Genomic DNA, 288,358 nt, shown 5'->3' on the forward strand with positions numbered 1-288,358 from the left:
CGTGTTAATATTCATGGATTGACTTAAAATTTTGCATGGATCATTTATTTGTATAATGGAACAAATTGAGGGGGCGTCGTATAAAATATCTACAACTTCAAAAATAAGGACCACCCTAATATATATATATATATATATATATATATATATATATATATATATATATATATATATATATATATATATATATATATATATATATATATACTAGCTGACCCAGCCACGCGTTGCTGTGGCAAAGAAGTTGGATTAAAATAAACTTTTACTCATTATTTTGATAGAATCAAATAAAGATTTTTAATAGAGCTTAAAATAGTATAGCCGATTTTAAAACATATGAGATTGATAATGGGCGTGATTCAATGTAAAAACGATTTCTAAATGTTCCTGGAAAATTATGGGCAGCTGATGTGGCTAATTTCTGCTAGTAACATGTCCTGCCAAAACCCGGAAAGTTTTCCGATAAAAGTTAATAACCTTCCTGAAATCATATCGGAAGCCCCTTGAAAAATTCGAAGATCTTCCCATTTGAAGTTAGTCGTGTTTCTGGAACTTTAGTGTAAACTTAGGAAGGGATACAAAAAAAAAGCTTAGCACCTTTCTGATTTATAAAGGAACTTCTATAAGCAGTAATGCAAACATAGCCAAAGCTTAGCCAGAACTGCAAGCAAGTATCAAAAATTTTTACTCATTAACGTTTCGGATTTTTTTTTTTTTTTTACAGTGCAGGCTGAAGAAAGTACTTACTAAATTTTCTATGGAAAAAGCACTATACTTACGCTTAGTAAATTTTGTAAGTACGACTTCCGCAAAAAAACAAACAAAAATAACTTGAAAGTGATAGTAAATATCGAAACTGATTGTAAAATAACCGAATGCAGAAACTAAGCGTAAACCACCATACACTTTTAGATTCTACACTACATTTTATTCACCTCAGCTTTCTCTATAGTTTGTAATCAATAACTTCTTTACAAAATACACTAATAGGTATGATAACTTTCCCACTCGTGAGTAGGCGATAGATAGTTTTCCCAGGAGATAAATATATATATTTCAAGTAGAAACCGCAAATAGACATTGTTTTGTCTTAAGATATTTATAGGGTGATTGATAAAGCTAAACGCTTTGAAAGCTGAAGTCTTCTAAATATGCTTCAAAGTTATGACGCTATTAATGGATTACGTGGCAACACTAACATTTCTCCTTTAAACTTTCCCGACAAAATTGTTGACTTTTGATGTAGAAACGTGTACCGTTGCGTAATTTAGGTGGGTTTAAATCGCGAAAAAGAATAAATTGTTGAGCCAATTTTCAACCGGAAATCGTGTAGTCGCATTCCTGGTGTATCCAAGGAATTTAAAAATTCATTTGGAATGTTTACTGCTTTGTTTTCATCGACAACTGTATAGGCTTGTTCAGCATTAATGGGGAGCTTTTTTTTTAAAGCCGTCAGTAATGGCTCATTATTCGCAATAATTGTAGCTAAGACAGCGTCATTGCTCTGTTGTTATACGTTGCAAATCAGTGTTAACTAAGTCGGTGGCCCAACTATCAAGTGACGGCATATCATAATAACTAAGTAGCAAATTTGAAATTGAAACGCAAAAACCTTCAGTTAAAACTAAAGCTTCATATTCATCTCTTGTGTAAATTCTGGATTTGGACATTTGTGTGTTTGTTAAACTTTATGAAATACGTCTTCAAACGTGAAAGTTATATAGTTTCTCCTTAAAAAAATGATTGTATCGGATAGTATGTCGTCAAAATTGTTTTAAACATTTGATGAATACTGTTTCTCCGTATGTCAAACCTGCATTAGAAAGTGTCAACTCCCAATGACTTTTTGCGACCAATAAATACAATTTGCGACATGCATCATGATATGTATTTGACAGTCGACAATTGACGATCTACAAATATTCCTGTCTGTTCGGGAATGTTTACCGAAAACAAAACTGCAACAAAACCAGCGCGATTACAGTGGCAATTATGAGTTTCAAAAAATTAAATTTATCTGGGAATAGACTCTCAATTAGTTCACTTTTCGTCTCAACGCGGCAGTGTAGAAATTGTCTGGCTATTTCTTGTACTGTATAGTTTGATACAGATCAATTTCACCGTTTCTAATACTCAGCAATTGCTTAGAAAATACTTATGCGATTAGATTATTTTGCGTTTATACTCGCATGTTCATGGCCAATCGCATTATCTCGACATTACGCTATAAAAACGATTGTTTTAAAAATCCGTTGATTTCATCGGAATAACTGGTAATATCTGCCGGAAGTCCCCAGACAGTATTCAGACGATTTCGCCTAAAAGTTTAGCGTTGCCGTTCAAATCTTGCACAATCCTAGGATGTGCTTCGAATGAACCCTTTTACTCATGAGCCATAGTACACTTATCCCAAATTATAAATTCACTCTCTTGCAACACTACAGCCATACCACGTTTTTTTTCTTTAATGTTACACATTGCGTTTTGTTTGTTATGGATATCTAATAGGCAACTTTAAATCTGAATGTGCTGTTCGTCTACCATCTAAAAAAAGTAGCAGCAATGCCTGACGATGCAATTGTCACTGCAATTTTCTGTTGCAAACGTACGTTTGCGAGAATTAATGATATTAAAAATCTCTTGGGGAACAAAATAAAGAAAATAATTGTTTTCCGCTTAAATTCATTAACCTTCCTGAAATTAACCTGGAATATTTTTGAAGAATTCAGTAGACTTCTTGGTTAAAGGCAGTTATGATTCTAGCACCTTCAGAGAAACCTAACGCAGGTTTAATATAATAGCCTGGAACCTTCCTGCTTTTCTAAGAAAGCTCTCAAAGCATTAATAATACACGCATTGCCAACGCGAAGACGGACTCTCAAGCAAGTAGCTCGAATGTAACTCCTCTGCAACTCTTGCAAAGCTTCGTGATCCAGTTAACTTTTCGCACTCATTGGGAGTTGAGTCAATGTGGACGACCCGTAATCGCTCCAAAACCGATACACCTATTAAATACGTTTAGTTAATCTTGATACTGGTGGAGAAAAATACTTTTCACAACGGTGTGTTTATTTAGCAGTAAGTCATACGATGTTAGAGTTGTATCGATTAATTAACTTACATCGCCATCTATTAAGAATTTTTAGAACTAAACAATTAATTCACACTATTATTGCATAATTAATATGAAATTCGCAATAAAAAATTATAAAAACTATCCTATCTTTTAAGTTGAACCAAATTACAGATAGGTATGAAATTTGATAAAAATCGGTTCAGTAGTTTCGGAGTTTACCCCGAACAAACATCGTGACACGAGATTTATATATATATATATATATATATATATATATATATATATATATATTACTCTTTATCAATTAAACAACAAAAGACATTATAAACGAATTTTTTCTTTGAAAATACCTTGATCAATACTGCTGTCATAGGAAAGAAAACCCTGTCTCCAAGAGAAAAAATGTTGCGCAAAACAGGAAGACATAAGCTTTTTACCGTCATAACAGCTTCATATTAAATAATAATTATTTAGCTCATAAACAAAACCCTTCAGGTTCCACTGAAAAATGATTTTTTGGGGCTCATGTTGGGGATCCTGACCCCTATCCCCCCCCCCCTCCATGGCTACGCCACTGGCCCTGGTAGACGCTGTTGCTGTACAAAATGATTTAGAAAAAAATTTCAATGAAAACCTACATCCTAAGACCGAAACTTTAAATGTGTCTTACTCAAAACTTGAAAATGTCCACTTTTCAAGTTTTCCACTTTTTCAAGTTTCTCACTGCCACAATTGATCGATAAAAAAAAGAGAAAAAATTCTACAACCAATAATTGCTCAAATAGTGTGATTGACGGTACCTGAATAAAATCAAAGACAGTTTTCATTACATCGTCTACAAAAAAACAAACTGTAAACCCTGTCGCGCAACTAGATTATAAAAATTAATCTGCCAAAAAGTCATTTATGCAATCCTTCTTCTTCTCTTTCTTTTTTTAGCATGAGACATTTTTCAATGGAACACGCCTTTTATTATACCCAAGAAAGCCATAGTTCAGCGACAATAATATCCAACGAAGTGATAAAAGAAAGAGAATGATGAACTAGAACAATGATGGACTAGAACACCGTTCAGTGTGAAAGGAACCGCCGAAAAAAACCTTCCGACGGCTAAATGCGCAACACGTAACAATCACTTCGCAATTAGCAGCTAATTGAAAGCAATCGAACTTAGCAAATGGTGATGGAAAACCTATTTCGCTTGCTGTTGCCAAAAGAAAAAGAAATTCCCCAATACACATTCAAAAATTCTTTTTTTTCTCTCACCTGATGCGTCCATAATAGAGAGCGGAATAGGAAATAGGGAGCAACAATCCATCATAAAAAGGGCTTGTGAAAGAATAAACAGTCGAGTAGGTTGGGGAATTGTTACAACTGATGTGTCGGCATCGCCTTGTGGCTCACTTTATAAAAAATCATGTTTGCACGGGCGTTCTTACGTGTGGTCCTTCGCCGACATTAACTGCGAACTCGAATGCCCGATCACGTGCCGTTTTGTTCTTTTCTCTTGTGCGTTCTATTCGCATCGGCTGCAGAATATTTGTGCAACAGATATCCGTTCAGGGTACAATGTTCCCGCCAATTCTTCCAGTGACGTCTTACAAATGTATCAAAAGGGTTTAGTGCTTGTACATTTGCTTTTCTTTCCAGTCAACATTTCAGCCCTTTAAACAAATATTGAAATGCTGTGTAGCCGGTTATTAGACGACTTTCCTTCCACCATGTATCAAAAGGTGCGATATTTTGCTCCGACACAGGGTCACAGCAATAACACTTTAGCGGATGGAATAAAAAAACAAGAAAAGATGCATATTTATTTTTTAAAGTTAATTTTTTTTTTCAGAATGGAGTAAATTCTGCATGGAAAGGGTGCAAGTTACGCCCAACTTTTACATCCTACTTTCGAACTCTAAATGTCACCCCAAATGTCATACAGTTCAGTTGACTACAGATGAGCTGCACATTTAATTAATATAAAAATTAAGAATCTTCAAAGGCTTCAACTGAGCAGAACTGACGAGCGAAAAATTACGCCACTGTCCTACTCTCCGTTTACCCGATTGCTCAAAGATCGGGTTGTCGCGGCATTTAGGCCTCCTACACACGAGGCGGTCAGTAGAATCAAATTTCGAAAAAGGTGGCCTGTCAACTAGTTGACTGGCATTTTTCGTTGTCTTCACACGAGGCAATTTAGTAGAATAGAATCAAGTTTTCTTCTCATAAGCCAAATTTATTCTTCTAGACAACGCTAGTTAAATTGAACCGAGTTGACTCTCAACTAATTTACTCTTGTGTAGAGTGAGCGCTTGGCAATGTCTATGAGTGTAACCAACTAAAAAGTTTGTTCAACTCCTCGGGTTGAGAATGGCAGCGGCACATGTGCCTGATGACAGGACAGACTGAAGGATAACAGGCGATTTCTACAGGGCCCGACTAACCCAAAGGAAGGCCCTAGGCCCACAATAATTCGGAGGCCCCGAAGACTCGATAGCGGGATACAGTGGTTGATTTACAGGGTTTATGGCCGGTCGGAATGCATTTTTGGGGTCATTTGTGCCGATCCAGAACTATGTAAATCATTTATCATCTACATTATGAATCCCCTATAAAGGGCCCTCATAATTGTGACATGGTAAATTTTGTTACTGGCAAAATAAAAAAAAAGAATTCTCCTTTATGGAAGCTTATTTCCAATGGATAAGTCATTATTTGATTATTATTTTTAAAATACACGCAACGTAATTTTCGCATAATTGTAATGCTATGCATGACATTTCAAGTAATTTGGGGCCCCTTAGGAAAATCTGACCCCAAGTCCAGGCCTAGTCGGCCTGTGCGATAATCAGGCTCTGGATTTCTACCTGGTTACACTTCCTAATAAACACCCGTTCGAAAGTTGATTCAACTAAGTTTCCTCGGGTGAAGGATGCCTTAGACAAGCGGGCAAAGTTGGGCAAATTTCAATTGCATTGACAATTAAAGATTAACAATTGATTAATTCGTAAATGTAACCACAACAACTAACAATTTATCAATTCTAATTGTGGAAAATTACAACAAACAATTAATTAATTGTTAATTGTAGTTTACTACAGTTAATAACTAATTAGTTGTTAGTTGTAGTTTACCACAGTTAACAATTAATTAATTGTTAATTGTAGTTTACTACAACTAACCATTGTCAATTGTTCGGTGAATTTTAATAATCCTGATTGAAGCTAAAACTCATAAAAAAATTACTGGTTTTGTATAATATATTCTACAGGCGACAGATCTACCTGGGACGTGGGCGCTGGACGGGTACCATTTTACAATCTAACTATTTAAATACACATGTTAGCAACAAATAAAATATCAATAAAATATCAGTAATTTTATTACGAGTAATAAATTATTTACTGCAGCATATGCCTTTTCTCAAAAAATCTTATGGTTCCAGCAAAATTTCCTCAAAAAAGGTATATTTCAATTAAAAATTCAAAAATTGTTTCGTACTACAGTGCAGAACCTTTTGTCCGGGAACCAAAAAACCGGGAAACCAGACAATGCCGATTTTCCCGCCATTTTTTTTTTTTTTTTTTTTTTTTTTTTTTTAATGTACGCATTTTTGGCAATTTTTGACTAAGCATTTTCTTTCTTTCTTTTTTTTTTTTTTTGAAATATACCTAATAGTACAGTAAAAATAGGGGTCGGACCCAAACATCCAAAAAAAAAAAAGCTAAACCTGGTGCAAATTGTTTATTACCCTCCCAATAAGAACAGGTAAAAAGTCCCACCCCATTGTGCGTCGGGTTTTGGAATGGGAGGCATCTAAAAATTGTTGTTTTGGGTATTTTTCCAGAATTTTTAGAGTAAACTTAAAGTAAGACTATTATGTCACACTAAATTTAAAAGCATGAAATTAAAGGTGTTTGACCCCAAGAGGTATGATATAACTCACCAATGCTACGGAGCCCCCCCCCCCCCATCCCCGTAAAGCGAAGCAGTATCCCCGAACCTCCGTCCATATATTTCATATGGAAACATTATTTTATGCTAAGTTAAAGTTAGAAATCAAGAGTGTCCATCTTCTAAGAGCGATGGTGCACCTCCTCTCAAAGCTACAGCACCCCCCCTCGCCAAATAAAATAAATCTTCAACCCCCCCCCCCTTTTATTTCAAGTAGAAGTATTATTTCATGCAAATCTAAAATGCATTAAATCAGGACTGTCCACCCCCAAAGGGGTATGACATAACCCACCAATGCTACAGAGCCCCCCCCCCATCCCCGTAAAACGAAGCAGTACCCCCGAACCCCCCCTCCATATACTTCATATGGAAACATTATTTTATGCTAAGTTAAAGTTAGAAATCAAGAGTGTCCATCTTCCAAGAGCGATGGTGCACCTCCTCTCAAAGCTACAGAACCCCCCCTCGCCAAATAAAATAAATCTTCAACCCCCCCCCCTTTATTTCAAGTAGAAGTATTATTTCATACAAATCTAAAATGCATTAAATCAGGACTGTCCACCCCCAAGAGGTATGACATAACCCACCAATGCTACAGAGCCCCCCCCCCCATCCCCGTAAAACGAAGCAGTACCCCCGAACCTCCATCCATATATTTCATATGGAAACATTATTTTATGCTAAGTTAAAGTTAGAAATCAAGAGTGTCCATCTTCTAAGAGCGATGGTGCACCTCCTCTCAAAGCTACAGCACCCCCCCCCCTCGCCAAATAAAATAAATCTTCAACCCCCCCCCCCTTTTATTTCAAGTAGAAGTATTATTTCATGCAAATCTAAAATGCATTAAATCAGGACTGTCCACCCCCAAAGGGGTATGACATAACCCACCAATGCTACAGAGCCCCCCCCCATCCCCGTAAAACGAAGCAGTACCCCCGAACCCCCCCCCCTCCATATACTTCATATGGAAACATTATTTTATGCTAAGTTAAAGTTAGAAATCAAGAGTGTCCATCTTCCAAGAGCGATGGTGCACCTCCTCTCAAAGCTACAGAACCCCCCCTCGCCAAATAAAATAAATCTTCAACCCCCCCCCCCTTTATTTCAAGTAGAAGTATTATTTCATACAAATCTAAAATGCATTAAATCAGGACTGTCCACCCCCAAGAGGTATGACATAACCCACCAATGCTACAGAGCCCCCCCCCCATCCCCGTAAAACGAAGCAGTACCCCCGAACCTCCATCCATATATTTCATATGGAAACATTATTTTATGCTAAGTTAAAGTTAGAAATCAAGAGTGTCCATCTTCTAAGAGCGATGGTGCACCTCCTCTCAAAGCTACAGCACCCCCCCCCTCGCCAAATAAAATAAATCTTCAACCCCCCCCCTTTATTTCAAGTAGAAGTATTATTTCATGCAAATCTAAAATGCATTAAATCAGGACTGGCCACCCCCAAGAGGTATGACATAACCCACCAATGCTACAGAGCCCCCCCCCCCATCCCCGTAAAACGAAGCAGTACCCCCGAACCCCCCCTCCATATACTTCATATGGAAACATTATTTTATGCTAAGTTAAAGTTAGAAATCAAGAGTGTCCATCTTCCAAGAGCGATGGTGCACCTCCTCTCAAAGCTACAGCACCCCCCCCCCCCTTATTTCAAGTAGAAGTATTATTTCATGCAAATCCAAAATGCATTAAATCAGGACTGTCCACCCCATAAGAACAGTAGCTCACTTCCCAAAATGAAATTATATACTAAAATATTATCCTTCCTCCCCCCCACCCCCTCTGATGGTACATATTTGATTAAATGGCCAGAAAAATTACGCTGAACTGTTTTTTGCTTTCAAATGATTTCTCCTAAGCTTGTAACAAAAAGTCTTCGTTATCGAGATGTTTTTTGGAATCTAGATCCTCAGCAAAATCGTTATTGTTGCAGCTATGTCTAACACAGTTTGTGCATATAATTGAGCACTTCAGTCCATTTTCAGACTTTTCAAATAAATACTATATCCAATGAACCCCTCAGAGCAAGCACAAGATTTGAGACGCAGAAAGTCTTCTAGAGCAGAAGGCTTGGCTGTTGTAGTAGGACGCAGATTATATTTCTGTGGTGCTTTCTTTGCACCCATTAAAAATGACACTAGCTTTCTCATACTTACAAGTGACCTATATACACTGCATTGTTGGCATATTTCCTTGAAGCTTACAGATCATTACCAAAAATATGATCAAGCAGGTATTTGAGAAGCAAAGGGATGTCAGTGGCAAAATTAAAAATTTGGAGATAACCGGTACAAATGGTTGGTGAACCTCTCCTCTATCTTTGGGCAAGAGATAGTACTAGTAGTTGCTTCTGTACAGCATGATTTAGAAAAGAAAATCAATGAAAGTCTACCTAGGATCTTATCTTTAAAAGCGTTTTATTCAAAACTTGAAAAGGTCCACTTACATCCCTTATGCATCTCACTGCCTCATATATGACACCAGCTGTTCGTTCTGTGATGGTGAATGAACCTTTTGCTTCAGTAATAGCACTTTAACGATACAGGATTTCTTTCCTTCTGAGACCAGATTCATCGAATACTGATGGAGGATCAGCGCATAACTCGTAAAAGAAGTTTTTAGCAATTTGTTATTCCATCTTTACTGTTCATACCATTAGGTGTAAAAGATTGTTTGGGCTTACACATCTTTACAGATAGTAACTACTCTCGTAACAGAAGCTAAAGACTTAACTGCTTACCTCCTTTACAAAGAGATGCCACAAAATTGTTTGCCTTCATTATCCTTTGATGTTACTACCTGAACATTAAAGTTCTCATCGCAACTCACCTTATCATCAGCGAACAATACCACTACCAACTTGAGAGGGAAGAAACTTCTGGGGGCTTTAGAAACGGATTCTGATTTCCAAACTGAGAGACAAAAAGGTGTAAATATTTAGCATTCTATTGTTGTATTGCTCATTGCTCTCATCAAGACTTATTCTATCGTTGAATCACTACAGGTTCTAGACCACCTGAATTTGTCACTGCGTTAGATCGTTGGATAGCTGATGTTTTAGCTAATGTTTGATTTGATCAAAAATTTTTTATCGCATATACTCAAAAGTTTCAGATAGTGTTGCAAGTATATGTCCGCATATTTAGCATAATTCACATAACCTGCTGCGTAAAAGAGAGGCAGCTTGGTGTTTGCAAATCAGAACCCCCACCGACATAGAGGGTGCAGAATTGCAGCATTGCCCGTCTCACTATTGGCCATTTCGGTTTGTCCCCCCTTACGATGATGGCAAAAGATTAGAAAAGTTGAAGTAAATTATTCAAGAAGTAGAGAAACTTTAGTCAATTTGGATTTTTTATGCTGCAGAGGAATTTGGTTTTCCAGCGCTCTAAACAGTTTAATAACTCCAGTCACAAATAATTTGGTTACTGAGCTCGCTTAGATCTTTTAGAATTATCCTTCTGACATTACTATATCATTGTGTGGCATTTTGTGCTTGGGAAAAGTTAAATCAGGGAAAGTTTTTTGTAAACTAAACTGCAATCGTTGATTTTAGAATGCAAATTCAGGGTCTCCCCTCCCCCCCACCCAAAAAAAAAGCGATGGCCACCCCTTAAGTGTGACGGAGTACCCATCCAGAATAAAAGCCCTCAAAAAAGAAAGAAATACCCCTTGAAAAAACTGTCTTAAAAATTCCAATGACGCAAATCTGCTACATGAACCCCCCTCTCTATTCCCCCCCCCCCCACCTGTGCACTCTTGTTAATTAGAATTTTTTTCTGTGAGAGTTTATTATTTTACTATTATAGAGTGGTTTCTGCGAGATTTGAGAAATTTTTTTAAGTAATAGAAATTATTTTTATTTAAATAGAAGATTATTTCGTCCCCCCCCTTCCCCCCAAAACCCGACGCACAAAGTGCTGGGACTTTTTACCCCTTCTTGCTGGAAGGGTAAGAAGTAATTTGGAACAGGTTTCACCTTTTTTTTTGGATGTTTGGGTTTGGCCATTTTTTGGCCTAATTTTACTGTACTATAAGGGAAAATGAGCGGTTTCTTAATAAATACCATATTACTCATCTATAACTCAGGAAAATGTTTACACAAATGAACTTCAAAGGGTTGTCTTTAACGAAGGGAAATATTTCCGGAATGTTTTCTTGAACTAAAAAGTACACACGTAAGTCTGAAATTTTTATGTTTTATTCCAACTGAAAAATAAAGAAATGAATATTGTCGCATTATAATGCAATATTTTTCTGAATGGCTTTTAATTAGAACTGTTTAGAGCGGAAGTGACGTCGCAAAAGCGCGTGAAACGCCGCGATTCTCGAGTTTTCCGGATTGTTGATGGTGGAATCTAGAAATCGTTTAACGCAAGACTTTAATAAGGCTGCAGGAACTCATAAATTAAATTTCAATTGGAGTTAACTTAATGCGAAAGCAATAGTTATCAATAATAGCTAACGCCAAACCTTTACAAAAAAAGTGAAAAAAAAAAAAAAAAAAAACGTGTTCATGGAAACAAATTCTCTCATACACTATAGTAGAAGAATCGCACATTTGCGTTCAAAACTTGTTTCTTGCCCTTCCCTTCATTCTCTTTCATTTTAAAACATCGAAAATTGGTGTTTTTCTTTCCTTTTCAAAATGAGTATGAAGGTCTCAGGGTCTTATTAGGTAAATAACTTAAGGTTTTTGGTGTTTAAATTATTCTTTAACTTAGTAGTTTTTAATGTTTCGATATTGATAAGCATTTCTGAACTGTTTTCTTCTTATTTTAATACGTATTACTATTTATTATAGTAATTTAAGTTTTATAAACAATCGGCCAAAAGCTCTTTTTAGCGATCCAGAAAACCGGGAAATTCAGATATCCGGGATAGCTATGGTCCCAAACTTCCCGGATAATTGGTTCTCTACTGTAGTTAAAGTCCAAAAAACATCTGAGGGAAATTACAGAAATGCATCTTAAATATACGATTTAAAAAAAATAAAATAAATAAAACAGAGCGGTCTCTTAGATCTTACGTCACCTGTTAACATACAATATAAATAAAAGGCGATTTACCGTAATAATGTATTTTTGTGGAGATAGCCTGTAAAATAATGATTACACAATACTTAATTTTCTCTTATGCGGTTTTCTATTTATTCTTCTGAATTCAAAATACAATTTTTACTCTGTACAGTAGCTTGTTTATGTAGGTTGATTAATTTTATTGGTTATTTTGTTTATTCCGTACACTGTTAAAATTTCAGGAATCTTTTATGGTAAATATTACTGTAAAGTGGAGTGTTTACAATACAGAAAAAAATTTACAATACATTGTACTGAAAAGAATAAACGATTGCAGCCCCAGTGGATACACCACGTGACTTACAGTGCAAAGCAGATAACACCGTATTTCACCATCACACTCGATGTGAACTGGCTGGTATGGTAGGCAGCAAAGCCGCCTGCCAGTACGAAGTTCCCGAGTTCAAACCTGCTGCTCGCATTTTGCGTTTTTTAACTCTCGTTTATTCTACTATAAAATTTTAGAGTAAAATCGGATTTTACGGTAAAAGTTACTGGCAACATGGATGCCAGTAACTTTTACCGTAAAATTTCAGGATTTTTTAAACTGTTTAGTCTGGATTAATGAGGCTCTACTATGCATATATTTTTTAATTTCCAATTCAGCAGGCTCAGAGACAACTATCTTTGGCCAAAACGCAAAACAAAATACGCAACACAAAAAGGATAATTAGAAATAAGTATCGGCATAAGTTCTCTGGCTGCTCAATGACGAAGAAAAACAGAAGAATAAGGAAGTCTTGGACACTCAAAAAGATGGTTAGCAACCATAACTTCAGCGTCACTACGGAAAAGGGCGGATACGGAAATAATTTTTGGAGGGGGCCTGAAAATACAAAAGCCCCCCTCCCCCGCCCGCAAGCAATGTTTCATAAAAAAAGGTTTCATGATTTTATTGAAAATGTTTTTAGGATCCTTTAAGGCCAATTAATTTACATTTAAGTTCATAAATAATGCACTAATATACTTTGAATATACAGGCAAAATATCTTTCACATTTCAAGCCAATTAAATACTAGACCTTACATAATTTCATCCAGATGCTATAAAAGTAGGAACATTGAATTTTAATTAGGAACATTGTCATGGTGATTATAACACGAGAGCAAAGTTACTGCTGATTTTGTTCTTTAAACCTTGATATAGTTCAAATACCATTTTGATACTACATACCGTTTCCATTAATATTATGGTTTTTCCCAGAAACCTATATGTGATTTCTTGCATTTACATTTTTAAAAGCTGAAAAAGAAATCTATTACTATTTCACAAATAGCTTCCTGGATCAAAATGACTCTTCTTGGCATTTTTTAAACGCATTAATTATTGATTTTATCAAAGAAGAATTAAAGGATGAATCACTATATATTACGTTCCACGGAATTCGAAATCAGGGAATTAAATGTATTCTGCCGCTCTGGCTTCTGACTCCAGTATCACTTTTTTTAGAAAAACAAAAATGCACTTTTACTCAAATATGCTTTGTGTAATTAGTGTTTTGAATAACTGTAAAAAAGTTTCTTTGTGTTATGGAAAAGCGAATGAAATTGTTAAATTAATTTAGTTCTTTGGGGGGGGGGATTGTCCCCCTGCACCTCCCACCCCCAATTCCGTGACTGGCTACGTAGGGGCTACAGGGGATATTGAAGATGAGAGGCGAGGCAATCATGTCCTGCCAGCTAGCAGTGCTGGGCTTTACTCAATTACTTTTTCAATTGCCTTGTTAATTGATTGAAAAAGTAATTGCAATTAAATTAATTGAAATTAAACTATTAATTGTACTTTGCAATTAATTTAATTGGATTAATGTACGTTAATCGCTTCTCATAATTAAAATAATTGCAATTATTTTTTTAGATTGTTTTATGAATCAATTAAAACTAACAATTAACTAAATGTATAAATAGGTAGAGCGCAAGGTACAGAGTTCTAAGTATTATTCGATTTCGTATTTTCGTTCAGTGTTGGTTGCTCGCTCGCCGTGTGAACTATTCTCGTCTTGGCAAGTTTTTTTCCACACGTAAATATTTGTGTTTTAATTAAGTGTTTTAAAATTGTGCAAGTCATTGTTTTATAGTTTAACCTGTAACAGGGGAGGTGAGAAAAAAGGACATACATCAAAACGGGTTTCCGGATTGAGCGAAGTCCGGTTTAACAGGATCCGGATTAATAAGAGTTTACTGTACATAACGGGAGACTGTAAGGTAATGAAACAAGAAGTTCTGTCTAGAACTAGGCGAGCCTACTTTCCCGTATACCCATACTACTTTCTAGTACCTGATCAATATTCTCAAAAATAGCTAAAATCGCAAATTTTTTCAAACATATTTTTTAAAATATTTTAAGCTGATTTCTAGGAATAAAATATTCCTTACTTTTCTTTAAAAATACGAACAAATAAAATTGCAGCACCTTTTAAACAAAGCAGCTAATACACTTCTTTCCATTAAAAAAATTAATCTTTAACAGCTTTCAAAACGAAAAAATAATAAGTTCATTAAAATAAATACATCATATAAAAAAATCGTTTCTTTTTCCCCTGTTGCCAAAAATAATTTTTTTAAACGAATTAATGCACTTACCAAGATAAATAAAAACAATAAAATGTCAACTTAAAAAAATATTTTTCACTGTCAAAAAAAAAAAAAAAAAAAAAAAAATCGTCTGCGCATACCTTTAACATAAATGACTTCGAGTTTATTCGCCGAAAACTGAAAACCTAAATTAAAACTTTAGCGTGAAAATAAAAACAAGTCATATCAACAATAATTATTTCACAGTTAAAACCAAAGCAGGGGAGTCGGAGTCAATCTCATTTTGGGATAAAAGAGTAGGAGTCGAATATCCAAGAATCGGAGTCATTCATTTGTCCTCCGTGTATAAATGTTTGCCAAAGCTACGAAGTCAGAGTCGAAGTCGGGGAGTCGGAGTCCGATTAATTGTCGGGCACAGGAGTCAGAGTCGGAGTCAGGTGCCCCTAAATTCTCGGAGTCGGAGTCGGGAGTAGGTCGTCAAGAGCTATTTCCAACAAAGTTTGTTTGAAGTAAATCCGCAGTTAAGTTCGGAATCTATATTGACTTTCAGTTTTCCCGTAGGCGCTAATGTTAAGAGATTTGAACTGCTCAAAATTGAACGAAAACTTGTTCAAATCAAAAAGATATTTACGATACATGTTTTTCATCAAAAGCTTTTCCCTACAAAGTTTGTTTGGAGCCACTTCGCCTCTAAGTTCAAGATTTATTTTTGCTTTGAATTTCCCCGTAGGCGATAATGTTAAGTTTTTTTGAACTGTTCAAAATTGAACGAAAAATTGTTCGAATCAAAAAATGAATTATGGGAATGAGATGTCCTCGCCGAGATCTTTCTAACAAAAAAAAATTTGTTCGAATCGGACTATTCATTCAAAAGTTATTAGGGGGGGACAGACAGACAGATCGACAGACCGACGGACTGACAGACATTTTTCCCCATCTCAATACCCTTCTTTCCAATTTTTAATTTTTCAATATTTATCTAACTATTTTATTTATTTTTGACTTTTTTTGTTTTTCGGGATATTTTTAAGATGTATTAAGCCTTCTTTCATGCTTTTTTCTTCTTTCTCTGATTTTTACTGGGAAAGTAGGCTAAGCCTTTCGGCACGAGAAAGAGGCAATTCTAGGCTCTAGGACCAAATCTTTCGTCTCCTGAAATGTGACCGGTAACAGGGCCTTTACTTTAATATCTTATAAATTATCGGTCGGAGGTGTATTTCATAGATTCAGCTGTAAAATATGTCCAAGAAATTTTCTTTTCTTTCTCTTTTTTTTCTATATTATATTCTTATTATCATTACTATTATTTCTTATCATTAATATTTTGACACAGGGGAAAAAAAAAAGTCAACCTTTAGCAATAACACTGAGAAAGAATTTAATTTTAAATACAGATTTGTAATTTTTGAGCTCCGCCGAAGGGTAATTTATTAGAATGAAAACCCAAAGCCCTCAGTTCTAAGTTAAATTCATAACTTTCCTTCGGCTATATAATTTGAATCAAGTGGCCCAATGAATACATTTTTCTACATCGTCATTCCATGTTTAAAAGTGGGAAAAGAAAAAAAAAATGTCAGAACTACAATTCGCAGAGATATTTTGCCTCGCTACCAAGTCCCACTTCATTAAGAGGAGAGAGGACGAAATTGAAAACGGTTTCCATTTCCCTGCTTAAAAGTCATCGCCACCCCTCTAAAAGCGATACCCGGGGGGTACACAGGTGTGAAATGCACAATTGAAACGATCGACACGGTACCTGACGAGGCAGCCAGCGGCAGGGGGCAATGACGGAGCCTTTTGCCGACCAGAAAGCCGATGAATTTCTTCCCCGAGACGGGGATACTTCTCGTCAGTTTACGACAAACTGATGCACGGAAAATACTAGCTGCGTCGCCCGGCTTTGCACGGTCCACCTCGAAAATAAAAGTTAAGTCAAGTGACGCATGTTCAACAATCAGGCTTGAACAAAAAAAAAAAAAAATCAGTAAAATTTTGTTGCAGATTTTGAGAAAATAACCAAAAAATAAACCTTTTAAATCCCCCGGTTACAGCAGAAGCTTTTAAAACAAAACCTAGAATTTTATTTGCTCATATTCGAGACAAAAAATGGCAACAGATTTTTCATCTCAATGATTTTCTTCACGCTATAAATTTTATTAAAAGCATTGTTGCGGAAAGCTGACTGAAGCACTGAATAATAATTTGAATGGAGGAAAGCCGTCGAAGAATAGGGATTTTATGTCAAATCTAAGTGTCATAATTAATAATTTTTAATTGATATCTCCTCTAATTATTATTGGAGGATTATGTAAAATAGCCAAATATAAAGACGGGAAGATTACGAATCCATCGATACCTGGTTCGATGGTCAGTTCACTGTCGTTCGGGAGAAGAAACTTCGACATAGATACATAGGTACATACATAGATACATACGCTCAGTTTTTAATTATATAAGGTATTTCTTAGTAAGTTTCTTATGTATAGGTACGTATTTTAATGAAACATAGCAAGGACAAGATTTGACCTTATGAATTTTGACAAAGTCGTGTTAAAGGGGGGGGGGAAGCCGAGGGAACCATGTTCCCTTCCGAAATAAATTTAAAGCTTTTCACTGTGTGTAAGGATTTTAATATTTTCAAACTCAAATTTGGAAAATTCTCATAATATTTGACTTGCGGTCTCCCGAAATAAGTTCCTATTCACACACATTCCTAAATTTTCCCCAAGAATGAAAATTTTGAAACTCTTTATAGAGGTCCGAATTCCGTTCTAAAAATATCAACTTATTGTGAATCATATCCGAAAACATAGTCATAATACTGTTGCTCGCGCTTATAACGTCAAAGGGATCAAATAAAAATTTCGTTATAGCCGCGATTTTGTTATAAAAAGTTCAATGATATACGTTGAAACCTGAAGCTGAAGGGGAATGGAAGATAGAAGCTAATACGTTATAGCCATAAATTCGCACATAAGACTTCGCAATAAACGGGCTTGACTGTAATATGAACATTATATATGCTGTGGGAAGGTATAGCGCAGTACCTACAAAAATGAGTTTTTGAGATACTTGAAGAAACGTGTTTTAAATTCCGTACTTCCAATAGGGAAATGTTAAAATAAATGACAAAATTGGAGAAAAAAAAAGTAGTTACTGTGTTTTACCTTCCCACAACAGCATAGTTTTATGTATGCTAAGGTGGAATATATATAAAGGTGGTGCTGACTAAACAGCCTTTTTTTTTCTCCGCAAACGACATTTTTAATATGAATTTAATAGAGCATGTCTTATTTTTACATCAATTTATTTCCATTTTTAAAATACGGATTCAATTTATGTTATCCTTTTTTTTTCTTTTGAGCAATCACATTGCTTATTACTTAAAATACACCGCCAGCTAAGTTATTCTATCCGAGGATTGCAGTTTCGTGCTTTTTAGCACTCATCAGCCCGGAATAGGAATCACATGAGCTGGAGGCGAAAAATCTCTTAAGGGAGCCAAGAGAGCCAAACAAACTGGTAGCTAATGCAGAATTAGCAAACCAGATGAGCGACTGCAGCAATGGTGCGGTTCAACTCAAAGACTCTTTTTTCGCCTCCAGCTCATGTGATTCCTATTCCGGGCTGATGAGTGCTAAAAAGCACGAAACTGCAGTCCTCGGATGGAATAACTGAGCTGGCGGTGTATTTTAAGTATTTCTGCCTTAGCCCTGGCTTTAGGGCGGTAACTTACTACAACATTGATTATTGTTCTTACTTGACTGTCCTTGGCGTTACGCTGATTTTATTTTCTCCCCGCCTCTCTCTGCAGAACCACCATTGAGCGGCTCCTCTCGATGTTGGCTCCTCTAGCGAAATCAGTCTCTAGGTCGCGTCCATATCCTACACACACACGCATGCAAACACACACCTACACACACATACACACATACCCACACAAACACACACGCCTACATATACACAGATACACACACCCACACATTCAGGCCTGTACACAGACACAAACACACACGCCTACACACACATAAACACACACGCCGACATATACACTCGTGATTGCGAAAAATATAATTTGAATTCAAAATGTCGAAATTCTGATTATTATTATTATTATAATTATTATTATTATTATTTTGAATCAATCGATTCCTTTACTTATTCATAATTAACGAACTTCTACAAGTTTCATAAGGTGATTTTAAAAAAAAAGCCTTAAAATGAGGAGAAAAGAATTTTAATGACCACATCTAATGGTAATTATTGCGAACGAGTGTTCCTTTATTTAAACAAAGTTGTCACCAGAATTCTGGCAAGGATGCATCATTTTCCTATCGGTGGGACAAAATTTACTTTTCAATTTTTGCTGGACTTTGGGAATGGATAATCGATCGGAAAATTTTTCTGGCAAAATCTACAACTTGTCATCTAATTTGGCAATTTTTGTCAGGTAAAAATCTCAAAGCATTCAGCTTCAAAAAAATGTCTTAAAAACCATCTTTTTTGTCCGTGGGTATTTTCATAAGCCATTTTATATTGAAATACTTTAAACATCCATTGAAAATAACATTAAACAAAATATCCAACAGAGATTCAACTTTGAAAATTTATCGAAGGTTTTTTTCCCCTTTTTTTAATTTTCCTTAATTTTTAATATCAGTGAACTCTTTAAAAAAGTTATTAATCTTAAGAGAGTTAATGATGTTATGAATAATTAATATGTTTTTAAACAAAAAATAATTTGATTCATCATAGTATGGCTCATTATGTACCTACATAATAGAAACAATTTATAGGCAAATTGAAACCTTAAACCAAAATTTACCCACTACAAAAAACGCAGTTTAGATTAAACCAAGAAATACCTAGAAAAGTCGACTTCAAATGAAAACAGGCGGGATTGATGGTCTGTAGATCCTACAACAGGTGGAAGTTACTTCAACACTATATCTTCAAGCCTGACTTCAAATTCATCATAATTGTTGAAAGCAAATTTCGGACGTTGATGACAAGGCACCATTTTGAGGTACTTCACATTGTAAGAAGACTCAGGTGTGACCAAAGGAGACTAAAAATTGCTGTCTGTGGGTACACATGGTTATGTGCCCTTGGGTACGAAGGTACGCCATTTTGATTTTGCAAGCCAGTCACATCGATAGGACCACACTTTTACAACAATAAAAACTTGAAACAAAACCTTCAAAATATAGGGAATCATGATACCTACAACAAAAATGAATTATACGATCCACGACGGACGAAAAAAAAAAGAAATTGCTCATACTATTTTTACTTAGATCCTACTAAAACCGAAAAAATGTGATAGAATCTTAAATTTTTGTTTGATGGCGTTGAAACTTTCTGGGGTACTGGAGAGGGCTGTGACGCACACATTGAACCCCATTTACCTCTCTCGACGATACCCGGAATTTTCCGACCAACGTCCGTAGGTACACCCGTCCTTGGGTACAGCAGCTTCCCCTACTTTACATGAAGCTCAAAATTATATTGTGAAAATATTCGCAATTCGTAAAGTTAAAGACAGCCACAACTTTTTATCCCAATGTTTTTTTTTAATGATTAAATTATATACGTGTGTTTTTATCTTAGGTCATATGCTGTTAGTTCATACATTATTTCATGATTCTAATAAGTATTCGTTTTTCGAACACTTACACTGATTTGATATACATTCCATTTGACCACCCACTATTTTTAACTCATTTCGATACTTTTCCTGATATAAATCAACAGCTACTTTTACAAAATAAATTTTTAAACTAGCAAATCAAGATTAGGCAAGAGCTTAAATTTTTCAATTTTAACGAATAAATGTGTGTTTTTTGTGGTTTCTCAGCTAAAACTTTTACTTTTTTTCGAACTATTATTTATTTATCTTTTTTTTTTCAACTTATATCTTAACATTTGTATATTGATTTTTTGTCTTGTTTTTGTTGATTTATTCGATTTTAATTTTCATTTATTAGTTTTTATTTTATCTAAGTCAAATTACAAATAAAAATTACCACCCATCAAAACTATTTCCAAGTTATTACATTAATACAAATGCATTTTTTAACATTTTACCTTTTTCTAGTACGGTTTTAAATTTATTTTACATTTTTTCTCGGAAATCTGTTCTTATATTATCTATGTTCCAATTTTTACATTAAAATCTGAAAAATGTTCTCGATAAATTTGCATTGTGTACATTTTTAGGGTGCAATCATTTTTGAAAAAGGTAAACTTGTCTTAATTGGAAGTAATATTTTGTATATCAGCACGCAAGATAAAACTCATTTCTGCATACATCACGCATAGCATTTCATTTGAAAACAGCAAACATCAATAAATGAGGCAGTGAGATGCAAAGGGATGTAAGTGGACATTTTTAAGTTCTGAGTAAAACGCGTTTAAAGATAAGGTCCTGGATAGGCTTTCATTGAAAAGTTTTTCTAAACCATGCTATATAACAGCACATACCACCAGGGCTATGGTACTAGCTCTTGCCACAAGTCAGAAGAAAGATTCACCTACCATTCTTACTGGTTTATCTCCAAATTTTTAATTTTACCACTTAAATATCTTTGCTTCTCACTACCTCATATGTCGTATTATTCTAAGCATAAAAGGAGGGAAGAGGGAATGAAAATTTACCCTAGTCTCTAGAAACTAGAAACATATTACACTCTTAAGTAAAAACATTTGCAGCAAAAAGTTAAAATTGTATTCTTGTAACGAATTCCGAGGATTAAATTTCACGAAATCTGTGTTTGTATTTAATGACTCGTAGCAAATTTAAAAGATGCTGAGAATTGCCACCCATATTTTATAAAACTCACGCTTCCTTTGTTGGAGGCCGGTGAGAGTTATATTCCACTTCCGAGATTCCCCTTTGAAACTCACTTCCCAAACTCAGAACTCGAGCCACAAAACAAGTCGTTCATCACTTTTCCAACCATCCGGAACTTGTGGGACAGACAGACGAGAGGTTTTTCCTCTCAAAAACGGCGTTTCACACACACGGGAGGGGCGAAGAGAATAAAAAAAAAATAAAGAGATGAAGTGGATGGCATGTCGCATCCCAGATGAAGAAAAGTTTTTCGACTCGATCCGGACACAGACAAACGATGGGACGTTTAACAAGCATGTAATGCTGAGAGCCCATTAGCTTGGTTCGAAGTTCCGTGTAATATAAGAAAGGTGGATGTATCTTCCGAAGGGACATGGTCTAATTTTAGTTTGCGCCAGCGAAATTCGAAGAATTTTCTGGCTCGGATCGTAATTGGCCAACCTCCTTGTTGCCATTCGCAGCGTGCATAATTTGATGAATGGCGGCGGAGATTCGGTGAAATGTTGCTTAACAGAATTAGCATTTTGTACAGCTGTTCCAATCGTTCAAGAGGAGGCAGACTAAATAGCTGCAGCATCAAATTAATGCCCGCACCGCAATTTATTTATGGGCTTCATTGTTGGTTTAGTTGATATCGAAGTGTTCCAGCCGGAAGAGGCGTTCGAAATGAGTCAGACTACATTCGTATTTGGCGTGGCGAATGCCGAAGCGATTTAGTACGTCAGTTTATTTGTGACCGACCGGAAAAATTAATCTGCTTTTCTGTTAAATCAATTTCCATCATCATCAAATGTATCATTTCAGCTTTTGAATCAGCAACTAGATTTTTGAACTACACAATCGTTTATCGCTTCTACTGCAGCAACTACAAAGCATGGATCATGTTCTCTTTTGAAAGAGCATTTCTTGAAGGAGAAATGAACTTTTAAGCTTTATATTTACAAGTTTAACTGCGGAAAAATGAGAAACGGAGCGGTTCCATTTTGAACAAAATTGAGTAATCCCAGTATACACCATATTTAATGACCCTTGTAATAGAACCAAATGAACTAATAGGCAATTTATTAAAAATAAAGACGATTACATATTAGAAAGTTCCCAACTGATGCCTCCAGCAAGTTGGCTACGAAATGAGTTTATTGTAATTGTTTATTACAGTTAGGGATTGCAATACCGGTATACCACCGGTATTTCGAGCAATTTTGCAATTTCGTAATACCGGTATTTGCTGAGGAAAATACCGGTATTTCCGGTATTAGCTGAAAATAATGAATAGTTTTAATTCAAGAATTTTCAATTTAACTCATTAGATATCTACTTATATTTAAAATGTACATTTATTTTCCCATGCAAAAATTTAGCTTCAAAAGCAAGAATTAATAGACTATCATTAAACAAAAGTATTTTATGCACTTTGTATTTATTTTTCCCATTTCCATGATCGCTCATTTTCATTTTTGGGAAAGTTAATTTCGAGTGTAATTTTAAATGCCCCCCCCCCTTGTTTGATGAACAATTTTTTCAAACCATCAATTGCAGGAATACTTTATGGTTTTTTTTCTTAAATATTTGTCCCAACAGTACTAAATTTTGACAAAAAATGTTTCTTGTTAGCATTACAAATGGAAATTCGTTGGCACCAGTATGTGTTTTTTTGAGCCGTCTCGCTATTAGGCGTCATAATTGGCAAGATAATATTTAGAAATTAGATATTGCCTTGAAAATTTGCATAGGGGAAAAGCATAAAAATGTTCCACGAATTCAAATATATTTTCCGATATTTACATAATTATAATTGCAAAGAATTTTGAAGAGAAAGCTAAAACGAAGAAGAGAAACCAACAATATCAAATGTAGTCAAGTTTATCGTAAATTTCAAACCAAAGGGCTAATCGAAAGTAAACACAAACCCCTCCTGTTCAAGAGAAAATGATGTTAATATTGGAAAGGTATCGTTTCTTCAGGAGCGGACACAGGATTTCATTTTAGGGGGGAGGATCATGCTCAAGAACATAGTCTTATGCACAAAAACGTTCTAAAACGACCCCCCCCCCGTAAAAACTCTTCTTCAAACATACAAAAAAAATTATTGAAATCATAAAAACTCTTCAAATATGCTTGCAAAAATGATCAAAGTCATTGATAAAAATTCTTTTAAAAGTTTTCTTTTAAAATAATTTTTCAGTTTTAGAATGTAAGCCGAAAGTTTTCGGAAACAACAACTCAAAGTTTTCTGAAATTTCGGATCACAAAACCCCTGGTTGATTCAATATTTGCATAATACTCGACACATACCCATCTTGGATTATAAATTTGCAATATACTCGAGACATCCAATTTGCATGCAGAAAAATAATATCACTTTAAATAATAGTAAAACATCGTTGAAAATAATAATAAAAAATGCGGTGAAAATCTAATTAAAAATTAAATATTCATTAAATACAATGCGGACTTGATAAATTACTCACCAACTGATTAATTTCAATTGTAGAAAATTGGAGTTTGACGAAGAAGTCGCAGTCTCAGAGTCTGATACAGGAACTCCAGATATGTTTCCATCGGGGTTTTGGGTTCATCAGTCTTTTTCAACAGTCAAAAAAAAAAAAAAAAAAAAAAAAAAAAAAAAAAAAAAAAAAATTAATAAATAAATAAATAAATAAAATAAAAAAAAAAAAAAAATAAAAAAAAAATAATAATAATAATTTGAATTTTGACATCTTGAATTCAAATTATGTTTTTCGTAATCACGAGAGTGTGTATGTAGGCGTGTGTGTTTGTGTGTGGGGGTATGCGTTTGTGTGTACGGGTTATGTGTATGTGTGTAGGCATGTGTGTTTGTGTCTGTGTGCTGGCATAAGTGTGTGGGTAGTTGTGTGCATGAATGTGTGTGTGTGTAGGCGGGGGTATGTGTATGTGTGTGCGTCTGTGTGCAGGCATGAATGTGTGGGTATTTGTGTGTATGTGTGTGTGTATGTTTTTGTGTGTATGTGTGTGTGTCTGTTTTTGTGTGTGTATGTGTGGGTGTCTGTATGTATGCGTGTGTGTATGTGTTTGTGCATGTGTGTAGGTGTATGTGTTTGTGAGTGTGCGTGTGTAGTTGTGTATGTATGCGCGTGTGTGTAGTACATGGATGCAACCTGGAGACGGCTTTCGCTATAGGAACAGCATCGTGAGGAGCCCGTCGACGGTGATGGTGCGGAGGGTGGCGTTGGGAAAAATCAAAGGAACGTCAAAAACAGTCAAGTGAGAACAATAAGCAATCGTGATTGCTCAAAAAAAAAAAAAAAAAAATGAATTTTGACATCTTGAATTCAAATTATGTTTTTCGCAATCACGAGTGTGTGTATGTAGGCGTGTGTGTTTGTGTGTGGGGGGTATGTGTGTTTGTGTGTAGGGATATGTGTATGTGTGTAGGCATGTGTGTTTGTGTCTGCATGCTGACATAAGTGTGTGGGTAGTTGTGTGTATGAATGTGTGTGTGTGGGGAGGGTTTGTGTTTGTGTGCAGGCATGAATGTGTGGGTAGTTGTGTGTATGTTTTTGTGTGTGTGTATGTGTGGGTGTCTGTATGTATGCGTGTGTGTATGTGTTTGTGTATGTGTAGGTGTGTGTGCGTGTGTGTGTGTGTGCGTGTGTGTGTGTGTGCGTGTGTGTGTGTGTGTGCGTGTGTGTGTGTGTATGTATGCGCGTGTGTGTAGGACATGGACGCAACCTGGAGACGGCTTTCGCTAGAGGAGCAGCATCGTGAGGAGCCGGTCGACGGTGATGGTGCGGAGGACATCAAAACAAAATAAAATCAAAGGACATCAAAACAGTCAAGTGAGAACAATAAGCAATCGTGATTGCTCAAAAAAGAGAGACTACACTGCTTTGTCACCCGGGGAACGCTTCATTGTTTTTGCTGTCAGAGTTTCCCAAAGTGGGTGCCACGGCACCCTGGATTGCCGTAAGGAGGGGCGAGGGGTGCCGCGAGCTGTCCATATTTTCAATATGCGTCTATAATTGAAATAGATTAGGGTGCCGTGAAAAAATTTTCTTTCTAACAAAGACGGCTTTTTTCTACAGGGTTTCCGTCTATACGGTGGGCTAGTTTACGAGAACGTTTGTGTAATGAGGTTTTGCGCCAACACGACACTCAAATTTTACATTCTTGCACGATACTAAATCCTAAACACTGATTTAAACTAATTAACTATTTACAGCACATTTAAAAATAAACACAGCACGACTAAAAACGAAACTATCTAAAAATTACAACAGAAAGAAATTATAATCTACAGAGATTTTACATTTAAAAAAAAAAAACATTTACGGACTCAAATGTTTTATCGATTGAAGCGATGCTTGAAGCGTTGGATATGGTTTTACAAAATCTATCGTTGATTAAATTTGTTGCATAAAATGCGATCGGGTGTCAGACACTTCTTTGTTACTTTTCATTATAGTGGCTTCTAAACGCAGCGCCGCAGACTAACTGTCTCGAGAAAAGCTATTTTTATTGTCTGCGTATTTTAAATCCTCCCCCCCCCCAAAAAAAAAATTAATTCGAGAAATATTTACTGTTTCTTCTTATGGTTTCGGTCCGGCTTTTCTTTCTTTTTTTTTTTCATGCTGTCATTTTAACTATTGAACAGAAATGAAGCTTGAAACAGATTAAAAAGTATTGTCGCAGATTTTGATGTGAGGGGGGGGGGGTCATGACCCCCATGATTCCCCCTCCTTGTATCCACTTCTTACGGTTTCGGGTTTCGATCAAGTTTTTTATTTTTTCGAGCAAACATTCAAATACTGTTGCGGGTTTAGAGGGGGGGGAGGGGTCATGACCCTCATCACCCCTTCCCCTTGTATCTGCCACTACGTCTCTCGGGAAAGATTTCATCTAACTTTAAATTAAAAAAACAGTAGAAATACACACAATACGAAAGAAACACATACACACCAAAGTGTTTATCAAAAAATGACATGCAACAGACCGAATTTGTTTGAAGATAAAATATTTTTAGGCAATTCAATTAGAGGAAGTGTATCACGCATTGTTAACAGTACCACCGACCTGCGTGAATTCAGAAAGTGTAATTTCAACTGTAGGAAAGTTGAGCACTAAAATAAGTTCCTGGCTAGAGACAATTCAATAGATGCATTATGTTTTTTACTAGCATTGATTTTTTATTATGACATTTGTTCCTTCATTTTATATTTGTTCATAATACGTTTTCATAATAATACAATTTTTGTACAAAAATGTGAAATGTGGCAACGAAACAGTATGTTTTCAAGCAATTTTTAAGAAATTTCAAATACCGGTATTCCGGTATCACATTTTAAAAATACCGGTACTGAATTTTTGGTCCGGTATTGCAATCCCTACTTACAGTTCAAAGCAGCTGTACTGCGGGTGCAACGCCGTTCTCAGTAAGCTTTTGTTAAAAATTGCAGAAATAATGCAAAATGAAAGTAAATCGATTTCAAACGATATTTTTTAATTGAAAAAAATGTCTACTTTTTGAATTCAAGCTAATATAAATAATTTAAACAGACATGTTGTGGCCTAACAAGAATTCGTCAGTCATGAAATGTAGACCTAAGTGAATTTAAAGGTGATTTATTTATTATAATGATGATTTCATAGAAGGCAATGTTTCTGAGCCACGGTGATGCGTACATTCCTTGGGGTACGAAAAATCTGTGAGGAGTTGTACACACACAAAGAGGAACATATAAAAAATTACAATGGTAATGTTAGATTTTAACGTCAAAAGTTCGAGAAAAATCGTGTAAAACATGTGTAAAAAAAAATTTTTTTTTCATTTTATTTTTAAAATTATTTGTTTATATATTTTTTAATTTTTTATTAATTTTTTTATTTTGAAGTGTATTCTTAGATGTATTTTCATTTTTGTCAAAATTGTTTAAACTGTAAGTTTTATTTCTCTGATCACAATATTTTCGTAATTTGTCCTTAGCGTAAATTTGAATTAATTTCACTTTCATTATCATTTTCAAAAATATTTAAAAAAGTATTTAATGAATAAAACTTTACAAATTTAAATATATATGTCTTTTCAAAAGCCAAGGGTTGAAAGCGCACCCCTTTGAAACTCCCCGTCGGCGCTTATGAAAATAAACGTGGTGTACTATTTTGTAGTTTACTGTTTTAAATGTTTTGTAGTTTGTTCTTGTTTAATTAAATTAATTCTATTTTTAAAAGTCAAGGTGTATTAGAATGTACCCCTACCAGCGTTTGTGGATATAAACATGTTACTAAATAATGTTCGTGATGTATTTTGTAGTTTTTAAAGTATTTTGTAGTTTGTCCCTATTTAATTAATTAAATTTTGTTTTTAAAAGCTAGGGTATGAAAGCGTACCCCTGACGAAACTCATGGATATTTTTGATATTTGCTCTTTTCTTAAGATGAACTTGATGTTACTTATTTAATATTAATTATTATTTTTAAATATTTAAAAATAATATTATTAAAAAAGAGTATTAAATTAATATTACTTTTTAAAATAATTTTATTCTACTTTTAAAGTCATGGCGCACCCCCTGCCTCCATCCATGGACCCTGTGTGCATGGATCCTACATTAAAATAAAAGAATTACAATAAATTAACTTCGATATAGACTGTTATTGAAAAAAAAAATACAAAAAATTAATTTGAATTTTGACATTTTGAATTCAAATTGTGTTTTTCGCAATCACGAGTGTGTACCTGTCGGCGTGTGTGTTCGTGTGTATATGTGTGCATGTGTGTGTATGTGTGTGTAGGCGTGTGTGTATGTGTGTGTATGTGTGTGTAGGCGTATGTGTAATGTGTGTATGTTTGTGTCTGTGTACAGGCATGAGTGTGTGGGTATGTGTGTATAGGTGGGCGTGTGTTTTTGTGTCGGTATATGTGTGTAGGTGTGTGTTTGTGTCGGTATATGTGTGTGTAGGTGTGTGTTTGCATGCGTGTGTGTGTATGATATGGAGGCAACCTAGAGACGGTTTTCGCCAGAGGAGCAGCATCGTAAGACCGGTCGACGGTGGTGCTGGCAGAGGGAGGCGGTGGGAAAATAAAATGATAGGACGCCAAAAACAGTCAAATGAAAGCAATAAGCAATCGTGATTGCTCAATAATTAGATCAGACAGCTCTGGGAAGAGCGTTCTGGGGGTATACGACAATTTAAAATCTATAATTAGAGCGTTTCCCCAAAATTTTAAGTTGTGCCCCTTCCGCTACCTTACCGGGGTGTGATATGTCGTTCACATTATTTTCGACGGATTTAGAAGAAAAAAACTCGCTTATGAAAACTAAAATTTTAGACAAACATAGTCTATAAATTATTTCTGTTTTCCTCCTTGATGTACAGTCGAACCTATATATCGAACTTCCACATATCAAAATTTTCTATATATCGAAATCCCAGCAAATTTCTATGTTCATTACATAAAAAAATTGATATATCGAAAAGATCTCTATATAGCGATCTTTTTTTTTTTTTTTTTTTGAGACATTCGTAGATTTTTTTACCCTTCAGACTGTTTGTCTCATGAAAAATAAAGGTTAGGGGAGAAAATTATGTTCACTAAAGGTTGCTACGAAACTCATAAGGAATCTAGGATTGAGGGGTGTGTAGATAGGTCGTTGTTTCGTTCTAGAGTTCTTAAATTCCCTCAAGTTTATTTCAAATATCTTAGTTGTAACCAGTAACATTGTAAAATCAGATTCAAGTCATCCCTTTTGTCTGTTGATTATCGTTCCTAGTCGTTTTAGCTGAAGTAAAAATCATTCAAGTTAAGTAGATTGATTTTTTACTTTTCCTTCGATTAAATTTTCAAAACGAAAATCCCCTAATGTTGCGGATCAAGTTGAATTGCCGAAGAATAAAAATGTATGAAGGCGCAAAAATGTAATTTCTGTTATTTTTTTAATTATTAACTTTCATTTAATCTGGTGCTCGTATAAATTAGAAATTAGGTTTCATACACGAAAATTAGCTTTAATTTTAATGTTTTAGGAGATTTTTAGGATAAAATAGGATTGTTTCTATACATCGAAATTTCTATACATCGAATTTTTTTCCGGCAATTTGCTACTTTGATATATGGAGTTCCGACTCTGTATTCGGAAAGAGAAAGTGTTATATCTTCAGACCCAAGGATCGTCGATAACCGGTTTGTGAGACACTTCGGCCCACACACATCGATAAATAATGATCGCGATGATTGCCGATTTACACGAAAGCTCAGAATATGAACAACTCTGTAAGGCTTTCCAGAAATGATTCATGAAAAATTATGACGTCCATTGATGTTTCTTCTACCTCAATTCTTCAGAATTTTAGAATTATTTTTGCATGAACTATAAATAAAATGCAAGTCTTTTATTTTTATGTTAAAAGTGTTTAATTGCATATTTAATGTCAAATTAATATTCTCCCCAAACAAGCGAGAGAAATATAAATCCTACATCAAACATTCTACCAGTGTTGTCGTTCGAATAAAAAGAAAAATGAATAAATAAATAAATAACAATAACTAGCACAGGCGAATAACAAAAAAAAAAAAAAAAAAAACTATGTGTAAATAAATGTTCAATGGGGTCGTTTCCAAAATTTTAAAAGTATTTTTTTCTGAAAGAGCATGCTTAAAAACATAGGATCTGACCATTTTTTAAATAATTTATTTAAGTTCAATATTTTTAAAAAATTACTTAAATCGGTGCGCTTTCATTGTTTACACTTCTGTCGTGTGACATCACAAATGATGAAATGCCATTCAATGTTGCCATTCACAGAAAAAAATATTTAATTCGCATCTTTACTCACGTGCATTGGCAACGATATGGTTGATAGCAAGCGTAGAGCGCAATTTTAATTCGCTGCTTGATTATCATAACGTGGAAACATAGTAGAAAGATGCGCTAAATTGCATCATTTGTGACTTCATAAAGATCACGCCCTGTTTGAAAAATCGGACATTTTAAAAAATTAATTAAAAGAATAACTGTTGGAAAAATTTAAAGTATTTTCTGGGTCCAGGTAAATTTTTTTTTATTTCTATCCGTTTCAATGACTAAAAGTAGTACTTTTGACTGAAGGAAACCATCCCATTGAAATTTTCCCTTATATTTTACAGATCGAAATAAAAGTAAAATGTTTATCTAGCTGAATTAACTCATAAGATGTGGCGAGTTATAGTTATACACCTCAGACTAAGACGTACTAAAAATAGTATAAAATAACAATTTTCTGGTTGTCAGTTAGTTACATTAAAATTGACTCTGAGGGGGAAAAAATGGGTACAGTTTTAGTGTGTGTGTAGTACAAAACATAGTAGATTCTAAATGCTAACAATTAATTTTTCAAAGTGAATGCAAATACTATGGACTACGATAAGATAGGGTAACTTCTTTTCCAGTTGTTTTCCCTTTAAAAAATGCATAATGTGTAAATATAAAGATAGATCAATATTTATAGTAAGAATATTTGTTCTATTCAAACTCGGTGTTTCAAGTCGTAAATATGCAATCGTACGAAAAATAAAATATAAAACTGAATAACCACAAAAAATGCCTCGAACGATGAATTTAGAAATTCCTAAACTAGTATGTTGTGGCCATGACGAAACTTACTTATATCAGTGCTTCTCAAAGTAGGTGCCGTGGCACCCAGGGGGTGGAGTACCACAGGGACAGGGTTTGTACTCAATTTCAGAAATAAAATGAAGGAGTTTTGAAGGAGTAAAATGAGATTTTGAAGGAGTACTAACGGGCTGTCATTAAATGATGTTGCACTTTTTTTTTCAACATCTTTGACCCCCTACCCCTTTTGTCACACTTCACTTTATTCCTCCTCTTGTCACATGTCATATTTTTTATAATCATATTGATATAACAACTTTATGGTGTCACTTATTGTCACCCTCTCTCTTACCCTTGTGACAATTTCATGAACCCGTCTCCCCTTCAAAGCATTGCCCTTTTTACAATATCACAACTGCAATTTACTAAACAATTGTTCTTTTAAACACAATTACTTAATGTAGTACATCTTATGTATTTTTGAATAGTTAAATAATGATTAGAGAACCTGACTTATGTTGATCAGAGTGTGGTAGAAAAAAAACAACATAATCATAAAACTTGAAAAAATAGCCAAGCATCATTTAAGCATGTTTTATTTCACTTATGAAATGTCTTTGTCATATAACAATATTTTCAACTTCAACTTTTATGACTTCTATGATCAGTTTGTATCAAATCTTTATGAAAAAAATAAATACACGAAATTACTACATTAAACTCGCCCTTATACCTTCGCTCTTGTGACGAAGTTAAGTTATCGATCGAAGTATTTTATGTTCTGTCATAGAGGAAGATTATGTGGTCTTAAACTAAAAAAGAAGGAGTTTTGAAGGAGTCTGAAGGGCCCTTCGGAAAAATTTCTTAAATGAAGGAGTATTGGAGGAGTTTTGAAGGAGCGTACGAACCCTGAGGGAGAGTCTGGGGCGGCGCGAAGTGTCCAAGGCACGAAATATTTTTCCTTAAGAAAACAAAACGTATTATGGATTCTCATCAAAAGTTACGGATATACATCAAACACCCAATTACAGATATTTTACTTCCAAAAAATAAATAAATAAATAAATAAACTAAGTAAAATAAATAAAATAAACAAAATAAATAAATAAATAAAATAGTAAAAATAATAATAACAAAGGATAGTACATCAGTTTTCAAAAAAAAAAAAAAAACAGTACCAGGCACTAACGCAGCCAGAAAAACCTTCTGGAAGGTTTATTTTTTTGTCAAAAATATATTCTGGAGGTTTTTTTTTTAAACCAAAATACCTCTAGAAGGTTTTTTTTTTTTTGATCAAAAATACCTTCTGGAGGGGATTTCTCTATAAAAACAGTCATTTCATGTGTTTAAACTACTGTATTAGAATACGCATTTACGTTAAAACCAATGCCTCTGTTGGTGCCCCCCCCCCCCCTTCGCTGCTCCACTGAACCAGGCCGTTCTGACATGTTAATCGATTGCTTAATCTGTCGCTCGTACGAGTCACTGAGCGCGAAATGGCCCTGAGGCGTCGGAATCGTAACCGAAGGGTCCTGAGTTCGATGCCAGGCGGTCGAAGATACTCCGTGCTCGTTAATGGTGGCTGGGGCACGTTAGTCGGGATTTAAAAAAGATAATTAATTAAAAAAAAAAAAAAACAGAATTGTCTTCAAGACCCCATCCAGCCGGTTGAACCACAAATAGTAGTAGATACAGGTGACCCTGGAGTATGATATGATATAGTGAGATCCTTAAAAAGGTATTTTGCACTAAGCGAAAAAAAGGAACAGGAGCCCTGTTACTGCATACTTTCCGACTTTTCCCGAAAAAAAACTTGCAAATATGTAAATACTAGTGATATCCGCACGACTTTGTCCGTAATAGAAAAATTAAAAGGTCTTTTGGTTCGCCTGTATATTTACAAATAATGTATGGTGAATTTTCTCGCCAATTGGCTTGTACCCATGTTACGGTTTCACGTTATGATAATTTCGTAATTTGCTCGTCCATCTTATGATAGTTTTGTTCTTAAAATTGGAATAGAAAAAGAACCATATCAAATTTTCGAAAAATCGCTTCGAGGTGCACACCGCGATACTACAAACTAACTTTGTGCCAAATTTCATGAAAATCGGCAGAACGGTCTAGGCGCTAGGCGCGTCACAGAGATCCAGACATCCAGACATCCTCCGGACATCCAGACAGAGAGACTTTCGCTTTATTTTTAGTAAAGAAGATGCTTATATGTTGACTTGGGAAGGTAAAGGACAGTATATGCAGAAATGAGGTTTTGAGATATTTGAAGAAATGCGTTACGGATTCAATATTAACAACAGGGGAATGTTGTAATCAGACTTTTTTTCGTATATTATTTTGGGCGGAGACCATAAACTTGTACATTGCATTTTGTTAACGTTTAAGCACTAAATACGATAAATTATTTTTGTCTTCGCTATTTGAAGTATGAATACTTCAAGTGCTTAGTAAATAAATTTTTTAAAAACTATTTGAGAGTGGAAATTTACGCCCAAAGCATCGCAAAAAATTACAGTAGTTCGTTTACATGATAAAACATCGTAACTTGGGACTGACGACTGAAATTATCTGTTTAACTTCTTTCTCATCAACTGCACTCCAAATATTTATTCATCTGCGAATGACTTTGCATTTCCAGATGAGCAAACACCGAGGAAATCGTAGAGATGTTTCTTCTTCCTAATGAAGCGAAAGAAGTCCAAGTATTTGCTCTTAATCTTTAATTTTCAACTGGAATATAAACAAGCGTTCTCCATAAAAAGCATTGCATTTATTCTTCTTAGAAGCGTTTAAGTCATATTTTCGAGTAATATATGCACTTTGATGGCATTCAAAGCTGCACTAATCAATTTTTTATGGGTTTTTTTTAAATATTTTTATTAATCTCAAAAAGGTACCAGCTGTTAGTGGAAGCAATTAATTTTTCATGAGCGGGATTTTCATTTATTTTCACATCTACCTGACGGATAGAGATATAGATATAGATGCAGTAGATCATAAAAATCTGAACGGATTGGGACCATAGGAAGTTCAGATTTTCAAATTGTAGGGTTGTTTGTTCCTCTGGGGAGAGAGGGGGAGAGTTACACTCCCCACTCCCCAGGGATTTTGGTTTTAACATTGTTACCAATCCTAAAACAGTATTTAATACACATGTAAGGACTGTTGTGACGAAAAAACCTCTTCTGAAAGGAATTTCTGACTGCGCTAGTGCGAAACGTGCACGTTTAAGCAGTTACTTGCGTTCAAAAAAACTTTCGCAGTCTATCTTCATTTTTATGTATCATTTATAGTAGTAAGTGATAATTTATGAAATATAAATTTTTAAAACCAAGATATTCTTTTATGCTGTATAACACTAAGATTTGAAATTAAGATATGGAAAATTTGTTGAAATATGAACTTTTAAAGCAATTAATTTTTTCCAGCGCTTGCACGAAAGATAGTAATTTATAACTTTTATAGTTCAAAGCCCAAGTAGATCCTTCAACTCATAATAAAATTCTAGTTCTATATCTTAAAAACTTAAAAAGATCAGCAACGTAATGAGAATAATTTTAATAATCCTTGGAATAGGAGACGAATCGTGAGGGATTGTTTCAAAATGATCTGTTTTTATCATGGATCACACTGAACGATTGCAGGGAAGTGTTGCAAATTTGTGAACGACCCCTTACGATTTGTCGCCTGTCCAATAATGATTGAAATTCCGCTTATTAACCAGAGATACAGATAAACCAGGTTCTAATGTGCGTTTATTTATTTTGATTTCTTTTTCTTTATCTTTGCACAAAATCGTATGGGAAGTAGGAGAAGAAAGCATATGTTTATCAGAAGCCTCTCTTTCGACTTTCCATGATAATTGTATAAATCTCCTTTCAATCTTTTATACTGATATGGGCTATCTATTTTTCATTGCATGCATGCAATTTCAATTTATAATCTGTGGGTAATTGGAACCGTTTCCACCCCCGCTTTCGAGCCCGGATAGCTCAGTCGGTAGAGCGTTAGGCTTTTAACCTAACGGTCCAGGGTTCGAGTCCCTGTTCGGGCGAACATGCATTTTCCTCCTTCATACTCCTTTTCTTCGTTATACATTCAACGGGTTAGCAGGTGGTAAATATCTTGTGCACCCGAGATTTGTACATTTTTTTCACACTTATTAAAAGTTTTTTTTTATTTAAAGTTTATTAAAAAGAAATTTTTTGCTGAAAAAGAAACATGCAACTGACCTAAAAATCCAAATTGCTTCAAAAAAAAAAAAAGAAAACCCTTGAACATCTTTTTTCTTTACAAGTATTTACGTGAAAAGAAAATCGCCGGGTGAAGGAACAACAAATCTTTGCCCATCATGTGCTTCCTTTTCTTTCTCTTTTTTAATTATGTTGATTACCAATGAGGGTATTTTTGGCAATTTTGTGACTTGCTTGAGCATTTATAGCTCAAAATTCTGCCGCTAGGAAGGCCCGGATAGCTCAGTCGGTAGAGCGTTAGGCTTTTAACCTAACGGTCCAGGGTTCGAGTCCCTGTTCGGGCGGATACTTTTCTTCAACTCACAGTCGGGGTTTTTTTTTTTTTCCTGATTAAAAATTCAAGGAAATAATGAAAGCAGTCGAAAATTTTCCAAACTCACAGTCGGTTTTTTTCCCTAATTAAAAATTCAAGGAAATAATGAAAGTAGTCAAAAATTTTCCAAAAGTGCATTCCTCATTTTCATACTATTATTTATGAGTATGTTCTGGTCGAACTTCAGTTTTTCGCAACTTTGTGCATACTTTTTTTAAAAATCTATACTAATAATATAAAGCTGAAGAGTTTGTTTGTTTGTTTGAACTCGCTAATCTCAGGAACTACTGGTTCGAATTGAAATATTCTTTTTGTGTTGAATAGTCCATTTATTGAGGAAGGTTATAGGCTTTTTGTTTTCTTTCTTTCTTTCTTTCTTTTTTTTTTTTTCAACGGATCAGACTTTGGTCACTCTGATTTGATTGACCGAAATATTTGTAATTGTGCAAATGAAATGCTTAATTGATTGTTTATTTCTATGAATTCTTAATAGATGGCGGGGCAAGTTAACTCATCGAGAGGGCGCTGGCCAACAATGTCGATAGCTGCGGGGAACCTTGCCAAGCGGCTCAGGCTAGTGGTCGGCTACGCTATCGTGGGACTGTTGTGGTCAGCGAACTGATTTTTGAATGCGGTTTTTTTTTTTTTTTCGATATTCATGTACATAATTTCATTTTTTAGGACTTTTCTATTGGGTGTTGTTTTCCTTATTTCTTCAACGTTTGTTCTTGTTCTTATAGTTGAAGAAGGTTACTAAGTAAATAATTTGATTTGTCGTATTATTCAATTTTGATTGTTTTTTATAACGTTTTTATTGTCGTATTCTTTATTTGGCGAAACATTTTAAAATGAAAAAAAAAAAAACCACTTCACTCGCTAAAGGGCAGGGTTACGGTAGCGTGGTTGCTTGACGCGTTAAAGGGATGAACTAAGAATTATAAGATACTGTTAATCTTTTTATGTGTTTTGGCGAATAGTTTTAAATTCCAAGGAGACTTTAATAGGTTTTTTGAGAAGATGTTTACGTATTTTAGTTTTTAGTTGAAGAAAAATTATCATTTCACGTCAGAAGGGAGGAGGGGTGTGGATTTTTTTATTTAATGGACTTCCTTTAAATTCTTAGCACGGGCATCGACGTGCGGATATTGCTAGTTAAATGAGAAAAGGAGAACTTAAAAACTCGAACTTCATAAAATTACCTGAAATAACTTTTGTGACAACTTAAACACGGATCCTCTGACCGATTTTTTAAAAATTAACATCAAGCATTGCTTATTATTCTCTGTGCACCGAGAGTGACATTCGGCTCTTTTTTTTCAAAATCATCCTTAAAACAAATGTATGTACGTTTCTATGTATGTCTCGTTGACGGCCCGAGAGTTAGGGGTCGAGACAGGTACCAAAAGATTCGAAATTTTACAAGGCTCCAACCCATAATCCCCTATCTGATCTAGGGTTTTAAATTAGTGGAGATATTAATTGAAATTAATTATTTTCGGATTGAAAATTCTTTGCGCTCGTAAGTGAATCTTTGACTTATTAACTGTGCGATGCTAAGAAAAATTTTGATTTATATCCATATTAGATATTTCATTTTATTTACGAATATTTGTGCAAAAATTGTGACCGACATTGAACTCAAGGTTGTGAAATTTGGAATAAAACCTCTCTTCCCTTGACACGTAAGATGTCGTCAGCCAGCAAAACAAAAAAATTAATTTGAATTTTGTCATCTCGAATTCAAATTATGTTTTTCGCAATCACGAGTGTGTGTGTGTGTATGTAGGCGTGTGTGTGTGGGGGGGTATGTGTGTTTGTGTGTGGGGGGGTGTGTGTAGGGGGTATGTTTGAGTGTTAGTATGTGTGTTTGTGTCTGTGTGCAGGCATGAGTGTTGGTAGTTGTGTGTATAAGTGTTTGTGTGCGTGGGGGCGGGGTATGTGTAGGCATATGTGTTTGTGACTGTGTGCAGGCATGAATGTGTGGGTAGTTGTGTGTATGTGTGTGTATGTGTAGGTGTCTGTATGTATGCGTGTGTATGTGTTTGTGTATGTGTGTGTAGGTGTATGTATGTATGTGTTTGTGTATGTGTGTAGGTGTATGTATGTGTGTGTATGTGTTTGTTTGTACGTGCGTGTATGTATGCGTGTTAGTGTAGGATATTGACGCAACCTGGAGATGGCTTTCGCTAGAGGAGCAGCATCGTGAGGAGCCGGTCGACAGTGATGCTGACAGAGGGTGCTGGTGGGAAAATAAAATGATAGGACGCCAAAAACAGTCAAATGAGAACAATAAGCAATCGTGATTGCTCAAAAAAAAGTATGTTCTTTTCCCTCTTCCTAATTTATTTAACCATTTTGTGAGTTAAAAGCAACACTAACAGGAAAGGCTATGAAAATGAGATTTGAATTTTTTAACAATATTCTTCGTATTTTTAAACGTTTGAATTGATAAATCAATTGATAATCAAGAAAAGGATGTGAATTCATAAGTGAGTGTCAACGCTCTATCGACTGAGAACAAGAGAATTTTAAGCTTTAGGTGCCCAAATGGTTCACTAAGCACCAAATTTTTATTTTTAATTATTACAGTCGAACCTCCATATATCGAACTTCCACATATCGAAATTTTCTATATATCGAAATCCCAACAAATTTCTATGTTCATTACATAGAAAAATTGTTTCTATGTATCGAAAAAATCTCTACATATCAAAATTTTTTTCGAGACATTCGTAGATTTTTTTTCACTATAGATTGTTTGTTTCATGAAAAATAAAGGTTAGGGGAGAAAATTATGTTCACTAAAGGTTGCTACGAAACTCGTAAGGAATCGGGGGTTGAGGGGTGTGTATAGATAGGTCGTTGTTTCGTTCTAGAATTCTTAAATTCCCTCAAGTTTATTTCAAATATCTTAGTTGTAACCAGTAACATTGTAAAATCAGTTTCAAGTTATCCATTTTGTCTGTTGATTATCATTCCTAGTCTTTTTAGCTGCAGTAAAAATCAATCAAGTTAAGCAGATTGATTTTTTACTTTTCTCGCGATTACATCGTCAAAACGAAAATCCCCTATTGTTGCAGATTAAGTTGAATTGCCGAAGAATGAAGATTTATGAAAGAGCAAAAATGTAATTTGTGTTATTTTTTTTTTTAATTATTAACTTTCCTTTAATGCGATGCTCGTATAAATTGGAAATTAGGTTTCATACACGAAAATTGTGTTAGGGATGAGCTTTAATTTTAATGTTTTAGGAGGTTTTTAGGATAAAATAAGATCGTTTCTATAGATCGAAGTTTCTATATATCGAATTTTTTCCGGCAATTCGCTACTTCGATATATGGAGGTCCGATGTATATTGTGTTTTTACTTCTCTTTTTGAAATGCAGTTACCCCATAATAAACACACGCCCACACGGGAGAAAAATTCTTTCTGACAAATTAAATTTTTCGCAATCAACGATTACAGCAGATGTTGAAACATTGTTTTATTAAATTCTTTTAAAAACTTTCTTTTTTTTCCATTCGAATTTCTATACTATATGTTTTTGATTATATCATGTTTCTAAAAATTATAATTTTGCATAAATTTCAGTCTATCTTATAAAGTTATTTCGCACTAAATATCATACTAAAAGAACACTCGGGAATCACATTTTTTTTTTTTCTAAAGTTATATCATTACACGAAGCAATCATCCAAAAATATATGATCTATGCGCAATAAAAATATTAAAAAATAAAAGAAAACACAAAATGAAAACAAAGAAATACAAAATGAAAGTAAAAAGGGCTCAAAATTAATTAATTTAAGTAGGACTCAACCGATGGCATATTTTGACTGATGGCCGATGACCGATGGAAACACATAACTTAGAACCGCCGAAAGGTAGGTTTCAAACCTTTTTTAAGGAACGTGTTTGAAATCTGCACTTCGGCGGAGCAAAAAACATTTAGTACCAGTGGCGCACACAAGGGAGGGGTCCAGGGGGTCTGCCATAAGTCTTGCTTTTTTCCCGATTGATTATGGTTCTCTGTATTTTGTACGTAGAATAATTTCAAACTAAGGTGACAATAATTTCAGTTCTAATAAGTGAGAAAAAAAAATCCTCATGTTAAAAGATGTTTAAAAACATTGTGAACTTTTCCCACAACATATTGCTCATAAAAAGCAGAGTAGTGATCATAAATGAATAAACTGTAATAATCATGTTTTTAGTTTGGTAATTAAAATGAGAGTCTATGAACTCGAATTCTTTTTTTTAATTATGAGAAAAGTAAAAACGTAAATTATTTTTATTTTTGGTTATTTAAATATTTTTTATAAAATATTGCTAACTATTTATTCAATAGTTTATTTTTTACTGTTTTCGTTCTCTGGAATCGATAAAATAAAGTCAATATGTTTGACGGCGTATGAGGCTTTCGACCTTGGACCCTCCCCTTGCAAAATTCCTGTGTGCGCCACCGTTCAGTACGTTGTAGAAATCTATGGCAAGCCATATTTTAAAAGGATGAATGGATAAATGAATATGATAGCCAGATAGGGGCTGCAGGAATATTTATATATATATTTTTTAATGAAAATATCATATCGAAAATCGTAAAAAAATAGAGAAAAATAAATGAGTCACAGAAATATGTTTCTGATCAAAGGAAATGGTAAAAAGAGAGGGTGGGGGTGCGGAGGAGGTAAAATATTTTTATGAAAAGTCATACTAGCAGATAAAAAAGAAAGAGAAACAACGTTAGAAGAAGCACAAATTTGCAAATTACAGCAGACACGTGTTTCGGCGTTACAGGGAACGCCTTTTTCAATGCAAAAAATAATGAGCTATGGACATCCGATTTTTTGCATTGAAAAAGGCGTTCCCTGTAACGCCGAAACACGTGTCTGCTGTAATTTGCAAATTTGTGCTTCTTCTAGCGTTGTTTGTCTTTCTTTACAGTTCAGTACAAGGGTATTTATTTATCTTAGCAGATAAAAGTTCAAAGGTAAAAAACGAAAGTAAAACAAAACTTTATCAAGTGATTTATTGTATTTCAGCAAATAAAAAATATGAGGATAGAAACTTATAGGGAAGAGAAGCGTCCTTGATCTTAATCATCTCCTTAGTGGCATCAAATGTGGTCTAAAATATGCATTTTTGAACTTTGATTTGAAAAATTTCCTCTGAAACGCAACACTACTAAAAAGTCTAAAATTGCGTTTCTGGAACTACTAAGAACTGCAGTTGTTGAACACTATATTTTCATCTAATGCTACTAGAAGAAGGCCTGCAATCGTGTTTTATAAGCCTTAAATTTCAAAATATATATATATATATATATATATATATATATATATATATATATATATATATATATATATATATATATATAATAATCCGTGGAGCTCCTTTCCCCCCCCCCCCCTCCCACTCCCAAAATTATTAGAGTTCTTCTAAAATTGTATTTTAAGAGCTCAATTTTGAAAAATTACTCGGAAAGAACCCCATGTGTCTGCAAGGTTGATAAGTCGATTTTTATCCCAAGTTGGCATCAACATCGGTTGCCGATGCCGATGCAAATGGCTAAATTTTTGAACCATCGACTGGACGACGTTAAATATGCTCGTGGTCTCAATGTCCTCCAAGTGAAACGATACCTCTGGGGGTGCTAGCACCATGTAGCTATTAGCTCCTGGACTAGTTCTAAATTCTCATTAACTGTTCGATCCGGTGATGGTGCTGCCATCTATCGGTATATAAAATAATTGGGGGCAAGGCACTTAGTATGCAATCCTCGATATAAATACAGTTGTAGTCAGTTGTGACTCTGAATAGGAATAGGAATTTTGAACTATCGGCGCCAATACTTCGGTCGAACTTTACATTTGCATTAATAAATTTTTAATTTAGATAATATTTAACGAATCACTCCTCACAATTATCGTATCTAAGCATTTGAGGTTCACTAACATTCCCATTTCGTAAAATATACAGGAATAAAATCGAATAATAACAAGTACAAATATCCAATAAGAAAGATACCTTCCAAAAGGAAACAAAAATAACCGTTGTGTTTTTACGTGGGAACAAATCAGACGACAATATCACCAGGAATTTTTGTTGTGTTCTTTATAATTTAGCTTTCATGAATTGCATCGATTATTATATTATTAAAGAAAAACGACGGGGTGAAGATTCGAGTTTACAACAAATCTTTGCCAATGCGTTCCTTTCTTTCTTTCAAAATTATGTTAATTATCAATGGGGGAAGGAGTATTATTCTCAAGGACCATTTTCTGTGCCAACCAACCCAAAATCTGTGCTCTGTGCCAGCCACAAGTAATTTTATGAATTGCTTTAGCACTTATAACTTGAAACCCGATCGACTGCTAGGCCCGGATAGCTCAGTCGGTAGAGCGTTAGGCTTTTAACCTAACGGTCCAGGGTTCGAGTCCCTGTTCGGGCGATCTCATTTTTCATCACGCATTTCGTTTTTTTTCCAGACTTATTATTATTATTGTTGTTGCAGTTGTAGTTGTCGTGGTATAGCTATTATAAATTGCTATCATCATAATCATTATCTTTACTATTAATTTTAACATCGTTATTGCTGATGTTGTCTAAAATAAATTAATTAATGCGCTCGTAATGTACTTCACCTTGCATGTACTTTAATAAAACTCTTTAAACCAGGGCCGTATACAGACGGGCCATCTCCCCCCCCCCTTGAAACCCGAAATGTTCTGTAACGTAAAACAAAAGTTTTTTTTTTTTTTTTTTTTTTTAATTTCGAATGACTGAAAAGGAAAATAACAAAGCTTTTTTATTCTTAATTTTGAAATTATTAAACGAGTGAAAATTTAAAGAAATATAGAAAAGGCAATTCTAGTTTTCATTAGCTGCAAAGCATACTTGAAATTTAGACCCTTAATTGGGACTTCCTGCTCTCCTTCCCAAATCAATTCAGGGCCGTAACGTAAAACAGATTTTTTTTTTTTTTAATTTCTAATGACTGAAAAGGAAAATAACAAAGTTTTTTTATTCTTAATTTTGAAATTATTAAACGAGTGAAAATTTAAAGAAATATAGAAAAAGCAATTCTAGTTTTCATTAGCTGCAAAGCATATTTGAAATTTAGACCCTTAATTAGGACTTCCTGCTTTCTTTCCTAATTCAATTCAGGGCCGTCCAGGGCCAAGGCAGGCCCCTTGTCAGTTTAATAGACTTGCCCTCCTTCAGGAGCGTGCACAGAAATTTTGGGGCCCGTCACAAATGAATTTTTCGGGGCCCCTCTCCATATTGTTTACCCCTTTTTTCACCCCTAGTTTAAAAAATATTGGGTCACCTTCAAGCTCGGGCCCGGGCCAACAGGTGTCCTTTCTTCCCCCTGTGTACACCTCTGCACTCTAAAAACAACAATTTCAAAAATGACGAAAAAGTACTCAAATTTAAACATATCGTGAGTCAAAATGGCTCCGACTACATGGTATTCAAATTTGAAACATTCAAATACCCATCAAATTCTCAAATCAACACGTGTGCTCATTTTTGGGGTATTTGCGCTCATTTTCGAATATGTAATAATTTTAAAACTGAGTATTATGTACTCATTTTTGAGTGTGAAATAATTCAGCACACTATTTGAAAACATGGGTACTCATATTTGAAACAAAAGGTTTCAAGAAAGTTTGAAAGCATGAATATACTCATTTTTGAAAACTTCTTTTTTCTCAGTGTGCCTTCCTCCCCCTAAAACTCTTATAAAACTTCCACTGCATCGATTTCGAGCCGGGGACTCCCTAAAAGGGCCGGGCCCCTGGTTTCAGATCAGGCTAGTATCTGGTTACCAAGATGTGCCAAATTCAGCTCCTTGATACATACTGAGAAAAAAATGCAAAAATCACGATTCTCGCGTTTTGTGGCATATTTGTCAAGATAAATTTTTGTGACTGACATGTTCCATGTCTTGCCCTTTATTTAATACCGAAATCAGTATTTTGGAAGTTCTTTTATTATTGCTTGTTTTTATCTTACTTCTACTGCATAAGTATACTGTTAATATCTTAAGCATAAGAAGAAAAAAATAACACTTACTCTACTCTACTTCCTTTTCTGCACTACTCGTGATTAAAAAAAAAATTGTTTGTTTTGAGAAATATTTCGTTATATATAATGTTACAAATTCTGTAAATAGTAATTATTGTAGTAACGTAACCTGTAAATAGTTTCCCGTAATGAATATACAACCCCTTAACATATGGCTAAAGTATACAACCCCCTATTCTTTTTTTTTCTTATTTCATTCACTGATTTTATCAATGAAAGTGTAGTTGTAGAACGTTGTAGCATTTTCTGGAATCTTTGAGAGCTCTCTTTTCGGTGTGTATATAAACGGTTACGCTGGATAAAGAGTTTAGTTTCGATTGAGATTTCGAACTGAGAGCGTATTTGCTCTGTTTATAGCGAGGCATTTCGCTGTGTTGTTTTCGTATTTGGAAGTAAATACGTGTGTAACCGTTAAGTTTACGGTGTTGAGTGAGATTTGCTTAATTGCTGGTGATTATTTTAGCAGTTGTTAACGATCTTTCCTGTACATAGTGTAAATAAATTTCCTGTGTCTTTATCAAGAACTGTGTCTTCATTTCAAGAAAGTGGAAGTCGCACCGAATCCGTTACAAATTGGCGCCCAGCGTGGGGCTTCTTCTGGACTTTCTTGGAGTAAATGTGACTTTGGACATTTTTTTCATAAAGACTTTTTGAACTTGGACTTTATTTTTATGGTGATTACTCGCACAATGGATGAACAATTCAAACAACTTCTTGACGCAATCAACTCTGTGAAGGGTGATATGGCGGCTAATCAAGAACAATTAAAAAATGAATTGACTGCAAATCAAGTACAATTGAAAAACGAATTGGCGGCTAATCAAGAACAATTGAAAAATGAATTAGCGACTAACCAAGAACAATTAAAAAATGAATTGGCGACTAACCAAGAACAATTGAAAAATGAATTGGCGACTAACCAAGAACAGTTAAATAGTGATTTAACTGCTAAAATTACTACAAGTCAAGATGAAATAAAAAGTGACCTAACGTCGATGAAAACCATGATGGAGAATCAACTAACCGCCATGGGAGATAAAGTTAATGCTCTGGAAGAAAAATTTGATACTGTGGAAGAGCGTATCGCCAATGTGGAAAATAAGTTGGAAGAAGAAGACAAGAAATTTACTTCATTTAAGGAAGAAATAATTAAAGACATGGAAAGGAGATTGGCGACCGCGGAAAGCAGCTCTGTACAGTTTTGCGCTCCCACATCTGTTGCTCGACCGTCCATTAAACTGGCCACATTTGATGGGAAAAGTTCGTGGCAGGTGTACAAGACCCAATTCATGATAGTGGCGGAAGCGAACGGATGGGACTCTGCTACCAAGGCCTGCCATCTTGCAGCATCCCTGAAAGGTGACGCAGCGGACATTCTTCAGACCCTTCCGGACAGCCAGCGCCTGGATTTCGCCGCCCTCACATCTGCGTTGGAGCTTCGCTTCGGTAAGAAGTGCCAGAAAGATTTCAGCCGACTCCAGTTGAAGTCCCGTTTCCAGAAAACCGGGGAAACCCTGCAAGAGCTAGCGGCGGACGTCGAGAGACTGTCTCATCTTGCTTTTTGCGACTGTCCTGCGGATGTTCGAGACAACCTGGCACTCAACTACTACATCAACGGGGTTCGAGATCCGGAAATCCAGAAAGCTCTACGGATGGCGGATGTCAAAGACCTGAATTCTGCTGTTGTGTATGCGATGAGATACGAGGCCGCCCAAGAAGCAACCCGTGTGGATCGCCATCTAATCCGGACTCAGGAAGCTGATGAGTCTGATTCCAGGTCATCCCACCTCGCTGAACTTGAGAGACAACTCGGTGACTTGACAAGACATCTGAGCACCATAACAGCCCAAAAGAAACAAGAGCAGAAGTGCTGGAAATGCGGTAGTGAAGGACATCTGCGAAGGAGTTGTCCGGCTCGCCAAGCTACGCGAGGGAAGGAAATCACCACCAACAGAGCTCTGCAGATTTCCTCTTCTAGTAGTGGCAGTGATGGACTTTTCATTTACGCACATGTAAATGGGAACCCCTGCAGACTGATTGTCGACACTGGAGCCAATGTGACAATCATTAGGACAGATATGGCTCGTGAATTTGGATTGAAACTGCTGTGGACATCGCCACGCGTAAGTCTCCAGACTGTGACAGGTGACAAGATGGAGATTGACGGTAAAGTGGACTTGGAAATAGTATTTGGGAATGCCACCTACCATCATACGGCATTCGTCGCTAATATCACGGACCCCTTCATTCTCGGATTGGACTTTTTGAAGAAATATGACTTCACTCTCGACTTCAAGACTTATGAGCTGCACTCGATGAGAGAAGACATAACCGTTTTCCCTGCAGAAAGTGATGTAAAATCCGCTCATCAAATAATAGCCCAAACAGATTTATCGATTCCCTCAAGGTCAGAATCATTAATACCTGGCTCCCTTGAAGAAAGCAATAGTTTTCGATTTGGACTCATTGAATACCCTAACCTAAGCAATAACCTAAAAGGAGTGCTGGTAGCATCTACGCTTGTGGACCTTTCTAAGGATGTAATTCCTGTAAGAGTCGCCAACGTGAGTGAAAGGCCAAGGAATATTCGGAAAGGTGAAGTGTTAGCAACTTGTACTCCAGTAAACTGCATCATTAGAAGAATCAATTCCCCCGAAACTGTGTCTTCTGAGTCCTTGACATCGAAGTTAATTGGGAGTGCGCCATTATCGAAAGATCAAAGAACTGCTGCGGAACAATTGGTGGACGACTTCAAGCATCTGTTTTCCTCTACATCGGAGGATGTTGGCCGTACGAATTTAACGCAGCATAGGATTTACACTGGAGAACATCCCCCTATTAAACAGCATCCAAGACGACTACCGCTCGCTAAGAAGGAAGAGGTTGAAACCCTCCTGAAAGAGATGAAGGAGAATGATGTAATCGAACCGTCATCTAGTCCTTGGGCCTCTCCCATCGTCTTGGCCCGAAAGAAAGATGGCTCCACCAGATTTTGTGTCGATTACCGACGGCTGAATGAAATCACCAAGAAAGACAGTTACCCTCTTCCACGGATAGACGACACTTTGGACACTCTTTCCGGACACAAGTGGTTTTCGACCCTGGACTTGAAGAGCGGCTACTGGCAGGTTGAGATACACCCTGATGACCGAGAGAAGACAGCGTTTACAACTGGACAAGGCTTATGGCAGTTTAAAGTGATGCCCTTCAGCCTCTGCAATGCACCAGCTACGTTCGAGCGTCTTATGGAGACAGTGTTAAGAGGACTTTCCTACGAATCCTGTCTGGTCTACTTAGACGATATCATCATTGTGGGACGCAGTTTCGAAGAACATCTGGCAAATCTTAGGAAGGTGCTGCAAAAGCTTAAGGAAGCCAATCTGAAGTTAAGCCCGTCCAAATGTAATTTGTTCCGCCGGGAAGTGAACTATCTTGGTCACATCATCTCTTCTGAGGGTGTACAAACCGATCCAGAAAAGGTATCCGCGGTCAAGAGTTGGAGTCGTCCCGAAAACATCCATCAGCTGCGAAGTTTCCTGGGGCTCTGCACGTACTACAGGAAGTTTGTGAAGGGTTCTTCCAATATTGCACGACCTTTGCATAAGCTGACGGAGAGCAAGCAAAAGTTTGAATGGTCCAAAGAATGCGAAGATGCATTTCTACGACTGAAGGAGGCTTTAACATCAACGCCTATTCTCGCCTATCCTCAGCCTGAAAAATCCTTCATCCTGGACACTGATGCGAGCAACGAGGGCATTCGAGCTGTTTTATCCCAAGAAATTGACGGCAATGAACATGTCATCGCTTACTGGAGCAAATGCTTATCAAAGTCGGAGCGAAATTACTGCGTCACCAGAAAAGAGTTACTGGCCATAGTGAAAGCTGTAGAACACTTCCATCATTACCTCTACGGCCGAAAGTTTCTGCTTCGGACAGATCATGCCTCGTTAACTTGGCTTTTGAACTTCAAAAATCCGGAAGGCCAGATAGCCAGGTGGATACAGCGACTCCAGGAATATGACATGGAGATCAAACACCGAAAAGGGTTATCTCACGGTAATGCTGACGCTTTATCAAGAAGACCCTGTCCTGAGAACTGCCACTATTGTTCCCGAATCGAGAAACAGTATGGAACGACTAGCCCTACCGCCTATCATGTGACAGTGACTCCAATATCATCAGAACCTGATCCATGGAGTGACGACCAAGTTCGAAAAGATCAACTTGAAGACCCCGACATAAAACCAATTTTGGAGTTCATGGAAAGTGACAATCGGCGACCTAGCTGGCAGGACGTTTCCATCTTCAGTCATGCAACAAAAAGATACTGGGCTTTATGGAACTCACTTCATTTACGGAACGGCGTACTGTACCGAAAATGGGAATCTGATGACGGCAAAACATCTAGGTGGCAGTTACTACTTACCCGATCAAGGATTCCAGATGTTCTGAAAGAAATACATAGTAGTGCGACTGGTGGACATTTTGGTGTCTTGAAAACCCTCAATAAAGTTCGGTAGCGCTTCTTCTGGAGCAAGGCGAAGGATGACGTGGAGAAGTGGTGCCATTCTTGTGACGCCTGTGCTGCTCGTAAAGGACCGAAGAAGAGAAGCAGAGGGAAGCTACATCTGTACAACGTTGGAGCTCCTTTCGAACGAATTGGGATCGACATCCTGGGTCCTCTACCAAGAACTGCTGATGGGAACAAATACATTCTTGTTTCCATCGACTACTTCACCAAATGGCCGGAAGCATATCCCATTCCAGATCAAGAGGCTACCACCGTAGCAGAGACTCTAGTCCAACATTGGATTTCGAGATACGGAACACCTTTGCAGATTCATTCCGATCAAGGGAGAAATTTCATCTCTGCTGTGTTTAAGGGCCTATGTCAAATTTTCGGAATTGAGAAAACTAGGACAACACCACTACACCCACAATCGGACGACATGGTGGAGAGATTTAACCGCACAATCCTGAATAATCTCTCGCTTATGGTATCCAGAAATCAACAGGATTGGGACAAGAAGCTACCTTTGTTCCTGCTGGCCTACCGCAGTGCTGTCCACGAGACCACTGGATTTGCCCCATCTCAGATGCTCTTCGGACGAGAGCTTCGGCTACCTTGTGATCTCGTCTTCGGTCGTCCTCCGGATGCGCCTGCATCACCTGAGGAGTACATCCAGGATCTCCAGGCCCGGTTGGAAGATGTTCATAACTTCGCACGAGAGCGAATCAACATCGCGGCGGAGAAGATGAAGACCCGATACGACACAAGGTCTACTGGACATGAATTCAACGAAGGCGACAAGATTTGGTTATGGAATCCCATCCGACGGAAAGGTCTGTCACCCAAATTGCAGTCGCATTGGGATGGACCCTACAAAGTCCTTAACCGACTAAATGACGTCGTAGTGAGGATCCAAAAATCACCTAATGCAAAACCTAGTGTTGTACATTATGATCGGTTAGCCCCATACTATGGCCATAGTTCATGAGTATTACGTAAACAACCATGGTTGATAACATAAAAGTTGTAGATAATTTTTTTTTTTTTTTTGCTTTTAATGTTTAGTAATATTTCTTGTTATTATTGTGTTTCCTATGCATTATTGGTTATTATTTAATGTGTGTATTTGTGAACTTGTGATAGAAGTTTGCACCCTTTTTGGGGATTGTACTGCCCGGGACGTGCAGTCCTTGGGAAGGGGGCAATGTTACAAATTCTGTAAATAGTAATTATTGTAGTAACGTAACCTGTAAATAGTTTCCCGTAATGAATATACAACCCCTTAACATATGGCTAAAGTATACAACCCCCTATTCTTTTTTTTTCTTATTTCATTCACTGATTTTATCAATAAAAGTGTAGTTGTAGAACGTTGTAGCACTTTCTGGAATCTTTGAGAGCTCTCTTTTCGGTGTGTATATAAACGGTTACGCTGGATAAAGAGTTTAGTTTCGATTGAGATTTCGAACTGAGAGCGTATTTGCTTTGTTTATAGCGAGGCATTTCGCTGTGTTGTTTTCGTATTTGGAAGTAAATACGTGTGTAACCGTTAAGTTTACGGTGTTGAGTGAGATTTGCTTAATTGCTGGTGATTATTTTAGCAGTTGTTAACGATCTTTCCTGTACATAGTGTAAATAAATTTCCTGTGTTTTTATCAAGAACTGTGTCTTCATTTCAAGAAAGTGGAAGTCGCACCGAATCCGTTACAATACATTTATTTTTAACGTAAAACGGGTATGTCTTACAAAGTAATAATCATTTTGTAAGACTGTGCAATCAACTTCCGAAAAGTGCAAATAAAGTGCTTTAAATAATTTCAACTGTTCTAGAGTCTTTGAAAATTACTTAAGTTTTTGAAATTCCTCGAAAAGTTGTTCAATTTTGTCTCTTATCAAGAAAATAAAATATGAATTTTCCAAATGGCCAGAATATTACTATTTCGTTTTCCGAATCTCTACACCATTTTGTACAAGTTTTATACTGTAGAGTATTTGATGAAAAAAAAGCGGGGGGGGGGGATGTTGGGGAAGTGATCAAAACAAACCACACTAAAAGTCGGTATAAGCAATACCGACTTTTATATTACCGGTATTGATCTTGATTTGCAAAAGAATGCATACTTTTAAAAGATGTTGTTTGCCTATTTTTCTTCATATTTTTGTAGTCTCAATTATCACACATAAGGCCTAAAAATACAAATTTGTATACCTATTTTTCAAAATATTTCCCGGGGGAGAAACACCCGAACCCCCTTAAATTATAGATATTCTACATCCGACTTAAGGGACACTCTTCAGTTATCCTTACCACTAAAAGGTGAATAAAAAAAATAAGAAATAAAAATAAAAATTGCTGAAGTCCAACAGTGGAATCATTAAAAATCGAGACAAAAAACCTTTTTATGTTAAATATTTTTATGCGTGTGTGTGTGTCTATATGTATATAATAGGTATGTGTGAGTGTTAGGGCAATGTCCGAATCCCCCCGGGCCCCTCCCCGAAGAAAATTTCTAGATACGGCCTTGCTTTAAACTATGCTTAATTTAACTCGATCTAAAACTAATATAAATCGATCAAAACATATCAAATCGATCCTTAAGTTGCTATTTTTAAGATTTTCAGCAGTAGAGCAACTGCTTATTCTACATAGTTTTTCTATATTATAAAACACATATTATTGTACATCATCAATCACTATGAAATCAATAATCTGTTATTCTTAAGAACCCGCCGTAAAGTAACGAAAAATTAATGGTAGCAAAAACTCTCAAGTATTGATGAAAATACATTTAAGAAACGATGAATTAGAAGCAGCTTTGCTTATAACTGAGTGATTAATTATTAATTTTTCAGCACATCCATCATTCCTTTCCATTTTGCACACATTTAAAAATCTATTCCATTGTGTAAATAACTTTATTTAATGTTTTGAATAACATTTGTAACGATTTCAATCATTTTATTACTTTTTCGGTAAGATTTCTTTCTTTTGAAGACGATTGATAAATAATTGCACATTTTTGTTCGCTTGAAAATTCATTGCCGATTGACGTTTTGATTGCAAAACGATTTGTATTTGTTCCTATAAGGAAAAAAAACAGCTTTTTTTTATAATAGAAATGTTTGAAATGAGTGGTAAATAAATGCTTTTCTGTAGTTAAATAAATTGGAGAACTGAGCAGCTGATTACTCCATGTTGGAAGTAATTTCACCATGGAAGGTTTAAATCCTGCTAAAACTTTCATAAACATTTTTTTTTTTGTTTTGTTTCGAGATGAACAATTGTTACGAAGACCTTCATTGCTTCACTAATGTGTTTAGTATTGAGGATAATAATAATAATAATAATAATAACTATAGTAACAACAACAACAATAATAATAATAATAATAACGATAACAATAATAATGATAATAATAAAGTAATAATAATAATAATAATAATAATAGTAATAATAATAATAATAATAATAATTATCATTATTAAAACAATAATAACTTGCATTAGTGCTTGAAATTTATAGCCCTGTATTAAAAATATCATGTAAAAATGCCCTGTGTAAAAATTTGCACATTCGCTCGGTAGAAAATTACCGGACTCAATAGCTAGCGAATTACATTGCGACAAGGATTTATAAACGCGCAATATTTCATAGTTCAGTATGTTTAACGAAGTATGCATTAAGGAGTCAAAAAAGCGAAGAGGATTCCTGCTGCATTATTTTTAATGTCTAAGATCTTACTGGCAAAATGCACCCTTTAGAACTGCTACAACGGCGTTTTTGATTACTGTAAATGTTGCTTTTTTAAAAGTTTATTCTCGTAGCAGCAAAAACTCTATTCGGGTGAACTATATGTTCCACTAATGGCATGCAGTCGCGACCGTTTGTTACGAAATGAGCAAAAAGACTCAGTTAAAACTTCATTATAGCCATCATTTCGTTAAAAAAAAAAAGTGAATAATACAGTTAAACGTAAAAAATAGATAGATACTTTTTTTTAATTCAACAATTTGAAATAATATTTTTTTACTGACCTATGATCTAAAAGACTTTGCCTCTCCTGCGTGGCACGACACATTGCTGGTTTCTTAATTCAATCTTCTTTTTTTTTTTTTTTTTTTGCCTTTAATTGCTCCCTGTCTCTTTTTAATGCTTTTGCTCTAACTAGAACATGCGCAGATGATGAGCATTACAAGAATAGTTGAACTTTTGTTCGGGTTTTCTAGGAATTTTACTTCATTCCTTCCGTTACCGAACGAGACGAGATGACACTTTGTTCTAGCAGGAAAAGAAATTTTAACTTTATAAAATACTAGTGGTACCCGCACAGCTTTGCCCGTAATAGAAAATTAAAAGGTCTTTTGGTTCGCCTGTATATTTACAAATAATGTATGGTGAATTTTCTCGCCAATTGGCTTGTACCCATGTTACGGTTCCACGTTATGATAATTTCGTATCTCGCCAATTAGCTTGTGCCCACGTTACGGTTCCACATTATGATAATTTCGTAATTTACTCGTCCATCTTATGATATTTTTTTCTTAAAATTGGAATAGAAAAAGAACCACATCGAATTTTGGAAAAATCGCTTAGAGGTGCACACTTCCATGCTACAAACTAACTTTGTGCCAAATTTCATGAAAATCGGTCGAACGGTCTTGGAGCTATGCGCGTCACAGAGATCCAGACATCCAGATATCCTACAGACATCCTCCGGACAGAGAGACTTTCAGCTTTATTATTGGTAAAGATAAAGACGATGAACAGTTTATTGAAAATGTATTTCTTAAGAGGAAAGGGGAATTGAAGCTACCGTAAAATCCCAATGCAACGGATATCAATACAACGAAATAAGTTTTCTGTTCCGATTTCAGTGGCATTACATTACTTAAATTCTATTACAACGAATAAAATTTGAGGTCCCCTGAAGTTTAATGTAACGGGGTTTCACTGCATTACGTTACAAGCCGCAAAAAGGGAAGTTTTCGATTTTTCAATTTTATTTTTATATGATAGAGTAACATGTATGAACATCATAGGTGAAAAATTTTTTGCGATACGATAAGTAGTTTTTTTTTTAAATTAACTTTTAAAGTTCAAGCGCTTGTGACGTCAAATGGCATAGGAAGTAACGTCATGCGCTATTCCGATGCGGGAGAAGCCGAAGGGCATGCAGTTGGCTTCGAAGACGAAACGTAAAAGGTTTATCTCCTCGCATTTAACTCCTCGCGTTTCTGGAACATTAAATCTCTCATCTTCTCGGAAATAGTCGAATATCATGATTGATGTTACTTGAGGAAGATTATTTAGATTGTGCTTTAACGAATCCGGCCTCCATAGTGTGTTCAAAAGGATTATTGAATTTCTAAAAAATAAAAATGTCAGCGCGCTCAAAATGTCTGTACGAAAACAAGGGATCTTCGGCGGAAGGCTGCCCATTAGTGCCCTGTGACGTTTCAGAAGAGCGCACTTTTGCGCGTGGATTTTTAAAAATTCATTAAAAATCAATCACGGTGTTTTAAAATTCGGCGATAGTGAATTTTTTAGTTTTGAGGGTCAATTAACAATATCCAATAGTCAAAATATGAACATTTAATAGATTGCAACTTCCTTATTCTGTACGTGCAACTTTGCTATGAACGGGCACGGCTGTTTTGAAACTTGAAAAAAGGTGAATGGAAAGAAGAAAAAAATGTGTATCAACGGTTTTCCTTGTCAGAAATCTCAAAGATTTTTTTTTTCTTTCTAAGATGAGGTATTCTTCCAGAAGTCAGCGAGCTCAATTACCCATGTACAAGATGTTCTCGAATTTTGTAACCGTCGCTTTCACTGTTTCTCACGTTTAGCTTAGGCTCTATGTTGGTTTAAATATGTACCAGAGTACCATGTGAACAGTGTAATGATGAAAATTGTTGAAGCAAGTATCCATCATAAGAGAATAGTGAAACATGTTTTTGACACATAAATCATTTGCCATCGTCTCTCCGTTTTCGAAACATAGGGTCTTGACATTTTAAATTCATTGAAAATTATTGAAACCAAACAAATATCAATCAAAAGAGCATGTTGGTCGCTGGTAATTGAACTGTATTAATTAAAATGAAAAATAGCTGAAGCTGACACGATCTTAATTTTACTTGGTTTATTGGTTTAGTTTTACTTGGTTATACATCATGCCGCCGCAGTGTTACAAATTCTCCTCACGTCCCAGAGACCGCAGTATAAAACTGCAATCCCAGAGGCGTTGCCACAGGAAAAATATAAATACAGAAATTTACATATGCACAGTAAAATACAGAGCATAGTGAATTAAGTCTTTGACCCATTAATCATTTGCCCTCGTCTCTCCGTTATCGAAACATAGGGTCTTAACATTTTAAATTCATTGAAAACTATTGAAATCAAACAAGTATCAATCAAAAGAGTATAGTGAAATGTGTCCTTGACCTATTAATTATTTGCCCTCGTCTCTCCGTTATCGAAACATAGGGTCTTGACATTTTTACTTCATTGAAAATTATTGAAACCAGACCACTATCAATCAAAAGAGAACAGTGAAATACGTAGTTTGTCCAATAACTATGCGAACTGAGGCCATAAAAAAATTATTTTGCAAAATTTAGTCCAATAGATTTTGTCTACTTCAAAGTACTCTCCATTCGTTGCTATGCACTTATCCCATCTTCTATTCCACTCTATAAAGCATCTTTGGAAATACTCAGCAGTTAGGCTCATTAATTGTCTCGTCGTTTCTCGCTTTATTGAGTTCAACTCTTTCTACTGATGTCCCCTCATCACATTTTTGCACTTTGGGAATAGGAAAAAGTCGCACGGTGCGAGACCTGGCGAATAAAGAGGATGATCAAGGATGTTGATTTGAATATTTTGTCAGAAAATGGCCAACAATCAATGCTGAATGTGCTGGTGCATTGTCATGGTGAAGGATCACCTATCGCCTTGAGTCAAAATTGATCGAAACGACGAACACAATCTCCCAAACGCTGATTGAATAGTTGCTCCGTGATTTCGTCAACTTCCATTTTCGAAAAAAAGAAGAAAAAAAGGACAACAGAAACTAAGATAATTTGCAACATAAGCGCGGTTTGGCTATCTGCCAAGCCAGTGACGTATATATATATAATTTTTTTGGGGGGGGAGGGCATATAACCAGGATTAACTCGCCCTCCCCCACCACTTTTTTTTCTTTGTAATTTCAATTTTTTTTTGAGGGGTGGGAGCAACATTGCCCTGATCTTCTGTTTCTCGAGGTGAGGCAAGGACTTCATACTGTAACTGTCACTGTCATCCATTGGCGCAACCAAAAAATAGTGTTAGGAGGGCACTCTTAAAAAATTCTCGCTTTCGGTGGGTAGGGGGTGGAGTGAGGTTCGGGGGTTCTCCAGCGGAAATTTTTTTGGAATTATTGGACTAAGAACGCAGTTTTAGACGGTTTTGGTAAATGCTACGGGGAAGAAAAATTCGGGGGGCCTTCTGCACAGAAATTTTTAGAAATTAAAATCTTTAAAACGCCATTAAAGGTTATATTTGTTAACGTTAGGGTAATGAAAGGAATGGAACTTTTTGAAGTTGCTCTCGATTTTTTTTCGTTTAAATAGAGCGAAATCCATCACCCCTCTGTTCACCTTTTCGAAATAGAAGCTCTAAAAAACAGTTTCGGAATACTATCATTTATGTTACGGGCAGGGCGGTTCTGGGGCTCTCTCCAGAAACTATTTTGAATTTAAAGTCCTAAAAAACGAAGTTTTAAAGAGACATTCAGTATACTAGGTGGATGGATTTAAACGTTCTCCACCTTAAATTTTTCAAAACTAAGTTTTTTCGCTTTCAGATTTCGTACGAAAGCAGTTGGAATCCTCCGTCCGATATATATATATATATATATATATATATATATATATATATATATATATATATATATATATATATATATATTTGTAATTAAAGTTTTAATACTGCGACTGTGGACCATATTTGGTAACGTTATACGAGTTCGGTCATTGTTCAAAATTGAAGCTCCATAAAAGCAATCTTAAACGATTTTCGATGCTTTCAGAAGGAAAGGTCTTGAGTATTGTCCTCTGAAAAATTTTTGACACTGAAGCCCTGAAAACGAGATCTAAGAAGCTCATTAATGGTTTTAGTGAGTGGAGGGGGTTTGCAAAGTGTAGCATTTTGAAGACTTTCCTATTTTTCGTCCGACTAGGAAAAAGAAAAAAAATAAATAAAAATGGGGCGAGGGGGGGGGGGGGTGAAAGAAATATGAGGTATTGGACGAAATAACTTGATAAATAGCCAATAACTTTTATTTGTTTTTATTTTAATGTTCTTTTCAAAAGCAATTCAAACTTTTCCCCCAACATTAGGCATCTTTGGAAAGGAAGAATTCGAGAATCCTCCTCTGAAAGGTAAAACGCAATTTCAGGTTATCTTTGGAGACATATAGAGGAAAGGAGAGGTTTCAAGGATCTCTCTTCCTCCGAAACTTTTCAAAATTGAAATCTTAAAGGCACAAATTCAGAATATTTTTGCTAGTAACCTTAGTGAAGGGGTGTTGGTTCGGGGACCCTCGGGAAATATTTTGAAATTGATGACTGAAAAATGCCTAAATAAATGCATTTTTAGGACATTAGTTTCCATCATTACTCCAACCGAACAACTAAAAATTATTTTAAATTTGTTGCAGGGGACGCAAGTTAAGGAGAGAAACATTTTGAAGATCCTTCTTTTCAGACAGACTAGAAGAAAAAGGGGGGGGGAGAGGGGGAACTTAATTTGCTAAGCAATAAGCTGCATCTGTTAAAAAAATAAATTAATTTAAAGATTTCGTTTTGGAAGAATTGAGTTTTTTCCCCAACATAATTTGTTTTTCTTTGTGCTGAAATAATCTCGCTTTCACAAGACACGTTCTTTTCTTGAGTAAGGGGTACGGATCCTCTGACCCCTTCTGAACACCATTGCCTAGCACCAGCCCAGCTAACGCAGGGTTCTAAAACTTTAATGATTCACGGCACCCTTTGAAGAATTAGAATTTTCTTACAGCATCCTAGTTAGTATATTATTGTTACCATGGTCCCTTTCGCGGCACCCCTCAGCTCTTCCTGCGGCACCCAGTTCGGAAATCTCTGATCTATTTTTTAATAATTTTATTTCATTCTTTTTTTCTTTCTTTCTTTCTTTATTTATTTATTTATTTTATTTATTTATTTATTTATTTTTTTTTTTTTGAGCAATCACGATTGCTTATTGTTCTCATTTGGCTGTTTTTGAGGTCCTTTGATTTTTCCCACCGCCACCCTCCGCACCATCACCGTCGACGGGCTCCTCACGATGCTGCTCCTATAGCGAAAGCCGTCTCCAGGTTGCATCCATGTCCTACACACACGCGCATACATACACAACTACACGCACGCACACACAAACACATACATACGGACACCTACACATACACACACACAAACATACACACAACTACCCACCCATTCATGCTTGCACACAGACACAAACACATATGCCTACACACACATACACATCCCCCCCACACACACATTCATACACACAACTACCCACACACATATGCCAGCACACAGACACAAACACACATACACATAATCCGTACACACAAACACACACGCCTACATACACACACTCGTGATTGCGAAAAACATAATTTGAATTCAAGATGTCAAAATTCAAATTAATTTTTTTTTTTTTTTTTTTGTAGTTAAAAGTTTGGAAATTATTTGTGAGCAACTAAAACCAAAAATAACTACCTTTAAGCGAAAAAAATTTCCAGATTTTGGAGGGGGCCCGGGCCCCCTCAGCCCCTCCCTTATATACGCCCTTATGCCAAGCACTGACAGCTCATTGAGTGTCAGGCAACTATCGCTGACAGCGCGACTATAGTCCGCGTTATGACCGCTAGATTGCATGAGTTCGCGTATTTAGAAAAATAAAACATTCAAATGCAATGTTTTAAAATTTTCAATCGCTTTTTTCCCCTCGATTTTTCAGGTTGGTGAACATTTATTTTTACTAATAATAAAGCTCAAAGTTTGTCTGGATATCTGTCCGGATCTCTTTGACGCGCATAGCGCCTAAACCTATCGGCAGATTTTCATGGAATTTGATACAAAACTAGTTTGTTGCATAAGGGTGTGCACCTTGAAGCGATTTTTCGAAATTTGATTTTCTTTATACTCCAATTTTAACTCACCATTGGTTGAATTAATTTCCCTGCAGAAATACCGAGCGAATTACCATAGCATGGACGAGTAAATTACCATAGCATGGACGAGTAAATTACCATAGCATGGACGAGAAAATTACCATAACATGGACGTGCAAATTAACATAGCATATTGGCGAGAAATTCATCATCCATTATTTGTAAATATACAGGCGAACCAAATGACCTTTAAATTTTCTACTACGGGAAAGCTGTGCGGGTACCGCTCGTTTGAAATAAAATTGAATGAAATAAAATGTTGAAATAACTTGAGTTTGAAAAATTTGAAGAAAAGATTCAGTTTAAAATGAAGTAAAGAAATTACAGAACATAAATTTGAAATTAAAAAAAAATTAAAATGAAAAAAAAAAGCATTTTTTATTCGAAATTTTAAAAAAAATGAAAAAAATGTATTTGAAATAAAAATACACTTGATTCTACTTTTGAGGAATATTTCCGACTTTCAATGCGTTAAGTACACTTGCGTTGCAAATATATCAGTTGCGTGTGGTGTGAGTGAGTGAAAATAAGCGAAAAATAAGCCCTTCATGAAAAATTTCTCTCCTCCGATCAATTCGCCCAAAAATGGTGTCGATCTAACAATCTGACTGTGATCGACTGTCAGCGCTCGACGACAGCAGCCAATTTCTGGCACATTCCAAAACGCTGGGCGATCTCGTTGGCCTCTAACGAGCCATTTCCCCTCGCCACTTTCGGTCCACCTTTGATCTGGTGCCGCTAATGGTGTTGGGGACGTAAGCCACCTTAATTGTCCGGATTCTCTCCAATTGTCTCTGCTGATGCCAATGAAAGCGTTTTCCACCCCGTCTGCTCCATCTTTCGGGTATCTGAGCCTGGTGTCGTGTTTTGCTGAGTGGAATTGGTTCGATTCGAAGTTAATAGGCGAATGTTGAGGAAGCGGTAATTACGGAAGATGAAGGACTTGGTTTTATTAAATCCAGTTCCTTTTTATTTCGTGAAGAGAATTAGTTCGTGTTTGTGTTGCACAGAAAATCAGACTGTCTCTTGATGTTTGTTTTCATTTGTAAATTGAAAAAGCCATCAGGAACTATCTGAAGCAATCTGAACAAGGACATCAAACAGATGTCCAACCTTTTGGATTGTCTCACTGTTTCTAATGAATTACATGAACTCAACGTATCTAAGATCCAACACTTTAGATTTTCTTATGCTTCTCTAATGAAATGCCTAAACTCATCCACACATGCCCAGCACCTAAATCGGGAGTTGTTCGGCTTCGCTGTGGATCAAAATTTCCGAGATGTCGATGGAGGTGCTTCCAACTACAGAGCCTGATTACTGAATAGGCCAACTAGGCCCTGGCCTAGGGCCCCGTATATTTAGGGGCCCCCAAATGGCTGAAATTTCTTTAGTCAATGGCTAAAATTGTTTCAGCCAACGGCTGAAGTTATTAAGTTTAAATACAGGGGGCCCCAAAAAATATTTGGCCTGAGGCCCCTTGATATCTTAATCGGGCCCTGTCCATCTATCATGTGCTACCTGAACTAAATCGGAGCTTAGCGGTGCTCTGTTGTAAACGGAAACCGTATCTATCTGCCTCAAACGGGTAGCATTGTCTACTCGGGTTTAGTACCCCAGTAGTTTCAGCTACGACAACAACTAATTGTGTCTTCTAAGATTCAACGTTTTCACGAAAGCAAGTGAAAAGAAAGGAAGAAACAACGAAACACGTAACTATATAAACTTACTATCAGACGCAATGGGAGTAAGCTATTTCGTAAAAATAATTTCATAACTCACACTTAGCCGCTCTAGCTCTTGGAAAAGACGAGAGAGGCTGACAGCCCACCTGTTCGGCGAGCCCGTGAGGGCAAGAGGATAATAATTATCGGGTTTCGCCTTCCCCCTGAAACTCCTGTCTCATTCAATTAGTCGTGGACCTTTCTGGACGATACCAGCAGGTGAGAAATTTAGGAGAGGCAGATTGACAGGAGAGAGAGGGGATCGAAGATGCCCTGCTCTCTCTCTCTCTCTCTCTCTCTCTTGATTCTTCCGCGCTTGCGTTCATGTCATGTTGTCCTTTTACGTACAGATGGGCAAGAGAATCGTCAGCAATTATTCGATGCTGCAATTTTATATTTAAAAAAAATTTCTAGAGAGGGCTCATACAGATTAGTGCGTTAATGACCTTGCTCTTTATACTTATATCAATCCCCAATTATGCCCCCAAATGCCTGTATGGGTCATTTAACAGTACAGTACCCGCCGCTTATTAAAATCACATTCGTTCGGTGGACAATTGATTTTATAAAGCGGCTGATTTTATTAACCGGCATTCAAAAAAATGAAAGGTTTTGAAGTTTAAATACTCTAAATATGAATTGAATTACTTTATTTATTTCTGTTTTAAGTATTTCAAAATGCAGTTATCATTTTAACTAAACATGAGGCATATATTTTTTTTTATAATAATTTGCACAAGGATCTTAAAATGTAGGTGTATTGTTGTTTGCTTAACAGAATTGGGGAGCCAAGATTCAATATCGTTTGAGAATTTGCAAAATGTTTTGTAACGTTCATCATATTTTCCTCTTTGTTCTCAAGTGCATCGTACATTATCAAGCGCTTTTCTGACACCTATTGAAAATGAAGAGGCAAATTTGACTTTGATATATTCTCATCTTCTGGAGCCGATTCCTTCACTTCTTGGTGGCGCTTTAACAATTTTTTACATATGAAGTCCAAAAGTTTGATTTTATAGAACGGCGATAGTGAGTTTATTAAAAGATGATTTTAACATGTTTTAGTATTTCAATGGTTCTGTTCTTCCAGATTTGATTTTAAAAAGCGGCTGATTTTATAATCCAGTGATTTATTAGTGGCGGGTATTGTATTTCGATGTGAAATGTCTCATACGTCATGCTAAATCTCGAAATATTTGTTTATTTATTTACTGATAAAGTAAAGCTTGACTGCGAAGAGAAGGCGAATGACCTTGAAGCGAAATCTAATTTTTTATCATTTATAATTGGTTGAATAAGCCAGACAGCACCTAAAAGTAAGAGTCGTTCACACTGATCCTATCTATTCCAAAATAATGACAGTCAACCTATTACAAACGATACAAATGATGTTTTTGCTTCAAGGTCATCCGCCTTCTCTTCGCGGTCAAGCTTTACAAATGAGGCAGTGAAAAAACAAAGGGATGTAAGTGGACAGTTTCAAGCTATAAATAGAACGCGTTTAAAAGTAATGTATTAGTCAGGCTTTCATTGAAATATTTTTGTATATCATGCTGTATAGCACTTATTAAGGCTACTAGAACAATTTCTTGCCTCAAGACAGAGGAGAGGTTCATCTACTATTTGTATCAGTTATCTCCAAATTGTTAGTTTTTCCACTTACACAGTTTCCTTGACGTTTCCGGTTATTGGTTCTTACGCTTTTTTTTTTTTTTTTTTGAGCAATCACGATTGCTTATTGCTTTCATTTGACTGTTTTTGATGTCCTATCATTTTATTTTCCCACCGCCACCCTCTGCACCATCACCGTGGACAGGCGGGCTCCTCACGATGCTGCACCTATAGCGAAAGCCGTCTCCAGGTTGCATCCATGTCCTACACACACGCGCATACATACACAACTATACACACACACGTACACATACGCACACACAAACACATACACCTATACACCTACACACACATACACCTACACACACATACACCTACACACACATACACCTACACACACATACACCTACACACACATACACCTACACACACAAACACATACACACACAAACACACACGCATACATATACACACATACACACAACTACCCACACATTCATGCCTGCACACAGACACAAACACATATGCCGACATACACATACGCACAACTACCCACACATTCCTGCCTGCACACAGACACAAACACATATGCCTACACACACATACACATACCCCCCCACACACACATACACATATCCCCCCACACTTATGCCAGCACACAGACACAAGCACACATACACCGTACACACAAACACCCCCCCCCCCCACACACACACACTCAAACACACATGCCTACATGCACACACTCGTGATTGCGAAAAACATAATTTGAATTCAAGATGTCAAAATTCAAATTAATTCTTTTTTTTTTTTTTTTTTTGCGTGTTGCTCAGATCTATTGTAATCATAGGATTTAAATGAAAGAAAAACTTGTTACAGTCACTAGGGCATTCAACAGGGATACCCGTACAGCTTATTTTTTAAATTCTTATTAAATTCTTGAAGAAGTCTGAAAATTTTTATTTCCAAGAAATGTTTCCCGGAATTTCCTTTTTCTGGAAGATATCAACTCCCATCCGGAAGGCTGGTGATGCGGTTGAGCTTTGGCGAGAGGAGAAAAAAGATACCTGGATTCTTCTCACCCCACTTGACCTCCTCTGCAGGCGATCTCCATCATGGAATGACCCTCCCTGGGTGGGCCGAACACAATCGCTTGACACGGGTGACGCGGCGGGAGACTGCCTCATTACGGAAAACGGGCATTCGAACGCATTCGGGACAATTTCTATCGCCTGCTCTCCCCCAAATATGCTTGTTCATATTCATTCACTCAACAGTGGCGGCGGCGCTTTTGTGGTTGCCCTTTTCATCACTTTTCCACTTCTCGCCTGCGATTATTACCGGTCTCCCATCAAGTTGCCAGTGAAGATTGCTAGCTGGGATATAGCAAAATTGAATGATTATTACCGATCCTCTTACCAGGGCCTGATTCTTGATTACCCAAAAGGCTTGGGAAACTTGAGCTTCTCCTCAGAATTTTTAGGGGGCCCAAATATCACTGTTCAACTGTGCTTAACAATTCCAGTTTCTGCTTTTTACTTCCTTTTCCAAAAAAGAAAGTATTGTATTCGCGAAAAAATTTTCACTCAAAATTCGGCCTTAATTTCCATTTTGCTCACCCCCGAATTAATGTTGAGTTTTTTTTTTTTTCGACCCAACCACACGTGGATATATGCCTAAGAACGTGCAGACACCCGAAATATCCATTTTGACGACCCCCGAGTAAATTACATCGAATTTTCTCGTGACGTCCGTATGTACGTATGTATGTGCGTATGTGTGTATGTGTGTATGTATCTCGCATAACTCATAAACGGTATGTCCTAGAAAGTTGAAATTTAGCACGTAGACTCCTAGTGGAGTCTAGTTGTGCACGTTGTCTTTTGGTTGCATTCGGATGTTCCTAAGGGGGGTCTTTTGCCCCTTTTTGGGGGAAATCATTCTTTATTTCGATGTAAAATCAAGTGGTGTTATAATTTGTCGGACACTTGGCGATATATCGCCAGTCTTTTGATCGCCAAATTTTGTCGCCAACTTGGTGACAAATTTGGCGTTTTTTTTAAAATTTGGTTTCACTTTGGCCGCTGTTGGTGATATTTAGAGAGTAAACAATTGAATCACATTAAAATTGCCAATAATGTGGAAATGACATTAAATTGGAGTAAAAGGAAGTCATGTGATGCACACATCAGCTCGTTTCTTTTTGTTAAAGAATTTACAAACATTTGAACTTGCTGAACAAAATTGTTTGAAATAGTTAAATTATTGAAAGTGAGGGCACGTTTGATAAAATGTAGCTATAAGCTAGATTTGCAAATGGAGATTTGATTCAACTCCGCTACAATGTACTTTTAATTTGCATTATGAAGTGTGAAATATGATTCAAAATGTTACTACCCAATTTTTCTGAGAATTCAAAGTGCAACATATGCAATAAACAAAATGTCGGTAAAGTGGAATAAACTTAATTCTGAATTCTGCTGGGCCACTTAGCATTAGTCTTTGCTGCATCACTTCTGTGTTGTATAGAATGTTTGAAAAAGATTCCCTAAACAAGAAGTGGGGGTCCCAAAACGAGGCCGAGCTTCACCTAATTTCAGAGGCTAATTGGGCCCTGCCCCTTACGGTGAAAATTGCTCATTGCCAGATACCAGCTAGGGTATATCATTGAATTACAGATCCCCTTATACAGTGAAGATTGCTCATTGCAAGCTCGGATATAGCAAAGTTTAATGACTATTACCGATCCCCTTACGGTGAAGATTGGTCATTACTAGCTCGAATATAGCAAACTGGAACGGTTATTGCCAATCCCCTTTGCAGTGATGATTGCTTATTGCTAGCTCGGATATAGCAAAAGTAAATGAATATTACCGATTCCCTTACAGTGAAGATTGCTCATTGCTTGCTCGGATATAGCAAAGTTTAATGGCTATTACCAATCCCTTTACAGTGAAGATTGTCCATTCCTAGATCGCTAAAACGAAATTCTAGGATTATTACCCCCGTAACATTTTTTTCTTTGAAGATCATACATTGTCACACCGATCCTACACTTTAAAAGAAATTAAGAAACGTTCCTGGAAAATAACGGGCAGCTAATGTGCCTATAATTTCTGCTAGAAGCACAGTTGGCAAAAAGTTGGAAAGTTTTTTGCTAAAAGTCAGATAACCTTCCTGAAGTTAACCAGAAATCTTTCTGGAGAATTCAGAAACCTTCCCAATAAAAGCCAATGACATGTCTGGAATAAATCAGTGATCTTCCAAAGAAACTTAGAACTTAGCTATATTTTACAGTAACTACTTGGCATCTTCCAGATTAAGCAAGAAGGTTTCTAAAGCTGTTTAGAAAACACGATCAAAGCAAAGGCAGAACTGCAAGCGAGTACTGAACAGCTTATTTGCCTGTTTTTCTGGCAAAGCTACAAAGCTCAGAGACGCCATTTCTTCCTCGTTTCAGGCTCACTCAATCTGGAAGGACCGTAACAAAATTGAAATAGAAACCACCTAATAAAGCGGCTGAATATATCTTCTCACTAGTACCCATAAACATTTCTCAAACCTGAGTGGGGCACATTTTTCACATAACTCATAACATTTTTTAGGAGTTAAATGATTCCTTACGTGTTTCGAAGATGTACTGGGAATTTCCAGAGAACAAACTCGGTAGCATCGTAGAAGGAGAAACCTTTGACTACCCATCAAGCTGATTTCCTGATAACATCGCAGAAACTTTTGATTACCCATGAAGCCGATTTCACAAAAACATTGTAGAAATCTTTGGTCATCTTTCAACTTCAAGATGATTTCACAAAAATATTGTAACCTTTAGTCGCCCATCAAGCTGATTTCACAGTAACATGGCAGAAACCTTATAGTTACCCATCAGGCTAATTTCACAATCGCATCTAAGAAACTTTTGGCTACCCATCAAACTGATTTCACAATAACATCGAAGAAACATTTGATTACCCATCAAGTTAATTTCATAATAACATCGTAGAACCCTTATAGTTACTCATCAAACTAGAAACATCTGGTTTTCTAAGACGTTTTGCAAAACTCAAGGCATCCTGATTTGAAGAGGATAAAAATTAAACAGCTACCTCCACAAAGTCTTCGAATTTAAGTCGTATTGCTACTTCTAATATGAAAATGTGTACATGTGCACGGATCAATGAACACACACGCTCCCCAGGTAAAATTTTCGACTCATTATGACCTCCCTTAACGGAAAAAATTTGGGACGCGAGGGCGGTGATAAATAAAAATTCCATAAGCTGTAATCATCGAGAGATGTTCTATTCTCTCCAAAATCTTGGGCAACCTTAGGTTAACTCAATTTTTGGAGCTTTTTAATGTATTTAGACTTTTTCAACTATTTTTCTCTCATGCAACATCTCACCAAAGGTTTGGGTGCTTCTGGATCCTCTGAATTAGTTTTTTTTTTTTTTTTTTTTTTTTGCTCCATTTCGAAAAAAGGCCTAATCCCCAGTAACAGACATTGAAAAATCTGACGATACCCAGCAGCAGACAGGATGAGGAAAAGATGAGTAGCAGACAAATTCTTTTGTTCTCTTCAAAATGTGCAAAAGTCCTTTATTTTTAGTACTAAAGCCTTATTAAATTCAAATGAACATGAAACACCAGCTGACCTCGTGGGGTGACTGTTCACGACCTTCCACCACTGCCTTGTTAATACCAACTGGCTCATAAAATTCACTCTGATAACAATAGATGTCTGCACCGTATTCGTGAACCACAGCAACATCAGTTTTAACCGCCTAAAAGGCTTATTATTCAAATCCAAACTTATTACTGTCTGTAACTGGACCCTTGTCTGTTACTAGTAACCTTACCCTACAGGAAATTTTAGTGAAAGTTTTGCGGAGAATTTTATCGTTGCTTTAGGACTAGTAGGTGGAGTAGAAAGAAACTGCTATGTAAAGATAGTACTTTCAGTGTTCAGTTCTTTTTTCAGTGCATTTGATATCAGTTAGACTTGTTTTCATTTAAACTTGACTCCTAAAAACTTTAAGTATGATTATGAAGTTTAGTTTCTTTAAATATTATTTGCCGATTATTATTTATGATTGCTTTTAATTTTGTAAAGTTAAAAATTTTTGGAGAACAATCTTGAGTTTTTTTAAGTGAAATCAGACTACATTTACAAAACAATAGAAAAAGCATACAAATTTACGTTTGAACTACATTTGGGGCTTTTTTGATGGACCAAACTCTATTCTCTCCCTAAAAATACTTTTTATTTTCTCTCTATCCGCATAGAATTTAATTTAAAATTCATTGTACATCAACAATGGTAGAAATTGTAACTAAACTCCTCAAAGGGGCGTGTCTGAAATGTTCATGATTTATGACCATAACCCCGCCCTTTCGTTTAAGATGGAGGAGGGGAAACTGCACGTGTCTGTTCACAACCGTGACCTTCTAATGGATGCCATCCCCCCCTCGCGACAGATGAGATGATTGCTCATTAGGGGTGCTTCTTGGGGAACTCCTTTTTTAACGCCGCGGTTGCGGGTAACTGATTGCCGAAATTAGGTAATGTGAGACACGAGGGGTTCAACTGCATCCTATTACCCCAACACAGCAGTAATAGATATTAGGAAAGTCATATCTAAACAAGATCACATAGAGCTTTATGTGGTTTCGTTTTATCTCCATCGTTGACGGATTAGAGTTCAAGAATCATAGATCAAACGGCAAGTTGAAAGCACAAAAAGGACGAAAATCTCGGAACGTAGGATATTTTAAAAGGGAAAATAAACTAAACAAATATGGTGAAAATTAAGCTATTTATCTTACTTATAATGTAAAAATAGTAAAATGATGCCCGGTATGGACAGACACACATACACGCAAAAAAAGAAAAAAAAAAGACATTTCTTTTGTCCTCTCTTTTTCTACAAATTGTGTAACATAGTAAAAAAAATATCAAAGTGTTTAAGAAATATTTTGAAAACCATACATTTTCTAAATTAATTTGAAGAAAAAGTTTTACAATAAGAACTAATTAGTTAAATTTCAATGTTATATTATGCAGGGCTTCCAAAAGTGCGTGGGGAAGGGAGCAGTGCCACGAAATAACCACGGTATGAATATGTAAACATAACAGATATAAAGCAGGGTGCCGTGAGAAAATTATAATTCTTCTAAGGGTGCCGCGAATTAGAGAAGTTTAGGAATCCGTGGATAACGCTTAAAAAAAAGAAAGAAAGAATTTCTATAGTCAAGGTTGAATTTTCACCTCCCCCCCCCCCCTCTTTATTGGAGCTACCCCGCCTGTGGGCTCGAGAGTCTGGTGGTTGAAGAGTTTGTATATTTATCACGAGTCTAGTGTTGGGACTAGAGAAAATCTTCCTCTTCAGCCTCGTGTCTAAGTTGCGGAAGTAAAGATGAGTACTGGCGCCATCTGTCGATAATTAAGCCAGTTACCATTCGTTTTCTTTTGAGTAATGGTGTTTCTGGGGTGTTGATAAGAACAAATGCGGAAGCCGCAGTAGCCGATTTTAGGGGGCCCAGCCCCCCCCCCCTCAAAGGATAAATTTATTTAACTCGTTCATTTATTATTTCTAATTTACTTTTCTGTAACTTTTTTTTTTTTTTTTTTGCAGTTATTGAAAGAAGTAGTACTGGAGTCAGAAGATAAAGCTTCAAAATACATTTAACTGACTAGTTTCGAATTCAAAGGAATGAAATACCGCGATTCGTCCATTATTTTTTTTTTTTTTGATGGAATCAATAATTTACACTTTTAAAAAAGTATGTAGTCGTGCCTAAAATGAGAGTCATTTCGATCCAGGAAGCTATTTGAGAAATAATAGATTTCTTTTTCAGCTTATCAAAGATGCAAAATGAAAGAAATCACATGGATAGTTTCTTTGCAAAATCATGATATTAATGGAAACGGCATGAAGAATCAAAATGTCACCTCAACTGCATCATGGCTTTAAGAACAAATCAGTAACGGCTTTGAAATTTGCAAAGAAAAGTATATGAATTCTTCAATAAAACTTATGTGTTACGAAGTGTGATTTTCCTGATTACATACTATTTTATAATTAAAATATAAATTAATTTATGAAAAACTCAAATGAGGTGTGGGTTTATTTAATAACCTTGCCCTCGGGTTATAATCATTATGTCAATGTTCTTAATTAAAGCCGTTCATTTTATATTACCTCGGGGTCATTCCATGCGAAATGAGCAAATCAGCTGCGGTTGACATGTCACAGATTTCAATGAAAATTTTTATTTAGGTAAACCATGCATATCTATGAGGAAATGCAAAGTATAAAAGTTTAAAAACTGTTTGTTGCTTTGTTATTGAAATTAGAAGTTGATGCTTACGCTAAGCCTAAATTTTCAGAGTTCATTGCTGCCAGTTTGTGACTCAATAACTCCATAAGTTATAAACGTACACTTAAAAAATAAACATTTCCGCATTCTATAAACAAATCTCTATTGAGAAAAAGCAAAATAAAATTTATTCGGATCTTTTTTTGAATCTGAGATATTAACAAAGATTGAAATTTTGCCAATTTACTTCAGATTTCAAATCACTCTTCTAGCTCTTTTAATGAAAAAATAACAGTAAAAATGATTCAGATTGAAAAACTATCTATAAGTAACTATCTGCTCTAATTTAGTAAATGTTTATGAATTTCTTGATGACGAAATTGTACTTAAAAAAAAAATGGAAAATTTCCAAAAATTTCATTTTTTCCTCTATTTCAGATGTTTTTTTTGAAAATGAGGGAATGCTTTAAATTTGCTCAATTTTTTTACATAATATATCGAAGTGTCTTTTAGCAGCTACTAAATTTTAATCATTGGTATCAGCGTATTTTTGTTACTAGAGTAACTTAAACTAAGGTAAAATTTCATTAGTTATTTCTTTTTATTTTGTAAGTTTTTCAAAACTAACCATTTTTTTCGTGTTTCATTTTCTCAAAAGCATGTTTATGAAGTACATGCTGAAATGTACACTTTTTTTAATTGAAATAAATGTCAATTTTACTTGCTTTTGTATCATTTAGTCGTTTATCAAGTTCTTTGAATCCTCGTTATTTCACATAAGGGTCAATCCATACAGGTTCCACACAGTATAAACTTCTCATTCATGTCCAAATATTTCTAAGTTATCAAATTAAAATAATTATTTTGAAAATTACAGTATGTTTTTTCAGTATAATGTATTATATAGGGCACAATATACGTAATTTAAGAAGGTGCCATGAAGTTTTTACACTTTTTGTATCTGTTTTAGTGTGTGAATTGACTAGCGAAATTGCTTAATTTCAAAGACCTGTATCTTTTTTACAAACCAAATAAAAAAAACAATATGTATAACATGTATAGTACCTGAATGGAATATTCAATTGGCCAGGAAATTTTATTTTTAATTCAATCCCCTTTTGGTTTATAGGGTTCTAAAAATGTCATTTTTGTCATTTTTCCGAATTTTGAGGGGCTATAATCTATAAAGGGTACACAAACACACAGCAACAGTTACATATTCTTTTTAGCATGGTTCCAGTGATTAGTTTTTGCCGTATTTCATTTTGTGTTTCCGTCCCCTACGTGAGTTATCCCCCTTTGAAATAAGTAAAATTTTTACATTTGGTCTTGAACTTTAACCTGTTGCCATTATTTTAATTATTAACGTACAGCTACGTAACTCAGCATGTAAGACTATCAACTTATGCACTTTAACATCAAAGCATTAAATTAACTGTCATAAATGTAATTCAAATAGATTTCGGCCAAAAGGTCTAAAGTCCCATTTTTGACTACGAAAATCACTTTTGATGACCTCCAAAAAATCAAAGTTGAGAGAAAAAATAAAAGAGGTTTTAAACATCTTTCATATGCAGCTTTTAGGGATATGAATTTCAAAAAAATTAAAAATGGTCGAGCGCAACCATCCGTTGAACCTGTATTGGATTGACCCATAAAACAGAAAGAAAATGCTATTTTTCTGAATTTTATTTTACGCTTGGAAATCAAAAACAAATTTCGAGTTTCTTTAAGCAAATAGTAGAAACACAGCTCTATATTCTTGAAAAATTTTAAAGTTGTCTGAATTTTCCCTCATTTGAATTTTTGTGCGTACGTGAAGGGGAAAATCATCATTTTACAAAATGTCACTAAGTTTAAAACTGATTTTAAAGACAAATGAGTAGAAATACAACTTCAAAAGTAAGGTATTTCTTTTATGATACTTAGCACATTATTGGGTATTAATTTCATCAAAGCTAATGCATTCCTTAAAGATTGAGATTAAAAAATAAAATGCTTAATTATGAGAAAATTGAAATATTTTCAGTTTATGAGACTCGGTTAAAAGTTAACTATAATAACTTTGAAAATTTTACTGATATCAGATTGATTACCCTACTCCATAGATTGCAAAAACATATAACTTTTATGCTTTCATTAAATAGTTAATAAGATACAAGCCTTCAAAAGTGCAACATTTAGTATTTATGAGAATACTGTTCAATATGATCAATTTTCAATCGCATGTAACTATTTAATTAAAAAATTTTAAGCAAAAATATTTTAGATATTTTTATATAGGCATAAAAGGAACCTGTATACTAAATTTCATAAAAATCTGTTACCATGCGGCCACCACTTTTTTGCGAATTTTGCTGATTTCGCATGGAATGACCTCTCGGTGATATTATATTAGGTTTAGTATTTAATTCGCTTGAAATGTTGTTTTTCGTCGACATTCAAAGCATATTAGTGCATAACACTTAAGTACCGAAAAGTAGATTAATCGGCCGTAAGTTATCCTAAAAAAGTCATGAAAACTTTGTTATGAAACATCGTATGTGGAGGGGGGGCGCTATTTAATTTTCGGGCCCCCTCCAAAAGTTATTTCTGTATCCGCCCCTGCGGATCCGAAAGATACGTCCAATGCCTTTACGTTAAAAAAATATACATATAGGAAAAATAAAAAAAGAAAGAAGAACATATAAGAAAAAGAAAGAAAGAAGAACGATATATTGAATGGAATGTCGATCATTTGCATATGAAAAAAAAAAAAAAAATCTGACGTCCGAAAACTCCTGCTCTTCTCATACTAAAAATTTAACCCTACCTATTACCAACGTTTGATACTTCGATGTTCTTGCTCAATTCTGAAACATCGTTAAAATTGCTGCTTTGGGATAAACTTATTTAAACAAATTTTTCTGTTCTGTCATACAGAAGAGGAAAGCATGCCAAATTAATGAAATTAAAAAAGGGAGCAAAGCAAAATTCAACATATCTCAGTATAGAACTATATGAAGCATGAATTATTCAATATATTTACATAGATAGATTGACCATAAAATCTTTATCTTTATTGCCACATCCTAATCAGCATTTATTTATTTATTTATTTTTTTTTTATGGCTATGCCTCTTATTACCTACTCTTGAAAATCGCCAGTCGTAATATGACGGGTGCAAATTTTTTGGGCCATTCTATTTCCATTTCATTTGTAGAAACAAGAAGCACAACGAATAGGGTCATGTCGTAATTCGTGATTGCGAAAAAACATAACATGAATTCAAGATGTCAAAATTCAAATGTATGCTGGATGCTGGATGTTTAAATTTATGGAAATTTAAAAAAAAAAATCAATTTGGCTGATGCAAACAATAAAGTCGAACAATATTCAAAAAAAAAAAAAAAAAACTTTTGATCTTACGAAGTATGTATTTTTATTTATTTTATTTATTTATTTACTTATTGTGTGTAAATGTTTGAAGTTATCTTTTGAAGTCGATGACTATTATTTAAGTAAACATTCGCTTTTATTGCAACTTAAACATTTTCAAGATGTTGTATTTAAACTATACTAAAGAAATTCAGGGGTTTTACAAAAAAAGTGTGCATCAAAAAAAGTTCCACTTATCAGTGAAATTAGGAAACACTGCTCAATAGTCACAAAATCTTTCTTTGCGTATTCCAAGTAGGTGCTGTATTTTGGTCGAAGCGGTTATCCAATCATCTGATGGCGTGGGTGGATGCTGGGGCGTACACTTTGACTCTCTCTCTAAACAAAGGGGCTCGAGATTCCGTGATGCATTGCAGAGGTGGCGTCTTTGAATGCATGACATTTCCTTTCCGTGTAGTGATGGACGTATAGTTTTCGAAATAAATTGAGAGCAGTAAGCAGTTCATTGCGCTGCTTTACATTGAAGATTGAGTTTGAATGGGATTGTTTCCTTTATTCAAAAGGAGTACTTTTGGTCACTGAAATTGATAGAATAAGCAAAAAAAAAAAAAAAAAAACATGGACTCAGAAAATACTTTCATTTTCCCAACAGTTATTTTTTAATTATTTTTTTAACATGTCCGATTCTTCAAACAAGACGTGGTTTTTATGACGTCGCAAATGATGCACTATGGCGCATCTTTCTACCGTGTTTCCACGTTATGATAATCAAGAAGCGAATTAAAATTGCGCTCTACGCTTGCTATCAACCATATCGTTTCTAATATACGTGAGTAAAGATGCAAGTTAAATATTTTGCTCTGTGAATGGCAACGCTGAATGGCATTTCATCATTTGTGATGTCATCGGCAGAAGAGTAAACAATGAAAGCGCACCGATTTAAGTTATTTTTTAAAAATATTAAACTTAAACAAATTATTTAAAAAATGGTCAGATTCTATGTTTTTAAGCATGCTCTTTCAGAAAAAAAAAATACTTTTAAAATTTTGGAAACGACCCCATTCTCAGTTGCCTTCTTTACTATTGTGTTGTTGTTGTCGTTTTACAGTAAATTATCTCTATTAAGATAATGGATGTCACTGCCTCGAGAGGTTGGATTTTTTTATTAACATACAATGAAATCCCGTGATATTGAACTTCAATGCACCGCAAAATTTGTTCGCTGTAACGGAAATATTGTTACAATGAAATGCGAGCAATGTGATGGAAATTAATTCCGGACTGAAAATTCAATTCATTTAAAAGGATATTTCGTTGTATTGGTATTCGTTGTAAAGGGATTTCAGTGTATAAGACAACGCAAGAAAGATTTATAGCACAAAGAGATGAAATAACACCTAGGGATCCAGTGGGAATCAAGTCTACGACCTACAGCATTCCAAAAGAAATTTCTACTTTAAAGTCACGGAAGCTACACCTACTTTACTTACTTTGATTTTCGAAGTGAGCAGCTGTTAAAAAAATAATTTTGGATTACTTTTTTTTAACGATTAAGATTTTTGTTGCCTGTTTTTTTTTTAATTATATATTTTATATATTTTTTTATTTTTAATGTAGTCATGCAAAAAGGGACGTCTTCAATTTTATGTCGTAAAATGTTATTTGAAATTTCAACATTACTTGAAACTGGAATCTCCTGTTCGATCCTGCATTAACACGTTCACTAGAAGCAAAATTTAAGATTACAATTCAGTCTTAAGATACAGTAATTCTTAAGGTTACACTTTTAGAATGATTGATACTTTTTTCAAGGTTTGCTGCTCCGAAATAGTTACGGAAGAATAGACTTCTTGAGGGACGAATAAAGTGGACGAAGTCCTTCTCGTGCCTATTCAGAGTTCCAGAAAATGCCAGTCTTGATGGAACTTAGTTAACTGTACCCATTCCACGCTATCAAATAAAATGGAGCCGGTAGTTGCCTCGTGGGAGAAGGTTGTCAGTGGACAAGTATCGGAAGCTTTTCAAGATTCAGCAAGAGGGAAGGTTTTTGGAAAGTTGAAGAAGAACAATCGACAAGGCCTAAATCTTGGACATGAGCCACAATGGCTGTTTGGTGTTTAAAACGTGTGAAATCGATGTTTGGACTACGTGGCGTCCATCTGAACAAACCGCCGCAATTCAGTGTAAACTGGGAAATAATGATGTTTAAAGTGAATGCAATGCTTTCTTGGAAGAAGGTGGGAACCAAAACATCGCTTTTGTTCCATTCCAGTGCTTCTTAAAAGCTCTCACAGGAGTCTGCAGCTCAGTTTAGGTTTTTAAAGCTTTTATCCTGAAACCAAGCCTTTTCTCGTGTAAGTTTATGTGTATTTTAATTTACGGAGTTGTTTTTAGCGTGAATAATCTGGAAATAGTACTTTAAAAAAATGCAATCAGTGAAAAAGAAAAACTAGATTTGGAAAGTGTATTTACCTCAAATTAAAATTCCGCCGGAAAAAAAGTTGCACCCAAAATGATTCAATATTTGTAGAGTAATTGACACATATACTGGAAATCTAACCCAGTTTTTTTTTTCTTTTTCTTATGTACTATTTGCGAAGCAATGTTTGCAAATTTGGCATCAAATAGAAACTATCTATAATGGGGTCGTTTCCGAAATTTTAAAAGTATTTTTTTTCTGAAAGAGCATGCTTAAAACATAGGATTTGACCATTTTTTAAATAATTTGACAAAGTTTAATATTTTTTAACAATTATTTTAAACGGTGCAATTTCATTGTTTACGCTTCTGCACATGACATCACAAATGATGAAATGCCATTCATTATACCATTAGCAGAGAACAATATTCAATTCGCTTCTTGATTATCATAACGTGGAAACGCGGTAGACAATTGCGCCAAAGTACATCATTTGTGACGTCATAAAGACCACGCCTTATTTTCAAAATCGGTCATTTTAAAAAAATAATTAAAAAGTAAGCGTTGGGAAAATAAAAGTTTTTTTTTTTTCCCTCGCTGCATGTTTTTTTTTTTTTTTGCTTATTCTATCAATTCCAGTGACTAAAAGTAATACTTTTGACCGAAGGAAACAACCCCTTTATTTTCACCACCTAATTATTTTGATAACGAATACTTAGCAAAACTTTCATGATTCTTTGACCGATATTTTAAAATTTTCAATTTTTCATACCTCGATCTTCTAAATGAGTTTAAATTATTCCGCCTGGAATCTACAACTATTTTTACGATATCGGTTTTAAATCGTGATGCATTATTCAGTCGTGACACATGCTAACGATGTATCGTGATGTGAGAACTCAAACATCAGAGCGCGCTACATGCGGCGCGAAAACTCGATTTTATTTTCTTTTCTGTGCCCATAACTCGTCATTCGAGAAGCCAATAAACTATAGGGCGCGCTACAGCCTCTGTCTAATGGGGGCTGAAAAAGGTAAAACAAACATACGCCTAGACGTATAATATGCTTTATATATATATATATATATATATATATATATATATATATATATATATATATATATATATATATATATATATATATATATATATATATATATATATATATATATATATTATGTATGCATTAGTGGCATACCTAACATGGGTGACACCCGGGGTGGTAATTTGGGGTGTCACCCCTCCCCCCTCCATCTTAAAACGCAAAAGAAAGAAATCAAATTTTATGTAAACATATAAACATATTATCTAAACATGAAATTCATGCAACTTTCAGAAACAACTACATTTGTGTTATAACGAAATTTTAAGTGGGCTAGTGTAAAAAATTAAAATTAAAATGGGGGTTGAATTCGATATTTATCACTTCTGGATAGAACTACATTTTCATTGTGGCCATAAGAACGCTCTAAATATTTAATGTAACAAAACCTTTGTTTACCAGTGTTATCAAAAGAGGAAGATGATACTTCTTTGTCTTATTTGACTAGCGCTAATTCTTTTCTCAAATTGCCAAGTCGGTTTATTTTAATTTTTTCTGTTTCGTATGTTTCTAATTTCTGAATTATGATTTAATTCTGTCATGCATCATCAATAAAATTCTCACGGATACGTGGTGGTAGTTTTCTTTTTAATTGATCTTCCAATGTTTCTTTAAACTTATCGAATTTTGTAATCTTTCTACCATTTTATTCCACTCATGATAAAAAATAAATACGGTTTAAGTGACATGCGAAATCTTTCCAAGGGTTCTTTGTTTGTACAATACTAAAACTATAACCCTAAACTATAATCGCACTATTTTGGCGATGAAAATTCTCAGCGTTAAACATTTTTTATTTCGTTCTCCGATAATGTATTCAAGAAAATATTTTGCATACTCTCCATTCCAACTAAATGCTCAGTAAAATAAGGTTAGTTAAATTATTTTTAAGCTAGGCGGGGATGAAAGCCCTAATTCTTTTGCTAATGTTATCAAATCTTTCTTTCGAGTTTAAGATTTAAAAAAAACCCATATTCTTACAAAATCGCACAAAACAATAAAAAATATAATTACCTGGTAGAACGTTATCCTCTTTAAAAAAAATACATGGAATAGACGGGCATATTCGTTGATAATTTCATGCAAATGCGAAGTTTGTTAAACCAGAGTTTTCTTGTGTTTTCGCTTTCACCATTTACGATAATCAACTCACTTTTTAGAGGGAAGTATTGAAAACTAACATTATTTTGAGAAGCTCGAGAATACCATTACGGAACGAAACAATTTCTATTGCTGAAACGCAATGTTTTACCTTTTTCTTTAATTTTATAAATCACCTCAAGGCAGCGTATTCGAGTCGGAGTTGCGAATTTATATTTATTCGTAACTCCAATAAACTATAGGGGGCGCTGCAGCCAGTGCCTAATGGCAGACGAAAAAGGTAAAACAAACGCAAGCCGTAACTTATAACTTGCTTTGACGCTTAGAGAATGAAAGATTTTTTTCATCGTGTTTGTATAAAGCTTTCTTTTCTATTCTTCTGAAATTAGATTACACCACAAACTGTCTGAAGCCTGTAATTTACCCCAAAGAAAACACGTGGAATGGAATGTTTTATCCTTTTCTTTAGTATTGTTAATCATGGCAAAGTAGCATATTCGAGCTCTGGAGTTGCGAATTTAAACTGTATTAATGTGAGCAGACTTTTTTTTTTTTTTTTTTTTTGGCGTTTGAACTTTTTTGAGTTACTTTCCTTTCTACCAGAATGGCAACGGACGCGTTTGTAGAACGACAGTAAAAAAAAAAAAATAAATAAATAATAATAATAAATAAAATCGTCGAACATAGAAGTTAGTTACATTTCTGAAGCTTTTAGTTGTTAAAAAGTTGCCTGCCTTATCATCAAACACCACCGACAGCACTTGCTATTCATCTAGTGCATTAAACTTTTTTTCTACTAGGTTTGTGATGTTAAAAACTCAATCAGCATTTATTATGAAAAGAGAAGAAAAGGAACTACATATATAACACAAAAACCACAACGGTAAATCGTTCTTAGAAGTCAAAGAAATGCTCATTATATCCTTTTCCCTCAAAGAATTGATACGAGAGAACAACACGAACCAATGAACTTCAGCAAAACAACGTTTTTAGCACTTAATTGAAGGGTGGAAAACAATTGTGTCTTTGTTTCTTTTCATTCCATCTGTTCAGTCATCTTCATCATCATCATAATATCCATCCAACTTTGAGCAAATCATTTGCACGTGCAGTACGCTCGAAACTGAAGTAAGTCAATTTTTCAAATTCTTATTGCGAATAATGATGTAACTGAAATGGAACTACTTACTCTAAGTTGATAACGAAATTATCACCATTTTTCTACACTAATGAATGTTTTCGACCTTGCATCAATGATTTGAACCTACACAACAAAAAGAAATCAACCTCTTTCTTTTAGTTTCAATGAAAATTAGTACGCAGGCGAAATTTGTATAAACGCGTTAGAGAATTTCGGCAGCATTTTTTATGAAATACCTCTTTAAAATTATTTCTCAAATTAGTTAATTACACTGTGTGACAAAATTTTACTTTCTTTTTCCATAACATTGAGAAAAATAACTGATTTGCGTCAAATTGGGCCTACTGAAACATAAACTAAATTATTGCAACACGTACCATTTTAACGTTATGATGAATTAAATTTCCATAAATGGCTAAAAACTGAAAATTTTAAATCTAATCTAAACTTGTTTATCTACTTATACAAGGTGAGTTCGATCGAATCTGCCATACGAAAGGGGGTGATAAAAGAGCCCAAGCGGAGCATAGAACCACCCATTATCGTGTCCAATCCTTAACCGTAACCGAATTTTGGTAAATTTAAGGAAAATGAGTAAAAAAACAAAATTTCGAGAAAACGACCGATTTTTGAAATTCCTGTAGGACCTACAAGGAAAATAAATAGATATTTGGAAAGAGCAGACTAAATCCTACAAAATGATACCTTTCGCATTAAGATAGTCGCATTTTATCGAGAGCTACAAGCTTTGAAACATTGGACACACTCAGAATTAAAATGGTGCCACATTTTTAATCGACATTTTCAAAAACAACCCTAAGAGCTACAATCGAGCAAATCTACCAAAAACTGGCCCATTTTATTAGTTTTCAGATGATACAACAACAAATCATATTGGGCTTCAAGTTCAGCTGAAAGTCAGGCTTTTGTTTGAAACAGTGTAAAAATTTGCATTCGTTAAAAAAGGAAAACCAGCGAAGAGTCACACTTTTCTCTTTTGAATTTTCTGTTTCAGGATAGCATGTTGCTTTCTTTGTTTAAGAAAATGATATTTTTATATAAAAATAATAGTTTTAACATTTAATTTAGAGAAAAAACACGTGAGATAACGATTCGTAGAAATAAAAGAAGCATTACTTTCCCGTGCTTTTCACAAAGGGAAAAGCAATAACAAAAAATGTTACACTAACATCGATTAGTACATTTAATAAACCTTCAAAATTTACAATAGCTGCTGAAATTGGTCGCCGCCACACCTGATACACGCTCTTGCCCTTGCCTCCAAACAACCGTTGCTCTTAGAGAAATTTCATTCCTTAGTTTCCCTACTGCTTCATCAAGCCGGTCACTCAATTCTTGCAAACTTGCTACTTCTGTTTTGTAAACTTCTTGTTTTAAGAATCCCCAAACAAAGAAGTCCACTGGCGTCAGGTCTGGGGATCTAGGGGGCCAAGGGATGGGGCCCGTACGACCAATCCATTGGGGATACTGTTCAGTTAGAAATTCCCGAACGGCACTTGAAGAATGTGCAGGAGCTCCATCGTGTTGGAAAATGATTTCTGTCCTCTCCTGAACAGGAATAGCATCAAGAAGGTCAGGCATAGGATGTTCAATGAACTCTAAATATGTGTTTCCTTTTAGGTTACCTCGAAACATATACGGACCAATTAAATGATCTCCTATTACGGCAAGTCAAACATTTATGCTGAATCGAGTTTGGAATTTTGAGTTTCGGGTTAAGAAAGGATTATGTTCAGCATAATGATGCCAGTTATGCAAATTTATGATGCCCTCTCTAGTGAACAACGACTCATCTGTCCACAATATCTTTCTTAGAAAATGGTGATCTTCAGTGTCTCGGGCTAGTAGCCATCTGCAAAATGTTACCCGCTTTTCTAAATCTGAATTGCGCAGTTCTTGTACTAGAGTAAAATGATACGGGTGATACTTCTTTTGGTGCAATGTTTTCACCACTTTACGTTGTGATAGCCCACCTTCTATAGCAATCGAGCGTGAACTCACACTTGAGTTTTCCACTACTCGGTCCAGCAAATACTCCTCAACATCGGCAGAACAGTGATCCTGGCCCCTCTCGAACAACGTACCAAATGAACCTGTCTCCCTGAGCTTTCGATGTATAGAGGTAAACACAGCTCGATTAGGTGCAGAATGATTTGGGTAACGGAGACGGTATTCTTTCTCGGCTCTGCGAGCATTACCATCACAAAATCCGTACACGAAATGCATATCAACATGCTCTTCGTTATAAAATCGAGACATACCCAAAAATCGAGAAAAGAATATAGCAACTTATCTTTAGAAACTTTAACGAAAACTTTAAAAAACTAAAAACACTCTCTACTGACTTACTGTAAAAACAATCATAATTCTAGCATTTTCCAAAACACATTTACAAAATGTCAGAAGATTAAAAAGAAGCAAACGATACATAAAATATTATGACAAATGAATAATTCTGTTTAGTTTTTATCATTAATTGTTTTGTTAAACAAATGCTTTTTATTTTCAGACGATATTTTTCACTATCATAAATCATAATCAGAAATCATTTGATGGGTCTGTATACGTTTTAAGGTCTTATAATGCAGGAAGCTCATATTTAGAGTTCATTGAGCATCATTTGCCTGACCTTCTTCATACTATTCCTGTTCAGGAGAGGGCGGAAATCATTTTCCAACACGACGGAGCTCCTGCACATTCTTCAAATGCAGTGTCCCCAATGGATTGGTTGTATGGCCCCATCCCTTGGCCCCCTAGATCCCCAGTCCTGACGCCAGTGGACTTTTTTGTTTGGGGATTCTTAAAACAAGAAGTTAACAAAACAGAAGTAGCAAGTTCGCAAGAATTGAGCGACCGGCTTGCTGAAGCAGTAGGGAAACTAAAAGGAATAAAATTTCTCTAAGAGCAACGGTTGTTTCCGTTCGCAAAAGGGCAAGAGCGTGTATCAGGTGTGGCGGCGACCAATTTCAGCAGCTATTGTAAATTTTGAAGGTTTATTAAATGTACTAATTGAAGTTGGTGTAACATTTTTTGTTCCTGATTTTCCCTTTGTGAAAAGCACGGGAAAGTAATGCTTCTTTTATTTCTACGAATCGTTATCTCATGTGTTTTTTCTCTTTATTAAATTGTTAAAACTATTATTTTTATATAAATATATCATTTTCTTAAACAAAGAAAGCAACATGCTATCCTGAAACAGAAAATTCAAAAGAGAAAAGTGTGACTCTTCGCTGGTTTTCCTTTTTTAACGAATGCAGATTTTTACACTGTTTCAAACAAAAGCCTGAATTTCAGCTGAACTTGAAGCCCAATATGATTTATTGTTGTATCATCTAAAAGCTAATGGAATGGGCCAGTTTCTGGTAGATTTGCCCGATTGTAGCTCTTACGGTTCTTTTTGAAAATGTCGATTAAAAATGTGGCACCATTTTAATTCTGAGTGTGTCCAATGTTTCAAAGCTTGTAGCTCTCGGTAAAATGCGACTATCTTAATGCGAAAGGAATCATTTTGTAGGATTTAGTCTGCTATTTCTAAATATGTACTCATTTTCCTTGTAGGTCTTACAGGAATTTCAAAAATCGGTCGTTTTCTCAGAATTTTGTTTTTTTACTCATTTTCCTTAAATTTACCATAACTCGGTTACGGTTAAGGATTGGACTCGATAATGGGTGGTTCTATCCTCCGCTTGGGTTCATCTATCACCCCCTTTCGTATGGCAGATTCGATCGAACTCACCCTGTATTTTAAATCTTAATGCAAATCTTTACTCTTTACTAATAATAAATCTGAAAGTCTCTCTGTCCGGAGGATCTCTGTATGTCTGGATGTCTGGATCTCTGTGACGCGCATAGCGCCTAAACCGTTCGGCCGATTTTCATGAAATTTGACACAAAGTTAGTTCGTAGCATGGGGTGTGCACCTCCAAGCGATTTTTCGAAAATTCGAAGTGGTTCTTTTTCTATTCCAATTTTAAGAACAAAAATATCATAAGATGGACGAGTAAATTACGAAATTATCATAACGTGGAACCGTAACATGGGCATAAGCCAATTGGCGAGATACGAAATTATCATAACGTGGAACCGTACCATGGGTACAAGTCAATTGGCGAGAAAATTCACCATACATTATTTGTAAATATACAGGCGAACCAAAAGACCTTTTAATTTTTCTATCACGGGCAAAGCCGTGCGGGTACCACTAGTATAGTAATAATATGCACTTATACAAATATTGTGAAGAGAAACAGCACCGATTTATCATTCAGTTGGAAAATAACCACATGATAGAAAAGATATGATGAAAAATTAACTCTCCACTTGTGAATAGTGAAATCCTCTTAAACTAGAAATCAATATTAATCTCCAAACAGTTTTGCATTCCATTTTCCTTGGTAACGTTCTTCTATACGTTTAATATCTTGAATCTTGATTAAATTATTCATCTTTGTCAGAACTCACCATTGAAAGATTAGCAGAGAAAAAATCAAAGTGAGAATGCAAGACATGTATCTTCAACGACATTCTGCACCCCATCGTTTAAAATTTTTGCAACGTTTTTCCCTAAAAATTTAGCATTTTTAATGTTATTTGATTGACCAAAAAAAATCTTCGAGCTACCTCTAATAGAGACAACTAAGCCGACATACTTTATAAATACAAAACCCCTTTGCCATTTTTATCCATAGGTTTGAAAAACATTTTCGTCAAACCGAGTTTTATATGTAAGGGTGGAAGAATCATTTTCTTGCGGAATAAGAGGTAAATTAAGAAGTGTTGCAACTTCAGAAACTTACAGAAATTCTAATTTGCAACTCCAGAACTCGAATACGCTACCTTGCGGTGATTAGCACTAATGCCGAAAAAGGTAAAACATTCCATTCCAAGTGTTTTCTTTGGGGTAAATTACAGGGTTCAGACAGTTTATGATGTAATGTAATTTCAGAAGAATAGAAAAGAAAGCTTCCCACAAACACAATGAAAAATTACTGTCATTCACAAAGCGTCAAAGAAAGTTATAAGTCACGACGTGCGTTTGTTTTACCTTTTTCATCCGCCATTAGACAGTAGCTCCAGCGCCCCCTATAGTTTATTGGAGTTGCGAATTGAAATAAAAGATCATATTAAAGAATAACTGTTGCAGACGATATTTTTCACAGTACATACTGATAGGCTGTTTTTACACTTTTTGGGTATACATTCGGAAGCAACTCAAGCGGTCGAAACGGTTGAGTCCCTAATGGGGTCGTTTCCAAAATTTAAAAAATATTAGTTTTCTGAAAGAGCATGCTTAAAAACATAGGATCTGATCATTTTTTAAATAATTTGTTTAAGTTTAATATTTTTAAAAAAATACTTAAATCGGTATGCTTTCATTGTTTATACTTCTGCCGATGACATCACAAATGGTGAAATGCCATTCAGTGTTGCCATTTACAGAACAAAATATTTAATTCACATCTTTACTCACGTTTGTTGGCAATGATATGGTTGATAGCAAGCGTAAAGCGCAATATTTATTCGCTTCTTGATTATCATAAAGTAGAAACGCGATAGAAAGATGCGCCAAAGAGCATCATTTGTGACGTCACCAAGACCACGCCTTGTTTAAAAAATCGGACAGTTAAAAAAAAAAAAAAAACTGAAAAATAACTGTTGGGAAAATGAAAGTATTTTCTGGGTCCATGTTATTATTATTATTATTATTATTTTGCTTATTCTGTCAATTTCAGTGACAAAAATTACTACTTTTGACTGAAGGAAACAACTCCATTGATTGGTGAATGTTCACTGCAAGCAATTATTAGCCGGCACGTGAGTTGTTATTTAATAAAATATTATTTTCGTTAAATTTGGCGAAATCCGAAACTTTGATGTGGTAACCCTAGCAGGGCAACAATGAAAAATCCGATCCAAAATGGCAAAACTTAAACTGATGCGCTGGCCTGTCTATTTGCAGCTCTACGTCAAAGAGCATCATTTGTGACGTCATCAAGACCACGCCTTGTTCGAAAAATCGAGCATTTAAAAAAAAAATAATTAAAAAGTAACTGTTGGGAAAATGAAAGTATTTTTTTGGGTCCATGATTTTTTTTTTTTTTTTTTTGCTTTTTCTATCAATTTCAGTGACAAAAAGTATTATTTTTGACTGAAGGAGACAATCCCATTGAAAACGTATTGCGACTCGATCGTTTCCGAACGCTAGCGGTGGCACCGATGCGACTGGTGCCTGTTTCCAAAAGTAGCCTTAGTTATTGAAATAAAAATATAATCAAATTATTTTTATGACATTATAAGTGAAGGTGAATGAAAATGTTCTAGTACGCTATAACAAAGAAACGTGACGTGTTAGACACCCATATCATTTGGCAAATTTGATCGCCAATAAATAAGTAACTCAATACACGTGACAGTATTCATGTTAGAAAAATCGTGTCACAGTATTATTATCATTGATCTTGCTCGCGCACAAATAGCATTAAAAATACAGTATCAATTGATATGAAGTCTTAGCATTTTTAAAGCTTTTTGTGCATGCAATACGAAGTAGTAAATTAATTAATTCTTAATTCAAAAAAAAAAAAAAAAAGGAAGGAAGGAAGGAAATGAATGTTTCAAAAATTTGTTCAAGGAATTGTTTGCTGCCATGTATAAAGTGAGAATTTTGCATTGTTATCTGACCGAACTAAGCCAGATGACCAATGGGGTACCGGTGCTTTTACTTTTTTTACCTTTTCTTTCCTACTACGTAATTCCTGCTAATCTTCTTTTTAAAATTAATTAATTAGTACTTTTTTTAAGAAAAAATGGTTATGTAAAGGTATCTTCATATATATAATAGCCAATGATCGAGTAAAGTTCCTAACGTCATCAACAACGAAACTCGCGCCACGGCATGATAATTTGATAATATGTTTTGGTAAGTTTGAACATGCAGGGAAACGGCTTTATTGTGACAAGGCTGAATTGGATCCGGTAACTTAACTGTTTTACTGATAAGATTGTTTCATTTCAGGGGAATGAAGGAACACAAAATTTGGTCAACAATGAACACTATCTGCTGGAGTTGATGGTTCATCCACTGGCGTTAGGGTTAAAATTTCAACTATCAAAAAATCACCAAGCAGGCAATGACTTCGTTCACATGTAGAAGCAATTTTCATCCTTCATATCTCGGCGGGCGATTTTCTTATAAATAGTATACAAAAATGGGGGAAAGGGGTGGCAAAAAATATCTACTATTTTGTGCGTCTGATTTAATTTTACTTAAAGGTAAAAAAAAAATAATTTGAATTTGGACATCTTGAATTCAAATTATGTTTTTCGCAATTACGAGTGTGTGTATGTAGGCGTGTGTGTTTGTGTGTGGGGGTATGTGTTTGTGTGTACGGGTTATGTATGTGTATGGATGTGTGTGGGGGGTATGTGTGTGTAGGCATATGTGTTTGTGTCTGTGCATGCATGAATGTGTGGGTAGTTGTGTATGTGTGTGTGGTATGTTTTTGTGTGTGTATGTGTGGATGTCTGTATGTATACGTGTGTGTAAGTGTTTGTATGTGTGTATGTGTGTGTAGGTGTATGTGTGTGTAGGTGTATGTGTGTATGTGTGTATGTGTGTGTATGTGTGTGTATGTGTGTATGTGTGTGTAGGTGTATGTATGTGTAGGTGTATGTGTGTGTATGTGTTTGTGTGTGTGTGTAGGTGTAGTTGTGTATGCATGCGCGTGTGTGTAGGACATAGATGCAACCTGGAGACGGCTTTCGCTAGAGGTGCAGCATCGTGAGGAGCCCGTCGACGGTGATGGTGCGGAAGGTTGCGGTTTGAAAAATCAAAGGAACGCCAAAAACAGTCAAGTGAGAACAATAAGCAATCGTGATTGTTAAAAAAAAAAAAAGAAAAAGAAATAAATGGTCAGTGATTCCATCAGGTTCATTATTTTCAGAGCATGACTTCCTACATACGATGCAACTTAGTTGAATCAACTCTTGAACAGGCGATTATCAGGAAATGTTACCTTTAAGAAAAGTGAAGTAATCGCCAATCATCTTACACACAACAGTCAACTATAATAGTCAACTAACATCAGACCATATCAAGCACGTGTGTTGCTACCATTCTCATCCCGATAAGTTGAATCAACTTTTTAGTTATTCAACTCGTCAGGACATTGCCAAGCGGTCGCTCTACTAAACTTGTTGAATCTATACTCGCTTCAGTTTTAATAGCGTTGGTGGAGCAGTTGCTCGAATCGAGATCGGCTTACTAGCAGTAAAGTGATTTAACTACTATGTTGCCTCGAGTGAACATTACACCGAAAAGTTGATTCAACTAAGCACCTCGAGTGCCCTGGTGTCAGGCTAGAAAAACTAGGGGGGACGAAATTGTGGCAGATCAAGATATTGACCTAAAAATTTCAATTACTATTTATGCAGTTAGCACGGCATCGGACGTAAGACTATTTGACCAAAGGTTTGGCTGTGGGTTGAAGCAACGGTTGAATAGTCTATTGAATACGGGCGTTATACTTTCTTTTCCAAACCTTGTGCTGATCTTAGACCGCTGTGTCTCTGTCTCTCCCGCATCATTTGAAAGGATCCTTGACCAAATACTTAGGGCAAAACAACGGCATCAGCGGCAGCGTGTTATTACCATTTGGGAGCCACGCAATTAGTTCGGACGAACGGCTGCTGGCCATTAGTGGCTTAATTCGCACCCCGAAAGAGGAAGTGAAATGAAATAATTTAGGATGGCAATTGGACTTGATTGCATGGTCACGCGACATCTGCATCAAAACTGCGCAGACGATAAGTTCGGAAGAATCTATTTCCGCTTCAAGTCGCACTCCCTTCTCTAAAAGAAGGATTTTAATTTGCTACGGGGAGAGAAATTTATTTGAGAGACTTTAGTACAGATAACGGTAGGATCTTCTAACCACAAGCCACATTATGAGGGGAGGGGACATCTGTAGGGTTGCCAGACGTCCCGGTTTGACTGAGATAGTCCCGGTACCGCTAAAAAATAAAAGATAAGCAAAAAAAAATATATATAATAATTTGAATTTTGACAACTTGAATTCAAATTATGTTTTTCGCAATCACGAGTGTGTGTATGTAGGCGTGTGTGTTTGTGTGTGGGGGGTATGTGTGTTTGTGTGTAGGGGAAATGTGTGTGTAGGCATGTGTGTTTGTGTCTGTGTGCTGGCAGAAGTGTGTGGGTAGTTGTGTGTATGAATGTGTGTGTGGGAGGGGAGTATGTGTATGTGCGTGTAGGCATATGTGTTTGTGTGTAGGTGTATGTGTGTGTATGTGTTTGTGTGTGTGTGTATGTGTATGTGTGTATGTATGCGCGTGTGTGTAGGACATGGACGCAACCTGGAGACGACTTTCGCTATAGGTGCAGCATCGTGAGGAGCCGGTCGACGGTGATGGTGCGGAGGATGGCGGTGGGAAAATAAAATCAGCTAACATCAAAAACAGTCAAATGAGAACAATAAGCAATCGTGATTGCTCAAAAAAAAAAAAAAAGCCAACCACAGTAAATAATTAACTATAAAGAATTCTTTCGGATAATTACTGTCATTTGATCGGATTAGCTTGTGAAAATTTTTACATCAAGATAAAAACCAAAAAATACTTTCGAAAAAAAGTCCTATCCAATGAAAAGTCAATATAAATGCTGTTAAAATTTTTACTCTTCATTCAAAGTATTTCTTCTTGGTTAAGTAACTTATCAATACTAAGATGTAAGAAATGCCGCCCACCTTGTCTAGTGGGCAGAGAAGTCTGACAGCGGACGGGGATGTCCCGGGTTCGAATCCCGGCTCGGGCATGGGTGTACTTTCTCTCGTTTGTCCTTTCTTTGTGTGAATGTGCTTTGTTGTGAAAACCCTGTAAACGGGTTCTTATGGCATGTGTGTGCTATGGAAGTCTGACTTCACACCAAATTACGGTACAGTCGGAAAACGGAAGCAGAGCACCCCAAATTATTGCCAGCCTAGTTGACACACGACAACGAGATGTAAGAAATGAATATTTTAAATTTTATTTCTTGTGTTATTTATAATCACCCCTGGTTTTGGTTAATAATTAGCAATCATTTAACCATTTATTCATAACATTGAGAACGAACTACCCTCTACAAACCAGCCAAGGATGTGTACTTGAATACCCCCGACGTGGGGGAGGGGGAGGCATTTCGTTGCCCTGGTTGAACAATTCAGAAATCTAGCCAGCTAAGGCATCGGAGGATCTCACTCAAAATATAAAAAACAAGGAACATCTTTAAATACTGAAAGTGAGAAAGAAAATTTCCACCAATAATTTCATTGTTCTAAATTGCATAACATGGAACGTGACGATTGAAATTTTAAATAGTTGTAAATACACCTTTTCGTCAAAATGATTAGCGCATTGAATTTAATTTCGTTTTTCCACGATTTGTTTTTAAAAAATTCTGAAATTTGTCTTAGTAGATGATCTAAATGTTCTCAAACAGCTAACAATTTTCATTGTGATTTCGTTTGGAAATCATCATGTTTTATAGATTTGTTGTGAATTAAAAAGTTATGAACGAAAAACAAATGTCATCATAAGTTGTTCCGTTGCTGAAAGCAATTTTTAAATCATCTTTGAACTCAGTAGAATGGGGTCGTTTCCAATATTTTAAAAGTTTTTTTTTTTGAAAGAGCATATGCTTAAAAACATAGAATCTGACCATTTTTTAAATAATTTCTTTAAGTTTAATATTTTTTAAAATTACTTAAATCGATGCTCTTTCATCGTTTAACGCTTCTGCCGATGACAATCAGAAATGATGAAATGCTATTCAGTGTTGCCATTCACGGTCCAAAATATTTAACTCGCATCTTTACTCACGTGTATTGGCAACGATATGGTTGATAGCAAGCGTAGAGCGCAGCGCAATTGTAATTCGCATCTGGATTATCATAACGTGGAAAACGGTAGAAAGATGCGCCAGAGTGCATTTGTGACGTCATAAAGACCACGCCTTGTTTGAGGAATCGGACATTTAAAAAATTAATTAAAAAATAACTGTTGGGAAAATGAAAGTATTTTCTGAGTCCATGTTATTTTTTTTTGCTTATTCTATCAATTTCAGTGACAAAAACTACTACTTTTGACTGAAGGAAACAACACCATTGTCATGTTCTCAGAACAAACTATACAAATTAATAAATATTCGAAGTTAGTTCTCTAATGCGATCAAGGTTAAATTAAAGTATGTTGATCGCTTTAGGGAATCTTTATCTTTTCTTTACTCTTTACTAATAATTAAGCTGAAAGTCTGGATTTTATATGTCAAGATCTCTGTTTGGATGTCTGCACAAAAGTAGTTTGTATCGTAGGGGTGAGCACCTCGATTTTTCGAAAATTCGATTTTGTTCTTCTTCTATTCCAATGTTAAGCCTATTCTTCACATAAATTTGATAAAATGGGGGGCAATATTTCGTTTACACCTTTAAGTTTTAGGTCATTCGAAAGCATGAAATTTTCTGCTTAAATGAAGTTTTTTTTTTTTTTTTTTTTTTTGAAGTTTCTACGAGCATTACGAGAGCTGTAGGAATTGTCTAAGGGTCATTCCATATAAAACCAACAAATTTTCAGAAATTTTCGTGCCGCACCATTTTTGATTTTGATGAAATTTGTTAGGTAATATGTACCAATATTCTGTGCCCCTCAACTGTCCTATTTCTTTCTTGGAAAAATTTTGTTCCTGAGATATAGCTATTTTTTGCTTCGGGAATGAATCAAATTCGGCATTTTTGATCCTTTTTCTAAAAGATATAATAAATTTATTCAAACTGGTAGGAAGATCAAACACGGCTTATTGTAAAGGTGGAAGAATGAACTTTTATTTCTGCATAAAAATAAACGATTTAAGTTAAACCTAATTAGAAATTTTCTGTTGTCAAATCATGGGTGAAAAAGTGATGTTTTCGAGCCTAAAAAAGTCGATAAGGGACTTATTACAGTAGGAAGCTATTTTTTTTTTCTCTCTTGCAGTTATGCATACTAGAAGCACAGAAAAAAATATATTGATACTAGTTGTTCTTCATGTTGAAAAAATTGCTCAAACAAGAAAAAATGAAAAATGGACTTTCCACTTCCCAAAACTGAGATCTGGGTGAGATGATAAAAATTTGAAAATGCTAATAAGGGTAAGAAGCCCTTACATTGCCCTTTAAAACAAAACAATAACTGTCCTGTTTTTATTATTATTATTTTTTTTATCGCGTACAAGAGAACCTTAAAATAAAACATTGTTGTAAATAAATAATAAAACTATTTGTTATTTAAAATTACATTTTGCAATGTATTTCAATAAAATTTGGTTGGGTGGTATTTTTATATGGTATTTATACAGTGTGTCTTATTGGCCTCCTTTATGTAATGTGCAAAAGTTATTATTGCAAAGGTTTATAATTATCTCTTCTACGCTCTAGAAAAACAAGACAGATTTTGCTTCGTTTTAAAAGGCCTCTTACCTGGTACTTACGGTATCTTACCTGGTATTTTCAAATTTTTATCTGCTACCACACACAGGTCAATTTTGTGGAGTGAAAAAAAAAACCTTTTTCCAGAATTTCTAAATTTTAAGCATTTTTTTTTAAATAATAAAGGACTGCCAGTATCTGCTTATTTATTTCTGTACTTCTATGCATAATTATCTACAACAGAAAAAACCAGTTTCTTACTGTGACTTCGTCATCGACTTTTTTAGGCTCGAAATGACGCAAACGACACTTTTGCAACCGCTGACAACGGAAAACTTCTATTTAGACCGTTTTCGTTAGCCCGTCACAGCAACTGTTTCGCCCTTGTTTTGCACTCGTCAGTCTAGAATAGCCATAACATTCGTCAAACATTAGCGATAAAGTTGACGTCGATTATTCTTTGCTAATAACATAGTCATTCATTTGCTAACCATAAATGACCCGCTGTGTCGATTGTTTCTGTTTAAACCCATTTTTTCTCCTAAAGAAATTCCCTTATTTAGTAGATGGAACGTGATCCTTACAGCATCAAATTATCTTTGTGCAATACAGATTAGCAGGGAATTTCACTTGCAAAACTTTTTTTGGAATAACTTGCAGCTCAGACTAAAACTCAAACTAACAAAAAGCAAAAAAAAAATATATATTAATTTGATTTTTTAGCATCTTGAATTCAAATTATGTTTTTCGCAATCACGAGCGTGTGTGTGTATGAACGCGCGTGTGTGTTTGTGTAGGCGCTTGTGTGTGGGTGTGTGTATGTATGTATGCATGTGTGTGCGTGATGTCTTTGCTATGCTGTGTGTGTACGCGCGCGTGTGTGTGTGTATGTAGGCATATGTGTTTGTGTCTGTGTGCAGGCATGGAGTGTGTGTATGTGTATGTGTGTGTGTGTGTGTAGGAGTGTGTGTTTGTGTCCGTGCGCAGGCATGAGTGTGTGTATGTGTGTAGGCGTGTGTGTGTAGGATATGGACGCAATCTAGAGACGGTTTTCGCTAGAGGAGCAGCATCGTGAGGCCGGTCGACGCGACGGCGGTGCTGGCAGAGGGTGCTGGTGGAAAAATAAAATGATAGGAATTCAAAACCCTCAAGTGAGAACAATAAGCAATCGTGATTGCTCAAAAAAAAAAAAAAAAAAAAAAAAAAAAAAACATCAGAAATGTTCCTGAAAAATAAGGGACAGTTAATATGCCTAATTTCTGACAGTGACATATCTGGTTAAAAAAAAGAAAAACAGGAAAGTTTTTCGCTAAAAGTCAGTAACTTTCCTGAAATTAACCTGGAGTCATTCTGAAGAATTCCGAAACCTTCCTAATAAAAGTCAGTAAGGTCTTTGAAACAAATCAGAAATGTTCCAAGAAAACTTTTACATGTTTACAGCAGTAGCTTGGCACCATTATGATTTACCAGGAATGTTCTCAAAGCGTTTTAACGAATATGGTGCAAGCTAATGCAGAATTGCAAGCTAATACCCTACATATTACTTGTCTGAAATTCTTGTAAAACTTGTCCTGAGATAGCAATGCGCCCTCATTTGAGGTTCATTAATCTGGAAGGGCTACAACAGCTAAAAGCGAATTACCTGAAAAAGAGACTAAGTATGTCTTGACACTGGTAGTTAAAAATATTTTTCAAACCAGTGAGAGGTCTCCATTCATGCAAATTGTAGAAATTCAGGAAACTTTTCGCAAACGTTTCTTGTTTTCCGCAGGAAACTGAAGGTGGAACCCTGTGAAATCCCGGAACGTTGCCTGGAAATCATATGTGACTTTCGGATTTTTTTTTTTTTTTTTTTTTTTTTTTTTTTGCAGTGTAAGCTTCTTGTAAAATCCTATTTCTCCTATATACTCATCTTCTTTTTTGCACAAACTAGTATTGAATTGCATTTGGAGGAAATGAGAGAAAAAAATTAATTTTAATTTCCTTAAACGGGCGAAATATTTATTTTAACACGAAAATAATAATTTAAGTCAAAATACTTGTATAGTCTACATATGGATTCTATAAGTTGCTGTAGAGATTATTCTCTCCCCCTGTCGCTTCACTTCATTATTATTCTTTTCGGTTTGTTGCAATAAAAATCGTTGTTATCAGTTTATCAAAAAAAAAAAAAAAAAAAAAAAAGCTAGTCATTTTTCATCCAAGCTGCGTGAATTTAGATTTTAGAAGAAATACGTATGCATTTACGATTTTTGTTTCAAATCACACGTTTGGTCTACATTCAACAACAAGCAGAAGATTTTCGGCTTTTGATATAGTCAATGTAAAATTTTAACACAAATAGAAAAATAATAAAATGGAAGTGACGTCATAAATTGGCGACCGTTTGCCTGTCAAACATGGCATCAAATATGAGATGCCAAATTCACACTAAGTTTGTCGATATTGGCGACGTTTGGCGTTATTCTTATAGAACCCTGGATTAATAACGAGAACTCTGTCGACTCGACAATCTTCCTAAAAATGTCGTTTCTACAGCCGTTCGCAGTCCTGCAGAACACTGTTACTTTTTGTACAGGCATTTTACTCTTTAGAAAATTTATTTCTACCCAGTGTGATAGTTAATTAATGGGCTAATCGTAATTAAATTCCGAAATATTTTCATTTAAACTAATTCAGAACGCTATTTTATTATATTTTTTGACCTTTTAAAAATAATGTTTCTTTCTTTTTTTTTTTTTACACAGTTATTGTAAAAAATTTGATATTCTTACATTGGAAGCTCATAATATGAGATGCTCGCTTCATCTTGTAAATCAACTGCATTACGCAATGCTTTTTATCGATCAGAATTATTGTAAAAATATTCAATTAATTTTTTTTTTTCAAAAATTCATTTAAAAAAGGGGTGAGTTAGGGGGACTTCAGAAGTATAACTTCGATTGAGCATATGAGTATACAACCCCCCTCCCCCCGAAAAATCAAGATTGGTTGTTGATTTCATTTTGCTGCAACTTTTTATTCGATTTTTTAAGTGGTGAATAGCGAGTCGCATGACCCGTTTCCGTTGCCATTGGTAGAAAAATGTTTAAAAATCGTGTGTCTGCAATAAATAGTATCGCGTAATTTTTTCGCATGTAAAAATAGTGCGATTGATATTATTATATGTTTTTTTAATCTTCAAAGAAGTTAATTCATAACAAGATAAATTTAAAAGGATAGTATTGCCTTTCAAAATATACGTGCTTCTCAATTAAATAAAATATAGGTTTTATTTATTTTTTTTCCTTGGATACCACTTACTGTTTGCCAAGTGACAACGGATTGTATGGAAAGGCAAACATCCGGTTTACTAGCGGCAACGGACACATTTATTAGTTTTCAAGAATGTCAGCTTTTGTAGATGTATATGTTAGCCTCTAATTTAAGCAGGTTTTCATTCAAATGAGCGGAACACGCGCATCTAATTTTTACTTTTCCTCCTCATTCAGATAGACTCGTCTTAACTTGACGTTTGCCAATTCCATACAATCCGTGGTTAAAGTGTATACTATTGCATTTTAAAAACAGTTTTCTGGTGAAGCAATATTTTTAATTACTTCACCTAAAAAATGGGTGTACTTACTGGGGATTTCCTTTGAATATGTGTATTGTTTTAATAGCGATGGAATAATCAAAAAACCTGTAAAAAATTACCCGGACAAAAAATCATTTTATCCCCTATTTTCAGTACTTAAAATTTATAAATCAAAAATGTTGAGTTTAACAATCTTTACTAATAATAAAGCTGAAAGTCTCTCTGTCCGCAGGATGTCCGGATGTCTGTAGGATGTCTGTGACGCGCATAGCGCCTAAACCGTTCGGTCGATTTTCATGAAATTTGGCACAAAGTTAGTATGTAGCATGGGGGTGTGCACCTCGAAGCGATTTTTCAAAAATTCGATGTGGTTCTTTTTCTATTCTAATTTTAAGAAAAAAAATATCATAAGATGGACGAGTAAATTACGAAATTATCATAACGTGGAACCGTAACATGAGCACAAGCCAATTTGCGAGATACGAAATTATCATAACATGGAACCGTAAGATGGTTACAAGCCAACTGGCGAGAAAATTCACCATACAATATTTGTAAATAGACAGGCGAACCAAAAGACCTTTTTATTTTTCTATTACGGGCAAAGCCGTGCGGGTATCACTAGTATGTAATAAATAAAAATGTCAATTCTTTTCATTTAAGGAACATTTTTTAAATCTAAATAGCACAAGTACCTGAGTATAATTCACAAAACACAATTGTATATGAAATACTGTAAATGAAAATGAAAAAAAAAAGTTTTTTTAAGGTTGGGTATTTGTTTTAAAAAATGGAATCTTCTATATATTGAGTTAAAATACCAATAAATAAAACATGTGTATTTGCTGTAAATATTAACACTCATATATCACATAGCAGTTTTCATATCAATTGATGCATTTGCAAAATTAAAACGAGAGATAAAAAGTCATGGAGTTTATGAACTGGAATACTTTCACAAAATTTCTACAAAAGTAGCAGAACTCAACTCGGTGCCATTCACCCTTCCCTTTTTTCACCAAAAGAGAACAAACATTATCAAGGTCAAGCTTCAACTTATCAGACTATCAGAGCTGCATTAAGCATTGAAATTAAACCTATATGCGTTATGTCATTAACGGTGAAGCTGAACCTAAGATCTTTTGCTTTAGTTCAAGTTTTAATCTAATGTAAGTCGAGCCCTTTTGGTTTGCTTCTAAAGCAGGGTTCTCCAACCTACGGTCCGCGAACAGATTTTGTCCGGCCCGCCGGGAGCTTACAAACATTTTTTCCCCTGAATAGAGGGAGTCTCGTTAGAAATATAATTGAGATACTATTTTTAATTACAAATAATTACTTAAAATCTTTTTACCGTTAGTTTAATTCCTATTTTAATCATTTTGTACCGTTAACTACGCTTGCAGCACCCATCTCTCTTTTTGCTCTTTCCGAGAACATATCTCTTTCCTCCATGCCACATTCTCCCGTTAGGCCCCTGGCATTGGGCATTTCCTGGCCCCAGGAAAAACATATGCTCCATTTTCCAGTTCTCTACCAGAAAAAGACTTTCTTAAAAATTCATGCCAGAGCTGTCTTTTCTCTTTTTGCATACACTTACAAGTGTGAACAGACATTTTCAAAATTAAAGTATGTTGAAACTAAGTACAGATTTTCTTAATTAGACGAAAATATAAAATCATTCTTAATGATCGGAACTGCAGTACACTCCCGATTATCCGCAAGGTGGATCATCCGCGAGTCAATCAACAGTCAGGAACATGTATTTTCGCAACAAAAAGCAAATGCCAATGTTTTTTTTTTTGAAAAATTGTAAATTTAAACTCAGCTGTTTTTGTTTTATTTATTTGGTTATTTATTTATTTTTTTGAAGCGGAGAGGGGGGGGGGGGGGCTTTCTTCATTGTGCATACACTTGTTTGTTATTGACGAAAAGTTCCGTTGTGCAAAAATACAAAATATTTTTACTACAATATATACATTTCAACTCTTTGTAAAAAGTATTATGCATCAGTGCAGCCGAGTTTTAGAGGAAGGACAATTTTCAACCTTATTTGTCCCTCATTTGAGTCTTTTTGTGGTTTATCCGCGATTTTTATTATCCGCGGCAATTGTACCACCCAATTCCGCGGATAATCGGGAGTTCACTGTACGAAGTTTGCCCCTGAATGGTCTGTAATTTTTAGCGGTAAACAAATGCAATCTTCTCATTATTTTTAAAATTTTTAAAAATTTTTTAAAAGCTTTACACACGTGTTGTGTTCTCATTTATTCCTAAGTTTTTATCGTCATTAATTCAATAAAATAAATGTGTAGTACATTGTAATAATTTTGTCGTGTATCACTCACTCGATAGCGTTTTTTTTTTTTAACTTCATTTTATTTTGTGACAAAGAATACTTTTTTTTTTCAGTTTCCTGAACTAATCTAAAGTTTAAAAGAATCCCTATCGTTATATTATTAGAGATTTACGGGCACATAAAGTAGACAACTTAGAGGCAAGCCCAGAAATTTTCAGAAACCACCATTGAGCGCTTAATTAAAAAAAAAAAAAAAAATCTTGGTGATGTATGGGTGGAGGGGAGGGGGCTAGTGCTAAATAGACCATCTGAGCTAAAATATTGTTGGACTGGCCCGCCTCGCCTCCAAAAATTTACAATGTGGCCACGAGTGAAAAAAGTTGGAGACCCTTGTTCTAAAGCAAACTTACCCACCACTTCTTGTGATATTCTAGGTTGTATTACAGTAAGTATAAATGTAACGGGAAAAAAATAAATCTATATTTTTAAACTAATGAAAACGTTTATTAAAAAACAGTTGTACAAAATTTACATTAGGTTGCCATATGATTCTTTAAAAATAATGTGAAATTTTTTGTTTCTAACTAATGAAGTTATTAATGTTATTTACATCCAAATATTTATACCATGAGAAATTAATTTTTTCTTTTTAAGAAATAAGTAATCAAATAACAATGTGATGTAAGTATGTTCAACTGCTTCACTTTGTTAAATTTGAATTACAGTAAAAAATGCCTAAAATTTGAGGTACTACACTGTAAGAAACAGTTTCTTTGTACATTTATAATATTATGAATAACATACAATCAATGAATTATAAAATCAATGAAGTTCATGGGCGCCCATATGCAAAATTGTAAGGAGGGGGGCTCAGATATTTTAACCATGATTTAGCATGATATTTTCCAAATGAAAACCAATTTCAGGAGAGATTAGAGTCATTAAAATTGGACTTTTTTAATTACTTATTCATTAATGGCTGGAGAAGAAATATTTTTACATTTTTGTGAAGAAAAAAGTACCAAAAACAAGAAAGTTCTTATTTCTAAGGGGGGGGGGCTCGAGCCCCCCTTTCCCCCCATATGGGCGCCCTTGCTTTCAATACAAATCAGGAATGCACTGAAAATTAAATTAGGATTGCGCTGATAACATTTAACGCAAACCGTATAGGCCAGGATCTGAAGGGGGTTGAGCATACATGGAAAGGCTGACGCAATATTATTTCTGATTATTGTTACAGGCACGATGGTGATTATGAAACCACATGTCGTCGCCCCCCTGGGTGGTCGACAACCCCGGGGGAGGGGGGAAAGCAGTGGGGGAACCATTTTCTAAAACACTCATAACTCGCGAACTATTTGAGATAAAACACTGAAAGAAGTGGCAATCGACGCAACAAAACAAGTGCTTTATAAAAGCTAAATATAATTATGGACCTATCTTTGTTGGTTTCCTGAGTAAAATTCCATTTTTCGCAAACAAGCAAAATTTTTGAATAAAATGCGCAAAACAAACTTTTTGACCAAAATAAATTCCGAATCAAAATTGTTTGATTTTTTTTTTCAAATAATGTCCAAAATATCATTATTTAGTTTGTTAAAATCATTTAAGTACTGTTAACGCGTTGAAAAACAAAATGACAGTAGCAAGCTCGAACACGATTTGCATTATAGTTCAGGATCTGAAGGGGTATTTTTAACATGCATGGAAGACTTGACGCAAAACTATTTCTGATTAATGTCACAGGCACTATAGTGAATATGAAACCACATGTCTTCGCCCCCCTGGATGGTCGACAACCCCGGGGGAGGGGGAAAAGCAGTGTGGGGAGCCGTTTGCTAAAACACTCATAACTCGCGAACTATTTGAAATAAAACACTGAAAAAAGTGGCAAAAGATGCAACAGAACAAGGGCTTGAAAAACCTAAACATGTTTATGGTCTTATCTTTGTTGGTTTTTAATTAAAATTCCTTTTTTAGCAGCCATGCAAAAATTTTGAATAAAATACAAAAAGCTTTTTTGTCGAAGATAAGTTCTTTTTTAAAATTATTTAACCGTTTAGGGAATCAATAAAACCTGAAATTTCATTATTCAGTTTGTTTAAAACTACTTAATTATTACCAACGTGAGCGTTAAAAAGCGAAATAGAAAATGCAAGCACTTGCCTAAGTTAGCGCATTGAACAAAACGGCAGTATGCTAAGGAGAAAAAAATAGCCTTATTATCCTTATGACGAACTATTCTTTCTTCAGTTTACAAACTTATTCTAATTGCAAAGTATTTAACTATGGCTTTAATTTTGTTATATACTGCTTTAAATTTGAGAGGAACTAGGGAACCAGGCCCAGAGTAGTTTCAATTCAAATATAATTTTAATTTATTTCTATTAATTTGTGTTTTCAATTTGCACAAAAGAATATTGCGGGTATTGCGGGTACTGTTTTGCGGATATTGCTTTTTATAATTTACTCAACAAAGAACAATGAAACAAGAAATAATATGTACTAAATCAATATAAAAAATGAGAAGCTTGAGCTTTTATGAAAACGAATATAAATATAAAATTATACACTAGAGTTCTAAGAAAACTAATTAAATAAAATTAGTAAAATAATGCGCATTAAAAAATAATTGTAGAATATCAATATGCATACATAAAGCATTAATATATCAGAAATTCTGAAAGCTGGATCATACTCTTTTTTGTTGACTTGTAATTGTTCTATTGAATCGTTCTCTTCCGAGTATTTTGTAGTTTATGGATTTTTGCTTTAGCCTTAAAAGCACAGTATTTACAGCAAGATGAATTATTAATAAAACAATTACAAGATTATTTACAGCTTTTGCCTGCGCAGTGTGGAATTAAACTATCTGGTAACACTGGCTGCATCATAAGGTGTGGGGCTTTATTGTTTTATTTTCATTCAAGTGAAACCCAAACTTGGTTACATCTAAAGGCACTGCTAAGGTACAGGGGAATTGATTCAATAGTACAGTATTGAGCAATACTTCTTAGCACATGTTGGAAAGAATTGCAGGAGCATGGTAAAGAGCTGATATTATATTTATTTCTGATGGAAATGACAAGAAATTATTGTAATGCACTTTCCGGAACTTCTGGTTTTCAAGTTATGAAAACGACAGTGAGATGTACCGATCGTGTTTAAGGTCCACTCGTGTAGTTTGACAATTGGAGAGAAAATTTTATTATTTTTTATTTGGAGACCTGCAAAATCTTTGCTACATTTGAAAGTAGTGTTTCGGATATTATGAACCAGAGTCATTCATTCCATCGATAACTTGAACTTTGTTCTTAGAATAGGGTGCTTCTTCCAGAGTTTTGCTGCAAGAAGTATCATTTTCAATTACATTCACGAAATCGGACCTCACGCTTTGCTTCAGTGAGCCATTCTGATGAACCTAACCTAGCATTGGGTTTATTGTACGGGAATGATTTTTAGATGTACTAACATCACTTTTGAGCTAACGTTTCCCAGGTTAAATGTTTTTTTGGTTTTCTTTTGCTGTTTTGCAGTCGCTATTGAAGACATTGCCATTGCAGGACTTTTCTGGATAAGAGACTATTCACATTTTCTTGAACGTTCCACTGAAATTTTGATGCTGCTTATGTGGCAATAGCCTCGCTCACTATGTTTCATAACTCAGGTGTAAAATCTGCAAAAGGGTTATCCTGATCATTTATCCTTTCCGTAATTACTTTGTACTTGCAAATTTCCAAGTTTTAATTAAAAAAAAAAAAGTCCCATTGTGACATATACTAAACAGCTATAATGCGTTAAAGGTTAAGTAATTAAGTAATAACTTAACTGGGACATTGTTTTGATAATATTACGAAATAGAACCACCAAAACAGGAGAGCCACAAAATTTACTTTGGTTTATGTCGAGTCTTCAAGGTACATTCCGCAAACTTGTTTTTTTTTTTCCTTTTGTGAATTACCTCAAATGCTTTTTGAGCTTGCTTTTATTTCACTTTTCAACGCTTTGATAATATTTAAGTAATTTTAAACAAACTGGATAATGATATTTCAGATTGTATTGGTTCCTTAAACAGTTAAATAATTTTGATAATTTGAAAAAAAAAAAAAAAAAAAATGCGTATTTTATTCAAATTTTTTGCTTGTTTGCGAAAAATAGAATTTTACTCAGAAATTAACAAAGATATGATCATAGTCATATTTAGCTTTTATGAAGCCCTTGTTTTGTTGCGTCGATTGCCACTTTTTTCAGTGTTTTGTTTCAAATAGTTCGCGAGTTATGAGTGTTTTAGCAAACGGCTCCCCCCACTAACTTCCCCCCTCCCCCGGGGTTGTCGACCATCCAGGGGGGCGAAAACATGTGGTTTCATAATCACTATAGTGCCTGTGACATTAATCAGAAATAATTTTGCGTCAGTTCTTCCATGCATGCTCAAAATACCCCTTCAGATCCTGAACTATAATGCAAATCGTGTTCGAGCTTGCTACTGTCATTTTGTTTTTCAACGCGTTAACAGTACTTAAATGATTTTAACAAACTGAATAATGATATTTTGGACTTCATTTGAAAAAATAATCAAACAATTTTGATTTGGAATTTATTTTGGTCAAAAAAAGTTTGTTTTGCGCATTTTATTCAAAAATTTTGCTTGTTTGCGAAAAATGGAATTTTACTCAGACACCAACAAAGATAGGTCCGTAATCATATTTAGCTTTTATGAAGCCCTTGTTTTGTTGCGTCGATATCCACTTTTTTCAGTGTTTTATCTCAAATAGTTCGCGAGTTATGAGTGTTTTAGCAAACGACTCCCCTCACTGCTTTCCCCCCTCCCCCGGGGTTGTCGACCACCCAGGGGGGCGACGACATGTGGTTTCATAATCACCATCGTGCCTGTAACAATAATCAGAAATAATATTGCGTCAGCCTTTCCATGCATGCTCAACCCCCTTCAGATCCCGGTCTAGTAATCCAATTGCTGAAATTAAATCACTGACGTCATCAGGAATTTTTTTTCAGCATAACTTCTTGCGAAATCCGGAAAGATGTAAACATACTGTCGACGAAAAAAAGAAAAAGTGACGCAAACTTACTACCCTTCATTGAAGGACTGGTTCATTTTTGAAAATACCCATAAAATTCATCAAACATAATGTTTCGATTTTCCGTTACTTCTTTTGTGCAAAAAATATTAGTTTCACTTCAAAGCGTGTCCTTTGAATAATATGCATTCGAAGCAACTTTTTTTTAGGGTTTTCGGTAATCGCTCAAACATTTAACACCTTTGAAAAATAACATCAGCAGTGGCAATGCTCTGGATTACTATCCATTTTCTTAGGGATTACTACCTAGCGGTTGACAGCAGAATGACATTTTCAACACGCCCCGTTTTGCAGGGGGGTCGCTTAGCTTACCCTCTTTTCAAAAAGTTATTGACAGTTGACTAGCGCGGCTCGCTCTGACCGCATGTTCTTTTCACTGCAAGTGGGCGGGAACCGCGCAAAAAATCCCTCTGTTCTCACCGCCGTCCAATCAGAAGTTGTGTTCTGCTTCGTCAAGCTCCGCCTCCAGTCAAAGCAGTTCTTGTGCAGTTTAGTTTTTGGTAAAACCGATTTGGCAACGATTGTGTTGTGTTGATATTCAGTGACGGTAGGCAGACAGAACACGAGCTGACTGTTTGTCCTCGTTCGAAGAACGTGTTTTTTTAATTCTGGATTCCCGTAGTGTGGAGCAGTTTCAGGGGACAGATATGGCCCCCTGTTTTAGATGGACTACTGATTGTATATCTGGACTCAGGCCTTTATATCCTGCTACTTACCCCTTCCAAGGTAGGAACTTTTGATTTGTATTTACGATTAGATGATCATACTCGCGATAATTAAATACTTTATGAGTGAAAGTGAATTAAATACCTTTGTGCTTGAAAAGTAAAGAAGGAAATAACGACGTGATATTCCACAAAATTGTAGTAATCTGCAATTTTATGCAATTATAAGTTGTTCTCTCTCTCTTTTTTTTTATTTTAACTTTATGAGTTGATTATGTATTAAATGATTGCACTAATTGCTTAGGCAGTACGACTCTTAATTTTTATCATTCTTGAGAAGAGATGAGGGGGATCATCGTCATGAGGAGGGGGGGGGGATTTATTGTTTGAATCGATTAACAGAGATCGACAAAAATTGCAAAAACATTAAGATGGCAAACAAATTATTCCTCAGATACCATGGGTGCTTGGGGGATCATGGCGCAGACTGTGCTATTGAAATTTTTAGAGAAAGGGCTGATTTTAGGGGCTTTTTTTTTCTTTTGAGGAGGTTTTGTGGGGCCCCCCTCAAAAGGTAGGTAAAAGGTTCTTTGTGGTATTTAGGAAGAGACATCATTGCTCTTGGGAGGTGGGCGCACCTGGAGATGTCAAAGTAGAAAAATCAAGTGTATATTTAATCTGAAAGTCGTGTTTAAAAAGAACTAAACTAGCCGCCAAGGTTTTTTTTTTTTTTTTTTAGTCTAAAGGAACTGGTCGGAACATGTTAAAAAATATTTGGAATGCCGAACGACATGCTTGTTGAATATATTTACTGTGAAGCGCAAATATTATAAAAGCACAAAAAAAAAAGAAAAAAATACCTTTTTTTTATTTGCTAACAAAATTTTGGTAAACCAAAGTTTTTAGCATATTTGTCCGAAAATGAGCGCTACTCCATACTATAATTAAGTGTGTAATTGATTGTTCCGTTGTAGGATTTAAAGTTTAAATACCTCTGCGAAACGAATTTAAAAGCTAAGAACAAGAAATCAATAGTCAATCAAAATGCATTGAAAAGAAGTGCGCAGAAATGCGTTTCCAATCTGTTTTCGAATGCCTCCCCCTTTTCCAATCTTTTCTCAAAGGTGTTCCTAAGTTTAAATTTCAGAAATATCCTGAGCGGAACAGATTCTGAGCACATTTTTTTTCTTAATAGAGCTCATTTGGAACACATTTTAATGCCCATTCAGGTAAACAGAACACTGTTTCTGAATCATCATTCGTTGCAGTAAAATTACTTCAGGAATTCAGGTTCATTCAGAAATATACAACATTGTGTACCTATTATTTATTTTGTTTTGAAAAAATTCTTCGTCGTATACACTCGATTATAGTGTATTTCTTCATTTTTATATTTTTTGTACTAAATATAACTTCTAACTTTTTTTTTTTTTTGAAAAACTTAAGCTTAGCGGGTCTCATAGACGGTTGGTGCACGAAAAAAGTTGGAGGGGGGGGGGGGGGGGGAATCAAAAAAAGTGTGGGAGTTAGGGGCCGTGGCCTGATACTGCTGTGTTCTGGGACTGTTTTCTTAAAAGAACAATGAAAAATCTTTAGAACCTTCAAGTACATTGTTAAATAAATTGTAGAATAATTTATAAAAAGGGAACATATCCACTTTAAAAAAAAACTAATTTTGTAACATTTTCTAAATCTTGCAGATGATCTTAATCAAATCATTTACTCTCAAGAAGTCCAGACGAGGCAAATCCTATTTTATTTAAGGGTACAATTTGACTTTTTGATTAAAGGTAACAAATTCGCCCTCTACATTTTTTATTTTGAACAAAAGGGGACATATCCTGAACGAATTTGTTGTACGAAGACTTTTAGATTCAAAAGAACACGTGCCCAAAATCCTCAAATTTTAATCTGCTAGTTTTAGGTTCATGTACTTCAATAAGAGAATATGAGAAGGTGAAATATTACGTTTCGGTGAAATTGGAATTCTCAACATTCAGGTTTTCGTTCAAAAGGATACATACCCAGGGCTTGACTACTGAATAGACCAACTAGGCCGTGGCCTAGGACCCCCAATATTTAGGGGCCCCCGAATGGCTGAACTTATTTTAGTCTATCGCTAAAATTGTTTCAGCCAATGGCTAAAGTTGTAAAGTTTGAATAATACAGAGGGCCCCAAAAAAGTATTTGGCCTAGGGCCCCTCGATATCTTAATCAGGCCCTGCTCATATCTAAAATTAAGATGGCGATATAGCCTTAGTTTTTCTTTCTTTCTTTCTTTCTTTATTTTTATTTTTTACACAAACATTTCTTACTTTGGGCCATGATTTGCTGTGCTTTTGTGCTAATGGGGTTGTTTCCTTCAGTCAAAAGTAGTACTTTTAGTCATTGAAATTGATAGAATAAGCAAAAAAAAAAAAAAAAAAACATGGACCCTGAAAATACTTTCCTTTTCCCTACAGTTAGTGGTCTTGATGACGTCACAAATGATGCTATTTGGCGCATCTTTCTTCCGCATTTCCACGTTATGATAATCAAGAAGCGAATTAAAATTACGCTCTACGCTTGCTATCAACCATATCGTTACCAATACACGTGAGTAAAGATGCGTATTAAATATTTTGCTCTGTGAATGACAACACTGAATGGCATTTCATCATTTGTGATGTCATTGGCAGAAACGTAAAGAATGAAAGCGCACCGATTTAAGTATTTTTTTAAAAATATTAAACTTAAACCAATTATTTAAAAAATGGCCAGATCCTATGTTTTTAAGCATGCTCTTTCAAAAAAAAAAATACTTTTAAAATTTTGGAAACGACCCCATTCTGTACTGAAAACAGGTGATAAAATTATTTTGCTCTAGCCCAGTTCGTCCCCCCCTCACATCTCCTGAACATCTTTGGAAAATGGATATGTCTCCTTTTGATAAAAAAAATTAGCCTTTAACTGCATTTGATTTAAATTCTGATTTTTGTTTCATCTCTTAAAAAAGGGGGGAAAATAGAATCAAGTGCAGCTCTTGACATTATTTTAATCATTTTAAAAGCCGTTTTTGTCTATTAGTGCTGTTATGAAGCTTTTTGATTTTTTTTTTTTTTAAATAATCGATACATTAACAAATAGATGGAAGCACCGTCTATCAACATTTCGATAATTTTTATCTAGACCTGGGGCCTAAGAACTCTTGATCCAGGCCCGGTAGAGGCTTTAATTTTTGATGAGAACTTGGTCGGCTGACCACACCAAATTTTAACGTGCACCAATCACCTGAGCAAACACGGAGGATCTTTGGCCGGTCAGTATTAAACCCGCGGGGCTCTAACGGCACCTCCTTTAAATGCGCCCGTGAGTGACTAGAATGTGAGTGGGAATTAATGCTTTTCAAAAGTTTTTCACAAATGTGGGCAGAAAAAATGGTAATTCATGTGTTTAAACCAAATTTGTTGCCACTTTCAACGTAGAAAAAGTTTTAAGGTTCCAAGAATAAATGAAATTTCTCCATTCGAGTGCTTTTGCAATTTTTTACCTTAATTTTATCATTTTTCATTCATTACCGGAATGAGTTCTAGACAAAGCTGCTACATCTGCTGCACAATTTAGGAATAAGTTTTTACATTATTTTCTCTCGACATAAATGCAGTGCTGTCCTTTTTTTCCCGATAGGAATGTCAGAGCACATTGGTTCGTCTTTCTAGTTTTCTTTTTTTAACTCGTCAAAAAATAAATAATTTTGAGTCGGATATTTCACATAAAATTAACTTCATATTTTTCATTTTAAAAAAGATTTTTTAACGTGTTCTGATCGCTTTCTTTTTCTTTTTCTTTTTTGAACATTTGTTTCAAAGCAGAACTTTTAAAAATAGACTATGGAGCTCCAACACCGGGGTGCTTCTGCCAACATTACACGAAGAACATCGATTACAAAAATGATTGTATGTTATTCGATATTGTAATGTAACGAAATGTAATCTTTTAATGTGATGGGAAATTTTTCTATTTGAAATAAAAAAGCATAAATTTTTAGTATCAATAAAGCTTGTTGAATTTATTATTGCCTCCGAACAAACATGTTTGATTGTTAAAAGAAATTTAAAGCAGTAATTATTTTTAAATGCAAAAAAATATTAAAAAAGAAATCTCAAACAATTAACTTTTATAACTTATATTTAAAATCTAATGTATATTTCAGTTGGCAAAGAATATTCTAATGAATATTTCTGAGATGAATACTGGACGACTCCCGAGCCGATTTCTTGTTTTGGCAGAAAATGGACTATTCAAATTAAAAGCTTAAAAAAAAAAAAGAAAGAAAGAAAGAAAAAAATCTGTCACATTTATCATTTGATTATAAGAGTTTTATGGAATTGATCATTGATCACTACCGTGAAATCCCGTTACAACGAATACCAATGCAACGAAATATCTGTTTCAACAAAATAAATTTTCAGCCCAAATTTCTTGAAATTCCATTACAACGAAATTCCAGTTACTACGATTAAAATTTGTGGTAGTCCCTTGGAGATCGTTGTAACGGTATTTGACTGTATAGTGAAATCTCGTTACAACGAATTTCCTGGAACCACGAATTTTATTCGTTGTTATGGTAAATTCTTTACGATGACATTCAAGTTGTAAGTTTATTTTGTTGCAATGGATATTTTGTTGTATTGATATTCGTTGTAACGGAATTTCAGTGTATTATGACCTTCACTGTTTTCAAATATTTCACTCCTCTAAAAAATGTCAAGAAGTGTTTCATAACTTTAAAAAAAAAAAATAACTAAAAAAAAAAAACTGTCTGTGTATCTGATAGAAATCAATGTCTTAAATTTACTTTTTAGGTGTAGATGGTCTGTATTCCTACATACTCCCAAAAAGGAGATCAACATACATTGTACTCTGGGATTAAAAAAATGTAGTCTTTTTCCTTTTTTTTTTTTTTTTTCGTCCTTAGTCAGGAAACTAAGAAAACAGTTATTTGATAAAATAACTCTTCTTATGACTGGAATTCAATCCATTACGACAATTTTAATGAAACCAGTTATAAAAATAAAGTTGCTGGTTTCTGTATGTTATTCAGCTGTACTAGCATTCTTGCTGCAATAAAAACAGTAAAACACCTCCGTAGAAGATAAATAAATACCTTTGTGCTGAACAGTAAAGTAAGACAAACAACGTTAGAAAAAGCACAAATTTGCAAATTACAGCAGACATGTGTTTCGGCGTTACAGGGAACGCCTTTTTCAATGCAAAAAATAATGAGCTTATGGATGAAAAGACATCCGACGAAAGCTAAGAGCAGACAAGCATGCAGCATAAAAGATAAAAACAGCGGATTAGCCAAACACCAATGACAAAGTTATAAACCAATCAGGAACCAATAGGAATGCAAGCAAAGGCCAAGAGCTTTCTCTTAGGTACGAAACCCAGAAAGAAAGAATTCAATTGGACAAAGATTAAGCAGAAGCTTAAACAAAAAGAAAAGAAAATGTCAGTAACCGTCTGCTGTAATTTGCAAATTTGTGCTTTTTCTAACGTTGTTTGTCTTACTTTACCTCCGTAGGGTATGATTTCATCGAAGGATTTGAAGAACCACTAGGACCTACTATTAACACAAAATGAGATTAAAAAGAAATATAAATACTAATTGAGAGACTTGTAACCTGTCCAACGAGCCTCAACTCCCCCAACCTCCCTTGTGAGAAACATCGTTTAGAAATCCAATCTTTTCAGGTAGCATTAAAAATTACTATGATGCATCAAACTTAAAACTTTTTCATTGACACTATGTTAATGGAAAATATCGTTTTAATTAGACATTTGATGAATAAACTTTTTAATTCAGTTAAATTAATTTGCGAACATTTTTAAAAAATAAAACTATTTAAAGAAAAATTAAGAGTCAAAAGGATTTTGTTAAGAATAACACTGTGCGGCAAAAAAAAAAAAAAAAAAACCCTTCAAAATGCTTCTGATATTTCGTCGGCTGATTCTAATGTTAAATGACTCCTGAATCCAAATATGACCTCCGTTTTCCCCCCCTATGCATACCATTTTTTTTAAGCCCCCCAAGTTTTCTTCAATTTTCCTTAGTTTTAGAGCAATTATTATTATTATTATTATTATTTTGGAGGCGAAAGGAGCTTTATATTAACAGCTAAGATAGTTTTGGTGGGAAAGAGAGGTTCAAAGTTCAAGATCATGGACACTGATCGCAAAAAGGGGGACTTGGGGGGGTATACCCCTCTCCCCTCAAAAAATATTAGAAAAATTACGAAAAACGATCTTTTTATTCTGCTTTTTTTTAAAAAGATGTTTGCAAAAAAAAAAATTGGTGCAAAAGGAGAGTATAAGACTCGCTTTTATGACACCTATGTCCAAAAAATTTTTCGCGATGTAAAAAAAAAAAAAAAAAAATAATAATAATTAAAAAAAAAAAAAAACTATCATGTGAATGTCGCACGTTGCATACGAGTTGAATCGCAGGTCTTCATTCAAAAAGACAATCTTCTGGCTGATTCTTATGTAAAATGACCCCTTGTTTCCAAATACGACCACCTATCCCCCCATCACGCCCCCTTTTTAGAACCTCCCCCTCTCCTCCTGTGATCCAGAGCCCTTTTTTTATTTGGAGGGGGAAAAGAGCATTATAATAACCGCAAGCATTATTTTGAATGACTTGAGATGTGTTAAGTTCAAAATCTTGTGCATATGGGGACGTGATGGGGGAAAGGTGGTCGTATTTGGAAACAAGGGGTCATTTTACATAAGAATCAGCCAGAAGAAGGCCTTTTTGAATGAAGACCTGCGATTCAACTCGTATGCAACGTGCGACATTCACAAGACAGTTTTTTTTTTTTTAATATCGCAAAATTTTTTTTGGACATGGGAGTCATAGAAGCGAGTTTTATACTCTCATTCTGCACCGAAATTTTTTTTAAAAACATCTTAAAAAAAAAAAACAATACAAAGATCGTTTTTTGTAATTTTTCTAATATTTGGGGGGAGGGGGGTTATACTCCCCAAGTCCCCCCTTTTGCTATCGGTGTTCATGATCTTAAACTTCGAACCTCTCTTGCCCGCCAAAACTAGTTAGTAGTTAATATAAAGCTTCTTTCACCTCCAAAAAATAAAACTCTGAAACTAAGGAAAATTGAAAAAAACTTGGGGGGAGGGGGGCTTTAAAAAAAGAAAAGGTAAGTATAGGGATAAACGGAGGTCATATTCGGATTCAGGGGGTCATTTTACATAATAATCAGCCGACGAAATGTCAGAAGCATTTTGAAGGGTTTTTTTGGCCGAACAGTGTAATCTGTCAGTCATCAGTGTTGACATATTTGTATACATTCTTATTCTACTAATCGCATAATAATTTCAAAGATCAGAAAAATTTAACAACTAAATTATACAAATGCTAGCAAATTTAAATGATCTGTCAGACCTCCGTTTTGACGTATTTAGTATTAGTATGCATTCTACTAATCACGTAATAATTTTAAATATCAGAAAAAACTAGCTCCTAATTATACAAATACTATAATAAATTTAAATGGTTTGACGTACCCTAGTTTTGACGTATTAGTATTAGTATGCATTCTACTAATCACGTAATAATTTAAAACGTCAGAAAAATTAGCTCCTAATTGTACAAATGCTAACAAATTTAAATGATCTGACAGACCTTAGTTTTGACGTATTTGAATTTGTATGCAATGCATTCTGCTGATCACATACGAATTTAAAATATCAGGAAAATCTAGCAACTATTATACAAATGCTAAGAAATTTAAATGACCTGACAGACCTCAGTTTCGACCTACAGTGGCTCCCAAAAGTGTTCGTACACTTTGAAATTTTTTAGTAAAACCAAAATAACTCGAAACTGAATTCGAATATGGAGTCCAATATTTTTTCACATCATTCCTATGTCATTCTAAACACAACCCATTGGTTTTTTCAAAATATTAACGGATCTACTTTTTGAAATGGGTCAGAAAACGAAGAGACAGAGAAATAACACGCCACAAAAGTCATCGTACACTCAAATATTTTCGAATAAATTCATGATTAAAATTATCATATGCCGTTTTATTATTATTTTTGCATTGTGTTGACCCTTATAAGTCATTTGGTTTTATTTTTTTGTTTATTTATTTCTTAATATTGTGCTTATTGCTATAAAATCACTGGTATTCGTAAAAAACCCCAAACACCATTCAAGATTCGAATTTGTTTCCCACAGTTGCGGTAAATTGGTTTGAAATGACTCTAAATTAGTTAATTTATTTGTTTGTATAGTAGATTGTTTGATAAAATGCTTTAAACAAAGGAATCGGACCGAAAACAAGGTAAGAAAAGGTCAACCGGCAAAGTTGACAAAACGTGATCAGAGATTTGAAGTTGAAAAAATTATTAAAAATACACATTTGAGTGCTGTAAAAGTTTCTACAGAGTTTTAAAAAAATTTTACGTTTAATTTTCACCTAAAATTTTAAAAGTTCTCTGATTAGCTGGATTAAATAGCTCTTCCCGCAGAAATTTTCTTGTTCGCACGAAAAACACAAAGCTTACGCTTTTCGTCACAAAATCAAGGATTAATAAGCTAAAAACGTTTTAGAATTACGTCTTGTTTACAGATAAAAATAAATTCAACATTTTTGGTTAAATTGTTGCATAATTGTAAGTAGAAGAAAAAATTAGGAACTTAATCTTAAGAACTTAGTTGGATCAGTTAATCACGACGGTGGATGTGTTCTAGTGTGAGGGTGCATATCAGCATCAGGACTTGGTAGTTTGGAAATTTTTGATGAAATAATGAATCATACTGTTCCTTTAAATATTTTAAAAACCAATTTTGAACTCTTAACCAAAAATTTGGTTATTGGAAACAACTTTGTTTTTTATCAAGATAACGATATGAAGAACTCGGTTTTCAACGTTTGCGTCTAGTGCCTCAAAAATCGTCCTAAAATTCAGAAAAAAAAACCCTCAATCTCCAGCTTTGAACCTAATGTAACGTATTTAGAGATATCTATAGGCTAGATTACGAAAATACGGCTTTAAAACGAAAATAGAGCTAGAAACAGTAAGACTCGAAGTGTGGTTGAACACTTACTCAGAAACTACGCAAAAAAAAAGGGAAAGAGAAAGAATGAAATCTATTCCCAGACGTTTAAATGGTGTTATGAATACTGTACAACATTCTACTAATTAATAACTTAATAAAAAGTTAGATTACTCAATAATAAATAGACATTTTATAAAGTGTACGAAGACTTTTGTGACATAGAATTTCCGGCACTTTTTGGTGTTTGATTTTTTAAAAATTAAGTTTTAAAATTTTTTAAAAACTTTTCATGTAGTTTTGGTAAAAATTAATCATAGATCTTAAAATTAAATACCTATTCCGAAATATTAATTCTAACCAATGGATTGGGGCCGATTTCGTTGAAAGTCGTAGGTGTACGAAGACTTTTGGGAGCCACTGTATTTGTATGCAATGCATTATACTAATCGCGTAATAATTTAAAATATCAGAAAAATCTAGCACCTAATTTTACAAATGCTAGCATATTTAAGCAGGGCCTTTGACTTCCAAGAAAAAAAAATTTTTTTTTTGACTTGACGACGTTACGTGTTAAAAACAAGTCGAAAACTCAAATACTGACATTTGATATTTTTAATAAACACAAAATTTCCTCATAGTAAAATAATTATAATTTACACTTTATCAATTGAATTAGTTAAAATAAGTATAAATTTTACTGCAAATCAATTTGTTATGCTATTAAAATAGTAACGAATGTAAAAATTGCTCAATCCAGTTTTTTAATTCTGAATATTTTTTTTAATAACTAAAACAATAAGTTACTAGTAATTTTATTAATCTAAAAAGCCTTCCGTGTCACGATTTTTGAAGTTTCTATTTTCTTTTGAGTAAAAATAAAACTTAGTTGATCAGCACTTGATGATTAATAATAAATTATCAAAAAAAAAAGATTATTTTTTTTCTTTTGTACTTAATTTCTTGTAAACTAATTAAACATTTGATGTCCTGATTCATGTTCTAAAATTTCTAAATGTCAAAAAACTCACCATTTATACTTAATTAGTACCACAAGGTTTCTGTAACGTATTGTATTACCTATGGACGTTTAGTTTTGAACATAAACTTGGAAAATGGCTCTTCTGAACTTTAAAAAAGAAAGGGGGGGGAGGGGGCAAAGAAGTAATAAACAGTAGGCACATTCATTCTTCAATGAACTTAGAGAAATAAAAGCTATTTTGTTTTGTTCTTCACTTAGTTTTTCTCCACAATATCACATATGCAGCTATATGGCCTGGCGACAAATTCATTTCTGTCCCCCCCCCCCCCCCATTTTTTTTTGAGAACTTTTCCACGAGCACCTAATTTTCCCTTTGATCTGCACCAAATTTTGACGAGTTGTACAATCTTGCATTGATTAGTTTGAACGTCTTCTAATCTCTAAGTGCATTTGATTATTCCAAAATATCTACCTAATTAATTAATCATTAACCTGATTAATTGTCCATTACGTTTGCTTCATTCGCTAAATTGAAAATATCTGTTATTAATTTAAAGTTTGTGGGCTTTTCAAACTTACTGCCAACTTTTCCTGCTATACGGAAAATACTTTAGGCAATCAAAAATTGCATTCCTTCTCAAAGCTTAACGATTAATATTATTTACCAACCATTTTTTTCCTGTACCATACATTCGGCATATTAGGAGGTTGGAAAGTAAGATGAAATAATTTGAATTAATCCTTTAAACTACTTTTTTATTGATAAACTTTCTTATGACAGCAAAATTTACGTACAATAATTTGAGTCAATTTTAAACAGAGTGGGTCACTTCTATCCAACAATGCATCACTTCTTATTTTTTAGACTTCAAAACAGGGTTTAAGCTAAGTCCGAACGTTCTTAAGTAAACAAACTGAAGCAAAAACAAACTTAAGCAAACAAACTAAAATTAGAAGTAAATCTTTAACAAAATACTAAAATGTAATAGATATTTGAGTATCACTTTTCGTACCTTTGTAGATTTCTCAATGTCAATTGAGGTAGTAAGAATCAAAGGGCTGAAAGTGGCAGCATTAAAAATTTGGAGATAACCAGTACACATGGTAGGTGAACCTCTCCTCTGTCTTGGGGGAGAGAGATAGTACTAGTAGCTCTGATAGGGATTGTTATACAGCATGATTTAGAAAAACTTTTCAATGAAAGTCAACCTAGGACATTATCTTTAAACTTGTTTTACTCAAGACTTGAAAATGTTCACTTTCATTCCTTTGCTTCTCACTACCTCAATTATGAACTAAATTTTGCAGTTTAGTTATTATAATCATTCTTAAAGAGTTAATAGCCTCCTCATCTCCATCGCCAAGGATAGGGGGAGGAAAGCCTCTTCACTTAAGTAAAGGAGCATTGCTCCCTCTTCTCTTCTAAGTTCAAAATTATCGATTGATCCATTCATTTGCTTGAAGAATAAATAATTGACTTAATTAACGAGGGTTTTAACCCTCTCTAAAAAAAAAAACCTTTGTGCAAAAAAGTGAAACAATATATAACAACGTTAAATTGTGCAAAATTTGCAGATTACTGCAATACACTATTTTTGGGTTTTCAAGAAACACCTTTTTCAATACAAAAAAAAAAAAAAGCTTTTAAATGTAAAGATATCCAATAACAGCAACGAGAAAAAACAGTTGACAGTAAAAATAGCTAATTAGCAGAACAAACAAGACAAAATGAAACGTAAAGCCGTTTTTTATTATTATTATTATTATTATTATTATTATTATGATGATTTCTTTCAAAAAAAACCGTTGAACAAAAATTTCCAATTTTTTTATATTTCGCGTGTTTTTCCATAAAAATTTGAAGTGAAACTTTGAATTGAAAATTGTGTTTACTGTGGTCATCTGTCCCAGTTTTTGAGGCCAATGAAGTGTGTTCATTGGAATCTTGTTGCATCAATACTACGTTCGGAATGGTAATAAGTCAAAACTTCGCCGGACAAAGCTTCGCGGCCGAAACTTCGCGTGGACAAAACTTCGTTTGGACAATACTTCGCGCAGTCAAAACTTCGTGTGGACAATACTTCGCGCGGTCAAAACTTCGCGTGGACAAAACTTCGCACGGTCAAACCTTCGCTTGGACAAAATTCGCGTAGTCAAAATGTCGTGCGTGCAAAACTTTTCACAAACAAAACTTCGTGCTTGTATTACTTTTCGCATTTGAAATAAAACTTCTTAAAATCTAATAGTTTTGATGGGAAAAAAATCTTTAAATTACATAGCTATCTATACTAATACAGTTGGCTCTCTGTTTAACGACGCTCTATTTAACGACTTTCTCTATTTAACGACGGCTTTTCGCGGTCCCAGATGGTCCACTATAGTGTTAAAAGCATTCTATTTAAGGACGATTTTTTACGGTCCCTTGAAAGTCGTTAAATAGAGAGCAAACTGTATTATAAAGAGAGAGGGCGAATTTTTGTGTGTTTATATGTTCCAGGTAATCTCCGGAACCACTGCACCTATTTGAAAAATTCCTTCACTATATGAAAGGAGCTTTCTTACTGAGTAACAAAGGCTATAATTCGAAAAAAATCCGATATTTTAATTTGCTGTTCTTTTTTTTATTCCAATTTAGGCCCAAATTTCACATAAATTCCCGAATATAGTGGAGTGAAAAACTACTTGCACAAATTAGTATTATATATCTTTGAAAACGGTAGAGTTTTCCGCGTTCTAAACAATTTGTTTCAATGCTGTAACTTAATTACGGCGAGAGTAATTTGCGTTTTTAGCTCGAACCTTTGTAGGCTTAGCTGAAATTTAGGCACTACTTTCTTCATTAAATCTATCAATAAAAAGTGAAGGAATTGTCCCACAGTTTTCTTTTATATCTATATCTATATATATATATATATATATATATATATATATATATATATATATATATATATATATATATATATATATATATATATATATATATATATATATATATATATATATATGGGGGGGGGGGCAATTGTACGTAATTTTCGGATAAGACAGCTTAAAGTTAGTGTTCCTTTGTTTATTTAATAATGGCTTTAATCTTTAATAAATTAATCGAGCTTACTGCCAATATAAGGCACGTCATTTTTCACCAGCACTAGCGTAAATTCTAATGCTTATTTTAAGTCAATTCCAAATTCTCAAATGTTTGTAATATAATATATAAACCTCCCCACAGTCAAATATTTTTTTTTTTTTTTATTATTGTACTTCATCGGTTCGGATGCATTGTTTTTGTGCGACAATATTTTTCACGCACGCTCCGTCCATCAAATGCAGAAGGATGTTTCGTAAATGAACTAACATGTAAAAGAAAAGATAAACGTGTAAAAGTTTCACAAAAATGTTTCACGTGATACTTTATCGCTCCATTGTCTGTATCTGCGTAAATCTACAGCAACAGGGTAACAAGGGATATGATTCTGTTGCAGAAAGTGTCATGCATTGGTATTAATACCTGGATGACCCATAACTTTGAAGAAAAAGCATATTTATTTCTTTGAGGCCAAGTACAACAACATGGTTGTAATTTATTCATATGCCTCCTATGCATTATTTAATCAAGAATTTATCAGAAAATAATAACCTAATCGCAATCAATTAAAATTCTTACGTCTTGTTATAAATCGATAAACTTTAGACGTTTTTAATTTTAAATTTTTGTTATACTCCCTGTTTGTTGCTTCTTGTTCATTTTGGCGGGACAATGGCAAAATCTGGAAAAACTAGAAAAATTGGTTGGATTTCAAAAAAATACTAAAAAAACTCTAGTTTTGAACCTACTTTAATTGGAAAGTTAAATCATATTAATGGGAAATTTCATGAATATTATTTTGATAATTCAAACAATTTTAAATAATTCTCGAACAAAAAGTCGATATAGATTGGGAATAATGTTCCAAAACTTGTTTTAGCTATGTAATTTTTCAAAAACAACTATTTAATGAAATTAATTTCATTATTGAAGTTTTGGAGTAGTGAATAACCTAGCTGGAGCAGGCAGATGTCTTCTCATTTCATCTCTCTTTTTCAACCAGAGTTCGAAAACATCATGATATTTTCCAAAAGATCGAAAATATCCGATATTTTGTATATATCGGATATTTTGATATATATCCGATATTTTTAATCAGCACAAACTAGTCTTCAAAATAGTAAATGCATTTTCAAATCACTCTTTATTTTCTTATATTGTTATTACAATATACAGACTTAAAATTAAGGTTTCTTTTATCATTCATATCATTTAACATTTTTATCAATTTTAATGGAGTTAATTTAGCATTAGCTGTTTTATTCATTTTTCTTGTTAGCTACTTTTACACAGATATGATTCTGAAATAAAAAGTATGCATTAGTCGGTACATAGTCATAGGACATTTTTTTTTCCTGACCAATGTTTAATACTTATAATACTTAATTAGGCAGTTTTAATATTAATTAAAATTGTTACATTACTAATAATTTTATGAATATTAAATAAAAAAGGAATATTTCATTACATTGTAAATATTAATGATATATTAATACATCATAAAAATATAGCACATAACTTTTTTGGTTATTTTTAATAATAAATGAGCAATATTATTATGATTAGTATGATAATTTTTATACTAAAAATACATTTTTTTTTAAAAGAAGAAAATATCAAAGTATCATGATATTTTCAAAATAAATATCGGATATGTATCGTGATATATATCACTGGGACGCTAAAACAGACCAATGGGACACACACGTCCCATTGAAATCTTTCTCAACTCCCATCCTAGAAATTTTTCTCTTAGAGATAAATATTAATGATAGGTTCAATGTAGAATCTTGCAAGAAAGGTACGGCGTGGTTTTTTTTCATTTTTTTCTTTATTTATTTACTGTTTTTCCCTGCATACCATATTTTTTTTCTGTTTTTTAGTTTTAACCATACCTTTGGATATATTAAAGGGGGAGGGAGGAAATTTGAAATGTCGGCGAAACTGGGGATAGACCGAGAAAATAACTAAAAAGGGCAAATTCTAAATCCCCCGTTTACAGGAAAAGCCTCAAATCAAAAGCTAGAATTTTATTTGTTCATATTTAAGAATAAAATTAATGAAAGCATTGTTCAACAACGACCGTGATCAACAATGAAATTGTAATTGAAGGCTCGCCTACATTTTAGCATGAAATTAATTAAAAACAGTTCTGATTCATGATCTAATTACATTTGAACTAATTTTATCTGATGCAGAAAAATATGGGGTAGGATTTCTATGGATATTTATTCTAGTTTTTGCTAGCATTTTTTCGCCTCCAACTAGAAAAATGCCATTTTCGGGTCCTAAAATTAAAATTCGAATGGTTCGGTTCCTTTTTTGGCGTTTGATCCCCCCCCCCCTTTCCCACGTTCCTTCTTGGGTGCCCAAGTACCTCCCTACCTTAAATACCCAAGTACCTCCCTTAAATTTGGTCGAGATCCGATGTAAGCTGTGGATTTGGATAGGGAACATACATACCATTTACACATAATATATTCTCTGTTTTATTTACATAGATTTACTTTAATTTCTATGTCATGTACTTATTTTCTTCCCCAATTTTTTACATCTTTATTTCAAACCACTAAACCATTGAAATTTTATTCTTTGGGATAAGATAGCGTTTTAAGAATGCATATGCTATACATAGCAAAAGAGCTATATATAGCTCTTTTGCGTTCACGCACACATACATGAGTGCGCATGCAAATAATAGTACTAACCGTATTTTCGAAAAAAAAAATTCAAGTTCATGAATATGCATCTGATTAATAAAAAGACTAATAATTAGATATTCAAACACACAGTAAAACGAAATTAGGCGGGGGGAGCTGGTCACACCCGTATTTTCTGTAAGACAAGAGAATAACTTTGATTGATTTTTAAAGTAAGCGGTGTGAAACTGAACACGATGACGTAGAGATGTGTCGTGAGCAATGACAAACCCATGACTCTTACGTAGATAATTTCACACACCAGATCTCTTATTTTCAACAGAAGAGCCGAAGAATGAAATAAAAATAAAAACACTAAGTGGACGAGAAGATTGCAGATGGTCTTGGAAGACATTGTATCTAATTCAATTCCGCGGAAGGGTTGCGAAGAAGTCACGGGCAAAAGACACTCACGCCAAATAATCGGCGGCTCCGTGCGTGAACCTGAAAACTCGGGAGCGTGAATCCTCGCACGGTAGCCAGCCCTAATTATCTGCATTTCTCCCCTCCCCCTGCCGTCAGAGAACGGTCGTCAAGGGTGCCAAGCAAACTTGAATAAATAATGATCCAGGACTGCCTAAATGATCGTGAAATGGCGTGACGGAGGCCGGAAACTGTCACCGTGCCGGCGCGAAGGACTCTAATCCTCCATGGGAGATCTGGAACGTGCTTTTCTTTGTCGTCAGTTTCCCAAAGACTTCTTCAGGACTTAATTCGGACATGAGTCACTTGTTCTCGGGCTTTAATGAAGCCGCACATTTGAAAGTTTTTTGACGAATGATTTGGGTCTTTTGCTTTGACTAGGGGATTACATTTCAGTCGAAAGTGCCAGAGATTCTTAAATTATTGCTTCTAATTATTTAATGGATGATGGATTTCTTCCCTGTAAAGGCTTCTAAATAGGGTTTTTGTCCCGCATAAAGCATCCTTCTCAAGAGAGAGCTGTTTAGAATTCTTTGGGAGTTGGAAAAAAGCAATCATCAATCAAAAGATTTTTTGCTACCCTTCCTATACCAAACTTCAGTTTCCTCGAACAATATGTATTTATGTTCACGTTTTTTGTTCTACTTTCTTTTATTTATTTGCTTTCAAAACTACTTGAAATATTGTTTTCCCATAAACAACTACACGCTACACATACTTACTGGCCAGTTTTTTTTTTTTTTTTTTTTTTTCAATTATTATTAATTATTTTATTTTTTCAATGAAAATTCCTTTCAGCTTTTGTATTCGATATTTATCGTGATTACGAGTGGTTATGCAAAAAAAAAAAAAAAAAAAGTAAAGAGTGGCTTCAGTTTCGCTAACAAACAATTCAGAGCATTATTTTGCTCCCTATAGTGTGTAGAACCTGTATATCTCGAATTTTACGGGATGAAAGAAAATTCGAGATTCAGCCGTTTTTTATAAAGTTTTGAAAACGTGAAATTGGAACAAGGAGTAAACAGATTCTTTTGCATTAATAATGTGGACGATTTTACTGCCTGATTTGTTGTGATGATAGGTTTTACTTATTTTATCAATTGCATGGATAGCAAGTTTATATGCATTTCTTTATGGACGAAATTATCCTTCAACACCTGCCTTTCAAAAATGTTAAAAAATTTTAATCAGTCCTCAATAGCCACAACATAGTTCAAACGCTAGAACCATATGAATCTAGGGAACAAACCCAGGAGGATACGTGTTCTTCATTACTCGAAAAAAGTAAAACTCTAAAGTCAGTAACACTCCATTTAATGCGGTGGTTCTCAACCTAGAGGGAGGGGGACTCTCTAAGGGGCATATAGAAGAATTTCAAGGGTGTCGTGAGTATTTGAAAAAATAAAATTAAAAAGTAAAACTAACTATAATTTGCTCAATTTTGCCGCAAATGTGAATAGATTAAATATCCAAGCCCTCTCATAAATATTGTAAAATACCGTAACATTACACGGTCAACCGCCCAAGCTCCTAAAGTACCTGAAATAAATGTGTATTTATTATTATTTGGTTTTTGGATTTGATATGTTCTAATAATAATATATTAATATTATTAGAACAAGAAAAAAGAAGACAAAAAAAGGGGGGTTGTGCTCTCTGTGTTTTCATTTATCAACCAGCTTCGCCAATCATAAACATACTTTAGCATTCGATTGCAGTAGTACTTATATTGAACACAAGTGGTGAGGGAGTGGTGTGATCTCACATTGCGGTTCGAAGGGGGCACAGAACCTGAAAAGCTGAAACCCCTGCTTAATTAAATCAACCATTTATATAATTGAATCATTACAAGATTTACTTATTTTATTTGACAAAAAGCAGTATTCGGAATTAGCGGTAAAAAGTTGTAAAATTTTCAACGCTGTGCTTGAATGCTCAAAAAATACGGAGCACAACTATTGGAATCACCTTATAATAAACTATGCATGATAAATTTACGTGATCAAATCCACTGTTTTTAATACTCTGCATCCTTAAATTTCGAATCTACCTCGTTCTAGCTGTTCTGTTAATGCAAAGAATTTCTTTTGTAATATTTTAATGAGCTTGTTTTGAATTAAATAACTTTGGAAACAAAATATGATTTTGAAACAAAAATCTTTAGAATGTGTCTTGAAATGCATTGGGTAATTGGGAGCACTAAAGAGTTAAATACAAGCCACATTTGTTGAAATAATTAGCGCAACCGGAACTTTCTCCTGAAGTGAGTGGGGGGGGGGGTCGTACATATGGTCTTTAGGCGTTCATATATTAACATACTAGGATTGGAAATGAGGCTTAAAATCAATGATGGGTGTTAACCCCCAACCTCACCCCTCTCACTACGCCTTGAATCTAATCAATTCCCTAAAATCTACTTTCTTTTGATTGTGGAGGCTGCAAATACCTTTCAAACGAAAGTTTATGTTATGTTATGTTGTTAATTGTTACCAGCTTAAAAGACGGACAAAAATAGCAGAAAATTGCAGTTATCACGCGTGTACAAGCCGTGGTGATGAAATACATACAAATTTATACTTATCACACTAGAATTTTGCTCCTGCGGCAACTATTGAATGAATTCTTTCTACTACCAAAGATCCCCATACGCAGTGCACTTCAGTAAATTATTCCGTAAAATAAACCCTCCAGAACTTGTTATTGGTAATAATTATGCCATACAATTGACAGCTGATTCCTGACCAAGGACTCCCCAGAGTGATAATGCTATAAGACAGCTTTCTTAATAATAGCTAATCACGATTGATAATAGCAATCATACTAGGTGGGCTCCATTTTCTTTTCGATTTATTGTCTTAAGACGAAAATTAATATGACTCGCGGAACGTGTAGAAATTTCTCAAATCTTTCAATAAAGATAATTCGGAACGATTCAGAAATTAATATTCTACTTTGCGTAAAAGCATCCGAAAACTGTTTAGTTTAATCGATAAGATTGATGCATTTAAAATTAATAAAACACAGTAAAAATCAGATTTTATCTGGAATAATGTAGGCCACAGAATTCTTGACCGCCTTTTAAAAGTATCTTAAAACGTATTCCAGTTGAGGAATAAGCTGTAATAACAGCGATACTGAACCTGTGGCCCACGGGCCACGTGTGACTTTCCGAGAAACGTTGTTATTAATTGGGCAAAAAATGCCAAAATACTGAACAAGCCATAACTTAAACTTCTTTTTTTTTCAAATGAGCTTTAAAAAAAGCAACAGTTCTGCCTTTTCCCTCTTCACAAGCAACTGTAGTCGCTCCATTTGGCTTTAAAAAGTGTTGTTTGTTAGATAAATTCAAACACGTTGTTAAAGAAACGCACATCAATTTCTGTAATTTGTGTGCGTTTGTGAGCAGGGTTCGAAAATATCATGATATTTTCGGAAATATCCGATATTTTGATATATATCGAATATTTTGATATCTATCCGATATTTTCAATTAGCACAAACTCAAGTCTTCAAAATAGTAAATGCAACCTCAAATCACTCTTTATTTTCGTATATTATAATTAAAATATGTAGACTTAAAATTAAGAATTCTTTCATTATTTATATCTAAACTTTCATTTTGCATTTCTATCAATTTTAATGGAGTTAATTTAGCATTAGCTGTTTTACTTAATTTTCTTTTATTAGCTACTTTTACAGTTAAATGACTCAGAAATAAATAATATACACATTAGTCAGTGCACAGTCACAAGACAATTCCATGTTTTCTGAGGGGTGTTTAATATTTAATTAGGCACTTTTGATATGAATTAAAATTGTTACATTAATAATAATTTTATGAATATAAAGTACAAGTAAAATAGGAATATTATATTACTTTATTACATTAATGATGTATCAATATATCATAAAAATATAAAAAATAACTTTTTGTTATGCTTAATAATCAATGCACAAAAATTACTATGATTAATGTACTTTGCATATTGGAAATACCATAGTTGAAAAAATAAATATCGAAAATATCAAAACATCATGACATTTTCAAAATAAGTATCAGATATATATCGTGATATATATCATGAGATATATCGACTGATAATGTATCGGCGAATCTTGGTTATAAGACTTGGTTATAAGCTGGTGAAGTAGTTGTCATGTGACCTGAACGAAAAAGAAAAAAGAGTTGAGTATCATTGACCTATAACAGTTTCCAAAACTTTTTTTTCCTGAAGCTTGACATATCCTGAACCTGACACTTTTATATTTTAGCATACAGTGAAGTTTCTTTTAAATGACCTGACCTCTGAGGCACTATTGATTACGAAACGAATACAAATTTGTATAAGTGGTTAATTTGAGGAGAAACCATATATATATATATATATATATATATATAAAATGTAAGTGCTACTATACGTCATTATTTAAATTTGTTTAGATAATGCATAAAATATGAAATAAAAGGAAACAACTGAATATAGAATCAAATTCTGTATATTTAAACTTCCTAAAATTTCTTTTTTGCATACTGTGATCGGTTGCTTTACAGCATACATAATGTATTCAGAGGTTTCTGTAGGCGTATTTCAAGGTAGATTGTTTTGAAAGACTTATGAAAAATTGAAGGACGGAAAATAAATGCATTAAGAGTAATCGCTAACTTTGCAATCTAAGAAAAATAAGTTCTGCCAAAGAATTCACTATAAGGAAGTCTTAGTCTTCAATTAAATTTTTCAAGGTGTATTTCGGGAAAGATTGAATTTAGGACCAAATTTAGGGAGAGAAGCCAGGGTTGGGTTTTTAAAGTCCAAAACTCAAAAACCTGACGAAAGCGTCAAAAACCTATCGAAAACGGTCAAAACTTCCATTATTGTCAATACAATTAATATTGACGTTTTTTATAAACACGTAAGATTCCTTCATGCAAAGAAAATTTTAAACTGTATTTGGGATAAACTATATTTGGATAAACTATATTGGGATAAACTATTTTTACCCATCACATCAAAAACGTAAACATTAAATTCATAAATTTAAATAAAATAAATTTATAAATTTTTCTTTAAATTAATTTGTTGTACTTTTCAAATAGTTATGCACAATGAAACTGTTAAATCCAGTTTTCAAAGTAGTTCTGTTTAATATTTTCAATAACGAAAATAATTTGTTACAACTGTATTATCAGTCTAAAAGTCTCTTCTATTATAAGATTTAGGTAATCTTTTTGTCTTTTGAGTGGAAGTAAAACTTAATTATAATATTACTTAATTTTTGCAAATTATCTAAGTATTTTTGTCGGCTCTTTTTTTCTTTTATAATTAACCTTTCCGTTAACCCTTCCGTAAATATTCTCTTTTCATATATGAACTCATATTTGCTTGAAATGACTATATTCATTTATAAGTTTCTAATAGCTTTTGAAGCTAAATCTATACGATATCCTGGAAGTTAAGTCTCAGTTCAGGATGTCTCAGCATATGTATGGCGAAAACAAAATCAGCATCAATTGAGAGGATTTTCTAAAATTTTGGATTGATACTTTTCAAACTTAGCAATCAAACTTGCATATAAAATGCCTCAAAACTGGTACTGCATGCCTTGAGATAAAAAAATTTAGAATGGGACCAAATATAATCTGTTAATGTTTGAAAGATGTCTATCTTGTTTATTCTTTAAATATACTGCAATTTATAATACTTTTTACTCTATAATAGCTGCTCTTTTATTCTACAGACTACATAACTTGTTGAATCAAAATAGTGTTTGAGATTTTTTTTTGTTCGAAAATCGAAAACAGTCAAAAAGTTTTCTTTAGTCAGTGAATAAAATCGAAATTTATGAAACTAAGGATCAATTGTTAAGGTAATTTTGTTGTTAATATTACATGTAGTTTAAGACAGGTTTTGGACAAGAATTCAGCTTTTTGACAATTGACAGTTATGTCAAAAACCATATCAAAAAGAAGTTTTTTACATGACTGTAAAAACCGCGGTTAAAACCAAATAAAACCACCAGCTGTCAAAAATTTGCCTACTTTGAGAGAAGTACTTTATCAACAGATTGCATATAAACTAATTTCTTTCTTTCTTTTTTGGTTGTAACAATAACTGCAGACGAATCATTGAAAGAATTCCATTTAAAAACAAAAATGGATGGGGTTTATCTTAGCTACTAAATGTTGGAGATGGAGGGATCGACTACTGCTATTTCTCCTTTTTTTTGGAAAGTAAACGATCCTAAACAAGACTAACGAAAAAAATCGCGAAAACAAAACTTTTGAGTAACCAAAATACATATGTTACATAATGCAGATTTCAAATACTAAATTTCATTCGATTTTCCCCGAAAAAGCTATCGTTCGCATCTATTTTTAGATGATGCCGTTTAGATCGATGATTGTCATAAGACTGGGGACACAACTATTTTTCCCAGGAACGCTTAGGAAAGAACCGATATGAATATTCATTGCGTAAATGTGGCAGCATTGTAGAGCGACAAATTGTTCAGTATTTATTACTCAAGTAGTCTTTTCTGACTAAATCGTTATTTATGCAATGTGGTAATATTTATTTATGCACTTCTGTTCCTTGCATGTTTTCTGTAGGTGTAGGTGTGTTTAGGGTAACTTTAACCATTAACCCCTCCCAGGGGCGGATCCAGAAATTTTTGTAAGGGGGGTCAAGTTTCAGTCAGTAAAAGTCATATTTCCTTAGGTAAACGAGCTGGACATGTTGTCGTAAACTTTTAATATGTTTTTCTTCGTTATCTTTACTAATAATAAAGCTGAATGTCCTCTGTCAAGATCTCTATGACGCGCATAGCGCCTAGACCGTTCGGCCGATTTTCATGAAATTTGGCACAAAGTTAGTTTGTACCATGGGAATGTGCACCTCGAAGCGATTTTTTGAAAATTCGATGTGGTTCTTTTTGCAATCCAATTTTAAGAACAAAAATATCATAAAATGGACAAGTAAGTTACGAAATTATCATAACGTGGAACCGTAACATGGGTACAAGTCAATTGGTGAGAAAATTCACCATACATTATTCGTAAATATACAGGCGAACCAAAAGACCTTTCAATTTTCTATTACGGGCAAAGCCGTGCGGGTACTACTGGTTTGAAAATAAAAAAAAAATCTCAAAACAGCAATAGTCCAGTAACCGAACTCAGTCAATCCTTTAAAATATGACACGCTGGGAAGAAATACCTTGCAGATAAAACCTAGCAAAAAAAGGTTAATATTGATTTCATGTACTATTTTCTCGGATTTGAAAATTAAAGTAGAGTAACAATCATAAAAAAATTCATGCCACAGGGGACTCCGCTGACCCTTTGACCCTCCCCTGAATCCGCCCCTGCCCTTTCCCCCGAATGATAACAAGACTTTCTCGGTTTAGTAGGAGATGTGAAGTGACTATCCAACGTTACCCACAACCAAAGAAAGAACCCGGAAAACCAGCGGCATTTATTGCAATTTAGAAAAAATACAGTAACAAAAACAGAAAGGAAAAATGTTGTGCATAATGATTTACAATTTTTAAGATTAGCTGCAAATTGAGAAAGGTGCCATAATTGAAGTTATTAAAGGTACAATTTTGAACAAAATGTGATGTTGCTGCCAGAAACATAAAATGGTACAAGAATATTTATACAGATTGAAAATAATTGAAACTAAATTACATGATTAAAGAGCATTATGTCAATCAATTAGTCTTGATTGAACATAGGAGTAGTTACAAAAAAGACTGATTTTGAAAGTCCTACTGGTAAATTGTCACAATCGGTAAAAAGTCAATATCACAAAGTTTTTTTTTTTTTTTTTTGAAAATAAAATAGAGAAAAATAAGAGTAAAAAAAAAAAAAAAGCCTGCACACAACCTAAAGAAACAAGAATGCAAAATTAAGGAATAAAAATGTCTTTCATTTATAATTTTATTTATTTTTTTAAACAAACTAGAGAAAAACTAAACCTTGATTCCTGAAAATAAATTGAATAAGGTTTTCAATCTTTTTATAAGCATTTTTATCAATGAAGGAGAAAGTCTTCCAAGAAGAAGCTGTAATGGAGGGAGAAAACTTAAGTTGGAAGGCATGAGTAAACCTACAGTAAAAAATGAAATGCTTAATCTCCTATCTCCCCACTGATGCAATTTAGAGAGTTAAGGATTTACTTTTTTTTTTTAAAAAAATAAGAGTGTTCAGCCATTAGTAAGAAATTGATTAAACTGGTTGGTGCGTAATCTACTAAAAGAAACAATTGGTAAGGATTCAAAATACCGGGTAACTTTAACCATATGGTAAAGATCAAAATAAGTGAACGCCACTCGCCACGCGATCGATGAATTGAAAAAGTGGTGACAAAAATATTAGTATCATTCGCCAATCGGTCGCCACTCTCTTTTTGAATAATTCTTATAATTCTTCTTTTGTTTTAATTAGTGTCTTGTTGCACAGTTTTACATTTACAGGCTCTCCCGTTTATAACGAAATTGAATGAACCAAATAAAAATTTCGTTATACCCAGTAACGTACCCAATTTCATAATAAGCAATAAAACATGAGAGGGAATTAAGCAAATTTGTCATTGTCTTAAAAATCGCTATAAACGGACGCGACCATTTCATTTTTCAAAAAAAAAAAAAAAAAAATCAGAAAATTGGGCATAAATTGGATTATTCGGGACATTCGCTTATCCGGGTCTACCTTTTTTTTTTCTGCCCTAAAGTTAGTTTCTTAGTTCAATTGCACGTTTTAGATGCCGAATATATAACACCCGTAATTTAGCAAAAGCTTGTACTATCATTACTAAATTGCATAATAAATGTGTTCATATGAAAACATAAATTCGCGGTTTGCACTGATATTAACTTCGGCATATTTTTGTTGAAATACGATCACGTGCGAATTAAGATAGGTGCAGAAATTACGGGTCATCTCGCTTCAGCTAAAAGGAAGCACTTTCCTCATTCTTCTCCTAATGTATTTTTGATGAACTGCATACAAATGGGTAAATTGTTGCAGTTTCTTGAAAACTATTGGTTTTTTTTTATTTAATAAAATCTCAGCTTAAGACGTTCAATGCATTTTTTCTATACAAATTCGAAGATGCTACTATGTATTGTACAAACGTCGGTTTCGGAATTTAATGTAATTAACACTAAAAATGTAACGGATTCAAATTGTAATTTGACCGAATACCGAATATTCGACTAAAATTAGGCCCAATAACGCGTATTCGGTGAACGAATAGTAACTTTTAAAAAATCATCAGTAAACACGTAATTTTTCATCATTTACTAGTTAAAACTTAATTTATGTTGTAAGTAACTAATCACCACTCCGAGGGTTCCACACATGGTTAAATGCCGGTCACAGGAAAGGAACAAGGACCCCTCGGAGAGTAATGATGTAAGTAACTGACCAAAATATAACGGATTACCCTATTTTTTTTAATGTAAATTACATTTATTTAAATGTAAAATAATTGAAATAAAAAGTTAAATTTTAATTTTTTTTTGGACATATCTGATAAGCTTATAAAAATTAAAAAATATTTTTATGACATTTAAATTTACCTCTCCATACGTAAGAAAGAGACTAAAATATATTTTTTAAAAATGACATAAATTTATCTTTTTTTGCAATACAATTTTTTTTACTTGTCAATTAGCTTCCCGCAAATAGAAAACACTTTTGATATTTTCTGAAAATCAATTAAGTCTGACACAACTAGTTTTCTCTTCACTGTCTTTTTTTAAAAACTTTTAAATCAAAACGATCGAATTTAAAGAAAAATGTTTTTTTTTTTTCCCTTAAAAAAGAGTTATTATTACAACGAGCAAATGATTATTATTACATAATAAGTTATATTTTATGATTAAAAAATATAACATCTTTCTTTTTAATTTTTAAGTAGCTGTTCATTAACGCCTAGTAAAACTAAATGTAATTATAGATAAGAATTTTGATTTTTTTTCTGCTATTATATTCTATGATGCTTAAATGGTGAAAGGATATTATGGGTGTGAAAGTTTGACTGTTTTAGAATAGTAACGTAACTTTGACGTGGTGGTTTCTTACGTCAAAGTCTTAAAGACTGAACTTTCTAAAATCCTTCAAGTTCTTGAGAAAATCTTATATTTTTATGTCAAAAATTGGAGCTGAATTTTCGTTGATTATCAACACATAAATCAAACGTATGATTATTTTTGTCGAATTTATTTAATGAAATTGAAAAAGAGCAAAAGAGGTTGATATTTAAATTGGTCGACACATCACTCACACTCACTCAATATACCTTTTTCGCATGAACTTCAGTAATGCAATAATTCAGATGCCATTTTAATGCTTAAAACCTATCCTGCGAATTGCATCTTTGTTGAAGATTTTTTTTGTTTTATTATCTCAGCAACCAGTTACATAATTCGTTTGGTATTTATTTTCTCACGTCCTCGTTTCCGAAATGGCCACCCCTCTTTCGAAGCATAGCTAGAGGCTTGCTGATAAATTAATGATTTATATCACTAATACATTCTTTCTAATTGCATAGTAACGCACTAGCATATTTTTTACCGTTGTCATTAATATTTTTAAGCGTTTATGGTTTTAAGAAAAAGTGACAAACATTCAGATGCAGAAGTACGGGTTTGCTGTTAAATGGATGATTTAATTCACTAGTATGTTCTTTATAATGACACGATTGCGCATTTCCATTAGCACATTTTGTTACTGGTATCATTAATATTCTAATGTATTTATTTAAAAAAAATTAATATGAATTTTGTCATTTTGAATTCAAATTATGTTTTTCGCAATCACGAGTGTGTGTGTGTATGTAGGCGTTTGTGTGTGGAGGGTATGTGTGTTTGTGTGTAGGGGGTATGTGTGTTTAGGCATGTGTGTTTGTGTCTGTGTGCAGGCATGAATGTGGGTAGTTGTGTGTATGTGTTTGTGTGTGTGTGTGTGTGTGTGTGTAGTTGTGCATGTATGCGCGTGTGTGTAGAATATGGATGCAACCTGGAGGCGGTTTTCGCTGTAGGAGCAGCATCGTGAGGAGCCGGTCGACGGGTGATGCTGTATGCTGTAGAGGGTGGCGGGGGGGGGGGATTAAAAGATAGGACGCCAAAACAGTCAAATGAAAGCAATAAGCAATCGTAAATGCTCAAAAAAAAAAAAAAAAAAAAATTAATTTGAATTTTGACATCTTGAAACATTCAGATGCTTGTTTCACGCAATGTAGTCTACTGCTTTTAAGATTAAGTTGATAGTCCTAAGCTTCAATTAATAAGTACCGTTTTTAGTTACTTAGTTTTAAGCTACTCAATTGCTAGTATCAATTTTCCTTTTGCGTTTTATAGTTTACTTAGTCATTTTGGTTAAATTTCTGTATTTTCAACAGCTCCCTTCACATTTTAATAGCCTTATCGCATGCATTGCCATAAAACTGTAAAAGAGCTTTTAAAGTAGTGTATAATTAACCAAAACTAAAGAATAATAATTATAAAACTCATTTTAAACTGGTTCAAAGTTTTCCCGCCACTAAGGATCATTTTGAGCCATCTGAGAAATGTGGTGGAAAATAAATTATTTTAATAAAAAGAACGCAAACTTGAGCCAGAAAAAAAAACTTTATAACTATTTTTAAACCCTTAATTTTTTTTACATCATGCCATCACAGATTTTAAAATGCATTACGTTGCATAGAATAATGCTATGTAAGACGTGAGACTTCCACAACCTTAAATTTGTATTCAAGAGCAGTCCAAAATGTCAGTTTAGACTGATAATACCAAGGGGTTCCAAACTTTTCCGTTTCACGATACCCTTTGAAGGATTAAAAATTTTCCATGGCACCCTAGTCCATCTCTTGTGTATATATGTTACTGTTTAAGTCCAAAATTTGATAAATGTCGACATCAGCATCAAAATATCAACAATCAAATACGAAAGACATAGGCAAAAGACCGAATATTTCTGAGGAATCATCGATGAAAGTTGACATTCTCCAATATTTCGGTGTTTTACAGTAATATACATATATATTGATACAGTGAACACTTCGCGACATCTTACAATGATACAATCACCTGTATAAAAAAAATGCTGCCAACTTTCTTCAGCATAATGCCTTTGAAAGTTTCTTTTAAAGCCAAATGTACTCAAACAATATGAACTGGCACAAAGTTAACCGACGTTCATCAAAATTACCCTAAATGACGATAACTAAAGTATTAAGTACTTATACTGTCCAACCACGGATTGCATGGAATTTTCAAACGTCCAGATACTACGAATCTATGTGAATAAGGGGGAAAAGTAAAAATGTGCGTATTCCGCTCATTTGAATGAGACTCTGCTTTTGCAAAAGCTGAAATCGATAAAAAATAATAGATTCGTCCACTTCCGGTTGTAAAACGGATCTTTGTCTTTCCATACAATCCGTGGTCAGACAGTATTTAGTTACTTAATTACTAAGTAACTAAAAATTGTTAACCAGACATTTTGAGACGTTACTTAAATTCCTTTAACTTTATAATCAGAAATAGCATGCCGTTGTCGAACAATAACATCTAATATAATCAATTATCTCTTAATTCATGTCCCTCACTACAAAACTGCTAATGAAAATTTCGCCGACTTAGTCGGTTTAACTTCTTTCTTTCTTTTTCTTCTTTTTTCACAGTCGGCAGTGTCGAGAACTTAATAGCTACTCTGGAAGCTTTTAGTAATTAATGGTGTAGGCGAACTTGAGCGTGCTAATGTTGGAGAGGTGAGATAAATTAGAGCTTCCAGCACGCAAAGCTGTGATCGCGGACCTATAAGATTTCGCCGATACGTTTAGTTTTGAAGGGAACCACATGGTAGGAAGGAAAATGCTGCCCGAAACCGTTAATGTTCTAAAAATAAAAACTGCATCCTAGGAAAATAGTATAACAAATCGTGGGTCGAATACTACAAGTAGGCAACTAGAATTAATTTGTTTCGAGGAAAACTGAATAAATTAGTTTTTCCCCCTTTGGTTTCATTGAACGTGGAGGATTAATTAAATGTTATTTTACTATCATTTCTAAATTTTACTGAATTAGAAGCATTTCGAATAAAAATTTTCAACAAACCAGTCTATTTTGTGAGATTTGTTTTAATCTAGTTCAGTGGTGCCCAACCTATGGCCCGCGGCCTACATCCGGTCTACGAAGTTGATCCATGTGGCTCGTTGTTTTGTTTAATGTTATAAATCGAAGAGCATGATTAATGACAGCGTCACAAATTTTGGAGCCCAATATTCAGAAATTGGTTTCTGAAAAAGTGTGCATAAAAAATAATAATAAAAAAAGCGTAATAATGATAACAACAATTATTGGTCTACATCGCCCCCCCCCCCTTTTCGTAATTTCCCATATTATTTAGAAAACTTCTAAATTTTTCAAATTTTTTGTGTAGCAAAGGGATATAAGTGGAAAAATTTAAAATTTGGAGATAACCAGTACAAATGGTAAGTGAATCTCTCTTCTGTCTTGGGGAAAGAGATAGTGCACTAGTAGCTCTATAGGTGCTGCTATATACTGCTATACAGCATGATTTAGAAACACTTTTCGATGAAAGTCTATCTAGGACCTTATCTTTAAAGTTTTACTCAAAACTTGAAAATGTCCACTTACAGCCCTTTGTTTCCCACCGCCTCGTATATGTTTTGGCCTCCGAGAATCATTTTAATGTGCGGTGCGGTCCTTGGGCAAAAAAGTTTGGGTACCAATGACCTAGTTGAAGACTAGACTGAAGACTGACCCATTTAACAAAACGTTCCATCTGTTTTATTTTTAATTAGTGGTACCCGCACGACTTTGCCGTAATAGAAAATTAAAAGGTCTTTTGGTTCGCCTGTATATTTACAAATAATGTATGGTGAATTTTCTCGCCAATTGGCTTGTACCCATGTTACGGTTCCACGTTATGATAATTTCGTAATTTACTCGTCCATCTTATGATATTTTTGTTCTTAAAATTGGAATAGAAAAAGAACCACATCGAATTTTCGAAAAATCGCTTCGAGGTGCACACCCCCGTGCTACAAACCAACTTTGTGCCAAATTTCATGAAAATCGGCCGAACGGTCTGGGCGCTATGCGCGTCACAGAGATCCTGACAGACAGAGAGACTTTCATGTTTATTATTAGTAAAGAAAAGCATAAAAATATTTTACTATACTATTCAAAATTTCCTTTAACATTTGCCAGTTTTAACTGTAATTTGATTGGTTACGCAAAATCGTAGAAAATAAAATAAACTAAAATAGTCAAAGCATTTTATAACCGTTTTGTGGTATTGTTTTTAACATTTTCCTTTTCAGTCATTTGCTGTTTTTTCTGAGATTTTGCATGACCAACAGAAATGATGTTTCAAATAGGCAGTTTGTAGCGAAATGTTTTACAGCGTACGTAAAAAGAAAACCATACAGAAAAAGGAAATATAGTACGGTTTTAGTGATTTCGTGACAGTTTTTGAAGCATAAAATTTTACATAAAGAAAGGAACAATAGCTCTTTAAAAAATAACTAAGAAAGAAAGTAAAAATCATGTTGCAGTGGATTTATTTTTTATAAAATAGATAATCTTTGGGAAATTCTACAAACAGTTTCCTTGTTCAAAAGTTACTTCGTTGAAATGATTCGCACTTCAAACAAGACTTTTAAACGCAAATTTTGGCATTTAAAACTGGAATTTCAGTTAAAACTTCTAAGTAATCGTCGGGCTCTTGGATTCTTGGTCAATTATATCAGCTGGTTTTGCTTCCTTTTACGCTGCAAAGGAAGTATTTAATTCGCAAAAATCTTCACTCAAATATCGGCCTAAATTTCCATTTTCATCTTCCCCCGAATGAATGTTGAGTTTTTTTTTTTTTTTTTTGGCCCGGCCGCACGTGCACATGTTACCTAAGAACGTATGGACGCGCGAAATATCCATTTTGACGACTCCTGAGTTAAATTACCTCAATTACCAGTACGTATGTATGTGCTTATGTACGTATCTCGCATAACTCGAGAATGGTATGCCGTAGAGAGTTGAAGTTTGGTAAATCGTAGATTCTTTGGGGTCTAGTGGTGCACCTCCCCTTTTGGTTGCGTTTCGGATGTTCCAAAGGGGGTCTTCTACACTTTCTTGAAGAAAATCAGTGTTAATTTCAATGCAAACTCAACAATTTGGCTTACATTTGGCTTTGGATGTTACAATTTGGCGAAAAAAAATATTTTTTTGAATTTTTCGAATTTTTATCATTTGTTTCAATTTGGTGCTATTGGCAATATTTAATAAGTTAGCCATTGAATCACGTTAAAATTGTGGGAAAATTAATCTCTGTAAAACGCTTTTTTGCATAGGTTCGCGACAAACCAGGGGAGAAAAGATTTAAAACTGTTTCCTTGTTTTTTAGTGATGCAAAAAATGTGCGTTACTTAATAGATGTAAAATGAAGGTGTGGTGTTCACATCAGATTCATTTATTTTATTTTATTTATTTATTTATTTTTATTTTTTTGAACGAGAACAAAGAGTAATTGACTTTAGGAATTTCGTGGAATGAATGAATACCATAGGAATAATAGATCTCGAGGGTGACGGGTTCGATACTGGCCGGTTTAAAGAAATGGTTGGATGCTAATGGTGACAGCTGCAACGTCAAATCTGTCTTGTCACAAGGTTCTTCTATTAGTGCCCATTACAAATCAATACCCCTTTTTGTGCTGGATCAGAGATAGTTCGGCTCTTACCCTGGGGAAAAAAAAGGCCTCCCTACAAAGATAAGTACCGAAAGAAACAATGAACGAACTTTTCCATGCGCAAACCAAAAACTGTTACACAGGTGCTACAAATTTGAAGAAGACATCAAAACCTCTTCATAGCTGGTTTATTTCCATTCAAACTGTAGTTCCCTCTTGTAAAGCATCATCAGGACAATGAAACAATTCCGCGAACTAAAGCCATTCTCCCATACCACACAGCATGCGCCACGATTTGTCCGGCACGAAACTTTATTAATAATAATAAAAAAAGAAAAGAAAAAAAAAAAAAATCTCCGAGTGTGTGTGTTCTCGAGAAAACACGACCAGCCCGGTGGCTGGGACACAAGACGAGGCCTCCCCCCTTTCTTGTTCTTGCTCAATTTCCAGAATCGAAATGACAAAAAAGCGACCATTTATACTTGCGCATACATATTTTTATTATTCCGAGCATTGAATTGAAGCGGTCGCCCCCCGTACGACGGGAACACCCGGCGTGCGGAAATGTAGCTTGTCATTAGCCGCTGCGCCGGCGGGTTATTTGCGGCGAAGCCGGCACGCCCCGCTCGTTCTGCCAGCAGTAGGCACACACACATTGCCAGGTAGCAAATGAATTTATTATGGAATTATTCGTAATTATTACACGCCGCGTTTAAGTGTGCGACTGCTACGAGGTGTGGTTGGGTCCTATCGTTCATTTTCCTTCTTTCCACCTAATGGTTCCCTATGAGATGGGTACGGTTATTAGACATTATTGCCTTTCTTGAAACAATACACAATGGGCTTTTTTCTCCGATTCGGAGCTGTTGTGGCTTTTCGGCGTAAAATAATGCTCCGACGGAGAAAAAGGTCGCAAACAATGCGATGGATCTCTCGCAATTATGTCCGTTTTGTTGCGTCGTAATTGCAGATCCAAATTGCGGACAATCGAAATCCATACCGGCAAAAAAGTCGGAGTTCCTCTGTTATAACTTGATAAAAGCGGTTTGGCGCGCACATTTTAATTATGAGCTGCCCCACACTTGCCGGAAATGAAAGTTTTTTTTTTTTTTTTTAATAGATGGATTTGGGGTGTATGTTTCGCGGCATCTTTTGAAGATATTTTCCGAGAATATCAGAGTTTCTGCTAACGCTTCTGTTCAAAAATTGTTAACAGATTTTTTTTAATACAAAATTATTATTATTATATATTATTATTGTTATTTCTTTTGTTATTGTAGCAAAAATGTGGTGAATCCCTTTTTTCCACAGTGGCTTGATTGGACCTTGGCCTTCACAAGAAGCCTTTTCTAGGCCAACCACCTTCCTGCTAGTGTTCTCCAATTTCTATTTCCCAAAACTTACAGGTTTTTTTTTTCTAAGCCATGAATCCATCTTAGATTTAAGCGTAATTCAGACATCGTCCGCACATCTCGTTCGCCACGTAAAGCGGACAGAGTAACGTTTTCCGAAAAGGGAGAAGCATTCATACTTCGCGGAACGCGAAAAAGGCACATGGCAGTCTCAAGGTTGTAGGATTTATTAGTTTTAATACTTTTTTGAACATCATAAAATTATTCATAATCTTTATGACATGCTCCTCTTTGCTCTAAAAAGCGCTACTTTTCGAGCGCTACTAAAAATGGCAGCATACGTTCGACTTTTGTTCATTTAATGAGGTTATTACCGATACATACATACTTTGCTCATACTCGAGAGAAACATTCACGCCCGAATCTGCGTACCGCAGGTCCCGCAATGTGGGGGAGGGGGGGCACGGCCTTAAGGGGCCAAACGGCCCTAGAAATTGAAAAAAACTAGCTCGAAGACTTATTAACGTTGCAAATATACACTGCTGGCCTTTGGGGAGGATTTCCAAAAAGAATTTTTGCAGGGCCCCCAAAATTTATAGATCCGGGCCTGGAAACGTTTCTTTCTTCTTCCCAGATTTCTTTTCGAATGAAATATTCATTGCGAACTACAGTGACATCTTCTACTTTTCTCACTGACTTTTTCCATTGAATGGAACCATCTTATAATGTAGCATGAGCCGCCAACCAAAAACCCATTTTAGTACAGAATTTAAGTACATCATAACATTAGCAAAAATTTTGATTCTTGTACAGTAAACCAGGTAATTTTGTAGCCGATTTGCAAGCAAGAAGTACACTTATTAGTTAAGAGAATTCATTGGACATTGTAATAACATCTCATAAGCAAACGGTCTATCTGTTGTCTAGGAAATGCACCAAACTAGAAATGTATTTTCTTTAAAGAATGTAAGGATATTGTAAATGACAGTAGCAAAAGTTCCGACTCTTGTGGCTTCTCCAGCAAATGTAAGGTTAATGACCATACTTTGCCCACTTTTCTTCAGTGAAAAGTTTCCTTTTTCCTCACGGGTCTTTTTTTGATGAAATATTCATTGAGCTTTTTAGAGAAAACTGCATTTTGTGGTGACCGAATCGTGTTATTCGCTGTTTAACCAGCGGCTGCTGTTTCTAATGATTTCGTTCCATTCACCAAGAAGAAACATTGATTCTGGAAAGTGCTAACTCCAATGTCATTATCTATTTTTCTTGCTGACTTTTTCCCCCGAAAAATAACATCGCACCAGCAAAAGTTCTGCCTCTTGCGTTGTCCAAGAAATGGAGTTATTGCAGATCTTCAAACAAGTACATTCAGACCTCGATATAGGGTCATCCGCTTATAAGGTCATCCCGCATATAAGGTCACTTTTCTAAAGTCCCGGCTCACTGAATAGGAATTCTATGTCTTGTATTATCGGATATATGGTCAGGTCATAATACATTAATCGCTTATAAGGTCACTTTTGTCAGATTTCTTTGAATGATTTTAGTGCCAAACAGATTCAGATCCAAGAATTCACCGCGATATACGATCTTTAAAAAGCGAAAAGTCGTTTTTCCTATTAACGTAGAATGTAGTGCACAGAATACAGTAGCAAGTGAGCATCACGACAGTGATACTAAAATATGAAGCAGTAATGCGGGCATTCAGCGTGTACATATTGCACTTTTTTACCACTCATGAGAAGCTGAAGAAATTTTCAGAAAATAATTAGAAAACATTGTGCTTAACACATTAGTCTTGTATTAATGATAATTTTAAGTAAGGTAAGTTGCACATCAGTTGTTTGCTTGGGGATATTTGAATGCAGCTTTACTCGAAATGAAAGTTTTAAAAAATCATTTCAAAATTTCTTATTGATTCCAAAAATTTAAATTGGTTCAAATCAATTTAACTATAATAACCTAATTAACTAATAGTTTTGAAAGTATTGAATTTTGAAAAGAATTAATGAAATACATGTTTATTTATCAATGAATATATATGAATCGGTTATAAGGTCAGTTTCGTGAAGTCCCGAGGGGTGACCTTATATCGAGGTCTGACTGTACATAATAATTAAGAATCTAGAGACGCTGGAAATATGACATTTGCATAAGTTCCGACTCGTGTGTCTTCTCCAGTAAATGAGGTTATTGGATAGATACGTACGCCCACTTTTCTTCATTGAAAAGCTTCTTTCTTCCTCACGGGCTTCTTTTTGATGAAATATTCATTGAGCTCTTCAGACAAAACTGCATTTTGTTTGGCTGGTGACCGAAGCGTGTAACTCTCTATTTAAGATCCAGCGGCTGCTGTTTCTAATGATTCCGATTCATTCATCAAGAAGAAACATTGGCTCTGGAAAGTGCGAACTCCAATGACATCCTCTATTTTTCTCGCTGACTTTTCACCTCCGTCGCCACCTTTTGTGCAGTACGGAATGCCGGCCCAACTCATAACTCTTGGCCGGTCAACAAAAGGATCTCCCGTTGCGAATGAGCCAACGACGCCCCTCTGTCTTGCGGTGACTTCTGAAGGCCCCTTTTTTTGTCGGCTCACCTGGCCAACAAAAACTGGCAACTTGAAAAGGACCGCTCTCTGGATCGAGAGGAATCTTGAGGGAATTTCTCAAACTGATGCAGTGCGAATGATGAGCTAAAGGGTTTCGCTTTTATCTCCCCCTCCCCCCGCAGTTGAAACGGAGCAAATTTAGCCACAAAAGCGAGTTTCTGTTCAAATCTTTTCAAGTTTTTTCCGAGCACTTAATGAGACCGAATAATTATTTATAGGTCATTGTCGCCGTCTAGAATCGACGATATTCTTCAAACCGTTGTCTGAAGTTCAGACTTCCCTTTTCATTTTTGAGAAAATTTCACTTTTAGTTGCTTACAGATTGCAAACTTTCACTCATTCTTCCATATTTTTATAAACATAAAATCGTACCAAGCAAGGTAGGTTTAAGCAAGGTTTAATCTACATTTTAACAATATTAAATTATGCCAGTTTAAAAAAAAAAAAAAAAACTTTAGTCGGTTGCTACTTTGTTTATGTATTTATGATGGGAGATTTAGAATATATTCTAATAAATTTTCTTTTAAACAATTATTTTGGTTATCATCAAAACTAGTCTGCATCATTTATTTTATATTGAAAAAGTACGCCTGAATATTGTATAGTTTTTTAGTGCAAAATTCGATTGCACTCTTACGCCCGAGGATCTCACGGTAGCTTATTAAATGCAATGTACCGACAGCCCGTTTATGACATCCAGAACATTGTTCTGCCTTAGCCCTGGCTTAAGGGCGGTAACTTATAGTTTTTTAAATGTTCGCGGATTAATCTTACCACCTTCTTTTTGCAATAAGGAGTAGGGAAGGGATGGGTGGCCCAAAGCGACTAGGCTTTCGTACCCCCCTCCCCCATGGTGTGTAAGCGGCGATGTATACGTATGTCGTGTTTACATAAAAAACCCCGAATTTTTATCAGTTCCAGCGAAGCAGCAGTGAAGCAGCATAACGCAACCAGGCTTAAAATTAAAAAAATGATAAATTTCTAAAGAAAAAAAAATTGAAGTTTTGTAACTTGTGCAGGGGCAGATTCAGGGGAGGGTCAAAGGGTCAGCTGACCCCCCCCCCCCCTGTGACAAGAATTTTATTATAATTATTACCAAGTTTTAAATTTTTAGATTCGAAAAATAGTACATTGAATCAATGCTAACCTGTACTTTGCTTCGTTCTGTAAAGTATTTCTTCTCAGCGCGTTACAGTTCTAAAGATTGACTGGGTTCTTTATTGACTGGGTTCTTTGAATGGGCTATTGCTATTTTCAGTTTTTTTTTTTTCCCCCCCATTTTGAAAAGCACAATTATCTCTAATGAGCTTAACCATTGGAAAAATTGTTAGGGAGGGGATATTTGAATGTGTTCTCATCTCATTTGGGGAGGAGGGAGGAGGATGGGCACCCCTGCTTATAAGAGAAGCTTTTTTATGTAGGAGATATAACGCCGGCCTTTGAAACTTGACCCCCTTACAAATATTTCTGGATCCGCCTCTGAACTTGTGATTAGTTGAAGACCAGCTTATTTTTTTGATTGTCAATAATATTACGTTATTCTGACTCCATCTACCTACAAACTACGATAGTCATTTCGTTTATTTCTTTTTTAAATTTAAGGTTATAATTATTGAAATAAAAGACGCGCCTTTGGGCAAAGTGGGTATAAGATTTAATCATATATTTATTTATAATTTCTTAACTCGTGTGCTGACTTAGATTTTCTATTTCAATAGGATAAGTATAACTTTAAAAAGTTATATTTTAGGATGACAGTTAATTAGTCTATTAATTTAATCAGTTAGTTCTTTTTGTTTTATAATCAAATGTGCTGACTTTAAATTGGATAAGTACAACTGTTTTATATATTTTTTAATTATGGCAGGTAGCTAGTCAACTATTTTAATCATTTATAACTTCATATCTGATTAGCAAATATACCAAATCACAATTAGTTAAGTTTACCCGCTTTGGGCTCCCTGGTAGGGCAAAGCGGGTTTTTCAAATGTTTGTAAAGTTTGATTATAAATAAATATTGGGTTTGAAATGATACAAAAATAACTTTTTATTTTGAAGTTCAAGAACCATGCTGGGAAATAAAACCGAAATTGTTGCGATAAATGTCCAAAAACTACAATTTTCGAGTGTTCTTCGAAAACCTACCCGCTTTGGGCCACCCTCCCCTATATATGTTCAGAATAAGCAATTTTACTTGGTTTATAAATTAATAGAGATGAGAAAAGTGGTAAATGCATTTGGTAAAAATCCTCCTAAAAACATTAGTACGATTAGCCGATGTAAATGAAAGCAGGTCTTATTTATTGGTTGAGTAATATCAATCAGTGTTGCTTACCCTCTCCGACTGCCCAAATTTTTATCATGTTCGTTTCAAATTCATTAAAATCAATTTCATCCATCTTTGATTTGAAGGAATCGTCAGGGGACACACTCCTTCCGAAATTAGTCCCCTTCCTTCAGGAGATCGGTGTATATTTAGTGCTCATCCTTATGTCCTTGTTTTCGTCTCGTCGTTGTTTTGTCTTTATCTTTATTATTATTACTAATAATAAAGTAGGAAGTCCCTCTGTCTGTCAGGATCAGTGTTGCCAGATGGTCAAATCCAGATTTCCCCAATTTTTTTCCAACTTTTCCCCAAAAGCGATGTTTTCGATCAAAATTCCCCAGATTCAAAAATTATTTTTCCACTAATATTTTCATAAAATGAATAGACTTCATCTGATATTTTTGTCTCTTGAAATTTTTTTTTCCCCAAATAGCCAAATTTTCTTATAAAATTCCCCAACTTTTTTTTTCTTCCCATTTTCGCCCTTCCTTTTTGTCATCTTTATTTTTCTTTATCTTTACTAATATTAGAACTGAAAGTCTCTCTGTCTGGATATCTCTCTGTCCGGATCGCTCTGTCTGTCAGGGTCTCTGTGACACGCATAGAGCCTAGACCGTTCGGCCGATTTTCATGAAATTTGGCACAAAGTTAGTTTGTAGCATGAGAGTGTGCACCTTGTAAGCGATTTTTCGAAAGTTCAATTCTGTTCTTTTTCTATTCCAATTTTAAGAACATTTTCCCGAGCAAAATTATCATAAGATGGATGGCTAAATTACCAAGTTATCATAACGCGGGCAAACCAATTGGCAATAAATTAATCATGCATTATTTGTAAATATACAGGGGATCCAAAAAACCTTTTAATTTTCTACTACGGGCAAAGCCGTGCGAGTGCCGATAGTCATAAATACAAGCGCCTGACCGAGAGAAAAGAAATAGCCAAATATTTTTTTTCTACTCACATTTACTACTCTGCTTCTGTATGTACATTTAAACTATGATTTTTGTACCTATTTATCCAAGAACATTCTTCATCACTCTTACCTGTTTCACGTATCAACTAGTTACTCAAGCAGAATATTAATGCGAATTCCATAGCTTAAGATTCCACATAATGCGAAATGGGAATTCCATCAAGTTGAGCAAAGCTAAACCAACGCTGTTAGATACAAACAATTTAACTACCAGATGTCAAGAAGCGAATTTAAATACGAAAAAAAATCTTTTTTCCAGAAGTTTTTTTCCTCCAGGTTTTCCCCAAGAAATTTTTTTTTCCCCAAAGATTTCCCCTCAAAACCCATTTTCCCAAAATTTCCCCAGAGAGCACCAGATTTCCCCAAAATGGGGAAATTTTCCCCAATCTGGCAACACTGGTCAGGACTTCTGTCTGTCCGGATCTCCGTCTGTCAGGGTCTCTGTGACGCCTAGACCGTTCGGCCGATTTTCATGAAATTTGGCACAAACTTAGTTTGTAGCATGGGGGTGTGCACCTCGAAGCGATTTTTCAAAAATTCGATTTTGTTCTTTTTTTATACCAATTTTAAGAAAAAAAATTCCGAGCAAATTATCCCAACGTGGAATAGTAAATTGCGAAAGCATCATAACGTGGATCAGTAACATGGGAGATCCATTTAACATAGCCAATTGGCAAGAACTTCACCATCCATTATTTTTTAATATACAGGCGAACCAAATGACCTTTTGATTTTTCTACTACGGGCAAAGCCGTACGGGTGCCACTAGTTATAAATGTTTTTACATAACTCAAACTTATTTTAGTTTGTTTGTTCAAAATTTAAAACTTCGTTCCTGTGTTTATTTCAAATTCTAGAAGTTATACTGTCCTTCTACTCCCTAAACACTTCCACTTTTTTGGCACTTTTTTCTACGCTCTGACAATCGTTTGACGCAACGTGACTTATCGAGGCTTTTGCACCCAAAAAACCCAATAGCCATTACCAAACAACCATTGTCTGTTGAATAAATTTTCTAGTGGTTGAGATTAGGTGGTGTGCGCTTTCAAGTTTTACTGATATCCACCTTTTTGGTGCATTCGCTTTGGGGAAGGTACAAGCTGTACAAGCGATTGCGGGCAACGATACACAAAAGGTGTTCTAATTTCAGCCAGGAAGGCCGGTTGCTGGACATCCATCATCCTTTTCCTCCGACAAACTCACCCCTTAAGGATGCCCGCCCCTTTTCCCATGCTTCCTAATCAAAACTGACACGCGAAAATTTATCGACTTTCCCGCCCTCCCCGAGAGAAGGAAAAACATTTTTACAACTTTCTCCTTTCTGGAATGAAGTCATCGTGAAAAATGCTTTTAATGAACCTTTAAAAATGAAACGACTTTTACGACTGGTAGCGTGAGGAGAGCCCGATGCTTGGTATAGGCATCCCTTAATTAAATGAGCAGAGAGGGCTCTCGTAAAAAGAGAGATCCCAAGTTTGTTTGTTTGCGGAATTTCGGGACCATGTGTTTTCAATGCCCAATTAGTTTCAGATGTTCAGGCCAGATTCTTTGTCCGTTGTATTAAGCTGTCAACATGGACCACACAATGGAAAAGAAAAGAATGCCGTGTTAATGTTCCGAGCATGATGTTTGGACGTTTATGACTTATTTTAAATCCTTCTTAACGTTTGTAGTGTGTGTTTTTTATCCTCAGGAAGCTGCTCAAAAAAGGAAAAAATAGTTCGTTGAATGTAGTAAATTTCTGTTCGAGCTAATAACCAGGTATAAGTGAGCTGGTGCACAATCCAAATGCTGTGTTGCTGTTTCGTTTTTAAAATCTACTTCCTATAAGTGGAAAATTTTCAAGTATCTTACATTTAATGGGGTTGTTTCCTTCAGTCAAAAGTAGTACTTTTAGTCACTGAAATTGATAGAATAAGCAAAAAATTTAACATGGACCCAGAAAATTTTTTCATTTTCCCAAGAGTTATTTTTTAATTAATTTTTTAAAATTTCCAATTTTTCAAACAAGGCGTGGTGACAAAGGACGTCACAAATGATGTCCTTTGGCACATTTTTCATTGCGTTTCCACGTTATGATAATCAAGCAGCGAATTGAAAATTGTGCTCTATGCTTGCCATCAACCTTATCGTTGCCAATACACGTGAGTAAAGATGCGAATTTAATATTTTCACTGTGAATGGCAACAGAGAATGGCATTTCATCATTTGTGATATCATCGGCAGAAGCGTAAATAATGAAAGAGAAAGCGATTTAAGTAATTTTTTAAAAATATGAAACTTGAACAAATTATTTAAAAAATGGTCAGGTCCTATGTTTTTAAGCATGCTCTTTCAGAAAAGAAAACTTTTAAAATTTTGGAAACGACTCCATTCTGTACCTCAGAGCCAGAAATACGTAAGTCACGTGATGGTAATTTTACAGGAGAGAGGGAAAACTTTTTTCTTGCACATGCAAATAATGGGACGCGCTCTTTTAACCCTATTTAAAAAGTTGAAAAGGATTTTCTTTAAGAATTTCGTTCTCATAGCTCGATGCGGAATAGGTTTCTACATACGATGCACTAATAAACGAAAAACCGCAATTTTTGGACTTACGTCAGTCTGGCTCTGAGGTTCAGAATTAATCTATTGCCTTCGGCTATATTTTATTTGTAATATTTATGAATAGAAGTAAATATTACTGTCAAACATAAAGGCTGTCGATTTCAAGCTGATACTTTGAATATTTGCATTAAACGACAAAGACTTTTCGTATGGTAATTTTATTCACAATGGGGTTGTTTCCTTTAGTCAAAAGTACTACTTTTAGTCACGGTAGTTAATAGAATAAGCAAAAAAAAAAAAAAAACATGGACCCAGAAAATACTTTTATTTTTCCAACACTTATTTTTTGATTAATTTTTTTGGATGTCCGATTATTCAAACAAGGCGTGGTGTTTATGACGTCACAGATGATGTACTTGAGCGCATCTGTCTGTCGCGATTCGATGCTATGATAATCAAGAAGCGAATTAAATATTGTCTTCTACGCTTGCTATCAACCATATCGTTGCCAGTACACGTGAGTAAAGAAGCGAATTAAACATTACGTTCTGCGAATGGCAACAAGGAATGACATTTCATCATTTGTGATGTCATCAGAAGAAGTGTAAGCAACGAAAGCGCACCGATTGAAGTAATATTTTAAAAATATTAAACTTGGTCAAATTATTTAAAAAATTGTCGTCAGCTCCTTTGTTTTTAAACATATTCTTTCAGAAAAAAATACTTTTAAAATTTTGGAAACGACCCCATTCAAATGAGCTGTAGGACTGGCTAACTGCTAAAGGAGGTAGAACAAAGACCATCCCACTCGTACCTGTCTAAAGAGACATCTGCCTTGTCTACGCAAAATCGCAAAGTTATAGTACCTATTTGGCAAAATTTTATATCACCGCAAGGTGGCGTATCCAACCTCTAAAACTGTTTAGAGCCCCTCCTCCCCCCCCCCCCTTCCTTTTTCGCAATTGATATTCAACTCTTTGATTACCTTCAACCTGCTCTAATGACGCTTTTCTCTCCTCAAGAAGTTACTACGAGTTTGTTGCTCTGCAAACCGTGTATATGTGTGGTAGAACAACATTTACAGGGATTGCTTGGATGGGGTTATGAATGGAGCGTTATTGTCGTAAAGTAGTCGTTACTCAATAAACAGTTGATTATTAACCAAATCGAGAGATTTATTTATTTATTTATTTATTTTGCTCTGAACTCTTTGTTTGATTTCTTTTATTGTTTTAAACTAATCTACGGAAGTTTTTATAATGACTGAAAAAAAAAAATAGTTTTTCATTTGCTCACCAATAAAGCTTAAATTTTTATAAGCTAAGAAGTTTCCAAAATTATCTGTGAAGTTGCAAAATAATAATTTTGTTTATTTACAAGGTTATATCATCATTTATTTTTAGAAGCAAATTGTAAAACCCCTTATTTTCACGAAAATGAAGATAAACCGGTGATTTTGAGAGGTGAAAATGTCGCGAATTTTATGTGAATATGAACAGAACTTAGAAGTTTAGAAATCCGCCACAAAAAATATTTAGTGATGCTTAAATTTTCGCAGTTACGAAAGGTTCGCAAAAATTAAAGCTTCTGGAAAATAAGAGCTTTTGCAGTATACAAAAAAGAAAGATTGCTTATCTTGGTGGTGAATTTTTCTTAATGTATTTAGTATCTAATAATAGCTAAACTGACGGGTCAGAACGTACCGTTATGAAGAGCAGATTCCAAATTAAGCAAAAAGAATGGGTATATCTATATGGAAATTTGAATGTCATTTTCTTTTTTTTTTCACTAGGGGCAACCGCACGGCTTTGCCCGTTGTAGAAAATCAAAAGGTCATTTGGTTCGTCTGTATATTAAAAAATAATTTATGATGAAGTTCTCGCCAATTGGCTATGTTAAATGATCTCCCGTGTTACGGATCCAATTTATGATGATTTCGTAATTAACTATTCCACGTTGTGATAATTTGCTCGGAAATTTTTTTCTTAAAATTGGTATAGAAAAAGAACAAAATCGAATTTTCGAAAAATCGCTTCGAGGTGCACACCCCCATGCTACAAACTAACTCTGTGCCAAATTCCATGAAAATTGGCCGTACGGTCTAGACGCTATGCGCGTCACAGAGATCCTGACAGACAGAGATCCGGACAGAGGGACATTCAGCTTTATTATTAGTAAAGATTGTGAAGGGAAGACGAGAAGACAAGTCTGATGTGGATTTGACATAGTCAGTGGCGCACACAAAGGGTGGGTCCAGGCCCACTGGTATGGACCCCTCGTATCGCCCTTGAGTTTTTATGACTGACTATAATCCTATAGTATGCTGTACGTAAAAAATAATTCCAAGCAAGAGTAACAATAATTTCAGATTTAATGAATGAAAAAATAATATTTATTTTATCTCCTTCTTCCCCTTCAAAATCGAACTGTATGTGAACATAAATTGTTCTGCGAGTATAATGATGATTTTACTTCGCTGATGTTCGTACTTTTATTTAGGAGAAAAGTAAATGCAAGCATTCCTGTACTTTCCTGGTACTTTAATTAAAATTTTTGATTAATAAATTTATTTTATCAACTAACGCTAAGTAATTATTCAATAATTTCTTTAAATGTTTTTTGTTGTCGGCAATTGATAAAATCAAATATGTTTGGATGCGTGTTGGAGAATAGTGAACCTTCGATCCTAGACCCCCTTTTGAAACATTCTTTAGTGCGCCACTGGACACTGTCAGTGCCTAAACGCCAAGGAATAAATTTATATTAATGCTTTGTGTTTCTTTAGCACTTGGTTTTTTTCCACTGAAACATTGAATCACTTCTTGGAAAACAATCGAAAATAATCAAACATTAGTGAATTACGTGACTACGCAAACATTCTAGAATTAATTGAAAATGTCACGGATAACTTTCTATTAATAATTCCGTCACTGAACGAGCGAAATATTTTATATCTCTGTCCCTAGCAACAATAAAAGTTATTTTAATCGTTTCCCATTACGAATGAGTATTTAGTTCTAGTTTGAGTGGTGTAGTTTGTGCAAAATAATAATTATAATTAAGGTTACAGTAGCGTTTCCGTTGTTTTCTGCAGATGGAGGGATCGTGTTTTCCCATTTTCGACTCGGCCAGGGCCTAATGCCTATCGAACTTCACCGCACGTCGGAAATGAAGATCGATTGTTGAAAAACTAATCGGTGGGTTCTACTTTCCACATGGCGCCATCACCGACAACTTGTTGCGCGTGGCTCTTATTTAATATTATGGAATATCCAGGCCCGGGGGGCTCTTGGGGTAGGCGGCCGCTAAGAGCGGCGCATTTTAGGGGTGGCAAATTTCGAAATTGATTTTTTTTTTAAAGTATGAATATCTGTTTCAACGCCAAGAGATTCACTGCTTCGTGGCTTAAAAAAAAAACATCAATAATAATAATTTAGAGTGCGTACCAGTGCCTGGATATGCATAGTTCGGAATTGAACTAGAAATACTGTTTACTTTTAGAGGCGGCAAATAGCGCGAGTTTAAAATCATTTGAAAATAATAATATCTGTTTCAGCGCTTTAAGATGCACTTCTTAAATGTTAATAAAACGCGTTGATCTGTGCATCACATGACTTCTTTTTACTCCAATTTAATGTCATTTCCCCATTACTGGCAATTTTAATGTGATTCAATAGTTTACTCTCTAAATATCACCAACAGTTGCCAAATTGAAACAGATTTAAAAATACGCCAAATTTGTCGCCAAGTTGGTGACAAAACTTTTCGACCAAAAGACTGGCGATATATTGCCAAATTATAACACCACTTGAGTTTACATCGAAATTAACAATGATTTCCCCCCATAAAGGGGCAAAAGACCCCTTTAGAAACACCCGAATGCAACCAAAAGGGGAGGTTCACAACTAGACCCCACTAGGAGTCTAAGCACCAAATTTCAACTTTTTCGAACTTATCGTTCTTGAGTTATGCGACATACATACGCACATACAGACGTCACGAGAGAATTCGTTGTAATTAATTCGGGAATCGTCATTATGGATATTTCGCGTGTCTATACGTTCTTAGGCACTTATCCACGTGTGGTCGAGTCGAAAAAAAAAAAACTCAATATTCATTCGGGATGAGTAAAATGGAAATTAGGATGGATTTTTGAGTGAAAAATTTTTCGCGAATACAATACTTTCTTTTTTGTAAAAGGAAGTAATAATTTAAGTGTGTACCAGTGCTTGGATATGCAAAACCCAGTTTGGAATTTGACTAGAAACTCCCTTTAAGTGTAAACACTTTATTATTATTTTTATTTTATTAAAATATCATTATTATTTTTTATTATTATTATTGTTCAATGGGGGAGGGGGGGCGGCACTTGTCAATATCGTCTAGGGCGGCAGAACTACTAGAGCCGAATCTGGGAATATATATGGTGAAAACCAGTTACAACAAGCTGCGAGGGACCGTAAATTTTGTTCGCTATAACGAGAATTTCTTTGTAATAGAACTCAAACAATGTAATGGAAAATAAATAGGGGTGAAAATATGACTGACTGACTTAATATATCAACTGTTTATTAAGTGACGACTATTTCACGTCAACAGTACTCCATTCTTAACCCAGCAATGCCGTTCCTGTAAATGTTGTTTTTCCACAAACACACATGCTTTACAGAGCAACATACTCATAGTAAATTTTTCAGGGGAGAAAAAAAAATCATTTTAGAGCAGATAAAATTGCGTTACACCCCACGGTCTTCCGACCTTTCACCACCGATTTACCGGTTGAACAGTGCCCTGAATACAGTTCAGCCTCAGTTTAAATTATTAAATCATTTGTTACAGAGAGTGAGTAATGAATGTAGATATAAGAGAAAAACAGAATCAGTTGTGAAAATCTATCTACATTAAGTATTCCAATGAAAATATATTTGATGCTTTGTTGGAACCAATTTATTATTCCCAAATGTATTTCGTTGAAACGGATATTTCGTTCCATTGGTATTCGTTCCAACGGTATTTAACTGTACATCGTTTTAAGCATTCACATAAAATTAAAATCTCAAAAATATTAAATGAATAAAAATTTTCTGGAAACTTAATACACGTAGAGTAAAGCCAAACTTAACGTACTGCAGACCGTTAGTTTGGCTCATAATCTTTTTATTTATCTTCTTTTTTCGTCGAAACTTCAGGAGGTCAATTAAATGGGAAGAATTATTGGTAGTATAGTTTCAGATTATTTTAAGCTGTATTGGTGCTTTTCTTGACAATGCAATTTTTAAAAAGATTTTAAAACATTTGGTGAAAATATTAGGATATTTTTGATGAATTGCTATCTGAACTGCTTATGGACTGCATGGCCCAATCATGTTTTTTTCACCACAACTACGATGTGTTTCTTATATTAGGACAAAATATAGACGGTTATTTGGAGTTACTTTGATGAAATGGAATTAAAATGATTGAAAATTTGTTTATTAACACCAAAAAAAAAATTAAAAAAAATGTAGTGCTGTTTCTTATTTTTGTGGTTGCAGAAAAAATTTGAAAGCTATCTCGGACTACTTCGGTCCAAAGTAGCCCGAAAAACTGAGCAAGCAGGCTATGTTGTATGAAAAATAAAAAATGAAAAATGTTTTTGTTCAAATGAGCGAAGAACAAACAGAGCGTTACCAGTTTTCTAGTAATATTTTGGTAATTCCTAATTTTTGCTATTCTACAGATTGCTATTGAAATTTTGAATATTAAGCTTTGATTACCTTATTGAAGCTCTATTACCAAAATAATGTTTCTCAAAAGCTCAAAATCATTTAAAATTCCTATTTTGGTCTCCAATACTTTTAAAGGCAAGAATTTCTTTCATATTATGATTTGAGTAATGTACAAATAAGGGGGAGGAGGATCGCTTCTGTCCATGGTATTCGATTAAAAGTGTTTATTTATGAAGATTTATCCACCTGTAATGAGTCCTATCCTGTATTATCAATAACATCGCTTTTTAGAATATTTTTCTTAATTTGTTGTTAATAATAATTTTAATCTTAAAAACGTAAATTATTCTATTCCTTTTTCAAAGTTCTGTGTGTTTTGTTGTTAAACATTTGCGTCAATCTTTTCTTAATTTTCATTTGCTAACTTGAACCCACCAGTAATGCGTATGTTTTATGTCACGTATCAAACTATCCTATTATTTTTAAAAATTGAAATGTACTATACTAAAATAAGAAAAACAACGTTAAAAATAGCACAAATTTGCCAATTACAGCAGACACGTGTTTCGGCGTTACAGGGAACGCCTTTTTCAATGCAAAAAGTAATGAGCTTATGGATGAAAAGACATCCGACAAAAGCCAAGAGCAGATAAGCATGCAGTTTAAAAGATAAAAATAGCGGATTAGCCAAACACCAATTTTCTTTCTGTTTAAGCTTCTGCTTAATATTTGTCCAATTGAATTCTTTCTTTCTGGGTTTACCGTACCTACGAGAAAGCTTTTGGCCTTTGCTTGCATTCCTACTGGTTCCTGATCGGTTTATAATTTTCTCATTGGTGTTTGGCTAATCCGCTATTTTTATCTTTTAAGCTGCATGCTTATCTCTTATCTGCTCTTGGCTTTTGTTGGATGTCTTTTCATCCATAAGCTCATTACTTTTTTTTTTTTGCATTGAAAAAGGCGTTCCCTGTAACGCCGAAACACGTGTCTGCTGTAATTGGAAAATTTGTGCTATTTTTAACATTGTTTTTCTTACTTTACTGTTCAGCACAAAGGTATTTATTTATCTTTTATGTACTATACTGTTTTTGAAAGTGTGAGTTTTGGTGATAATGCAGATTGCAGAACTCTAAAACTTTGTCCGCCGCCGTCAGTGCTTCTATTGTTTATATTGCTTCTTGGACGTTGTGAATATCATTTGTTGAAAATGACTATGTAACACTTTATCTTGTCTTGTGTGCAAGATTTGCTTACAAACAATGCCAGAACCACCTTTTCCAAACCATATACTGATGCATTTTTGTCTAAACCATTATTGATTGCAAATGCAATTTTTGTATTTTAATTGCAACCTACGCCAATATTCTTTGCAAAAGCTTAAGTCTGTAACAATGGCAGAAAATTTTAGGCCCTTTTCTTGGTTTTTAAATAGCATCTGCTTGTATACGATGGATGCTATAATCGACTTACTTTTTATTGACTAATCGTAATTTTTAATTGTGTTTTCCATTAAATTCTGCAGTTTGATTTTGCTTGTTTCTTGTGTGATTCAAAATCGATATTTTCTTTTTCATTCGAAAAGAATTGCTACTCTGTCGATTAGCTTTTAGAGCTCAAATGACTGAGAAAGAAAATACTTTTTTTTTCTTCTTCATCAAAACTATTCTTCTTCAACTGAAACACTTTTTATTGACAACCTCACAAAAGTGATACAAAATATCTTACATCAATTTTCAAAATCATATAGAGAGAAATATTTCTTTTCTTTTTGTGTTCATTCATGGTTTTTCAATGCGATTTACGTTTTTTCACTAAAGCAAAACACACTGAATGTCTCTTATTGAGGTCTCACGTCAGCCCAGTGTTTCTCTCTCTATCTACCTTTCTTTTTCTTTTTTTGTTTTCTTCAAATTTTTTCTTGCTTTGGAAGTGTTATTTGATTTCACGAATAATGTCTCAATGTGCCGTAAAAAATATAAATAAAAATTAAAGAGAAGAAAGAAAGAAAATATATGTTTCTCATCCAATTCTTGCTTCTTTTTTCTTTTTGTTTTCTTCCTTACTTTTTGAAAATACATCAATCTAAACAGCATTCGAATTTGTCGTCTAAAGAATAGCAATATTTCGCTATGCAAAAAATTGTTAGGAAGATGATTTGTATGCCATAAAAATCATTTCTACATTCTTCCTTTACACGAATTTAATATAAACTTATGTCATTTCGGAAGCAAAAAAACTATTAGTATTTTGATGCGGCTTTTTTTTTTCATTGTGTGTTTTTTCTTAGAACTTTTATACCTAAATTTTGGATTTGAACGTGAGGTTAACTCAGCTTGCAAACAGTTAAATCTCTCGGTTCGGTTAAGAATCAACTATTTATAAAGTGACGTTTATTTTACTTCAACAGTTCTCCATTCACAGCTCAGCCACCCCTGTAAATGTTGTTTTACCACACACATACTCGCCCTACAGACAAACTAGCTCATATTAACTACTGATGAGAAAACAAGCATTAGAACAAATTGATTAAGAAAAAAATGGAAAAAGTTGAGGAAACTTATGTAAGGATATACAGTAAACTCTCGATTAAACGCGGAATAGGATGTAGCACGGTAACCGCGGATAAGCGAATACCTTGGATAATCCGAATAATAGGTAAAAAACGATAACCGTCCCGCCAAGGAAACCTAACGTCAGCAGCTAACAGAAGCAAATCCACCGCCAAAGACGAAAGAAAATAAAGCGACCAAGAACAAGATTACGCGACAGAACGAATTGGGGTTTTTTGGGTTTTTCACCCAAGGAGGATAAAAGATCTTTTAAATTGTTTATCTTGTTTGGCGGGAAGCTTTTCAAAGTGAAGTGGTTGCTTGGTGAGCAAAAAGCTTCCCGCCAAACAAGATAAACTATTTAAAAGAGCTATCCATATTTCCGAGGAGTTGAAGGTGGGAGGAGGTTCTAATGGAAGTAGCTGTAATGAAAAAGGAGAAGAGGGAGGATGATAGTTTGGCAGATACTTGGCGGGCAAACTAGATATCATAACTTTTTATGGCTGAGGGTTTTTGGGTTTATGCAGGTTTTCTTTTTTGTGCGGAAAAATAGAAGGTTTTCTTGGCGGGGAAATTTTTACAACAGGGTTGTTTTTGCTGCGATACAGTATACAATAGCTAAGCAGTATGAATAACACTCACACATACATTTAAATTTTTGCTAAAAACATTGCTACATTGCATCTACTAACATTGAATGTAAAACCAAATATACATAAGTTAAAGCTAAAAACGAACAATAACATAATCATAATTAAAAAAAAAATTTAATGACCGTTAAAAAACATTTTTAAAAAAATTGTAAAAAGACCCGCGAATAATCCGACCGCCGATCATCGGGAGTGTACTGTATTCCAATGATACTATATTTGGTGCGATGTGGGTAAGGAATATCCACCAAATCGCAGAACATAAAACTCGAATTTCAATAACAGTTTAGAAATAAAACATTGCATCCCCCCCCCTTTTTACTTCCTTTTACAAAAAAGGAAGTATTGTATTCTCAAAAACATTTTCACTCAAAAATCGACTTCAATTTCCATTTTGCTCACAACCGAATGAATGTTGAGTTTTTTTTTTTCGATCCCCCCCCCCTCCCATGGATAAGTGCTTAAGAACGTATAGACACGCAAAATGTCCATTTTGACTATTCCCGAGTTACTTACAACGAGTTTTCTCGTGACGTCTGTATGTACGTATGTATGTGCTAATATACGTATGTATGTTGCATAACTCAAGAATGGTATGTCCTAGAAAGTTGAAATTTGGTACGTAGACTCCTAGTGGGATCTAGTTGTGCACCTCCCCTTTTGGTTGCATTCGGGTGTTTCTAAGGAGGTCTTTTGCCCCTTTTTGGGGGAAATCATTGTTAATTTCGATGTAAACTCAAGTGGTGTTACAATTTGGCGGACACTTGGCGATATATCGCCAAGTCTTTTGGTCGCTAAATTTTGTCGCCAACTTGGCGACAAATTTGGCGATTTTTTTTAAAAATCTGGTTTCAATTTAGCTACTGTTGGTGATATTTAGAAAGTAAACTATTGAATCACATTAAATTTACCAATAATGGGAAAATTACATTAAATTGGAGTAAAAGGAAGTCATGTGAGGCACACATCAGCTCGTTTGTTTCAAATTGGTATGCCAATTAAAATATATATATACATATTTTGATGTAGCAACTAATAGAAAATCGTATTAGTGGAACACATGTATAACTTGGAAAAAATCAATTCATCTTGACTTCAAATCAAGGTTCTATTTACAGTATTTAAACAATTGTGTTATAATTAAATAGTGCCATAGAATGCTTCCTGTAGGTTGATTTCACTCTCTTATTGCAGTATTCATTAACTTGCTGTAATTACGGCTTAATTCCCCTAAAGAAGTTGCTATGAGTATGTTGCTCTACAAAGTGTGTTCCAGTGTGGTGAAACAACATTTACAGTAATGGCTTGGATGGGGGAAATAAATGGAGTATTGTTGACGTAAAATAGTCGTTTCTTAATAAACAGCTGATTATTAACCGAATCGAAAGATTTATTTATTTATTTATTTATTTAATTACTAGTGGTACCCGCACGGCTTTGCCCGTAATAGAAAATTAAAAAGGTTTTTTGGTTCGCCTGTATATTTACATATAATGTATGGTGAATTTTCTCGCCAATTGGTTTGGTTACGGTTTCACGTAATGATAATTTCGTTTTTTTCTCGTCCATCTAATGAGAATTTCGTTCTTAAAATTGGAACAGAAAAAGAATCACATCGAATTTTCTAAAAATCGCTTCGAGGTGCACACCCCCGTGCTACAAACTAACTTTGTGCCAAATTTCATGAAAATCGGCCCAACGGTCTAGGCGCTATGCGCGTCACAGAGATCCTGACAGACTTTCAGCTTTATTATTAGTAAAGATTATTATTGTTATTATTTCATTTATTTATTTATTATTATTATTTTATGTATTTATTTTTTGCAAGCTGGGCTAACGTTTTGTTTGAATCTAAGAGTTAAATATATCGTCGCCTCAGAGCAACAGTAAGATATCTAATCCCAGAAATAACATTAAGAATATAGAAGTAGATAGAAATAACAGTAACATATCTTACTGTTGCTCTGAGGTGACGTTATGAGCTCAAAGCAAAGACACAACAGAGGGAAAAAAAACTACATAGTTTAAAAAAAAAATACTTTCAAAAGCATCATCTGCAACGATATAATAAATGTTTCTTCTATTATTTTAACTAATCTACAGAATTTTTTTATATGACTGGAAAATAATAATTATTGAGATTTATTTTAATTTTGCTCACCAACAAAGCTAACATTTTTATTGCCGAGCAAAATGAAATAAAAATAAATTTTACGTTTTCTGCCCAGTAACTTAACCATTTGTTCCGGATTCGAGGTTTTAATAAGATAGAGAAAGACAGCATGCATTTGAAACTAAGAGATGTTGATTTCTCTGCTTGTAAACTCGTTCTTGAAGATTGATTTACTCATTATTCTGCTAATAACCTTTCCGCATTACATAAGAACTTGTTTGCTGAGTATTTTGATTCCTCATTAGCGGTGTTTATTTAATTACAGGTCAGGGGCGTGTGAACCAGTTGGGTGGAGTGTTCATCAACGGCCGTCCTCTGCCAAATCATGTCCGACTACGGATTGTAGAAATGGCAGCAGCCGGAATTCGGCCTTGTGTCATCAGTCGGCAACTCAGAGTTTCACACGGTTGCGTTTCCAAAATACTTAACAGATACCAGGTGAGCCATTTCTTCAACTGCACACTATCTCAAATCAAAAGAATATAACAAACAGCAAATGAAATCGAGAAGAGGAAAGATTACAGCCCCAAAATTTGTGCGTATTACTTGCAATTTAATGCGAAAGCGGTTCCACAATAAAATAAAGTGCACTAAAAGAAATACAGTACCCGCCACTAATAAAATCACTGGATTATAAAATCAGCCGCTTTTTAAAATCAAATCTGGAAGAACAGAATCATTGCAATATCAAAACATGTTAAAACCATCTCTTAATAAAATCATTATCGCCGTTTTATAAAATCACTTTTAGACATGTTGCGTACAAAATTGATAAAGAAGCTCCAAGAAGTGAAGTAGAAGGTCTCAGAAGATGAGGAAATCTCGTTGCCGAATTTCCCCTCTTCAATAGATGTCAGAAAAGCGCTTGATGTTAGAAAAATATAACGTTGAAAGTTACAGTGCATTTTGTAAAATCTTAAACGATATTGAATCCTTACTTTCAAATTCTGTTAACCAAACTGCAATACGCCAATATTTTAAGAGCCGTGTGTAAAAAAATAATAATAATAAAAAAACCTCATGGTTAGTTAAAAATGACAGCTGTATTTTGAAATACTTCAAACAAAAATAAATGACGTAATTCATTTCTTTTTTTAAAGTATTTAAACTTCAAAACCTTTTTTTTTTTACAATGTAGGTATGCCTGTTTATAAAATCAGCCGCTTTATAAAATCAAATGTCCTGAGAACGAATGTGATTTTAATAAGCGGTGGTCACTGTAAATTCAAATAAGTTCTATACTTACGGAACACCAAGCAATTTCCAAAGCACAATTGGATAAACTCCTCAGTTATGGAATTTAAAGTTGATTACTTATTTTACTCTTCTAATCATTCTTCTTGTAAAAACTACGGTACATTCAGAGATACGCTTGGATGTTTTTCAGAGTCTGAAAATACTCCATAGAGGATTTTAATTTTAATTAAGTTTATCATTTATTAATAACTCTTTTTGAAATCTACAAAAACTGTAAAGATCAGAGATTAATTTCATTTTTTAAAAAACTAAAATATGTCCGAGAAAAAAGAGATACATATTGGTTTGAATTTAAGCATTTGGAATATTTGACATTAAAAATCACAAAATATAACACTGTGAGATTTTAAATCCAGCTGTTTTTTTTTTTTTTTTTTTTTTTTTCACATTTTTCACGACGCTTAGTTGTTCTTTAAAATACTAAGAGTTCGAAAATACGTTCGCAGATTCGTTAAAAACACCTCTGTGTTCATTTTATTATTGAAATAATTTCTGTTTTCTTTTTTTATCAGTTTCATTCATTTTTAGGAAACCGGAAGTATACGGCCTGGCGTGATCGGTGGCAGCAGATCGAAATCATCCGAATCGGATTCCCGGATAAGTGCCGACTCCGATTGCGGGCCGAAAAAAGACTCGGCCGGACTATTCAGTTGGGAGATCCGAGACAGGTGGTCAAAAGAAAGAAGTGGCCTGAGAGACAGTCCGACAAAGTTGGACAAGCCTGTGGAGGAAGTCTCAGAACATAAAGGAGGACACAAACACTCTATCGACGGCATCCTTTCTAAAAGGAAAGCCGGTAAGTTTCCACCCTCTTATTATTATTTTGCTCCAGAAATTTTGTTGAAATAATCTTGACTAGGGGCCGTGGTGGCCTGGTCGGTACGGAATTGGACTCGGGGCCGGAGGGTCTCGGGTTCGACCCTCGCTGGTCGAAGATCCACTGTCGTCATTAATGGTGACTGGGCGACGTTAAATATGCTCGTGGTCACAATGTCCTCCAAGTGAAACGATACCTCTGGGGGTGCCAGACCAGGAAGTTATTCGACCCCTGGCCTGGTTCTAAATTCTCTCGAAATGTCCATAGATGGCACCACCAACTAGTGTGTTGTCTTTGTATTGTCCTGCAAAAAAAAAAAAAAAAAAAAATTGGATCATTAGAGGTAAAAAGCTTCTTCCCTGAGAATAGCTATATACCCCAATTGTGTGTTAAGTTAAGAATCTTGACAACAGATAGTTTAATTCAAAAGAATAAAATAATATAGTTAAAAAAAACTAAAAAAACACGCTTTTGTAGCAATATGAACTAAAAAGTAAAAAATAATCTTTACGTGTTAAGTATGATAAAATAGTTGACCAAACAATCACCTTTAATGTAAAAAAACTGTGGGGTGCTTTCTATTTGCTTTTTTTTTTTTTTTTTTGCAAGGACTGCAAATGGAAGAAATTTAAGACAATTGATGTGAAGCCTCCCCCCCCCCACGCTTTTTTTACGTTAAAGTTAATTGTTTGGTCAATTATTTTATCATACTTAACATCCAAAGATTATGTTTTACTTTTTAGTTCATATTGCTACAAAAGCGTGATTTTATAGTTTTTTAAGCTATTATTTTATTTTATTGTTGTTACTATTTTTTTAGTTTTACTTGTTTTATGAAAAAATATTTATTTTAACATAATTCGAGATTTTCTATAGTCATGCAAATCCCCTTTAAAAAAAATGACTAAAGGGCTCGGGTAACATTCGAAACGGGGAACTTTCGAACTCCAAAAAGAAAAAATTTGTTGAAATAATCTTGACAACAAAAAGTAAAAAGAAAAAATCTAATTTGAATTCTGAAACTTTGAATTCAATTTATGTTTTTCGCAATCACGAGTTGCGACAAGACCCTACTCATTAGAGTTATTGTTTCTAGAAATGGCTCCCCCCCCCCCCAAGCATGTCCCTCCTCCTGGGTGGTTATGTGTGTATAGTTGTGTGTGTGCAGGCTTAAGTGTGTGCACGTAGGCCTGTGTATGTGTGTAAAGGCGCTCACGCGTTGGCGAGTGTGTATGAGCATGCGTGTGAAGGACATGGACGCTACCACCCAGCAGAAGTGGATTCCGGGGGACAGTGCTCAGGAACAGAGCAGCCGTGCCGCCGCCACTTCGGTGGGCGGTGGTGCTGCTGGTCCAAGCTGAAAAATAATCCCAACGTCAAGGACTGTCAAATGAGAACAATAAGCAATCGTGATTGCTCAAAAATATATCATTGTTCATCGTGATGAAAAATGCAAATTGTAATAGCGGAAAATGATGGACGGTTGTGTCTCAGAAGAGTATAGAAAGAAATTTTGATCCCGATTCAATGTCCTCCACTTTCAAGCGTTTCATAACCAACTTCTGATAGTAAGTAGTACCACGTCTGAAGCACTCAGATCAAAGTTTTGTTTTAACTTCAGTTTTGCCGATTCAACTTACTTCCTTTTTATGAGTTTTTATCCCCCCCCCCCACCATAACCGACTTAAGGTGGTAATTCCACTCCTCAGGCATTTAAATTAGCTTTCAGCCCATGATCGTTCATGAGGCGTGTTCTCATCTTGTTTTGTTCTAATAATTGAATTCTTACATTATTTTAGTTTCATAGGCCATAAACGTACTGTTATTTAGAAATACAGCTAGCTGACTTTAAATTTTGGAAGCTCTTTGGGACGACGGAAAAAATTATCAGAAACCACAGCCTGCAAGATCAAAAACTTGATGCTACATTTGGTAAAGTATGGTAATAAGTAATACATTAATTACTTATTACCATGGTGATAAGTAATTAATGTACAGCGTGTCCCCGTTTAGCCTGAAAGAACTCGATTTTCACAGACGCTAATCTTGATGCATACTTTTAATTCCAAAAATATTCAAAATAGGTTGCAGCGTTTTGATATTAAAAATTTAAAGCGAAAAAGAAAATTTGTGAAAAAATACGAAACTTAACTTTGTATACGGCTTATAAGTCTTCATAATCATATTTAGGGAAATAATCTCCACTGAAAAATAATATCAACACAAAAAAATGAAACATTTGCTACCGAAACTCAAGCAGATATTCGAGTTCAAAGTTGTAACCCGTGGAGAAGATGAGATTGAAACATGTCAAGTTTTCAAAAGAATGATTTACATTAATAAATATGAAAAGAATATGCTTTCGAAAGGATAAAAGGAGGAACTGCTCGGGTTTGGGTACACAAATTAGAACTTCAGTTTCGCTAGCAATATTCGTGAATTCATTCCATAGTTCAATCCTGGACAACCACGGACAATTCTGATTTCCACCAGTTCATATGAAAGAAAGGAATATGTTTTTGAAAAGATAAAGGAAAACGAACCACATCTCTCGGACAGAGAGAAGACCATCAGTTTCGGAAGCCTAGCAATATTCGTGTAATTCTTTCTATAATTCAAACATTATGGACAACTGTAGACGTTGCTGATTTAGAACAGTTCATGGAAGGAATGTTTTTGAAAAGATAATCGCGAAAATGAACTACACTTCACTCGGACACAGAGAGAAGACCTTTCGCATGCCTAGCAATATTCATGTAATTTTTTCCATAATTAAAGCATTATGGACAACTGTTGACGTTGCTGATTTACACTAGTCCAATGAGAGGAATATGTTTCCGAAAAAATAAAGGAAAACGAACCACATCTCTCGGACTCAGAGAGAAAGCTATAAGTTTCGCTTGCGTAGCAATATTCGTGTAATTCTTTCAATAATTCAAGCATTATGGACAACTGCCGACGTTGCTGATTTACATCAGTCCATATGAAAGGAATATGTTTTCGAAGAAATAATGGGACATGAACCACATCGCTCGGACACAGGCAGAAGAACATGTAATACCACATACAGCAAAGTTCAGGCTAAATTTTTATCCGGCCTTTCTGTGCAACCCCCCTCGCATTAACGTCACAATACCTCCCCGGGTAATCTCGTGTAGCACTAGTTGTGCATTTAATTCGCATGTCGAAAATCTCCATCCGTCGTGACGTACTGACGTAATACAGTTGTACGCACCACAAGGGGAGGATTGTGGCCGAGGAGCTTTGTGCACGGGGTCTTGAGCAGGAATGGCCACAAAGCCAGCTCGGCCTGTGTGGTCGCCCATTGTGGGACGCTCGTGTTTTGCCGTTTTCCCCTTCTGCGGGGAGAAGCTTTTGTTGAACTGCATGTTCTGAGCAAATTAGGGGGTTATTCTAGACGGGTGTGGAGTGTAGATAGGTGGTTATTCTCACTTTTTATTTCTTTTTTTGGGCAGTTGTTGTTGACGGGTGATGACTTCTTTTAACGTCAGCTGTTTTATTTTTCATGTAGATTTCGGATCGGAATTTCGCGCGTTCCTTATCGTTTGTTGGCGAGGATTTGTCGTTGTCCATACTCAGTTCATTTTTTTCTTCTTTAAGGTGATAAAAGGACAATTTAAAAATGTTAGTAAGGAGATTGGAAATTCCTTTTCTTGGGTGGCTTTTCGCTCTTATCCGTATTTAACTAGCTATCCTCTGTTGATCTTTCAATGAAACTGCATTTGTTGTCAGTAGTGAGATCACATGAGCTCAAAATATTTTATAGTTCTAAACAAGAAAGGGTATTTACGTGGAATCCACTAACGGGTAAAAGCAAGTCTACTATCTTTTTATTTCAGTTCTACGAAGATTAGACCTATGATGTATCCCTATCCCGATTCAAATTCCAGCTGGTGGTCTAAACATGTTAGTTATCCAAAACTGTTAAGGGAAATAAATGTCTCATTCATAATTCCTGTATACGACGTTACATACATTTAATATACTGGTTGATTTGGGAAAGTAGAGTACGTTCCTGGATCGGGGAGGGGGTTGGTCACAACAAGCCCACCTCGCTGCACTCTTGGCTGGGCGCACAAGATTTCTACCTTTCTTTATAAGGTGGGCTTAAAGTAGCTCCCTATTTTAAACTGTCAATAATATCCTAAAGAACTGGTCTATTTTATTGAAAAAAGTATTGTTATGGATAGTGGTACGGTAGAAATGCTACACGGTCAAACGTAATATTCAACAATATGTACCAGCATTTCACGAGGCGTGGTATAGTTTTGATTGTGTTATGCAGGTACTGCTATAGAGGATTGAGAACATTGAGGATGCAATCCTCCAATGCTTCTAAGGTCCAGATAAAACCAAACCTTTTGGACGCATTGGAGAACGTCCTCTGTCCTCCCTTATGTGCCACTGCAGTACCTGCACAATTCAATCACAGCCACACCCTGGAGAATTGTAAAACTTCACTGCGTAGCACTTCTACCATACCATGCTCCATAAAAATGCTTGTTTCAATCGAATAGGATAGGCTAATTATTCAGAGAGGCGATCAGGCGATATTTTGCAAGTTAAAGGATTTCAGAAGTTTGATTGATACCGGATGTAATTGTTTTCGGAAATTACTGGATTATTCCACTTAGTACAAGTATACTTGTGATGCTATGAGGTTTTCATTAGAATATTGGAGCACATGCCTAAACTAGGGATGTGAAACTTGCGACTCTTTCGTTCATTGAAAAATAGCATGACATGAGTAGAACCTGGTCGCTGTTCTGATATACACTGAGCAATAATCAAGTTCTGCTCGTGCGGTCTCTTGCCAAACTGCCAAATTTCATGTGACCTTTCAGTGCACAAAACGATCCTCCACCCATGCTTCAAACTGTCCATTAATTCAATTTGCCAAATTTATTATTATTATTATTATTATTATTTATTATTATTATTATTATTATCACATTAAGTCAATGGACCATCCTCAGCCTGAGCACATAATCGCAATCTAAAAGAATTCTTCCTGTCAGAAAATTGCCTTGCCATTAATATCCTCAAATATTTTCTGCTTGACCATATAATGTATTTCTTTAATGACCAGGACTCTCATTACTTTCACGTAAAATGTTTTTAGTGCGGATGTATTATTGTGAGTAATTACACAAGTGTCATACAAATTAATTGTTTCTGCATTCCTTATTAATTTTATTAATATTATTCTGTATTTGTTTGCCCAATGGTAACCCGTTTTAAGTTACCTTCACTGCCATAGTAACGCAGCTAAACTTCCGTTTTCAAATGTTTCGAGATGATATTCTTCCTCTTGTTGGTGGTGGGTTATTTTATGTAAAATTTGTGTAACTTATGATGATTTCTGTAATGATGCTCAGTTTGGGTAAAACGTACTGCATCATAAATATAATCGCTCTTCTGGGGATTTCGGAAGCTAAACTATTAGTGAGACGCGATTAAACTACATATGGGGAGGACATGCAGAAAGTTCCAGGTTTTTCCAAACATCTATGTCGATGCCACTATTGTGAAAAGATGGCTCTGTGAACAAAGATATTTAGCAAAGCTTAGTGATCTTATAACATAAGTTCAAATGCGAAATAAATGATTTCAATCACTTTAATTTATCATGAAAAATGTTACTAAAATGATTCCGGTGATGAGTTTCACTTGGTTATTTTTGTCGCGCATCTCACTACATACATATTGCACCCTTGAGAGACAATATAACTTTACGTTTTGATGTAAATTACTCTTATCTGTGTATTTTACATTAATTTAACATGTTATTTATTTTTCTAGAATTTTTACTTAAGATTAGTTTGTAGGTTGCAGATTAAATATCGTTGCTCTTAAGCTTCTTAATCCCCAGAAGCTGGGTGCTTATGTCATGCAGGGGTGCTCGCCTAAGGGTACACCATGGCGCAAACTGTGCCATTGAAATTTTTAAGAGGAAAGGGTGTTTTGAGGGGTTGATGCACAAAATTTTAACTCTTACTTCATCCGAAAAATAAGAAACGATCTGAAGACATTGAAAACTTTGTTTCCAGTTACCTTAACCCAGGCCTTAATTTCTAGCAAAAGAAAAGGAGGAGCCCTAAATTCACCAGAGCTTATTTTCATATGTAAATAGCCTGAATTTCATCTAAAATGTTAAAACTGACATGAACTTGTAAAGAAGAGCTCATCTAATCTGATTTCCCATGCAAACTAAGACCTGCCCGAACGATCTTACATGTTTTATTTCAAACTATCTAGACACGATTATACTTGCCAATAAAACATACATTATAAATTCCGGAAGAGATGAAACAACAAAAACATTCATTCGTATTAACATTCGAAATTCAAAACATCTCAGTTACTCATGATGAAAACGAAACTTGCTTTCAAGATTTTTTTCGATGATCGTAGTTGTTGGGGATGACCAGGAACATGACCCAGGAACCGAACCGCTCTATTACGCGCCTGCTTAGGCACGATTTATTCCCGAAGGGGCTGGTCCGTGAAACAGGAGGCGTGCGTGATCCCTTTATCCGTAACCGTATCCGTCGTTCGATAAGATCGGCCTCCAAGAATAATCTTGTTAGAGATTCGAATCGCATTTCTTATCCTGGTGTGAAGTTAACAGCTTCGTGACGAGGAGGCAAGCCACTAATAAAATTAATTAAAAGACATCTCGCACTTCGTGAGCTGCGAAAAGGGATCCAGCATTGTCTTTAAGCGGCAGGAATTTCCCATTTTTCTTCTTCGGAAACTTTTAATTGGGTTTTAATTTTTATTTTGCTAATGAAAGCCTCAAAGGGTCAGAAAGTTGCACGATTTCGGTCTTTTACATACAAGTCCTGGGTGTTTGTATGTACCGCGCAATTGATTTTGTTCGAAGTATCTATGTACGCTAAGGTGACTTTCATAAAATATGCATTGGATTTGATATAATATTCTTGTCGCATTTCAGCTGATTAGTTGAATTGACTCCGTTTTGTTTGTAAAAACTTTTTACCTTACTGTATTTGCTTTTCAACTATTCAGTGGCACACACAGGAATTTTGCAATGGGATGGTCCATGGTCGAAACCTCATCTCACATCCTACCCCAATACGCCGTCAAACATATTGACTTAATTTTATCGATTCCCTAGAACGAAAAATAGTAAAAATCAAGTATTGAATTTAAAAAAAAATAGCCTTATTTTATGAAATATACTTAAGTAAATAACCAGGAAGCAAAATAATTTACGCTTTTATTTTTCTCATGATTGAAAAATGGATTTAAGTTCATTGAATCTCATTTTAATCTGTATACAAAACTAAAAACATGGTTATTACAGTGTATTCATTTATAATCACCATTCTGCTTCTTACAGACAATTCGTTGTAGGAAAAGTGCACAATATTTTTAAAAATCTTTAAACATGAGGATTTTATTTTTTCACTTATTAGAACTACCTTTGTTTGAAATCATTCTACGTAAAAAAAACATAGAATCGTAATTAATCGGGGGAAAAAAAGCAAGCCGTATGGGAGGGGTCCGGACTCCTTGGACCCTCCCTTGTGTGCGCCACTGCAACTATCAAAAATGTTTATACTGGTATTTTTTTCTTTTTTTTTTTTTTTTTGAGTACACTGCTATCGCATTAAGTCATCTCTTACTTTAAAATATTCTTTAATTGTTAAACAAATTTCATCATTTACGAGGAATCGTTCCTGCTGGGTTAAAAACTCAACGAAGTTTTCGCCAATTTGACGAAAAGTTTAACTGGAGCAATTATCACGAAGCCGTTTCATCAAATTATGACGGAAATTTCATGAGATTTGAGGTTGCATTTCTTGGAGAATGGGTACTCTTATCTCTGGTGTCTTAATTTTGAGACAGATGATGCAAGCGTGGATCCATGGGTGAACCTTACCTCTTTCCTGGACTAAAACTGCGTTTTACTAACTTCAATTTCGGTAAATTACCGGGGGAAGGGGGTGCTCGGAGATCTTTGTATAAGCGAATACTATTCTCACCAAATAATTCCAATTTGTGGGCTGATATTTTAACTATGATTTCTTCAAAAATAGAAGCTATGTCCAACCTTGGCAACATGGAGGTTGTGCTCCGCAGTTACGGAGCATATAATCTTGTAAGTTGAAAGTGTATTTTAGAAAACAGTGCGCTATTTCTGAATGCAAGGTTTGTGAGGAAACTTTTCACAGAATTGCAGAAAAAAATTTACAATATGAATGTTTTTCTGACAGTTTGAGTAGCCAACTATGCGACACAAAAAATTCTAATTTTAAGCACTTGTTAAAAGCATTTAAAGCCTGCGATCACAAATATATCTTCACCTCTCTAATAAGCAAAGGGGCGACTATAAGGATCTGAAGGGGATACACGACAAATATTTTACATCGTTCTCTAATAATCAAAGAGTCCCCAAAGATGCATTGCGACTGGCCTCCAAAACATTAAATCAGTCACTGCTGTGAAAACTACATCAAATATTACATATTTTTAAGTATAAATATTGTCGGTTAAATAATTACATTAATTGCTTGTCTACATTTTCTTTATTTCACGAAGCACTACCAAAACGAGATAGTTTTAATAAGGTGAGGATCGACCTTTTAGTGGTAACTTCTAAACTTCTTCTTTTATTAACACTGAACTATTAATTTTTATTAATTAACTGCCACTAAACTTACACTATTTCTTCTAAAGTTTTTACCCCTCCCCTATTCTTTTTTTCTTTTTCTCCTGTTTGTTCCAACTTAATGTAAATGTGCCGATTTCACAATCTGAATAACAATAAAGCAGTCAAAAAAAAAAAAAAAAAAAAAAAAAAAAAAGGAACAGTACATACGAAAATAAGTTAAGCTGTAAGTGTAAAAAAAGGAAGAGTCTGTTAACTTAATGTGGTAATAACCTGAAAGTTTGAACTCAGCAATTTCATTACTACATCTCAAAAAGTGCTTTATAAATAAATTCCTTTTTAATAACTTCATTACCATTTAAAACACTGTATTGAAATATTCAAACTTATAAGTTGGTTTCATTGAAACTATAAAGATAGTGTTGACTGGAATCTAATTATTTTTACTATTCTTGAAACGATTCAATTATCTTCAATTATTTCCTTGTCTAGTGCTGGTGGGTGTGAGCGCGTTTTTCTTTAAAAAAAAAAAAAACATAGTTATTTGCAGCAATCTGTTAATTTTGCACTTGCCATTTCTCTCCGAAGCAACGAGTAAACATAATTTTACATTTGTTTTATGCAAAGTAAACGAAAAGTACTTTCAATTTATCATTTCTCCAGGCTTCGGAACAGAGTTGTTATCTTGTCCGGTTCGACGAGATATGATTACAAAACTCTTAAGTACCAATGCAAATCATAGTCAGCACAGCAAGTTGTTAAATTTAGTTGTATGCTTGTAATATACAATAAGCATTAAGATACGTATTAAGTACGCATGTAGTGAATTGCTGAACCTCGACAGCCAACTGGGATGTGCCACATTTTATCTGCTAGTTAAGTTATGCTACGATGTGTATTCTATGGTCTTGGAGACCTTTTTATTTTTTAACGTATGGAATATTGTCTTTCAATTGCACTGCATACGGAGGCGCCCTGAACTTATTTTTGTTAGGGCGAAATTCTCAACTTACCGAATGAAATTCAGAATTTTACCGAATGATGAAATCGGAGCTTTTACACGTAAATACAGTACAACCTCGTTAATACGGACTAACCGAGATCGGTGCACCCCTGTGTGTATAATCATTCAGATGAACTGATCCTTAATTTCTCTACTGTGAACTGCCCCATCCGAATTTTAATAGTATTATTGCATCTATTGGCCTACCACTGAAGAAAAACTACCAAAAAACTGTATAGTTATCAAAAATTAACAAGTTTTAATTGAAAAGTTCATTAAAGGGGAAATATTAACCAGCTTCGAGATTATCATACCGCTTAAGTTTTCTTTGAAATATGTGAAAAATGTGATACGCAATAAATTATTTCAATAAAAGTAGCGTAACTTAGAACTAGATTTTTTTTTTAAATCCCCATTTTCATACTTCCCCATTTCAAAGCAGCATCAATTATATTGTTTGAAATATAACGCTGCAGGAAGAAAGATTACAACAATCTCAAATCAGCATTCTACATTTCTTCTTTTCAGCATTCTTCTTTTTTGAAGCAAACTTCAAAATTATTGGGTGACGCAATGAGCTGCATAGAGTGTTGCCAATTAATTTGTTAAATAAAAATTAGAAATCTTCTACAGTTTCATTTGCAATCAATCGTGTCAAAAAGTATGAAGTAGTGCTAAATCCTTAATAACTGTGCTCGCTTTTTTATTCTACAGTTTTTTCTTTCTAAATAGTTTCTATATTCTATTAGTTTCCAGTCATTTTTCTTAAATTCGACAGCCGAATATGCCACAGAAGCTCTCTCTCTCTCTCTCTCACGCCTGTTTCCCTAGGCAAAAAGATGTAAGTAAGCAGGAATATTAGTTGGGGGGAAGAAAACAGAAAAAAAAACTGCTTGGGTCAAATCATAAACCCTGACCTTCCAGCCAGCCATCTGTGCCTTTCTGCGCATTTGATGGACGGCAGAATCTTCAACTCAACCCTACCCCGTGCAGTAGTTCCAAGAGAACGGAGTCCTTTTCCCACCCCCTCCGATCGCAGTTTCTGGGACTGTTCCGCAAAATCGGTTCACAGTCACGTTTCAGCAATTAAAGCGATCCATTCATTTTCAGGTGTTGTGTTTCAGCTCTCAACCCGCCCCCTCTTTCTTTCATTTCCCCCCCCCCCTTGTTCTGCACAATTTGTGACAACCTCCAAGGAAATCAGCAATTTATCTGCTGTGACATTTTTCTGTGTCGGCGTCGGTTGTGTGCCGAATAATCATTTTACCACATGGTTCGTGTGTCTAGTCTTTTGGAAAACTAATTTTTAAAAGGTACTTCTTAACAGATATGATTAAAAGATACTTTTCTCACTCTATTTAAAGACGGGTTTGAAGATCGGTTGAGTCAATGAAAACATTGAGTTCTTAAAAGGAAAGATTCAATGGAATAAAAGGGCAGTTTAGCACATTTTTAAATAAGTAAAACAATCATCTACTCTGAGCGGGGTCTAGTTTTTATTTATATTTTAAAAAGAAAACAAATTTGGTTAGGCTGCCTTCTTTTACATTTTAAACTTTCTATCTTCTTCCATAGCGTTTTAGAAAAAATCTTTTTCTTTTTTTCAAGCTTCAAGTTGACAGTCTTATATCGTTCAAATAAATCAAAGTAAAGCGACAATCTGTTTTATTTTATTTCTCTGTAACAAAAAATATTTTAGCTCTTTTAAAACATAGCTTCATGCATCTAATTTTGTTCACACGACACACTGTGGTTAAAGTAGTTCAAAGTATTTCAGCACTTCAACTATAAAAGTTTACATACAGATTCATTCTTAAAAAAATATGTTTCGCAATAATGTTTTAGAGAAATTATTCGTGTAATTTGTTCAAAACTTACTCTTATATGAGTTTCATACCCGCCAACTCTACTGGTTTTTTCAGCAGTTTACTGGATTTTGAGCACTTCTCTCGGTCTCCCGAGTTTTAATAAAAATCTGCTAGATTTTATAAATTTTTAGGGAAATACATTTATTGAGTCAGTTTTCTGAAAAAAACCCTGCGAAATTTTGTTCATTCTTATGTACGCCATTGTTTGAAAGTTTCCTGCTAAAATTCAAACTTGAGTGCACCGAAATCTGGCAACATTGTCGATGCTCATTTGATCAAAAATTTCGCTTTAACTGTATATTAAGCATTAATTTAACTTTTATTCTTCCGTTTCATATTTCTTTTTCTTTTTTTTCTTTTTTTTTTTTTTTTTTTTTTTTTTTTTTTGCGTATACGAAGTAAAAAAAACTTCTATATGATTGTACTTAAATTGATAGTAAAATACTACTGACTTTTTTTCTTGGAATGTAGGCAGGTATAGAGTTTAACAGCGTGATTATCTTCAGAAAGGAACAAAAGAAAGAAAATTGTTTTTTAATAGATTAAGGTTTAAATTTTATCTTTATTAAGTTGGTTAGAAAAGTGGCTATATTATGTGTGTTTTTTTCTGTTACGTTTTAAGAATATTTTTCAGTCAATTAATGCAGTGAAACATCGTTTATACGATAATCTTTTTTTTTTCTCTTTCATATGTTTTTCTCATTTATACGTTTTTTTCAATTGATCCCTGTAGAGTCAAATGCATATTAACGTATACTTATTATACGTTTTTTCATTTATACGTTTTTTTCGTACACTCCCTTCAAAAGCGTATAAGCGGTGCTTCACTGTTTTTACAAAATTAAAAAATACATATATATACTTGACCGCATTGGTTTCTCAGTGACTGATTCTATTTTTTCTGAACTTGGGGGAAGAAAAGTACTTCATTTTCCTGTCAAAAATTGAGCACGAGTCCTGCTGTTATTTGTATAACTTTGGTTCTAGTTTCTAGCGAATTAAATTCCATGACTGATGTAATGGGAATCTCTGGGGCGAAGATTTCAACTTTGGAACTTCATGCTGCTATAATTTTAACTTTATAAAAGGCAAACTCGCTGTAAAAAGAAAAATGAGAAGCTCGCGAAACCTCACACCTCGAAAAGAAAAGAGAAAAAAAGAAGACAGTAAACTACTCAACTGTCAGCCGACTAGAAAGACGCGGCGAAGGCGGGCTGCCCGAAAAAGCGCGCTTCTTCTTTTGTTTCTTTTTCATTCTGCTTAACCTTTCACTAAATCTTTATATTTATGATTAAGAAAGAGTGAGGAAAAGAAGAAAAAAATCAAACCAAACGAAACCTCCGACGCTGCCTGTGTAATCTGGATTAGGCTTAGCTATAATTAGCGAGTTTCGTAACACCTCTGTTCGCCCTCTCCTTTTTAATAGGCGGGCGAAAATCGTTTGGTAGCTTTAATAAATAATTCTTTTTTCTCCTCCAGGAAAGAGTAGAATCTTTTTTTTTTTTAATTCTTTTTATGTGTTTTCTTCTCGTGCACATTTATCAAATAAATTCTTTCAATATCTTAGAACGGCCGGGTGTTAAATATAACAATGCTAAATCGCGTGCAAACTATGCTCAGATATAGGGCGTACTTTTTTAATGAAAAAATAATATAAAACAAAATAAAGACTTCTATTTTCACTTTTCAGATGATTTTATTTCTTTGGATTCTTCACATCCTGGTTTTGACAGGGCCTTTCATTCTGCTTGTCCCGGATGAAGAGTATTTGCTAAACAGAATGAATGTACAGATGTTTCGAAATGTCTGAATTTATGGCAAGTACGTGATATTCCGTCTTGTACGCTGCACGATTTATGGCTTCATAAGAGATGGCCACGAGAGCATTGTATCGTCGAAATGAAGAACTCTTATGGGGAGGAAAATAAGATATTCATTTTTTCCCTTTGATAGCCATTTCAGGCTTAATAGTTTTCTGCTGAAACAAATGCCTCATTTATATGCAAAAAAGAAAAAAAAGAAAGAGAGAAAGGAGGGAAGAAAATATTCTTTTATCATTGGAAAGATGTTAGGCGTTATCGTTGTATAATCACGAAATAATTTTGATTTCTTCGAGTTGAACCGAACCATTGCTTCGGTCACTCGTCTGGTCAGTGCTAATTCTATATTAATTATCAGTTTATTTGGCACTCTTGCCTTCCTTAAGAGGTTTTCCACCTCCAGCTCAGTCACTTCCTATGCCGGGCTGATGAGTGCTAATTAGCGTGAAACTGCAGTCCTGCCAGGGTTCGTACGCTCCTTCAAAACTTCTCCAATACTCTTTCATTCAGGAAATTTTCCTGAAGGGTCCTTCAAACTCCTTCGTTTTGGTTTTAATTCCTTCAAAACTCCTTCTTTTTTAGTTCAAGACTACATAATTTTTCTCTATGACAGTGACTTAAAATACTTCAATCGACAACTGAACATCGTCACTAGGGCAAAGGTATATTTACGATTTTGATGTAGTAAAAGTGAAGTAAAACATGCTTAAATGGTGCTTAGCTATTTTTTCAAGTTTTATAACTATTGCTTTTCCCTCCACCACACTGTCAGCAGCAAGAGTCAGTTTGTCTAATTATTATTTAAATATTTAAAAATACGTAAGTAGATGTAAGATATTAAGCAATTGTGTTAAAGAAAACAATTGTTTAGTAAATCGCAGTTCTGACAATGTAAAAAGGGTCATCCATGTTTGATGTCATAACTTGAGGGGGAGCCGGGTTCATGAAATTGTGACAAGGGTAAGAGAAAGAGTGATACAAAGTGACATCACTCAGTTATTACAACAATATGTTATGACATGTGACAAGAGGAGTGGTAAGATGAAGTGTGACACTTTGTGACAATGATACGATTAATAAAAGTGCAACACCGTTTAAGGACAGTCCATTAGTACTCCTTCAAAATCTCATTTTACTCCTGCAAAACTCCTCCAAAAATCCTTCATTTTATTTCTGAAATTGAGTACGAACCCTGTCCTCGTCTGGAATGACTGAGTTGGCGATGTATTTCATGTATTAATGTATAGTTGTAACGTCATTTGTTGCTTATGCATTTTCATTGCTCTTTTGCTGTTACGCTTCAATGTAATGCAACAGTTGTGACAAAACCAATGGGATGTTTTTTCGTTGTCCGTCCTTATAAGGTCGGAGAGTGTAGCAGAGATTGCTCTTGATAATAACAATACAATTAAAATAGTAATAACAAAAATTACACTTAAAAGGACATTGTTGTAAGGTTTTAGTATACAACCAATATTCATTTTGGGAGTAAAAGTTTTAACCTTAATCCCTAACGAATCGGAAAATACAATTTTTAGAAAGGAAGCAAAAATTCTAATTCAAGAAATGATTTTTAAAAAATGCAAAGCTGGAAACGTCAGAATACTTACAAAATTGCACGAAGTAAACTTTAGCTTGTGTAACTTAAAATTTGTTCAATTTTTTTTACAATTTTCAGTAACCAGTAAGCTGCGTAATCTTTCCTATCATGTAAAGTGTTAACAAATGAGAACAGTGCGCCATCTCTTAAGAAACAGATGCGCGAACACTCCTATTTCGGTAGGAGAGATTGCGCGGTCTTTTATTTACATAAGGCGGCTGCTAGAAATAACTACTTAGTGCAAACAAAGCTCGTCTAGGGAAGTAGCTTTATATGAGAGAATCCCTTTAAATTAAAATTATTTTCATGTTTCCCATGAATTCTTGAAAGTGCTTTGAAGTGCTTTATTTCAATGACCTGTTACAAAGGGCCCTTTAAAGTTCTTAAATTTGAACAAACAATCTTGGTTGTTTTGACAAGATGCCTTATTTTTTTATTTTAAAGCAAGTCCATAAAAAATGAAAAGTTGTGCTTTATCTCCTTTTTTTTCTCAATGATTTCTCTCCCACTTTCTCTTAAACTTCAATGGGATCATTCCACGTCAAATCGCCTAAATTAAATGGTCGGCCATACCGTCATGTCTCCGATTTTATCCATTATTTTTTTACAAATAGATATCGATGAGAAAAGCCCAAATTATTTTTTTTTAAAATTTTTTAAATAAAAATCGTGCTTTGGAGAATTTTTTCAAAAATTCGATTTTTGATCATTTTTTGGAGTCACCGGTTCGGCATGAATTCAGAAAATCAATCTAATTCTTTATTTTTCAACCAATTAAGCTGAATTTGGTATCAATATCAAGCAAATATATTTCTCTTTTACTGTGAACGACAGAAAGTATTCTATGAACAGTTGGGTGCTGCCATTCTTTATCTATATACTTAAATCAGTTTTTATGTTTTTTCAGTGGGGATATTAAATAAGTCATATTTCCGGATTCAAATCATTCTCTTGCTATGTAGAAAAAAGTAGAAGGATGTTTTTTGATGTTTTGAAATAAAAAAGAAAAAGTTTGTTTTGAAGAAAATGCAAGTTTTCTATTGCTTTAAATCTCAATTTAAGCTTAAGAAAGGCCAAACACTTTTCAGAACTATCAGTGCTGGACTCTCAAAGGATTTGTATCAATAGTAAATCTTTAAAAGGTTGTTTACTTTGGAAAGGAGTTGTGCAAAAACCGCCGTTTTTCATAAGTCCTTGGTGTTAAACCCAGCTCTTTGCCAACGGGTAAATTATTTTTTATACGCATTTAAGATTTTATATAAAGAAATTTTCATGTTATGCAGAGTGTGGCTTACCTTGATAATAAACTTCATAGTTAATCACTATTTGATTGAAAAAATGGCAAATGAAAGTTTAAGATTCGTTCGATATCAATCAAAGTTCACTTCAGAGCGCAAGAAAACAGCAAACGATTTAATTTTTGACATTAATGATTATTGATGCATAAAATCTTATAATTACTGATATTCATTTTTGGTTTTGGCAACGATTAAAAAGCTTGTTCTGCTCATACTTTCAGCAGGACAGAGCAAGCACTTTTTCCTCTTCGCGTAGGAGCAATTTCACATTCGATGGATACTGAAAAAGATGGATTGTTGGACGAAAATCCAAAAGCGATTTGTTTAAAATGCACATTAATTTCTATTATCTTTGACTTGGATGATATTGCGGCTCGTGCGAAATAGTTGTGATGTTTATGTGGTCCAAGGAGAAAAAAAGAAAAAGAACTTGGAGTACGGGTGGTTTTAATCTTTTCTTTACAGTAGTCCGTCTTCGAATTGACGCGCTGCATGTGAAACTCGTGCACATCAACTAGTAAAATAAAAAAAAATGAACAAATATGCATTTTTAATGCGTTTTTATTTATTTGTGAAACTTCAATGCAAAACACTGACAACATTTCTTCGTGAAACATTTGATTGCGGTTAATTATTTTAAGAACTATTTTCAGTAGCTTATAACCAGTAAAAAACACGTGATATTCTAGCGATTTCTGTTGGTACCTTTCTTTCTTATTCAGGGTTCGTACGCTTCTTCAAAATTCCTCCAATACTCCTTCATTTAGGAAATTTTTTTGAAGGGCCCTTCAAACTCTTTCATTTTCGTTTTAACTCCTTCAAAATTCCTTATTTAATTCAAGACTACATAATCTTCTTCTATGACAGTAACATAAAATACTTCGATCGACAACTTTCTTCGTCACCAGGACGATTTTAATGCAATAATTTCATACATTTATTTTTTTTTCATAAAGATGTGATTTACAGACTGATCATAGTTAAGTGATAAAAGTTGAAGGTGAAACTATTATTATGACTAAGACATTTAATAAGTGAAGTAAAACAGGCTTAAATTGTGCTTGGCTATTTTTTCAAGTTTTATAACTATTGCTTTTCCCTCCACCACACTCGCAGCAGCAGAAGTCAGGTTATCTAATTATTATTTAAATATTTAAAAATACATAAGTAGATGTACTACATTAAGTGATTGTGTTAAAAAAGCAATTGTTTAGTAAATCTCAGTTATGATATTGGAAAAAGGTCATCCACAAGTGATGTCAAGTCTTGCGGGGGAGTCGGGTTCATGAAATTGTAACAAGAAAGAAGAGAGAGGGTGACAAAAAGTGACATCACGCAGTTAATGTAACAATATGTTTATAAAAATATGACATGGGGTGACAAAAAGAGGAGGTAGGTGAAGCGTGACACTTTGTGATAAAGAGGGAAGGGGATCAAATAAAAAAAGTGCGACATCATTTAATACCAGCACAGTATTACTCCTTCAAAATCTCATTTTACACCTTCAAAACTCCTCCAAAACTCCTTCATTTTATTTCTGAAATTGAGTACGAACCCTGTGTTATTTTGGATTATCATTTGATATTCATTTGAAACCTATGTGAGACGCCGCCACCAAGCCAAGTTTGTTCTAAGTAAAGTTCAGTGCTCCAAATAAAACTGCATTCGAGCTCTCTTAATGACCTAGGCGATTTGTTCCAATGAGCGGTATGTACTCCATTATCCGGGATCAAAATGACACGCAGAACCAAAATACAACTGTTTGGTACATTGAAAATTTATTACTTTAAGCGGAATATTCTTTTAGTCGATATTGCAGTAAACGGATTCGACTGTACTTGAAAAACAAACCCATTTTATTATCCATTGTAAAGAAAGAGTACAACACTGCATATTGCATAAAAGATAAAACTACTACACACTGGACGCAAAACTTAGTAAATAGTCAAACAAAGCGTAGCAGTAATCAAACTTAGCAAAACTTAGTTGTAGTCAAACTTTCCGATCTACTACAACAGATGGATCATGGATCGACGCACCCCGTGGTCTTCTCTAGCGTCCGGTCATCTCCCCAGCATTTTTCTCTTTACCTCGCCTTGGTGTCGCGCGATACCTAAAGGTCCATAACTTCCAACTGTTATCCTCATATATATAATAGCCAATGATCGAGTAACGCTCCTGACGTCATCAACAATGAAACTCGCGCCACGACATGATAATTTGATAATATGTTTTGGTAATGTTTAAAATGCAGGGGAATGCTTTATTGTGACAAGGATGAACTAAATCCGGTAACTTAACTGTTTTACTATTAAGATTGTGTCTTTTCAGGGGAATGAAGAAACGAAAAAGTGGTCAACAATGAACGCTATCTACTGGAGTTCAGAGTTGTTAATCCACTGGAGTTAGGGTTAAAATTTCGTCTATCAAAATATCACCAAACAACAGGGTTGCCAACTGCTCCGCATTTTGCGGAGATGCACCTCAAAAATAGCGGAACTCCGCAGCTTCGCAATGAAGTTATTTCGCTCCGCATTTCCCGTTTGGTCTTAACTCTGACCAGGTTTACCAAAGATTTTAATAAATTAAATTTAATTTTCTTATATTTTGCATGTTTATTATTACAAGTGTGTAAATATGGTAAATTAAAGATGCTTGTACTCAAAGCATGACGTAATGTTTAAAGCAGTTTTATTCATTTTAAAACAATTATTTTTAATCTAGTGTTTAAAATGATTAACAAAGCACAAAAACAATTTTAGGTAAGAAATTTGATTTTTTTTTTTTATACTGGTTTTTATACAAAATACCGAGTTCTTCCGCAAAATTTTAAAATGATCCTCAAAATCGTCACAGATGCTTCTCAAATAGTTTCTTCAAGGTTGGCAACCCTGCCAAACAGGCGATTACTTCGTTCTGATGTAGAAGCAATTTTCTAGTTGGCTGAATTGTTGTTATAGTTACATAACAGTTCAACCCGATAGGTTGTTTTTATGTACATTTCAAGTTTTAATTGAATTTTTGAAAAAATAATTTTGCGTGAAAAATTGCTTTGTTCATTGAAATCGAGAAACATAACAGCTTATAAATGTGTGTGTGAGCAATATAGTTATCAACTTTATTACAAACAGATTTTTTTTTCTCGATATTTTTTTCTTTCTGCGATACTATTTTAGCAGCTAAAAGCTCTGGCATTAGCATTATATCGTCGCCTCCGACCAGCTGTAGGATATCTTAGTGTTATTCCTGGGATTAGTGGTCTTACTGTTGCTCTGCATTCTCAACGCCTGGTCCGGACAAACTTGACCAGTCCGAGAAGATTTTTGCCTGTTCATGTTAAAAATAATTCCAGAAGAAAAGAATAAATGAATAAAACTAAAACCATAAAAAAAGATTATTATTTTATCACACTTTCTTTTTTAATTCTAATGCATACTTTAGAGTCTAGAACCAGTGCTCCCATTCGGAAAAAAAAATAAAAATAAAACCTAAACTCTGTAACAAAAAAAAAATCGACGCGTCCAAGATCGGACAACTCCTTGGTGCGTCGATTTTTTTTTTTTTTTTTTTTTGTTATGGAGTGTAGATTGCAGCTTGGGGAAAACACACTTTAAAGAAAAAAATAGCTTTCGTGTTACAGTAAAATAGCATAAAATGTGATTATCAAGCATTTTTCTGAATTAATTGCAATCAGAATACTCATTCTATTCTTCAACGTTTACTTTTTGAAGTTCTTTGAATTAAAAAAAAAAAATGCGTCTTTTTATAGTCTATATTCCTTGAATGATTTCTGTATATATTTCGATTTAGATTACCGTGTAAAGCAATGTTTATCCGGCCTACTTACTACCTGTACTTCCTGATGTCAAAGAGCTTGTAGATTTCTTTTGGACACACTTGACTTGAGTTTTAATTTTGTGATAGTGTTCTTCATCTGAAACGTTTATTATGTTAGAAACTTTCTGGGAAAACTTAGCTCAAGTTTTATAACAGGAGAAATCTATGTAAAGCTACTGAACTTTGCATCACTTGATATCATTTGCTAGTTTGAATTGTTGAAAAAAATGTTTGAATTCCAGAATTAAAAAAAATTTTATTCACAATCATCTGCATTGCTCCAAAAGCGTTCTGCTGAAAATTTTCGAGCTTGATATACAGTCGAGTCTCGACTTACGCGAGGGATGCGTTCCATGACCCCTCGCGCAAGTCGAAATTTCGCGTTGTGGAAAAGGGTTGGCATATAAACTGTTTTATGAACATACTTTATTATTTTCACAATGAAATGCATTCATAAAGACCCCTAAAACCGTTTTGAATGAGTTTTCAAATATATATTACCATTTCTTACAGAAAGAACTGAATTTTTATTTTAAAAAAGCAGTATAATTCAACATAAAATACTGTTACGATGCACAAAATCAGTGATCAGCGGTAGAGAGAGAGAGAGAGAGAGAGAGAGAGAGAGAGAGAGAGACATAACGTAAAACAGTACAGTACGTACAGTTCGTAGTAATAATAAAATTCAGTACCATAGTAGTACTGTTCAGTTGATACAGTAATTGTATCTGTACCCGTAACTTAAAAATGAAGATGATGATAATTTATGATGCGCGATCTCAGATCGTTATCAGTCTTCCCATGACAGCGCATGCCGCATGCACATCAGGGAATGTTCCGAAAATTTAAGGTTGCCGATTCCAAAAATTATTAGCTGACAACACATTGTAACACTAATAAATTATTAGGAAAAAACTTTTAAAATGACTTTTTCAATGATTTTGTAAGCATATTTGAAGAGTTTTTACGGAAGTCTGAGCTTTCTCATAGTTTCCAAAAATTTTACTTGAGTCCACTATCACACCTGATGCACATCAATCAACTCGTCAGAAGATGAAAGAATTGATCTGCTCTCTACCGAAGTTATTCTGCCGAAAACTTTCATGTTGTTGGCGAGGAATTCGCGAAAACTCTAAAATTCGTTGCTCGTGAAAAACTTGCGTTATAGCCATTTCGCGAAAGTCGAATCGCGTTGTAGCGCGATTCGACTTTAGTGCTCTTTTGACCTTCCCAAAAAGTATCCCATTCTGGAAAATTTTGTCTGATAATTCGAAAATTTGAAGACAGTATTGAGACATTGCAATTATTTATCTTTTTCTAATGATGCCCAATGTCTCTTCTCATTACATGCAGGATGTAGGAAAATTATCCATGCATTTTTTTTCTTCTAAAATCAATCCGTAAAATTCGGAGTATAATTCGATAAATTTGAGAATATCCCGCCTCCCAAAAGTCCATGATCGGGGCGGCCCTGGTTGCGGTAAAAGTGATAATAAATAAGCTACCTCGGAAGAATGTCCAACATGCTTTTAGGAGTACATTTCTGATGATAAATAGAGGCCAGGATGGGACTTTTTCCCGTTCAGACATTATATTTGGAAGCCGATTTTTTCGGAACGTTGAGGCCCACACCGATTGTCCATCGCTGTACCTCCCGCCGCGTGAAAACGTTCGAAACCCGCCCCTTGAAATAAATAACAAATGGACGGCAAATGAAAAAAAAAATACGAGCCGAACGTGACAGTGGGGGAAAAAACTCAGCTGTGGGGGGAACATGAAAGGCGCCGACTGCCCCGCCCACTCGACTAACCCTTGCAATTAGGGATTGACCCCTCCCCGTTTCTTGTTCCGTTTTGCTTGATTCTTTCATTCCTTTCATTTCTGTTCTCTCCCTTTTTTTGTTTTTTCTGGAAGTGTTTATTGTGATGTGGGTTATTAAAGTGAGTTCACGTTATTAGGAGCTGCGCGTTCGATTGAAAAGGAACGTCTGCTGAAGGGGTTGCGCTTTTGTGTTGTGCTATGTTCCTCCGAACGCACCCCCACCGCTCCCCCTCTGGATTGAATAAATGATTTTATAAGTAGGATGGGAATCAAAAAGTTGGATGACTATTGAGGAAGATTCTCTTTTCTTGTTTCCTTTTCCATCGGTCGTTGGCAGTTGACTTTTAAATGTTCTCTTTTTCTCCAGATTTAATCGTTGATTAATGAAAGCTCAGGACATACGTTTTAATTCGTGGCTCCTGATTCGCAATTTACCCCGAAAAAACGAAGGGAAAAAAAGAAAGGGGGAAAAAAAACTTTCGAACGATGCTACCGAAACGTAATTAAGTTCCGACTTTTTGTGCTCGAATGCTTTGTAATTGAATTGTAGAACTGAAATGAAGTGGTTATAAGAGAAACATGGATCAGCATTGAGAAAGAAATGGAACTCGAAAAATGAGTACCTTGTTGAAACTATTGCGTGTGAAACTGTCACCCCCCCCCCCCGCCCTCCCCTCTCAGAACTGTTAAAAAAAAATTACATTGAAAACCTGTTCTTTTTTTTTTTTTTTTTTTTTTTTTCGAGCAGGGTTTATTTTACGTCAGAGCTCAACTAGTGTACTTCTTTTAAATTTTTTATTTATCTTTCAAATATTATACGTAATTTGGACTATTTGCGCATAAAAGTGAGTTTTAAAGACTTCAGGGCTAATTCACTTATTTTGTTATTAATCTATAAATGAAACTATGTTTCCATATTCCGTGTAATGTTTGTGAAAGTTAACTTTTAAAGGCTTTCTTTTTTAAAAAAAGAAAAGATATTATCCCGTCTAATTCTCTTCAAAAACTGTTCGACACTTGGCACTCTCACCTTCAATGAGATGGCATCTGCCTCCAGCTCGGCTTTTCACTATTCGAGACTGATGAGTCCATAATAAGGATGAAACTGCAATCACTAGATGCTCAATACCCAAGTTTTGCCTTCAATTTACGAGTTAATACAAATTAAATCTGTAGTCCTGCAAAATACATTCCTATGGGGCTACGAAGAAATGACCTCATGTTTCATTCTCTTCCTTTTTTACTTATCTTTTGCCATTATTGAGCAATCACGATTGCTTATTGCTTTCATTTGACTGTTTTTGGCGTGTTATTTTATTTCCCCACCGCCACCCTCCGCACCATCACCGTCGACCGGCTCCTCACGATGCTGCTCCTCTAGCTAAAGCCGTCTCCAGGTTGCATCCATGTCCTACACACACGCGCATCACACACACACACATACACCTACACACCCATATACATACACACACGCATACATACAGATACCTACACATACACACACACACACACAAAACATATACACACATATACACAACTACCCACACATTCATGCCTGCACACAGACACAAACACATATGCCTACACAAACATATACATACTCCGCCCCCACGCACACAAACACTCATACACACAACTACCCCACATGCCTGCACAAGGACAAACATACATGCCTACACACACATACCTACACACAAACACACATACCCCCACACACAAACACACACGCCTACATACACACACACACTCGTGATTGCGAAAAACATAATTTGAATTCAAGATGACAAAATTCAAATTAGTTTTATTTTTCTTGCGTTCAAAGAGTAATCTCGAAACATTAGGCTTTGTTTCTTAGTAAAAACACCCATAAAATATGGAATTAGTAAAACTAAACTATTTCAAAAAGATTTCAAAATTAAATTCTGTTTTTTCTCCTGAGATCCTGTGGCTATTTCATAGGTTGCAAGATTAAGATCCAGGAAAAGAGGAAAAAACTCAAATTAGGAATCAAGTCTCGTCAAATTTTTGGAGCAAAGGAAAAATTAAAGCTCCTCTTCCCAAAAGATTTATTCTCCAAGAGACCATCCATGGAACTTCGTGGAAGCAATTCTAAAGCGTAGTCTTTGCTGGATATGTTAAAATAGCTCATTGTGAAAAACAATTTACCCCCTATGCTGGTATTTAAACACAGGCAAAGAAATCTTTATTTGAGCATGGTTTTCTTCCTTCTTCCTATTCTGAAAGGTGCTAAGTTTTTTCCCTGAGCGATTCATTGCTGAAGTACGCCCCAACATGTGTTCTTCAACTGATTCCCAAAGGAGATCTAGTGAAGGAAACCAAGTCGCCCTTCTTCATGCCAATAGAAATCGGTTTGTTAAAAGGCAGGTGCACATGTCCAAGTACTCCACCCACTTGTCCCAGGAATGTCAACAGAATGAAACTTTCAGGAAGGGAATGTCGAACTTTTCTTTCGAACTGTTGCTTTTCGTGTCACCAGTGCATTTACAGCCGTTTCGTTCCAAGAACTGGATTGCTGGTAGCAAGCAATCTTTTGGATGCCTTCGAAGCGCAAATCTTTAGGAACTATTTCCAGGATTCATCGCGTCCACGGAATGCGTAAAACTCGTGAGAATATGAAAACTCAAATAGCAAAGTGAGTACTGAGCTTGAGCTTTTGCTTTTATGCAATATTAGCGGTATCCGCACGGATTTGCCCGTGACATTAAAAGGTCATTTGGTTCGCCTGTATGCTTACAAATAATGGATAATGAATTTCTCGCCAATTTGAGGTGTTCATTTGCTTGCCCATGTTATGGTTCCACGTTATGACAATTTGGTAATTTACTCGTCCATGTTATGATAATTTGCTCGGTAAAATGTTCTTAAAATTGAAATAGAAAAAGAACGAAATCTAATTTTCGAAAAGTCATTTCGAAGTGCACAACCCCATGCTACAAACTAATTATGTGCCAAATTTCATGAAAATCGGTCGAACAGTCTGGGCGCTATGCGCGTCACAGATATCTCGACACAGATCCAGACATTCAGCTTTATTATTAGTGAAGATTTTTCATGAAAGCAAAATCACATCTGTGGCAGCGAAAAACAAAGGGATGTAAGTGGCAAAATTAAAAATTCGGAGATAAAGTGCAATAGGTAGGTGAACTTCTCTTCGCTCTGTCTTAGGGCATGAGATAGTACAAGTAATCCTGATAGGTACTGCTGTACAGCATTTGGGGGGGGGGGGGAATACAATGAAAGCCTACTTAGGACGTTATCTTTAAACGCTTTTTACTCAAAACTTGAAAATGTCCACTTACACCCCTTTGCTTCTCACTGCCTCATTTGTGGCAGTGAGAATCAAAGGGATGTAGAACTTTCTGAAGTTTTCAGAAAAACACATTTTAAGTTCAGATCCTGGGTAGGCTTTCATTGAAATTTTTTTCTAAATCCTGCTGTATAGCAGCATCTATCAGGGATACTAATTCTATCACTTGCCCCGAAACCGGAGGATAGGTTCTCCTACCATTTCGTCGCTTCAGAGCAACAGAAATATATTTTATAGTGTTATTCTTGAGATTAGGTTTCTTAGTGTTCCTCTGAGGCGACTATTTGTACAGGCTATCTCAACATTTTTGATTTTGACACTTAGACCCCTTTGCTTCTCAATGCCACATTTGTTATTGCTGCAGTCATTCGCGGTATACTCTAGCTCTAATTCCCGATCATCTGTAGCTTAAACAGTTCCATTTCAATGAGGTAAGATGTAATCGTCACCTGCAATAGAGATTGGTAGGGGCGGGCAGAGTCCTTTTGCAGAGAAAACAAGGGCCAGCAGCTTTTTCACTTCATTGCCTCAATAGAAATAAAAATAGTGAAATCCCCTCACAACGACCTTTAAAGGAATGCACCGCCCCCCATCCCTTCGCATTAATACGAGAATTTCGTTGTAACATAATTCAAGAAAGGTAATCTTTATCTTCTTTACTAAAAATAAAGCTGAAAGTCTGTCTGGATCTCTGTGATGCGCATAGCGTCGAGACCGTTCGGCGGATTTTCATGAAATTTGGCACAAAGTTAGTTTGTAGCATGGGGGTGTGCACCTAGAAGCGATTTTTCAAAAATTCGATTTTGTTCTTTTTCTATTCCAGTTTTAAGAAAACTTTACCGAGCAAATTATCACAACGTGAAAGAGTTAACTTACGAAATTATCTTAACGTGGAACCGTAACATTGTCGAGAAAATGAACATAGCAAATTGGCGAGAAATTCGTCATCCATTATTTGTAAATATACAGGCGAACCGAATGACCTTTTTAATTTTCAACTACGGGCAAAGCCGTGCTGGTATCACCAGTGGCAAATAAAACGGGACTAAACATCTATTTCGTTTAAACGGATGCTTCTTTGTATTGGTGTTCGCTGTAATGAGATTTTGCTGTATATATAACCACTCGTGTTTTGAGTTTCTGCAACTTGAAACTTGAAGTGAAATCTAACAAAATTAATTTCTATTTTGATCATCTGCTGCAAACAATTGGGGGATATATCTTAAAATTGCGTTGTAACATAACCGCAGTATAATAAAACTATTTTTACCATATCATCGCCTCAGAGCAACAGTAAAATATCTCAGGGTTGGTAAAAAAACCAGTTTTTTTTTTCAAAAAAATAAAAAAAAAAAAACGTTTTTTTTTTTGGTTTGAATACTATTTGCGAGAAAAACAATTAATTTTTGGAAGGTAATTAAGATTCCATGTAATTAACAGTTATTCAATAGTCACATTATGCCTAATTTCTTGATTAATTAAAGAGATAAGAACAAAATCTTGTAACTAAATTAAATAATTAAAATAGCTTTCTGTGGGGAAATATTGATTGAAATGTTTGACTTGATTAACATATTAGTATGCATGTATATATAGACCCTTTATGATACGAAATACTTCAAGAAGTGGTTGTGATGCGGGTTAAGATAAAATATAATGAAGATCGAAGAAAAAAAAACTTATAAAACCAACATAATATGAATAATTATCGAATAAAGGTAAAAGTTATATTTTTAAGCATAATCTTTTCAAAAGAACAATTTTCATATTTTTTCTTTCTGATCTTACATAATGCTGATTTTTATATACACAATGTCGCAAATATTGAAGTAAAGCAAAATGTACAACAGTACATGATTGAACAGTCAAAAAATCGATTGCTGTTGTACTGACAAAGTTAAAAAAAAAAGTGCTGCTCTATATTCGACTCAGTTCTTATTTTGGAAAGACTTGGAAAAGATATCGACTATCGCTAAAACAAAGAACCAAATCAAAAATACAAAAATTGGTGTAACATGGCTTAAATTACAGCTTATTTACTGGCATACATGTTGCATCCAGCATTGAAGTTTAAAAAATATTAAATGCAAACTCTTTAGAACAAATAAATGTGTAGCAAATTCTATTTCAAGAAAAAAATTTTTGCCAAAAATGTTATATACGTGAAGTATAAACTTTTTTTTAAAATTTGATTCAAAAAATATTATTTGTGTTCACCTGCAGAACAAATCTTAATTTTTAGGTGCAAACAATTAAATTAGACTGTTGATTACCTTACAAGTCAAAATTAAAATTCCAGGAAAGTGCAAATAAATGGGAAAAAATGTCACACCCCTGCAACAGGAGTGAGTAATATAATGGATTGCATCGACAATAAAAGATTCAATCCTTAATAAATCTTAACTAATCATGCAAATTAAGCATAATGATGGAAGTTGAATGAAATCTGCTTTATGGCACATATATGAAATAAAAAATATATTAATATTTTTTTTTCGATTAAAGCTTGTAATACATTTTGAAGAAGCAACTTTGCAATTTTAGTATTTATCTCTGCAACTTAGCTAGGAACTTAGCATAAATGGAATTTTACATTTTTCAATATATGTGGGGAAATCAATGTAAACCTGTAAAATAGATTTCTTTTTTTTTTGGCTTTTTTTTTTTTTAAAAACCATTTTTTAAAAAAAACCGCATGGTTTTTTTTATAAAAAAAAACAATTGGTTTAAACCATGGTTTAAACCACGGTTTAAACCAATATGGTTTAAACCAAACAACCCTAAAATATCTTAGTGTTATTTCTGGGATTAGATATCTTACTGTTGCTCTGAGGCGACGATGGGTCAATTACGACAGTAATATGGTAATAATACTTTTGTTATACCGCGGGATTTAATTCAGTAATAGACCTTGAATTAAATGCCCAGTAAAACTCCACCGAAGTCAAGTCACACATTATTGCATAGGGTCTAGTGGGGGAAAGTGGTCAATAGGTTTAAGTGGTCATAAATCAAATAAAAAGCTAGATATTTGAAATTAAGGAAAGAGTAAAGGTAATTCTTTTATTTTAGATTTTTTTAACAACTACGAATTAAGTCGTGAACTACAAATTTTAATGCTGGCAGTACTTTATTTCGTGAAAAAAATATTTTTGTTTACTTATGAAACATTTTAAAATCTCAACGCCTCTTTTAAATTCTTTGTAAAATTTTGTTCATTAAAATTTTTAGCGGATTGGTTGTGCAGAGGCAGCTTTTTTTTAAAAAATTAGGTTAATTTTTTCAAAAGAACTTGGTGTATAAGAGCATTCAAGAAAAAATGGTTATTTATGATGGTTTTAGATCCATTCTTTTAACTAGGACCAATTACCGCATACCAGGTCATTAACACACATGAAAAAGAAACTGCCAGTAAGCTATTTAAATGTTTTTTTCTTCCAAAAATTCAAAGCAGCGTGTTTATCGTCAATGTAATGTAATATAACGACAAAAAATTTGAAGTTTTAAAGGAAATACTTGTATTTATTACTAGTGGTACCTGCACGGCTTTGCCCGTAATAGAAAAATTAAAAGGTCTTTTGGTTCGCCTGTATATTTACAAATAATGTATGGTGAATTTTCTTGCCAATTGACTTGCACCCATGCTACGGTTCCACGTTATGATAATTTCGTATCTCGCCAATTGGCTTGTGCCCATGTTAAGGTTCCACGTTATGATAATTTCGTAACTTACTCGTCTATCTTATGATAGTTTTGTTCTTAAAATTGGAATAGAAAAAGAACCACATAGAATTTTCGAAAAATCGCTTCGAGGTGCACACCCCCATGCTACAAACTAACTTTGTGCCAAATTTCATGAAAATCGGCCGAATGGTCTAGGCGCTATGCGCGTCACAGAGATCCGGACAGAGAGAGATCCTGATAGACAGAGATCCTGACAGAGAGACTTTTTGCTTTATTATTAGTAAAGATAAAAATGTATAAAAACAAAATAACTCACTGTAGCCTTAATATAATTAAAATTCATATTGGACGGCAGCTAGTCTATTTTCTCAGATAATATAGCGAACTGAGAATTGAATGCAGAGATAGATATGGTACATGAAAAAGGTTGGACCTGCAAGACGACAGAGCCTTTGTGAATGAAAGTAAACGAGGCTCCCCACCCCCATCACACCAAGGGCGGATTCAGGTCAAAGGGTCAGCTGACCCTCCTGTGACAAGAATTTTTTTCTATATAGAACTATGTATAATTGAACTTCAAATTATTAGATTCAGAAAAATAGTACATGGAATCAATGTTAACCTTTTTTTTTTGCTTCGTTCTGTAAAGTATTTCTTCTCAGTGCGTCATAATTCTAAGGATTTACTGGGTTCTTTTACTAAGCTATTGCCATTTTGATTTTTTTGATAATTTTCATTAGAACAATCATCTCTAATAAGCGTAACATTTTTCCTGAGCACTCTTCCACCTAGAAACTTGCGCTTGTGTGCTGTAAAATGTGTTTATAAATGTATCCAACTATTTTATAGCTGTAATCTCATTTATTCAAAGCTTATGGTAACGTGATCAGCTTGTCTGCCTTAAGAAATATGACTTTTGATGAAAATAAGGGGGAATACAATTCGTAGCACAGGTTGCACCACTGAAAAATTACCCCCCTCAGTCTCATTACCCTTGGCGGAGGATTGACATCCATGCTTAACTGATACTTTTTCAAGTAAGAAATATAACACGCTCGTCATTAAAACTTGACTCCCCTTTCAAAAATTTCTGAATCCACCCCTGCCCCACACACACAAGACCGGGAAACTATGCGCGGTATACCGAGACCTGGAATAACGAGGTTTTACTGTATTATCAATACCACCAACTGAGAGGCAGAAGCGAAAACACTTAAGGGGGGGGGGCAGCTAATGGCCAAGAGAATTGACCCCTCGAACACATTTTTCGCGTGTCGAACAATCATTACCCCCATTTGTAGTTGTTCCTCCTATCATCAGTTGCGAAGCTGTCATTGTTCCGAGACAACTCCATTTTCTGGAAACAAAATGGACAGACTGGCGCTATTAGCTGCGCGTTAGAGTTACCCCTTTGCTTCTCCCGCCCTGCCCCGAATCGGGGAAGCGAAATGAAATATCTTCTTTCCTTACGTTTATATTCGTGACTGGAACTTGCGAAACGCTTACTGCTGAGATTAGCTTTGATTTTTTATTGAGCGCTGTTTGTTTCGCAGGTAAATTACGGAATGATCACGTTTTAGATTATTCGCAATAAATGTTTTTTCTTTTTTTCTGGGTTTTTTTTGTTTTGGCAAAACATTTTGTTATAAAAATATTTATCGGAGGTTTTTTTTTTTGTTTGTTTGTTTTTGTTTGTTTGTTTGTTTCAGAAAAGCATATTTAGGTATAGCTGTCGTACTTCAAAAAAAGAAAAAAAAATCTTTATACCCTCCGTCCTAAATTAGTCGCTACATTTAGGTGGAGACTTTTGTCCAAATTAATTGTTACATTTTAATACTTCTGCACTAAATATTGAATCTGATGAATTTATGATTCTGTTTGAACATTTCAAAGAGATTTCAGGATGTTTTTCTGTCTATCGACCACATTCATTTAGCAAGCATTAGGGCGATTCTCGAAAAAATGTCCGTGCGTACGCTAAATTTTTTTATTTTTTCCAGCTAACCAAAGCCTTCAAAAAATAATGCTGTTGGGGAATAATACATGCTTTAATATACTATCAGAACATAACAGTTAATCCCATATTTAATTAATAGTTACTTGAATAAAATTAGAAAAAACTTTGCGTTACGCACAGGACATTTTTTCGAGAATCGCCCATTTCCTCCTTAAATAAGCACTAAATTAGTTTCAAACATTGTGCTTGAATTCGCTTTCTCTTAAGTCACGCCCCATTTTGTAAAGACTCTCACCAGTGATCAGGGGCGGCAAATAGGGGGGTCAAGAGGGGGCGGTCGCACCCCCAAAATTTTCACTAAGAATAATTAAAAAAAAGGGTAAATTCAATTTAGATAACTTAGAAAATCATTTGCCTTCATTTTCAGAACAGAAAAAAACTGATGGAGAATAATGGTTTGCCTTTAACTAAAGAAGTAATCTCTTCTTATAGATTAAATATTTAAAAATTGTGTAATCTATGCTATCATGGTGCATCTTGTATGAGATGCTCGTACAGTGTTGAGACTGCGCAATTTTTACGCGTAAACTCCATGTCATTTTGCATAAATTTAATGCTCATATTATAATTTAATGTTTAGCTAGTAAGTGTTCATTTTTTTCCCTGTACTTGAAACACATTTTAGCAACTTGATATATTATATGCTTTCATAGAAACTTTTTTGTAAAAATATGCTCTTTTTGAAAAACTTCCCACATCAAAAGATACTTTCACATCAACAAATATATCTTCAGGCTCTTGACTTGACAATCTCTGAGTGACACAAATGGTATTCAAGAGTTAAACCTATAAAATCTCCCTGGAAGAATAACTGGAAAGCGACCTTCTCGATGATAGAAAATCTAATGTTATTTTGATATATATGACTTTGTTTGAATTTTTGTTTACTTTATTTCCTGTGGAGCATTTTTTGAACAATGCTACACTCTATCATAAAATTTTCAATCTCAATTATTGAATTGATAATTGAAACTCTTTGTAATTTTCGCACTAATGCTTGAACCAAGTGTGGAACTTTGTGACAGAACTTTTTATAACAGTTTTTACTGTATGCCAATGTAGAAGAGGTGACAAAACCTACATGAAGTTTAGTCAGAATAATTAATATTTTGAATAAAAGAATTCAGTTTCTCGAGAAATGGAGGCAGGATTTGATGAGATACATATCTCTTTGGTCTTAAGTTCAATATTATGTAGGTTGGTTATAAGAAACGAAAAAGAAAATATTACACTTAAACACTACCGCAGCCAGAAATTCCTTCTGGAGGGGTTTTTTTGATCAAAACAGCCCTTTCATATGCATAAACTACTGCATTAGAATTTGCGTTTATGTTAAAACCAATGACTATGGGGGGTGTTTTCACTCGCCCCCCTCGCTGCGCCACTGCACTTACAAGAAAAATTTACAGCATGAAGGAAAAGTAATTTTTTTGTGAATTACTTTACTTTTTAATGACGCAAAATAAATACTAGCCCAATTTAAAAAGCTTTCTTGGTTATTTTAAAGAGAAATCTGAAGGAAGTGTGTTTTTTAACATAACTTTCTTGCTTCCATTGTTTTTTGTTCTATTTCAATCTGGTCAGTCATTTTAAAGATGACTTTTTGTATCTCAGGAAGTTAGAGAATTCATTCGAAGCGAAATGTGGCAAGCAAGACCTTCATTTTTAGCTGTACTGGAAATAAAGCAAAACACTGGATGTTGAGTGAATGTAATTACAAGATTTTCTGTTCTTCCTGACCCCAAGAATAGCAGACTAAAACTTTACTAAAAAAATAAAAACTAGTACTGAGATATTTTGTGAGATAACTTGTTACAAAATAAATTTGAAGCTTTAGTCGCAAAAATTTTAATGGTTCTTAACAAGCCTGGTTATTCTTAACATTAAAACTGTTTTATTATTCCTTCCTGTTGACCAATATTTATTTTATACCATACTAAAGAAAATTCATGTTCAAGAAATTCGACCCCCCAAACGAAATGCTGAAATGCCGCCCCTGCCAGTGATCGTATAAAACTGTGTTCTAGCTAATGAATCATGAATTTATTTGAAAGTTTACTGATTTTTATAGAACGGTTTAAGTGTCCTTACAAAATGAGGCGTGACTTGATAGTGCGCGAACTCTGGATGTTTGAAACTAATTTGGTACTCATTTGAGGAGGAAATGCTTGATAAGTAAATAATGCCAATTGATAGTATAGCATCCTGAAATCTGAAAGATGTCATGAAATCATCATTAAGTCATGAAATCATCATTATCAATAATTAGTGCAAATTATTTAAATGTAGCAACTAGTTTGGGACGTAGAATATCTTAAAGACACTCTCATTGGTTTATAGCAGATGTGATATCAACATTGTATGGCGCAATAACCCAACCCATAGCTACCAAGAACTTTTTCTCCGAATTTGTTAATTTTATTTGTGTGCTCCAAAAGCTAATTGTCCCCCACCCCGGAAAAATCTGATTTTTCTCGGAAAAATACCCCCCCCCCCCCTTAAAAGAATCGCCATCAAATTTAGTAATCTTAGACTTAGTTAAGAATAGATTTAGTTAAGATTGGTATTTTTATAATTCATTCAGGAAAAAATTTACATTTGGACGTTTGCCAACATCGGACACGTGCTTCGACAAAAGTTGCGAAGCAGTGTTTGAGTTTTCAAGTATTTTGCATCTTGTGACTTTCAATTATTTTAGACGTTAAAAGCAATTGAAACATACACAGCTTATTTTATTTTACCTTTTAGCAGTTTATTTTATTTATTTATTTATTTTTCAAAATGTAATTTTTGTTGTCAAACCATTAATTACTTTTTTTTGTGGTGATTGTTCTAAATTTTAAGCGAATAAGATCTTAATTATTCTATTTTCGTTTATAGTATTTTGGATTTTGTAACTTTGAGTTGAAATATAATTAAGTTGTAATTTAATATTTTTTTCTTATATCTTTGGACATAATTGGAAAAGTATTCAAATCAACACATATTAATCAGTAATATCAGAGTTGTAGTTGTAAGTTTTGAATTTTCCTGCTCCTATATTAGCCCCTGCCCTGGTACTTCTATTTTTTTCTTCTAATGCTCCTATTTTTTAAATCCTGAAGCTAATAATAATTAATCCTCATAAAAGATCAAAAGGAGTTGAAATTAACGAAGTATGAGTCATTTTATATCTAGAAAGGAACATTTCTTCAAAACTCTCATGAGTTTGATTTTATGTAATGCTTTAGGAATCACACTTTTTCCCAATAGCTGTTTTTATAGTCCAAAACGATCTTTTATTTTTCCATTTAATCAGCCACTACTGGTTAAAGTTAGATTAAATAAGAAAAAAAAATAGAATTGCCTTAAAATTACACTTGAGTAAACTCATAGATATCTCTTGAAAATACTGAAAATTGGAAGTTTCTATCATTTAGACTTTTTGATAAAAGGGTACATATAAGGTTTAGCAATTTAACATTACGCAGTGGCGCACACAAGGGAGGGGTCCAGGGGGTCCGGACCCCTCCCATTAGTCTGGCTTTTTTTCCCGATTGATTACGGTTCTATGTATTTTGTACGTAGAATAATTTCAAAGTAAGGTTACAATAAATTCAGTTCTATAAGTGAAAAAATAAAATCTTCATATTATTAGATGTTTAAAAATATTGTGAATTTTTCCTATAACGTATTGCTTATAAGAAGCAGAATGATGATCATAAATGAATAAACTGTAATAACCATGTTTTTATTTTCGTAAATAAAATGAGATTCTATGAACTCGAATCCATTTTTTAATCATGAGAAAAGTAAAAACGTAAATTATTTTTCTTTTTGGTTTTTTAAGTATTTTTTATTAAATATTGCTAAGTATTTATTCAATAGTTTGTTTTTTACTGTTTTTCGTTCTCGGGAATCGATAAAATAAAGTCAATATGTTTGACGGCATATTGGTGTATGATGTAATGAGAACGAGGATTTCGACCTTTTGGACCCTCCCCTTGCAAAATTCCTGTGTGCGCCACTGGCATTACGCAACTACCGCCCCCCCCCCCCTTCATACATCCCTCACACACATTTGACTGAATTGTGACGTAGCAGTGACGATATCCATGCATACAACTCAGTTTGCGTTGCTTTTCTTAAACCTCTTAATCTACACAAAGAGAGAGAGCGCCGGTTTTATTTTCGTGCCCCACTCTTGTATCAGATTTGTCAAGAGTAAAACAAAATTGATCTGATAGAAGCTAATTGATTATAGGAGGGTTACAAGGTCTTTTAAGAAATACACAGGATTACATTCAGTTAAAAATCATGTAACATCCTAAGTTTGATGTTCCTGAAGCTCTTTCCTTTGCTGAGGAACTTTTATATTTTTTTCTTTTTAAGAATAGCAGTCCTGTTTTGACGTGACGCAAACCATTTTTCAAGGAAGCAGTTGGAAAGCTTTTGACAACTCACCGTTTTAACGTTTGTTTTATCAAACTGTCATGACGAAAACCACATGAAAATAAAGTAATTACAACTGATAAATCTATCAAATCTTTTAGTTTTTTAGAATAAAAATGCCACGTGCAAATGATCTCACTTCCTAGTTGAAGTTTTTTACTTGAATTAAACAAACGTAAAAACTATTGTATTTGTATGTCAGTTATTAATTCGTGACCTTTATTAATCAGTCAGCGATTGATTTTATTTAACGATCATTTATGTTAAGATCTGCCGAAACTGTCTTAAATTGATTATTAATCTCTTTATTTGTCTATTGGAAAAACTATTTTATTTATTGGAAAAAGAGCGCCGACACCTCTACAATTTTTCTTCAAAAAAGCAATTTGGTTGAAGATTTTTATTTTTTGATTTGAAGTCTTGTGCCACTTGCATGTGACCGGCAAACTCGATTTAAAAATAACAATTTAAAAATCTTTGGGCCTTTTTTTTTGCTTGACAAATCACACAAGAAAAGTACTTTCACTACGTCAGCAAATTTTGGACTTTCAACCTTAGCTTGTTTATATTGTAGTGAAATCCCCTAACAACGAATACAAAAGCAACGCAATATCCGTTTTAACGAAACACACCAGTGGCGTAGCCATGGGGGGGGGGGGGATAGGGGGTGAGAACCACCCCCATGAGCCCCAAAAAATCATTTTTCAGGCGAACCTGAAGGGTTCTGTTTATGAGCTAAAAGATTTTTATTTAATATGATAGCTGTTATGACGGTAAAAAGCTTATGTCTTCCTGTTTTGCGCAACATTTTTTCTCCTGGAGACAGAGCTCTCTTTCTTATGACGGCAGTATTGATCAAAATATTTTCAAAGAAGAAATTCGTTTATAATATATATATATATATATATATATATATATAAACTTGAGGGCATGGCTTTACTTTAAACTTCAGAAAAAATTACCCCCCCCCCCCCAAGGATTTTTTTTCTCTACGCCACTGAAACACACTTTCAGTCCAGATTCAATTGCCATTACATTAATTGAATTCCAATACAACGAACAAAATTTGCGATCTCTTAAAACTCGTTGTATAACAGGGTTTCACATGCAGAAACGTGAGTTGAAACGTTGTCCAATTTTTCCCACACGCCACGGAGGAATCACTCATCGACAGCTTCGATTTCGCGACAATTCTCCGCAGAAATCATCGAAACTGAGTTAAAGATGCATTCCGTCCCCTTCAAGGGGCTCGATAATTCGATTAAATCTGGCGCAGCAGCTGAGAGAGAGAAATGATCTCCTCTGAGCGTGATTAAGCGGCGGTCTTTTTCTCTGCCCCGACCTAAACGGCCGATTAACGCTAATTGCGATAGTAGTCGAAAGAACAGTGTTGGAGTAGGGGATATCGGAATATAAAAATAAAAGCGAAATCATTCCGGGTGGTCTGTGAAATTCGCAGCCTCAATAAATCTTGGAGGCGCGTGACTTTGGGTGTCGCTGAATAACAATAAAAGTAATAAAAAACAAAGTCGCGTGCCGTGTTAAATTGCATCGGAAGGGCGACTGCGACGCCATTGTTGGTCAGCGAGACAAATCCGTAATTCGGTTAATTTGCGAGGCGTTGTTAGGTTATTTACTTTTTTTTTTGGGGTTTGTGCGTCTTCGCCAGAGGATCAGGATTTGTCTTCAGGGGATTGCGGGTGTAATAAAGTAGCTCGGAATGAAAATAAAAGTGAAAGAAAATTGTCGCCGGCTTTGTTTTCGGAATAAATGTACGATTGGTGATTTTATTTTAGTTTTTTTTTCTGGGAAACTAAGTTGTTAACAAACTTTTAACGATGGCTGCATTTGAGACCGAGTGTGAAGAATAGTGTTATGGCTTACCTTAGTTTTTAATTCTTTATTCACACATACATACACAAAAAAAAAATCCTTGTTTTCAAAAGTAATGCTTAAACTTTGGTTGTTTAAAAAATAATCAACAAGGCAGTTATTTATTTATTTACTTGTTTATATTTTCCAGTTGCTTTTTCGGTAGGTGCTCACCGAGTTCGGTTTATCACTAGGTTCGATGACTCTTCCTCTTTTAACAATACATAATTCTTAATTAGAGTTTACATTCTATTTCGTTAAAGGGTAACTCAGGGCTCCTATGAGCTGCTATTGCTTAATGTCGGAGCCAAAGTATTTAATTTTGAATAAATTTTTCTTATTACATTTCATTCGATGCTTTGTTTTAAACCATAGAAGCTCCTTGGTTTTAAACGTCCCAACCAACCTTTTCCTCCTCAACCTGTCCCACCTTCTCCAAATTGTTTATTTTTTTCTACATGAAATTCTAGTTCGCTAATAAATAACCTTTCTTCTTCTTCTTTTTTGTTTTGGTAATCTTTTCCCCTTCCCTTTTACTTCTAAAAATTATTACAAAATTTAACAGACTGAAATTGAATGAAAATTGCGAAGTAATTTTTACGTGAATTTATTATTTTCTAGCTCGTGATTTCTGTACAAATCTTTTTCTAAATCAAAAGTTTCTATTGTTTTCTTTTTAGAATATGAATTGCTGTCATTCATGAACCATTTTTTAAACTAAGACCTGAAACTATTTTTTATATCACATTTCCAAGTAAGCTAATTAGCAAATTTTCTTTTATAAGCATTTATTCATTTTATTTTAGACAACATCACGAATTCGGTAAGCCCTTCAAACAAACAAAACAAAATCATTGTCACATCAAAATTGAAAATTTGAAACAAATGCTTCGAATAGAAATATTATCTCAATTGAAGTTGAAACAAGTCTTCATTCGTAAGTTTTTACATATACAGGTGTTAACGTTATGCTTATCTTTTATAATTTAAGCAACATCAATATTATGGTCGTGCAACAGTGTGTAGGCGTGGGGGGGAACATTAGCGTGGGGAAAAATAGTGCTTTATCTTATATTCCCCTTTGGAGAGCAGTTTAAACTATCCCGAGTATTAGCAGCGTAATTTGAGTTCCGTATTTTTGAATCTGAAACTGGATTTTTTTGAAACTTTAACAGCTCGTGGTCAAAGATGGTCGGCAACACTTTGCGATCATAGCCTCGCATCCGACAAATATTCCCACAGCTTTACCTACTCACCGCTCTCGCTTGGGAAGAGAAGTTGTCTGCCGCCCGGGAAGTGTGTACTCTAGGGGTCGGCCTGTGGGTCAAAGGAATTAAAAACCCCGCCAGGGTCAAGGGTCTCACCCCCTGGTCATTAGTCTAGTGAAACCCGAGTCCGTCTCAGGCGAGCACGAAACTAATTAAGCAAGGGGTAACCCTAATGAATTTCCAACCTCATCCGGTGTGTTATGTTTCATATCGCAGAAGCCAAAGTTCACCTCTCCCGCTTTCTCTCCTATTTATATTTATTATATAATTCACTTCCTCGTAGTGAAAGTTGTACTCCTTTGTCGGGCCTTAATGAAACTTTGTGTAATTAAGTTAAGGTGTTTCATGTTTCTTAAACTATTGTGTCCCGTTTTCTTCTTCTTTTTTTTTTCTTTCCTCTACGCGAATGAAAAATTAGCAGTTGCCTTCTTTGTGCGCTGCCGCGCGGTTTAACACATTTGTTTAATTAAGATACTTTCTCGTGGATATCATTAATCTACTGACTCGGATTTCAAATTATCAAAGCCATTAATACAGTGCGAACTCGCAATTTGAGTGTTTGTGATAGCGTTTGTGTCGATTGTTCCGTTGCAGATGATGATTTCATTTAAACGCGTGAGATGTTTATAAGCTTTGAGTTATGTCCCGATTAGGATTGGATATCTGTGCTAAAGCTGTGTTCCGCAATCTTTTCTCGACCTCGGGCACACCTACCACTTTCAGGAATTCACGGCAGAGCTGAAGCAATTCTACTTTAATTGTTATGTTTACCACATTATTTGGATAAGCGTCAGTTAGAAGCAAAGGGGTGTAAGTTCACGGTAAAGTTAAGTAAGTTCAAGTAAGTATTCACGACAGAGCTGAAGCAATTCTACTTTAATTGTTATGTTTACCATACTATTTGGATAAGCGTCAGTTAGAAGCAAAGGGGTGTAAGTGCCAAAATATGCAGATAACAAGAACAAATAGTCGGAAAACTTCTCCGTTTTGGGGAAAGAGATAGTTAGTTCTAGTTGTCCTGGTAAGTGCTACTAGTATACAGCTACACCAAGAGTTGGAAAACCAAACTACCAAAGATCTCAACTAAAAAAGTGTTTTACTCAACACTTGGAAAATTTCCACTTTATATGCTCCTTTGTTTTTCACGGCCTCATGTAATTTATTCGTTCGTGTGGTTTATAAATTGAAGAAAATAAAAGCAAAGGGAGCGTAAGTGCCAAAATTAAAGTTTTGGAGATAACCAGTAGCAAGTGGTGCGAGAAACTCTTATCTGATTTATGGCAAGAGATGATTCTAGTGGTGGTGGGTGCCCCGGGGCGTCCTGGTGGGTGCTATTGAAGAAAATAAAAGCAAAGGGAGCGTAAGGGCCAAAATTAAAGTTTTGGAGATAACCAGTAGCAAGTGGTGCGAGAAACTCTTATCTGATTTATGGCAAGAGATGATTCTAGTGGTGGTGGGTGCCCCGGGGCGTCCTGGTGGGTGCTATTGAAGAAAATAAAAGCAAAGGGAGCGTAAGTGCCAAAATTAAAGTTTTGGAGATAACCAGTAGCAAGTGGTGCGAGAAACTCTTATCTGATTTATGGCAAGAGATGATTCTAGTGGTGGTGGGTGCCCCGGGGCGTCCTGGTGGGTGCTATTGAAGAAAATAAAAGCAAAGGGAGCGTAAGGGCCAAAATTAAAGTTTTGGAGATAACCAGTAGCAAGTGGTGCGAGAAACTCTTATCTGATTTATGGCAAGAGATGGTTCTAGTGGTGGTGGGTGCCCCGGGGCGTCCTGGTGGGTGCTGTGTTATACAGCAAGATTAAGAAAAACTTTTCCATGAAAGCCAGGCCCAAATCTATAATTTTGGGGGCCCTCTGTAAAAAATCATCAGGGCTCTAACCGCCTACTGGATTACCCTATCTACCCCCCACCCAAAATAAAACGATTTTTAACACCCTTTTATCAGCTTCTCCTGTATGTATGTATGTATGTATCTTGTAACGGAATCTTGCAGCTCAAATTTCGCCCACTTCCTGCGATCGGATTCTTTTGAAATTTGTCACGCGACCTCAGACCCGATGACAATGCAATATTCTATAATCAAATTAATTAATTAACTCTTTTAATTGTTAGATTCCTTGAATTTTAATCAATATTTTGGCATAAATCCAACAATGTGAAAAAGGAAAAATTTAAAAAAATACATTAAAAAATGCTGGCAAAAATTATTTAAAAATATCTACAAAAACCTTTAATTTTTCTGCATCAGACAAAATTTGTTCCAATGTTCCAAGATAATTAGAACATGAAATAGAATTGTTTTTAACTAATTTCATGCCAAAAATTAGATGAGCCTTGAATTGAAAATTCATTGCTGATCAGACCATTGTTGAACAATGTAATACAAAAAAGCGTGGGGGGCTTCTTATCAGTTGTCTTGAATTTCTTCCATTTGTTGTCCATGCAAAAATGTAAATAGACAGCACCCCGCGGTTTTTTGTATTACATTAAAATTAAGTGATTGGTCAACTACTATCATCCAAAGATTATTTTTCACTTTTTAGTTCATTTTGCTACGAAAGCGTGTTTTTTTAGTTTTTTAAACGATTATTATTATTTTTTTTAATGAGTGATTGTTGTATGTTTTTAACCGCTTCAATATTTCTTCTTAAATTTTGAATTCATTTGTTTAAATGTTTTATTTATTTATCGTTATTATTGTTTTACGGTTTTTGATTTACTTGTTTAAACGCTTCTAGGTTCAGATGCGAGTTTCCCCCCCCCCTGATTTTTGAATCTCATTTTGTTTTATTAGATATGTCAGCAAGAAAACAAGTGTCCCATAACTTAACATTGTCTCCTCCCCCCCCTTCAGTGCTAATATTGAAGAGGGTTATTACTTTACTTTACCACTTAACATTGTCCTCTTCCCTCCCTTCCCTTAGGTGTTTTAGCAATGTGTTAAGTTTCCATTTTTCGGCACATTTTCCCCAAACCATTACAAAGATATGTTCAACTGTTGAAACTTGAGTTATAGTCTATAATGTTTTATTTATTTGTTTATTTTTTTTACTTATTTATTTGGTTTTGGGGCAAGGGCCCCTTAGAAGCACTACCCCCCCCCCTCCACCCAAGTTTTACTCGAAATTTTAAAAAGTTCATTTTACTGCCTCAAATGTACTAATATCATTTTGGTTCAACACAGCCATTTGGAGTAATTTTAAAAAAATTATGAGCTAACTTTGCTCCACTTCATATTTTTTCAGCAGAATTTGACTTTAAAATAAAGTGTAGTAAACCCAGTAACGTCCTCTGCGTCTGCAGATAAAGTTATAATATCAGTTTTCGACTCTAATTTTACGGAATAAATTTGCAGCACTGTACTGAAATTATTGTATTTCTCATTCCGAAGTCACTCCTTAGGAACTTCAAATGCTGATTAAAAGCTGCTGGAAGTTTTCGTTAACTAGTCAACATTGATTCAGCCGAAATTAAAATTGAAATTATTGTGACTTAACTTAGTACATAGTAGGAAAAAGTAATGTAACTTTCAACACTAAATCTGAACCCATTAAACTAAACTGCTTGTGATGAGTAAACAGAAGTTTTGTGAACTTCTTATACCATTTTAAACTTGTGTATTATGCGAATTGAAGACCAAGTGGTAATAGGAGTAAGTGTTTAACTCAAAGTCGGTTTATTTATTGTTTCCTGTTTTTCCCAGTCTCAGCTCAGTTGTCATATCAAAACGGCACCCAATTACGACCCTCTTAGTGTGAGGTTGAGCGTTATTCGAATGCTTGGTCTAACCTTTTGAAAGACGATGTCCCTTGCTGGTGTTCATTTCACCACGTGTGATGCCCACGTGGCTTCGTTGCTTAATGACTCGTTCAAATGTAACAAGCTCTAGCATTTAAACAAAGAACCTCTTGTTCATGATGCATGTTGTCTCTCATGCTTATGGTTTTACACAAAGATGGATTTCACAGTTGGTTTCTGTGAAATTGTATCTTTTCCCCCATTAACGATCCCTTAATGCCTGCTTTATAACACCATCGAACAACGAGGTTTTTCATAAAATGTGTAAAGTATGCAGTCGTGTTTTTAACACGCATTTAACTTTTCTGGGCTCAGTGAGTTGAAATTGCCAAATAACATATTGCGAAAAATATCATCTGATAGTTAAAAGTACTTTGAAAAAAATAAAAGAAGAAGAGAGAAAAATTAATTAAATAGAATTATCCTAGTTCTTCTTTTTTGAGCAATCACGATTGCTTATTGTTCTCACTTGACTGTTTTGATGTGCTATCATTTTATTTTCCCGCCAGGACCCTCTGCAGCATCACCGTCGACCGGTTCCTCACGATGCTGCTCCTCTAGCGAAAACCGTCTCCAGATTGCATCCATATGCAACACACACGCGCATACATACACAACTACACACACACACAAATACATACACCTACACACTCATGCACAAACACATACACACACACAAACACACACTCAAACACGTACATACACACACACGCATACATACAGACACCTACACACAACCACCCACACACTCATCACACTCATGCCTACACACAACTACCCACACACACATCACAATCATGCCTACACACCACTACCCACACACTGATCAATCTCATGCCTGCACACAGACACAAACACATATGCCTACACACACATAAAAATTCCCCACCACACACAAACACTCCTACACGCAACTACCCACACACACATAAACACACATGCCTACATACACACACACACACTCATGCCTACACACAACTACCCACACACTCATCACATTCATGCCTACACACCACTACCCACACTCATCAATCTCATGCCTGCACACAAACACAAACACATATGACTACACACACATACACATTCCCCACTACATACAAACACTCATACACGCAACTACCCACACACACATAAACACACATGCCTACATACACACACACACACACACACACACTCGTGATTGCGAAAAACATAATTTGAATTCAAGAGGTCAAAATTCAAATCATTTTTTTTTTTTTTTAATTATTGTTAGTCAAACTTAATACAAAATATTCGCAGTTCTAAAGCTTGAATACGCCACCTTACTGTGATTTCAGAAATTAGCCAAACAGATGCAGTCATGCAAATCATTTTCGAAATTAATGAATGTTCTGTAATCATTTTTTTAATCATTTTTTTTTTCTACTATCTATCTCCCCCTTCAAAAGACTTTCACCCATTAGTGATGCAAATATTTTTAATTGAGATCTTCTGTTCTACACCTACAGAGTGGATTTATAGTTTTTTACTTATTTGTTAGTATAATGGAGATTGTTGTATTGCCAAATGAAGAAACTCTCCTATTTTCTAGTCACAATACTTCATCATGGTTGGACCAAGCCGCTCCTTAAAATCAAAACTTGCTACACTGATGTAATTGCGTGATGTGGATTCACTGTATTCATTCTGAACAAACTGTATAATCAATTTCGAATGTTTATAATGATACAATTAGTTTAAACGACCTAATTTCCACTTTCTCTTTCACTGATGCCGACTTTGGGAGACGAAAAGATACATTATTCAATCTTGACGCATGTTGGAATAGTAATGTTTTTATACGAACGATTCATTCTTGTTTCTTGCGTCACGTAGATGCCGTGAAGTATGCGCCGTTGTTTCCTTAATTTTTTTAATTTTGTTTTATGCTATAAAAATTGTTTCATATAAAGTTCGCCCCATTTCGAATTTTAACATAAAAAAAGTGGGCAGCATATTTAACTTCATTTCTTAACTTAATTAGGCAGTTTGGGTTAAAGGATTTTGAGTTTTTTTGTGATTGTGTTAGGCATTATTTTATAACGGTAGATTTGTTCGGTTTAGAATTTCATCAAATGTTTGTAGAAGTTAACGAGACAGAAAATCTATCAACAGAAACTTCTCTTCCAATGCTATCTGCAGTGGAACAACACCAAATAACTTGTTTTCCAGGGAGTGGGGTCTTTGAGATGGGACTGCTTAGTGGTCTTTCAGGAACTAAATGGCCATTAACTTAAACTTTCAGGTTTACCCTATTTTAAGCAGGATTTTACAAGCAGAAAATTATACGCAGAGAGCTGAGCCTAAAGCTCCAAGTATATTAGTAAGTCAGAACATTTGGCTGTTGACCATAGGGGGTAAACTAACTTCAGAACAAGCTTCTTTTATAATGGCAATGAAGAATCTACTTCGCTAATTTCTTAATTTAACAAATATTTTATCATTTATTATACAGGGTTCGTACGGGTCCTTACAAGTACTTACAAGTCCTTACTTTTCTATTTCGCCTTATAAGTGCATACAAGTCGTTATTTTAATGCCCCAAGTCCTTATAAGTCCTTACTTTTACTGTGCCATTGTTTAAAAAAATCAGATTTTAGTTTTCCTTACAGAGCACTTGCGACTCACTTCATCACCCAAACTGGAAGCTAAGCAGCAGTATTTTAACAAATTTAATTTCCCTCAGCGATTTTCTAAGCGGCAAGGCAAGATTACAGTTGCAAGTGGTTGCAAGTGCTCTATTTCCACTTGGCGGCAGCTTTATTAGTCCCACACCTCGTTTAGGGGACTCTTGCAGAATGGGGGAGGGGGCGAATGTGAGCATATTGTCACTATACTATAGTGACAATCAGTGGCGCACACAAGGGAGGGGTCCAGGGGGTCCGGACCCCTCCCATAAGTCTTGCTTTTTCCCCCGATTGATTAAGATTATATGTAATTTGTACGTAGAATAGTTTCAAACAATGCTAACAATAATTTTAGTTCTAATAAGTAAAAAAATAAAATCCTCATGTAAAAAGAGTTTTAAAAATATTTTATATAATAGTAGAATGGCTATTATAAATGACTAGTGGTACCCGCACGGCTTTGCCCGTGGTGGAAACTTAAAAGGTCTTTTGGTTCGCCTAATATATTTACAAATAATGTATGGTGCGTTTCTCACCAATTGGCTTGCCCATGTTACGGTTCCACGTTATGATAACTTGGTAATTTACTCGTCCATCTTATGATAATTTTGCTCGAGAAAATGTTCTTAAAATTGGAATAGAAAAGAACAAAATTGAATTTTCTAAAAATTGCTTTGAGGTGCACACCCCCATACTATAAATTAATTCTGTGCCAAATTTCATGAAAATTGGCCGAACGGTCTAGGCGCTATAAGAGTGACAGAGATCCTGACACATAGAGAGATCCGGACAAAGAGACTTTCAGCTTTATTGTTAGTAAAGATTACACTAATAATCATGTTTTTAGTTTTATAATTACAGATTTAAATAAGATTCTATGAACTTGAATCCATTTTTAATTATGAAAAGTAAAATGCAAACTATTTTGCTCTGTGGTTACCTATTTAAGTTATTTCATTAAATAATGCAAACTATTTTGTCAATAGTTTATTTTTTACAGTTTTTCGTTCTCGGGAATCGATAAAATCAAATCAATATGTTTGACGGCGTATTGGGGTACGATATAAGAGTGAAGTTTTCGACTTTGGACCCTCCCCTTGCAAAATTCCTGTGTGCGCCACTGGTGACAATATACACTTCCGATTTACGAATGCTGAAGATATTTCTCTTCTATATCCAGCAGGAGCCCGGGACAGCGGCAGCGAAGACTGCGCCAATTCGGACTGCGAGTCGGAGCCCGGACTGACCCTCAAGAGGAAGCAGCGTCGTTCCCGGACCACCTTCACAGCGACGCAGCTGGATGAGCTCGAAAAGGCCTTCGAGAAGACACAGTACCCGGACATATACTCCAGGGAAGAACTCGCCCAAAGAACCAAGCTCACAGAGGCCAGGGTACAGGTACATAGCAAACTCCAGTTTAATGTGTTTATGTGTCTTCAAATGTACTACACAGAAAGCAATCTCTTCATTTTCTAAAGACGTTTGGTTTCTATTTCATCGTATATACCAGGAGTTCCCAAACTTTTCGGGTTCGTGGCACCCTTTGAAATACAGTGGACGCCGGTTAATTGAATCAGTGGTTAATTGAATTAACCGCTTTATTGAATCAGCCGCTATATGGAATTAAAACTGTTTAGAACAAAAATGATTGATGTAAGTGGCGGCCACTGTATTACAATTTTTTCACGGCATAATCTATCTATTTTACAATTTCGTATATTGATACCATGGACGTTGCGTGTATTAATATCCTGGCACCTTTCGCCTGTTCGTGCGGCACCCCAGGGTACCACAGCACCCACTTTGAGAACACTAGACGCATAAAATAGCCACCAAGAGCAGATAAGTTTGAAGACATGGACGGAGCTTCCGAGATACCCTCTCAGTTTCGCCAGTCATCTAGAAATGATATACAAGGTTGTGACAATGTCAGCTTCAATCTCGGGGGGGGGAAAAAAAGCTTGTGATGCTAAGAAGTAAAAATTGGGAGCATTTTAACAATTAGAAATTTTAACTTTCTGGTGCACAGCTGGACTACTTTTTTTAAAAATAGACAATTTGCGAATCAACTTTGACCTTAATGACTGTGGAGGACACTGTATCTACTTGAAATGGAGCTTGCTATAAGCTTAATGCGCTTCCTCTTTGTTTAATGTTTGAAAGTAGGGGGTGTGCAAGTTAACCCGAGGTCGCAACTTTTGAGTTGTTTCCCCACTCACGATAGAGTCTTCATCCAAAATCCGTCCATTCATTTACAGTAAAACTCCTCCTAACGGACACCCCTCAAATGCGGACACCCCTGTTATGCGGATAATTTTTAATTCCCCAATTCCAAGGCAAATGACGTTATTAAACCCCTGTCCTGCGGACATCCTTCTATTGCGGACAAAAAAAAAATTGTCCCGTTATAGTCCGCTTGGAGAGGTTTTACTGTACTTTCATGCTACCTGGACACTATAACAAACATTTCTGAGGGTGGAGGACAACGAGTTCAAATCTAAAATCCGAGCCATACTTTTTAAAATGCAAAAATTAAATGATTGATGAAAAAAACAACGAACCAGTGATGCTTCTGTAATGAAGGTTTAGGAAAACAGGACGATAAAGTTCATTTCCAAACTTGTTATTTTCCCCCAACCTTCGATTATCCTTGATTGTGGATTATCTCGTGTTAATGGAATTTGGAATCAATGCAGCGCAATTATTTTTCAATTTAGTCTTTAAGGAGCGGTTCCTGCGTATGCACATTTGTTGATTGAACGGGACAAGGAAAAGTAAGATTCTAAACAAGAATTTTGTTTCACTGGATTTTCATTACTTTTCTTCAAATATGGTAGTTTGAGGAGCGGGTCAAAATAATTTATTTTTGTTTGATGCTGCACGGGATGGTATTTATTTATAATTGTTTTTTGATGTTTTGGGATGGGAGAAAAATGTGGTAAATAGGTGCCGCAGTATAAGTGATGTGGTTCATTTTCCTGTCATTTGGGAGGATAAACTTCATTAAAAAGAAGGATTATGCTCACTAAATTGGAAATATAATTATAAATTACTGAAGCATTAATTTTAATTTCTACTTTCCAAAAAAGAATTTATTTCTAAAACTAATTTTAGCAAAACAGGCTATTTTTTTTAAAGCAAAACCGTGTTAAATACATCATTCATAATTTTAGTCATTTTTATTTCATTGTAAACAGCATTCAAAAAATTTCTATACCTTTTTCTATCTATTATTTATGCAATTAGTATTTTTTATTTTAATTTATTTTTAATTACTGAAACGAAGCCAAGGGTTAAATTTTCCGTCTTATAACGGATTTCTTATAAGAGATTTTATGATGGAATATAAGTAATAATTAGTGAATGAGTGATATCAGGAAAACTCCAGACAAATGAGCTTCTTATTTAGTTTGTATTATACACTCATATTAAAGAGAACACTACTATTTATTACGTAATACAGAAAAAAATATTCTTGAATAGTGAGGTAAGTTGTTTGTTCAAGCAAAACTTTTCGGTGTGTTTGTTTATATTTTCTATTTTGGTACATTTTTCGAGGACAATAAGTTTTCATTGTAATGTTCCATATTCCCCCTTTTTTTCCGCATAAACACTAAATTTGAGCTACACCTCCTTTTTATTTAAAAAATTTCCGCCTCTGAAATTGTTGCCACTTACACCCCTGATCTGAACAAAGTCACCCCCCCCCCGGGACCCTCTTCCATTTATTTAAATTTAAAAAAACAAAAACAAAAAAAGGGGGGGTAGGAAAAGATAAGGGAAAATTTGAAGTTGTAGTCTAAATCAAACACGGACAAAAATAAGAAATAAGCAAATATCTTGGAACCAAAAAGTAAAAATATATGCAATATTATTTAAAAAAAAAACTCACACACACACACAATTTTTTGTTGAATGAGTTTACACTTTACATCCTACGTTTTGCATTGAAAAGGGTACTCCTTGTAACCAGGGCTGTGGAGTCGGAGTTGGACTGATTTTAGAGTAAAGGAGTCTGAGTCGCTGACTCTAAAATTCCCGGAGTTGGTCATCCCCCCCCCCTGACTCCTCAGTCTGCTTGTCACCCATATGGAAATTTTATTAAAACTATCACATAAATAGCAGAATTTTTATGTCTTCTGCTGTTCTGCTGATTTTTAGAGGAGGAAAAAAACGAAAAGTTCTTAGCTTTTTTTCCTCCTCAGCAATCAGCAGGGTCATTTTAAAGCAGCGTTTCTTAATTTCTTTGATTAGTGGAACCCTTTTAAATGCTCACTTTTTTCGTGGAACCCTTAGTTTTTTGTGAATAGTTTGCAGTGGCGTAGCTAAGATTCTGTTTGAAAGGGAGCCCAGGTTCTTATCTCGAAGAGACTATCACATTAACTATTTGTCGTTAAATTGATAATTAAACTTTATTATAAATCATGGTGATGCTAATTATTATTTATTACTAGCTGTACCCGACACGCGTTGCTACGCCAACAAAAAAATACATCATTATACTGATTTTCATGACAATCGGTTGAACGGGGCAGAAGTTGCTACTCTGCAGTGCCGCCTGGTGGCGAGTGGCTTCAATGAGCATATTATGCACCTTTTCCGTGGAAAAATACATATATATATAGCAATTTTCATAATAATCGGTCTAGGTATCAAGTGAAGCCATGACTATACTCAAATTTTGTACTCACGCAGTTTGCAAGATCAATCAATCGCTAAAAATATCAAATAGAAAAAGTTTTAAATCCCCCCGTTGCATGAAAAGCCATAAAACAATAAAGAAAGAATTTATTTGTTCAAACTCAAGAAAAATGGCAACAGCTAACTTCTTATCAATGAGATCTTTCACGCGAATTAATTTCTGCATCCGATAATTTTATTCGTATTTATCCAATGGATTGTGACTTAAATTGGAATAAAAAAGGAACTATCGATCGGATTTTTTTTCGAACTGGTCTATAAACATTCCCAGTACCAAAAATAACAAACGGTGAAAGTTTCAGCCAAATCTGCCGGGTAGTTTTTGAGTTCATGGATGACATACAGACAAACATTCATTTTTATATACAGTAAACTCCCGATTATCGGCGGTCGGTTTATCCGCAGCTCGGATTATCCGCGGGTCTTTTCACTAATTTTTTTAACGGTCATTAAATGTTTTTTAAACTTATGATTGTGTTTTTGTTCGCTTTTAGCTTTTACATATGTATATTTTTTACATTCAATGATAGTAGATGCAATGTAGCAATGTTTTTAGTAAAAATTCAAATTTATGTGTAAGTGTTATTCATATTTTTTAGCTATTGTATACAGTAGCACCGTATTTTAACTATTATTCGGATTATCCGCGGTTTTCGGTTATCCGCGGCTACCATGCCACCCTATTCCGCGGATAATCGGGAGTTTACAGTATATAGATTATAAAATACCAAAACACTTCTATTTGATTTGTGATTCTGAGTATTTTTAAAAGGGATAAATAACCTCAGAATTTATGCATTAGTTAGATGATTAAAATATTTTCTTAGTTAGGAAAATAAATTTTAAAGTTATTTATAAATCAGACATTGATGTCACTGTATGTTGACTTAATGTAATGTTGACTTAAATTGGTCCTCACTCGTTAATTGTGCTTTCAACTGCTGCCATAGATACTTGAAGAGTGGCTGGTATTAAAAGTAGAATATTTGAAATGTACGTCAAAAATCGTAATTTTAGGCAACATTTGCTTATGATGCAGGAAATGGAATTTGGGGTGCCCTTCCATAAGTTTTTCAACATTCAAGTCACTTTAAACTATATTTGGTAATATTAGGGCGTCAGTAACTTCTTCCGGATTTTTTTCGAAATTGAAGTGTTTAAAAGTGAGAAAGAGGTGCTTTATGATTGAGCTTGGAAAAATTTCGAAGTAGAATCTTAAAGGCACTATTTCGGGCAACAAATAAAATTATTCCTATAGTGGCTAACCCTGATGGGTAATAAAGCTCAGATTAGTATACGAAAGTAAAAGTTTTTTTTTTTAAATTTTGGGAAAGTGTTTTTATCGATTTTTTGAGTGACAAATTTAAAAGGGATGGAATGAAAACATTTAAGTCTCATGGAACCCCTGAGAGAGCTTCGTGGAACCCTGGGGTTCCGCGGAACACAGTTTAAGAAACGCTGTTTTAAAATGTCGACATGGACCACTTTAATGCTCCCTGCCATATGCAGCTGGTGCACTAAAAAAAGGAGCTGGTCAAATGAAGTGTAGAGGTAAGGGGGCGTAGCCCCTGAAGCTGCTTTTTCTTCTTGTTTTTAAACTGAGCTATATTATGGCTTTTAATATTACTGATTTAAAAAGTTCTAAAAATGTCGCACATGGCAGAAAAACTGGGACGGATGGCCACTGTAGACTTTCCCTTCCATTTCAAAGTTTTATTCTTGTGAAATATGATGACAAACGTTCCTTTATTTGGAATTTTTAGTTTTCATTTCTGCAAAATAAATCAACCCGACAAAAAAATCCTTTTTCAATCAATCATTAATTTATAACTCTGAAAAGTGAGGGGGCAATGCTCCTTTACTTTCGGAAGTGAGGGGCAGTTGCCCTCCTTTCCCGCCCGTACGTGCCGCCGATGGTCCCTGCCCTACAGTCATATTTCTCAACTACTGTATTGGAGGGAAATGTATTCAGATGATTATTTAACGTATCGCCTTTTAACAAATTTTCTATGCCCCTTAATTTTTCGCTCACATACGGAAACAAAAATCGCAGCTGCTCGCAATTCCAGCGAAACTATTTACAGATTGAGTGACGATTTTCGAGCCTTCCCGCCCCAGTCATAAAACCCAAAGCAGCCGCTCCGTGCAAAGTAACATCTTAACTCATTCCGAGCAAATCTCTTTCCCTTGTAATCGGATAAAAAATGTCCGGCATAAACTTCCCTTTTCGCGCCTTCGGGTGCGAAAGTCCGGGCTCATAAAACAAATGAAATCCGCTTCGTGGAATAGGAAAAACCCCATTCGTATTCCCGCCCGTCTGAGAGAGAGAGAGGGCAGGTTTTATATCGCGATTTCACGAGATGTCCGCGAGCGCCTTAATAGGCTTATGTGAGAGTAAATCATATTTCACCCTGCACCGGGCGCGGCCCCTCCAGCGATCCTCGGGCTTAGGATTATGAGGTTCAAAACGCTTTCCGTCATGTCCGATGCTGTTTTCCATAAATTCAAAAATGGTGGAGTCTTCCTATAATGAAATAGCTTAGGTACAGTTTGAAGAAATTCGCTCTGAGGGAAATTTTGTGGCATGGAGATTTGCTACTTTTGCGGTTTTTTACGTAAAGGGGTGGTTTCCTTCAGTCAAAAGTACTACATTTAGTCATTGAAATGGATAGAATGAGTAAAAAAAATTACATGAACCCAGAAAATACTTTCATTCTCCAAACAGTTTTTTTTTTTTTTTTTTTTCATTATTTTTTAAAATGTCCAATTTTTACTTTCTTCTATATCTAATATATAGAAGAAAGTATTGGATTCGTGCAGATTTTCGAATTTCGAATTTTGACGGGTTCGAACGTTTTGAGGTGTGCTGAGTCCATTTCGACCATTTTTGGAAAATGTCTGTCTGTCTGTGTGTGTGTGTGTGTATGTGTGTATGTGTGTGTGTTTGTATGTATGTGTGTCACGTCTGTGTGTGACCAGTTTTTTGTGGCTGCTCTACAACAAAAACTACCGCATGAAATCGAACGAAATTTAGTACACATATGTGCCCCTATGTGAACTTGTGCCCATTGTTTTTGGCGCGAATTCCTCCAAGGGGGGTGGAGCAATGGGACGTTTTTCGAGTTACGCGTGCTTGCTATTCCTCAGGAAGTAACTGGCGGAATCAAAAAAATTTGGTCCATATGTTGGTATTATTAGGAACAGGTGCTGATTCAATTTTGGTGTCAATAACTCAAACGGGGGTTGAGCTATAGAACGTTTTTTTGTCGTCAATTGTGACTGCTGTATCTCAAGAAATAATGAACGGAATGAAAGAAAAATTTATCGGCAAGTAGCCCTTAGTGGGTATAAGAACTGATTTTATTTTTGTGTCAACAGCTAAAGAGGGGGTACACTGTCAAAACTACGGGTGCCTTTGACTAACTATTTGGCTCCCTGGGGTGAAAACACCGAGCCTCAGGGTGCAGTAGAGGCTAGGAAGTGTGATTAAGGTGAAAGACGCTAATAAATGTGAAAACGGACCTCCTAAATGCATGGGTGAAACGCTGGCGCATGCGCTCTCCGCTCTGACATCATTCAACCATAATCAATGGCGGACGCAAGAATAACTACGCACATGCACTTTCCCATTGAATGAAGTACGAAATTGGATTAAAACTTATAAGTTTCTGCGATTTACTCTTCAAAGTTTCGCGTAAGTACATGCATTTGATCATAGTGTAGCTTTTAAGGCTTTCGAACATATTTAAAATTGTTTCAAAGGTACGTTGATTCTTCAGATAGCCGTTATATACATTTGCTATTCCTATCATGCATAAATTTTACCTAAAAATAGCTATCAGCACCGGATAAGTAACATTTAATAATCAAAACGCTTAAATTAGATGATATTTGAAAAGATATTTCAACTATTAATTTTGACTATGTGGTTTTACTTGCTTGTATTATCAACAATCTTGTGGATTTTTAACTAAGAGATTCATTGTTAGCAATGTGATGCACTCAGCAAGTGAACGGAAACTCTAATTACGATGATGCAAATAGCAAAAACATAAAAGCACGAAAAAAAAAGGAAAGCGGATTGAGAAAAAGAAATTTCTTCTCCGTCTCGATTTTTTTTTTTTATTTATTATCTCGTGTCTAAGTTAACTAGCTTTCCTCGGCGTTATTGCTTAAAGCGAGTGACTGAACTTTTTTCGTCACTCTAGTAATAGTAAGAATGAATAACTCGTTAAAATTTGTTTTGGCTTTTAATTTATCGAAAGACTTTTGTTCTTTTATATTCTTTACGGATATTCAAATGTCGAATCATATATACGTACGTACTAATATGGTGCTCTTTGATTAAAATTTCGAACGTGATGAAAGGTTTTATTTTTCCATGATTGCAACATAATTGAATATTTATTGTTCGTGTTAATGATTTTCAAATAGTACCTACGTTTTTCATTTTCGGTACGATCGTGCTGCAGTAAATGTCAATAACATATTAAAATTACTGAGCAATCCAAGTGGATGTACGAAAATTAGTGCACGGCAGACAAATTTAAGTCATGAACACTTCTAAACTATGTTCGAAAGTTGAAATGTGATCAAATGCCTTCAAGTACAAATTTTAATCATTTTCAGAACTATTCAATGTGGAAAATGTACCAAGACTTAGCTTTTTATAACTCAAAACAATAAATAATAATGTATACAATTGTTTACGGAAATGCACACAAAACCGAGGGGGGGGGGGGGGGTGCTCAGCAACAGAAAACAGAGGGTGCCAATGTTCTGCCATAGGGTTCCGTTTTTCACCGCGGTGCACGCTGGGTGAAGGGTGCCGGTTTTTCGCCCGTGTTAAGGGTGCAATTTCGGCACCGTAAAGAGTGCCGCTGGTGAACAAGCTTTTCACCCTCGAAAAGTGCCAAATGCAACCTGTAGTTTTAACAGTGTAGCGCAAACACCCGTTCTTTTTTTCCATTTTGAGTGCCCTATCTCAAGAAGTAATGATACGTTCTGGTTGAAATTTGGAATATATGTTAATCCATATGTAAACAGGCTTTGGTTCAATTTTGACGCCGATCGCTCCAAGAGGTGTTGATTTTTTTTTTTTTTTTTGCGAATAAAAATATTTTTATTAATGCAACAATAAGAAAGATAAATCGTAATAGATTGTCGTCTGCGTATTTCTCGTGATTTTAATTGTATGGAAATGATAGGAAATATTATCTCAATGATTTAAAATTTTTAACTGTTGCCATCTTATGTTTGTTAACAAATAAAATATTTGTAATTAATTCAAGCAAGGCTTTTAAAATAACTTTCAATGGACAGTATTCACCTGACGTCACTGCGGGTAAAAACCCCTCACTGCGGTGCATTGTGGGAACTGTAGCAGACGAAAATCCGGCACTACAGCGTATAATAACACTTGCTTTTGTGTGGCTTATAAACTCTTCTTTCTATTTAAAAATGGGAGGTTTTTTACGTTTTTAACTAAGAAACGTTGTAAAAGAATGATGAACGATTCATTTGATACGAAATACTCTCTTTATTATCGTATTTTCATGGGTTTAAGCCTCTTTGGTTTCTTATCAGAAACATGGTGAAAACTTGAATTCTCTTTTTATTTTCCCTGTTTCTCGGCATTTTCCATGCATTCGTAGGTCTTTTTAAGCCCTTAACATGTTCATTATGCGCATGAAGTCCAGTAATCCTTAAATAAAACGAGTTTTTTTAGCACTACTGACACTACGTAATTGGTCAAAATACCCGCAGACGGACAGCTGATGGGACCGTTGCCAAACCGTGAATAAGGTCCATTTTCGCTCTTTGCTTTGCTTTTGCAATAATTCAGACATTGGGATAGTCGTCAAGTTTTTGCATGTGTAATTTTGTTTTTGTTGGGAATATTGCTTCCTCGTCAAGCATGGGGAGGGATCAGAAAAAAAAAGAAAAATATAGAAGAAAGTTTCGTGATGGCCACAACATACTAGTTCAAACAAGGCGTGGTCTTGATGACATCACAAATGATGCACTTTGCCGCATCTTTTTACTACGTTTCCACGTTATGATAATCAAGCAGCGAATTAAGTATTGCGCTCTACGCTTGCCATCAACCATATCGTTGCCAGTACACGTGAATAAAGATGCGAATTAAATATTTTGTGCTGTGAATGGCAACATTAAATGGCATTTCATCATTTGTGGTGTCACACGACAGAAGTGTAAACAATGAAAGCGCACCGATGTGAGTAATTTTGGTTTTTTTAAATATTAAGCTTAAATAAATTATTTAAAAAATGGTCAAATCCTATGTTTTTAAGCATGCACTTTCAGAAAAAAATACTTTTAAAATTTTGGAAACGACCACCCCAATGTGTTAAACTTTTTAGTCGGCGCCATAAGTTCAAATTAGTGTTTAGTTACGGCGTGTTTAAAAATGATAAATGACATACAAGCATATGCAACAAAAAACATAATAACTTTAATAAATAATATAAAGTAAGAAACTCGAGGCTGTGAGAAGCAAAGGGATGTAAATGGACTTTTAAGTTTTGAGTAAATCTTGCGTGATAAGTTCAAACCCTAAAACAGAATCGGCTTTCATTGACATTTTTTCTAAACCATGCTGTATGCTGTATTGCATCACCTACGACGGCTATTGCCAGCAGATGAGTTTCTTTTAACGTTTGTATTAATTAGCTATCTATACATTTTTAGTTTCACATTTACATAATTCGACTATACGTCCCATTTTGAACGGGACATTCCCGGTTTTAAGTATCTTGTCCCGTTGTCCCCGCACACACTGAAGTGTCCAGTTTTCTGAAGTGATAGAATGGAACACTAAATTATTGAAACAAAAGTCTCTGGATGGAGCTATTTAAGCGTTTTCTTTCAAATACGTTAAATCATGCACAAATATTTAATATATTTTATGTTTCGTCGTTATGATGCACTCATTAGAAAGGATATTTTCGCTTATGACTAATTTGTGAACTGGCGAAAAAGCACAGCTACAAGTAGCAGGTTTTAAAGTAATGCTGATTTTAAAAATGTAAATTGTATAAAATTCTGACAAGAATTTCAATCTTATTGAAAATCAGTACGTATTGTAGCCAGTCCGATGTGAGTTATGGATCGTACATAAACTAGCAACTTTCTTCAAAAAGACAAAAAAAAAAATCTTTACTAATAATAAAGCTGAAAGTCTCTCTGTCTGTCAGGATCTTTGTGACGCGCATAGCGCCTACACCGTTCGGCCGATTTTCATGAAATTTGGCACAAAGTTAGTATGTAGTATGAGGGTGTGCATCTCAAAACAATTTTTCGAAAATTCGACGTGGTTCTTTTTCTATTCCAATTTTAAGAAAAAAATTATCATAAGATGGACGAGTAAATTACGAAATTATCATAACGTGGAACCACAACATGGGCACAAGCCAATTGGCGAGAAAATTCACCATACATTGTTTGTAAAGAAAAGGCGAACTTTGGTTCGCCTTTTCTTTACAAACAATTCTTTACAAACTTACTCCAAGCAATTCTTTACAAACAATCTTTTAATTTTTCTATTACGGGCAAAGCCGTGCGGGTACCACTAGTAAATAAATAAAGCAGGAAGTTATGAGCAAAGCCACCCACTCCACTTAAGTCTGAAAATGATTCGTTCCAAAGAGACAACAATTTCTTCATACGTAAATTATTTCCAATGTTAATTAACATTCCCATTTAAAGTTTCATTATGGAGAAGCATTAACTGTAAGTGAACTCCACTGTGTAGAGACAAGGACAAATACAAGGGAGGGAGTGATCAGAGCAATCGCTCCCTCCTTAAGATAATAGTAATAACGTAACGATAAATAAAGAAACTTTTCACCGGCAGATTTTCGCATCTGAACTGTCGAAAACGCAGTTTTATATGATCTTTGATTATGTTAGAGAAACGGATGTTTGGGACTCTCTCCTCTGAAGAAGTTTCGGAATTGAAGTTCTAAAAGTTGCAGGCCATCTCGTCGTATGTTAGGAGAAGGCTTTAGTGCTGAAATTCAGGATACGTAGTGCAGGGTAATTAAGTCTTAAAAATCAATCGCTCTCCCCTTGAATAACTTCTAGATCCACCCTTACTATGAGCGAGAGGCGTTCTTTTCTCGTAAGCAGTGATGTTCCCATCTATTTTTCTGAGGATATACTCCCAGTAATCCATTACGCACAATATATGTATGCGGTCATATACGTAATATATCATTATATGAAATTTTTTGAAGCTTGAGGGTATACGCTATATGTCTAAAACAAGTTTGAGAGTATAAGTCGTATATGGAGCGGGAACACCACTGCTCGTAAGGCACTGGCGCACTGTATATGCCAGGGCTGTCCAACAGGCGGCCTGCCAACACATATTGTGCGGCCCACCAACTTCTTATTCAGCATGTAAAGAAGGCGGATCGGCCTCAGTTTTCCCAATAAAATGTAAGCAAATTGTTTTATAATCCTTCTGTTTCATTGTTTTATAATTAATAATTAAACTATTAATTGTTATTGTATAAGAGGTAAGAGGTTATTGTTCAACTTTTTCAAACTGCGTCCTGCCAGGTGATCAGTTACTGGAATTCTGGCCCGTGGGCTCTTTGCAGTTGGACAGCCCTGGTATATGCTATTTGAGAAAAAGCCAAAAGTCACCATCTTTGGAATCAGACCACAAATGAATCTACTCATAGGGCAATAACAGGAATTCGCTAATGTTGTGAACTCCAAAACTATACTACCAAAATTATCCAATTACAATCCAATTTTTATTAAAGTCAAAATACTGTCTAACCACGGATTGTATGGAAAGGTAAACATCCGGTTTACACGCAGAAATGGATGTATCTATTAGTTTTCCGGGATGTCAGATTTTCCAGATGTATGTTAGCCTCTAAATTAAGCAGAGTCTCATTCAAATGAGCGGAATACGCGCATAAAATTTTTCTTTTTCCTCTCATTCAGATGGAGTCGCCTTAACTGGATGTTTGCCAATTGCATACAATCCGTGGTCGTATCATACTCGTTATTATCACCATATTCGTTAAAATAAAAAATTAATATTTGTTCAGACATTTCGTCCTGAAGTTGATGGTATAATTTCTTATTCCTAATCATTTCCATTAAACGTATAAAAATGGGAGAAATAAATCATATTACTCCAGGACATTAGCAATTACAAGAATATTATCCATGACGCGGTAATGGCTGTGCCGTAACTGTGAATTCTCACGATAGATATTGTTACGACTCATTATCTATTCCGAGCTATTTTTCCTGGCTCGTATTACGTGAGTTTAATAACGTAATGGCCTTCCTTATAATACTTATTTTTCATGACTTGCCTTTCCTGGAAGAGGCCAAAATGATGCCAATATGAATGCGATTACTAATTTCATGCGAAATTAGTAATTTCGCATAGAATGTCAAAAATCCGAACTATATAGGGCCATAAGCACAAAAGAACCTCGTTTATCCGGCCTTCTTTAATCCGGATCTCCGGTTTATCCGGATCATTTTTTTTTAAATAGTTGAAAAATAAAAATTATTCACTTAAATAGCAATTTTAAATTTTTATATCAAGAACGGAGCTATAAATACGCCAACGCATTTCTTTTTGTTAAATGGGCAACTCCCGCATATAGGTCATTTAAAAAATTATAATCATCTAACAAACAACATGGCCTACGTTGGAACGTCAGTTCGATAACACTGCAGCTGAACTGTAAACAAAGTGTTTGTGAGGAATGAACCTAATTTAATTGAGTTGCAAAGTGTTGTTTATTTACTGTAATAAAACATAAGTCTGCTAATTCAAAAAGAAAAATTAACTTTCATTGTTTGCTGAACATACAGGAAATTTTATTAAAACTTCATGGGAGTGTGTTCGGATTTTTGATATTTCGGATTTGTGACGTTCGGATTCTTTACATTGTCAGTTATTTAGGGTAGGGTAATTTTAGCCATGTAGGTTTACTTTACATCCCTTCATATTCATTTAAAACTGCGCTTAACTTCAAAAGAAACTAGATGGCCAAATACTGCAGGCAGCACTCTGCTGCCAAGGCTACAATACGTTTTCAACAAAATAAATTGTACTTAATTCATTGTACATTTTAAAGTCACTGTTTGAAAGCTACTCATGAATTGTGTTGTTGCTGACGTGTCCATAGAGAACTTGATGGATATATTGTGTACCTTGACTCGAGAGGTTGGACTTTTATATGCGACTACACAAAGAAGATTTACAACACAAAGAGGGAAATAACATTCAGGGCGCCTGGGTGTTGATCGAAACTGCGGCCTCCGGGCTACGAAGCTAGGCTTCTACCACAGAGCCACGGAGGCCCTACTTATAATAAATGCTGACCTGAACTTGTTCAAATATCTAGTCCTACATGTAATATACAGTCGAACCTCCATATATCGAACTTCCACATATCGAAATTTTCTATATATCGAAGTCCCAACAAACTTCCATGTCCATTACATATAAAAATTGTTTCTATATGTGGAAAAAATCTCTATGTATATTGAAATGTTTTTCGAGACTTCGTAGATTTTTTTTTTTTTTTTTTTTCTACTTCAGAATGTTTGTCTCATGAAAAATGAAGGTCAGGGTAGAAAATTATGTTATGCAAAACAATGCTACATTTTATAATATACACTAGTAATATGCATATACGTTGCATTAAAATAATTATTTACAAAAAACAGCCGAGGAAATTAAATGTTTCTAAATTTGTGGCATTTTCTACACTACAGCTAATGTTAAATTAAGGGGTCATTGAGCACCCTCTTAAAGTTTGAGTAAGAAGTTTAAATTTTTTACAGCATAAAAGAAATAGGATGTGTCCTGAATTCTATCTGAGAAAAGTTTTTTTTGAGCCACCTTAGAGTATACCCTCAGAAAATTTGATGGTAACATCACTGATTACGGTTGGCGAAAATTAGCTTTAAGTTTAATGTTTTAGGAGATTTTCATGATAAACTAAGTTTATTTCTATGTATCGAAATTTCTATACATCGAAATTTCTATATATCGATTTTTTTCGGGCAATTTGCTACTTCGATATGTGGAGGTCCGACTGTATTTGTTAAAGAAATCTCGCAATGCTGTGTAATAAATAAATATTTTTAGGGGAGGGGGTAAATATTTATAAATTTTGTTTTTCTGGTTTGTAGTTGCACAACTTTTACTGAAACTATTTATAATTATGTTATTATTACTTAAAATAGCAGATAGTAGAGTTGGAATGTGAATGCTATTTTTCTCTCCCCTTACTGGCATAGAATGTATTTTCACTCCATAAACAATTACATAATAAGATTTTCTTTTTTTAAACTAAAATTGAGGAATTTGATTTTACTTGTTTAAGGAAGGGGAAAAAAATATTTAAAAAGATTTCGAAGAGTTAGAAAAAAAAAAAACATAGTATGTGTGGAGACAAATTTTGCACTACTCTTTAAAACAGAGAAATTCCATTTCAAGGATAACTTTCGATATGATTCCGCTGAAATAGACGAAGTTCTTTCGCAGAGGTTGGCTGGACTGATTGCCTTCAAACGCACAAAAATGCCCAATGTGCTGCTCGAGTGCGCTCCCGAGCATTCTGTTTTCTATTAATTGGTGAAATTGTTCGACAGACGAGATTTTACAACCCGTAATTATAATCGTTTGCCAGGAAGCAATTTCAATAAAGAAGTGGCTCGGCTAAAGAGTTAATCGCGTGGCCCGGGGCGCTGCAGCGGGGTTCCGACTCTTAACTGCAGTCGGCGGGTCTTTTGAAGTCCGGGCCGAAGAAGACGGCGGCCCGTCACTGGGAACACCTCTTACATCATCGCAGGCGAGAAGAAAACAAAAATGTGTTAAAAAAAGAATTATGACGAACCGCCTCGAAGAATAATAACCGAGCGCGGGAAACCTGTTCCTGGGGGAGGGGGCAGACCCCCAGGTGGGATTAAAGGCGAAGGTGCTAAGATGAGTGATGTCGCCCGGTGTAAGATCATTACCGCATAGGTGCGACGATGCGGTAGGTTCCGAAACGCTGGGTGAAAAAATATCTATAAAAGAGGACCGCCCGGGGAATGCTGTAATTAGACGGCCCCCTGGACGTCAACGACACCCCGCCGTTAATAGATGGCCGCTTTTTATCCGTGCGAGTTCTTTATTATTTAATATCTCGTTCGATGTTTATTTGTATATCCTGTGGCAATCGATTGAGCCGCGGATGTTTTCGGATATAACGTGGTTGGCAATGGCGTAATCGTCGTCGCAGTTTGATTGCCATTTTCTCCTCATCCTCATTTGCATGTTTTGTCACACCCACGTCGAATTTCATCGTCGCAAGTGTAACTGCCGTAAATTCGGTTTAACATCTTCTCGTATTTCTGTCTGAGTAATAAAGTATAGGCTGGATCAGGGCCAGCTAACTACTGCCCAACCACGGATTGCATGGAATTTTCAAATGTTCAGATAAGACGAATCTATGCGAATAAGGGAGAAAAGTAAAAATTTGATGCGCGTATTCCGCTCATTTGAATGAGACTCTGCTTCTGCAAAAGCTGACATCGGTAAAAAATAATAGATTCGTCCATTTCCTGCTGTAAAACGGATGTATATCTTTCCATGCAATCCGTGGTCATACTGTGAGTGTGCGACGGATGCAATGCACCGGGACCTCGTGATTCATAGGATTTAAACACATCATCAAGAACTAAGCTGATGTACTCTTACATTTGCACATGAAAACTTGGCAACATTCCTAACGTTGTTAACGAAAAGTATATACAAGTACACATTTTTGTGACATTATTGTAGACCTCTGAATTTTGACAATTTTCAAAGTAATTCTTGATTATTCAAGTGTTTAATTTTTGTTATTTGATTCGGAGAATTCGGGAGGATCTCTATTCAGGGCCCCCGAGAGCCAAAGCGCCCCTCCCAGTACCCCCATAAAACTAATAAAATTTCCGACTAGGCTAACATGGCCTCCAGGACGGCTGTTTTCAATAAAGAAATTGTGGATCTTTTTTGAAGTTTGAAGTTGAACTAATAAATGCTGGTTGATCGTTGAGTAAATGATACGGGTTGTTTGCTGAATAAATACTAGTACTGGTTGATTGTTGAATAAATTAAACGGTTGATTATTGAGTAAAATAAACGGATTGAATTTTGTGTAAAAACGACGGATTGCTTGTTCCTGCCCTTTCCTGTTGTCCTGTAACATGTTTCTTTTGATCTTCATTTACATTTATTTACATCTAAACGAATTTCTGCGCTTCCAGGTTTGGTTCAGCAACCGTCGAGCTCGTTGGCGGAAGCAACTAGGCAGTCAACATCTCAACAGCTACAGCTCCCTCAATTTCGGCTACCAACACGCCAATCCATATCTAGTCCCAGACACTGCCGCCTACACTACTCATACAGGTATGTGTAAGTGTATGTTTCTTTTTCAGTTTGACTCTCTCTTTCTCCCATGCGTGTTTCGTAGTTCGAAGGGGAAATTTTTCAAAAGTAAGCTTCTTTTTCTGCATAAAAAGTCAAGTTTTTATAAATTGAAGGAGTTTGCTTTGCTAATGGCTTAAATTGCTTTACCTAACGAAAACACCGGTAATGTTGGATTACAGGGGGCCCTGAAAAAGAGTTTAACCTAGGGCCCCTCGACATCTTAATCGGGCCCTACGCGTTACCATTAGTTCTACACTATTCAGCAGTAACACTTTAAAGGTTATTTTTTGGATGGACGGTTTTTAAATTTAAACCGTTTTGTTTGATGCTCTTTCCCCTGAGTGCATTCTTGGATCTAACATTATTCTATTTGTCCTATTCCTAGTTTTGTATCTAAAATTGCGCAAAATCCAATTGAGAAAATTTCCTTCCCTTTCAATTCTAGTCCAAATTATAGAAGTTGAAGTGACTGGTGGCGCCATCTCTCGATGGTTAAGTGAGTTAACGTCCAATTTAGAAGTCAAACCTTTTGAGGTAGCACTTTTGACCCATGGATTGAGGATACAAATACAACAACAAAATTGTTTGATTAATTTTTCTTTCTTCCGCTAAAGCTCAAAGAAAACAAAGTTTTCAGAAATGTGATCATGCGTTTCGTATGCTCAATATTTTCATTTGCAATGAATTAAAATTGATTCATTCATACAGATTCCTCGTCCCTGACGGCCGGTTCTACAGTCCCACTTCATCACCCTCATCTGTCGACGGACGCTCGAACTTCACTAACATACGGTAACCCTCTCGCCGAATGTGCCTACGTCGCCAACAATTCATCTTTACAGTCACAGGTACGGCAAATAATTTTGCTTTTTTTTTTTTTCTTTATGACTACAGTTAAATTATTATTATTAATTTTATTTATATTTTCCCCCGGCGGTTTTAAAAGAATTGGGTGTTTTCACCCTAAACAAGGGCGGATTCAGGCGAGGGTCAAATCAAAGGGTCAGCTGACCCCCCCAGTGACAAGAATTTTATTATTATTATTCAAACTTCAAATTTTTAGATATGAAACACTAATACATAATTATATGGAATCAATGTTAACCTCTTTTTGCTTCATTCTGTAGGGTTTTTCTTCCCAGTACGTCATAATCCAAAGGATACGACTGAGTTCGTTTACTGGCCTACGGCTATTATGAGGTTTTTGTTCATTTTCAAAAGAACAATAACCTCAAATTAACTTAATGTTTTTCCTCAGCACTATTCTATTGCAAACCACATGTTGTGTGTGCTATAAAATGTTTATGCAAATCTATCCAACTATTTTATACAGTAACGCGACCAGCCTGCCTGCCCAATGAAATATGATTTTAATGAAAATGTGGGGCAATATGATCCATGGCACAGGTAATACCAGTGAAAAATTTAGAGGGAGAGGGTGATTTGAAAGGGTTTTGATCTCATTTGGTGGTGGGTGGGTTGTCGTAGCATATGAGGGGGTATGCCCACACCCTTTGGGGATGGTCACCCCCTTTAACTGATTTTTTAAACGGTATAACAGGCTGACCACTGAAACTTGACCCCCTTTCAAAAAATTCTGGACCCACCCCTGACCCTAAAAAAAATACTTTTACGACTTTTTATACTTGAAAGTTAATTTATGTTGACAGATAATGTTGAAAATAAATTCAAGCTAAATTTCAATGAAACTACAGTATTTAACGAGCATTAAAATTGGTTATGGTAAGTGAAGAGTAAAAAAAAGAATGCTGCTTACGGATATATGGTAGTGTCTTACCAATCTTTTCTTTTTACTTTGGAGTTGAATAAAGCACTGGGTTGGTTGAGGAAATAGCAGGGATTGAATGTTGAGTACAAAAAACGGATTGATATGCTTGTTATATAAATAAATTGGGTTGAATATTGAGTCAAACAAAACGCATTGATGATTTGATGGTTGAGTAAACTAACAGGTTGAACATAAATAAAACGGATTGAATGTTGAGTAAATAAATCAGGACTGATTCATCTATATCAAGGAATATAAACGTGCTCACACGCTCAAAATTAACACAATGGGGTCGTTTCCAAAATTTTAAAAGAATTTTTTTTTTTCTGAAAGAGCATGCTTAAAAACATAGGATCTGACCATTTTTAAAATAATTTATTTAAGTTTAATATTTTTAAAAAATTACCTAAATCTGTGGGCTTTTATTGTTTACACTTCCGTCGTGTGACATCACAAATGATGAAATGCCATTCAATGTTGCCATTCACAGAACAAAATATTTAGTTCGCATCTTTATTCACGTGTATTGGCAACGATATGGTTGATAGCAAGCATAGAGCGCAATTTTAATTCGCTGCTTGATTATCAGAACGTGGAAACGTAGTAGAAAGATGCGCCAAATTGCATCATTTGTGACGTCATAAAAACCACGCCTTGTTTGCAAAATCGGACATTTTTAAAAAATTAATTAAAAAGTAACTGTTGGGAAAATAAAAGAATTTTCTGGGTCCATGTTATTCTTTTTGTTTATTCTATCAATTTCAGTGACTAAAAGTACTACTTTTGACTGAAGGAAACAACCCCATTGCGCAATTTTAAAATTAAAAAAAAAAAAACAATAGCACAAATAATAGATAACTTAATTTTACAATATTCTTTCTGCCTTTTATGTGAATAAAATAGCGATTTTTTTTAAATACCTGAAAAAGAAAATATATATCTTGCACCAGAAGGGAAAGAATAATAAATAAAATCAAGAAAGTGATGGGAGTTTCTTGACGCGTCAAAATCGATAGCAGCCCTCCCTCCAAACATCCGTCTGACGATCTGTTGCGCAAATTGCCCGCCTTGTCCATCAAAGCCAAGTCTCGTTGCCGAGCGAATGTCAATAAAAATCATCTCAGTTGCGGAACACGCGTCTGCTCCTTCCGAAAGAGGGCGGAGGGAAAATTATAGAGTTCAGCAAAACAAGAGTTTTGCTTCTTGACGGCTGATACGCCGGCTACAAGGGAGAGTGGCAATCTGTTATTTGTGCTGTTAAACCCGTGTCTTGGTCTGATGCTTGTGTGTCTTAACTATCATGCTGGAACAGATGTTTGAGACCGTGATGTAGAGATCAATAACTAACAGTTTTTAACTAACTTCAAAAACAAAAACAAAAAATTAATTTGAATTTTGTCATCTTGAATTCAAATTATGTTTTTCGCAATCACGAGTGTGTGTGTGTATGTAGGCGTGTGTGTTTGTGTGTGGATGGTTTGTGTGTAGGGGGTATGTGTATGTGTGTCTGTGTGCAGGCATGAGTGTGTGGGTAGTTGTGTGTATGAATGTGTATGTGTGGGGGGGGATATGTGTCTGTGTGCAGGCATGAGTGTGTGGGTAGTTGTGTGTATGAATGTGTGTGTGGGGGGGATATGTGTATGTGTGAATAGGCATATGTGTTTGTGTGTGGATGGTTTGTGTGTAGGGGGTATGTGTATGTGTGTCTGTGTGCAGGCATGAGTGTGTGGGTAGTTGTGTGTATGTGTGTGTATGTTTTTGTGTGTTGGTGTCTGTATGTGTGTGTGTATGTGTTTGTGTAGGTGTATATGTGTATAGATGCATGTATGTGTATGTGTTTGTGTGTGTAGTTGTGTAGGTGTGTGGGGGGTATGTGTTTGTGTGTGTAATCATATGTGTTTGTGTCTGCGTGCAGGCATGAGTGTGTAGGTATGTGAATTGTGTGTGTATGTGTTTGTATGTGTGTAGGTGTATGTATGTGTGTAGGTGTATGTAAGTGTGTGTAGGTGTATGTATGTGCGTGTAGGTGTATATATGTATATGTGTGTAGGTGCGTGTATGTATGCGTGTAAGTGTAGGATATTGACGAAACCTGAACACGGTTTTCGTTATAGGAGCAGCATCGTGAGGAGCCGGTCGACGGTGATGCTGCGGAGGCTGCTGGTGGGAAAATAAAATCATAGGAACGCCAAAAACAGTCAAGTGAGAACAATAAGCAATCGTGATTGCTCAATAAAAAAATTTTGAAAAAAAAAAAGAACCGACTTCAAAATTGCTCTAAAAAGTGAAAAATAATTTTGTTCTTTAAACACCATCGATAATGCTTTTAAACATAATTTTTGAAGTTGGCGCAAAAACAAAACGTAAAATCCAGTGTAACCATGCTTCGTTCATATTTTTTTTCAGAAAAGCATACAAAGTTACGAACGAAACATTTATATCGCTATTCAAATATGCTGTCATCAATGCATAATGTATGTGATAGTGAAGAAACTGGTCCTGGTTAAATTTATAGTTGTATTTGAGTTATGGCTGTGAATGATTTTATCTATCGTTTTTGCGCCAACTTCAAAAATTATGTTTAAAAGCATTATCGATGGTGTTTAAAGAACAAAATTATTTTTCACTTTTTAGAGCAATTTTGAAGTCGGTTCTATTTTTTTTTCAAAATTTTTTTATTTCATTCTTTTTAGTGTAAATGTAGGTATTTCAGAAGTAATAAGAAGTTACCATCACGATAATTCACATTTTTTCTTAAAAATGCTCCATACTAAAAAAAAAAAAAAAAAAAACTATTGATACGCGTTAAACTTTAAGCGATTGGCACTAAAAATTTATCTTTGTTCCTCTCTGGAAATCATGCGTAGTTAATTTAATTATAACCATTTAAGTATTACGTTTTTCCTAACTAATTTACATTCCACAGCATCTAAGTTGCTCATGATGCAATTCTGTATTTTCTTACTTAGCCCCGATCATCTGTTATCGGCCTAGATGATAACGATAAAAATACTACAGAGTAGTTGAGTCAAACCTAATGCTTGCATTGTGAAGGCTAAGCAGATCCTAATCACTGCATCACCTCGCTTCCAGGTTAGGTTTACCCCTACTATGGAGCAATAGCACTGAAGAAAGGAAGATTTTGATAATTCACATAGGGTTACTATAAATCAGCAGGGTTACTAAAATAAAATTATTTACGCCAAAAATGAGACGACAGCATCAGATTCTCCATTATCGAAATATCCCTTGAAGAAATTTGATGCTTGCTTCAGAGAAGCCTTCATTCAAAATTATCATTACAATTTTTATTAATGTTATAGGGCACCAAAGTTTTATAACAATGAGTTTCCTATTGTCGCGTAGATGAAGAAAGCGAAGACAATGTGAAAGCTAAATGAAGCGAATACTCGTTAGTCTCAACTCGAGATCTTTATTCAGAACCACGAATGAACGTTACATCTCCTTATATACAACTTGAGAAAGTGCTGGAACTTTCCAGACTTGGAAAGATACAGAAATTAATAGAAGATTCGAGAAAATACGGGAAACAGTAGAAACGAAATTTTAGTAAAATACACTTTGTCCTAGTCGGGATTTGAACCCGGGTTGCTCGTGTGGGAGGCGAGAATTCTACCACTGAGCCACCGTTGTCCACGGATGAAAAGTGCGAACTTCGCTACAAAATCATTTAATAGGGAAATTGCATAAAATTTACTGTTTTTTGCCCATAACTTTTTTTCTAAAGAACAAATATGGTCAAACGAAATAATGGGACCTAAGTTGAGCCATCCCCTATCCATTAAAAAAAGAATCATCAAAATCGGTTCACTAGGTGAGACGCTATGAGTGGACAAACAAAAAAAAAAAACATACATACGGTATGAATTGATAACCGCCTCCTTTTTGAAGTCGGTTAAAAAAATAAATAAATAAATAAATAAATAAATGATTGTAATGCAAAGATATTTAACCATTTAGTTGTATGGTTTTTTTTTTTTTTTTTGAAAAGGCTTGTTTAAAATTTTCTTTGGTTTTATTTCTTGCTTAAATTAGGGGAAAAATGTTTTTAAAATTGACATTAGAAAAAAAAAGTTGCTATTCCCGAAGAGCCAACTTTTATTTCTCACGGAAGTACAAGAAGTATCCATTCTCAAGATCTCAAGGGAACAAAAGTAAACAAAACGCATAATGCAGCAGAAGGAGAAAAAAAAGTCTTTTTTTTTTATTGTACTATAGTTAGAGCAAACCTAACCTGGCAGCATTGTGAAGGCTACACAGATCCTAATCCTAGCATTGAACGCTGCCAAGTTAGGTTTGGCCCAACTAGAGTGCTGCTGTTTACAATTTAAAAAACGTTTTTTAATAGCATCTTCAGTGTGTGTTTTATCGATCACTGGCTACAACAAAGCTTCAATTTAGTTCTCCTAGTGCTTCAGAAGATTAAATTGGATACTTGGATCAAATGAAAACATGTTGCATTTAAGGTTTAATCATCACTTCTCAATCTTAAACGAAAACATAATTTATGCATGCCTAGTGCTGAAATGGTCAACACATGGGAAGTCAGAGTGTTAACCAGGGCTGCGGAGTCGGAGTTGGGAGTCGAAATTTTAATGCTACAAGAGTCGCAGTCGGTCATTTCCCCCTCAAAATCCGCAACTCTGCCGGTGTTGCAGAGTCAGAGTCGGATTGATTTTGGGATAAAGGAGTCGGAATCGGTCATTTTCCATCTAAATTCACAACTCTGATGCCAGTGCGTGCGGAGTCAGACTGATTTTGGGGAAAGGAGTCTGAGTCACAGGTTCTAAAATTTCCGGAGTTGGTCATTTTCCCGCCGATACCGCAGTCCTGGTATTAGCAGTGGCACACGAAGACTTATTGATTTTATTTTAAACTAGCCGCCTGCGGCGACCAGCCGGTCCGCTTTCTTACGCCATTCGCCTTTCTATGCAAGCAGCCACCTACGGCGGCTGGTTGGCTAACTTGTCATTTAAATTTTTACTTATAGTTTGCCGCCTTCGGAGGCAGTTTAAATAAATTTGGCAGCAGTATTAATCATTTATCTCTATCTTTTGTTGTGCCATTCACATTTTTACGCCAAGATTGCCGTCTTCGGCGGGTATCTATCTACCTTTACGATCTTTCTCTAAATTTTCTTATCCATCTCTATTTATTTTAACCTCCCCTCCCATTTCCTAATAAAAACAAAGATCACTCAAAAAAAACCCATCTTTTTTTTTTATTTAAGCAGAGCAAAAAAAAAAAAAAGTTATCTTCAAAATTCCCCATAGTGTGCAAAAAGTAGCGTTTGACAAAGAAAAAAAAATCTGTTGTTATTGAATTAAATGTGCATAACTATGAAATGTAACGTAATATAGATGCAGCAAAACGTTCCAGCTTGGGGGGGGGGGATGGAAAAAGAAATAAATGCAATCCCTAAATAAAACAAAAAAAAAAAAAAAGGAAAGAAAAAAGCAAGCTCTACCGGAAAACACGTGGTCATCACGTCATAAAATGTAGAAGTAAGCTGTATAGTAAAAACAAAAGATAAACATTGTTTGCGATTAAGATTCCATCGTAAATACCGAATCGAAATCCAAGTAGTGACGTCAGAGGCATAAAAGATTGAAGAACGCTTTTTTCGACCGATGCGTGGAAAGACATAATGTGTTCAGCATTAAAAAATTGTTAAAAAAAAAACTATTGCGTATTTTTAAGAACTTTTTTCTTTTGAAGAGGGCGAAATGGTTTTACTATTACCAACTTAAATTTTAGAAATGGGGCTTTGATACTTCTCGCAGGATGATATTTAAAAAAAACAAAACCCAAAAAAAATGCAAATTAGAGGTTTTTTGAAAAATTCATAAAAAATACAAAAATTGCTCTATTTTTAAAATTTTTTCATTCATCATATTTAAAATTAAATCTTTTACTTTATAGTGCAAAAAATATTTGTGTGGCGCGATTGGTTCGGGGTCTGTGAGGTAAAAAGTGCAAAAAAAACACATAAAACATTAAATAACTTTTTTTCTAATTAAAATATCAAAAATCGAAGCCCGAGGTGCACATCTTCAGCAAAAACTGCACCTGTATACCAAATTTCATCTTTCTAGGTCTTACCGTTTTCTCGGGATGCGCGTCACACACACACACACAAACATCTTATTTTATTATATGTATAGATTTAAATAATTTATTAATTTCAATATTATATAATTACTGATTTCACTCCGACCAAAGACAACGTTGACTTACTTTGAGATTGATTCTGAATAGTCATGCTCATGTGGTCCTTTTAAGTTTCATGTATACCATAAAACGACTCTTAGCGGGTTTTCAATATTTTGCTCTGTATCTTTGTTAGTCAATGGAATATCTAAAAAATTATTTCGAGCTGTTCATCTCATCTTAAACTGCACGCACTAATATTTTGCCTGAGTTGGATAATTTAACCCTGCGTTCGGAGTTACTTTGTTACAAGGTCATTTTCATCCTCTTTTTGTGAAAATTTAATTAATTAATCAGATTTGTTTTAATTGGAAATTGAATTTGCTCATAGCAAAATGGTCAAATTAAACACTGACCATCTCAAAGAAATAAGTTGCTCTATGTGGTGCCTGAAATTATATTTTTAGAAACAAAGAGTGACCACGTGACTGGATTTTTGATCGTGTGAAAACTTATGTCACAAACTAAGGTAGACACCTGTAGTGGCCAGTGCTTCAGTAGTGGTCACTTCAAGGTTTAAAAGGCACTAGTAGTGGCCATATATATTTTTAAACTGTAGGCCTGCAATATTAACTGCTCCTCTTGAAAACCAACGAGCGTTTTATAGCCCAACGCTTTCTACATCTTCACAATTTCCAAAAATGCCAGAATTTCAATTTTTTCTCAAGCCTCAAATTTAATCCGCAGATGTGGCTACTCCAAAGTCTGAAAATTTCAGTAGTGACATTCCCCCATCCGAAGTATTTACATTATTTACTTCAAATCCAAATAACTGATGAATAAAATTGATTCAATATGATAGTTACATTAGGTACCAACAAAAAATCACATTATTATTGTTCATTTCTTTCTTCAAAGTTCAAAAGTAAACTTGAAGTGACCACTACTGAAGCACTGGCCACTACTGGTGCTTTACCTCAGTCTTTTTTTTTTTTTTTGAGCAATCACATTGCTTATTGTTCTCACTTGACCTCTAAATGGCGTTCCTATGACTTTATTTTCCACCGCCCCCCTCTGCAGCACCACCGTCGACCGGCCCCTCCCGATGCTGCTCTTCTAGCGAAAACCGTCTCCAGGTTGCGTCTATATCCTATACACGCACCTACACACACACACGAATATACACACACCATCACACACACACTAACCTACACACACACAAATATATACACACACTCGTGATTGCGAAAAACATAATTTGAATTCAAGATGTCAAAATTCAAATTATTATTATTGAGCAATCACGATTGCTTATTGTTCTCATTTGACTGTTTTGATGTTCCCGTGATTTTATTTTCCCACCGCCTCACTCTGCAGCACCACCGTCGACCAGCCTCACAATGCTGCTCCTCTAGCGAAAACCGTCCTGATGCAACGTAGTCAGGTTGCATCCATATCCAACATACACACGCATACATACACACCTGCAAAACACATATATACACACACACTCATGCCTGCACACAGACACAAACACACTCATGCCTGCACACAGACACAAATACACACACACTCATACCTGCACACAAACACCCACGCATACATACACAGACATACACTCATGCCTACACGACACAAACACAGATGCATACATACACATACCTATACACAGACGCATACATACACATACCTATACACACACGCATACATACACATACCTATACACACACACATACCCACACACTCATGCCTCGACAACGCACTCGTGATTGCGAAAAACATAATTTGAATTCAAAATGCCATAATTCAAGTTAATTTCTTTTTTATTTATTTATTTATTTATTTTTAATTCTCTCATTGTTTCATCTCAGGTGATGTCCATGCTGCATTCATCCGTCCCCACCTCTGCGTCCGCCGTGGACTACACCGCCTCGCACCACCACGCCGCAGCCTCCGCCAACCCCGCCTCTGGCGAGGAGAGCGCCTGGAACCGCGCCAACTTGAACGGATGGAGCGCCCAGCAGAGCGATGCCGCCTTTGCCGCCGACCACGTGCCGCACGCCTCTGCCGGGGAGGCCTACGCGCCTTTCAACGGCATGGCGCACCACCACTACGCGGACATCAAGCCGTCCTTCTACTACCCCGGACAATACGCGCCCTCTATCCGGGGAATTGCGCTCTGATGTGGAACAAGAAGAAAAACTGTGAACTGAGACACACCCTTTTTTTTTTTTTTTGAAACATCGACTCAAGTGCATTGGTTTTAAGTAAATAAGTGTTGTTCTCTAGAAAATGTAATTAAAAACCGTCTTTTAAATTATTTAGTCGAAATGGTGTGAAGTAAAATAAAAACGAAACAGATACAGGACAGAGCCGATCTAACCTAAAGCCCCTATAGGGGTTCTAATGTAACCAACACCCCCGTAATTCTGAATACCTATCGCTTTTAACATTTTATAAAAACGAACTCATAACTGTTCGGAGGTCACTGGAGATATTAGAACTTAAAATCGGAAAAATTAATAATTGGTTAATTTATAAGCTTAGATTTGAGAAATTAACAGTTTAATTTGACTTGTTTGGATCCATCGCCATAGCAACGCCTTTGTTAGATGGTCGCTTGGTGGCGCTGTTTTGCGAATTCTTATCATATTTGGGTAGTTCACTTTGGAAGGCAAATGCGGTATAGGCATTTAGCATCAAAGGGACATATGGAACCCGAACTGTCAAACTTTTGCTTAGGGGCATATTCATTTCAAACGCAATCGATCGTGTTCTATTTCATAGAATTCTATTAACCTATAGCGCAGCGAGAAATTGCATTCTTTCTGGGAGGGGACAAAGAGGTGTTTGATCCGAAAATTTTGGGCTGACAACATTTTAAAACCGAAAAATAACTTAAAAAATAACTTTTAAATTATTTCTATCAATGATTTTTAATAAGTTTTTACGGGGTGTGTAGAGGAGAGCTTCCTTATAGTTCCAGAAAATTTCACACTGTCTTCGGAAAATTTTTCTTGAGTCCCTATCACCCCTGGGAGAAGCTAATTTCTCGCTGCGCTATTAGTAGATAGAATTCGATCGAATCGAACACGATCGATTATGTTTGAGTTGCCTGCCCCGACATGTTCGATTAATCGCCTCTCTACTGTATAAAAAATTTCAGGCATTTTTTGAAATTCAGTGTTTTCCTCGAAAATTTCAAAATAAATCTTTTTTAAGGCACACGTTTTTTAATGATTACATTAAAAGACTTTTACTATTCTTATTCTTTTTTTAAAAAAATGTCATTTTGATACATCCCTCAGACCTTGTAAAGTTAATTTTTACGCATGGACACTTGCTCGTGGGAGTTGTTTGATTTGATTTTACCCTATTTATTCACGTTTTTATTACAATTGACAAAAATTACTTGAAGATTTTTATTATAAGTTGATATACTAAAGCCAATGTAAACATACCCCTTGAAGTTGTTAACATTTTAAACTAACCATCTTTATTTATTTAATGTAATTTATTTATTTATTCTCTTTCTTTATTGTAAGTGGCTAGTAGCTGGTAAGAAGAACGTCCGTCCGGGGATGTTCTTCTTACCAAGGGCGCCAATATGGGGGGGGGGGGCAAGTGGGGTCTCAAGCCCCCTTAGAAATTGGAACTTCTTTGCTTTTAGTACTTTTTCCTTTGCAAAAATGTAAAAACATTTCTTCTCCAGCTATTAATGAATAATTTATTGAAAATGTCAATAATAACTCTAATCTGTACTGAAATCGGTTTCTGAAAGGAAAATATCCTGCTAAATCATGGGGAAAATATCTGAGCCCCCCCCCACCCCACCCCTCCTTAAAATCTTGCATATGGGCGCCCATGCCCTTGTGTTGAAAGAAAAAAGTGACATTTTGGTTCAATTTTGATAATAATGTAATGCTTTTACACCTGACTAGGTGAAGATATTCATGGGTTCTTTGTATTATTTCAGGGAAATGTAATCTACAATATCATACCAGATATTATAAGTTCACTTAGTGACCCCAAATCTAGCTATGGTATTGCATGCTATAATATTGCATGATTTTCAGTAAATGAGCCAATTTGAACGATTATTCAGAAAATTATCTTCAGATAAAATATTTTTGTCCGTCCTGTTTAAAAAACGGACGCTATTTTAGAAGTTTTATTTTTTTACGTAAGGAAAGATAGAATCTTGATTGGGAAGAAGCAGATTCACAAAAGTTTAATAAATATATATATATATATATATAGTTTCAATTTTACCTTAAAGCAGCTTGTTGTTGATGTAATATGACTTACGATTTGAAAAGTTTATTTCTACTATGATCCGAGTCTGCATTATTGCAAATGAACCCTGGTTATTTCTGCAATTAGTTTACTTCTTTGCAATTATTAATTAAATCGTAGCAGGTTGCTACTATTCTCTGAAACTGAACAAGACGTTCTAAGAAATACATTTAAGCAAAAGATTAAAATCAAAAATATTGTTTTCTGGTGTGATCCATAGTTTATGTCTGTATTTCAGCAAATCGAACCCTGATTGCTGCAATTATTTCATTGCTTTGGAATTATTAATCAAACTGTAGCAAGTTGCTGCAATTCTCTGCTGTGGAACAAGACGTTCTAAGAGGTACATCTGAGCAAAAGATTAAAATAGAAAATACAGTTTTCTGGTACGATCCGGGTCTGAATTTCAGCAAATCGAACCCTGATTTCTGCAATTATTTTACTCTTTTGCAATTATTAATCAAATTTTGGCAAGTTGCCACTATGCACTGCAATAGAACAAGGTGTTCTAAGAGGTACACTAAACAAAAGATTATTTCTATTTATTTTATTATTATTTTTTCCAGGGTCGCTGAAATGCAGATTAATCCAGGTCTGCATTTCAACGAATTGGACCCTGATTTCAGCAATTATTTTTTTGCTCCTTCGTAATTTGTAAATCAAATCGTAGCAAGTTGTTACTATTCTCTGCAATAGAACAAGACGTTCTAAATCTGAGCAAACTATTTAAAATTATTATTATTATTATTATTTTAATTTCTGGTGAGATCATAGTCTGCATTTCAGCAGATTGGACCTGATTTATGCAATTATTTTACTCCTTTATTTAAATTGTAGTTAGTTGCTACTATTCTCTGCAATAGAATGAGACGTTCTGTAAAAAATAAGATAAATTTAAAATATATATATATATATATATATATATATATATATATATATATATATATATATATATATATATATATATATATATATATATATATATATATATATATATATATATATATATATATTTCGACTCTATTTTTAACGAAGGAAGTTAACGTTTTATATAATGTTCTACGCATATTTAAGCTCTTGAAGCAACGTTATAAAATTTTTCTGCACAATTGACGATGAAGAAAGATACGAAAAAATATAGTAAGATTACATCAATTTTGTAATGGCTGTTCTAATGTATGAAATATTTCGTAAAACTTCTGTAGCAATAACTAATTGAGCTGCATTTTACTCTCCGTCCATATTACAATGCGTTTACAAAACGTTACTATGCGTTTACAAAAGGATGACAAACAAGTGACAGAAGGTTTATAAGAAAATGTATACAACATATTTTTTTACTTTGACATTTAAAAAAGATCTCAAATGCTATGTATTTATTTATTTGTTAAATCACTCTCTAAATGTGTGTTTAAAAGTTTAAGAACACTAGTTAGTGTAAAAATCATATCAAATAATATTGCTTTTTTTTTTAACTGACGAATGTGTATTTAACTCACATGAACTACATTTTAAAAAGGCCTTAAAAATAATTAAGTTGCATATCATTTTTCATTGCACCCTAGTTATTTTTAAAGGAATGTTTTAGCCTTTTAAATTATAAAATATAACTTATTGTTATTATTTTTATGATTTATTTAATTTTAAATTTTTTGTCATCACATTTTTTTTTTTTTAATTTTCAAAGTATTAAGAACTGTCAGTGACTGCCATTAATAACGTATTTTTTAATTGTTTCGTTGTAAATTCTGTAAGAAGTTAAATAAAATAATGCTTTGGTATACAACCAAAGCATCTACTGCCGAAATCTAGTTAAAGCAACAAGAAGTTCCGTCTATAACTAAACGAGCCTACTTTCCCGTGTACCAATACCTACTTTCTAGTATCTGATCAAAAATAGCTAAAATTGCAAATTGTTTCAAACATATTTTAAAAATATTTTAAGCTGATTTATAGGAATAAAATATGCCTCACTCATCTAAAAAATTAGATGCGTAAAAAAATAAATAAACAAAGAAATAAAATATCAGCACCTTTTAAACAAAGTAGCTAATGCACTTTTTTCCATTAAAAAATAAAATTCTTTAACTGCTTTCAAAAAGAAAAATAATAATTAATAAGCTCATTAAAATAAATACATCATATCAAAAAAAAAAAATCGTTTGTTTTTCCCCTCTTCCCAAAAATAATTTTTTTCAATGAATTAATGTACTTTCCAAAATAAATAAAAACAATAAAATGTCAGCTTAAAAAAATAATTTTCATTGTCAAAAAAAAAAATAAAAATGTGCGTCACGGGCACGGGACGCTCGGCAGAAGTGATAACTTTCATAGGATTAAATTATTATCATTATTTAATCCTATGATCAAAGTAACAATTGGCTTATGGTAGCTATAATAAGCAACGAAATTTTTGCATTGTATGCTATCTAAAAATCTTGCAAAGACTGCACCAAGTACAGTTCCGTGACGTGTAGTGGCTCCTTCTGGCTTATTAATCATTTGTAATTGTAATTTGGATTGTAGAAACGATACTAAATTTTTAGCTCGATCGGAAGCAAAATTAACATTAAAATCTCCGTTATGATTTTTTTTACCTTGTTCTTTCCGGCATGCCGCAAAGGACCAGGAAAGAGTTGTTGAAAATCTGGTAACCCTCATATTTTGCGGCATGCCGGCAAATGCGGGGTAATACGGTAGTTTGTTCTAATTATTTACACCTTTTCACAGTTCAAAATCTTAAATAAAGTGAGATATTTTTAATATAACTAATCGCAAAAATGTTTTTGTTTTGAAAATAAATTTAAAGATTTAATACTGTTTTAAAATGTTAATTGTAAATAAATGTTATCACCATAAACAAACCACAAGATTAAGCTTAAATCTGAAACGATAAAATCTGCGTATTATTTCGACCAGGCTAGGATCTATATTTTGCTCCCCCCTCCCTCCCGGCAAAAACCACCAGGGACCCTAACCGCACACCTTTATTGGATCCCCCCCCCCCTCCAAAAAAAAAAAAAAAAACTTTTTAACGAGTGATTATTTTAAAGTTATAGATTTTATTCTGTGATGCACAAATTAAATGTTTATTTATTATTTTTTGTTTTCTCGGCCGTCCCCAACCCCCGCGTTGTAGAACTGTTCAAAATTGAACGAAAAATAGTTCAAATCAAAAAGTGAAATATAGGAATGAGGTGTCCTCTTCAATACCCTACTTTCCAATTTTTAATTTTTCGATATTTATTAAATTATTATTTTTTATTTTTGACTCTTTTTTTTTTGTTTCCCGCGATATTTTAAAGATGCATTCCTTTCTTTCATGCTTTTTTCTTCTTTCTCTGTCTTTTACTGGGGAAGTAGGCTAAAAAGGTTAACGAATTAAAATAAATTGTGTATTCAAATTTTTTTTCTCGTATCACAGTCAACAACAAAATGTATGTTTATGTTATCTGTAGTTTCATTGAATAAAATGAGCCAGCCAATCTAAAGTTAGCAAAATCAGTGAAAATAATTTGACATTGTAAATGTAAAGTAAACTGATCGTCTGTTTTTGCGTGAGCTTTCGGAAACGAATTACAATCTCTTGAATCTACACTTGTAAATAATTTATTGCCTACTTGTAAATGTACAATCATTGTTTTTTAGAACTGTGCAATTTGTATATATTTTTAAGAATAAAAAAATTATAATTGGATTTTTTCTTCTCTTTTTCTTTTCCGGTCAATATTAGAAACAAGGGTTTCAAAATAGTGAAACATACACACAGTGCTTGTAGTATGGGTATAAGAAGCGGACTGAAACATCCCCCACTTTTCATAAAACTTACCCATCAAACTTACCCCCCACTTCTACTCCCCCCCTCAAACCGCTTCTTAAATCAGCGAATTTCATCTCGCCATTTTTACTTGGCAAAGAACATGTCATAGTTGCCTCTTAAACTTAAAAACATTTAAACATACACTAGTTTAACCATGTTTCACAAATATCTATACTGATATTATCAAGAGAGAGAGAGAGAGAGGGCGGATTTTTGTGTGTTTATATGTTCGAGGTAATCTCCGGAACCACTGCACCTATTTGAAAAATTCTTTCACTATATGAAAGGTGCATTCTTACTGAGTGACATAGGCTATAAATTATGCATATATGTATTTATACTAATTTTTGAAATTAATAGTTTGTCATCGCTCCAAGTTTATATTTCGTGCTGTTTTATTCTTATGTACGTAAAAACGTGTACCGATTATCCCGCATTTGCAAGGACAGAGCACTTGGCGGTTCTCTTTGAAATGAATGCTGAGTGATGGAAACTCGTAAAAAAAAGAAAAATTAATTTGAACTTTGACATCTTGAATTAAAATTATGTTTTTCGCAATCAGTAGCGGATTTTAGGGGGGGGGGGCACAGGGGGCACGTGCCCCCCCCCAAAAGGATTAATTAATTTCACTATTTATTACTTTTTAACTGACCTTTCCTTTGCACTTTTTTACGTAACTAATTAAAAAGAACACAAAACACACACACACAGCATATTTTTGAATAAAAGCATTTCTGTTTGCTAAAGAAGTATTACTGGAGTCAGAGGCCCAGAGTTGCAGAATACATTTAACTCATTGGCTTCAAATTCAAGAGACCGCATTATCGCGATTCGTCCGTTAATTCTTCTTTGATGATCAATAATTAACATTTTTGTTTTTTAATGTGTAGGCGCACCTAAAAGAGTCATTTTGATCGAGCATTTGCGAAATAATGGATTTCTTTTTCAGCTAATAAAAGATGCAAAATAAAAGAAATCATGTGGTAGTTTCTTAGAAAAACCATGATTTTTAATAGAAACGGCATGTAGTATCAATATGTTATCTCAACTGTATCATGGCTTTAAGAACAAATCAGCAATTGTTTTGAAATTCACACAGAAATAGTTTCTGAATTCTTCAGTGAAACTTATATATGTTATGAAGTTATGATTGAATTAGTTTTAAAAAACTCAAGAGAGGTATGGGTTTATTGAATAACCTTGCCCTCGTGTTATAATCATTATGACAATGTTCCTAGGTAAAGCCGCTCATTGTCTAGCATCTTGGTGACATTATATTGGGTTTAGTATTTAAATGGCTTGAAACGTTAAAGATGTATTCCGTCCACATTCAAAGTATATTAGCGCATAATATTCATGTACTTAGAAGTAGATTCATTGACCTTAAGGAATCCTAAAAAAAAATAAATAAATAAATAAATAAAAACGCACATTTAAAAATAAAGTCGTCAAAACTTTGTTATGAAACATCGAAGGCGGGGGAGGGGGATTCAATTTCCTGTGCCCCCTCCAAAAGATTTTTCTGTATCCGCCCCTGTTCGCAATCACGAGTGTGTGTATGTAGGCGTGTGTGTTTGTGTGTGGGGGTATGCGTGTTTGTGTGCAGGGGGTAGGTGTATGTGTGTAGGGGTATGTGTGTGTAGGCATGTGTGTTTGTGTCTGTGTGCTGGCATAAGTGTGTGGGTAGTTGTGTGTGTGGGGGGGGTATGTCTTTGTGTGGTGTAGGCATATGTTTGTGTCTGTGTGCAGGCATGAATGTGTGGGTAGTTGTGTGTATGTGTAGGTGTCTGTATGTATGCATGTGTATATGTGTTTGTGTGTGTATGTGTTTGTGTATGTGTGGGTAGGTGTATGTGCGTGTATGTGTTTGTGTGTGTGTAGCTGCGTATGTATGCGCGTGTGTGTAGGACATGGATGCAACCTGGAGACGGCTTTCGCTATAGGAGCAGCATCGTGAGGAACCGGTCGACGGTGACAGGGTGCGGAGGGTGGCGGTGGGAAAATAAAAAGATAGGACATCAAAACAGTCAAATAAAAGCAATAAGCAATCGTGATTGCTCAAAAAAATAATTAGAAAAAAGCATAAGAATCGCGAAATGTTTTACATGCATTTATTTGAGACTGCAGAGGATTAGGAGAAGATATAGAGCGCCACAGAATGTTTATGTTTTAAAATTAATTTAGAAATTTCAACTGAGATTCGCTTCGGGCAAATTAGTTTTTGAATTCAAGTAGTGCAGATAGGTGATATTAATCCGTGTTTTCAAAAGTTGTAATTTTGCATGCATTTCGGACTATCCTTTAAGGTTTTTTATTCATACTAAAATCGAAATGAAAAACATCTGCTAAGGAATTCACTAAGTACATTTAGTATAGAAAATTCTCAACTCAAAGAGTAACTGCACATAAGTACCGTATATTCAAAGCGAGGAGTTAAAACAATGACGCACAAAGAACTTCCGAAAGGAAAGAAATTGACAAAGAGGAAAAAATAATGTTACAAATCCTGTAAATAGTTTGCCGTAATGAATATACAACCCCTTTTCATATGGCTAAAGTATACAACCCCCTATTCTTTTTTTCTTATTTCATTCACTGATTTTATCAATGAAAGTGTAGTTGTAGAACGTTGTAGCATTTTCTGGAATATTTGAGCGATTTCTTTTCGGTGTGTTAGCCGTTAGCGATGGATAAAAAGTTAGTTTCGATTGAGAATTTGTACTGAGAGTGTGTATTAGCTCTGTTTATAGCGAGGCATTTCGCTGTGTTGTTTTCGTATTTGGAAGTAAATACGAGTGTAACCGTTGAGTTTACGGTGTTGAGTGATATTTGCTTAATTGCTGGTGATTACTTTAGCAGTTGTTAACGATTTCTCCTGTACATAGTGTAAATAAAGCTCCTGTGTTTTTATCAAGAACTATGTCTTCATTTCAAGAAAGTGGAAGTCGCACCGAATCCGTTACAATTTGGCGCCCAACGTGGGGCTTCTTCTGGACTTTCTTGGAGTAAGTGTGACTTTGGACATTTTTTTCATAAAGACTGTTTGAATTTATAGACTTTGTTTTTATGGTGATTACTCGCGCAATGGATGACCAATTAAAACAACTTCTGGCAGCAATTAATGCTGTGAAAAGTGACTTGACCGAAAGTTTGGCGGCTAATCAAGAACAATTAAAAAATGATATGGCGGCTAATCAAGAACAATTAAAAAATGATATGGCGGCTAATCAAGAACAATTAAAAAATGATATGGCGGCTAATCAAGAACAATTAAAAAATGATATGGCGGCTAATCAAAAACAATTAAAAAGTGATCTGACTGCAAGTATGTTGGCAAATCAAGACCAGTTAAAAAGCGATTTAACGGTGCTGAAAAAGGACTTAACGTCTAACCAAGAAGAAATTAAAAAAGACCTTATTTCGGTAAAGACTGTGATGGAAAATAAATTTAATGACATAGAGCATCGAGTTGATGCTATTGAAGAAAAATTTGATACCGTTGAAAGCCGATTCATTGCTGTAGAAAATAAATTTGAAGAAGAAGATAGAAGATTTCATCTAATTAAAGAAGAGGTCTTTAAGGACGTGGAAAAGAGATTGGCGACCGCGGAAAGCAGCTCTGTACAGTTTGGCGCTCCCACATCGGTTGCTCGACCGTCCATTAAACTTGCCACATTTGATGGGAAAACTTCGTGGCAGGTTTACAAAACTCAATTCATGATAGTGGCGGAAGCGAACGGATGGGACTCTGCTACCAAGGCCTGTCATCTTGCAGCATCCCTGAGAGGTGACGCAGCGGACATTCTTCAGACCCTTCCGGACAGCCAGCGCCTGGATTTCGCCGCCCTCACATCTGCGTTGGAGCTTCGCTTCGGTGAGAAGTGCCAGAAAGATTTCAGCCGACTCCAGTTGAAGTCCCGTTTCCAGAAAACCGGGGAAACCCTGCAAGCGCTAGCGGCGGACATCGAGAGACTGTCTCATCTTGCTTTTTGCGACTGTCCTGCGGATGTTTGAGACAACCTGGCACTCAACTATTACATCGACGGATTTCGAGATCCGGAAATCCAGAAAGCTCTACGGATGGCGGATGTCAAAGACCTGAATTCTGCTGTTGTGCATGCGATGAGATACGAGGCCGCCCAAGAAGCAACCCGTGTGGATCGCCATCTAATCCGGACTCAGGAAGCTGATGAGTCTGATTCCAGGTCGTCCCACCTCGCTGAACTTGAGAGACAACTCGGTGACTTGACAAGACATCTGAGCAGCATAACAGCCAAAAGAAACAAGAGCAGAAGTGCTGGAAATGCGGTAGTGAAGGACACCTGCGAAGGAGTTGTCCGGTTCGCCAAGCTACGCGAGGGAAGGAAATCACCACCACCAGAGCTCTGCAGATTTCCTCTTCTAGTAGTGGCAGTGATGGACTTTTCATTTACGCACATGTAAATGGGAACCCCTGCAGACTGATTGTCGACACTGGAGCCAATGTGACAATCGTTAGGACAGATGTGGCTCGTGAATTTGGATTGAAACTGTTGTGGACATCGCCACGCGTAAGTCTCCAGACTGTGACAGGTGACAAAATTGAGATTGAGGGTAAAGTGGACTTGGAAATAGTGTTTGGGAATGCCACCTACCATCATACGGCATTCGTTGCTGATATCACGGACCCCTTCATTCTCGGATTGGACTTTTTAAAGAAATACGACTTCACCCTTGACTTCAAGACTAATGAACTGCACTCGAAGAGAGAAGACATAGCCATCTTCAACGTTGAAAATGATGTAAAATCCGCTCATCAAATAATAGCCCAAACAGATTTATCGATTCCCTCAAGGTCAGAATCATTGATACCTGGCTCCATTGAAGAAAACAACAGCTTTAGATTCGGCCTCATTGAATACCCTAACCTAAACAATAACCTAAAAGGAGTGCTGGTAGCATCTACGCTTGTGGACCTTTCGAAGGATGTAATTCCTGTGAGAGTCGCCAACGTGAGTGAAAGGCCAAGGAATATCCGGAAAGGTGAAGTGTTGGCAACTTGTACTCCAGTAACCTAACCTACCTCCAGTCCTAACCAGTACCTCCAGTCCTAAGGACTGCCCGGGACGTGCAGTCCTTAGGAAGGGGGCAATGTTACAAATCCTGTAAATAGTTTCCCGTAATGAATATACAACCCCTTTTCATATGGCTAAAGTATACAACCCCCTATACTTTTTTTCTTATTTCATTCACTGATTTTATCAATGAAAGTGTAGTTGTAGAACGTTGTAGCATTTTCTGGAATATTTGAGCGATTTCTTTTCGGTGTGTATATAAGCCGTTAGCGATGGATAAAAAGTTAGTTTCGATTGAGAATTTGTACTGAGAGTGTGTAATAGCTCTGTTTATAGCGAGGCATTTCGCTGTGTTGTTTTCGTATTTGGAAGTAAATACGAGTGTAACCGTTGAGTTTACGGTGTTGAGTGATATTTGCTTAATTGCTGGTGATTATTTTAGCAGTTGTTAACGATTTCTCCTGTACATAGTGTAAATAAAGCTCCTGTATTTTTATCAAGAACTATGTCTTCATTTCAAGAAAGTGGAAGTCGCACCGAATCCGTTACAATAAATAAAATTTTTTTGGAGAAATACTCTTCATGATGACCGTATTTCTGCATTTAAAACGATATAATTAAATAATATATCTTACATATTTATTATCAGAAAATATCAAAAAGAAATAGCCAAAAAAAAAAAATTGAATTTTGACGTATTGAATTCAAATTATGTTTTTCGCAATCACGAGTGTGTGTATGTAGGCGTGTTTGTGTGTGGGGGGTATGTGTGTTTGTGTGTAGGCATGTGTGTTTTTGTCTGTGTGCTGGCATAAGTGTGTGGGTAGTTGTGTGTATGAATGTGTGTGTGTGTGGGGGGGGGGGTATGTGTGTGTAGGCATATGTGTTTGTGTGTGTGTGGGGGGTATATGTATGTGTGTGTAGGCATGTGTTTGTGTCTGTGTGCAGGCATGCATGTGTGGGTAGTTGTGTGTATGTGTAGGTGTCTGCACGTATGCGTTTGTATATGTGTGTGTAGGTGTAGGTGCATGTATGTGTTTGTGTGTGCGTGTGTATGTGTGTGTAATTGTGTATGTATGCGCGTGTGTGTGACGCAACCAGGAGACGGCTTTCGCTATAGGAGCAGCATCGTGAGCAGCCGATCGACGGTGATGGTGCGGAGGGTGGCGGTGGGAAAATAAAATGATAGGACGCCAAAAACAGTCAAATAAAAGCAATAAGCAATCGTGATTGCTCAAAAAAAAAAATAGGCACGTGAGAAGGGCAAGTTTTCCGAAGAAAACGAGTAAAAGAGCTTGAAATTCATCCTGGGATTAAAAAAGACTAGCCTCTCAATAAAATATACAACATTCACCCAACTAGCCATTCGGAATTTCGTTACTTAGGAATTCATTTAGAACATTTTCGTGGTACAACGTTTTTCCAAAGTCTTTTGACAGTTGAACCAGATACCAGAGCCGTCCGAAGAGCTGACGGCGCCCGGGGCGAAAGTTTTTTGGCGCCCCTACCCCCCCCCCCTCCTCCCCTATACACACACATAGAAAAATCAAGTTAGTTATAACATCAATGATCAATACATACTTAGTTTTTTTACATATTAATGAACAGAACAATCAGAGGGCTATGCATCATTAAAACAGAAGCAATGAATCTGTTTCGAATATTTGTAAAAATTAATACTCAAAAACTTTTCGAAAAATGAAAGTGTTAAAATCCAAATATTTATCCAGTAAATTGTTATCCCACTAGATAAAAAAACAAACAATTAAACCTGAGTTGATTTTTCTTATTAATCAAACTAAGAACGCGAATAAATAATTTGTTGATAATAAAAAATGTATTTATCGGAGTAAATAACATCAAAATTTAATTTCGATCTGGACTCATCCAATGATACTTTTCAAGAGTTTTTTGGTTTTACTTGTACGACCTTAATACTAGCTTACATATATGTGATAAACAAAGATGTTATTCTTTTGCATCAAATACTTGTAAGTTTTAGGGAGAAGCCCACAAATACTCAACATCGAAAATCGCTCAGAATAGCGTTTTTGGAGCTCTAATTTCGAAAAAATCACTGACCCTAATATTACAAAATATGGCCTTACAAATTGCAGTTTAAGATTTGAGCTTAAGAAAATATTCGTACAAGAGTCTCCATGCCGCTTTTCTTTAATATCACAAGCAATGGGTATATTGAACGACACTTACAAAACGTTAAGTTGAATAGCCCCTGAATGTAAAACATTGCTTAAATTTTTTGAAACATAATTTTGAACAATTTGGAGGACCAGGGAAATGCTCCAAATCCTCCTATCCATAAAATCTTCAAAGTTTGTCTGAAGTTGAGTTTTTGAAACTTCAATTTCGAAAACTTGCTGGGGGAGAAGGAATTGATTTCAATCTATTTAAATAAATAATCAATCGGAAACAGTCTCTGAGCTTCGTCCCTTTCCGTAACGTCAGTAAACATGGCCTATAATCGTGTTTTAAGGCTAAAATTGCGTTTTTAAAACTAAAAGCTTTAAAATTTTAACCGGACAGCTTTTGACCTTTTTTTCTATCCGATCAAAAATAACTTTTTTTTTTCGAATGTGCTCCCTTAAAACATTTTTATGGTTACGTCACTGCACGCAGGGGCAGAATTCAAGCAAATTTAGTGAGAACTAGATAAAAGAGAAGCGCATTTTGTTTGAATTTAAACAGTTCAAACAGTTACATTTAAACAGTTCTCGGAAATAGTATTTGTTTCAATGATACAAAGGAAACGAATATTTTGGAGACTTATAGAGAGGAATATTTTCGTGCCCTAGGAAAAAATAGAGAATCATTGCAATGATTCTCTATTTTGTGTCTATGATTTTGTGTATCTATGATACACGTACACGATCGTTTTCGTGTGAATGTCGTCGCGTTCCGTCGAAACGAGGGGTGCCCCTCATTTCGTGAACCCGGGGCGATTGCCCCGCTCGCCCCACCCCCTTGGGACGGCCCTGAGTTGAGCATGGGTGCAAGTTAGGTGATGTGTTCAAGACGGAAAATCTTGTGACTCCCCCTCCCCCCCCCCACACACACATGCGTGCTTAAGGAAAAATTTATTAGTATAAATGTTGTAGATTTTAACCTTGGCAGTTTTAGAATCTGTTTAATATGAATTTTAAGCTTGTCTTTTCTAACAACATGGACCCAGTTAAATTGTAATATTTAAGCATTTTGACATCGTCGTTCCAAAAAATGTAAAAACCGCCTATAATGAGGGGAGGGGGTCTGGGGGCTCTCCCCCAGATTTTTTTAAAAATTGAAGTCCAAAAAACGCAATGGTAGGCCATTTTAGTAACGTTCAGGGAAAGGAAGGGGTCAGAGACTCTCTTACATGAAATTTTTCAAACTGATAGTCTCAAAATTACAATATTGGGCGATCTTTAAAAATATTAGAGAAAGAGTGGGGGGGGGGGGGGAGCTGGCTGTTCCGAAATTGTAGCGTTGAAGATTTTGAAATTGAAGCATTAAAAACGAAATTTTACTCCATCTTTCATAACATATACATTCTTTTTGAATACATTTGAAGGGATGGAGTCCAAGAACTCTACTTCGGTAATATTTCGAAATTGAAGTTCCAAAAACGCAATTTTAGACGATGTTGGATGATGCTAAGGGTAAAAGCGCTTGGGGCTCACCGCCATTACTTTTTTGCCGATCATAAACATTTTTATTGCAGCAAGCTTGGGACATAAGATTTTCACTTTTGCCACAAAATCAGTTCTAATCAGAAAGTGTACCCAAGATAGCACAAACAAACCAGAAAAGAAGGAAAGATGGGGGAAGGTATGGGCGATTATGGTAACTGGCACCACTCCCCCACACAGTCTTCATTTGTAAAAGAATTCTTTTATAAGATAGCAGATGGTAAAGTTAGCAATAAAAAAACAGCTCCAGTGAAGTAGATGAGACTGACGCGCTGCCTACTGCGCTACCGAGGCACCCAGTGAAGTAGATAATTTTTTTAAACGAGGAACACTATTCAATACTCATTGAATTAACTGAATCCTCACCCCAGGGAGGGCCCCCGAATCATATCCCTCAAAAGGCAGTCAAATACAGCCTAAAGAAGCGTTTTAAATATTTCAGCATCAAAAAAATTTCGGAAGAGAACTCCCGAACCCATTCCTCTAAGATCACCACAAACGCCTTAATTTGAGTTTTTAAAGCTTCAGTTTCTAAATTTTTTTTTCAAGAAACAGTACTCCCTTTACCTACATACATGACGTATGACCGCCTAAAAGTTTTAATACTTTAATTTCGGGAACTTGACAGAATCTTTTAACTCCCTTTCCATTTAAGTCATCCAATGATAGCCTAAAACAGACATAAAACTTCAGAAAGAAAAAAATTTTCGGGCTGAGCAGCGGAATAGCCCCTTATCCTTATGTGAAGCAGGCGCACCAAAGGCAGTATAAGTTTGTTAAAGATTTATTTTTCTATTGAAAGAGCAACTCTCCTTCCCACATCCCCAAAGACAACCCAAAGTTTTAAGACTTCAATTTCGAAAATGTTTCGAGAAAGACCCCCGAGCTCCCCAACTCTTAACGCACTCAAAAATAGCCAAAATAGTATTTCAATGCTTCAGCATTGAGAAATTTTCGAAGGAGAGAGACTCCCTTCTCCCCGAACTCTTTCGCCTAAGTTCACTAAATTTGACTTATATTTACGGTTCCCCCTTTTCATCACTGAAGTTTGAAGAATTTAATTCCTAACATTTATTGAGAGAAAGCCTTCGAATTCCTCCTTTTTAAGTCTCCCAAAGATTACCTAAAGCAGAGTTCTGAATACTTCAGCTTTGAAGGGGGAGGGGGACCCCGAACCCCTTTCTCTGCCTCTATGTTCATTAAAGATTGTCTAAAGTAAAGTTGCGCTTTTAAGACTCCTTTTAAAACATGTCAAAAAATGCAGGAACAGTTGCCCATCGGTGTTTCAAACCAGCTTGAAATTTACCTCCAATTCTTTCCAGAATTTGCATCATTGAAATCTTCAAAATCCCTGACAGTTCCCTTTTTATCTGGTATGTGGACACCCTTTGATGTGGCGTAAACATTTCATCCCGTTAGCAATCACTCTCAATCGGTGATTCAGATTCAACTCTAAGACAATTTAAGAGCGCACATAAATTTCATTTATGCGAGTTTGCAAAAAAAAAAAAAAAAAAAAACGCAAATGAGAAAAAAACGAAAGGATGATCGAAAATAGCAAGTGAAAAATAGAAACAAAAGGCAATCAATTGGAAAAATTAGCGAGAATAGCGAGCAACTCCGTCGCGAGTCTAAAAGTCACTCCTCCAAAAGCTCGTTGAAAATAAAACAAGCCCATGGCAGAAAATCGATAGAATGTTGATGTAAATTCGTGGTTATGGAAAGGTCTAGTTATATTAAAGCATATCTTTAAAACACTCATTTTTTTAAAAAAAGTAAAAACTGAAGGACAGTCATCGAATTTCTTTCCGTCCCGACCTCCGTCTCGGAAATTTTGTCCAAGACGGAAATCCGTCCTGAGACGGAAGGTCTTGCACCCATGGTTGAACGTCCTGCCAACCTATCGAACTCGGTCTTATATAGAGGACGACAAACCTTGGAAAACTAACTTGATTTGATACACGTCACTTTCTAACTCCGCTCCTAAACTCAGAGAATTAATTGCTTATAACTATTTTAAGTTTTATGACAACTTTTAGATCCTATAGCCATAGGCGTGCGCACGGGAGTCACCAGGGGTTACCGTGGTACCCCCATTAAGCTCGTAAAAATGAAAGTTAATACAAAAGTGGCTGAAATTTTACATTTGTTGGTTCATTAATTTCTTACCTTATACGCTTTATAAAAATGCTTTTTTAGTCACAATATTTAAAAATTCTGAAGTTCGAACGTACAAGGGAAGATTGTACTGTTCAGTGATAAGGATAAGTATATGGTGGTCTCTCTTGATCAGGAAATGAGGTAAATCAATTTGTTTCAAATCTCATAAAACCCAAACACAAAATGTTGCTTACTATTGAAACTTTAAATTAAAAAGTTAGAGCATATTTTTTTTTAAAGATAGATAGTTTTTTTAACCCAACGAGGTCGGGACGAGCGCTCGTACTTTCTATAATGATAGGTCACACTTTTATAAACATTTAGTGGTACCCGCACGGCTTTGCCCGTAGTTGAAAATTAAAAGGTCATTCGGTTCGCCTGTATATTTACAAATAATGGGTGACGAATTTCTCGCCAATTGGCTATGTTCATTCGTTCTCCCATTTCACCTCATGATAATTTCGTAATTTACTCGTCCGTCCTATGATAATTTTGCTCCGGAAAATGTTCTTAAAATTGAAATAGAAGAAGAACAAAATCGAATTTTCGAAAAATCACTTCGAGGTGCACACCCCCATGCTACAAACCAACTTTGCCAAATTTCATGAAAATCGGCCGAACGGTCTAGGCGCTATGCGCGTCGCAGAGATCCAGACATCCTACAGACATCCAGACAGAGAGACTATGAGCTTTGTTATTAGTAAAGACTACAGTAAACTCCAGATTATCCACAGAACAGTGTGATATGGCAACTCCGGATACACGTAATTCGAAAAACTAGTTTAAAACGATCCTAGTGCATGCAATTGATCTGAAAAAAAAAAGTTATAAAATCCATTGAATTTTAAGATCATAAATTCAAATTATGCGTTTTGCAATCGCGAATTGCGATAGGACCCTATTCGTTGAGTTTCTTGTTTCTACTAATGGTAATGGCTTTTATCTCCACCATAATTTGAATTCACGACGTCAAAATTCAAATGAATGCCAGGACTTGAATACTGCTTCCGCGTAAAAATGGTTATAAATTCGAGAACAGGTCGTTTATTAATTCGATTCCGAGGCACATAGATGAGTGCGTTATAAGCATAGAAAACTAAAATCAAAGAACGGATGTCATTCAACGGTCACGTGAAAACAATAAGCAATTCATGATTGCTCAAAAAAAAAAAAAAAAAGTCGACAACTCTGGCATACATTTAAACCAGAGTTTCCCAAAGTGTGTTCCGCGGAAACCTTGGGTTCCACATCGAATTGGAAAAAAATTAAACATTTTTTTTCCATGTAAACATTGATTAATCATAATCAGTGAAACTTTTTTAAACCATTGGCATTACATCATATTAATGCTGTTCAGAAAAGTATGTCCCCCAAAGATTGCAAAATTGATTTCCTCAGTGATAGTCCTGATATCCAGATTCTTTTTAGTGCTTTTCAACGCTTTTGGCCGCTGTTTAATCTGCCTTCTTAAAAATTCAACACTAGTCATTAATATGGGCTTAGAACATGGCGAAAATATAATTTTTTTGTACTATTAACCCATTGTTCGAGTTAGGGTTGGTTGGGGTAAGTGGGACAACTTTTGAGAATAGTTCGTTTTTGAAACCTTATACAAAAGTTTTGAAACAATAAAATTGAAACTTATTGTCTTATTTGATTTATTTTGGACATCCTTGATAAAAGTTCATCATTATTTTCTAAAATAATGCTCTAACTATTTTTAACGATTTTATTTTGTAAAAAATCGGATTGGTGTGTTACCCCATAGCGAGGGGTAAGTGGGTCACCCCCTTTTTATTTAAATTTAAATGAAGCATATCTAAAAAAGGGGTTCGGGGGTCTTACGCATGGTAAAGTATGTAAAATTTTTGGGTGAATATTTTTTTTGTAAATGCGTCCATTTATGAGACATTTACTGTCTTTTAAATCTGTATCACGGAAAATTTTCAACAAGAAAACAAAACAATTTCATTGGTGAAATTTGTTGAAAGCCTATGCCTATAGGTATATATTTTGATTTTACATATAAAGGTTGTTCAATGAACGTAATACAGTTGATTAAAATCATTTTTGGTGAATTAGCGAAAACTATCAGTTGAAAAAGAAATTGGAAACACTAATTGACTTCGTCTATATGTAAAGTTGGCTTAGGAGGAACCATTATTACTTCATCTTCAGTAATTATTCCAACATTATCTTCACCATGCCAAGAAAAAGTCACTATTTCTATTCGTTCTTGCAAATAAGACAGTATTTTTTGATTTGTGTCATCAACTTCCAACGTCAGACCTATTTTATGGTTTACTTTGATGTAAGTTTAACAAATACATAACCACCAGCTTTAGCAGTTTTTGTAGCTGAACTATCAATTCCTACTAGGTCATCATAGTTCTCTTGTGTTTCACTAATTCAAATATTTAATCAGAGCGCTTTTGATTTTGAAATTCCCATTATTATAGGAGGACCCATTTACCCCTTATAGCAAAAATTTACAGGGTAAGTGGGACCCCTCGTCTTAAACATTTATTAATAATATTTCATTCAAAACTTCTTGTTGCTGTATGAACTTTAAGTTAAACTATACGTGAAAAAATAATTATCATAAAAAATAATAAAAACTAACCTAAAACATTTCTTTGAAAAATGATGCTTGAACTCGCTAAAAAAAATTTCAGATTTTTTAGCGAGTGTGCTATGCCCAGAAACATGTGCAAAAAAGTTTGAAAACTTTATCCATATTTTAGTTTTAGGTTAATAAATTAGTGCTAATTCTTGTATTAGCTACCAGTTTGTTTGGCTCTCTTGGCTTCCTTAAGAGGTTTTCCACCTTCAACTCAGTCACTCCTATGCCGGGCTGATGATTGCTAATAAGCACGAAACTGCAGTCTTAGGCTGGAATTGACTGAGCTGGCAGCGTATTTCATGTATTTCTGCCTTAGCCCTGGCTATAGGCCGGTAACTTGCTGAATATACTTGGCTTCGGTCACTCGTCTGGTCAGTGCTAATTCTACGTTAGCCACCAGTTTGTTTGGCACTCTAGGCTTCCTTAAGAGGTTTTCCACCTCCAGCTCCGTCACTCCTATGCCGGGCTGATGAGTGCTAATAAGCACGAAACTGCAGTCCTCGGCTGGAATTGATTGAGCTGGCGGTGTATTTCATGTATTTCTGCCATAGCCCTGGCTATAGGGCAGTAACTTACTGAATAGTAGGAAACTTAATTTCATGCATTGCTTTTACTTCCCTACACGAAATAAAAGTATTGAATTCTCGAAAAATTACCACTCAAATTTCATTGTAAATTTCCACTATCATTATTCCTTTATTATTTTTATTAAGCTTCTATATACATGAAGTACATTCTTTTTATGGACAGTCAAAATATGTACTTCGATATGTTTTGTAATGACTTCTGTAAGTATGTATCTTGTACAACTCAAAAACTGTAGTCTCAATAATAATGATAGAGGGGTGCCCCCCCTCTTAATGCGATGGCAAACCCTTTTTACGTGATACTGAGCACCCCCTAAACGAAGACCAAAACCCCTTTGAAAAACCATTAAAATTAAAAAATCAAAAAGCAGTTCCCCCCTTAACAATTTCAATAGAGCAGTCTGCATCATGAACCCTCTTGTTTGCACCCCCTCATAATAATCTGAAACTTTGTAATTAAAAGTTTCTTAGTTGCTTTGGATTCTTTAACAATATGTATAATTTAATCCGAGGTAGTCATGAAATGTAGTCCATAGTATATTTTAAAACTTGATTTCCATGTAGTAATTGTATTTTCTTCGGTCCAGTTGATTGAAATCAGGGTTTTACTTGCTGTTAGCGAAATTCTAGTTACTGTAAAAGCATTAATTTTTATGGTGCTTTAACTTTTGCGAACTCCTGCCCCCTGAGAAAATCTGCAAACGATACTAGCTTTTACATTGTTTTAGTACACTGTCTAGTGTGAAATAAACATAACTTAGCAGGACAATAATTAATGAAAATTTTTTCTGATGAACAGTGCTGGCCAAATTATTAGACTAAAGATTTTTTTTTTTTTTTGGTTTTTTGTACACTATTTGCACTAAAATACAATTTATTTTACTGTTAAAGTACAGTACATACTGTACACCGATTATTACATTATTTTAGCATAATTTAATGTTTGCAGGTGGCAGCACTGTCTGCTTTATGTCCCCTTTGTTTATCTACCCACCAAGAACATAACCTCAATCAGCTTAAACAGTTTAGTTCTTTTGATTAGTGTGTTCTGTTATATTTAAAGTTAGTTTTAGGTAATTAGTGAGTATGTGTATGTGAGTATATATAATAGTGAGTATAAACAATTTTTTACCTCCTTTTTTAAAAAGTTAGGAAATGGTGTAAACCTTGTAAAAAGTATGCCAAAAAGACTTAAAATGCTCATCAAGAACAAGGGAATGCATACTAACTATTAGATAATTATTTCACTGTTCGTTAATGTGTCTATAATTATGTAATCAATAAAGAATTTGCTTTTAAAACAGTCTTAATTTGATAATTTGGCCAGCACTGTATTTACCATGTTTTTATGACATTAAAAAAACTATGTGGTACATCAAATACTTTTATTAAATCTATTTGCAAATACTGCAAAAGTACAAGATCAAAAAATGCCACCACACAGATATAAAATTGTTTTCCTTCAGTCACAGTTAAAAGAACGAAATTCCATTGAAGTACATTCTTTACAAGATAAACAGATCATCACATTTAAATGTGATAAAACATTTAAGTGATTAAAAGTTTATAAAATTACTTATTGCACATATGGTGTAATCTTGTAAAATTTATTACAATGCTAACAGCAAAAGTTCCTGTTTTGTAAAGTATAAAAGCTTTTAAAAATATAAATATAGGCTAATTTTCATGTTGTAAACATTTATGCAAAACAGTTTAAAAACGAAATTTTAAACTCACAACAATAATGGACGGAGAAATACTAAAATGAGATTTATGAAATTCAAAATATAAATAAAAATGGACGGTTTATTAAAAAAATGAAACAATATGGAATGTATAGAAAATAAACTATAAATATGTAAAAGTTAATCGTTCATTTGGTTTTAGAAATTTTTCAAAAGCAGTTAAGGCATTGTGCAGAAGCAAATGCTAAGACTATAAATTTTATAAAAAAGTAAAAAAACAAAAATTGTGTAATTCATTTGAGATAAGTCTACAATATACATATGAATGTATCAGTATATGTAAAGCAACACACAACTAGCAATATGTAAAACAATTCTCAAAAAATATACAAAATTCATGTTACAAAATGCAAAGCACCCATGAACATGAAAATATTTCCTACTAATTAACAATATTACTAACACCATCACCGAACAACATAATAGTATAAAAATATAACTCAAAATATTTTTGTAATGCATTGTGAAAAGAAATTTAATGCAAAACTTAATCTTATTTTACTTTGTTTTGAAAGAACATCAGAGCTTCCCCTCTTTCCTTGAAGTTCACGCACCTTCATTGATTCAGAAAGATCTTAAAGAAATGCTACAGGATGGTTTCTAAAAACTGCAATGCACTCCTAATTTTGAGATTAGGAACGAACCCTTTCCGACACAAGTCATCAAAATTTTTGAAATAAAGCAAAAAAAAAAAAAAAAAAAACCACCATGAGTGGGTGTAATTGATCAACGAGACACAGATTTTGCAGTCAAAAGAATTTTTGAAAGTTTTTTTGCCCCAGTGAACAGTCTCTATTTGTTGACAGCACCCACCAAGGGCAGGAAAAAAAAAAGTGTTTATCTATTCAAAAATGAATTTAAATCTCTTACAAAAATATAACTGAACACCTCAGGAAAAATGAAGAAAATTGGTGGACCAAATTTAAAATTTTACAAAAATTCCTATTTTTGGATTCAAAAATTGGGGACATTTGAACAAGAAATTGAGGCATCAAAAAAAGCCATTTTTGTACTGGTGCCATCTAAAGAGCCCGATCATTCTGGTATTGGACATGGAACACATTTCTACTTCAGCACCCCCCCCCCCCCCCCCGCCCCGTGGAGGGGCCTAAAATATTTAAAGACACTGGCACACAAAATTCAGTAGGTGCCCCCCCCCTATTCCCCCTTATGCTATTAAAGTAGCAATAAAATATTTCAGTACTTGCGTATTAACACAACTGTGCTAAGTTTGGTGTTACCTCATATCACAATATTGTATAAACGTACATATAAAAAGTAGATAATATATTATAATTGTATAAGATGTGGTTAAAATTTGCCCGTAACTGTAAACAGTAAACACAAAAATTATCTATGACACAACTTTTAATAGTAAATACAGACTAAACTGGGAGTGGGTTTTGGCAAAAGATAACAAATTTTTAAGGAGAAATTTTATCAACAAATAAGAGATTTTTTTCCTTGTCTTGGCATTTGCAAAAAATATCAATGATATCATTGTACTCTATATTTTTGAGTGAAATTATCATTTATTTTGAATTACTATGATAAATTAAGGGGATTTCTGGCCCCCTGAAATCTAAGAGAAGGGGCCTGTGCCTCACGTGCCCCTGCGGTAATCGGGCTCTGGCCATCTAAGATAGTTATGGAGAATAAAATACTACCTCGGCAACATTTTTTGTGGTTTTAATGAGGAAAAAATATGTTTAGAAATTTTTAAATTGGTGTCCTTTTTTGGTGAACACTGGGCCGATGGGGTTTAAGACACTTTTCTATGTTCTCAGACAGCTTTGGCTTCGAGATGTACAGTGTGGTCCAGAAGTGAGAGCACCTCACTTTATTTTCAGCATTATGTTTGTTACAGTTGAAATATTTGTTATATACAGTTGCCTTGAAGTCTTACCAGTCATAAACATTGGTATGAACACCATCCATGACTCAACACAGTTGAAACGAGCCAGTGGCGTAGCTAGACCCGACTTTCAGAGGGGTTACTTCTTATATATATATATGTATAATCGCTTGGAATTTTTTCCTTTTCTTCTTTTTTTTTTCTTTCTCTTCTCTCTTCTTTTTCTCTTTTTTTTTGAGACTAACTTTTCGGGGGGGGGGGGGGGGTTTGTCCCCAAAACCCCCCCTTAGCTACGCCCCTGAAACGAGCTGATGTGTGCACCACATGACTTCCTTTTACTCCAATTTAATGTCATTTTCCCAATATTGGTAATTTTAATGTGATTCAATAGTTTACTCTCTAAATATCACCAACAGTGGCCAAATTGAAACCAAATTAAAAAAAAAAAACAGCAAATTTGTCGCCAAGTTGGTGACAAAACTTGGCGATCAAAAGACTGGCGATATATCGTCAAGTATACCACACATTATAACACCACTTGAGTTTACATCCAAAATTAACAATGATTTCCCTCCAAAAAGGGGCAAAAGACCCCCCTAGGAACATTCGAATGCAACCAAAAGGGAAAGTGCACAACTAGACCCCACTAGGAGTCTATGTACCAAATTTCAACTTTCTAGGACATACCGTTTTTGAGTTATGCGAGATACATACGCACATCGAAAACTCGATGTAATTAACTGGGGGATCATCAAAATGGATTCTTCGGGTGTCTATACGTTCTTAGGCATGTATCTAAGTGTGGTCGGGTTGAAAAAAATCAATATTCATTCAGGGGCGAGAAAAATGGAAATTAAGGCCGATTTTTGAGTAAAAACTTTTTCACGAATACAATACTTCCTTTTTTGTAAAAAGAAGTAAAAAGCAGATGTTTTTCAGAGTTCTGCTGGGATGTTTTGCTGCAAAACATCTGCACATACACTTAGTAAAATTCAGCTGTGTTAGAATATGCATGGAGTTCTGCCAATGTTTAGGACTCTTAACACTTCAAGATAATTTTGTATAACAAACATTCGACCATAGCTAACATAATGCTGAAGATAAAGAGGGAGGGGACAGGGGGAAGGCTCACTTCCTGATCACTCTTATACAATTTGTACATAGACGCATTTGTACTAATTCTCATAAAGAGTGAATTGTGGCTTGTAATCTTTGGTGGTCATAGCTACATAGTTCTGTTTCTTTTTTTTCTAAATGTTTATTTTCATAGCTCATTTCTGTGCAAGAATAAAAAAAAAGCACTGCAAGAAAATTAGTTGGGAGCGGCTAAAAAAATTTGAAAAACCAATATTAATCAACATCACTGCATACAAAGGCTACTCTAGATAAAAATCTGGTTATTATATGGATCCTATCATTTCATTTATTTTGAATAAGTTGTAAATAGGCACACAAAGAGTAAAGTAATAGTGAACAATCTAAAAATTTTTTAACAAAAGACCCAAAGAAAAGTCCATAAATTTTAGTTCATCATTAAAAAAAATTCTAAGCAAAATAAATTTTGGGAATAATGAAATCAATTCATGTTTTTCTTTTACAGGGTTCGTATTTAATGTCATAAATAAAATGAAGGAGTTTTGAAGGAGTTAATTGAGATTTTGAAGGAGTACTAATGGGCTGCCATTAAATGATGTTGAACTTTTTTTTAAACATATTTGACCACCTTACTCTTTTGTCACAAAGTGTCATACTTCACCTAACTCCTCCTGTCACAAGTCATATTTTTAATGAAAATATTGTTACAATAACTGTTACTTTGTCACCCTCTCTCTTTCCCTTGTCAATTTCATGAACCCATCTCCCCCTCAAGGCATGACATCACTTGACACAATCATTTAATATAGTACATCTACTTATATATTTTTAAATATTTAAATAATAATTAGATAACTTGACTTCTGCTGCTGAGAGGGTGGTAGAGGGAAAAACAATAATCATAAAACTTGAAAAAATAACAAAGCACCATTTAAGCATGTTTTACTTCACTTATGAAATGTCTTAGTCAACCAATAATATTTTCACATTCAACTTCTATGATTTCTCTGATCAATTTATATATTACATCTTTATAAAAACAAAATGAATATACGAAATTACTACATTAAAATCACTCTTAAACAACCGCCCTTGTGACTAAGTTAAGTTGTCGATTGAAGTATTTAAATTACCGTCATAGAGGAAGGTTATGTAGTCTTGAACTAAAAAAGAAGGAGGTTTGAAGGAGTTAAAACCAAAATGAAGGAGTATGAAGGGCCCTTCAAAATTTTTTTTTTTAATGAAGGAGTATTGGAGGAGTTTTGAAGGAGCGTGCAAACCCTGTTTTATAATGAAAAAGCAATTCTACACTTGTTTTGAAGATCCACATAGATAATATGGAATTTAATGCAGAGGCTATAAAAATGTTATTAAAAAAAGTGTTTGGAATAGGAACTTCAAAATACTCTTTTACTGCTGTGCCATTTTACATATTTTACTTTTTTTTCTTTTCAGATGCAATTAACTTAAAACTAATTAACTTGTGTAAGTAAGATGTATTTTATAGAATTTTCATTTCATTTCTTTCTGTATATTCTAAAATTAAATAATCAAGCTTTATACACTTTAAAAAATACTTTTTCAGCATTGATTAATAAATAGCACATAAAGTCACAGGCATATTTTTATAAGTACTCTAAAGAACATATCTAACATTATAGAACTATCTTTAAAAAAAATTACATTATAGTTTTTATCAAATTTAAAAACTGGAAACATCCAATGTTATAAATATCAATACATAGAACCTTTCAAAAACTGCACCATGATTTTCACAATTCACTACCTCTACCACCTTAGTCACCAGGCTGCTATTATTAATGAAATTGCACAAACTGATGATTTTGATTAAGGATGTAAAATAATAAAGCGAGGTTCTTGCAATTCTTTCAGAACTTGATAGTGAGAAATGCCACACAACATGCAGTACACCTAAAAAAGAAGCATTTATAAATTTTTAAATAGTTTCTTTTCTTAAAAAAAAAAAAAATAAGATACAACTCTTGAGGACGTAAAATAATATCCAGAGCCTGATTAAAGAGAGTAAAACAGGTTTATAAACCTAGATCACATTTTTAGAAATTTTGAATTAGTTACTTCATAGCGTTGAAGCATTTAGTTCTAAATCCCCCCCCCCCAACTATAACCTCTTAAACCCTTTGCTGGTGCTGCCAAAACATTTTATGCACTTCAAATGTGTGCAAAATTTGTCATGTTTAAACTGGCTATGCCATGAGAAAAGTTAGTATATTATAAAAGATATTCATGACTTTTAATTTTTCTAATGAAATTTTTTGAGTGAAATACAACTATGTTAATTTGTTTCCCCACTAGTGTTTCTAATTATTATTTATTTATTTATTATTATTATTATTTTTTTTTTTTTGTTCCACAAAACATGTATTGTTCTACTTCATTCACTGATTTATTCTCAATATTTTTTTCTCAAAGAAACAAGATTCTAACTTTTAATTGAGACAATATGCAAAAAAAAAAAAAAAAAAAAAAAAAAACTTTCGATTTTCTTAAATGCCTGGTAGAAAGGTCCCTAAAGTGCTCCAGAGCCTCAGACTCACTAGTTTTTAATCCGACCTTTTAGAAAGCTACTTTGAAACACCTAAAGTTGAATTATACAGAAAACTACAACTTCAATAAAGCACATGCAATTACAGAAACTTTGCATAAATAAGTTATATGTTTTCATTAAAAATTAAATATCTGAGGATTTTTTAGCTACGTTTAGTCATTCCAAAAATAATTTTTACAATGGACAAATTTTTCAGCTGTTCAAGAAATGCACTAACTATCAGGTTAAGATTAAAACTCAAAAAATTTCTTTTTTCCTTAAAGCATGCCAGATTCCCCCCTCCCTCCTTACAATTACCTTTTTTTTAATTAGATACTCCAATTGTTTTCGAACGGGTCTGCAAACCTTCTCAGGACTTAAAGGAACAAACTGTGAAAATTTCAGCAAAATCATCTGGGTAATTCTCGAGTTTTGCGAGTTCAAACACAGACGCTTTTTGGAGACTTCATTTTATACTATGTAGAGAAGAGTTTCCCGAGGAAGTTTTAATACATTTACTATCAATAAATTGCACCTTTGCCGAGAGGGTTGATAAAGGGTATAATTTCTATTTAAAAAAAAGAAAACAAATAACCATTTAGCATCACGCCTTGGCACAAGATTGGAAGCAAAAGTGTTAAATAATCAGTAGAATCAGTTTCATAAGTTTTGAAAAATACAATACGAAAAGGTTAAAATGGAAATCTTTGATTGTCAGTGATAAAAAGAAAAAAAAAAAAACTGAGGTATTCTGAATACTAACATGTAATCCATCGATGCACCAAAGAGTGAAGGAAGCCAGAAATGAGTAGGGCTGAAACAATAAATTAAATAATATATAGCTACAAATCAAATGCTACAAGTAATTTAAATAGATCTAAATATTACAAGCAAATTTAAATTCAAAATTAAATGTAAAACACATTAATTTCAGTAAAGAATAATGCAGAAATTCTGGCATTTTTTCACTTCCTTACAATATTTTAAAGCCTGTGAAAACAATTAGCTTGCCTGAAATGACTTTTAAAAAACACAAGCATAACCCGAAAAACTCCGACTGCACCATAGTACTTGGTGGTGTTATGGCGCAGACTGCGCCATTGAAATTTTTAGGGGTGTTGTTTTGAGGCAGGGGCGGCAAATAGGGGGGTCAAGAGGAGGCGGTTGCACCCCCAAATTTTTTGAGCAGAATGATAGAAAATGGGTGAATTCAATTTATGTAAGTCGGAAATCAATGTTCATTAAAGGAAATCTCGCTGGTCTCAGCAACTATTTGATGAAACTCGACACATTCTCAAACTAGAAAAAGTGTTTTTCGTTATTTGAATGACGACTTAGAAATTCATGAAGTATTTTCCTGCCTTTTCAGAACATAGAAAACTGATAGAGAACCATAGTTAATTTTAACTAAAAAAGAGATTTCCTCATATAGGCTAAATATTTCATACTTATGTGCCCAGTGTAACGATGGTATGTCCAATAGGAGAGATCCGTGCAACGTGGTGTGGCTGCATGGTTTTCACTAGAAAATTCCTTGATATTTTACTTTTACGATCATTTTTTAAGTGTATATTTATTTAATGAGTGTTCATTGCTTTTTTCTGCTAGAAACATGTTTCAGCTGCTCAATGCATTATAATGTTTTCATAGAAACTTCTTAAAAATGCATGTGATTATTGAATAAAAAAAAAGACATATCAACCAAATACCTTTTATGGGGCTCTATAATTATGCAATCAAGGAGTGACACAAGATAATCTTCAAGAGTTAAAACAATAAAAACATTTCTCTATAACTTCAAAACGGTGACTTGACAACTGGAAGAATTATTGCAAAACGATTCTTTCAATGGAGAAAAAGCTCCTGCTTTTTAGCATGTATGACTTTGTTTGAATTTTTATCCAATTTGTTTGCATCGGGAAAAGTTTTTTGAAAAATGCTTTACTCTATCAAAATCTATATCTTCAATCCGCTACTCGACTATTCAAACCACAGTTCAATCTACAATTGAAACTGAAAATAGATTTTTGATAAATGTATATTTCAATCAATCGTGAAATTTTTCAAAAAAATTCTTCCCCCGAGCCAATTTTAAAGAGACATATACACAAAAAAAAAAAAAAAAAAAAAAAGTGACAAAAATCCACATGATGATGTTAAGTCAAATATTGATTTTTGAATATTTTGTATAAAATAATAGATTCCGTTTTGAATGAAATTAACACAAGATTTGATGATAATTATTTTTCTGCATGATTGGCTGGGACTATGGTTATTTGGATTAGATTTTGAAAACGAAAAATAAAATGTTTCAACTGTGAGTAAAATTTTTAGCATGAGGTAAGAAAAATTACAAGCAATATACCGACAGAATGGTTTTCACATCCAGAGACTGCAGTTTCATCCTCGTTATGGACTCATCAGTCTGGAATAGTGAATAACAGAGCTGGAGGCAGAATAATATGTCATTGATGCTGAAAGCGCCGACATGACTAGATTATTCAATGATGAAAAGTTTAAGCTCCTCACAGTTTTGAAGTAGCCTGGGTGATTTTGAAGAGCAAGATATAAAAAGTGTTTTCATACATAACTTTGTGTTACTTCAATTATTTTTTAACTATTACAATCAGCTCAGCTAGTAGAGAAAGATTTTTTTATGTCTCAGGAGGTCAGAGAAATATTTTCGAAGCACAAAGGGGGGAAAAAAATACCGTTTCCATTTAGCTGAACTGGCAAAACAGCACGACATTGGGCACTGATAGATTAGTAACACGATTCCCTGCTTTTCCGAATTCCAAAAATCATGCATTATAACTTTTCCAAAAGGTATAAAAAACTTTAGTAGCGAGATGTTTTATATGATAACTTTTTAGTCCATGAATCAAAATTTTAATTGTTTCTAAATACTAATTTTATTCATACTAAACCGATTTTATGACAACTTCTTGTTAGCTAATGTGTGTTTGGTTTCGCTTTGGGGTTATACATATTTAAGAAACTCAACTCCCCCAAATGAAATGGTGAAATGCCGCCCCTGTTTTGAGGGGTATTTTTCTCATTTGGTGCAGGGGGGGGTCTTTGAGATATTTAGGGGGTGCGCCCTTGTTCTTAGTGGTATGGGCACCCCTGAATTTAGCTATGACCTTGGCAATGTTTATCTTTTTTAGGGGAGTGCAGTGAAAAAGGGAAGTGTTATTGCCACGGAATTGAGTTCGAATACTTTAGCAAAACTACTGTATATATTCGCATATAAATAAAGAAATTTAGAACAAAAATGAGGTCTCAAGTTAGGGGTTCAACTTATACACGGGGCAGAATTTCGAAAAATTTTAATTGACCAATTCTTAGAAAAAAAACACTCAAAAACGGGAATATTTTCCTGATTTTAGTCGAATTCTTTTTGGCAGATGCTAAAGGAGTAAATACTTACACATTATGCTATAATTTTACATGGTCTGGCTGTGAAATAAAGACTAAATGTTTACAGTAAGCGGTCGACAATGCAAAAAGTGCGTTAATCGCAGCATTCGCAAATTTTCCCAACAGTCACTAATCAATGCTCCTTTTTTAAATATAATGTAAAATGGCAACAGCATAAAATTTTAAAGATATTAAATTAAAATAAAAGCAATAAATGACAAAAATTATAACAGCAAAATTTAACTCTTTACAAAAATCACGATTGCAGAATGAAAAGTCCTATTTGTGCAAAAGAATAAGAATCTAACATTTTTTAAACATAGAAATGTTCATTATATTTCATTTTCCTCCTTTTTTCAGACTTCAAAAGGAGGCGGTTATCACTTCATACCGTATGCATTTTTTTTTTTTTTGTTCACTCACAGCGTCCCACCTAGTGAACCGATTTTGACGATTCTTTTTTCAATGGATAAGGGATGGCTCAACTTAGGTCTCATTACTTTGTTTGACCATATTTGGTCTTTAGAAAAAAAGTTATGGGCAAAAAAAAACAGTAAATTTCATGCAATTTCCCTATTAAATGATTAAATATAAAACCCATTGTTACAAAAGTTTGGTTCCATACAACAGTAACATTAATAGTAATTGTAATGATAATTTTGAATGAAGGCTTTTCTGAAGCAAGCATTAAGTTTCTTCAGTGTCATTGCCCTACCAGGAGGGGTAAATCTAACCTGGACGTGAGGTAATACAGTGATTAAGATCTGCTTTGCCTTCACAATACTACCAGGTTAGGTTTGCTTCAACTATAGTAGTATTTTTATCATTATCATCTATGCCAATAACAGATGGTTGGGGTCTAAGTAAGGAGGTACAGGATTGCATCACAAGCAACTTGGATGCTGTTAAATGTAAATTAGTTTGGGAAAACGTAATATTTAAATGGTTATAATTAAATTAACACACAAATGAATTCCAGAGAGGAATAAAGATAAATTTTTAGAGCCTATCACTTAAAGTTTAAGGCGTGTTTATGGCCTTTTTTTTAGTATAGAGCATTTTTATGAAAAAATAAGGTGAAGTTTCGTGATGGTAACTTCTTACTATTTCTGAAATACAATTACACAAAAAAGAATGAAATAAGAAAAATTTTGATTAAAAAAAAAATTGACTTCAAAATTACTCTAAAAAGTGAAAAATAATTTTATTCTTTAAACACCATCTATAATACTTTTAAACATAATTCTTGAAGTTGGCGCAAAAACAATAGCTAAAATCGTTCACAGCAATAACTCAACTGCAACTATAAATTTGACTAGGTCCAGTTTCTTCACTAACACATACATTATGCATTGATGACAGCATATTTGAGTAACAATATAAATGTTTCGTTCCTAACTTTGGATGATTTTCTGAAAAAAATATGAACAAAACGTGGTTCTTTTACTTTTTTTTTTTTGCAGCAACTTCAAAAACAATGTTCAAAAGTACTATCGATGGTGTTTAAAGAATAAAAATATTTTTCACTTTTTAGAGCAATTTTGAACACTCCCTATTTTTTCAGAAAAAGAAACTCCACTTATATGCGGGTTTTATCCCGATTTTCCTCTTAAAAGTAAGGGGGTCAACTTATATGCGAGTATATACGGTATTACAAAAGTAACACGACTAAACTCAGAGCCAATCACTCATTCCTATTTTCCAAACCATAGGTAAACATTGTGAAGGTCACAGTTCAACTAACCAGAGTCGCATTATACTCAACTGGGGATGCAAAGTTTTGTCGTTGTTTTCCTATAGGGTGGCAACAGGAACTGTGAAAAAAATTTCTCTGAATTTTCCTTGATTAAGTTCACTAAATTCCCCCAATTTATGTTACGAACGATAATGGTATTGTTGAATCAAGTTAAGTTTGCAGCTTTTATTTAAAACAGAGCAAGCAGTTCTAATGGAAGTTAAACAATACCAGGGGTGCCCCCCCAAAGAACAAGGATGCACCCCATTAAATATTGCTGTGAACCCCCAAAAAAGTTTGAAATACCCCTCAAGCCCCCCCTCCCGCCCAGGTAGGTATCCCTGGACAACACAAAAGAAGTACATTATTGTGTATGTAGCAGAAACTGGGAACTAGACTTAATACTGAAGAATATTTGCTTTTTTTTTTTTCACTTTTAAACAAATACAAAACTTTTCTCTGTTAGTTTGAAATGGGTATTTTAATGTGTGAAATATTATTGCTTTTACTGCTCTATATCGTCAGCTCAGAGCAAGTGAGACATCTTATCCCAGGAATAACAGTGAGATATCCTACTGTTGCTCTGAGGCAACACTATGTTTAATCAATGTAAAAATTTCAAAAGATTTTTTTTTTTTTTGCAAAGATTATTTTACGAGTGCATTAATATACAATACTTACGTTGTGATAATAGCGGAAAAGAAACCAAATACTTATGCCAAACATCAGCAAAATTTCCAATGACATTCCAATAAACCATGGGAAAAACATGCATCTGTTTTCCTATAAATCAAGAAGCAGGAATTTATACACATTAAAAAATTTGAATTAAAAATCTGAAAGTTAATACATTAAACAAAATTAAAACATTTTGATAAAATACTTAATAGTAACATAAGTATAATCATAATTACCCAAAGACACACAAGCATAAAAACCATTTCAAATCAGTAGCAAAAAAAGCATACACATCAGGTCACTTCTATGTATGATTTAAAATGATGCAAAGAAAATAAATATTTAATGCAATGATGAATGTAATAATTCTTAGTCAAGCGTATTTTCAGGCTTTGCATTTTGAATAAAAATTTTCCATTGTGGAGGGGGACAAAAACAATTAAAATATTAAATATTACATTTGAATGATAGGTTCTGTTTTAAGGTTAAAAACCCAAATTGTTCTAAATGTTAAGAGTCAAAATATGTAATACATATCTCTTCTTTCCTAATTATCTTTCACTACCTTATCAGAAAGATAGTTTGTATGGAATGATTGCAATTAAGGTTTCTACTGTTTCCAAGTATTCCATTCCTCCAAAACGAATTTCATTTCTCTAAACTACAAAAAATATGAAAAGGAGTATTTTTAATTTTTGAAAAAACCTTAGCTGTATATCTCTAGTTTGAATAATGTGTTTTGAGCACTTGCGACATTTTAATTTTTTTAAATAAAAGTATTTCAAGTAAACTGCATTAGAGTGAAAGCAGCATATGTCAGGTATTTTAGGGATCTTACACACAAGGCAGTTAGTTGAATCAACTTTGAAAAAAATTTTCCTATCAGTTAGTTGACTGGCATTTATTGTTAAGTTCACACGAGGAAGTTAATTGAATCAACTTTTCAAAAAAGCTTCCTGTCAATTAGTTGACTGGCATTTATTGTTGAGTTCACAAGAGGCAACTTAGTTGAATCAACTTTTCGAAAAAGTTTCCTGTCAGTTAGTTGACTGGCATTTATCGTTGAGTTCACATGAGGCAACTTAGTTGAATCAACTTTACAAAAAAACTTCCTGTCAATTAGTTGACTGGCATTTATCGTGTAGTTCACAAGAGGCAACTTAGTTGAATTATCTTTTCAGAAACGTTTCTTGTTAATTAGTTGACTGGCATTTATCGAGTTCACACGAGGCAACTTAGTGGAATCAACTTTTCTTCTCATAAGTCGAATTTATCCAAACAGTTGCTTCACAGAGCTGTTAAAACTGAACCGAGTTGATTCAACTAGTTTACTTATGTATAGAGCGAATGCTTGGCAAAGTCCCGATGAGTTGAATCATCTATAAAGTTGATTGAACTCATCCGGATGAGAGTGGTAGCAACACATGTTCCTGGTGTACCTGAAGAGTTTACTGTGGCATGAAGGATGCAGGGTGATCCCTCCACTTTTCTACCTGGTTATGCATCCTGATAACCGGCTGTTTGAAAGTTGATTAAACTAAGTTGACTCAAGTGAAGGAGGCCTTATAGTCCAAGAGCCCATGAGTGGCAGACCTAAGTCATAGTATAAAGAACCAAATTTTTTTTGCCTAAGCACATCACAGCAGGTATGAAAGGTTCAGTATTAGTTAAGCTGAGTTACGCTGACTTTGGCAGGAAACAGGTAGCAAGGGTGCGTAAAATTGCTGCAAAAACTATGCATCATAGATTCATTTCATGTCACGTGACTTGGTGGTCCCCTTTCCAACCATCTCCGATTTGGAGAACATTCTAGAGAGGTGCAGACACGCCTTTGAAACTAACACATGAAAACTTTCAGCCTCCCAGATACAAATCGTAAGGATCTAGGTCATGGGCGCCTATATGAGCGGGGGGGGGGGGGGGTCGGAGTGGTGATTTCAAAAATTTTAGGACACAATTTTGATAAAATTTTAGGACCTTTTTAGAGCAACAAATATTAAGTTTTTTTAACTTAAATGGAACTTATAAGCTTGATTTTCGTAATGGATGATAAAACGTATCAAATCAATCTTCAAAACTACAGTCAAATGCATTCACTCGTTTATTCTTCAACACAGAGACACATTTAAAAGTACATACCACATGCCAGTAGGATAAATGTATGTCTAATTGCTTCTTTACTTGCCTTGTTGTTGTTTCATCCAAGAACAATAAAAAAATGTCCTTAATAAGGAGGGATTTAAAGTAAGGTGCAAGTCCAAAATTTATTATGTACTGATCATGTTTTAGCTGTCATTTTGCATTAAAAGTTATGCCATCCATGCATTTAGGGGACTAGTAACAAATTGAGGAAAACAAAAATGTTTTTTGATCATCGTTCATCGTAAATAGCTGAGAATAAGCTGTAAATTTCAGAAATTTGTTACCTTACTATGTACAATCATTTTACGTACTCTTGAGAAAATATCACTGATATTCATGAATATATAAGATTTTTATTTGAAGGTTTTTGGCTCATAACACGTAAAGTTTTCGATCAAAGCTTACCAAACTTTCAGAAAACTTGACAGCACACAAGAGAAGTGTAATATTTAAGTGTAAAAGTAAAATATTGAAAATTTGACAAAATATGGACATTTAAAGCAATTAATTTTTTTCTGCGGATGTGGGAAAGATAGCAATTTATAACTTTCATAATTCAAACCCCAACTAGATTCTCCAACTCATAATAAAATTCCAGTTCAATATCTTAAAAATTCAGAAAGTTATCAGAGATATAATGAGTCAAATTTGAATAGATCTTGTATAGGCGATGACTTGTTAGGGGTCGTTTGCAACGTTTGCTTGCAATTGCTCAGTGTGATTCGTTACAAAAACAGATTATTTGCGAACGATCCGCACAATTCGTAGTCTGTTCAAGAGCTATTCAAATTCAGCTCATTAGAACGCTGAAAATCTTCTGAATTTTTGAGATATTGAACTGAAATTTATTATTAGTTGGAGAATCTAGTTGGGATTTAGATTATAAAAGTTATAAATTTCTATCTTTAACGCATGCACAGAGAAAAAATTAATTGCTTTAAAGGTTCATATTAATCAAATTTTCAACATTTTAATTTAAAATCTTAATATAATGCTTCTCTTGTGTGCTGTCAAGTTTTCTGAAAGTTTGATAAGCTTTGATGGAAAACTTTACACGTTATGAGCCAAAAACCTTCAAATAAAACTTATAGCTCTGAAAGAAATGCTTTATCTTCATGAATACCAAGGATATTATCTCAAAAGTAAGTAACAAGTTGTACATAGTAAGGTTCCTAACTTCTGAAATTTACAGCTAATTCTCAGTTATTTACGATGAACAAATAGTCAAAAAACATTTTTGTTTTCCTCAATTTGTTGCTGGTCCCCTAAAAGCATGGGTGATATAACTTGAATCAATGGAAAATGACAGCTAGAACATATCTTTTATGTGACAAAAGTTGCAAAGCAATTAGTCATTTATTTCTCGAGAAATTCTTTAAAATGTGCATTTTGAAAGTGTCACAATACTTCTGGTCATATAGTGTAGGTCTGGCGCTTACGGACTCTTGATCTATTAGTATCAAAACCAGCTCAATTCATGAATTTTCAAAAGGTCTTTCATCCTATAATTTGATTCTTTTAGGAGGATACTATCAGGATACAAAGTGATTTGGAATAGACCCAGCTCAATCAGGTTGAAAACTGCGGTCAAAGAAATGGTCTTATTTGAAAAACAGACCCCCCCCCCCCACCCTTGAAAGATTTGTTGCTCCAGTAAAATTTTAAACAGTGGATTGCGCTGGCTTTGATACTAAACTTATCTTATAGTCAATGGAGTTAGCAAAAAAAAATTTTCTCCCAGCTACAAGTAACAAGAAATAAAGTTTTCACACACACACACATCTTTGAAAACTTATAGCTAAATATAGCATAAAAACAAACATGTCACATGTTTTTGGGGTTGACAGGGAGCTCTTTCCTTGATGTAAAAGTTTCATGCTTTGGATTGCTCAGGGTTCCCACTCACTTAGAGAAATGAAATTACCTTGACTTTCCTAGGTTTTCCAGAAGAAATTTCCTGAAATTCCAGACTTGATTTTTGAATTTGCGGCTTTCTGAATGAATCTATAAATAACAATTTCCTTTGAAACTTAAAGCAAAAACAAACTAAAGCACTTTAATCTCAAAAATTTAATATCCATTGTTTAAAAAGCTTTTTTCCGTTCGTATGGTATATCTTTAGGCAAGTACTTGCTTCATATGCGAATATGTACACATACATTTATTCTGGTTTGGACACAGTGAATAAACGATAACCTACTTACTGCCTCATGGGAACCCTCACCCTGTGTTAAGAATTCAATGTTTAACCAAGTTTGTTTCCAGAATCTCCCAGGCTTCTGACCAAAGTAATGATTTTCCTTCGACTTTTCAAAGACTTATTTTGATTGAAATAAAATTCCCTGACAGTTCCAGGTTTTCCCTGTTCCATGGGAACCATGTGTAAGAATCTAAAATAACTTTTTCAGACACTTTATTATCTCTTTTCACATTCCCTATTTTCCTTTTTTATCATTAAATTTTCTCTGTATTACAATAAGAGCAAGAATTAAAGTTTAAGCAACTTACCCTTTTAACTCCATAAACAAACATAATTGCAGCCAAAAGAAACACAAAACTGAATACTATGGTAAAAGATCCGGCATAAGTGGCACCTGTAAATCAATATACATAATTAACGAAGTAACTGATAACTCAACAAAATTACTGTGACTAGGGTAACGGCACCAGTCACAGATATGCTTAAGACATCGCTCTCAGGTTAACTCAATTTCCTGAGCCTTTTAATGTATTTAGACTTTTTAAACTGTTTTTGATTCATGCAAAAACATCTCATCTAACATTTGGCTGCTTCTGGATCCTCTAAACTAGTTCAGTCTACTTTTATTTGCTCAATTTCGAAAAAAGTCCGACCCCCCAGTAACGGAAGGGTTGGCCGAATTGGACCCAATGGGTTTTCTTGAAAAAACCCATTTAAAAAAACCCATTATTTAGCCCACTTTTGGGTTTTTTTAAATTTTCTGAGAAGTTTTTAAAAAGATTAATTAATTTAAATACTTTCACAATTTAAACTTCTTTTTTATTAGTTCTTCACCACAGACAACGGACATAAAAAATGAATTTTGAACTTTAATAGCATTTCTTAACTTTTAATGGCATTATTTAAATACTTCAAAGATTTTAAGTAAACATATTTAACTTTTTTTTTTCACTGGTCATTAAATAACTCAAATTATCTTGACTAAGTCCTGTCATGTCTGATTTTCTCAATATTTGTAGATTGTACAGAGGAACATGGGCGGATTTATGGGGGGGCAGAGGGGGGCAATGCCCCCCCAGTTTTGGAGGACTTTATGTAGTTACAACACATCTTCCAAAAATTTTTTTAAAAAAAATCATTTTTTTTGTTTTTGAGCAGTTCAGAAGAGCATGGGTGCATTTATGGAGGGGGGGGGGGGCAAGGGGGGCAATGCCCCCAGTTTTGGGGAGAGTTTATATAGTAACAACTTATCTTCCAAAATCTTATAACAAAAAGATGATTTTTTCTTTTTTGAATAGTTCAATGAAAATGAAGAGAATAGCGAATGTCCTTTTCTGAAGGGAGAAAAGAAAAAGAAAAAAAACGAACATTAAATACAAATAGTACAGCTGTCACTGGGGTACTGAAAATTGGTCTAAATTCACTATTTTGGACTGAAAACCATTTGGTCAATATATGAATGAAAATATAGGCTAAACGAGCTATGCATTCAGCTGCAACACTTATAATAATTGACGTTTGGGACCCTCCCTTTCCCCTCCCCAATTTGCCCTAACAGAACGATCTACTCGTTACGATTTATTTTCTCTCTTTTCAGAATGTTTATTTTCAATTTGCGTGATTTCAAAAACTAGATATTTTGGGTTGTTACAGACGAAAGATTTTGAAGAACCTTCTGGATTCACACGTTCAAATGAAATTGGCTGATTTGAAATGTATGCTATTAGAAAAGAAGTACATAGCTAAAAGGTTTTTGTACAGCAAAATACTATCAAATGTAACAATTAACACCATACTCAATGAATGTATGTAACAATGAAACAAAAAACTGGAAAAATTGTCCAACCATTAAACAAACAGAACGTAAAATAACTAAATCAAAACTAAATTTCTGATTTTCCAGAATTATACATTGTAAGGAAAACATCTGAATAAAAGAAAAAGTGAGGGAGATATATTTCCGGCGCGAAAGTTTTGCACAATTCTTGTAAGATCGCATTATTACCTGATGAAATGTTTTTATAACTGTGTTTTCTTTATTTTTTAAAGGAAAAAATTTGTATATATGAAATTAATAGTTAGAAATGTACTTCATGCGCTTGGAAAGTTTTCGGCTTGTCTTTTTTTTTTTTTTTTTTGAGAAAGAAAAGTAAATACTATCGCAGACTGAATAAATTTCAGTTATCTGAACGTTCTGATTAATTGAATCTTTTTACTTAGAGGGAAAGTACCATTTTCCTTACTTTCTAAATACTGTTTAAAATTTATGGTAAGTCATAATCATCTAAGTCTAAATGAGACAGTTATTGTCATTATTGAAATCTGAGCAATTCAGTCATCAAAAGTTTTGGAAAAGTTTGCTGAAATTTGATAAAAACCTTACACAGATTGGTAAAACTATAAAAATCCTTTAACTGTAAAAACTGAGGAATATTCATTCAAATTATAAAAAATCTACAGGTAAGAGTGAATTACGTGCAGGGCCGGATTTGCCTATAAGATAAACAAGCTATAGCTTAGGGCCCCTGCTTTGAAGTGGGCCCCTAACTCCCAAAAAATTGTGATTCGTTCCTTAAAAAAATGGAAAGTGCTTGAAAAACTAATTTCATTTTCAAGTACTTGAAAACTTTGAATATTTGGAAACGTGTGGCTACAAACCTTAAATTTTAAAATTTCTAACATTGTAGGGGGAGGAATGCCAAAATGTGTCAAATTCAGCTACTTGCTACATCCTGCATCAAAAACGTAAAAACCATGGTTCTCGCGTTTGTAACATATTACTTGAAATAAATTTTTGTGACTCACATGCTTCATATCTTGCTATTTATTTAATCCCGAAAGCAGAATTTTGGAAATTCTTTTGTATTGATTGCTTTTATCTTACTTTTACTGCATATTGTTGATCTGTTTAGCCCGGGGGGAAAATGATACACCACCCCTATTTCTTTTCGTTTTCTGCACTACTTATAATTAAAAAAAGTTGTAATGAGATATTAAAGTTTATTTTTTCTCTTGAAGATAAAAAAAGCCGTTTCTTACAAAGTTTGAACAATACTGTACAACTGTATATAATCTAGTACTCAATTTCAGAGACTGGAAAGTGCAAATTATTGATAGGTTCTAAAATCCCTGAAAAGGATTGGTGCAGTATAGCCTACTAGGGCTCTTGAACAAAAACCCAATCTAACCAACCAAACCTTGAAAATAATTAGACAAGTCTTTGAAACTCCTAAAGCAAAGTGTGCTTCAATTTTATTTCTTATCAAGTGTTGCAATTAAGAATTGTTCAAATGGGTAGTATGTTACTCTCTTGATACCTATTCTCTAAATCTGTGCACCATTTCTTTTAAAGTATTAACTTGCATCACAAAGCACTTTCAAAACGTAAAACTTAAAAAAAAAATGCCTATTATTTCTAATTAACCTTTATAAGACTTCAAGATGCAGAATTTTATATCCATTTTATATAATTTCCCCCGGACCCCCAAAATTGGAGATATTCTATATCCCACTTAAAAGGGAGCACTGCGTCACTCTCTCAATACCAGCCCCCTCTCTTTTAAGGTCAATTCAAAAAGGACACCATGATTACCCACTGTAATGAAAACGACACATAAAAAAGTAAAGAATGGTCTTATACATCACAGAAAACAGAGAAAAACATGGGAGAGGGGTGGGGAGGGCAATTAAAAATGTTGCTCCAAAAAAAAATCCTGCCCCCCCAGGAACTCGGTCCTAAATCCGCCTATGCAGAGGAAACTACTCTAGCTAAAAGGCTTTCATGTGAATTATTTTCAACAAACCAACACGTCACAAATCTCGATTAAACAAGGTATATTTTTTAAGAAATTAACAGGTGTTACATACAGTCCGACAGAAAACAGAATAAGATGTACAGTATTTTCATTATCTTACGAAAAAGTTTAATATTTCTTACTCTGTACACAGAAATAGAAAAACAGACAACATAAAATTCAAAGAAATGTCTTGATTAAACTGGAATTCAGTAAAAAGGGATTTTAACTACTTGCGGTTGTACAGTAGTTTTGCATAACAAAATGAAATACAATAAAGTAAAATACAAAAAGAAAAAAAAATGCAGTAATTAAAAACGAACAATAGTTTTATCACTCGAGAAGTAACTTTGCCTTAACTGTTGATAATCATGGAAACTAAAAAATCTGAAACTTCACCATTCTTGGGTTTCATCCTCTTTTATACTTTTCTTTAGAAAACTCTGAATTTTCCAGATTTTTTTACCCCAAGACAATTTTTGTGCTTTGTCCATATACTTACGCTACAATATGCTACAAGTACCCACATTTTCCCTTAAAAAAAGACAAAAAACCCGACATTTCTTTTAAAAAACCCAGCTTTAGTTGGTTTTTTTTTTGGGTTTTATTTAAGAAAACCCAAAAAACTCTGGGTCCATGGGCTTTTTAAAAAAAACCCGGGTTTTTGCCAACCCTGAGTAACGGACATCGAAAAATCTGATGATATCCAATAACAGGTTTGATGATGAAAAGATGATTAATAGACAAAATTATTTTTTTTCTCTTCAAAATGTGCAAAAGTCCTTTATTTTTAGAACTAAAGCCTTATTAAATTCAAATGAGCATGAAACACCAGCTGACCTCGTGTTCACAACCTTACACCACTGCCTTGTAAATACCAACTGGCTCATAAAATTCACTCTGATAACACTAGATTCTGCACTGTATTCATGAGCCACAGCAACATTAGCTTTACCCGCCTAGAAGGCTTATTATTTAAATCCAAACGTGTGACTGCCTGTAACTGGACCCTTGTCTGTTACTAGTAACCTTACCCTAGTGTATTTTTCTAATCTTTTAATTGCTTTTACAGCTCAACCAGAGGCAGCGATTAGGAAGGAAAAGTGTGGGGGGGGGGCAAAAAAAATAACAGCAACAACTAAAAGTCAAAATATTTTTAGCGGCAGCAAAAAAAAAAAAAAATTAAAGGAAAAAAAGAGAAAAATAAAAGTACAAAATTTGGCTAAGACTGGTTTTTAGAGCTTATGATTGGTAATTGATGTAAATCTAACAGCTTAGCTCACGTTTTTCTTAAGATTTTAATGAATTATGTACATAATAACTTTCCCCAAAGAAACACTTAGACATCAATTAGGCTTACATTATTTACCGCAAAGTATTTTTAGATGTCAAACACTTGGTAAAAATTTCATTAAACAAATATGGCTTGCTTTAGTTAAACAATTGATTTTCTAATACAGTGAAACCTGTGTAAGTTTACCACTTGCAGTGCACTACTTTAATGGTCAACTTAAACAGGTGGTCAACTTACAAAGGTTGATTTATATGATAAGGGCTAATTCCGTGCCTGAAAAAAGCGGTCAACTTAGACAGGTGGTCAACTTTACAGGTTTTACTGTACAGTGAAACCTGTATAAGTTGACCACTTGCGGTGCACTACTTTAATGGTCAACTTAAACAGGTGGTCAACTTACAGAGGTTGATTTACACGATAAAAGCTAATTCCGTGCCTGAAAAAGGCGGTCAACTTAGACAGGTTGTCAACTTCACAGGTTTTACTGTATCTAAACCATAAATACATAAAGTAAAAGTTACTGCTTGTGCTAAATAATGTTTCATAAACAGATTTACAAAGTAAAACAAATATGTATGATCTGAAAGTTTTGACACTTCTGCTTTTTTTATAATTTCTAGTTCTTGATCTTAAACTGGGGGAAAAAATGAACCATAAATTGAGGAGGGGGGTTACCCCCCGAATCGCCGCCACTGAGCTCAACTAACAAAAACTTGGCAGGTCTTAGGTGGAGCATTGCTACCCTACACTATAATAATATGCATGAAATACACAACCAGCTCAGTCATTCCAGCCGAGGACTGCAATTTCGCGCTTATTAGCATTCATCAGCCCGGCTTAGGAAGTGACTGAGCTGGAGGTGGAAAACCTCTAAATGATGTTATAGAGGCTTTCCACTTTCTTTTTTTCCAAAAAATATAATTCATAATGTCTATTCTTTGTACGCGGTTTTCATCATTCTTTTTTTTCTCTTTCATCCTATACCTACCAGTAATATAAATTTCAATTGAAATATTCAAAATTTAAAAACATAAAATGTTTAAATACATATTAGTTTTTGAATAGTTAGTCCCTGAAATAACAAAAAAAAAGGAGGAAAATGAACATAATTTTGGAAGTTATATTGGAATGAACTGTTCATATTGGATGCTGTAATGGACGTTTAAATAACATTGGATCTATGGAATAGGGAACGGGACTACTTGCATCGGCCGCTATAATGGAAGGATCGCTTTTCTTTACTTCAACTGAAGGTTTTACAATAATTAAATAAGCAAAATATCATCTGTTCATCTGTCAAGCATTTCATGAATTCCAAAAGTACAAAATTAGCGTTCGCTACCAGCAATAAAATAATCAGCAGTAAACTGTCACTTCAAACAATAAATTAACATTTTTAAGAGTCTAAAGGCGTTAAGTAATTGATAATCTTTTACAACAAAAACCGGAGACAACCTTTATGAACTAACTTAATAAAAGCATAATTAATTGATTTAAACTATAAACTACAACAAATAACACAAAATTATCGTTTTGCACTTTGAGTAAAAAAGTGGCTTGTTACTACCCACCACTAATGACTAAAGAAGTTCCCAAGTATTTGCTTCTACATTAATTCCTATAAAAATGCTGTTAATTTTCACAAAAATTAATATTTTGACAAAAAGTTAGAAAATTGTTCATGATACAAACCTGATCTGTTAAGTTCAAAAAATGGTGAGTAAAATTCATCACTGTTACCACCATCCATCACATATAACGCATAACAAATAAATAGTATGTGAAACACCTATGATTAAACAGAAAAAAAAAGATTATCTTTGTGCTGAAAAAATAATGTTATTAATGTAATAATTTACGAAAAAAAAAGTTTTTACACCACAAGTTTACAAAGTTATTGCACACACTACATAGTAAACATATTCTTTTGCCCATTGTTGTTTAGTTATTGAAGCGAGGGCTGCCGAGACGGGGGGGGGGGGGGGGGCAAAATACCTGAGGCGCCCAGGTCCAAGAGGGGGCCTGGGCGCCTCTTCAAAAGGAAAAAAAATCCAGAGTATATGCTGCTAACTGAACTTCTTTTCGTTACTCAACCTGCATGTTCACAGCATCAAGTGCTTGTAAATCTGCCTCCTTAGGGGGCTATCTTGCAGAGACGTTTCCATTGGGAAGGAAAACCATGAGGGGTGAAACCACCATGCTGCTGTGCTAAGCGCAAAAGTGGTATCTGCAGCTGAGTTAAAAATGAGAAATTGCGGTTTAAATTATGCAGCTCTATGTATTTGATTCAGATGTAATTTTTTTAGATTTTTTTAAAAAAATATTTCCTATTGGTATATGCCTATAAAACATTGTATTTAGGTGAAATATGTGACAAAGAACCACCTGGTGACTGTAACTCAATTTCGATAAAAAGTGCAGATACGACTTTTGTGCTTAGCACGGGAGCATGACAAACAGAGCGCGCTCCTTTTGTTACACGCCTTCCTCCTTTTACTCGGGCCCGGAACACGGTTGGGTGACATCACACTAGGAAAAAGGCATCATTTTAGAGTAGTATCAATGCTTGAGTGCAGTGGAGAATCCAAGAGAAGGCCTATAAGGTTGCAGCACCCCTCCTTCCCTTATACCAGAGTACCTGATACCACAACATCCCCTAAGATTATCTTTAATTTCAATTTTCGGGACTTCCATCCCTTATAATTTCAATGAAAGAGTCCCGAATACACCTCCCACCAACATATCTGAAATCAACTAAAATTCTGTTTTTGAACTTCAATTTCGAATAATTTCTGCGATCGATTCTCTAAACCCCAGCCCTTATCCTGAAAGATGTTCTGTGATTGCATTTTTAGGACTTAATTTTGGGACTATACTGGAAAGAGTCCTAATCCCCATCACATCTCCTAACTTCATCAAACATAGCCAAGAAATGTTTTTTTAGGATTTTAAAATCAAAAAATAATTTCAGAGGAGTGGAGGGAAAATGACTAACTCCAACTTATACTAAGGGAATTTTAGAGCTTTTGATACCAACTCCTGTGCCCCCAAAACAGTGTGACCACGACTCTGCTAATATTGACAGAATTGGGGACATAGACAGAAAACGATCAACTCCGACGCTTGGAATTTTAAATCTTCGACTCAAGACTCTGACTTTTTTACCCCAAAATCATCCCAAATTCTACTACAAAAATCTGGTCTTATTTTAATGACAGATCTGTTTTTATTAGGGCTAAAGATGCAGTTTCCTTACAAAATAAATGTAAATAATATTGCAGCAAGTCATGTCATGGTTTATAACTAATAAATTCTTCGTTAAAAATGACAAAACAAAATTCAGTTTTTCATTGGAAAATTTAAAAAATTGATAACTTTAAAATAAAATTGATTAGAAAAACTTATCAACATGTTGAGAGAATTATTATTATTTTTGGAGGGGGTAGGTAAATCTACGAAATAACTTACGCTGGGACAGTCACATTGAATTTGTCTCAAAAAAGACTTCTCATAATTTTGGTTTAATCAATTATGTATTAAATTTCATTCCTGCTAATGTTTTGTATATTTCCTATTTTACTTTGACCAACTCAGTTAGTTAATTACGGCACACTTGCCTGGGGCCAAACAACTAAAAATAAATTAATAGCATAAACCAAATAAAACTCTGTGGCACGACAGCTCGCAAGGGCCAAGGCCTACTGTGCCCAATTCAGTTTTCCTGACCAGGGGCTCTGGGATACAAGGAAGATTAATTTGATTATAGAATATTGCTGCCATCAGGTCTGAGGTCGCGTGGAAAATTTAAAAAGAATCCGATCGATCGCAGGAAGTGGGTGAAATTTGAGTTACAAGATACATACAGCTGAAGCTAATAAAAGCATGTTTAAAAAAATCTGGTTTGATGAGAAATGTTTAACATAACTTATTGAAGCAAATCACTGTTCATTTAATTTTTTGATGAGCTAAAAAAATGGAAAAGCAGAAAAGCGGACCAACGTGCACCGTCCCACTAACTGAAGAATTCAAGGAAATGAAAAATAAAATAATTTTGATTTTAGCTTCAAATGCAAAAGAATGTTACTAAAAGAAAGAAAAAAAATAAGAAAGCACAAAGATAGGAATATACTAAAACCAAGAAGATTTCATTGAATGAAATAATCAATCATGACGACATAACCCCACCCATATAGGCTATTATAGAAGCTTTAAATCCTTCTTCAAAATCACAACAAAAATTTGCCCATAACTGTTAAATATAAATTATAAATGAGATAAATAAGGAAGTTTTCTCACAGAAGTGTACATTGCTGCATAGTAACAGCCGATTTTCACCGAAGTCCAACTATAAACAAAAAAGGGAGTCCAACATTTGTCTAATACTGCCATTAGTAACTGTCACTCGACAATACCAACTTCGATAAAATATTTTACAAAAATTAACCTGAAACGAATAAATTTCGTTAAGTCAACAGACGAAGGCTACGAAACGAGGTACGAATTTTAACAAAACTACTACGAAGCGTCTATCCGGAACTCAAAATAATATTACATTATATTTGTCACTTTTGGGCATAAACGGCGATGCGAGTAATATATGCAAGGGCTCTCCTCTTCAGTTTCAAAGGAAAATAATTCATGTACTAGTAACACCATCTTTCAAGATGAAAAAATACTTTTGTGCCAAAAATAAGTTTGCACAAGCTTTGCAAATGTTCTGGTATGCGCTCTCACTGAAAGCTTGCGTCCGACGAGCTCAACTGGTAGCCACCAGTTAATTGTCACGTGACAACTAGTGACGTCAACTAATGCTAAAACATTAGAGGTGACGTCATTATTTTAACCGGTGAGCTACCGGTCGCTCATCGAACGCAACCAAAGTGTATCGAAACCAAAAATTTAAAATTATTAAGGCTATTATCAGCGATGCAAAGGTAAGGCAGGGGTTCCCAAATCCTAAGGGCAAGGGTGCACCTCCCCTTCCCCCCCAAAAAAGAGAAAAACACCCCTTGAACTCCCCCCCCCGTTAAAAGTTTCAATTGCGTAGTTTGCGTCCCTAGGTGGGCACCCCTGGGTAAGGGCGCTCATTAAAAAAAATTAAAAATTAATTTGAATTTTGACATCTGGAATTCAAATTATGTTTTTCGCAATCACGATTGTGTGTGTGTCTGTGTGCAGGGATGAGTGTGTGGGTAGTAGTGTGTATGAGTGTTTGTGGGGGGGGGGGGGTGTATGTGTGTAGGCATATGTATTTGTGTCTGTGTGCAGGCATGAGTGTGTGGGTAGTTGTGTGTAGGTGTGTGTATGTGTAAGTGTCTGTATGTATGCGTGTTTGTGTATGTGTGTACATGTGTGTGTATGTGTTTGTACGTGCATGCATGTATGCGTGTAAGTGTAGGATATTGACACAACCTGGAGATGGCTTTCGCTAGAGGAGCAGCATCGTGAGGAGCCGGTCGACGGTGATGCTGCAGAGGGTGCTGGTGGGAAAATAAAATCATAGGACATCAAAACAGTTAAATAAAAGCAAAAAGCAATCGTGATTGCTCAAAAAAAAAAAAAAAAATAATAATAAATTGAATTCTGAATTCAAATTATGTTTTTCGCAATCACCAACTGTGACAGAACCCTACTTAGAGTTATTGTTTCTAGAAACGGCTCCTGTCTCCCCAAGCCTGCCCCTCCTCCTGGGCGGTTACATGTGCATAGTTGTGTGTGTGCGTAGACCTGTGTGTATTCCTTGTAGGCGTGTGTGAAGTCGTGTGTTTGTATGCGTGTGAGCGTGCGTGTGTAGGATATGGACACCTCCGACAACAGGATAAACGGATAACTCATGACTGGGAGTCAGCCGCGCATGCAAAGGCCGACAGGCGGTGGTGCTGCAGAGGCCCCTGGTTCAAGCTGAAAAAGGAACCACAACATCAAGGACGGTCAAATGAAAGCAATAAGCAATTGTGATTACTCAAAAAAACAACCCGAAACAAGAGTTTTGAAAACGGAAATTTAAAATCATCTATGGTGAACTTCAGGCAGCGGAGAAAGCGAGCAGCTTAGGCGTTCTCCAAGAGTTTTCCAAAACTGACAAATAAAACGCACTATTTTAGGCTTTGTTTGGGTGGTATATGAGAAGGAAGGGGGTCGGAGGATCTCCCTGAAAATGTGCTGAAGCTGAAATCTTAAACACTTAAAGTCTAGTGATGTAAGGGTAGGTGGAGAGCAAAAGGTCGTGGGTTCAGTTAGTATTTTGCCAAAACTGACCTGACGACTGAAAACGAAATTTCATGTTATTTTTGGTTGACTTTAGGAAAGATTAGGGTTCCTTTTAATTTTTCAAAATAGAAATTTTTAAAGAAGCAAATTTATGCTATCTTTGGTGATGTTATGGTGTTTTTTCATATTTAACTCATGTAATTATATACTGCTATGTAATTAAATGGAAATAATTTTACAGGTATTTATTTATTTTTCAAATCGTAAAAGTTAATCTTACAATATAAGCAGTTCAGTGGTGGCTCGTGGGAGAGGGGAGCCCAGTGAGGGAGCCCAGGCCCCCTCACTTTTTTCAGACAATAGTTTATAACTCTTTATTTATTTTCCTTTTTTTTCTTTTGTGCTTGAAATAAAAAATGGATTGTACCGTATTTCCTGCGTTTAATCCGCGGTTTATCCGTTAGAAAAGTAAAACTGATGAGGGGCGGTGAAAAGCTGGTGAATGTGCCTCCCTTGCAGCCCCTTACCTGCAAGGAAATTGTACTGCAGCGCCGGAAAGCGTATGTACTGGATATAAACGCGAGATTAATAATTTTCATGATGCATTTTTTAGTTTTTTCCTATCTGATTAAATTTTATTTTTGAAAGTCAGGGAGTTTGGGGCGGGGAGTGCACCACCCTGCCGGCAATCATTGACTTTAAACATGAGATTAATATCTTTCATGATTTATTTAGTAGTATAAGTATTTTGGAGTTTGTCCTATGTTTCAATTTAATTTTGTTTATTTAACACAAATAATCATTCTGAAGAAGTTCAAATATTAAAAAAAAATATTTTTTTAAATTATTTTTCATTTTTCAAAAAACAGGGGGTTTGACGCGAGTGCACCCATGATCTGGCCCCCTCACTTTTTCAAGGCATGAGCCGCCACTGAAGCAGTTAGAGAAAATAATTTTCCAATCAACATTTAAAAAATAAAAATGTGATAAAAATGAAAAATGTCACTTGAACTTTAAAAACTCTTGATTTTTGAGTAGTTTTCAGGCGGCTAAAATATTGTATAATTTCAGCAAACATATTTTATGTTTCCCTTGTTGCTACGTCTTCCAGCAAGTAAATAAATGAATATATATATATATATATATAAAATTAAGCAAACAGAATTACAAATATTAAACAAATTATAAATAACAAAAGATGATAAAAAGGAAAAATGCAAACAGCTATTAAGTAGGAATAGATAAAGAGTGAATCCAGAGCTCATCAGCCGTGGAGGATTCATGAATAATGGTCAAAAGACCAAAATTTTAACTATAAACTAGAAGAGAATGTTTAAGCTCCAGTACATGTAATATAGAGTAACAATGGGCAAATGCACCACTTGCTAAGCTAAAAACAATAAACTAGAGCTCAAACCTAAAACTAAAAGCAGGGGGTTTCGCCTCGACTAATTAGGAAACTAATTAGGACTTGGCTTTTTAGTTTTGCTGCGTTGCGCATCTATGGGCTCTTGGTGTGGTCTTTTCAATATTTTTCACTTTTATTATTATTATTATCTTGTATGTAATTAATTTTGTGCTGCTTTGCGCCTTCTAATTTGCATACTATGTGTTTGCTTTGTTTCTTTGCTGTTCTTTTAATTTTCGGGTTTCGTCGATTCCACGATGTACTTGTCTTGTTTTCCTAATTAGTCGAGGCGAAACCCCCTGCTTTTAGTTTTAGGTTTGAGCTCTAGTTTATTGTTTTTAGCTTAGCAAGTGGTGCGTTTGCCCATTGTTACTCTATATTACATGTACTGGAGCTTAAACATTCTCTTCTAGTTTATAGTTAAAATTTTGGTCTTTTGACCATTATTCATGAATCCTCCACGGCTGATGAGCTCTGGATTCACTCTTTATCTATTCCTACTTAATAGCTGTTTGCATTTTTCCTTTTTATCATCTTTTGTTATTTATAATTTGTTTAATATTTGTAATTCTGTTTGCTTAATTTTATATTTACTTGGCTTTTTAGTTTTGCTGCGTTGCGCATCTATGTGCTCTTGGTGTGGTTATAATAATAAAAGTGAAAAATATTGAAAAGACCACCAAAATCCCATAGATGCGCAAAGCAACAAAACTAAAAAGCCAAGTAAATATAAAATAAGCAAACAAAATTTCAAATATTAAACAATTATATAAAAATAATGATGATAAAAAGGCATTTGCCCAATGTTACTCTATATTGCATGTACTGGAGCTTAAACATTCTCCTTTAGTTCATAGTTAAATTTTTGGTCTTTTGACCATAATTAATGAATCCTTCCACGGCTGATTAGCTCTGGATTCATACTTTATCTTTTCACTTGCAATTTTCCTTTTTATCATCATTATTTTTATATAATTGTTTAATATTTGAAATTTTGTTTGCTTATTTAATATATCTATATATATAAAAATGAATGTTTGTCCGTATGTCATCTATGAACTCAAAATCTACACGGCAGATTTGGCCGAAACTTTCACCGTTTGTTATTTTTGGTACTGGGAATGTTTATAGACCAGTTTGAAAAAAATCCGATTGATAGTTCCTTCTTTATTCCAATTTAAGTCACAATCCATTGGATAAATACGAATAAAATCATCGGATGCAGAAATTAATTCGCGTGAAAGATCTCATTGATAAGAAGTTAGCTGTTGCCATTTCTCTTGTTTGAACAAATAAATTCTTTCTTTATTGTTTTATGGCTTTTCATGCAACGGGGGGATTTAAACCTTTTTCTATTTGATATTTTTAGCGATTGTTTGATCTTGCAAACTGCGTGAGTACAAAATTTGAGTATAGTCACGGCTTCACTTGATACCTGGACCGATTATTATGAAAATTGCTAAATTTATGTATTTTTCCACGGAGAAGGTGCATAATATGCTCATTAAAGCCACTCGCCACCAGGTGGCACTGCAGAGTAGCAACTTCTGCCCCATTCAACCGATTGTCATGAAAATCAGTATAATGATGCATTTTTTTGTTGGCGTAGCAACCCGCGTCGGGTACAGCTAGTATATATATATATAAATATATATATACATACAGGCACACCCCCCTAAAAATGAGAAAAATACCAATAAAAACACACCTCTAAAATTTGAATGTCACAGTCTGCACCATGACCCCCCCTCTCCTAGGTGGGCACCCATGATACCATATATTAATAAACAAAACCAATTTTTTTGAGAAAGTTATAAATCTTAAGACATTTTGCAGGAAACCTAAAAACTTTTTAATTTTGATATATTTTTTTGTGGTATGAGTGGATAATAGGGGCAACTTTAAATTCACTTAGATATTTGCAGTTACAAAAAAAAAGTTTTTTTTTCAATACACCTTTTGTTTATAAAACACTTTTTTAGCAATGTGGATTGATGAATGTTCTGGAAAATACATTTCTCCAACTCATATTTTATACAGAAAATTTTACGTATTTGGCACACTTACAACTAACTGTAAACTTTCCTCACTTGCATTTAGGAGAAAACAAGCAAACTAACCACTGGGTTATATCTTTGATGAGGGTTCAACATTGTGCTTTCACATTTACTCATCGCAAAAAATAACAGCCAAGTTTGAAAAAGTCATTTTTGTCATCTTAAACTCTAAAAAATCCTCAGTAACACAAAATACTTAACATAAAAAAAGTGAGAAAACAATGTGAAGTAGTATACTTTATTTCAATTGATTAGTTGTAAATGGTAGCACCTTCTAAGCTTTGCAAGAACATTGGTATAAAGTGTTGTAAACTATGAAAAAACAGGTATAAAAATATTTTTGATCTTCACCAAGGGACTGTCCATAAATAATGTCACTTTTTTTTTTCAACGTATTTGACCCACTTTATCTTTTGTTAAAGTATCACAATGAAATTTATCTCCCCTCCCCCCCAATCCATGTCACAGACATTTATAAAAATGTGTAAATTTCGACCACATCACTTCTTGTTATCCCCTGCATCCCCATTGTCACTATTTAATGAATCCCCTTCCTCCTCATAATGTGACACCATTATGACAAGTGAGAACCTCCAAAATATTTTACTAGCGTACAGACCGTTTTTGTCTTACAAGAAGTCAAGGATCGAATCATGAAGATATAACCCAGTGCAATGATATCATGTTCAAAAGTTCATACTAACGATGTATGATTAATTTCTTGCTTTTTACATTTTTAAATTCATTTAATTTCTCTTTTTAATGCAATATTTTTTTTCCAAATTAAGTATTTGCTTTTTAAAATAGCAACTTATAGACATGAAAGTGCAAATTTAGTTTTCACGTTACAAATTGTTAAAGTCCTTTTATAGTTTCTGAAAACAGCACTAAGAAAAAATATCCTAAATGAAATTGAGAAAAACATTTCGTTGTAAAATTTTTGAAAAAAAAAAAAACTTTGTTGAAATGAAATTTTTTATACGTTATCTTAATGGGTTTTACAACGGGGCCGCATGTTTTGTTTGTTGTAACGGATATTTTGTTGCATCGGTATTCCTTTTAACGGGATTTCACTGTACAGTTAAAAACTCATTACAATGAAATTCAATACACTGCAAATGTTGTTCATCGTAACAGAGTTTAAGCAATATAGTGGCAAGTAAATTGGGATCAAAAATTTATTTTGCTAAAGGGGGGGGGGGTTACACATTTTAGGGTTACATGTATCTCCAATAATTACACTATACAGAGTGAGATTTTTAAAAAAAACGAATTATAAAGACCAATTAATCTACTTTCAAAAGGTTTAAAGTTTTATTGCTTAGCTCTTTTAAACAGTCAAAAATTTATAAGCATATGAAAATTGTGCATTTTATTACTTGAGAAACATAATGCCGTTTTTTCTCAAGATATTGCCTTAGCCAATAACTATTGCTGCGTAATATACATTACATTTCAATGTATCAAAAATATATTATTTCACAATAAATCAAATGAATGAGAAAATCATCAAATGTTCAATGCAGTTCGAAAAGCCTCTAATTCAGCCGCCGTTTTAGCATCATTTTTCTTTGCATTTGCAGTGATGCTTGTAATATATTTCATGACGACAGGGTCACTCATCTTTTCTTTCAGAAGAGTTCTGAATTCTAAAAGTTTACTGTAGCACTTGTCATTTAATGTCAGGACACTTAGGCAGAAGGTCAATTCATGAATTTGAACTTGAGTACTGCAAAAAAAGAAGAAAAAAAAAAAGATTAAATATATACACTTACTATGCACACAAAAATACAATTATCCCTACTATTATTTTCTAAAAGAAATATAGTGTGACTCTTATAAGTTGAAGCATGCTATTGACAATGTTTACCTATTTTTAGTGTAATAAGGAAGGGCAATTGGGACTGAGTAGATTTGGGCTATTATGATAGTTTTCCAAAAGCAGTGCCTCATATGGGTCCTTCTCCAGAAAATGTAACTTTTGAACACAAATATTTTTCAATTTCAAAAGCTTTTGTTTTCTTTTTTTTTCCCCATTCTTACATGAAAGTGTTACCTACTAAAAGTAACCATAAACAATGGCCCAGCTAAGTTCCAATTATTTTACTCATAAATAAAAATAAATAAATGCCTTGTTCACCTAAATAAAAAAAAAAAGGAAAAAACTTTTAATATTTAAAAATCGAGGCCAATTTAATATCAAAGTAGTAATTTCGTTAATTGTGAAAAAAAAAAAGATCAGCCATTTTAATGATTAGTGGGAATATAATATTAAGTGCTCTTAATTAAAGTATAGCTTAGTAATTTCAAAATATGTTTAAAGAATAGAATTTAGTAAATTTGAGGATATTCTGGCAATTTATAATGTTGGTAGAATGCCTATAATTGATGTATTTCTCATCCATCATTTATTTTCACCTCAGAAATAATGACATTGTTAAGGTCTGTCACGGAGCCGAGGAATTTTCCATTAATATAGGCCTAATAGATATTTTTCAGGGAATTTTTTTACCCCTTCGTTGCTACAACCTGCACATGTTAAGGATATGAAAACATGTTCACTTCTTTTTTTTACCTTAATTTACATTCCTGAAATTCAAGTTCACGGAGGTGAGAAGTCAGAATAACCAAACTAAGTTTTTAAAGCAAAATCTATGTTCTTGTTTTCAGACAAAAATCTCACAACTTCAGCAATGGCGTAAAATAAACAAGAGGGCTCCTTTATATCATGGGAAATAAAATTTGATGTCGTTACTGTCAGGTGTTAATGAGGAACAGCATTTTGTGTTGAGGTAATGGAGGTGAGAATTTTTTGTGTGACATGACTCCTTGTCCTACTAAAACGAACTAAAACACAATATTAAAAAATTAAATATACTTAAACAATTAGTATTTGAGACACTTGTGAAAGGAATAACAAATAAATAAGTATACACTTTTAATTAAACAAGTTATGCCACAGAGGTGAGAATTCACATGTTGTGAACCAAAAATATACTAAAATAAAAATTATTATTAAAAGACTGTTGGCAGGTTTAAATAGATATATTTTCGATGAAATTAAAAAGCATTGTTAAATAAATTGTTCCTTAAAGTTTTTACTGTAAAAGGCGTGTGACAGAAAAATTACACTTTTTGAAGAATGATCCATACAGGAATTTTATAAAAGGAGGGGAGGGGGGGCAGGAGTGAAGGTCTACCACTCTCATATCGTTCTCCAATATGCATCCAAACATTCTTTTGATTTTATCGATTGTTGGAAACAAAAAAACGTTTTAAAAAAATTATTGACTAACTTAGCATTAGTTATTAAAACTAATTCATTAATAACAAATACTTAATTAAAACAACAGAAAGCACAACAGTGAATGTGTTTCCTTTTCTCATAATTAAAAATAAAAACAGCAAAGTACAGGGTGACAGGAAATAACTCGTACACACATAACACAACATAACTTTAACGCTAATGAAAATATTATGACCAAAATCGAAATAAATATGAATACATTATTTCGTCTAATATATTTATAAATTTTCAAAGTGGCTACCTTTAGGATTAATACAGAGCTTTAAATGTGTCACAAAGTTTTCCGCTCTGGGCCGTAACTTCACTTACTGATATTTTATCCAGTCCCTTGCGTAAGATTTCTTTAGGGATGCCAAAGTTTTAGGAAGTTTAGCACACAACCTTGTGTCCAGGATCTTCTTGCACTGTTAAACTGCATCAACGACCTAATCTAATGGTTTGGGGTGGGATATGTGCTAGAGGGAAAAAAAACACTTGTTTTTGTTGATCAGGGGATAAAATTAGTCAAGAAACATATCGCAAACACATTTTGGAAGATGTTGTCTTACCTTGGTCGCAAAAGTTCTTTGGAAACAAAAGACGGACCTTCCAACAGAAGTCCACACCTGCACACAGAGCTAAAGGCACCCAAGACTGGTGCAAGACACATTTCCCAAACTTCATTGGAGCTCAAGACTGGCCTCAATATTCCCCAGATTTGAAGCCAATGGATTACTCTGTTTGATCCATCATGGGGACAAGGGTGTGTGCTAAACCTCATAAAACTTTGGCATCACAAAAGAAATTCTTATACAAGGCATAGGAAATCATCAGTGAGATGCGGCCCAGAGCCGAAATTTTTGTAATACGTTCAAAGATCTGTATTGATCCTAAATGTAGCCACTTTGAAAATTTGTAAATATATTAGACGAAATAATGTATTCATATTTATTTTGAAGTTATGTCGTAATATTTTCATTAGCAATAAAGTTATGGTGTATTTTTGTGTGTCCAAGTTATTTCTTTTCATCCTATAAATCATTATAGAACAATTTATGTTCACATACAGTTCGATTTTGCAGAGGAAGAAAGAGAAAATAACTTTTATTTTATTCAAATTAAATCTGAAATTATTGTTACTCTTGCTTGGAATTATTTTATACTACATACGTAGGATTATGGTCAATCAAAAAAACTCAAGAGCGATGGGAGGGTCCGCACTCCCTGGACCCTCCCCTTGTTTGTGCCACGGTGCAAAAGTATTCCACAAGCCTTTTTCACAGAAGACAAATATTGTCGATGTCATGGTTCATTTTTTCAGAGCTACACTATACAAAGCCTCTTTCAGTACTAAATAAAAGTTTCATGCTTTAATTGTTTACTTTGGAAAAAATTAGGAACAATGTAATGGGGAAAATCTGTTTGAATAGTTAAAATAAACAAGTTATGAAACTCAAGATATTTATGATGATTTTCTGTGGTTATGACTTATTTAGCAACATTTATCTATAATAATAGATGCATTATTGTTTTCATTAAATATAAAATTAAATATTATGTATCAAATGTAAAAAATACATACATGAATGTGTTCTGCATAACAGATCTGCCAATCTATACATATAATAAAATAAGATGTTTGTGTGTGTGTGTGGCGCACATCCCGGGAAAACGGTAAGGCCTAGAAAGATGAAATTTGGTATACAAGTGTAGTTTTTGCTGAAGTTGTGCAACTTGGGCTTCGATTTTTGATTTTTTAATTAGAAAAAAATTTATTTAATGTTTTATGTGATTTTTAGCACTTTTAAACTCACAGACCCCGAACCAATCGCGCCAGACAAATATTTTTTGTACTATAGGGTCGGAAATTTAATTTTAAATATGATGAACAAAAAAATTTTGAAAATAGAGCAATTTTTGTATTTTTTTATAAATTTTTGAAAAAACCTTTATTTTGCATTTTTTTCTGGGTTTTATATTTTTTTAATATCATCCTGCGAGAAGTATCAAAGCCTCATTTCTAAAATTTAAGTTGGTAATAGTCAAAACATTTCGCACTCTTCAGAAGAAAAAAGTTCTTAAAAATACGCAATACTTTTTTTTTACAATTTTTTTTAATGCTGAACACATCATGTCTTTCCACGCATCAGTCGAAAAAAGCGTTCTTCAATCTTCTATGGCTCTGACGTCACTACTTGGATTTCGATTCGATAT

General features: G+C 34.7%; 3 protein-coding genes and 3 non-coding genes across 6 annotated transcripts in view; 4 read left to right on the top strand and 2 right to left on the bottom strand.

Annotated features, from left to right (window-relative positions):
- Positions 1-35,072: 35,072 nt before the first annotated feature.
- Positions 35,073-35,145, top strand: Trnak-uuu (transfer RNA lysine (anticodon UUU)). Its single transcript has one exon. It is a non-coding gene; the product is annotated as a tRNA-Lys (tRNA).
- Positions 35,146-35,555: 410 nt separating this feature from the next.
- Trnak-uuu (transfer RNA lysine (anticodon UUU)) lies at positions 35,556-35,628 on the top strand. Its single transcript has one exon. It is a non-coding gene; the product is annotated as a tRNA-Lys (tRNA).
- A 6,408-nt stretch (positions 35,629-42,036) lies between these two features.
- On the top strand, positions 42,037-42,109 carry Trnak-uuu (transfer RNA lysine (anticodon UUU)). The gene has a single exon. It is a non-coding gene; the product is annotated as a tRNA-Lys (tRNA).
- A 60,289-nt stretch (positions 42,110-102,398) lies between these two features.
- LOC129230556 (protein gooseberry-like) lies at positions 102,399-230,616 on the top strand. Its single transcript, XM_054864959.1, has 7 exons — positions 102,399-102,477; positions 155,543-155,715; positions 157,063-157,334; positions 203,501-203,702; positions 220,311-220,452; positions 221,182-221,321; positions 230,305-230,616. The coding sequence occupies exons 1-7, from the start codon at positions 102,399-102,401 to the stop codon at positions 230,614-230,616; spliced, it is 1,320 nt and encodes a 439-aa protein (XP_054720934.1).
- Positions 230,617-254,510: 23,894 nt separating this feature from the next.
- Positions 254,511-277,702, bottom strand: LOC129229608 (uncharacterized). The gene is made up of 6 exons (XM_054863948.1): positions 277,480-277,702; positions 274,876-274,972; positions 268,404-268,489; positions 263,757-263,858; positions 258,684-258,734; positions 254,511-257,286 (listed from the first exon to the last, which is right to left on the bottom strand). Exons 1-6 carry the CDS (start codon positions 277,570-277,572, stop codon positions 257,203-257,205), a joined length of 513 nt encoding a protein of 170 aa, XP_054719923.1. The 5' UTR covers positions 277,573-277,702; the 3' UTR covers positions 254,511-257,202.
- Positions 277,703-284,164: 6,462 nt separating this feature from the next.
- Positions 284,165-288,358, bottom strand: part of LOC129230557 (condensin complex subunit 1-like) — a 58,293-nt gene continuing 54,099 nt past the window's right edge. Inside the window, exon 22 of the mRNA XM_054864960.1 lies at positions 284,165-284,587. Within this exon, the coding sequence (XP_054720935.1) occupies positions 284,368-284,587 (220 nt within the window). The 3' untranslated portion in view covers positions 284,165-284,367. The remainder of the gene's footprint in view (positions 284,588-288,358) is intronic.

This window comes from Uloborus diversus, chromosome 9 (genome assembly GCF_026930045.1).
Source record: "Uloborus diversus isolate 005 chromosome 9, Udiv.v.3.1, whole genome shotgun sequence".
Taxonomy (NCBI): Eukaryota; Metazoa; Arthropoda; class Arachnida; order Araneae; family Uloboridae; genus Uloborus; species Uloborus diversus.

What these genes read in the sequence shown, in the direction of transcription:
- LOC129230556 (XM_054864959.1), top strand. Translation starts at nt 102,399, where the DNA reads ATGGCCCCCTGTTTTAGATGGACTACTGATTGTATATCTGGACTCAGG. An exon ending in TCACAGAGGCCAGGGTACAG is followed by an intron (nt 203,703 to 220,310) that starts GTACATAGCAAA and finishes CTGCGCTTCCAG; the next exon opens with GTTTGGTTCAGCAACCGTCG. An exon ending in ATTCATCTTTACAGTCACAG is followed by an intron (nt 221,322 to 230,304) that starts GTACGGCAAATA and finishes GTTTCATCTCAG; the next exon opens with GTGATGTCCATGCTGCATTC.
- LOC129229608 (XM_054863948.1), bottom strand. Translation starts at nt 277,572, where the DNA reads ATGGCAGTATTAGACAAATGTTGGACTCCCTTTTTTGTTTATAGTTGG. An exon ending in ATGCAGCAATGTACACTTCT is followed by an intron (nt 274,973 to 277,479) that starts GTGAGAAAACTT and finishes GTTTAATCATAG; the next exon opens with GTGTTTCACATACTATTTAT. An exon ending in TTTTCCGCTATTATCACAAC is followed by an intron (nt 258,735 to 263,756) that starts GTAAGTATTGTA and finishes TTATTGTTTCAG; the next exon opens with CCCTACTCATTTCTGGCTTC.